Raw genomic sequence first — 286,958 nt, forward strand, 5'->3', positions numbered from 1 at the left:
GAAAACATTTTTTTTCTATTAAAAATTTTTTTCTCTTTTTTAAAAAATGTACTTATTTTTAATTGAAGGATAATTGCTTTACAGAATAAATTTTTAATTAGAGGATAACTACAGTATTGTGATTGTTTTTGGCATACATCAACATGAATTGGCTGTAGGTATACATATATCCCCTTCCCCTTGAACCCCCCCTCCCACCCCTCAGCACAATGCTTTTTTAAAAAAATAACATCGACTCATTTTGTGCTTGTAATGTTTATTTATTATTTATTTATATTTCTGGCTGCACTGGGTCTTCGTGCTGCACAGGTTTTTCTCCATTCTGGCAAGAGGAGGCTACTCTTTTTTGGGGTGCATGGGCTTCTCATTGCAGTGGCTTGTTGCAAAGCATGGGCTCTAGTGTGAGTGGGCTTCACTGTGACACGTGGGGGTTCAGTATTTGAGGCCTTGGGCTCTAGAGTGTGAGCTCAGTAGTTGTAGCACACAGGCTTAGTTACTCTGCAGCATGTGGAATCTTCCTGGACCACGGGTTGAACCCATGTCTCCTGCATTGGCAGGCGGATTCCTATCCGCCATACCACCAAGTAGCTATGGTTTTTCCAGCAGTCATGTATGGATGTGAGAGTTGGACCATAAAGAAGGTTGAGCCCCGAAGAATTGATGCTTTTGAACCATGGTATTGGAGAAGACTCTGAGAGTCCCTTGGAGAGCAAGGAGATCAAAACAGTCAATTGTAAAGAAAATCAGTCCTGGGTGTTCATTGGAAGGACTGATGCTGAAGCTGGACTCCAATACTTTGGCCACCTGATGCGAAGAACTGACTCATTAGAAAAGACCCTGATGCTGGGAAAGATTGAAGGCAAGAGGAGAAGGGGATGACAGATGATGAGATGGTTGGATGGCATCACCGACTTGATGGACATGAGTTTGAGCAAGCTCTGGGAGCTGGTGGTAGACAGGGAAGCCTGGCGTGCTGCAGTCCATGGGGTTGCAAACAGTTGGACATGACTGAGTGACTGAACTGAACTGAACCACCAGGAACATCCCCAGCCTTACTGTTTACTGTCCCCACCTCCTTCCCTCTTCCCAGAGGGGTCCCTCCCTTTTTGTCTGAGGGCAAATACTGTAAAGCCAGCTTGGATGGCCTCTCTTCCATGAAGCCTCCTAGTTTCCTTTCAGTTCACGTTCTGAGCTGGCACTTACACCTCTAAGGTATCATCGTCGCCTGACAACCAGCTCCTACAGAGCACTGCCCAGGGGCCAGGCCCTGAGTCGAGCACTTTAATCTCACCAGGCTCTAATTCTCACCATGCTCTCAGGGAGGTATGATTTTTATGCTCATTCTGTTGAAGCTTGGAGCAATGAAGAGACTTGCTGAGGCAGCAGGGTCAGAAGTCAAATCCAGGCTGTATGTCCAGAGGCCATGCTCTTAACTGCTGCTTCCAACCTTCTTCCAATCCAGACTTTATCAACGCCTCCTCATGATGACTGTCTTGTTTAACAGCTCTCCTCTGGGCTTCGCTCTTAGGAGACAGAATATATGCCTTTTTGTCTTGGGGTATGGCACATAAAAAGCCTCGAAAAATGCTTGTTGGATGGACTTGAAGTTTCCAACCTGCAGATTCTGAATTCTGTGGCGTAACCTGGTGTAACTGATCATGTAATTCATCATGTGATGTCGGCTGCCTTGGGTTTGAATTCTATCGTTGCCCTCTATTTGGTGCCTTTGGGCCCATCCCTAGGTGGCTGTCATCCTAACAGTGAGAGGAAGGTACCTGCCACAGCCCTGTCCAAGGTGCTGAAGATGCAGCCAGGAAAGCCATCTCTCCATAGGGACAAGGCTGCCAGCCTGACAGAGCCACAGTAGAGGCTAGGACAGAGGGCAATGTGCAATGCCCAAGAGCACTAAGGCAGCTAGGAAAGCCTCTGAGCCTCCACCTTCTTTCAGGGCTCTGAGGGGCTCAGATGAGCTGGGGCACTGATGGAGCTGCGTGGTGGTTGCCTGTACAGTATACAACCCATCCTGTGAAGGGATCTTTGCCAAGATCCCTTTCCTTATTTGGCTTAAGCAATACCTCCTTTTCCCAAGCCTGGTTGCCCTGGAGAAATGCAAATCACATGAGAAGAAGCCCAGATGATGTTATACTCCTATCACCAAAATGTGAGTAGAATAACAGACTCACAAATGCCTTATATTTTAATAATAATTTTTTGAGTGAGTGAAGAAGTTACACATATGATTATGTATATGGCTTTAAAATGTGAAGATATGAAGGGTACAATGTGAAAAGATTTCTCATCACTGATCCTGCTATTCTTCCTAGAAGGCTGCCACTTGGGTATTCTTTAAGAGGAATTCCGCACATAAAGTATCTCTGTCCCCCATAAATACTAGCATTGCTCTGCTTGCCTTTTTCTTTAATAATAAATCTTGGTGATGTACACAGAGAACTAGCTCTTTTTTAAGTCTATTTGGCACGATAGTATGACACTTATTTAGTCAAGACCCTCTGGATGGACCTTGAGGTCATTTCCAAACTTTTATTAATGCAAACATTGCTTCAATGAACACTGTGTTCACCATCTTTGCATGCTGTGCTGTGCTTAGTTGCTCAGTCATGTCTGACTCTTTGTGACCCCATGGACTGTAGTCCGCCAGGCTCCACTGTCCATGGGGATTCTCCTGGCAAGAATACTGGAGCGGGTTGCCATGCCCTCCTCCAGGGGATCTTCCCAACTCAGGGGTTAAACCCAGGTCTCCCCCATTGCAGATGGATTCTTTACCATATGAGCCACCAGGGAAGCCCACGAATATTGAAGTGGGTAGCCAATTCCTTCTCCAGGAGATTTTCCCAGCTCAGGAATTGAACTGGGGTCTCCTGCATTGCAGGCAGATTCTTTACCAGCTGAGCTACCAGGGAAGCCCCCATCTTTGCATATGGACAAGCAAATCCCTAAAAGCAGGATTGCTGAGTCAAAGAGTATGTGCATTTAAAATTCTGATACCCATTGTTGTTTCGTTCATTTTGTTATACGGATGGACCATAGTTCATTTAACCAGTCCCTCCCTCCCTCCCTCCCCCCTCCCTCCCCAACCCCTCCTTCTGCTTTCTTTTTAATTCCGTATTTACTTTCAGGAAATAGTTAACATTTCATGACATTGGATGTACCATTGTTCAGTATAGCTCACTAGAACTTCTGGTGAGGCTTTTTGGGGGGTGGGGTGAAAGGGTCTTTCAGCCTCCTCTGGATGGATTTGAAGTCCTGTGATTAGGTTGTTTCCTATCTTTTGCTCCCAGTCTCTTGAGGTATTAATGTAAAGCATTAAGCATAATGCCTGGTGCATGCTGGGCCTTCAGTATTGTGGGTTTCTGCAAAGCAGGAGCAACCTTGCAGTGACTCGCCTGAGCAGGTACGCTTTGTGCACGTGCATCAGTATTAAATTCTTAGAGGCAGAATTGCTGGTCAAAAGGTGTGTACACTTAAGCTTATGGGATATGGTCAAGCTGACCTCCAGAGAGCTTACTCCAATACACATGTTATATATATATATATATATATATATACATATATATATATATATATATATTCCCCTAGAGAAGGGACTAGCTACTCATTCCAGTGTTCTTGCTTGGAGAATTCCATGGATAGAGGAGTGTGTGTGTATATATGTATATATATATACATATATACAGATATTGGCCACACTGCACAGCACGCAAGATCAGCATGAGGGATCTTAGTTCCCCAACCAGGGATCAAACCCATGCCCTCTGCAGTGGAAGCAAGGAGTCTTGCTAACTGGACTCTCAGGGAAACCCCAAGCTCGTGCCAATGTACATGCCTGTTTCCCCCATATTCTTGCCAACACGTTATTATCAAGTCAGTCACCATTTAGGAGGTGGAGCAATTTTGGAGACTGCTTGGTTCAAATCCTTCATCTAGCAGACAGGGAGGGAACCGAGGCCCTGGGGAGGAGGAGGGTCCGCCCAAGGTCACCTGTAAACTGTGGCATGGTTAGATTCCCATTGCTGGCCTCTCTGGCCTCTTCTCAGGGACTGGGCAATGTCCCGGGTGGAACGTGTGAAAGCAGGAAGTGGGGTCTGTGAGGCAAGAAAGGATGTGAAACGGGGCGGAGGGGAAACGGGGTGCACCAAGCCCTGTGTCCACTGCATACCTCTGCCCTGGGGAACGTAACGGGTATTAGTTCTTGTATATTTTTTGTTGGCTGTGCCATCCAGCATGTGGGATCTTAGTCCCCTGACCAGGGATTGAACCCGCGTCCCCCTGCAATGAAAGGCAGATTTTAGACACCGGACCCACGAGGGAATTCCCATGTTTTATTTCTTGAAGAAACTTCTGACTCATCTCCATTACTTCTCCCTGCTCCACCTCCCCCGCCCCCCTCCATCTTTTCCCTTGGAAACGGCCTCAGAGATTCCGGAAGGTGCTTCCTTACCTCAGAGCCGACTGTGTGGGAGGAAGCTGAGGACGTGAGGGTACTGACTGAGAGAACAGGTTGAGACCCGGGAGCTGCTGTGCAAAAAGAATGGCGAATTACCCAAGGGGGGAAAACGGAAGGGGGTGTTGGAGGCAGCCGGTCATCAGCGCTTTTTAACCCCTTCCTGCTGCACAGGCAGGCAGTCCAGAGAGATTTTCATTAACGGCTGGTGCTGATGGCTCTGAAGGGAGGTGGGCACCGCTCCCTCCGAGCCCTTGGCAGACAGGCTTTGTACTCTGGGTGAAAGTGTCGGAAAAAAAGGGAGACCAGCTCCTCATCTCGGAGAGAATTCCTCAGGGAAATCAGGCTGCTTTTCAAGCATAATTTGGAAAGCCACTGCCGCCTCCAAACTTCTGTCGGGAAGTGGGTGGGGGGTGGGGAGAGGAAGGCCATTTATAAAGCAATCAGCGCTTCCATAGAGGCAGCCATCACTCAGAGTTATTTTCTGAAATTTGGCCTCTCTTCCTTACTCTGGAGGCAAAGCAACATGGGCAACTCTGCTTCCAATCAAGGCCGACACAGAGGCTGGGGTGAGTCACACAAAGGGAGAGGAGCCCTGCCTTGCTCATAGCAGCCGGAGCCGCTTTTGGAAAATCACTCCCCAGGCTTCTGAACAAGGAGGGAGGCTCATCAGAGGTTCCATTCATCTCACTTCTTACTCTTAAACTTTAAAGCACATATTTATGTGCCTCGAGTTGCCCATGAACCACGGCATGTCAAACAGTTGGGGGTTGATGGAAGAGGTACATTTTCTCGTCCTGGGACTTTCAGAAACACAATTTCATTGCCAGGCTCTCTCCTTTCCAATTTCTCCTGCACGCTGCCGCGAGATGAATATTCCTAAAACGCTGCTTTCAGTGCATTACTCATCCATTCAAAAACCCTCCAAGGCCTCCCCTCTTGATCTCTTAAGGCTGGGATCCCCAGGTTGACAAGTCAAGGCCCTTCGTACATGTGGCCTTGGCCACCGCAACCTCCTCACACACCCCTTCCCTAGACAGCCAAGCCACCCTTGTCACCTGTCACAGACACAGCCTGTCGACTTGGCCCCTCTCCACCCCGCATCTCTTTTCCTGGTAACGGAAATGCAGTGCTTCCTTTTAGGGGAAACCACCCCAGTTCCCTCTCCATACAGTTTGGTGAGCTGACCTGACACCTGCCTCCAGGCCTGCCTGTGAAAATGTAGATCAGGGCAAGCTAAGGTCCCTGGGCCAAAAAAAAAAAAAAAAAAAAAAAATGCCCCTGTCCTATTTTGAGGGGCTCCTGAGCTAAGAATAGTGCTTACATGTGAAAAGGTTGTAAAAAAGTATCAGGGAAGAAGACTCCATAGAGCTGAGGTCTCCAGCCATGGGAGACAATTTTCCCATGGACCAAAGAGGAGGGAGTGGTTTGGGGATGATTCAAATGAATTGCATTTATTGTGCACTTTATTTCTATTATTATTCCATCAGCTCCACCCCAGATCATCAGGGATTAGATCCCAGAGGCTGGGAACCCCTGTCCTGGAGAACCTGTCTGCAAAGCCTTTTTTTTGCCAGCTGGTCCTTTACAGAGAAAAGTTTGTGGATACCCGCTTGGATGCACAGTGCTTGGTTTGGGGCGTGGCGACAGACGGGCCGAGCTGAGGAGAGCAAGTGTTAGGACTAGAACTGAAGCTGCCAGAAGGAGGAACTCACTCTCCTAGGTTTGTTGAACCTCTGTCTGGAGCTAGCGGTGGCCACCTCAGGCACTTAACAGAGAAAGGCTCCTGAGAAGGAAGGCAATACTGGGGGAAGCAGAATCAAACGACAGAGGCTGGCTGTGGAGCTGAAGCCAGCTCGGCCTATTGGTCATGCGAGCCCAGGCATTTCTCTGTAGCTGAAGCCAGTTTTGAGTTGGGTCTCCTGCCAGCTGCAAGGGAAGGAGTTATGATGAGTACAGATATTGGCAGGTATGCCCGATGCCTTTGAGCATGTTATTACCTTGTCTGGAATGCCCTTTATCCTCTCTGCCTGTCTGCTTATCTTTTAGGATCTTATCTCCTCCACTGCTGCGGTGCCCTGTAGTTCCTGGATGGTTCATTCAGAGACATAACCATCTACTTGCTCAGCTCTAAGTGTCTTGGAGGAGTAGGTGTTGCATCCCTAACAAAACCACGAGCAGTGGGGTTGGGAGATGGGGGAAGGACAGTGTGTTGTCCTGGGAGCCAGGCACTTACTCACGAGAGACACTACAGCATTTACTCCTCCTGAAGCAGCTGCCAAAAGAGGCAGTGGCAGCGGCTCCATCTTACTTAGTTATTTAAAATATTTATTTACTTGACTGCATCAGGTCTTCATAGCAGCACGTGGGATATTCATTGCGGTAAGCAGGCTTCTTTAGCTGTGCTGCGCGGGCTTAGTTGCCCCTTGGCATGTGGGATCTTAGTTCCCTGACCAGGGATGGAACCCACTCTCCCTGCATTGGCAGGTGGACTCAACCACTGGACCACCAGGGCAGTCCCAGTGGCTCCATTTTAGAGATGGGGAAATGAAGTAAAGTGACCCAGTGAGGTCATGCCATTATGAAGAGGCAGAGTCAGAAATCAACCCCAGCTCTGATGAACTCCACATCCATGTTCTTTCCAGAGTATGGTGCTCCACCCCAGCCCCCGCACCAAGGGTCACATCTAACTCTTCTCAGGATCCCCTGGGTCCAGCTTTACATATCCCTGAATCCTCCACTTCCTGCAGATCAGAGCTCAAACATCTCAACCCCAACTGCAGGGCCTTTCAGCATCTGCCTATTCATTCCTCCCCTACCCGTCTCCAGCCACACAGCCACTCAGGGTACTCAGGGTACACCCTGAGTGAGAGGAGAAACCATCGCTGCACCAGAAATTTTAACAGGGGGAAACGACCGCTTTGCAAAGCGGACATTAACCAGGACTAGATTGAGTCAGCAGGACAGATTCAAAATTAAAGTTGCCTGAATATAATAATAACCGGAGAGGCACTCTAATTAGTTTTTTTTTTTTTTTTTTTTTAATCAAGTGCAACAATCTGCCTGCAGGAATCTGAAAGCGACTCGGGATATCTTAACTCTTTGAGGAAGCGGTGGGTTTTCGGAACATCACGGAAATTCTCTCGTGCAGGTTATCCCCTGGAGGGCTTCCCCAGAGCACGAGCTTTCTAATATCATGGTACAGGGTGGGTGTGCATGTACCCTGACTCCTTGGCACACCATCTTGGCCTGCCACACCCTGGCACCTGGTAAAGGAAGGCAGGCTGCTTTAATCTCTCTGGGAGCCAGGTCATGCTCGACAAGTCACACCACCTCTCTGACCTGTTTTCTCATTTGTCAGGACCTAGAGATTGAATTAGTCTATCACTCTGTGTCCCCAGCGGAATCGGGAACAATGCTCTGTGAATCCTTTGACAATCCCCTCAATTAGAGGGTATTTCCTCCCTTTCCCCAAAGGAAATCACTCCAGAATTTTCGAGCTGGAAGAAAGTTAAGTGATTATCTCTCTCTTTTCAGGGCTTCTTAACTTGGAGTCCCTGTGGGGTCACAGGTGAGGTATCTGAAATTGGACACAGAATTTTTCGAGGTCGGCTGAGTGGACCGAGCAAGAGGTGGAGATGAGCCGTTACTGCAGGCTCAGAGGATGCTGTACCCTCCAGGGAGTGACAGGGAGGAGGAACGTTTTCAGGGAATGATTCCTAGCAGAGTCTACAATCGTCCAAGTTTAAGAGTTCTCCCTCTGGCCCATTCCGTCCACTTTCCAGGTGGGAGAACTGAGGCCCAAAGTTGTTGGCGGGGGGTGGGGGGGGTGGAGGCTGATGACTCACTGACAGAGCCAGACCAGAAGCCAGCTGGGCCATCCCACTGCCCTTGCATGGAGGCTCTGCAAGGCAAGGAGTGGGACCTCTCTGGAATGGGCTGGGGACCCTTGCTCCACGAGGTCCCCATGCCAGTCGTCTTCTGGTTGTTTTTTCATTTTTAGAGCTTGGGGATTATCTGTGTCACTGGAGGAGTTATCTAGCTAGTGCCTCACCATGCAACTGCTGAGAAAGCACTCATCATTCCTGCACGTGTGTCCTTCAGCACCTGTGTGTGTGTGTGTGTGTGTGCGCGCGTGCGTGCGTGGCTGTATACCTGAATTTACATAATCTGTGGGTTTTAAGTCTCCCAGCTATGAAAATCAAGTGTTTATCCAGCCTTTTCCACACAAACGCTCTCAAGGTTACTGAATGGTTGATGAAGGGACGCAAGGCTCTAGCTGCAAGCCAGCTGGCATGGTGGGGCAGGAAGAGCACTGCTCTGCGATCCGTAATGGAATGACTAGGTCCAAGCACGACCCACCAGTGCCAACATCACAAGAAGAGATCAGACACCACACACCTCCTGATGGAAGTGAGTGATACCACCCACAGAGGAGTGCTGCCAAAAAATAAAAACAAAAAAACCCTAATCTCTTGTTTTGCCTCATTTATAGGAAATACAGGTGACAGGAGGAGCCTGTGCAATGACCCCCAAGGGGATGTAATCAGTAAACCCAGACTGTGGGAAGTGCTGTAGAATAAATGACCTGTTTCCTTAACAAAAAACTTCCCAGGAAAAGAAAAGAGGTGGAGAATCTATAAATTAAGAGAGATTTATTAAGGGACATATCGACAATGGCAATGTACACACCTTATTTGAATCCTGATTCAAACACACTGGGAAAATCTGAACACTGACTGAATATAATATTAAAGGACCATTGTTGAAATTTTTTGAATGCTATTCTGTGGGTTAGTTGCTCAGTCGTGTCCAAGTCTTAATAACCCCATGGACTGTTGCCCCTCAGGCTCCTCAGTCCATGGGATTCTCCAGGCAAGAATACTGGAGTGGGTAGCCATTCCCTCTCCAGGGGATCTTCCCGACCTATGGATCAAACCCAGGTCTCCTGCATTGTGGACAGATTCTTTATCATCTGAGCCACCAGGAAAGCCCAATCTATTCTGGTTGTCCGTTTAAAAAAAAAAAACAAAACAGTTTGGATATGACATCTGGGATTTGCTTCAAAATAATGCAGGGGCTGAGTGGGGGCTTGGAGGTAACTGGGAAGGGGAGGGATGAAGCAGGGCCAAGTCCTGACTGGTGCAAAAGCGTCACGGCCACCTGGCCATCAGTAGACCATTATCCATGACAGACAGTCGGAAAATACTTAAAAGGTATCCAAACAACTATCAGGAGTATTTGCCTCTAGAGAGGGAAATTAGATGTCTGGTGAATGAGGATGGGAAGAATGACTTCTCAGTGTTTTGTACCACTTGGATTTTATACCATGAGTCTGTATTATCCCTTTACAAACATAAACTCATTTTTAAAAAGTCACCCAATTGAAATAACAAACTTCAAAGTGAGGTTTTGATCATACTTTTCATCCAAGAAGTGCCTTTATTTCACCTCCTTCCAAAGAACAGTGAGGTTCCATCTCCTTATTTGAGGAGAGGGAGGAGTGTGAGTTGGTGCTGCCGGCCAGTGACCAGAAAACTCGTGGATGGGTGTCGCTTCCTCGTGGTCCTTGAGCGCTCACAGGACACACACGATGCACAGGCCTCTGCCCAATGTGTTCCCAAGCTCTCGGGTATGGGTGTGTGTGTGGGGGGTGGCCTGTGAGGCAGCTGGGGCCGCAGAGGTGGTGCGCTAAGGAGTTAAGCCCTTAGAGCTGCCAGACAATGTCATTTGAAAACACCAGGTATGAAATATAAATAACAGTCGGCTGCTTTCCTTCAATCCAATTTCTGAGCAGTTGTGTGATCGATCAATTTATAAATCGATCGGCTGTCTAATCCACCTTGGCAGCCTTCTCTGCTGCCACCGCCACCGCCCTCGCCAGGGTGGGGTCGGCCCCACGTCCTCGTCCTCCTCGGCAGGGGAGGGAAGGGACCTCCTCTGGCGTCCACTTGGCTGCCCGGGGAGGGGTGTCACTGCAGCTCCGGGAGCAGGCGGAGCACGTTAGCTGAGTAGGGGTTCTGCTGCTTGGTGGCCCCTCGCAGCTGCACAGGGTGGAGGCTGGGGTGGGGAGGCGTGAACTCCTCTGGGCAGTAAAGTTCGTTCAGGAGGAACCAGGTAGAGTCCGGGTCGACCTTCATCAGGTGGAGGAAAACGCTGTGGAGAGATGGAAAAGGACTATGGGGGCGTGGAGGGGGCTGCTGCTCCCCGCACCCCCAGAGGCTCTATACTGGGCGATTTGTGAAAAAAACTGATAACCACATCACTTTGAACAGCAGAACAAAATCTGCTTTAGTTCTGAAGACCATTATGATGGTCCCAAAGTCTAACAGAAAGAGAGGTAAAGAGTTTCATTTCCGTTGACAGAGAGAGAAGGAAAGTAATTAGTCTGAGCGGAACCATATTGACATCAAACAAGCTCTTGGCAAAGAAAGTGGTTAAATTCTTGGCTACAAAGCAGTTTTTAGAAGGAAGGAAATGGATAAGGCCCACCTCCATTACAAGGTCCTCTCTGCTCACAGGACCAGTCATGGGCAGGGACCTCTGTCCTGCTTGGGAAGCCTGGGCAAAACCCTCAACTTGTGGGCCTCAGGTCCTTATCTCTTCCCTCCAGCAAGCTGCTGAACTCAGTAGCCGAGGCCTCTGACAGCCGTGGAATTTCGGTGGTCTGGATTCACCCACAGAGAGATCTGATTCAGTTGTTTCCCATGGCAGGATCGGCTAAGCCCTGCCCTGAGACCTTTAGGAGACACCAAGTATTGGTCACAAACACAACACAAACACAGTGGAAGGGCCTGGGCTATCCAGCGCCAGGCACCCACCACAGGTGAGGTTCTTTATCTTGGTCTGAATCATGGGGTCACAACCCTTGCCTCTTATCTGCTCACATTTCATTTCTAAACGATGCCCGGGGCCATGGCACTGGGCAACCCAGGTGTAAACTTCTTACACTCGGCTGACTCAGCGATGCAGTGTCTGGCTTTTCAGTCTCAGGAAGGGTGAGGCCCTTCCCTAGCTGGGTGGCTCTCTTGCAGCCATCCTACCCATCTCAGCGCCTGTGCCACCTGCACAGAGAGGGTGGCCTTCCCGGCCACCTCGCCCAGGTGCTTGCCCGACTTTTCCTTCTCAGGATACTCTTCCCAGCATTTGTCAACAGCCTGTTGACTGACCATCTCCCTTCCTTATAGCACAAGCCCCTGAGGCCAGGGACGCCTGTTTCCCTGCTGTATCTCAGGTGTTTGGTGTGCACACAGTAAGCACTCAACCAACATTTGATTGAACCGGTTTCATGTTTAGTAAGGAAGGGACTTATCACGCTGCACACTCATGACTTCAGATAGCATCCCTCGCTGAAATAGTTGTTGTTCAATCGCTAACTCATGTCTGACTCTTTACAACCCCATGGACTGCAGCACGCCAGGCCTCTCTATCCCTCATCATCTCCCATCGTTTGTCCAAGTTCATGTCCATTGCATTGGTGATGTCATCCAGCCATTTCATCCTCTGATGCCCTCTTCTCCTTCTGCCCTCACTTTCTCAGCATTGGGGTCTTTTACAATCAGTTGGCTGTTTGCATCAGGTGACCAAAATATTAGAGCTGAAATAGCTATATTCTGTAAAATGACCTAAAGAAGAGGTGAATGGCTCACCACTAAGGAAGGATCCACTGATGTCACTAACGGGAGTCACATTACCACAGATGTCACTAGCTGCGTGATTTATCTTCATCTCAGCTTCCTCATTTCTGAAAATGGGAGATACACTTCACCCAGGGCTCTGCTGGGGTTTAATAGGGAAAATGCAGATCCGGCCCTACACAGGGCTGCCTGCATGGGATCCCTGTCTACCAGCTAACAGCGGACAGAATCTATCTGATGGATCATGTTTTATTCTTGATGACCATTCTGAGGAGCCTCTCCCCTACTACTGGGCGTTGGATAGAACTTAAACAGTTGTGGCGTGCCTGCTCTGTCATGCCCAAAACGGTTGCTAACTGGTGCTAAATTCTGGTTTTTAATTTTGTTAATCTGAAAAGCCTGTGCCCTTGGGGGACGGATTCAGGATGTACTTCAGTGGAGCCAGTTTTGCTTCCTTCCTTGGGTTTAACAGATGTGGGCTCAGGTGGCCAGGGAGACAGGTGGAGGGGCACTCTGGTTTTCTGACCTGTCTAGTGCCTGAAGTTTTCTTTACTCAGGATAATCTTGGGTTTATAACCTCAGCGGTGGCTCCTGGAGAGTGATTAGAATATTCTAATTCATTGTTTCCACTTCACCGCAGAAAGGAGATGGGGCCTGCGTAGGAGACAATTTTTGTTTAAAAACAAAAATATCTTTGATAATTACAGTGGCAAGGGAAGTGATGAAAAAATGCACCAAAACTGGGAAGCAGATTTCTATTTACACGTGATACAGTTGACAGTTTTCCCTGGTGCCAAAGGCTGTTAGAATGCAAATGATTTCATTTGATTTTTTTTTTTTCTCCCCCTTCAAGAACTGGAACAATTCTTCAAGCGACAGCATGGGTGCACACTCTCAACTTCAAGGAGTATTTTGATCTGGGCGACACCCAGCCAAGTGGTGCTGCAGCCCAGATCAGTCACCACTCTGTTCTGCAACGCTGAAGTTCATTTTCGGCATCCCTTTTTAACTTGCTAAATTCGGGTGTTGCATTCGTTGGCAGGAAAGGAAAAGGAAGGAAGCCACTCTTTCTGCCCTTCAGGATCCCTAAATAAGACACTAACAGGGAAGCAAAGGAAAAATCACGTGCAAAGTTCATCTTCTTCTAGAAGCCAGGGCCAAACTCTTGGAAGAATTATTTTGGGTCTCATTCCTGAGCTCCTAAAGTGATAGAATCCCCAGAATGGCAGGTTGGCTATGCTAGTTTCTTCTCTCTGCGTCTGGAAGCAAATTATTTAGCCTCTGTGAACATGTTTTTCCTCTTTCTCCAAAGGAAAATAATCACACTGGCCCCACCCTCTTCACAGGTTTGTTCGGAGGCTCTAAGGAGATGAGGTGCAGGAAAGCACTTTGAAGTGTATGATGAAAACAACTGTTCCTTCCAGAAAGAGTGTGTGTGTCTCAGGAATAATTATCACTACCAACCCCGGCAGGACTGCCACACCATGGAAAATTCTCAGATGCTCTGAAAGGGGCAGAACATTTGTCTTTTGCTACAGTCATAATTTCCTTCATATTGACTTGGTAGGGGTCCCAATTCTCAGCCACTGGGGTTGTAATTTTGCCCATTATTTTCAGGAAGAAATGAATGCACTGTTCTTTGTCCTCCGTGTGCCTGAGGTCGGGAGCAATTACTGTGCCATGCAACTGTGCCAGGTGGCTGGTAGGCAGAGCTGTGCTCTTTGCTTAGCAAAAGACATGCAACCTGCTGAACTCTAAACACTGACAAATTCTGAACCCAGACCCTCGTTCACTCTGAGGCCCTGGGAGCTAAGCCTGAGACCCAGGAGATGTTGTCTGACTACTCAGAGGCCCGGCTTTGCTCCAACCTCTAGGACCACCCTGTCCCGGGCCCGATTCCTGCCCTTTTAGGGGAGAGGGGCACCCAGACAGGGAAAGGCAGAAAGCCGAAGACCCTGAAAGCATCCTTCTGCATAATCGAAAGATGAAAGACAAAGAGGAGACCTCTGTTTTGAATTGACTGGAGTAACTGCCTGGAAAATGTTCCTAATACATCTTGAGACATGGCTGGGATGGCTGGTGAACACGTCAAATGGCCAACTCCATCTTTTTTCAAGCCCCCCAAAAACACTTAAAAAAAAAAAATATATATATATATATATATATGTACACCATTTAACTCCTGCACAAAAATTTCTTTCTCCTTCCCCCAGGCCCAAATCAGTGGCTCCAGGGGGCACAGTTATCAAGAGATTATCTGGTCCCCAGAGTTCTGGGAGGCACTCGGCTGGGCCTCTTGCCTCCGAGTGTCCTGAGGCGAGTGATTATCTCTCAATAACCTGTAGGGCCATGTAGCTTAAATGATAACTTGACTTTAAAAAATTTAGAACTCGCCGTTAGGCAGTTTCTAAGCAACCTCTGTTTCCATGGCAAAGAAGCCTGGTGTTTATACTGATTTTTCACTTAAAATGCGGTTTTATTGAATTTCACTTCATGCAGGCAGCCATTTCCCTGCACTTCAGCCCTATCTACAGTTGACGGGTATCAGTAAGTACCTAATAAACTCCAGACACCAAACCAACAGAATGCGACTCATTCCTTTATGATCAATATCAGGTGCTCTGAGTGACAAAGCCGGGGGTGGGGGCGCCTGGGGGGCTGGGAAACATGCTGCTCGAATCTGATTGGCTGGGTCTGGTCCCATCTCTGCATGGTTCACCAAATGTTTACTGGCGCCTGGTCCAGCGCGGGGAGCTGCATCAGGTGTGTGGGACACAAAGATGGGTGGACAAAGGCTCTGGCCTCAGGGTTCCCTGTCTGGTGGGGGAGGACAGATGGACCACAGACACCCACAGTGCGACATGAAGAGGGCCAGGCTCAGGTCACGGCTGGGCCGGAGCCGGGGAAGGACTCCTGAGGTGGGGACCCAGCAAGTCTTTCCTGGACATCAGTGGGATTGGTTCTAAGCCCCTTCCAGCTCCAACATGCCCCAGCAGTTCTCAAATCTGGGGGCTGAATCCTGGGCCTGTCTATCCCAAGCGGGGCAGAACCCAAAAGACACCCTTCTGCTGAAGACGCGAATATTATGGAGTATGTCCTCACCATCTCATGCCAGACCGCGCTGGCTTCAAGGGGAATTCTAGAAAACTGCCGGCCAATCGAGGCTCGGCAAAGCTAAATAAACCGTAACTGAAATTCAGTGCTCCCAGTTCTCCTGGGTGACAGGCTATTCTTTCTCGTCAATTACTTGCTTGAGGGATCTGCTGCTCCTTGTCTCCTTCTGGATTTATAAAATGCTCTCATGAGCTGTCTGCATAAATGCCAGTGGTAAAGAGCTTGCGGCTCTGAGAGGTTTATTTATTTATTTATTTGGGGCATTGAAAGAAGTTACTCAGGGCATCTCCTTAGGGACACGACACAGGCTGTCTCTATGTGGGTGCGACTAAACGCAACCGGAGGATAAACTCACTTGTTGGAAAGCAGGCATACTGCAAAGTGATTTTGGCTTCCCTGTGGTTCCCTTTCTAGCAGAACAGCCACCATGCTCTTCTCTTCCCCGGCCACCTCTTCTCCCATGATTCTGTACCTGCTGACTCGGTACATGCTGATGCTACAAATGAGGCTGTGTGTTTCCTTTTAAATAAACGGATGCTAAGGGTATCCACGTGTCGGAGTCAGCAAAGCAGTGGCGCGATGCTTCCATACTTGGTAATTTACTCTAATGGGTCTCGCTTCATTGGTTAACCAGTATTTCAAGCCTGTCCTCTTGCTATTCAATTTAGCCATCTTCCCCTGCACGGAGGCCGTTTTTTTGTTTCTAAATGTTGGAAATGGAGGATTATGACTTGGAGCAACGATTTACTCTCCAAATAAATACCACCAATTGCCTTTGCAGCTATACATACTCGTTCGACTTAACTATATTTACCTGTTCACAGTCATTCATCTATCGATCGCCAACCTGCACACTCACGCAGAGGCCGGTATTAAAAACATTTTTAAATGCAACCGGGACAGGAATTAAAACCATAAACACTAGGGGAAGCTTATGATGCTAATGCAGTCCCTAAAGTACCAGAAGACAAAGTATCATAGTTGCAGTGGAATGACTCCATGGCTTTGTGCATATTTAAAAAGATATGGCACTGAGAGGCCCAATCTGTTACCGACAATTCAAAAATAAGCCAGAGCCGAGACAGGTTTAAATCCCACTGGGGCCGGATTTAAAAGCAGTCCTTCCCATCTGGCTAGCTCTCCCGGCTCCAGGCCCCACTGACAGCCCAGATCCCACGATGGCAACGCTGCTGGGCATGGATCTCAAAGTGGCCCTGGCTGTCTGTACTCTCCGGCTGCATGCCGAGTTTCCTGGCCGTCCCTGGAAGATTCACACCCTTGCAGAAAAAGACATCTTCCTGGTAGCCTACCTGTTTTGCGCCCCCTTCCCTGATACCTTCGAACTCTTGTCCTGCAACCCACGCTTGGGCACCAAGCCAGCAGCCTCCACTGATGGAGCTGTAAGAAACAGCTCTAGGAAATGTGTTTCTGTATTTACTGTTAGGAGGCTGTTAGGAGTCATCAGTCACAAATGTACCTAGTGTTCTTCTAAGATGACCCAAGGGTTCAGTACCAAGGGAATTCCAGAGAGGGCTGCCTTCTGAAAGCTTTCCGTTCTGACTTCAGTAATGACTGGAAGTCGCACAGCAGGTATGTCTTCCTCTCTGCCTCCTCTGTTAGGAAGCCCAGAGCCTACTGCAGGCTCATCTCTAGCAGAGGTGAAGAGTTCCAAGTCTGTGTTTTACAAATGAACCTCAGCCCTGGCTTCACTTTGTTTTCCCTCTTCTTATTTTTCCTTTAAAAAATGTCTTCGCTTCTTATTTACCTTGTTGCATACACTTTGTTTGTAAGATACTCGAGGTCTTTTTCAGAATAAGGAGGAAGTTTAAATAATGATAATGACTACTACTGATTGACTTTTTACTCTGGGCTGACATTCTGTGTTATAGACTAATATACATGACTTTGCTAAATTTTTGTAATAATTTTATCATGCAGAAAAAAAAGATATGCTTATTCTAGTCTTATAGATGAGGAAACTGAGACTTCCAGAAGGAAATTAATTTGCCCAAGGTGATACCACTACTAAGCAGTCATGTGAGGCCAACTCTACCGTGGTCTTCACCTTTGAACTCTCAGCACAGTATCTGGTGAATAAGAGACTCTAAAGCATCTTTTGAATAAATACATATATAATAAGATAATTGAGGCCATGTCCCTGGCTACTTCACTTGGCACTGAGATTGTCAACATTCACTCCTGACTCTTAGGTGTTCATGTCAGACCTCAGACTTCACAAAGGGATGAAATGACCACTCTGTAGTCGGCCAAGGCTTTTGATGTCTGAAATCCACTTGGTTCAGGCTGTCCAGCTACCAGGCTCGATCTCCCATCATGAGCATCACGGTTCCTGACCCAGTATGGCACATATCAATTGCATGCAGGCCCCACACTGGGCTTTACCACTGGGTGGTAGATTGGATGACCCTGGCAGATTATCAGTCACATGACAACACCGAGAAAGCAGGGGAAGGATTGGTAGCATTTGATTTAATTGGTAGCACAGAGGTCCCTGGCTTCCGATCTGAAACCCAGCAACCCACTTCGTCTGTAATTTGCATGGCAGATGTCTCTTATCTTTGACACCAGGAAATCATGCCTATATCCACAGAGTGAACAGCTTCAGATCTGAGTACATTTTTAGAACAGTGAGACTTGAAAAGCAGCAGTGCCTGCCAAAAGATGGATAATAGGAAAGCTAACTACTGGGTCTGGATTTGTCCACTATTAATCAAATGTCAAAAGGGAAAATATTAGGAGTGCCCTCATTTCCATGCTGGGTGTAGTCTGAGGGGGAAACAGCTCGGCAGCCCAAGCTCAAACACATTGCCCACACCGTTTAAGGGGGTGAGCTGCTAATTTCAAGCTCAGCTGAACTAACGGATCACCTCTGTGGCTGCTGATCCATTCAAATATAATAAGCCCACATGTGGGTAAAGAGAGGAGTTGGGGCTCTGACGGGGATGAAATGAACAAGCCTTTGTCAGTATGAGTTCGTCCAGGGTTTGAGGCAGTGGCTGCATCTTTGATGGGCTGAGATCCTACTGCTAGAAAGAATGTGGGGAAGTCAGTCAGCAAATGAACATTCAAACTTGGTCCCGGCTGCTCGAGCAAAAGTAGTAAGGGAAAGGTGGAACAACTAACATGAAAAAGATCTTTCAGGGACTTCCCTGGAGGTCCAGTGGTTAAGATTCTGCACTTCCATGCCCCCAAAATACCATGCCCAAGGGTACACATGTATGTGTAACAAATACCCAACACATCATATATTTGGCAAATTTATATATCTCCCCACATGGATGATTCCCTGGTGTCTCAGATGGTAAAGAATCTGCCTACAACACAGGAGACCTTGGTTTGATCCCTGGGTCAGGAAGATCCCCTGGAGAAGGCAATGGCTACCCACTCCGGTATTCTTGCCTGGAGAATTCCATTGACAGAGGAGCCTGGTGGGCTACAACCTATGGGGTCACAGAAGAGTCAGACACAACTGAGCGACTAACGCTTTCCATACGGGTGTGCACATACAAATAAATATAACTCCAGAATGGGAGCATCATGAGGGCACAGCCCTCCTCTCTCCTGCTCCCCTCTAGTTTTCATGCCTGGAACAGTGCCAGGCACAGAGTAGCTACTCAGTCAATCAGCAGCATGAATGATTGCCGAGTGGAGTCTTACACACTAACGCTAAGCATCGGCGTGACATGTCTGGAGGAAGCTGTTATCACCAAACCCAGTTTACAGGGAAAGGAGATGAGGGGCAAGGAAACAAAGCCACCTGCTCAAGGTCCGGTCGCAGAGCTAGGAAGATGTGAACCTGGGTTTGCCTGCGTCCAGGACTGGAGCCCCGGGCCTGTCTACACAACGTCTGTGGGAGGCTCTCTCCCTTTCCCACCACATGCATAGGATCCGCAGCATCCCGCACTTGCCCAACCAGGAGGTGTACCAGCTGGTCACCACCTGCTGGCACCTTGCACCCCCACCTGGCGCCTCAGGGTGACAGGTGGAGTTAGGACTGTGGGGGTGGAAACCAGGTAGCCTGAAAGCATTGTCCCTCCCTTGCTGGGCATGGGCTTCCAAGTTTGAAAAAACAGATATTGCCCAGTTCTTGTTCTGTTTAGCCTGAGGGTGGGAGATTGACTGGATGATGTATGCAAAAGGCAGGGAACCTCAGAGGCTGCTTGGAGAGAGGCCTGAGGAGTGTGGTTTTAATGGAGCTGAATTGAACCAGGTTGAGAGCATGTACTGATTGGAAGGAAAAACAGGAATTTGGGGGAATGTGCGCTCATCTCAGATTCCTTTCATGTAGGAGAAGGAAAAGCTCCGTGGTCAGAAAGGCACAGAACCATGGAGGCCCACTGCATGCTGGGAGGTACCTCAAAGGCCACTGGGGCCACTGGGGAATTTGTCAGTTAAGTTCTCCAAGGCTGAGATGGGGGTGTGGCTGATAGAACATGTTATTTTGTACTCCAGTTCTTATTCTCAGGGACTGGGCCTTATTTATAGCTCCAGACATGCTGACCCCTCCTCCCACACCCCAAACATGGTTTTCTCATTTGTTATCCACTGAAATCACTTAACTAGGTGAACTCTGGGACAGTTCGTATGTTTTCTTGCACAGCCAGTTAACAGTGACACCTGGTGGTAACAAACAGCAAGATTATACCCCTACTCCTACCACCCACCCCCATGCCCCCCATCCCGCCCCCTCCCTCCAACCAAGCTGCAAGATTTACGTTCCTCCTTACAAGGCACATTCGCTAGATAAAAGCATTAAACTGGAATGGCATCTCCGTTCTTAGCATTTATGGCCTTGGTTATATCAACCACCCCCTGATCAATTTCCATTTCTAGAGTTTACAGCCGGGATGTAAAAGCCTGCCACAAAGGCTATATTTAATATGACAAATTAAAAAAGCAAACACAGGCTTGGTCATTCTTTGGAGCCAGGAGAAGTAAACAGGAGGAAGGAAAAATCCAACTGTGAATACACACAAAGGGGAACTTGCCTGGAGCTGCTGAGTCTGCCTCCATCCCCACATGAGGCAGGCCCCCTGCTGAGGTCTCACCGAACCCCCACCTGCCAGACCTACAGACACAGCTGCTCCTCCCTCTCCTTTCTGCATTGGGTTGGGGGCGGTGGGCCTCAGAGCAGCCACCTACCCTCCCAGGTTTCCTCACCAGCCCCGCCACAGCCAAAGCGAGCCAGTCACCTGCCCAGTGCTGGAAAGTCACTACCCCGGAGGGAGTTGGGGCATCTCTGAACGGCTCTAGTTTGTACTAGTTCTTTTGAATATGGAGCTGAGGTTTGAGTTTTTGTAACCCTCTGGTTACAGAACTCCCCTGTGGGCCCTGGCAAAGAACACACCACCTTTTCTTCTCTCCCAAGTGTGTAGGGGTGTCACTGACAGTTGCCGGGGGTGGGGGGGGTAACACTGAGGGGCAGGAGTGGAAGCAGGGGCCTGGGGTGAGGCTTCTGCAGGGGATCGGGTAAAGAGATGAGGGTGCCTGGCCTGGCAGCTTGGAGGTAAGGAGAAGCAGACAGTGTTAAGAGAGATATCGCAAGTTCGATAGACAGGCTTCACTTCTGGAATGGATGTGGCCTGTGAAGGAAAGAGGTGAATTAAGGACTAACAACTGGATGGATGTGCGGCCATTTGCTGAGCTGGGGCCTGTGTCTCACTCAGGGGACCTCGTTCGTTAGTCCCTGGAGGTCTGACTGCTTTCATACTCATTGGCCCACCCTTCTCCCTGTCTTTGCTCTGCAATCAGACTCACAAAGGGACCAGGCTGCCTATTGTCTCACGCTTCTTCTCCCATTTAGAGAGCTTATTAATTTCTGAATCAAGATGCCAAATCAGCTCCGGATCAAGGACAACACAGGTATTTTTTCCCCCTGACTTCAAAATAAGTTTACAGATGATGCGTTTGTGAAGCAATCAACCTTGCACTTCCTCCCTGCCTGGCAGAAGGAGGTCATCTGACTCAACCCTGAGTGGAATGTGGTGGAGCAAACAGAAGGCACTGCGGTCAGGCCAGGCCGGCTGGCAGCAACCTCCTCCTTCCCCATCCGCCTCCTCCCGAGGCACCTGGAATTACAACTCAAGAGTCAGCAAGGTCCAGTTTGGGTTTGATTGCTTTCAGTGGCAAAAAAGAAAAGAAAAGAAGATTAGAAATGAAAAGATAATGAATTGTGAATATTAGTCTGTTTGATGGGTCTGAATTTGAAGGACAGCTATGGGGAGGGTGGAGGAAAAGTAGAATGAGATGAGAGATGAGAAAAACCAGACCTTTCAGACTCTCGCTCGTAGCAGACACCCAGAAGAATCTGCTTCCAGATGGATCCGTCATGTTCGTGAGTTGTACTTTAAATCAGAGCACAATTAGCTTCAGGGACTCTGCCTGGGGGAGGACGATTTTCATCTTTAAGAAACAAGAATGTCTGGGGACAAGAAGCTGGTTGAGATGCGCCCCTGCGCTCGAGAAACCATGACTGATTCTGGGCCTAGAGGATGTGACAGGAAAGGGACAGAAAGAAAAAAGGCAACTGGGGAAATCAAGAGCAGAAAACTGCAAAGGATAATAAATCAATTCGAAGAGATATTTCCATCACTCCCAGAGAGCACAAGGTTTATAAGGGAGCAAGTGGGCTTTCCTCACTCACAGACAGAGAGCAGCCTTCCAGCCCTTCAGGGGGCGAGATGACACCAACCCTACCAAGGAAGATTAGGGGCATGTTTCCAGAAGCTGATGGAGTGGGAGGGGCTGTTTCTTTGCCTGGGGAGGTGGAACTGTAAGGCCCAGGGCAGAAGGCAGTGCCAGGCAGACCAGCCAGCTTTCGCCTCCGCTGCAGACGTCCAAGGATGGCAGTTCCAGCGCACAGGCTGCTGCCGGCTAGAAGGAGGGCTCAGGAGAGGGGGGTCAGGGTGCACTGTGGGTCTCAAGTCGGGGGAAGGTTGCTGTGCTCAGTTTTAGTTTTTGCTGAATATTCCTTAGGACTCTAGGAACCAGACATAGGTTCTTCTGTTAGAGGTGGTAGAGCTATTCTTCAATAAGCAAATCTCTTAGAAATGAGAATCACATAATTTCAGAGTTGAAAAGGCCCTTTAAATCATTAGTCTAGGGGTTTTGAATGATTCTTGGTTCACAGACTCCTATTATATATCAGATGAATGATGTAGACTCCATCTAGGAAAAGACATGCACGTGTCTGCTTGCGCGCGTGCATGCATGCACGCACATGCACACACACACACACACACACACACACACACACACACACAGTGCTGCATACGATTTGTGAGGGTCTGTGGCACCCGAAGACAATGCATTAAGACATTCTGTGGAGCCAAGGTTTGCTAGATCAATAACCCAGTGCTTTCGCTTGGCGAGTGGGAGAGCTAAGAGAGAGGCGCCAGGGTCACCAGGGAGGAGAGCTAGAAGCCAATCACTCTCTGCCTGCTCCCCTCCAGGACACTGTCTTTATGCTTTTGGCCCCTTTGGAACTGTTGTGACGCTGCACCAGAGGAAAAGGTTACTTTCAAAGAGAAAGGCGTCTAGTCAAAATGCCATCTCTGGATGTTGGCACAATTAAAGAACCCATCTTAACCTGGCGAAGAGAGAGAGAAGAGAAAGGAGCAGAGATGCCTCCACTCTGCTCGCCATTAGCAAATCATCCATAATTTAGGACAAACGTAAAAGAGATGCGGGTGATCAAGCAGACGTACCTCCTGGCCGCCTCTTGTAATTTCACAGGCTGTTTGGCACTGAGGTAAATCAAGCAGGCGTCCGCCACTTTATTCAGGTCACCCTCACCTGCAGAGAGGAAAAACAAAACAAGCGTTGGCCCTCAGACTTCATCAGGGACGAGCAGTAACCCTCTGCTGCTGCATGAAACTGGAACAGCTCGGCAAGATGCATGGGCTGTGTACTCCATCCCCAAGTCAAAAAACACAGCAAGGTAAACGGATAAATGAGGCTGAAGTGAGATGGAAGGATGTGCACAGGAAGGGAGATTGAGGGGAGCAGGGCCAAGTAAAGAGGGCAACAGAGGGGTGAGACAGAGAGGATGGGGTGTGGGTCCAGGCGAAACTGGCTGGTACCTACCGAGGTCCAGTCTCTCACAGAGGGGGCCCAGGCCATGTAAGACGGCCAGCTGCAACTTGAAGGCCAGCGTGTGGGAGTAGACTGGTCCAGCTCTGGCACTGACGGGAGCCTGGCTGACTAAAGAGCCAGCCAGCTTTGGCAAGACATCTTTGCAGAACCGGCTCCTTAGAAAATCGCCACACTTGCCTCCCAGGGTACGCAAAACCTGCAGAAACAGTGCCTAATCTGGTGACTGAACATCGCTAAGGCAGCAAGAGCATTTAAGAGGATGTTTGGTAATTCAATTTCATCTCAGTCTCTGCTTGAAAAAAAAAAAAAAGAATTATTGCTATGAATTCCTTGCCCATGGTTTGTGATTCTGACAGTTATGAATTCGGAGGTCTCTGTTCCTGAGGCATGGCTGCTTCTATCCATAAATACAGATTACGTGGAGAATAATTCAAAGGAATCTTGAGTTGGATGAATAATATGGTTAATACCTGGATTTTCCTCCCTTTTTTGTTTTAAAAAAAAAAAAAAAACCCAAGAGCTTAAAGCAGTTCACATAGATCATGTCTTGAATCTTCCTAACAGCCCTTGAAGGAAAGACTTGTGCTTGTTAACTCTAGCTGGCTGAACACACACAAACAGGCCCAGGAGCCCAGGTCCAGCTCAGCAGCTGCCATGTGCAGGCATCAGGACGGCAGTGACTGGCCGAGGTCCTTGGCTGGGTCTGGGCAGGGACCCTGGTGGGCAGAGCTGAGTCAGAGTTCCTTCTGTTCTGTGGCACAGTCTCTTATGTACATCATCCTCATTCCAACTTTCACAACAGGCAGTCTCTTTGCACGTCTCGTTTCAAACTTTCTCTAGCAGAACATATTGAAACGTTTTGCCCCACTGCACAGGACCAAGTGTACAGGATAATAAGAATTTCTTTAAAAATTGGTAAGCAAGGCATATCCAGCACAGAGAACATTTGCCGACTTTGTAGAGAATGAGGCACTTATTTCAGGGCCCTCAGCTGGACTGCACAAGGCCTGACGGAGCTTAAGGGTCACCAATGGGTCTGGCAGTGGGAAAGCAGCCTCAGTTACAGTGCATACACCTTTATATTTTTTGGTTTTTCCACACTTGCTGTCATTTCAGATAACCTATTAATTTTCTTAAAGGAAACAGCACAGATGAGTACAATTTGAGCAAGACCTCCTTCCTCCTCCCTTCCCCTAACTTCTCTTCTTCCCTCTCTCTCTCCCCAACCCGCCCCACCACCAGCACATCTGTGTGTCACCTTGCACATTTTGCTTTTGAAAATACATTAGTAATTTTGTATGTTATCAGTGTAAGCTTGCATTTTGGTCCAGTATATGTTGAAGAATCTTACAGAAACACAATATACTTCTGCCAAGCATATCTGTTGCATCCCTGGCTTCATTTTATATCCCTACGCATCTTTTTTTCTTTGCCTTATCTTGCTCACCCACTTCTAATTTATGTTAGCTTGCCATGGTAAATGTATCTCTGTAAGCTGCCTTAAGTGCTTTTTAGAACAAGGAAGGATATAAATGTGTGCTAACATAAGCCAAACTAACTCAGGGAGAATAATACCATACATACACAGAGGCCTTTTACCTTTTCGAAGCATTTCATCAAATAGTCCCATTTTATCCTCGACATCAACAACTATGAGAAAGGTGGGCTAGGTGGCCACAAGCTTCGTCCAGAGTTGCTCAGCTGGACAGAGGATGCCCACTGCTAGACTGCAGACCCTCGGCCTCTTCACCTTGACTCTCTGTGCCATGCACAGAAGGTGGGCATGAGCTCACAGATTCAGGTTCTATCACTCACTATCTGTGTGACCTTTGTTTTGAATGTTGACTGTGCTGGGTCTTTACGGCTGTGTGAGGGCTTTCTCTACTTGTGGTGAGCGGGCGGTGTGTGGGGTTCTCACTGTGGTGGTTTCTCTTGTTGTGCAGCGTGGGCCCCAGACTGTGGGTTCAGCAGTTGTGGCACAAGGGCTTAGCTGCCCTGAGGTATGTGGGATCTTCCGGCACCAGGAATTGAACCTGTGTCTCCTATATCAGCAGGCGGATTCTTAACCGCTGGACCACCAGGGAAGTCCCTAGCTGTGTGATCTTGAGGAAAGTTCCTTAATATCTCTGGGCTTGTTTCCTGCTCTGTCAAAGATGGGGATGTTAGTATCTTCCTTGCAAGGGTGTTGTAAGGAGATGAGCTCACACATGGAGAATTGCCAAGCGTGCTGCCTGGGGCACAGGAGGTGCTCAGTGGATACTGGTGGCCCTTTCATCTACTAGCTCACTCATTCTACTTCAAATTCAAAAGGAAACTGACTTTCATTTTTTTTCTCTGTGCTTTTCTTATTTTTCTGTACTTTCTTCAAGGTATAGTAGGTAAAGAGAACCAATCTCCTCAAAACACTGCTGAGCTTCTAGCTTACATCCCCCCATCCCTATGACTGATGGCAGTGGGGCACCAGTGCGGTACCTTGAAGGCTCTGAGCACCGCCAGGGGGTCATCGTTGGTGAGTCGGTGTACGAGCGAGGGCCAGGCCCGATGAGCCAAGGGAAGCAGCTGGTTCTTGTGGGACTGCAGAACAACCACGCACAGATCCAGCACATCCAGGACCTGAAAGGGAAGAGGACGCGATTGCAGCAGACCGTAAAGACTTGAAACCAAATACCTGCAATCAAGTCGCCACTTAAAAAGAATAAAGCTTAGACCCTCATAAGTCAAATAAACATTCATGAGTTCCTGACTACATGCCAAGCACTGGTGAGGTATACTGGGTGGGAGGCACACAGGGACAAAATACATACGTTCATAATACATGAACCATATACATATGGTTCCTTGCCTTCATGGGGGGCTTATGGTCAACTGGGGAAAGACCCAAGGTCTTAGACCTTAGCTAAGACAAATAAAGGGATGAATGAATGCTAATTGTGACAAGTGCTACAAAGGACAAAGTCAAGGCAGAAATGCAGAGACACTAAAGGGAGGGCTCTACACCACACAAACTGCCAGGAGGGCTGCTGGGCTGGCTTCTTCCTCTGTCAAAAGTGGGGAGGCCAGTATCTTCCTTGCAAAGTTGCCGTAAGGAGATGAGCAAGGCAGAAACAAGGTGGTAACTTCCACAGGGAGGCATAAAGGATGAGCAGGAGCTAGTCACATAAAGAGCAGAAGGGTTGGGACTTCCCTGGCAGTCCAGTGGCTAAGGCTCGGCACTCCCAATGCAGGGTGCTTGGATTTGATGCCTGGTCAGGAAACTAGATCTCACATGATACAACAAAGATCTCGCATGTAGCAACTAAGACCCAGTACACCCAAATAAATGAATAAATAAAATTAAAAAGAAACTAGAGCAGGGCAGCCTGGAGCGTGACAGAGGAGGGGTAAGATGGGGCTGGACCATGAAGGCATCACGTTAAGACTTTTTTATCTGGTGCTAAATGCAGTGGGGAGCCAGGGGAATGTTCAGGAATGTGATACGATACAATTCATGTTTTAAAAAGGTCACTCTAGATGCTGAGTGGAGAGGGGACTTGAAGTGGGAGCGAGAAGAAGTGAGGAGGCCCTGGAGGAAGCCGAGACATATGTCCACTTGGGTGGAGTCATGGCCACATGCTGGAGACAGAGGCAGGGATGTGAAGCGTTTGAGATCTGTTTTGGAGATGAAATGGCTTAAATTGCTAAAGGACTTGCTCTTTGGGGAGGTGAAGAGAAGTATTAAAAAGAGCTGCTTGGATTTAGGCTTAGCAACTGAACAGATGCAGGTGCAGCTTTATGAGACAGGAACAGGGGAAGGGGAAGAAACTGGGAGTGGGGAGGGAGATCGGGTTCTGTTGCCTCTAAGCAGAGAGGTCAAGTAGGCAGCTGGGACACTGGTCGACCTCAGAAGAGAGGTCTGGGGCAGCCTAGATGTCAACTGGTTTTTTTACCTTTCCTGAAAATATGTCTCCTGATCTCTCACGTCTCAAAGTTCACTGAAGACAGACGGCCTGCTCAGGGTCACAGGCAGCAGTCACCATGATGAGCAGCGCAGGCTTTCCCCAGCACAGACTGGGTGAGGGTGCATATGTGAGTTAGGAAGACAGAGTGAGGTCTGCAGGAAACGCAGATTGAATGCCTAGTGTGTGCTGGTCATAGGAAGATTGGAACAGAAACAGAGAACAAAACAGGCCCTGCCCTTGAGGGCTGAATAGTTAGGGGAAGAAGAGAAGCCTCAGGAGAGCAGGGTAGTACTCGGGGAAATGGCTTTGGATTTCTGTTCCGTCACTAACCGGGCAAGTTTGATCATACCCCATTGACTCAAAGATGCACGCTTTCCCCCTTCTGCCTGGAATGTTCCTCCTCTCTGTTTTGCCCCTGCAGGGCTGGTTCCTTCTCCAGCCTTCAAGCTTAAACATCACCCGACAACCTGGTCTAAATCAGAACGTGAGCTCCCTCTTATTCAATAGGCTGTGGGAGTGAACAGGGGTGAATTTTCTATCACAGAACCTCTTACTACCCTCACAGCATTTCCTCCACGTACATGTGTGTTTCCGTGCATCACCTCTTTCCCCTCGAGAGTCAGAAATTTCCATGAAGACAGGGATCATGCCTGCTTCATTTCCTCCTACACACCCTCTGTCTGATCTGTAGCAGTCCTCAACAAGTACTGAGTGAGCACATGAATGAGTATAAACGCCACATCTGATGCTGCTTTTCATTTATAGCCAACAACTCAGTGAGGTAGGTCATCATCATGCCTACTTTATAGATGAAGCAGAAGATGCTCAAAAAGGTACACTGATCTACTCCAGGTGACGTGGCTAGTGAGGGGCAGAGCCAGGATTTGAACTCGGGTGTGCCGATCTGACTCCAGTGCTGACGTTCTCCATAGCTACAGTGTTTACATGGCAACTGGGCTTCCCTTGTGGCTCAGCTGGTAGAGAATCGACCTGCAATGCAGGAGACCTGGGTTCAATTCCTGGGCTGGGAAGATCCCCCGGAGAAGGGAAAGGCTACCCAGTCCAGCATTCTGGCCTGGAGAATTCCATGGACTGTGTAGCCCATGGGGTCACAAAGAGTCTGACATGACTAAGCAACTTTCACTTTCATACATGGCTGCTACAAAGTGTCCAGAAGAGGGAAGACACTTTGTTAATGTATCAACCAGACACCACTAACAAAAGGCACCTGAAAAATGACTCCTGAATGGAACAGAAAATACTAAGTATCTCTGGGAAGACTAAACAAGTCCCACAAAACCCAGATGCTGAAGTCTGAAGCAATCTGTGGGCCAGGGTTTCCCAGCCCACTGCCCCTGGTCAGGGCAAAGTGCTCTCATCGCTATCAGTAATTCATGGAGGCGGTTGTGTTTCTCACTCCTGCTTGGGGGTAGGCAGGAGCGGGTCAGGCTGTGCTTTCCTTTGGGTGTCAGATCTGCCCCCAGGTGATCTGAAAGCTGTGTCCCCCATGCTCACCCTGCCCCCATGCCCCTGGCCTGTTATCAGAATCACTACTGTATAGTTTAAGACCTTGGTGATGGGGAGGCTGCTTCAGAAACTGCCAGCAAGTGAGGATGTAAGATTAATAAAAGTGTTGATGCTTGGCCTAGGATGAGAATGGAAGCGGAAACAGAGATAAGGGCTACAGTAAGGCTTGGAAGAATGACCACTTTAAAGTATTAAAACCTGTGTCCCATATTAAGTCGGCACAGAAAATGATATCCTTCCCAAAGCTTATGACTCCCCCACCCCGCCCCTTGGAGATGTGATGACTCTCTGAAACTTTGTGCTTTTTAATTCCATCAAGGGGATTCAGCTCCCTTTTGGCATCTGGGTCAATACAGAAAGACTAAGATGGCATCCCACAGATAAATTCCTCCTGGGGCCTTCTCTTGGCCACCGCACATGCACCGGAGATAAGGGTGGCTCCTGCTCACCCTGCAGTCACCGCCCGCAGACCAAACCTCATCCCGCTGCTCTGTGAACGCAGGGGTAGGGCTGCACACTGACCTTCAAGCGGATTTTCAGGCTTTTATCTGACATCAAGTGGATGCAGCGCTCCATCACGTCCGTGGCTATCTGGATCTGCACCGGCAGTGGTGGCTCCACATGGGGACCGGTGTCATTCCCCTCCACTTCGGGAGGGTCTGACAGCTCCTCTGGAAAAAAAGGATAACTGGGGGCAGTGTTTTCTGAGAGATGCTGCACCTCAACTTAACCTCCCAATCTCAGATCTGGAGTAAGACTTTAGAGGGAAAATGTTAAGGAACTGATCCCAAGAAAACCATGTAAAAAAGGTGGGTCAAGCTCTGAGTCAAGATATTCACCAAAGTATTACCTCTAACAGCTAGTGAAACCCTCCATGTCCACTGTAGGGGGATGGTTATATAAACCACGGTATGATTCATAGAATGAATGGCATGTTATGAAGGCCTGAAAATTTGTGTTTAATAAGGGCTTTAAGGATGAGGGAAAATGCTTATGAAATACATTGTGTTAAAAAGAGAAAAGCAGGATACAAAATTGCATACACAGTGTGAGTACTATTATATAAAGTTTTATATAAAGGCAGGAGGAAGTACAAAATATTAACAGAGATGGGGTCACAAGATAATGATTTTTATTTTTTCCCTATACCATTAGCCTTTTCTAAGTTGCCATTCATAAATATTTAAAATAAAAACATAAGAGGGCAAGGTTCTAATTGGGAGCCCTGAGGCTGGGCAGTTCCCTGGTGGGCCTCTGGCCCTTTATTCTCTTTCCTCCCCTTTTGACTAAGGGGGTACGTGCTGTCTTCTGTACCAGCCTGGAAGCTCTTTTGAGGGCCAAGATCAAGCCTTGTACATCCTGGTATGAGGGATAACACCAGGGCAGCTTGATACAATATACAATGATGGGGTTTGGTCAGAGGGCTAGTCTTGCCTCCACATCCTACTAGCAGCTCCTCTCACCCCATGTTACCTCACCTGAAAAAAATGGGGATAAAGCATGTATATCTCATTGGCTTGTTGAGAGAATTAAACGAGATGGATGTCATCAGTTATTTATTTTCACTGCCTGGAGTGCTACATTGCATGAGATAAGTGTAAGTTTGTAAATTAAAACAAAAAACACTTGAGTAGTGTGAAACCCAGGCCAAAATTCCTTCCCTGAAATTCTTCCTCCCTCTGCTTCTAGCCTCTAGCCTCCCCCACCATCTTCAATATCAGCTGTGCTCATTTCCATGGAGCTGAGCATTGCTCCCCTAACTTTCTTCTATTTCAGTTTCATCTGCTGGAAAAACAGAATCTTAAGAGTCTACATCTGTCTCTAACAATGCTGAAAAGATAAAGGAAAATGTGTTTATAGGATGCTTGGATTTCCTGGTGAAAGGGGCCTTAGATACCCAAGGTGTGCTTATGGCTAAGACAAAAAACCCATGTCAAACCACTATCAACCTAAACATTCCTTATAATGCCAAGTGTGTGTTGTGTACTCGATGAATGATAATGATAAGAACGACAAGGCTGTGCTCTGCTTCTAGAGGAGGACTGGTTGTTTGAAATTCACCTACTGTGGAATGCTATTTGAGAGCTGTGGATTCTTGCTACTGGAATAAAAATTTGATTCATTCACTCCACTCCTGGCGAACATCAACTAGAACCAGAAGTTCCTAATCGTGAAAGAATGGATTCAGGGATGATGCTAGAATTTCAAACAGGAATGGCCACTCTGGGTTACCAGGGATCAAGATGCCTCTCCTTCATGGTTTCTAGGCTTGGTTAAGGGGTGCAGTTTACAAGGATTGGGTTGGCTCCAGAAACAAAAAGGAGAAGAAAAAGCTGGATGGATTTCTGATTAGAAAATTCTGTTTCTAGAGAGAAAAACAACTCAGTTCTGCATAAACTTGTTTCTTGGTTGTGATGCTTCCCTGCTATTTAGAAGGAATTTGTTGTAGTTAGCTGCATTGAACTACTATTTTCTGTTATCCTGAAAAAGTATTGGCTTCAGTTCACCAGAGCCTCAGAGTAGAGACTGCCAAAAAAAAAAAAAAAAAAAAGAGAGAGAGAAATCTGCTCAACTCCAACCTAACAAACTAATTTGGGACTCAGTTCAATTTAGGATAGTTCTGAGACCACCAAGCTCATTATGACTTGGCATTTTATGTTTGCAGAGGAGATTCTAATAATTTATTAATCCTTCCATGACCTGAAGCTCCAGATTGAGCTTGTGAATATAACAACAGGCCAGAGCTTCAACTAGCCTAAACTCCCTTCTTCTTTATCATATCAGTTGGTAAGAAAAACACTGGAATCTCCTCCTACCAATAAATAAAATAAATGGACAAAGCGTATGAAAAGATAATGGGCGTAAGGAAAAAAAAAAAAAACTGTTAGGAAAGACGTGTGCAGAAAGATGTTCGACCTTTCTAGTGATCAAAGACATGCAAAGTGAAATAACCAGAACCAATCTGATTCAGTGAGAAGTAAAACTGGTGATAGCCGTTGTTGGCAAGGCTGTGGTGAAACCAGTATTAATCCTGTACTGCTAAAGGGAAGGCGTAAATTGACACAACCTTTCTGGAAGGCAATTTGGCAGGCGTAAAATAATGTTCATATCCTTGACCTAGAAATCCCACTTCTGGGATTTATAAAGAAATATGCAAAAGGAAGGAAAAGGTCACATGCACAGAATCATACACTGAAGCACTGTTTATCAGAGTGAAAGCAACCTAAACTTCCCACGGGGGAATGGATGCTTAGTAGCAGCTATTAAAACACTAATTATGAAAACTCCATAGCAACGTAAAGAGTTCTTTCTTATATAACTGAATGCAACAAGGGTATCTATACATTTCAACTGTGGCTGCAATCAAATAAAAACAGGCGTGCAACAGAATAGGATGGAAAAAAGGCAACACACAAAGTGAGAATGCCTATGTTAGCACGGTGGGCTATGAATGACGCTTATTTCCAAACTTTCTATAACGATGTTTCATTGTTTTTACAATAATCTGCTTCAAACATTAAAAAAAAAAAAAAAAACAGTTGAAGCCAAAATAAGTGATAGTTACCGTCTTCATTATCAAGATCTGAGACATTCCCAGCTGCCACATCCTTTTCCTTGAGGTAGTTCAGCACGAACTGTTCAATGTCTTCAGCTGTTGTGGGGTTCTCAAGGCCTTTCTCAAGACTTGCTGATCTCTGGCTCAAAGGACTTCCCTCTTCCCCTACACTTTGCTCCTGGAGTTGCCCGAGATGACCCGTGTCTGGGAACCACTGAACTGTAAATAAAGTGTTATAATGATCACCTTGGTCATTGACAATAGGCATTAGTCCCTTCTAACTAGAATAAGCTCTTTGCTGTGGCCTGTGTGGCCACCACAGGATCCAGTCTCTACTTCTCTCCAACCTTCTCTTCTAACCACTCCTGGCTGCCTGTTCACTGACTGTCTTCTGGTTCCTCCAATCTGTCAGGCGGCCTCCCACCTGTGAACTTCTGCATGTGCTGTCTCGTTGTCTGGAATACTTTCACTGCCTACGTCACATCTGGTTAATTCCAACTCACTTTTCATGTCTTAATACAAATATACCTCACCCAGTAAAGCCACTTATAAGTCTCTTATATGCTATATTAGACACGTTCTTCATGTCAACTCATCACCATTTGCAGTTACTGTATTTACTTTCTATGTATTGTTTAGTGTCTGAATATCCCATTAGACATTGTGCTCCAGTGATCACCCCTGCAAAGTCAATCTGCCCAGCATGGAGTGGATGCTCAAAACACATGCTGAAGGAATAAATATGCCAGACTGAAGGACAGCTACAAGAGACAAAATTCTGAGTGCAGACTACATTGCTCATCAGCAGAAGAGAGGTTCAGCAGAGCCTCGAGAACAAGTCTCACACAGGTGTTTGATACAAAATGCTTCAGAAGGCTGGCATTTTCTCTCCAAAGCTTTTCCTTCTTCAGTGATCCTCCAATACGTTTGATGTGTCACCACGTAATAAGCTTCAAATGGTACCGAATCAGTGGTTTTCAAACTGTGCCTTGAGGAGCCCTAGGGCTCTGCAGAAATGTCTCAGGGTCACAAGAGGAAGGGCACCCAGAGACAGCAGGTTAAAGGGTGGGAACAGGGTTTCTCCGCCTTCTGCAGCCAGCACTGCTCTAGTTTTAACTCTTTTTATATATTGGGGTCCCCCAAGGCTTCATTTCAAAAATGGCACTTAATACTTAAAGAACAAAACAATAAGAAAGCCCTGTAGCCTGAATTTTTGTCCTCCTTTTACAGACAGCAGGGGAAAGTCTCTGATGACCTTTGGCACCTGCTAATCTCCTTTCTGCTTCCCTGGTGGCTCAGTGGTAAAGAATCCACCTGCCAAAGGAGGAAACGTGGGTTTGATCCCTGGGTCAGGAAGGTTCCCTGGAGAAGGAAATGGCAACCTACTCCAGTATACTTGCCGGGACATCCCATGGACAGAGGAGCCTAGCAGGTTGCAGTCCTTGAGGTCACAAAGAGTCAGACACAACTTAGCAACTAAGACAACAACAGCAACAATCTCCTTGCTATCGAGGAGTATCTACAAAGAGTCACAGCAGTAGCAGATGGGCTATGCCCGGGCCAGGCAACTGGGAGTGGCAGAGAGCGAATGCTGGACATGAGAACCCCTGGTTCAGTATTTGAAGGATCCTACATGAAGGGATTGATTACGCCAGTGCCTCACTGCCCAGACCTAAACCTGTCCTTACTGTACTCTGAGGGACTGCATTCCCAGTGAGTTAAGGCCAGTACCCAGCATTTACACTGCTGAAAGCAGACACACTGCGAAGATTATTTTCTAGATTTAAGGCTACTGCCAGACATTACAAAGTCTTTGCTCACAAATGGCTTTTAAACGTATGAAAAGAAGCTCAACCTCACTCTTAATGCAAATTAAACCATAATAAGGTGCAATTTTTCTCCGACTGGATTAGCAAAGATCAAAAAGCTAAGGTAATATACAGGGTGGGTGGGGGGTGACAAAATTGCTGCTCTCTTATACTGCTGATAAGAGTTTAAATTGGAGTAACCTCTTTACAGAGCAATTTGAAACTGTATCTCTCTATCAAAGACTTAAATGTAACACTCTCTAAGCCAGCAATTGTCTTAGGAATGTACCCTATAGATACACTTAGACATGTCCAAAATGACCTACAAAGATACTCACTGCAGCATTCTGCTGGGGGGCGGGGCGGGGGGGGTGGAGTGGGCGGGAGGGGGGTGGGGTGGGCCGGGGGGGGGGGGGGGGGGGGGGGTAGGCAGTGGCACAAAAAGATCAGAACAAACAAAATGTCCACCAAGAAAGGACTGCTTAAATCATGGTGCAGCCACACAACAGAGCACTATGCGGCCACCAAAATACGGCAGCTCCGTGTGTGGATGGCACGTTCTTCAGAGGCCAAGGTGTGTGGCATGGATGCTTTCTCATTTTTCAGAGACTCAATTTTTTGTTGTTGTTGCCGTTACAAATAATCAGCCAACCAGTAGCTAGTGCTAAGCAGTAATTTAACTGACTGTTCTTGCCTTCACTATGGAACCTTATGGCTTTTTAGTCAGAGTGTGAAACACTGTGCTTATAGTAACTCAGTTTCCTAAAAGGCATACCAGGTTCTTTAAAAACCTTTTGGAAGTTCCCGGAGACCACACTTTCACTCCCATCTTAAGAGAACGTGACCATCAGTTAGAAGAAGAAAAGTCAGCAGGCAGTGCTACTTTGCTTCATGCGGGGCTGATCCGTTTCCCACAGTACTGCTTACCATTCAAAATGCAAGTGTTATCTGGGTTATTTTGAAACTTCTGGAATAGCTATCCCCACTTTGGCAGCTTTTCCTAGGATGTTCTCAAGTCAAGCTTTTGCCATCTTCATTTTCCTTTCTACAATTTAAGGGAAGGGTGCTATAAAGGATCGCTCCTTTAGAAATGATCAAAGACACTGGCAATCTAAGGCAATTCCATTTTCCAGGCCCAAAATGAGATATCTCCTGAGAGAATATATATATATATATATATATATATATATAAATAATTCCATAGACAGAGGGGCCTGGCAGGTTACAGTCCATGAGGTTGCAAAGATTCAGACATGACTGAGTGACTAACACACTTTGGCCTTTCTCGATGGCTAAAGTGGATAAAGAATCCATCAGCAGTGCAGGAAATACTGGAAGAGGGTTCGATCCCTGGGTCCAAAATATCCCCTAGAGGAGGAAATGGTGACCCATTTCAATATTCTTGCCTGAATAATCCTGTGCACAGAGGAGCATGGCGGGCTACAGTCCAAAGGGTCATGAAGAGTTCACAATTGAGCAGGCACAACTATCATAGGTGTGTGTGTGCTGCACAGCATGTGAGATCTTAGTTCTTCAACCAGGATCAAACCTGAGACCCCTGCATTGGATGCATGGAGTCTTAACTGCTGGACTGTCAGGGAAGTCCCGAGGATATTTTTAATAGGCCTTTTCTTAACATATTTTTTTAAACTCAAATTAAGACATAGTAGAGTTCTCCAAAGCACTAAGGGCAGGAGTCTAGGCCCTGGAATATTTGGGCCATGGAAGCCATTCATAATCTAAGATCTATAAGCAGTCAGCAAGTGTTAGCTGCACTTCCACGAGGGCAAGGCCCTGGAACATTTGGGCCCTGGAAGCCATTCACATCTAAGATCTACAAGCAGTCAGCAAGTGTTAGCTGCACTTCCACGAGGGCAGGGACCAGGTTCTCCCTGGTCATTGCTGCTATCCCAGTGACTAGCCTAGGACACAGGCTTCTTCGTGGTTGCAAAATACAACCCCGACTCTTTCCTTTGGTCTACAAGGCCTGTGGGATTCACATTTACCCACCCTTTCAATTTCATCTAGTGTCACTCTCTCCACAGTGACCTCTCTCCCATTCTCCAAAGACCCCAAGCCCTTTCTTCCCTCCAGGCCTTTGCCCCTGCTATTTGCTTGGCCTGCATATTCTTAAAAACCCTAAAAAGGACATGACAGCTCCATGATGAGCCCTTCTCAAACTTCGGGTCATAGCTATAATGTCCTTCTTCCGAGAAGCCCCTCCTGATCACTCTGCTACTGTTCCTGTTACCCTCTCACAGGAGCAGGAAAGCTCCTTGAGTTTATCCGTCCTGTTCACTGCTGTATCCTGATTATTTAGCACAGTGTCTGACATCTAACAGGCACCCTTTATTTAATGAATGAATCACAGAACATTTACATTGTATGTTCATGAATGAACACTGGAAGCGGGATCAGCTACAGGGCAGAAGACTATCCCTGTTCAAGTCATCTTCCTTGAGAAACTTTTCTTATGTGGTCTTGGCTTTGTCAGCTGACAGAATGAGGTCAGCGACCTTTCCACCCTAACTCTTGCCTGGAAGATCCCATGGGTGGAGGAGCTGGAGGCTGCTGTCCATGGGGTCACTAAGAGTTGGACACGACTGAGCGACTTCACTTTCACTCTTCACGTTCATGCATTTGAGAGGGACATGGCAACCCATTCCAGTGTTCTTGCCTGGAGAATCCCAGGGATGGAGGAGCCTGGTGGGCTACCGTCTATGGGGTCGCACAGAGTTGGACACGACTGAAGTGACTTAGCAGCAGCAGCAGCGGTACTGAAATAAATACTGGATATATGTTCTTTGCATAAAAGGAGCTCATGTATATATAGCTCAGTTTTTAGTTTTTTATTTTTTTCATGCAAAGATGGACTATCCAGTGGAGGGATTCTTTTTCTTAGAGTCCAAAACTTTGCCATTTTAGTGGTGGCTAATACCTCCAACAGACACCCAACAAGGTCAAAGGGAAGGAGAGAAATTCAAACCAACTCATACAATTAAAAGGTTAAAGTTTCTAGGCCTGCTCTCACCTGGCAGTCGCTAGCTACATGTGGCTATTTAAATAAAAATAATTCAGTCCCTCAGCTGCACTTGCTGCACGTAGTTAGTGTACTGGACAGAACACATGTAGAACATTTCCACCATCACAGAAAGTTCTGTTGGACAGTACTGTTCCGGATTATCTGCGGACTGAATAATTCATGCTAGTTCTGTTCTCCATTAGCAAAGATACTGCTAACTCTAAATACTGTCAGAAGCAGTCTGGTATATTGAAGAGATCATAAATCCTGACTTTCCTCCTTATTAATTGTGTGACCTCGGCTAAGCAGGAGCTCATTGAGCTTTAGTTCTCCTCTGTAAAATAAAAATAACATTTACACTTATAGTGTGCAGGGTTTATGTCCCTGGGATAGAGCAGGGGCGTTGAGCCTCTTGGGATGAAAGAGACTGTTACAAGCATAAGAACATAAGCAATGGAACCCTAGCATAACATGTGGGACCAGATAAACAACTATACAAATAATGAAACAATGTCCTCCATGGCATAACCACAAATAAACAAACTAACCAAAAAAAAAACCAAGATGCAGTAAATGAGGATACTAGTCCTTCCCTCCCATCAGCATTAAAAAGGGCTCTCGATTTACCTAACGCTGCCATCAGGGCGTGCAGGACACTGACAAAAGTTGCAGCTTTCTTATCATAAAATTGGTCCAAGGTGGTCAAGACATCTTGAACCACGTCTGCCACCAAAGGAAGCAGGCTTGCATCCGAGTTCTGTAGCATGACTTCCAGGACCTTCGGGGTGTGGGGGTGTAGAGAGAGATGACGCAGGTTTAAAGAGATCCCGTTCACCAAATAGTCGGAATTCTCATTGATCAGGTGCTGCAGGGAGTCGTAGCCACAAGCCTGGCAGATGTCCGTCATGGCGCTGATGGCCGCCTGACTGATGAGCAGGGTTTGGTCCCCAGCCTTCTCCAGTACTGGATAGAGGGCTGACATCAAGAGCAAACGGAAGTCCTTCCCTAGTGCATGTGCAAAGTGGCCGATCCCTTCCAACTGGATGCATATCTGCCAGATGTTGCTGTTCATGGAGCAGACCGTGGGACTCGGCTTTGAGAATGCAGGGAAAGAGGTAGGCGGGCAGGTGTGTGCACCAGAAGCGAGGGCCTGAAGGCCTGTCCACCCCACCGTCAGCTCCTCTCCCGTGTCTTCAGCTTCCACACAAGTGACCAAATACCAGTTTTCTTGGCTTGTGTATACTTCAAGTATGGAGGTCACAATCTCCCTCAGCTCCTCCGGGTCGGCTGGAGTGTGTTTTTCATGGAGATTCTCCACCCCCAGCCCAGCAGCTCCCATGACCAGCTCATTCAGGATCATGGCGGCCTGCTTCCGGTACACCACGGACTCGTGGTACAGTTCCATAAAGTGATCCACAAGCAAGTAGAGGTTCCCATAGAAACCAAGCAGCTGACAAACCTGCCTCAAGAGCAGAAAAACCCTCTCGTCGGTGAAGAAGCGGAAATATCTCCTCTGCATCTGAGCCCAGGGCCTCTCGGTTGGAGTCTCTGGAGAAGCGCTCAGACGTTCGGAGTTCCAGCGCCGCTCTTCAACAATTTTGACGTCAGCCACGTCTAACTCCAGGACTTGGATAAGCGCTTTGGAAAGGCGCTGGAGGTGGGCCACAGAGTTGAGGACGAAGTCTACTTTGGGGCCCAAGAGTTTCAGGTACCCGAGTAACAGGGAGAGAGTGGAGAATCGGCCCTGGTCGTCTTGGGAGCTCATCAGGCGGGGAAGGGACGTGGCCAGGGAGTGCAGATTTTCTGACAGGACGTCAGCGAAGGCTCTGCTGCCCACCACCACCTTCTCATCTGCAAAACGCCTCAGGGCTTTATCGCACTGGGCTTGGACATCAGGACTCTCATCATTTACCAGACTCACCAGGGCCTTCAGAAGGGGACCAGCTGACTCGATCAGTGACCGACTACACTTTAACAGAAGGGCCTCGACAAAGTCTATCAGCTCCAGCCTGACCTTCCAGTGTGGGTGGACTGAAATGCACTCTGTTATCTTTTTAATAAGGATGGTCAACTTGTCACCAGTACTTTTTACCCAGCTAGCTTCCCTGTGAACCATCAGCTCTGCTACTCTGCGCTCCACGGCAGGCTTCGCCCGGACCTCTGAGACCCTTCCGAGCTGGTCATCGGCCATAATGAAACTCACTGTCTTGTAAAAGACCTTGAGGGAAGACACGACGATGCTGTGCCCCTGTTTGAAGTCTCCTGTGATGACTCTGGTGAGGGTAGTGGAGAGTCCAGGTAAAAAGGAAGCAAACAAATCCCCCAGCTGCTTCTGCTGGAGGGCATCCAAGGAGCGGGGATGGTCCTGACAGTCACACTGAAAGAGCAGAACCTGCAGACATGTTAAGGCAGCCATTTTAATTTCCTTGGATTTCTCCTGTTCTGCGAGGCCCAACAGCAAAGATACAGCAAATCCTAAGCGAGGCAGAATGGAGGGCTCATAAAAAGTCAGAAGGATGTCCCCATAAGCCGAGTGCATCAACGTGCCGAGGCCCCGGATCACAGCCAGTTTCAGCTCCTCGGACACAGCCGCGGGTTTCTGAGAGCTGGGCGAATACAGGCAGGCAGAGAGCTCCGAGAAGAGCTCCTGGAGGAGCTCTTGTTCCTTGACGCATGTTGAAGAGAGGACAAAGGTGATGCACTCCACCACGCTCTGGATCAAGCGCTCTCTTTTGGGGCCTGGGGTCTTCAGGGTAAATCGCAAAGGGAAGAGGATGTACTGCTGAAGTTCCTGAAGGGCAGAGTCACTCACGGCTTGTAACTGGGCCTGCAGACGCTCCACATTCTCCACCGTCTGCGTCTTGGTGAGCTGAACGCAGACCGGACGCAAGACACCGAAGGCCTCCTCCGGGGTATCAAACACTGCCATTGTGCAACAGCCTTTCTCTCATTGAGGAAACATCCTGCAGGCTGGAGGGAAGGAGACTTTTCAGTACAGAAGGCCACGCTCAGAGCAAATACAAAGTGAACTCACACTCATAACAGACGTTCAGCAGGGGCCTACGTGCCAGTCACTGCACGAGGTGCTGGGGGAGCAACAGGATGGAAAAGAGCCAGTGCCTGGTCTTCAGGAGCTCCCAGTCCAGTGAGGGAAGCAGATATATATAGTGACAACACGGTCTATGAAGAATTAGGAGAGACCGGTGCTTACTGTCCGACATGAGCCTGGAAGGCCTACATGTCTTACACTCAGACAGACAGCCTGGGTTTCACAGGAGGAAAACGCTGAGGCAAGACTCAAGGGAGGAGTGAACAGAAACCTCAGTGAATTTCAACATATGCAGAGGCCCATGAAACACTACCCAAAATAAGATACAGAATTATTTCCAGCACACTGAACGGCTCCCTCATTCCCTTTTGCAATCAATTCCCACTTCCCCTACCCGCTGGTTACTTACCCAGAGGTAACCATTACTCTGACTTCTACCAGCATGGACTAGCTATGCCTGTTCTTATCATAGACAGGTTCTAAGCAGAGGGTGATTGGATCAACTTTACTCACTGAAAAAGACTCCCTGGCAGCTAGTAATACAGGAGAAGACTCAGAACTGGGTGGGACTGAAAGCGACACAAAATGAAAGGGAGCGGCCGGAGAGATGGGAAAACCAGGAGCCCACACGATCACAGAGACCACGGCAGAAGAGAGGTTGGGGCAGGATGGAGAGGTGGACGGCAGGCAGGCAGGGAAAGGAGACAGGTTTATAGGTAATCAAAGGAGCTCAGAAACTTTACGCAAGAGAAGCTCTTTTTCTCTACGAGGGGAAATGCAAAGTCATGGGCTGACAGTGAACAAGAAGGAGGGGAAACAGAGGGCTTGAGGAGAGAAATAAAAGTCTCCAATATTCCCTCTGGGGAAAGCAAAGCACGCTGGGAAGACATAAAAGTCTGGTCCCAGGGTACTGAGGATTGACCTGAAGCTGGAGACCATAAATACATGTGGCTGTAAAAGGCAGGCACTGGATGGAGGCTTAGAGATCACCTGGCCTGGTGGTGTGTCTCTCTCTCTCTATTTGCTGGGGGCTTCTGAACAGATGATGACAAGAAAGTGTCTGCTGGCCCTTCCCTGGCGGTCTAGTGGCTAAGACTCCATGCTCCTAATGCAGGGGACCCAGGATCGATCCCCGGTCAGGGAATTAGATTCCGCATGCTGCAAATAAAAATCCTGCATGCCATAACTAAGACCCAAGGCAGCCAAACAAATAATTTTTTATCTTTTAATAAAAGTGTCTGTTGCTTCTCCCTGCCCCAATACAGCTGGCAGGCAAGTGGTGCCTGGTAGGTGTGGGCAAAACCTGCTCAGCCCAGAGAGAGATAGCTGGTCCTGGATTTCTCCCCTGGGGTCAGGAGGGGGCTCTGGGGCAACGATTAGGTTCTCATATCCCGTATAGAGTTTGGTCCCCAGAGTTCTACGAGAGGAAGGGCACCGGTGGTCTGTGAGGTTCCTAGTCTCTGTGACCTCCAAGAAGCCAGCGAAGGGAAGAAGCTCAAATCTTCTCTTATTCAGGCTAGCAAAATGCCAGGTATGGATGCCAGAAAGCTAAGTCAAAGACTACCGATGCTCCATCAGCACCAGCTCACACACCGATGATCTGGAGGTACTAGTAACTGTAACAACAGAATGAAAGAAGTAACCACTTAATGGGACACAGACGTCAGGAGTAGGAAAGGCAGACAGAGCAGCCCTGAGGTGGTGAACCTTAGAGTAACAGAACAACTAAAGGAGATACAAGGTTTCTCGGTGGCTCAGCAGTAAGCAATCCGCTTGCAAATGTAGAAAACACAGGTTCAATCCCCCAGTTGGGAAGACCCACTGAAGAAGAAAAATGGCAACCCACTCCAGTATTGTTGGTTGGGAAATCCCATGGACAGAGGAGCCTGGTGGGCTACAGTCCATGGGGTCACAAAGAGTCAGACAGGACTTAGCGTGACCCAAACAACAACAAAAGGAGATAGATAAAAATCTGAAAAACAGTAATAAGGAAATTCAACTACAAGACAAAAAGATATCTCTTAGAATTTTAAAAACATGTCTTTCCATACCAAAAACACTCGACTGATTAAAAAAAACTTTTTAAAGACAGTTAATTGCTGCGATCCTATTAGTGGTTGGCAAGATCAAGTAGAGCTATCTTAAAACTGAGCATAAAAACAGAGACAAAAAACGTGAGGCTTGGAGGACAGATCTGGGAGAACCCACATATAAATAGCTGGGAATTCTAGAAGGAGAAAAAAGAACAGATGGAAGAGCTAAGACAAATAAACAACTGAAACACTTCCCTGAGCTGCACAAGGATTTACCTGGAGATTGAAAAGACTGGAGGATACACGTCTAGTCACATTCTGGTAAAATTCCTGTACACTGAAAAATAAAAGCGGGGGGAGATCACATATGCCTTCAGGAAGAAACAACATATAACTTAGAAAAAGACCAGCTTTGGACTTCTCATTTGCAGTAGAAGACAGTGGAATAGCATCTACTGACTGCGAATAAAGGATTGTGGCCCCCAAACCCTACTTACAGTAAAGAGATGCAGCCGTCAGGGTCAAAGAGCCACAGACAAGGATTCAGAGAGAGTAGCTCTGCACGTCCTACCACAGGACTCCATTCAAATAAGTGACTCAAAACAGACTTAAAATGGGAAGATGAATGAAGAAGGAAACACTGCTTAGTAACTTTTTTATCTTTTAGCATGGAAAACTTCCTTCAAATAGAACAGTTTAAATGGAAGCTCAGCATGTAAAACTGATAAAAGCAGTGTCTGGTTAAAGCTGGGTGGAAGGCCTGGGGTTCTGCATTTCTCTTATTCATCTCAGGAGTTTCAGGAAGATAACCTGGGGGTCCCAGGATCTACGTTCTCAGATTACATGACAAAAACTGTAACAAAGCTAGTGAAGTGAGACCACGGCCTGTCCCAAACTGAACTCATCTGCTCTTTCTGCTGTATTCCCTTCGTGATTTATGGTCCTCGCCTGGGCTAGACACCTTAGACTCTCTGCACTCTTTCACTTCCCTTTAAAAAAAGAAAAGCATTATTTTTGGCTGTGCTGGGTCTTCGCTGCTGCCCAAGCTTTTCTAACGTTGCGGCGAGCAGGGGCTACTCCCCATTGTGGTGGCCGGGCTTCTCACTGCAGGGGCTTCTCCTGTTGTGCAGCACAGGCTTCGGTGGGTGCGGCTCCCAGGTCCGAGAATTCGCAGGCTTCAGGAGTTGCGGTGGGTGAGCTCAGTAGTTGCAGCTCCCGGGCTCTAGAGCACAGGCTCAGTAGTTGTGGTGCACAGGCTTAGCTGCTCTGTGGCATGTGGGACTCTTCTGGACCAGGGACTGAACCTGCGTCTCCTGCTTTGGCAGGTGGATTCTTTACCACAGACCCACTGAGGAAGCCCCTCACCTCTCTTAATTCCACTCTTCCCTTAAGCTTCATCAGTTCTACTCCTTCAAACCTATTGATGCTTATAATCATCTATTTAATATTGGACTGATCACAATGGTTTTTCTTTGGCAACCCTTGCCTTGTGTGTATGTCCTTCTTGAACCCACGTTTCATACTAACATGTAAGTAATTTTTTAAAACAAAAACCTGGATCACTCTTTTCCATGGTTAAAATTTGTCACCTGTTCTTTGTAGCCTGCCTAAAGTACAAATGCCTTTGTACCCATAGCGTACAGGGCTCTGCACCATCAGGCCCATGCTCATCAACTTCATTTCTCGCTGCTTCACCCCTTGAAATGGAAACTGCACCATGTGAAATGATACAACTTGCAATTCCCTAAACAGGTGGTGCTGTCATATTCGCCTTTCTCCTAGCACTGTATACACTGCTATTACAGGATTCAGCATGCTGAATTATTTTGTTTGTGCCTGTTTTACCTACTTTAGACTAGGCAACCATACACCTAGAAGCTGCAAGAGCATCTGGCATGTGACAAAGCACTCAAAAACATCTGTACAGATTTTCCTTTCAAATAGCTCCAGCAGAGGGTAGCAGGCCAGGACACCCAGTGACAACTAGAGAAACCCAGAGGAATTTCAAAAACCGTTTCTTAAAGCATCAAATAGATGCAGAAGCAACAAAGACCAGATGGACTAAGACTCCAGTGAAGGATGAAAGTCACAGTGAGTCAACAATCAACAGCTGGTTTGTTTGCTTTCCTTTGGTCTATTTGCTGATTTTGGACATGGCTCAAGCTTATGATGAGGCCCAGGCCAAGGGCTGTCACTGATGAAAAAGCAACGATGATGCTTTTAATGTGGTCATATAGGATTGGGGTTCTATAAGCAAAACCATAGTCTTCAGGAATCTCAAAATACATGAATTCTGAGAGGAGGCTGCTGCTGGGGGACAAATAGCTGAGAAATGGCTAGCAAAATGAAAGAGATTAACCCACAGATTCAAGAAGCTCAGCAAACTCCAAGCTGATAATACAAAGAGAAACACAGAGACACATCATACAGCCAAAAAGCCAGAAATAAAGAGAAAAATCTTAATATAGCAGAAGTGATAGATAACTTCTCTAAAGAAATGATGAAATCCACAAAATAGAATGACGCCTCTAAAGTGATGAAAGAAAGTAACTGCTAACCTTGAATTTTACACTCTACAAAATATCTTTCAAAATTGAAGGTAAAATGCAAGACAATAATGCACAAAAGGTGCATGGGTGGTGTAAAAGGAGATAAGGATATTAAGAGACTAGTACCAGTAAGTGGTTAAAAAAAGAAAAAAAAACTGTATTAGCTAACATGTCAAGAATACATGTTGAAATCTGTAGGGTAAATTCCAAAAGAACTGTAAAAGAATATGTTCCTAACAAGTTCAGAGAGCAGTAAAAATGGGATAATAAATTCATTGCCGTTCAGTTGCTCAGTTGCATCCAATTCTTTGCGACCCCATGGACTCCAGCATGCCAGGCTTCCCTGTCCACCATCTCCTGGAGTTTGCTCAAACTCATGTCCATTGAATCGATGATGCCATCCAACCATCTCATCCTCTGTTGTCCCCTTCTCCTCCTGCCCTCAATCTTTCCTAGCATCACAGTCTTTTCCAATGAGTCAGCTCTTCGCATCAGCTGGCTAAAGTATTGGAGCTTCAGCATCAGTCCTTCTGATGAATATTCAGGGTTGATTTCCTTTAGGATTGACTGGTTTGATCTCCTTGACGTCCAAGGGACTCTCAAGAGTCTTCTCTAGCACCACAATTTGAAAGCATCAATTCTAGGGGCTCAGCCTTCTTTATGGTCCAACTCTCACAACCATACATGACCACTGGAAAGACCATAGCCTTGATCCATGGAGCCTTGTTCCATGTCTGGTTCTACAGGGAGGGAACACAGCCTCACCCATTAGCAGAAATCTGGATTAAAGATTTACTGAGCAAGGTCCTGCCCACCAGAGCAAGACCTAGCTTCCCCTACAGCTAGTCCCTCCCATCAGAAGCTTGCACAAGCCTCTTATCCTTATCCATCAGAGGGCAGAATGAAAATCACAATCACAGAAAACTAACCGAAATGATCACAGGGATCAAAGCCTTGTATAACTCAATGAAACTATGAACCATGCCATGCAGGGCCATCGAAGACAGATGGGTCATGGTGGAGGGTTCTGACAAAATGTGGTCCACTGGAGAAGGGAATGGCAAACCACTTCAGCATTCTTGCCTTGAGAACCCCATGAATAGCATGAAAAGGGATAATAAATATTTTTTATTAATCCAAAGGAAGGTGAAAAGTGAGAAAAAATGGAAGCAAAACCAGTAAGTCAAACAGAAGACAAGATGGTAGACAGAAGCCCAAAAGAAACACTGATTACATTAACTCTGAATTTCTCTACAGTGGCTCTATTGACATTTTTGAGCTGGATAATTTATTGGTAGAGAACTGCTCTGTGCATTGTCAGATGTTGAGCAGCATCTCTGGCCCCATCCCCAACATGCCAGGAACGCTCCCCTAAGAGTACCAACCAAAAAATGTCTCCAGATAGTGCCAAATGTCCTGCGGAGGGAAAAAATCACTCTGGCTGAGAACCACTGGTAGAGTCAACATAATTCCAACCAAAACACTGTAGCACTTTTGTAGAAAGTTACAAGATTATTCTAAAATTGATATGGGAATACAAACCACCTATAATAGACAAGATAATCTTGAAGAAGAGGAATTAAATTGGTAAATTACACTACCTGATTTCAAGATTTACTGTAAAGATATGATAATTAAAGGCAGTGTGCTATTGGCAAAAAGAAAGACAAATAAATTAATGGAACAGAATAGAGTCCAGAAATAACCCCCACACAAAGAGACTTAACCCCTTCAACAGAGACTCTGCATGTAGAAGGTGACACTGAAATAAACTGGCAAATAATAGGTCTTGATTACATCTCATACTAGATTTAAATGTGAAATGTCAAATAATAAATCTCTCTAAAGAAAAAGGAAATCTTTGTAATGTTGGAGTAGCCAAAGATTTCTTAAACAGGACACAGAAAAGAGCTAACCACAGAAAAAAATGGATAAATTGGATGATGTTAAAATTAAGAACTTTTGTTCACCAAAAGATACCATTAAGAGGGTGAAAACAACCCATAAAGTGAGGAAAGATACCTGATATGTCTGATAACACATCCATATTTATAATAAAGATTTTCTATAAATCATTAAGGAAAAGACAACCCAGCAGAAACATGGAAAAGGACTTGCACAAGCATACCACAATAGAGGATATCTAGATGGCCAATAAACAGATGAAAAGACATTAACAGATATTAACATCATTAGTATGGAAAATGCAATATAAAACCACAACAAAACACCATTACACAACAACTAGAAGGGCTAAACTGAAAAAAGGGGGAGAAAAAAGCAAATACTAGGTGTTGGCAAGGATATGAAGCAACTAGAACTCTCATTCAGTGCTGGTAAAGGTTAAAGCATCTGCCTCCAATGCCGGAGACCCAGGTTCGATCCCTGGGTCGGGAAGATCTCCTGGAGAAGAAAATGGTAACCCACTCCAGTATTCTTGCCTGGAGAATCCCATGGACGGAGAAGGCTGGTAGGCTACAGTCCATGGGGTCGCAAAGAGTTGGACACGACGGAGCGACTTCACCTTTAGAGTATAACTGGTACTACTACTTTGGAAAATACTTAGGCAGTATCTATTATTCTTAAGATAAACAAGCATACACACTATGATCTAGTAAGCGCATTCTTTGATAAATATACCCAACAGAAATGCATACAATAGATGTGTTCTGGAATACACTATCCACAATTGCCTCCACATTAAAAACTACTGCACATCTACAGTAGAATGCATAAATAGCAGTATATTCTCCCAATGGGATACTGTACAGATGAAGATTTGCCACAATTGAGAGTCTTCAAAGAATGGCTTATGGGTTCAGAAGTACATAAACCAGCTTTTGTAAGGAAGAGAGTATAACAAATGGCTACTTTGGCATGACTATAAAAGGTACTCATATATAACACCTTTATGGGATGGCCATGAAATCACACCTGTGTGACAATATGTCAATTACAGAAGAAACTGTTTAGAGATTTAGAAGCTTAGGTGTCCTAGATTCTATTCCTATAAAATGCAACCCTGATTATTTAAAGTGGTACTGCAAAGTTTGATGTTTATATAACTTATAGCAAGAGGCATTCTGGCCCAGAAAGCGATACTGGGATGAGGCACTCAGAACAACCTGATTCTCTGGGTGAGCAGAGAAGACAAGCCAGAGTTCAACTGTGGCAGAGACTGACTGAATAAACCAGTTTTTGACTCTCATCTTTTCCAAGTTCAGTGGAGCCCTACTGGGTTGTGGAAAGCAGTCCTTGGGGAGGTGTTGGAACAGAACTGCAATCAGTGTTTGAGTGAACCCATTTCCCTGGCAACCTCTCCCCTCCTCCCTGTCTCTTTCTGCTTTGTCACAGGCATGGGCGATATAAGACCTCTGTGCCATGGTGTACAGGTGCGGAAGACAAATGAGACACTCTGTATAGGATAAGGTGCTATACTTTTGTTGTTGTTGTTTAGTCGCTAAGTCGTGTCCCATTCTTTTGTGACCCCATGGACTGTAGCCCACCAGGCTCCTCTGTCCATAGGATTTCCCAGGCAAGAATACAGCAGTGGGTTGCCATTTGCTTCTCCAGGGCATCTTCCAGACCAAAGGATCCAACCCGAGTCTCTTGCCTTGGCAGGCAGATTCTTCACCACTGAGTTACCAGGGAACCATCCCTCCCCCAGAGTACGGAGTATTTCTGTTTCTGAAAACACAGTGTCAAATAGTGTTTCTTAAAGGTTAACGAACCCACTTACTTTCCTATCCACCCACAAAGTTAACATATGGTACTTAAATTAGAGCAACAGTCAAATGGACCCTCCTAGAGGGCAGCCTTTAATTCCCCGAAGAGCAGGAAGATCCCCTGGAGTAGGAAACGGCAAACCCACTCCATCCAGTATTCTTGCTTGGAAAATCCCACGGATAGAGGAGCCTGGCACGGCAGTCCATGGGGTTGCAAAGGGTCAAATACTAGTGAGCACGCACGCAGGCACGCACAACAACCAAGAGCACAAAGGTGTGTTTTACAGCGGTGCCGTCACAAACTGAACATCGGAACTGGCCACTAACGGTGGTTCTGGAGGTGGAGTGGGAACCCACCACGTGGGGAGGGGGGCGTCACCTCTGGAGAAAGATGAGCAAAAGCCAAGATGTGGAGACAGAAAAAGTGCACGTGCGTGGCTCGGCGGAACCAAAAAAAAAAAGCTTTTTGTGGTGGGAGGTCAGAAAGCAGGAGGAAGAGTGTGGCTGCGGCCTGCCAGGTGAGGGAGAAAGGCCCCGTTCCATTCCCAGGCTATGATCTCTCAACCTCATCGTCTCTCTGGGGTTCCCCTCTAAGGGCTCGCGGTTGCTGGGCTCCCTCCTGCTCGCGCCACTCTTCCCTTACCTCGTCATCCAGCCTTTCCCTCACTCTCCCGCCTCCTCCGCCGCGCCGGAAGTGACGCCTAATTCGCGCACCGCCCAGCGCCAGAAAGGTTCTGTGGGAGCGGGAGAAAGGGTTCCGATGAGACTCACTGCGCCGGCGTGCAGGCGCGAGCGGTCAAAGCGCCTTCCGGAGGCCGTCGAGTTGCGCTCTTTTCCCGGTCTGCCGTTCTCGGAGTACTCAAGAGCGAGATTCAAAGAGGCCTTCAACACTAGAGTGTTTTCTACACTCTGACTCACCCCACGTCGGTGCCCCACCACTTCTGCGCTTGCCCTTTGACCCTGCGCCCGCGGCGGGGTGAGAGGTCGGTGGCCATCTTGTGGCGGCTGTGCGGGTGGCTGTTACTGCGGAGACCCATCCCCTCCCCCGCCGGGCCCCCCGGCCGTCTGTCAGTCCGTAAAGAGTCCCGCAGCGGGTGGAGTGAGGCCCCGGCCTCGTGCCGTCACTCTTGCCGCCGCACTGGGCGGCCTAGGCCGCTCCCTGCCAGGCCTCGCCGCCGCCACCATGTCCTCCTTCTCCGAGTCGGCGCTGGAGAAGAAGCTCTCAGAGCTGAGCAACTCTCAGCAGAGCGTGCAGACCCTCTCCCTGTGGCTCATCCACCACCGCAAGCACGCGGGACCCATCGTCTCGGTGTGGCATCGCGAGCTCCGCAAAGGTAAACATCCTCTCCGTCCCCCTCCGGTCCTCCCCCGGGTAGCCCTCGTCCGCACCCACTCCCGCGGCTCCTGTAGCTTCTTTGCTGAGCCTTGGCTTTCCAGGCCCGGACCTGTGATCGATTGCGCTTGCTGAGGTTGGAGACAGTGTTATCCTCATTTCTCGGAGAAGGAAACCGAGGCCTCGGAAGGTTTAAGGTGCTTAAGTCCCACCGACCCGGGCTCAGGATTCTCAGTTCATCCAGTCGTTTTCCCCCTCTGGCTTCTTCTGACACTTGTGACTATTATTCTCTCGGCCCCGTTGAGCGCCAGGTGGAGGGTACAGAGCCTGTTGTGTGCCAGGCACTGACTAGGGATTTGAAGCAAGATTGCCCAGATCGAGCCCTGGCTCAGCCACTTTTACTAGCTGAGTGATATCTGGCAGTTTTCTTCTAAGCCTCTGTTTTCTCATCTGTCAAACGAAAATGAAGACAGTTGGCCCTTACAGAGGCTTTATTCTGTGCCAGTTAGTGTCCTAGGACCTTTCATACATCCTTGCACTTAATGCTCAGCACTGTCCTGGGGAATGGATATAGTCACTGCCATTACAGAGAAGTTAAGAGGCCACTCCACCTAGACCTAGCCTCTCAGGCTCCTCTTCTCATGCAGCTCTCCTTGGTTCTAGATCCTGCTCAGGATCTGGCCGCCATTGATTGAGCTCAGCCTGTCATGTGCCAGGTACTGGGTTGGGTGCTTGAAAGCCAACTGCCTGGAATCTAAGCCCGACTTTGTCATTTACTGAGCTCCGGCAGCTTAACTTCTCTGTATCTCAGTTTCCTGATCTGTAAAATGAAGATGATGATAAGTGATACTTACAGTGCGTTTGTTCTGTGCCAAGTGCAGTACTGATCTCTTTACACACATGTCATTTTTTTTAAAATTCTCAGAGTTCTATGAAGTAGGAACTTGGCAGGTGAGAAAAAAGGAGGCTCAAAGGTTGTGTGGTGAAGAGTAATCAGCCTAATCCTCATGAATGTCTAGCATGGTGTCTGGCACAGTGTAGGCACTGGATAGATACGGTGAGGGGGATACTGGTGACTCCATGTGTGACATGGTGTTTGCCACAGTTGCTTTCGGGGGAGGAAAGAGGGGCACCTACATAGCTGTCGCAGGCACCGGTGAGTTTCAGAGCAGAAAGCCAAGGAAATGAAGTGTAGCGCTGTTTTGGACAGCCTGTGTGTGTAGACCTTTTATAGCATAGGCGGTAACTTTACCTATGTCCTCTGCTCTCTGTGAGCTCAGGATGTCACCCTGTTATGCAGATGAGAGAACCTGTGAGCCTGGGATAACATCAGATTGGCAGACACCCAAATCCAGGATTCTTTTGGGAGACCCAATTCTAGTCCTCTGGCAGAGACAACCCCCCCGGCCAAATATCATGTGCTGTACCGAGATGTGAGGGGGCGGTCCACCTCAGCCTTCTAGATAGTTGGAGAATAGAGCCTGGGTCTCCCAGAACCTCATTCATGTACCCCACTGTGCCACTCAGATCATCTGAGACGTGGGGAGAAAATTTGAATTGCCTCTATAGGATCCTTTCTAGTAGGATCTCAGAAGCATGTCAAAATCCATCTCAAATGTCACTTCTTTTGTGATGCCATCTTGATTCCCCACCTCACCATATTTGAGTTACTGAGAGTAACAATTTAGAGTTCTTTTGTTTATGAAGCTAAATGGCAATCCACTCCAGGACTGTTGCATGGAAAATCCCATGGACAGAGGAGCCTGGTAGGCTACAGTCCATGGGGTTGCAAAGAGTCAGACACAACTAAGTGACTTCCCTTTAAACCCTAATCTCGTATAATGGAACCTTATGTTGTAAGTAGGTCAGCATTATTATCCCTGTTTTATAGATGAAAAGATAAAGATATGAAGAGATTAAATGCTTTGTCAAGAGTTATCCAGTTGGGACATGAGCTTTCTGTGATGAAAGAAATGTTTTACATTTGCTGTCCAATAAGGTAGCCTCTTGCCTTGAGCACTCAAAATGTGTGACTAAGGAAGTTTCAAATAAATACAATGGAAAATTCAGTTCCTGAGTTTTGTTAGGTACAGTGCAAATATTCATAGCTGCATGTGGCTGGTGGCTACCATATTGGACATTATAGAACTGGAGGCTGGTCTTCCAAGCCTCATGATACAGTTTTCTAATACCCAAGCTTCCTTCATGAATTGAAAATGCCTCCACACTAAAGTGGAAAGGGATTTTGTGCCCTAACATTCAAATTGACTAGCCCTTTAGGTTCTAGCCCACCCTGAGTCTTTAAAAGTGGGCATTTCTGTCTGTAGTCATTTCTTTAAGACACTCACAGATTGTCTTTTTGCCTCCAAATATTTATGAGACTTTAAACTTTTTCCTTTTCCTGCTTGAATACTATTTCTATTCCTGCTGTTATTTTCTTCCCATTTCCGAGGAATAATTCTTAATTTATCCCTTTGGACTCTGTTCTAGGTAGAACGGCTCCCTTTATTTTTGAAACAATTTGGTGTAAGATACTCTGTGTTGTTGTTATTTAGTTGCAAAGTTGTGTTCTGCTCTTTTGCAACCGCTTGGACTGTATGTAGCCTGCCAGGCTCTTCTGCCCATGGGATTTCCCAGGCAGGAATACTGGAGTGCTTGGCCATTTCCTTCTCCAGGGAAAATGCTCTTAGATGAACATTTTTCAGTATTGTTTTGTACCTTAGCCTGAATGCAGGTAAATAAACCTTTTTTTTTTTTTTAAAGTAGTTTCCCTAGATGTCAGAACTAGCCAAAGTGAAAGTGAAAAATTTTGGACAGCCAGTTACTTAAACTTTGCTCAATAACTGTTTCAACCAATTTGGAATGGGCTTCTGTAGGGAGTGAAAGAATCTGTACTGACATATTGGAAAGACAGTTGAACAAGTGAGTTATCACCCAGGGCTGGAGTAGATGGGATGTGTGTGTTTTTGTATGTATGTGTGTTCTGTGTATTATGACTGTATTTTCAAGTATTCTAGGGTTTTGTAGGTTTTTTTTTTCTGTTATTTTGTTTGTTTCGGCTCTGGCTTGTGGGATCTTAGTTCCCACAAGAACTAAGGTGTAGAACCCCGAGTAGAACCAGGCCCTAGGCAGTGAGCGCTCAGTCCTAACCACTGGACCACCAGGGAATTCCGTCTAAGGCTTTGATATATTGCCTTTGCACACATGGTGCTACTGTTGACTGTTCGGGACATTGAATGTGGGGGGATGAAGTTTTATCCTAAACAAATTTCCATTGCTAAATTTGAGGGTAGTGAGAATTAGTTGGCATCATAGATGGTGAAAACCTTGGCTCTGTATCTTCTTAGCTATCATATTTATAATAGTACACAATGTATCAGGTCTTGAATGGCCTAATAGACATTTTACAATATGGATTCTGGGCTTTTAAAAAAAAATAAATAAATAAAGTATATCGTATTTGTAAATCTTCACTTAGTCCGATTTGCTTTGTAGAAGTTCTGTTTTACTTCTGAATCTTCAACTTTCATGGTGTTGTTAACGTAATAGTTTAATTTGCTGCAATATCCTAGAACAAGGTTTACTTAAAAAAAAAAAAAAGCGCTTTTTGCTGTAATCATACCTTTGTAGCAACAGTGGCATATTGAAACTATTGATGCTTATGTTCTGCTTTTGAATAATCATTAGAAGAATTAAAGATAGCTCCAGGTTTTCAATATTTTCATCAGTTGGCTGTCTAAACTAGGTTATTACCAGAAGGTTAATACAGTTCAGTGTATCCATGTTTAATTTTATGAGCACTTTAAGTCATCAGTTTAAACTATAACATGCCTTAAAAATCTTGTTTTTACCTGAGTTATTCTCCTGTACTACATTTTAAAATGTCAGATCTTATGCCTGCTGTGTCAGAATTTATGCATGGTGTGTGCATTTCAAAAGAAACAGAAATGGTTTCTCAGAGCAAGGAATAAGGACTAGTAATTCAGTGTGTAAAGTTTGACAAAGGGCTTGCTTGAGTTTTTCGGGCACTTTGATGTTGAAGAAAACTTTGTTTTGAACTGATTGTGTTACTATTTATTTCTTACAAAGGAAAACTGGGACCAAAAATGATATTGATGTAACTCCACGGTTGAAAAGTTATGTGCAGAGAAGCCGGGAAATTCAGTATGTTCCCCTAAGCGACTGTAACTCAGATATATTGCATGAGGTTTTTATGGTTTAATATATGATGCCATGTAGAATAATAGAGAATGCTGTATTTAGTATGTATAAGAGAGAAGAATTTTTGTGGGAGCCATGATTTTGCATATCCAGATTTCAGACGTGTTTAAATTTTCACTGATTATGTAGCATTAACATGTATTTTTATTTGAGATGAATATCCACGGGTACATCTAGAGATTCCTCTGGATTGTAGAGTTGGTATCATTGACTGATTATGGTTATTAAACTGTTGAAAAAGAAATTCTTGGTCCAGGAGCATAAATTACAAGAATCTATTTTAAAATTGAAACCTAACTGAGTTTTTCATTCTGTGGTATTTGATAATTAACAGTGAGTTAGAAATGTTCATCTTTGCAACAGAATAAATGAAAATCTTGCTTTTGTCTTCTGGAGAATATTAACTGCTTATCCTTTAGGAATCTTCTTTGGATTATCTTCATTTTTATTGCCAATTAATTATATTGATTAAAATAACACAGAAATTAAGATGGCTTTTCTTGTTTCCTGTTTTTTTTTCAAAATTGTATTCTCAGTCTATTTTACTAGACATACCTCCAGGAGTTCCTTAAATTGTGGGGTTTTTTGGTTTGTTTTCAAACATAGCAGTCTAGACCTCAAGTGGATAATGTTTGTGTTAGTATTCTTTAGGAGTAGCGTAAGGCGAAAGAATCGTGGATTGAGAATTTCCTTGGTGTAAGCTAAATTATCTTTTCTTTTTTTTCCAGCCAAATCAAATAGAAAGCTTACTTTTCTATACTTAGCCAACGATGTCATTCAGAACAGTAAAAGGAAAGGACCTGAATTCACGAGGGAATTTGAATCTGTCCTTGTGGATGCTTTTTCTCACGTTGCCAGGTATGTTTTATTTTTAAATGCATTACTTTTCCCTTTTGTTCTTTTTCTGTGATAGCCTTTGTAACTCACCAACTTCATACTTAAAAGAGATGTGCTTTATAGAGAGTGTGGTTTTATATTTTGCCTGGGCCCTTGAGAACTGTCTCAGACATGTAAATATTTTGTTGTATTGAAGGGATTCAGTCTAACACTTGAAGCACATCTTTTCTCCTAGATGTAGATGTACTCACTATTGAATTTATTCCTAGAATATGGTATTTTCCTTGGTTTGGCTGAGTTACCTCATTAGCTTATGGTCAAAAAACAAAGCTAAATTGTACAAGGGAACTTTCCAGTAACAAAACCATGCTATTTAGCAAGAAATTAGTTGCTTGTGCCTTTGTTTTTATTTGCTTCCTTCTGGGTGTCTGGACGTCTAACTCACTAAAAATAGTGTCATTATTGTAACTGCAAAGATAGTAATTATTAGTGTTAAAAGTTTCTCTGGCTCTATCATATTGAGACTCTGCCACTGTTGTGTTTTGTGACAGAGGACGGGAGCGTAGGGCATACATATAGCTGAGATCATGGAAATTATACATTTCATTAAAAATTTTACAAATCCTTTTTATTCATTTAAAAGCAAACTGCTTTTGACACTTAGCTGCCAGAAGAAGCAAAGAAAAATTACTTTTCACTAGAATGTTACTAAGTAAACATATGAAAGTAAACATCTTTGCCAAAGGAAACTGGCAGTGAGGAGACTAGTGGGTTAAACAAAAACTATTCTAGGGTCTAGAGCATAAGTGAAAGACCTTAAGTGTGGAAATAAGTCTGGCATTCCATGAAAGATTTGGAAAGTTTGAAAGAATGAAATGAGAAGTTCAGAACATTTTTAAGAGATGGCATCTAGCTTTATAGAGATGGAAACAAAATATTTGTTTGTCAAGTGACTTTTTTTGTGAACATGGCTACTTGAAAACCAGAATGTGTTAGGAACTTGAAAACATATGGAATCCTCATAACAGTGAATAAACTTAGAACAGACGACTAGAATAGCCGTCTGAAATTGGAGAGAGGCAATTTCTTTGTTTGAGGAGATTTAGTTCACAGTTTCTTAGATGTCGGCTGTAGCTCTGCCTCCAACACTGTCTGAGTGGCCTTGGATATGTTACTTAGCTTTTTGAACCCAAGTTTCATAATTGATTAAAAGGGGATGTTACCACCTATCTCCTTAGAGTTGTTGTGAGGTTAAAGTAAAACAACAGTCTTTGCTCATTCATGGGAGAGCACTAAATTATAAACTCTGTAAAGAGAAGGACTGTTTCTTTTTTATTCTTTGCTGTGTCCCAGGCACCTAGTGCAGTGTCTGGCATAGAGCTACTGGCTTACGTAGCTTAGGTAACACCATTTAGTCTTGGTATCAGTGATGTCCCAAGAGCTGAGCAACATTGTTGCACAGCCTTGGCACAGAGTAGGGATTCAGGAAATAGTCACTGAATAAGTTAACTAATTTAGAGTATAGGAAATTGATTAAAATAATTCCTGTAGGGATAACACACATTTTCCTAAACATTGAACAGTAATCATTAGCTGCCCCCAAATCAGAAAAGGATAAGTAGCAAGGGGTGGGAGAAGAGGGATGAGCAATACCAAGATTAAAAATTCCGTTTCTACTTGGTTTCATCTTAAAACCTATCTAGGAGACATTGTAAACGTGTCTTGGCTAATTCCATGGCATTGTGGGGTAAATAGATCTGATCCTAAAAAAAATAAAATAGGCCTGTTAGCTTTCCTGTTTGCATTCTTCTAGTTCTTTTAAGCTTCTGTTTGGATATTATGTCCAAGATCCCCATGTTTCTAAGTTCCCTCCCTCCTCCCACTCCCATTATTAGGATAGAAAGTCCGGCCACTCCACTTTGATCCTGAGGCACCTTATCAACAATGAGAAATGCTCTCTGTCTTGTTTTTTTGTGTCCAATTAGTGAACAAAGATAGACCCATTAATATTGACTAAAACTGATTAGGAATCTCTATGATAATTTCCTACTTCCTCCTTCAAACCCCCTGCCACCTAGGGTGGTGGGAGGGGAACAAACCTCTCCAGTCAGGGAAAGCTTGCCAAGCTTGTAAGTAAATAAGTGTTAGTTGATCATTTGTGTCTGACTCTTCTTGATCCCTTGGACTGTAGCCCCCAAGGCTTCTCTGTCCATGGACTTCTCCAGGCAAGAATGCTGGAGTGGGTTGCTATTCTCTTCTCCAGGGGATCTTCCCCACCCAGGGATCGAACCTGGGTGTCCTGCACTGCAGGCAGATTATTTACCATCTAAGCTACAGGGCAGAACCCAAGCTCCTGGGAGTAGATATAATTTGAATAGCAGTTTAAGGTAGCCAGGTGACAGTCACATATGCCCTGTGAGCCTTGGGAGAGAGTTAGGATTTTGTCCTGATGGGATGTCAGTGAGGGATTTTAAGCAGGGGCATGATGTATTCCAATTACTTTTGTTCTAGCATCCCTCCCCTTTGGGGTGGAGAATGAACTATAAAGGGCAGGGACATGGGCATGGGGGGTGTTGCACTTGCATGGGCTAGAGATGACATTGACTAGGACTCAGAAGCAGTGAGATTACAGCTTTATTAAATGTGTATGGATAGATTGGCGTGGCTCACTCCCATGTAAAATGGAGATTTGTGGGAATTAAGTGGGAGCTGGTAGTGAGGGAAACGAGAAGTCAAAGAGTACGTATTTCTAGGTTCTTGACATGAGTATATGGATGACTGATGGCCCTGCTTACTGTGATGGAGATTGGGGTAAAGAATTGGTAGAGGAAATCAGGAATTTTGTTTTGGCTATATTAAGTTCGAGATGGCTGATAGATAGTCCAAGGGGTGATGCCAGATAGGAAGATGGATGAAATAGTTGGAAGCTCAGTAGGAAATTAATTTCTGGAGACATGAATTTGGAATTATCCCCCTATACATATTTATTTCCTGTTATAACAATCATGGGTCCCCAAGACCATGGTGATAGAAGCAAGGTCCGATGCTGTAAAGAGCAATATTGCATAGGAACCTGGAATGTTAGGTCCATGAATCAAGGCAAATTGGAAGTGGTCAAACAAGAGATGGCAAGGGTGAACGTCGACATTCTAGGAATCAGCGAACTAAAATGGACTGGAATGGGTGAATTTAACTCAGATGACCATTACATCTACTACTGCGGGCAGGAATCCCTCAGAAGAAATGGAGTAGCCATCGTGGTCAACAAAAGAGTCCGAAATGCAGTACTTGGATGCAGTCTCAAAATGACAGAATGATCTCTGTTCGTCTCGAAGGCAAACCATTCAATATCACAGTTATCCAAGTCTGTGCCCCAACCAGTAACGCTGAAGAAACTGAAGTTGAATGGTTTTATGAAGACCTACAAGATCTTTTAGAACTAACACCCAAAAAAGATGTCCTTTTCATTTTTATAGGGGACTGGAATGCAAAAGTAGGAAGTCAAGAAACACCTGGAGTGACAGGCAAATTTGGCCTTGGAATGCGGAATGAAGCAGGGCAAAGACTAATAGAGTTTTGCCAAGAAAATGCACTGGTCATAGCAAACACCCTCTTCCAACAACACAAGAGAAGACTCTACACATGGACATCACCAGATGGTCAACACCAAAATCAGATTGATTATATTCTTTGCAGCCAAAGATGGAGAAGCTCTATACAGTCAACAAAAACAAGACTGGGAGCTGACTGTGGCTCAGATCATGAACTCCTTATTGCCAAATTCAGACTTAAATTGAAGAAAGTAGGGAAAACCGGTAGACCATTCAGGTATGACCTAAAATCAAATCCCTTATGATTATACAGTGGAAGTGAGAAATAGATATAAGGGCCTAGATCTGATAGATAGAGTGCCTGATGAACTATGGAATGAGGTTCGTGACATTGTACAGGAGACAAGGATCAAGACCATCCCCATGGAAAAGAAATGCAAAAAAGCAAAATGGCTGCCTGGGGAGGCCTTACAAATATCTCTGAAAAGAAGAGAGGTGAAAAGCAAAGGAGAAAAGGAAAGATATAAGCATCTGAATGCAGAGTTCCAAAGAATAGCAAGAAGAGATAAGAAAGCATTCTTCCATGATCAATGCAAAGAAATAGAGGAAAACAACAGAATGGGAAAGACTAGAGATCTCTTCAAGAAAATTAGAGATACCAAGGGAACATTTCATGCAAAGATGGGCTCAATAAAGGACAGAAATGGTCTGGACCTAACAGAAGCAGAAGAGGTTAAGAAGAGGTGGCAAGAATACATGGAAGAACTGTACAAAAAAGATCTTCATGACCCAGATAATCATGATGATGTGATCACTAATCTAGAGCCAGACATCTTGGAATGTGAAGTCAAGTGGGCCTTAGAAAGCATCACTATGAACAAAGCTAGTGGAGGTGATGGAATTCCAGTTGAGCTGTTTCAAATCCTGAAAGATGATGCTGTGAAAGTGCTGCACTCAATATGCCAGCAAGTTTGGAAAACTCAGCAGTGGCCACAGGACTGGAAAAGGTCAGTTTTCATTCCAATTCCAAAGAAAGGCAATGCAAAAGAATGCTCTTTTGGCCAAGAGTGCCTGTGACCAACCCCAACAAAACCCCTAGGTACTAAATCTCTAATGGGCCCCCAGGTAGATGACACTTGGCCAAAATTCTAGACTCCCAGAAGAAAAGCAGGTGATCAGCATAAAACCATACTGTTTGTACAAACAGTTTAAGCATAGTAAATCACCCTCTTCCATTAGGGCGTGATGGGACCATGTCTGAAATCCAAGTTCCCAGATGCCAGTCCATGGCCAGCCCTGTGAGCAGGCCTTTCTCAGGGCAGCAGTCTCCGGCCTGCCGTGTTAACTCTTTTCTCAGTTCAGTTACTCAGTCATGTCAGACTCTTTGTGACCCCATGGACTGCATGGACGCCAGGCTTTCCTATCCATCACGTTTTCTATACAGTTGCAAAGGACTGTTTCTGCTCTGCCGTTACATGAGGTGCTTTTGGAAGTGCTGAGGGTACTTAGCATTTCTGTGCCGAGTAGGCCTGCCATGGGCCTACTGTGCATGGGATTAGAGAGAAACACACGAGCTATGGTGGGTGTATCAAGGAAGGCAGTGCCCTTAGCACTGCAGAGGAAAACCTGTAACCTGGCTTGGCGGGCCCTCGGGTATCCAGCTGACACTTCAATCAGCAGTCCCACATGGGTATAATACATACTTTTCACTTTTTAGATCAGATTTTCAGTGGTTGAATTTATAATAATTAAAATTAAGATACATACTAAGTTGTGTTCCACAAAATAAGTTATATATGTACTTATCTCTCAGTTTATTCATTGATAGGTGGCAAGGGGTTTTTTGGTGTTTTTTCACTTAAATATTTCTAATTAGAATGGAATTAGTACAACTTGAAAAGATAGCTCCTCCTGTCATAAAATGATTTTATTGCTTTGGTTTTATCCAGTTCAGGTACTAAAGTGACTTCCACTTCATTGGAGCTACTTACAGCAAAGCCCCATCTGTAAAAAGATTTCTTGACTGTTGTGTCTCTGTCTTTGGACATTAGGTGGCAAAACTTTGTTTTACTATAGTGCTCAAAGAATCAGCCTATCATGGTTAATTAGTTCACTGATTAAACTAGAGTGCCCTTTTGGCTTTAGCCTTTAGTGGCGAAAGCCTTTGAAGATCTTTTGGTGGCAATAGATTTGAGCATCAGTATCCACTGTCCAATAGTGAGACTGCAGCTGTACTATCAGCCTTAATGGAGCACCAGACCAAAGCCGCAGGATTGGTAGGTGATGTTTGGGTAGGTGTCCCTCAATCCTTTCAGGAATTTGTTGACATGATTGGTTTCTCTTCTAGGAAAATTTGCAAATAATGGATTTTATTTATTTGTTTCATTTAAAAAATGCATATATTCATTTATTTGGCTGTGAGCTGTCTTCATTGCATCAGCAGGATCTTTCCTTGTGGCACACAGTCTTTAGTTGCAGCACGTGGGCTTAGTTGCCCCTTGGCATGTGGGATCTTAGTTCCTCTACCAGGGATCGAACCCACATTCCCTGCATTGTGCAGCAGACTCTTAACCACTGAACCTCCAGGGAAGCCCCAAGAGAACAGATTTCATGTTAAAATACCAGCCAGTTAAACTCTGGTTAGTTGTGATTTTGTTGTTACAATAGTTAAAATGACTTTATATTTCTAAAGCCTACATTTGATCACATTAGGGACTTTGTTGCCTCCAGGATAAAGGCCATAATGACTTAACAACTAGATAAGGTCCTCTGTAATCGCAAGCCACTCTGTCTATCCCTCCAGTTTCTTCTGTTGTTTCCACACACTCCCTATACACTTCAGCTACCTGAATTACAGCTTCTTGCTCTTCACCTTGTTCCGTTTTGAGGGTTCCATTCAAGGGAGTGGAGATAGCATGAACACAGTCACATTCACCAGTGACAGCAAAATGCTGAGTAGAAAATACGGTTGAGCATTCTAGAATGTGAAGGTATGGAGAGGTGCTGCGAGATCAAGCCCTAGAGGTGAGGACCTAGACCTTGTTCAGTGTGTTCCAAGCACGGTAACAAACCCCAATGAATGAGCAGATGAATATTTAATTGAATTGACGTCTGACATGAATGACCTCCATGTGATAAAATGGTCTTTGAAAGCTAACTGTCTGACCTACTGAAACTTATCTAAAATTTTATTAAAAACATTGCAGTTCAGCATTTATTGTGTTTATTCTTGAGCATATAGCAGTTGGGGGAAGACACATCGCTGCCCTTGTGAAAATTACATTCAAATGGAAAGAGTATAAACAACAGGGAAACTGTACATACAGCACATCCAAATAGTAAATGTTGTGGAGAAAAATTAAGCAGGAGTAAGGAGTGTGCTTTTAAATAGGAAGATTAGGAAAGGATTCACTGGAAAGGTGCTGTGCGAACAGACACACCTGAAGGAGGAGAGCAGAGGGGCCTTGTTGGGCCTGAGCTGTGTCGGGTAATGTGGTTCCAGGCGAAGTGCAAAGGACCTGAGGCAGGAAGGCCAGGGAGCTGCTGGGGAGGGAAGGGAGAGTGAGGACAGGAGGTGAGGTCAGGGGAATGATGGGCTGGGCCGAGAAGGGGTTTATCGGCTTGAGTAGGCCTTTCACTTTTATTCTGAGGGAGACTGGGAAGAACTGTTGAGAGTTTGGAGAAAGAAAGTGATGTGAACTGCCTTCACAAGACAGTTAGGATTGGAGTTTGAAAACTTGGGAATAGATGGAGGACAGGGTAGAAGCAGGGAGATTAGTAATGAGGCTGCTGTAGACATTAGATAAGAAATGATGGTGACTTGGACCAGGCTGATAGCAGAGAAAGAGAAGTAATTTGTTTCTAGATGTATTTTGTAGATGGAGTAGAGATTTTTTTAAATAAATATCAAGGTCATATCTTTAAGTTTTATAAGCTATGAGGGGAAAGTTTCCCCCCTTTTCCTCATCCTGACCTCTGACTTAAAAAAAGGCTGAACAAAAGAATAATTTATTTTGCATGTATCCTGATTTAGTTAGTACTTTGACCCCCCAATTTAGCAAAATTTGCCACTAATAATTCTTAAGTAATACAATCTGACCAGATGAGTCCAAAACCTCAGCTCATCTTTTAAGTTTTAAAAGTGTTGTCAGGGCTGGTGGTGGATGAAATGCCCACCTAAGTTGAGCTTGGTATGGAGGGCTTCCCTGGTGGCTCAGTTGGTAAAGAATCTGCCTGCAGTGCAGGACTTCCCAACTTCCCTGAGTTGGGAAGATCCCCTGGAGGAGGGCATGGCAGCCCACTCCAGGTTCTCCAACCCACTGGAGAATCCCCCTAGACAGAGGAGCCCGGAGCCTGGGGGACTCCCGTCCATGGGGTTGCAAAGAGTCGGACAGGACTGAGTGACTTTCACTCACCACTTTTTGAGGTTCTTGTTAAAGCTATATATTGACTTAGATGCTAAGATGTCGGGGTATCTCTTCTTGTGTAAAGCCCCTCAGGGCTTCACAGAACAGAACAATTCATAGTGACGCAGCGGATGGTCAGGGGATTTGTTTTCCTTTCGAAAGTCTTCCCCCCACGCTTCCACTTGCTGTCTGACACTTTGTGATAAACAACTGTCTAACGCTGAGTGTGAGTTATGGTCATTGCCCTGAAAAATGGTCTGTTTTAAGACGAGTAATATGTCAAGAATAAAACTATCTAGCTTCTTTCATTCAGATATAAATTACAAAGAACTGTATTATGCTCCGTGTGTTCTGAGATTATCTGCTCAACACCTTTGTGTGAACCTGGAATGTAGACCTAGCAAGGAATGAACATAATTATGAGGTAGTGAGTATAAAGTTGAGATTAGTCTTGACATATATATGTGTACAATTGTATTTGTGCATGTTAGAGGTGTTGGTGTGTTAGCATTGATGAGTTGTTACAAATGTATTCCCCATTTTAAACATTTGATTTTAATCATTTTTTTTCTCATCCTAAAAAGTTTTGGCCTGCTTTAATTTTCCAGCAGTATGTCTGGCACCAGATTTAAGTTAATGCATTCTAAAAAGCAAGCTGTCACAATCAATATGATTGGGTTTTGATAATTTTCTGTCAGTGAAAACGAGCCTTTGGCATTTGCCCTATTTGCCTTTCAAAGAGGATAAAAGACACAGATTACTTTTGTAACATAATCCCTCTCTCTTCCCTACACACCACAGGAAGAAATAGTTTCTGGTGAAGTTTTGAGTATCCATTAATTACAGTATGTACCTTACTCTTCCTTCTGTTTTTAAATATGTAAATCATGTAGTCAGTTGTTGGTGTTTTCTGTTTTTTGTTTTTTTTTTAAGTAAGTCTATCCTAATTAAAATAAAAAATCTTAAACTTATATATATCTTTTCATCTTTTCTGGGCAGAGAGGCAGATGAAGGCTGTAAAAAACCTTTAGAAAGATTGCTGAACATCTGGCAAGAAAGAAGTGTGTATGGCGGCGAGTTCATCCAGCAGCTGAAGCTGTCTATGGAGGACTCCAAGAGCCCTCCCCCCAAAGGTAGAGACATCACCACATGCTTACAGCTCTTGGTCTTTGCCTACTTTCGAATCAGATATGAAAAGCTGCAGTGGGGGTTGCTGTGAACCACCAGCGATTGTATGATTCTTCAGAGAGAGATGATCATAAATGATGGTGAGAATTTATGTAGTGCTTGCAGCGTGTAAGCCTGATTCTAGTATTCATGCTGTTCATCATCTCGTACCCTGCCTTTTGCTCTGTATTCTCCTTGGTTCGCTCCTGCCTTTCTGAGACTTTCCTTGCACAAGGGAAAGGAACAACACACTTGTTTAGAGTTGTAGGGAACTAGGAAGTACCCTGGGTAAGATTTTGTCCTATCTTTGCCGTTAACTACTATAGGCTCTTGAATAAGCTCTTTAGCCCTTTTGGAACTTGGTTTTATTAAATATTCATGTGGTTTGGGGATGTACTTTCGATGGGTGTCAGCTGTCATCAAAAATTGGTTTTGGTCTTTACTGAACCAAGAATATCCTCAGGTAATGTGTACATGCATGTATGTGAATTTTGCTAAGTCCTTAAAAGCTATGTTGTTTTTTCCTTTGAAGAGGAATAAGACCAAACATTATTTGGTTCCTTGGCTTCTGGTTAGTTGTGATTGAATTCTGGTTGGCATAGCTCTCATGTGACTGCATATATACCCATTACCTGAAGGATTAAGTCTGAGTCCTGACATGGTGTTCTCTTTATAATGTGAACCAGTCTCCTTTTCCAGATTCTTCTCCCATTTCTTCACATGTACCATATTTGGCCATTCCTAACAACTTCCCTTCTGAATGCTCTGTGGCTCCCCTTCCTTTGCATCTGCCGTTACCTCTGCCTAAAATGTCTTTCTGCCCCTTGTATGTGGTGAACTTACTCTTCAAGAATGCTACTCTCATTCTGACATCTTTGCCAGCTTGTCTGGGCACATGTAGCCAATTCCCTCCTTGTTCCTCTAGTATTTTGTACATGTGTCTGCAATAGAATTTAACCTTGATTAGGAGAAGGCAATGACAACCCACTCCAGTGTTCTTGCCTGGAGAATCCCAGGGACAGGGTAGCCTGGTGGGCTGCTGTCTATGGGGTCGCACAGAGTTGGACACGACTAAAGTGACTTAGCAGCAGCAGCATACATGATGATATTCATTCAGCAACTCTTTATTGTATACCTTTCATGATCCCTTCCAGATCTGAGTTTATATGTGTTTTAAGGTAGGGTAACTTTCCTGTGAAGCTAGAGGTTAGAGGCTTGCTAAGAATGGCATAAGTGCTTTCAGGCTGCAGACCATTGTTGTTTTACTTGGAGTTGACAGAGGGCAATTTTGGGGCCGCTCTGAAGAGCACGATGTTTCCTACTTCAGATTCTGGCCATGTTTGCGTCGTGTCCTTTGGAGGTGTTCTGCACAGCGTTGGGGAATTAGCTGGCATTCTTTTCTCTCCTCTGACTTTAAGTTCATTGGTAAACAGTGCTGATTTCTTAAAAACACCTTTGGGCAAGTAGGAGAGCTCTGAAAGATGATGTTTGAAGCCAAGTGTTGAATTTCAATTCAGCAAACATTTGCCAGACATATGCTATGAGTAAACAGCTCTGCTAGACAGTATAGGAAAGAGCAGAGAGGAGTGAGAAATAGTTCTGCACTCAGGGAGCAGTCAGACTAATTGGGGGATTTGTGGTAGTAGTAGATTTGAAAATAGCTCCATTAGGTTTCTGGGGTTTTTTTTTTTTTTTTTTTGAGTGTCTAGACATTAACAATAGAGGCAGTATTCCTTTACTGTGGCGGATGATGCTGATCCAAAGATAATTTCTCTTTTTCTAGTTTGTAAAGATGAAAACACGTATCAAAAGGTTCCAACGTGTGTATTCGTCTCAGCTAACTCACTGTCTTCTTCAGACTTCAATTACCAGAATATTTTACACAGTCCTTTCAGAATGTTGATGAGTTTTTCCAGAAGCTTATTTCCAAATTTAAATAGTCCATTTATATTGCAGTGTTAATTCATGAGTAATTCTTTGTCTGCAGACAGCTTTATATAAGAGTTTACCCTTGGAATAAAAATTTTCCTATGGAACTTTGGCAGTTGTAATCTTTTAGAATGTGTGAGTTTAGGAATTTTTAGAACTGGACCTTTTTTGAGTTTATATACCTGTGATAGCTTATGATGAGCAATGTCGGATTTGTGATCTCCAAAGAAGATTTAGCTACGGGACCAGGGACCAGTCTTGATCACTCAAGAGCTTTTGTGTAGCAGAGTTTTATTAAAGTAAGACAAGGGACAGAGAAAGCTTCTGACATAGACATCAGAAGGGGGATGGAGAATGCCCCCCTTGCTAGTGTTAGCAAGGGAGTTACATACTTTTTAATTATTACAATACATCAAAAGAATGTCTCAAGTTAGTGAAAATTTTACCAGACCCACTCCCACAATTTACATTTTAGGATAACAGGATTAGCCAGAAGGTTTTTAGGAAAGAGAACTGCCCTCAAGCGGATACATTGTTGTCATATAATCCTTAGTAGAGTTTAAACTGAGTTGTTTGTTGTGTAATCATCAGTTCTGGGCTTAAAGAAAAAAACAATGTGACTAAGAATAATGAATGTAGAGAACAAAAACGTTTGTCCTCTCCTCCTTGACAATTCCAGACCCCTATCTCCTCCTCGAGAACCCCAGGCCCCTCTCTCCTCGGGGACGCCTGGACTTCTTATCAACCTGCCTAGGAATTGACTCTCTAACCTGTCTCTCAGGTACAGGACCCAGAGATTCTAAAGTTGTCTCTCTGTTCTTGGGAATACTCAGGCTGTTGCTTGTCTGGGTGGAACTTCATTTACTTGAGTCCCGCATAAATCACACAGTACCCTATGGGTGTAGACTTTGGAAGGGAAAGGGAAGTACAAAGGGTGTAGCATTTATTCAACTCCTGTCTCTGCTGGCTGCTTTTCCTGTTAATTTATGTTAGGTACTGAAGGACTGTATGTATTAAGTACAGTATTAATACTTAATCTACAGTATTGACTCGAAAGGATAGAGTAATTTTGTCCAAGTAGATACAGTTGATAAGTAAGCTTATATAAACCCAGGTCTATATAACTTAAAAGCGTATTTTCTTCACACCATAACTTTTCCTTGCAAGCACATGGATTCAATAGACTTGAATTAGGGTATGAATTCATGAGTAGGTCACTCAGCTTCCCCGGACCTTTAGTGTAGTTAGTTTAGCTCTTCAGGGCAAGTGTTTGAAAGCAAACTTCCAGAGAATGAATCCTAGCTCTGTCGCTTGCAAGTTGTGTGACCTTGGACATGGCATTTGACCTCTCTGAGCCCCAGGTTCCTCACTGTACAGTATGGCTATTAATAGTAATACCTCATAGGCTTGTGTGAGGATTACTTGAGATCATGTAGATATGAAGTTATTAATGTGATTACATGGCTTCTTTTTGGCACCCCCTCCCAGTCCTAATATCTAATATTCTGAGTTTCTTAATACAAGCCAATAGCAAAAGTAGGAAGAATCTTGTTAGTATTTTCAGTTGGAAAGCATGGTGGTTCAGAGTACACACCCTAGGCCTAGCTTCGTGGGTTCAGGGCTGGACCTGGTGGTTCAGTCCAGCGAGATGAGACGGGTCGGGTGCTCCCAGAACCGTGCCTCAGGTGTCAGTCCTCGGTTTGCTTCAGATCTTTTTCTCCCCACAAGTAGAAGTTAATGTGTTTTTAAAAGAAAAGTCTCTTATTTTGCAGGGAGGGAACAAAGAATGAGGGAGCTGTTAGAAATAGTATTTCCTCTTTTTTCATTACAAAAGTGATATAAAATCTGTGGGGTTTTTTTTTCTTTCTTTTCTTTTTTTTTTTAATCTTAGAAAATTTTAGTAGATCTTTAGAAGGTCCAGGTTTTTGGGTAGATGATTGCATTTTCTAATGTGATTGGGGATCCTTCGGGCTAACTTTTTGCCTTAGAATTAGTTTTACTGTCGGAAAAACTAGTCCATAGGCAGGTCTGTGCATACTGTAAACCCTTCTGTCATCAGAGCATTTGATGATTAGCTGAGTGCAAGGTCCCCTGGAGACACGGGAATGAGTTGGAGGACAGAACAGAAGGTTTGCGAGATGAGGACAGAAGGAACTTTGCCCCCGAGATGTTTGCCCTGCCTATGAACAGGGTGAGTGAGGGTGTGAAAAGGGGACAAATGGAACTGCTGTGGTCAGAGCTGAATGGATAGCGGAAGGTGCCTGGTCTGAAATCCACTCAGGAACAGGCCTGGCATATGCCTGGGTCGTTTTAATGGTTGTGTGACTCAATTGAGGATTCTGGGCATCCTCACTGCTAACTCTGCACATGAGCAGAGGAGAGTCCGGTTCATGTAAAGGACAGTGGGGATGGTCATTTGTGGCATAGCACCAGGGTTTTCCAAGCACTGTGCTTCCTCTTCCCTCAGGAGGTTTCAGGCTCAGGTGTGTTGACACTTTCCTGAGCATCGTAGGGCTGTAAAGGAATAAGGTACTGAAGGTTTCCATCAGAGAGGGAAGGCCCATGCCTGCCAACGGCCATGCAAAGTAGCAGGGCCAACTGCTTTCAAAGAGAGGCCCATGGGGTTAGAGGGAGATGGTGACGGTTGAAAGGGAGTGCTGAGAGTGATGCTGCCATTACCACTCATTACCAAGTAGACTGAACCTCGGTGGCCTTTCCAGGGTTTTGAATAGAGGCCTGATGGGGCCAGAGCTCAGCTTTAGTGAGAGACAGAGTATAGTCCATGCTGGAGAAGGAGTGATTGGAAGAGGCAGGATGGGACAGCGGTCTGGATGAGGCATGAGAAAGGACAGGTGGCTGATAAGAGGCTTTGGGAAGAAGCAGAAAGCAGGCATATGGAAGAATTCCTCACAGGTGTGGAATCTGTTTCAAGTTGGGACTTGGGGAGAGATTCTGCCGTTCTCCAAGGCATGGTACTTGGAAGATGGAGCCAGTGGAAGTGTTCATAATGGAACTAGATAGCTCAAGGTGGAGCCCTGTGGGGGAAATGATAAATAATTTATTTCCAGTAGGTCCTCTAAGTGGAGACAGGAGAGAACCGGAAACATAGGATGATGATGGTTACTTCCTATTACACTCTCTTCCATCAGGATGTGAAGGATGGAAACAGCCCTGAAACTGTCATCAGTTTGATTTCAGCTTTGCATTGCTGTGAGTGAGGGACAGCAAGAACTCCCACTTAGGAGGCAAAAAGCTTTTGCTGTAGGACCCAGACTTACTAAACAAGCTCTCTGGCTTTAGAGAAACCTCAGCTGATGGGCCTTGACATTCTCATGAAAAATGAGGTGGGGAGCAGTGGGGAAAGCAAAGACATAGGTATGTGTAAGGGCTTCCACTGTCTGAATTCAGTGGTTCTGAGTGACCTGAGATGTTCAGTGATATGTGGTTTTTATATGTAATAATTTCTGTATGAGAGTTGGAAAATTGAAGGACTTAAGTTTTATACGTTTTTCTACCTTCTTTAGTGTCTTTAACAGTTATTTTTTCAGCATTCTCTTCTAGGTGTTTGGAAGTGAACAGAACAATACTATAAATTCTTTTTTGCTCCTGGGCTTACATTCTTGTGGCTACTAATCAAACATAGCCACTTTGACGCTGCAGTGACTGAATGTCGACAGAGTCATACCACACGCTACACACTACTTAGGCAGCCACTGTGTGCAAAGATATTTCATATGCAAATTATAGCCTTACAGCTTTTCTGTTTGAAAAATACAGCCATCCTTGCTTTGCATAGTGCAGGACTGTAAAAATGACTGGTCAAGCTGAATACCATCAAAGTGATCTTAATAATCAATGTGGAAAATTACAATTGTTCTGTGACTTTTAAAATTTTTTTGTCAAAGAAGGAAAAACTCACTGTTGATCTCAATTGTATAAGAAAACAAAAAAGTAAAGATTTATTTAGCATTTTTAACATAAGTTAGTAACATGAGTTGCGATGTTTATTTCTCTGTAACAGACTTATCAAGAGTGATTTGAACAAAGCTCGTTGCATCTTTCCCGTCTTTGTCATACTCCTTTCTAACTTTGGATCAGTTTCCAACGTTTTTTCCTTTGTGCTGTCAATGTTGTGAAGTATCTCTTAAGCGTTCCTCTAAAGTGAATTTTGTCAACATTACTTCCTCCAGGACATTGTCATTCTTTTCATCACGACCACTTTCTTCATTTATGTTGATTAGCTGGCCTTCACTGAGTTCCCTCTGGCTATGAATCCGGAGTCTCTTGAAGAACATGCCAAGGGTCTGCATCCCTACAGCCGGCTGTCTCTTGTGCAGCCCCATTTATGTTTCGTGTGAATTTCATTTCCAGCATTAATTTTAGTTTTAGTTTCTTTGTTGCTCTTTCATCTTTATCAGTCAGTTCCCTGTTTTGATTATTTATTTTTATAAAATGTCATGTGGATTTTGACACTGGGAGACTAACAACACGACTAAACACTTTGTTGCCTGTGTGTGAACTGAATAACAGTGACCAATTACTGACCTTGAAAGAAGTGATGCGGTCACTAATCATGATGCCCTTCTGTTATTTACGTAGTGATTTGTGGACCGAAGTTAGCAGCGAGGTTTGTTGTTGATGCAGTTACTCTGGGTAAATATGCCATGACAACTGAAATTTAAAGTGTGGTGTTGGGGGAATGGTGTCATTTAACCAAACCGTGGTAATAAATCTGTGCATAATAGAATAGCACGAAGACAGGACTGCCCGTCATACAAATGCTGCTGTTTCTCTTCTTTAGTAGAGGAAACAAAGCATTAAGCAAAAAGAATGAAACCCATGATACTGACTTGGCTTTCACATCAGACACAGTTTGCTCAGTTAATATGTAAGGTAGAGAACACAAGCTACATCCTGGGTTCCAGAAGAGAATGTTGAATTGAGCAGGAAGTATCCATGTCCCGTTTATAACTCACAGAATTCTGAGGCAGGCGCATGGCGCCTCTCCCTTGACAAGAGGAGAGGATAGTTGTGTGGCACTAAGTAAGTTTTAGTTGTGTTCAGTGGAAAGCACACAGATGTTGAAATCATACCATTACATGAGTTATTTAGCCTCTCTGTGTCTTCATTTTTTCACCTATAAAATGGAGATACACCATGCCTTAGAACTGTTGAAAGGATCAAATGTAAAGAAACTATTGGGATGCCTGGCGCATGTTAGGCATCCAGTAGTTTCTTTACTTTCCAGACTTGAATTTCTCATTCAGCTTTATGTCCCTCAGTTGTTTGGCGTTTGTTTTGTATTGTCCAATTTAATGCAAAAGGAATGATTTTGGAATTAATACATCCATCATAAAAATTTAAGAGCACATGATACAGATAATTTAAAAATGTAACCCGTTAGCCTCAAAAGTGGTTAATTTTAAAATGTTGACTTAGGTCATTTCTCTTAGTATCATCATGCTCAGCAATGGTTATTTTAAATTTTAGTGTACAACTAGGTTTGTTTTGTTCTTAAAGGGATGATTTAAAGGGTATTTGTTTTTAGAGCTTTTGACACAGTCTTATCGATGGGTTTCTCTCGACTACTTATTTTCTGAAATGATCCCAGAAAGTGTAAAGTCTCTCATTGTACACACGTTGGCTTGCTTCATTATATTTTCTCATGAGGTTTGTTACCTTTTTACTGTCCCTGTTAACTTCTTGTTTTCTTTTAAAGATAATGAGGTTTTTTAGTGAAATAGTTGGGTAAGTTTCACTTTTAGATGCTTTTTTCCGGTGGTGTTTTTCCAGTGAGTCAATCTGAGATGACCAACTGAGGCCATTTTGACTCTTCTCAATAATGTACGGAGTGACCACCACTTGAAAATAAGTGGCAGTTAGGGTTAATGTTAAGCCATCTCTGGAAAGTACACCCTTCTCCCCTTTTTTACTTGTGACCCATTGTGCTTAGCATTTGACCTGCCTCTTCAGGCTGCAGTGACCCACGTGTGTCACTTTTTTCTTTCCTCTAGCAACAGAGGAGAAGAAATCTCTGAAGCGAACTTTTCAGCAAATACAAGAGGAGGAGGATGACGACTATCCTGGAAGCTACTCTCCCCAAGATCCTTCTGCAGGACCCCTCTTGGTATGTCTTGACCTCCCAGAGCATAGGGCCGAGTGGCTTGAAGTGACCCCTAGTTGAAGGTTCTGGCCACAAGGTGGAGCTAGTGATCAAGAGTATGGAATCACCAGAGGGCAGCTCTTGGCACTGGGCGCAGGATTCACGTCGTGAAGCAGGCTTGATTTTGTCTTTGCATGCCTCCACTCCGGGATGGACTTGTGTTTTACAGAGTAACTGGATTTGGCGTTTTTTCACTCCTATAAATTTAAAATATTCTTTAAAAGTAGTTTATGTAAAGCAGCAGATATTACAAAGACATTCAGAAGTCCTCTACCACGGCTTGTCTTATAAGTAAACAGCGTGTTAGTACCTAAGGATAGTCTGTCTAGCAACAGCAAATTTGCCACACTATAGCCTATTTAAATATTAGACCAGGTGCTAGCATTGACTGAGTTTTTAGCCATATATTTGCCTTGTTTGACCCCCTTGTGTAGTTCATGAACTCTGTATGGTTGGTTCGTTTTAGCTGTTTGTTTATTTATGTATTCATTTACAGTCAAAGAAAGTGAGTCTCAAGGAGACAAGTAACTTACTCGGTGTTTTAATTGAATCTGGGCCTGGCTGACTTCAAAGACCATACACATTTCACTGAGTTGCACTGCCTCTCATTCTGCCTAATGCAGCTTTATTTTATTACACATGGGTGTGCTTAAGGCCAGTGTAAATAGAAAGCACGTCTGATGTGTGTTATGTTAAGATGTCAAATTAGCCTGGGAGTTAAATGAAAACAGTGTTAGGCCATGTATCTTTGCATTTAAAAATTTTCAGGAGAACAGCCCAAGTGACCAACTTTCAGGATAACCTGACTGCCATCTCCATGGTACTCTGGGGGTCACTGTGAACTAGCTAACCTGTCAGTGTTGTATGTTTCCCTGACAATTAAAAAACCCTTTTTTGGTATACACAGAATATGCATTCTTGGTTTGTCTTTTTTGTTTGTTTTTGTTTTCTTCCCTCTTTGTTTATAATTAATGAGCTTGACACATTTAATTTTGGTAGTGGCTGCGGAGATCAAAAACGTCATCTTTGTGACATTCATTTTGTAGAGCAAGTCCAGGAAAGAATTGAAGTAGGTAGTGTCCTTTCATTTAAACAGCCAACACACAGGTTGCTAGAGCATTTCATACATGTTCCTTTAGTCTAAACTGGAGGTTTAGAGTAAATACTAAATATACTAGATATTTAGTTCTATACTAGATATCACGCATCCTTTGAAACTAAGCAGTGTAAACCAGACTGCATTTTCTTAAGTTTCCAAAAACATACTCTTTAAAAAAAATTCTTTTTCACAGTTATGTAGAATTTCATTTGTGTTCTGCCTCATACTTAGAAATACTGTGTGCATTCTCTTAGAATCCGAATCACTGATTCAGTATACACTCTGGGGTAAGGACAGTGGTTCTTTTTTAAATGTCAGGGATGATCATTTATAGAATTCGCCTTCACCTTGTTGAACTCCAGCTAAGTTTCTCTAAACCCCACATCCCCACATATCTTCATGGATGGTGTTATCTTTGTTTTCCTTGTACAGACTGAGGAGCTGATCAAAGCTTTGCAGGACCTAGAAAATGCTGCATCAGGGGATGCTACTGTCCGACAGAAAATTGCTTCTTTACCCCAGGAAGTGCAAGACGTTTCTCTTTTGGAAAAAATAACAGGTGAGAAGTTAGAGGTCGGGTGAAGGATGAGGGAGGGGAAACATATCTCCAGTGCATCAGACCCCAGGACGTGCCAACGTCTGCAGATAGAGACCTTCCACCTGGGGCTGGGTGCTCTATTGTCTTGAGATTTGCAAACATAACTCACAGACTGAACAGAGGAGCTGCTGGCATAGTCTGAGCTTGAATACTCGAGGAGTTATTGCAGAAATGCAACGTGCCTCAGCCTGTGGTACTCAGTTTAAGTAAGGTCTTTTGAAACCAGGGTACAAACTGTGTGTGCAGGAGGGCAAAGGAGGGGGAAGCATTAAACTCAAGACCCTCTTTAACAAAAAAGAGATGTATGGCTCAGTGTCATGATTTTTACACTGTACCCTGCCACGCCCCCTTGAGGTTCTTCAGTGCCGGGAACCCCCTGTTTATATGGTTAATCATATCACCTTGGCCTTGTGATGATCACCCCCAATTAAACAGGGAGGGGTGGTTGACATTCTTCCCGCTCTATGCGTGGTCAGTCAAGAGGAAGGAGTGCGCGTGAACTCCACACCCCGCCCCGCCCCCGCCCCCGCCTCCAGTTAGGAAGCAAGCTGTGAGGAGACGTGAGGGAAGGCAGTGCTACTCAGACAGAGGGGCCGGGAAGCCCGTCAGGCAGGAGTGGGATAGCTGGAGAACACAGCCTGGCCTCCTGGCTCGCTCTCTGCTCCCCCCACCCCAGATATCAAACCCACTGGATCGAACAACCTGTTGAGCGTACAGACTGTTGATCTTTCCCCCTTTTCACAACCTTTAGCCCCCTCCTGGCCTCGTGTTCTGTTACTCGGCTTCGGATCCTTATAATCACCCTTCACACACACCCTCAGTGCCTTTTGCTCTTTTTCCCCTTCACCCTATAGTCTCCTGGAAAAACCCAACTTTTTGAATCACAGTCTGCAAAACTGAAAACAAGTTAACATAAAATTAGCAGCATGTGTAATTGCATTTGTCTGTTTTCACTGACTTAAAGGACTTCAGTTTCAGTTCAGTTCAGTCGCTCAGTCGTGTCCAACTCTTTGCGATCCCATGAATTGCAGCATTCCAGGCCTCCCTGTCCATCACCAACTCCCAGAGTTCACTCAAACTCACATCCATCGAGTCAGTGATGCCATCCAGCCATCTCATCCTCTGTCATCCCCTTCTCCTGCCTCCAATCCCTCCCAGCATCAGAGTCTTTTCCAATGAGTCAACTATTCACATGAGGTGGCCAAAGTACTGGAGTTTCAGCTTTAGCGTCATTCCTTCCAAAGAACACCCAGGACTGATCTTTAGAATGGACTGGTTGGATCTCCTTTCAGTTCAAGGGACTCAAGAGTCTTTTCTAACACCACAGTTCAAAAGCATCAGTTCTTTGGCGCTCAGCATTCTTCACAGTCCAACTCTCACATCCATACGTGACTACTGGAAAGGACTTACATGGCTTTTAAAAAGTATTTATTTATTTTGATTTTTAATTATGGTGAAATACACCTAACAAAACTTGCCATCTTAACCATTCTGAAGTGTGCCATTCAGAAGAGCTGAGTACATTCACGTTGTACAGCCAATTTCTGGAACTCATTCCATCTTGCAGAACTGAAACTGTCTATCATTAAAGTAACAATTCACTGTCCCCATCCACTCCCCAGCTCCTGGCAGCCGCCACTCACAATTGTATGTGGCTGGACAAAACAAATGATAAACATTGGCTAACTTTTCTTCCTATTTCTGTGGATGAGCATGCTGTTTTCTAAAGCAGCCCATTAGCCTAGTAAACCTGTTTCTTCTTACCTACCCAAGGGCATGTTCCAACAATTTTCCCCTTTTCTCCTGCATCTCCAGTCCCTCCCCCGCCCCCGCCCCACTGGGTCATTCTCCATAGCATAAAAATACATATTTTTTTCCCATGTGGAAAATTTTTTTTTCTTGGCCGGGTACATTCCTCTGGCTATTGTCTCCTTTCTCTGTTGTGTAGCTGAACATTCTAAATAGATGGCATATACTCATCTGTCTCTATTCTCCCCACTCCCCCTTTTGGTTTCACTTCACTGACTGCTCTTATCAGTGTTGGCTGATGACTTCCATGTTGCTAAATTCAGTGGTGAATGTTTTCTGCCCATTGTGTGTGGTGCAGAGTATAAAAAGAGACAAAGTTTCTGACGTAGACATCAGAAGGGGGATGGAGAGTGCCCCCCTCACTAGTCTTATCAAGGCCTTATATATTTTTGCCCATTCTTAATTTGGCCCAGTTGATCATTTCTTCTTCCTAAAAATACTTTCTCACTTGGTGTGGTAGGCAGAATAATGGTCTTCCCCAAATGTCCATGTTCTGATCCTTAGAGCCTGCAAATATATTGTCTTACATAGAAAAAGGGACTTTGTGGATGTGGTTGAGTAAAGAATCTTGCGGCGGGGAGGTTATTCTCCTGGGTTAGTCAAGTGGGCCGGGTCCTTAGAAGAGCAAGGAGAGCAGGAGTAAGAGATGTGACTGGGGAAGCAGAAGTTGGAGGGATGCATTTTGAAGAGAGAGGAAAGGGCCATGATGATAAATGTCAAGGTAGTACGTTTGTGTTGTTCTAAGCCACCAGGTTTCTGATGCTGTGTTACTGGCGGCAGGGGGAAGCTGGGACGGCGTATGTTCTGGCCTTCCTCTCTAATCTCGTGTCTTTTCAGGCTCCTTTGTTGATTTCTTCCCTTCTTCTCTTAATTTTGAGTAATTAGCTCTCTTCCCTAGTTAATTTCACTGACAGTTCCTTTCATCCTGTTTGATGACTTTAAATAACAATTTTTGTGGTAATGATCCCCTAGTTTACATCTCTAGGGTTGACCTCTTCCTTGAACTTGAGACCCATACATCCAGCCTCCTGCTCTGAGTGTTACTGAGTCGCATATCCTGAAGGACATTTCAGACTTAACCTGTCCCAAACCAGACTCCTCCTCTTCCCTCCAAATTTGTCTCATGGTCTTCCCTATCTCAGTAGATGACCCTCATCATTCCTGTTGATCTGAACTACGGCTTGAACCTGACACCTGTTACCACCTCCGCTGCTGCCACCTAGTGGGAATCTCCACCATCTTCACTAAAATTATCCCAGTAGCTTCCTGTCTGCTCTCCCTGCTGCCTCTTGTCCCCCAGCCATCCGTCTGTCTTCAACATAGTAACCAGAGTGATCCACTAAAATAGAAGTTGGATCATGCCCCACTCTGCTCAGAACACTCTAGTCATGTGGGCTTCTTGCCAAGCACTCTCCAAGGGCCCTTGTACTTGACTGTTTCTTCTGCCTGGAATGATCTTCCCCAGATGGTCACGTGACTTGTTCTCTCACCACCTCCTTCCAAGTGCTTTGCCTTTTTGTTCTCTAGAGTTATCTTCAGCTGGTAAATAAGTAAAATATAGTGTATTATTTATTTATCTTCCTCCCTGAGAATGTAAACTTGAAGGCAGAAAGTTTTGGTCTTTTGTGTTACTAGAACAGCACTGGACACACAATAGGAGTCCACATATATGTCAGGCTGCTTGGAAGGGTTGGGGTATGAAAGTCTGATTGGAGTGAGTTTAGTGACCTGGTAGGAGAGAGGGTGGGGACCACAAGGAGAGACAGCTCTGTCGAGTAGCTCCGCTGTAAGAGGAGCAGGCATGTGGCATGGTAGCTGGGAAGTGACCCATGGTCAGAAGGTAGAGCAGTGTGTGTGTATGCTAGTGGGAATGCTTCCGGAGGGAGAGACGGCTGGGGACACACAGGTGACAGTCCCAGACACTTGGGTCTTGGAGGAAGCAGATGGGGTGCCCATGCGTAAGTGACTGAAAGAGGCACACAGTGCTTGTCTGTGGACTTGGGAGGGCAGAGCATTTGAGGGTAGCCACTGGTGAGTTCCCCAAAGTGAGCATCTCACTGCTACATTTCAACTGCATTTTTTTCTTTGGCTCATAAAACTATCACAGGTTCTTTTTCTGGGTTGTAATTATTTGTGTGAATGAATTATTTCCCTTGTACAACTTCATGGAGTGTGAGAATTGATTTTTTTTTTTTTAAAATCTCAAAAAGTAGTGTTTTACTTGGCATTTTCTGCCACAGGCCCTGAAACATTTTAATGAAATTAACCATTACAAAAATAGTTCAGCAGTGACGAAGGTAACCAACCTAACGACCCCAGCAGCTTGTTCCTAGACTGTGCCACCGGTCTAGAAGAATAAGTTTTGCTGTCCTCTTTACCCTCGGTGACTGAAACTGTCTCTCTCCTTTGTTTTCTCTTTGGCTCACTCCTCCTCCACCAAGAACATCCTGTTGTTTCCTCGGCCCTGAGGAGCCTAGAAGTACCTGATCTTTGGCATCGGGCCTAATTTGGAATCCCTCAACAGTTCACCTTCCAGTATTCATATTGAGGCAGCATCTAATAGTCAGGCACTGTTTGCCAGAGAAACTCTGTGGGGAATTCTTAAATCTGGGTTACCTATGATTGTGCTGAACTCTCTCACCTTGACCGCCTGTATTCAGAGGAAGCAACAAATCTGTATTGCTGACACTCACTTTCAGTTTATCCCATGGAACTACTGGCGTCTCTAGTGCTTTATTTCAAAGCACCGAACTCTCTTGATCCTTTAAAGCCTTTTTAGCTATGACAAACCTAGACAGCATATTAAAAAGCAGAGACATCACTTTGCCAAGTCCATGGAGTCAAAGCTGTGCTTTTTTAGTTGTTGTGTGCTAATGTGAGAGTTGGGCCATAAAGAAGGCTAAGTGCCAAAGAATTGATGCTTTTGAATTGTATTGGAGAAGACTCTTGAGAGTCCCTTTTACAGCAAGGAGATCAAACCAGTCAACCCCAAATATTCATTGGAAGGACTGATGCTAAAGCTTCAGTACTATCAGCCACCTGATGTGAAGAGCTGACTTATTGAAAAGGATCCTGATGCTGGGAAAGATTGAAGGCAGGAGGAGAAGGGGGCGACAGAGAATGAGATGGTCGGATGGCATCACCGACTCAATGGACATGAGTTTGAGCAAAATCAGGGAGATAGTGAAGGACAGGGAAGCCTATCGTGCTGCAGTCCATGGGGTTGCAAAGAGTTGGACACGACTTAGCAGCTCAGCAACAGCAACATACATACTTAAGTGTTACCCTCACCGTCCCCACACGTCATTAATTACATCAGATTTTTAAAATACAAATCATCCTTTGTCTTTTCTTACTTCTGAGGTTGAGTGTGGTTCACCACTTTTTCCCAAGGACACCCTTTCTTGTGCTTTGATTCTTCTGCAGTTTCTTCCCCAATGAGTTGCAACCCATTAATTAGGCCTGAAGTCAGTCTGGTAGATAATAACCAAGCTTTTTCTTTTTTTTTTTAAATGAGATGGCAGATAGAATGCTCTGCACACACTGAAGGAAATATTGTCTAATAAAACTTTGGTTTCTTTTTTAATATATATTTATGTAAAGTGTATTTCTTAGCATGGGTCATATTTAAAAGCTTCTGTCTTATCAGACTCTATATTTTGCTGAACAAGAGGTTTAATGCTTACACAGATTAAGAAATATAATCTTACAGGTCCATTTTATTTATTTATCTTTAATCAAGCTTTTTTTTTTTGTCTGTTGAATTTGTTATAATGTTGCTTCTGTTTTATGTTTTGGATTTTTGGCCATGAGGCATGTGGAATCTTGGCTTTCCAACCAGGGATCGAACCCACACCCCCTACGTTGAAAGGTGAAGTCTTAACCACTGGACCACCAGGGAAGTCCCTATAGGTCCATTTTAAAGCGATGGTTTTGAGTCCACAGCTCCTCAGCAAAGCCCACGATACTGAATCTGTTGTGTAGCTTTTATTGTCTTAGTTTTCACACTCAAGAAATGGGTGCTTACTTTGTATTTCAGATGGATATGCAAAGAATATTTAATGATGTAATATAAAGAAAGCAGTTTTGAAATTTTCAGAGATGGGGAAATATTGTTTCACATATGACTGTAAATCTCTCTGTATAGGAATAGGCATTTGGAAGTCCTTTGTCAGATTCACCTCTTTGTACAATTGTCTCATTTCAGAAGTTCAGAAAGGTCCCATTTTGTTGATAGGAGTAAGTACCTTTGATTTTTTTTTGCCAGCCAGTCCATTGTGTACAGGTTCCAGCCTATTCTTGGACTTGGGTGTTAGGGGAGAAACTGCTAACCTCCCCCAAAAGTCTTTGCAATTATGCCTGTGTCATTATTTATTGTCTCTCTCTTTTTGGTCTCACTTGTATTTAGACAAAGAGGCAGCTGAACGTCTTTCAAAAACAGTAGATGAAGCATGTCTGTTACTAGCCGAATATAACGGGCGCCTGGCGGCGGAGCTGGAAGACCGACGCCAGCTGGCTCGGATGTTGGTGGAGTACACCCAGAACCAGAAAGACGTTTTGTCAGAAAAGGAGAAAAAACTGGAAGTGAGTACACGGCAAGGCAGACCCAAACTCCCCAAGTTTACCTTCCTGGAGCCCACATTAGGAGGGTTTCATTATGCCTTAATTAGCACATTTTTTTCTTTAAAACATTCATGAGACGAGAACATCCATCAGATACTGTAATGATTTAAACGAAGTCGAAAATTGAAGTCATGTTTTTTATACGTCCAGGAAAGAACAAAGTGGAATGCAGAAAGCAAGCAATGAAGTCTTAAATCACAGCATTTAGGGTCTCATTGCTTTAGTTTGAACTCATATTTCAAGAAAAACAATTGTAGATTGAGGTTTGAGAAGAATAGGCATTCAGCACAGCCAAGGAATGATTGCATTTGGGAAATGCTTAAAACTTCCTTTTGGATTATATTGAGATTTATTTTCAACTTATATCCTTACTAAGGCTAGTAAGTAGTGTGCCTCCAAGGTCTGTCTGCAGTCTGTTCTAGAATTCCACATAAACCTAATAATGTTTGTGGAGCCCAGTTCTCAAACTGTTGAGAAGCAGCTGATTTTTACCCTGAGTTGACATTGTCTGAATGCCCTTGGAGAGCGGCTCCAGAACTAGTTTCTCTCCATGCATTTGTCTGGCTTAATTTAATACCTGGTGGTTTATCTCAGTCCTTTGATAACTGAACCAGCAGTTTGGATATCTGGGAACTTTTGCTTGCATCCTGCAGCTAAGCTTCCTTTTAAGGAATGTCTGCCCTTCTTTTTTTCAAAGATATATAGAGAAGAATTGCAACCAGTGGCTTGGGAAGGGAAGACAGTTTTGAGTTGAAGAATTAGTCACTTCTTGCAGGAAACAAGAGTAGATCAAGGAGGGAGGGGATTGTCCCCATCTGCCAACCCTGCACTCAAGAAACACTTTCTCTGGCCCAGAGGGACGGAAAGTGAGCTAGCCCTGAGGCTGCCATGATTATGTTTGCCTTTCAGCACGGTCATTTGACTTGTGCAGGGAAATGAAAGATGGCGCTTCTTCCCGTGTCGTTACTGCAATGATTACGAGAGCTGTGATGGGCAGTGTTAGTGGGAACTTCATATTCCTAGCCAGCTTGAAAGTGGAAGATGGGAAAGAGATATAAAAATAGTATGGCTTAGATTTAGAAATCAACACTGACCAGAAATCCTAAAGGGAGTTTCATAGGCAGTACCAGACGGTCATTTATCTGAAATGCTCATCTTTCACTGAGGAAGCATTTTCAGCCCTGTGCCCCGGGACTAATAAGAGAGTGTAATTAATGATTCTGGTTGTAAGTCACCATACCATCTGTTGAACTGCCCCTTGGCGACGCATTAAGGGCTTTCTCTGATCTGTCAGACATTGATTATCATGAGCAGCTGCTGTTGGGTGGAACGTGGCAGGCTACCATAGAGGACAGTCTTTGAGAAGGAGATTGGGTTGGTAGAGTGAGTTAACTCTTTGTTCGTCTCCTCTTCTCGTGGTTGCACTTTCCTCCCTATGTTTCTTCTGGGGGAATCTTCCTGGTTTCTGTAGAACCAATGGTTTGCTAAATGCCCCAGGAGGTCATTAAGGCAGAAATGGATCAGAGATTTGGATCCGTTTTGTTGCTTTCCAGCCCCAATTTTTTTACTGACTTGGGCATTGGAATTCCATCGCTTTAAGAATCAGAACAGGTATGTCCCATCACCCGAAAGTATAGATTCTGAACTCCCAGTTCTTATCCCAAACCATGTCTGTCAGTCACACGAGTGAAAACTATTCATTGTAAAAATGGAGCTAAATTTGCTACATTTTAAAAAAGCAAACTGTTAGATATAAGATGTTGAGAGATGGTTTTCATTCTTTATCCATGTTTGCTTTTATGAACAGTCTGCTCCCTAGAATCTGAGATTTTTTTTCTCATATCCCATAATAGAGTGATCTTAATTCCATTATATCTTTATGGTGATGATAAAACTTAATAAGTATGTGCCACTTGAAAGACACATTATTACTATGATTTCTTCTAAATCTTCCAAAAGTATCTTATTGATAGGGACAGTACATAAAGTATGTGTATTTTTTTAACATTCTTTTTTTTTTTTAACATTACCAGTCCTTGTTTTAAAACTGCCACATCAGAAGAGTAATGAAATCTGCTTTTATTTTTTAATCTTTTCATTGCCATCAGTGTATGAACATGGAATTCTTAGACCTCTGGAAATGTAGTTACTTGCTTGAGAGTCTTTTTCTTCCCAGAGTTCTAATTTGATAACACATAACATTTTTTTCTACAGGTTTATATCTTCCTTATATAATGAGTGTACCTCTCTATTCTTTCACTCGAGAATTTTATCTTAGATTCTCAGCGTCTCCTGAACTTTGGGATAGAAGTGTAATAATTCAGAGCCTAGGACGATTCAGACCCTGAGACGTAGAAGACAAGAGTTATGGCTCCCAGAGAGATTGTGTTTCTTCCCTCAAGGAAATAATATTTTTGCATAAACAGGATGGTTGAACATAAAACCAAACCAAGGGATTGTATGTAATATAGATCAAGGAGACAATTGGCAATTATGATTGTGGTTGCAGTTACGATTGTGGTTTAAGGTTAGGTCTAAACTTCCTGGCAGACTTTTCATAAGAGGAAGTAGCAACTGAAGAAGGGAAATACATTTGTAAATGGAGAACAACCAGACTGGTGCAGACAGATGAGTGAAGGAAGACAAAGACAGAAGGTATGGGAAGCGGGGTCCCAGAGCCCTCCCTTGGGAATTAGGCATCTTACTCTTTCAACAACAGCAAAACTCTTTTAGCAGCTGCTCATTCAGCCAAGAAGTTAGCAGAACCCATGCCAGGCAGGAGATAAGTGGAGATGAGCAGGATATGTGCTCTCCCTCAGTGAGCTTCCACTCTAGTACAAGCAAGAATGAAGTTAAAGTAGAATGTTCTCAATAAGGGGAATACCTTAACTCACTATGTCTAAGCTAGAATCAACTGAGGAAAGTTGAAAATGTTATTTGTTTAATATACTGATTTGATCAGACATATATTTAAAATAGAAGCAACTTATAAAATGCGCAGTTTTTGAACAATGCTGTGCTTTCAGTGGGCTTCTCTGGTAGCTCAGTGGTAAAGAATCCACTTGTCAATGCAGGAGGCATGGGTTTGATCCCTGGGTGGGGAAGATCCCCTGGAGAAGGAAATGGGCACCTCCTCCAGTATTCTTGCCTGGGAAATCCCTTGGACAGAGGAGCCTGGCAGGCTACAGTTCATGGGATTGCAGAGTCAGATGCAACCTAGCAACTCAACAACAATGCCTTCAGCAGAGCTTCCACAGTTCACTAGAATAGGTGTTCTTTGGCAGCTCTTACAGTATCAGGAACGTAATTTTTTTCAGTAAATATTTGTTCTGGGAGTGAAATTCATCACCTGATACAACCTTACTCAATGAAGAGGGTTTTTTAGGTTGCATTTAAAAACTAATTCTTGGTGGTAAAGACTATCTATATTAGTAAAGAAAGGTGAGTATTTGATGGAAACTGGGTTTCCTCCTCTGTATTTCTTTTTTTTTTTTGCCTTTAAATAGAATCATGACTCATTTTTTCTTTACCTATTTTTTTTCTTTTCTTTTTTCCCCATGCTATTGCTTTTGGATGTTATAATAGACATTGGCCTTAAACTCCAGGCAAGTTAGAAGGAAAGCTGCTTAATATTTGTCATGCTTTTGTCATAAACATGAGAAAACGTAGGCATGGGAAAGAGGGCATGCAGCAGGAAGCACAGATAGCAGCATGAAAGGGAGGATCAGGAATGTGGAGGAGCTAGAAGAAAGTGAGTTCAAAAAAGGCAAAGGAGCCAGAAAAGCCTCTAAAACTTCAGTTCTTAGAGCAAAGGGAGAATTTGTTTCTGGGGGACAGAGGTGGCCATCAGCCCCAAGTGATTGCTAGAAGCTCACAAGCCATAGAGTCAGGGGGGACAGAGTTCCAGTCTTGTCACTCTGGAGAAAGCCTGATGTGGTATGTTCCATCTGGGTGTATGCAAAGGGGAAAGAGAGCGAGGGAGGGAAATCTTATTTGTACATGCAATGAAAAGAAAAAATCAAAATGGGGAAGGTGCTCATAATTTTACCACCTTGACACATCAGTCCTTTTTTTTTTTTTTTAACATCATGGTGTTTGACTGCTAACATTCTAGCGATGCTTTAGATCTCTGTGTGATGTCCCTGCCAGTGGTACACACACAGACTGTATGCCACACAGGGACAAGCTCTGGGGAACTGTGTTCCTATCTGCAGATGTTTTAAAAATACGAGGTGAAACATGAAAATAATAACCCTTTAAAAGTATATGCGTTTCAGTGACACATAGTACATTCATAGTATTGAGAAACCACCACCTGTATCTAATTCTAAAACAATTCACTTTCTGTCATACCAAAAGAAAACCCTATATCCCATTAACTAGTCCCTCCCTGTGTGCCCCTCCTCCCAGCCCCTCATAACCACCAATCAGCTTTCTGTGCCCATGGATATGCCAGCGCTGGATATTTCATATAATTGAGTCTGGCTTCTTTCACTTAGCATGTTTGGGATTTATCCAGATTGTAACATGTATTAGTACTTCATTTCTTCTTATGGCTGAATTGTCCATTTTATAGATATGCAAAAATGTCTACCCATCAATTTGCTGATGCACAGTTGGGTTGTTTCCACCTTTTGGCAGTTATGAATAGTGTTGCCGTAAACAGTTGTATGGAGAAGGCAACGGCAACCCACTCCAGTACTCTTGCCTGGAAAATCCCATGGGTGGAGGAGCCTGGTAGGCTGCAGTCCATGGGGTCGCTAAGAGTCGGACATGACTGAACGACTTCCCTTTCACTTTTCATTTTCATGCATTGGAGCAGGAAATAGAAACCCACTCCAGTGTTCTTGCCTGGAGAATCCCAGGGACGGGGGAGCCTGGTGGGCTGCTGTCTATAGGGTCGCACAGAGTCGGACACGACTGACGCAACTTAGTAGTAGTAGTAGTAAACAGTTGTGTATGAGTTTTTGTGTGGACATATTTTTATTTCTCTTGGGTATATGTATACCTGGGAATAGAATTACTGAGTCATAAGGTGAAGTCTGTGTTTAACTTTTTGAGGAGACGCCAGAACTGGTTCCCATAGCAGCTGTGCCATTTTCCATTCCCACATCCTTGTCAACACTTGGCGTTGTCTGTCCTTTTTAAGTTCTAGCCATCCTGGCGGATATGAAGTGATATCGTGTGGTTTTGATTTGCATTTCCCTGGTGACTAACGAGGATGAGCATCTTAGCATGTGCTTGTTAGCCATTTGTGTATCTTTTTTTAAGAGTCCTGTGCCCATTTTTTCAAGTCCTGTGCCCATTTTTGATCTGAGTTGTTTGTTCTTGAATTGTAAGAGTTCTTGGTATGTTCTGAATATCAGACTTCTACCAGTTAAATGTTTTGCAAATATTTTGTTCCATTCTGTAGGTTGTTTTTTCACTTTCTTCAGTATGCTGTTTGAAGCAGTGAGTTTTGATAAGATCTAATGTGTTTTTCCTTGTGTTGCTTATGTTTCGGTGTCACATTTAAGAATCCATTGCAAAATCCAGGTCATAGGAAGAGTTATTCCTGTGTGTTCTTCTAGGAGTTTTATAGTTCTAGCTTTTACATTGAGGTTGTTGAGTTCATTTTTGTATATGATGTGAGGTGGGGCAGGGGGGTGTGCATGCACCTTCTTTATTTGCATACAGATACCTAGTTTCCCTAGCACTGGTTGTTGTTCCCCTCTGAATACTCAGTACTTTTGTTAAAAATCGATTGGCCATAGATGTATGGGTTTATTTCTTGACTGTTCTGTTCCACTGATCTGTGTGTCTGTCCTAGGCCAGTATCACACACAACTGCTTTGACCACTGTAGCTTCATAGTTTTGAAGATCAGAAAATGTGAGTCCTCAAACTTCGTCCTTCTTTTTTAGTGTCATTTGGCTGTTCAGACCCTCTTTCAGTTCTGTGGGAATTTGAGGACCAGCTTTTCCATTTCCAATAAAGTTTGTTGGAATTTTCGTAGGAGTTGTGTTGAATCTGGAGATTGCTTTGGGCACTATTGCCATCTTAACAGTCTTAAGCCTTCCAGTCCCTGAACGTGAAATGTCTTCCCATTTAGTTAGGTAGTTCTTTAATTTCTGCTGCAGAATTTTCAAAGGCATGCTGGAGCATCGTTTCCCAGTGCATTTGGTTTTACAGAGGCCTTGTTTAGATACTCTCAGTGTCCGGAACCACGGTAGACAGTGTCCGTCTCTCCTTACAGTGGGCAGTGTTTACCTACCTCTGGAAGGCCTGCATATGTACACATGTGTGTTTAACAAAGTCACCAGGGCACAGGCAAGACTGCCAGCTTTATTCTGCAGAGGAGAGGCCTGGATGTCTAGGTAAGGTCTTTAACAGGATTATGGAGTTGGATAGGACCTCAGAAGGTATATAGTCCAGCTTCTGAATTGTATAGTCTTCTCTTCAGACCCAGAGTTAGCCCAGACCAGAAATACAATTTAAAGCAGACATCTTGTCATTTTATCAAGTTTGTGTTTTAGTTTATTTATTGTGGTTTTAAAATTTTATTTATTTATTTCATTAGGTCAGGTCACAGCAGAAAGACACTCTACACAGAAGAGTAGCCAGAGTTGATCATTTCAGCAGTCCCAAGAATTTTATTTTAGAGACATGATGTCTCATATAGGGGCATTTAAATGGTTGCAGGAAAGCATTCTGCAATGGCCCCTGTGAAAACCTTTCTGAGTTTGAGAGAGCCCACTTTGCCGCCAAGCTCTTAAGTACCCTCCTGCCATAACTCTGCATGCTTTTGCTCTGAGAGGAAGGGAGAAATTGGTCATTGAACTTGGGCCTGTTGCTGTGTCTCCCAAACTTGGTAGGTCACCCTCCACTGTAATGAATAGTCAAGAGTACATGTGACTTTTCCTTTGAGACTCTGGTGGCTCAGATGGTAAAGAATCCGCCTGCAATGCAGGAGACATGGGTTCCATCCCTGGGTCAGAAAGATCCCCTGGGGAAGGGAATGGCTACCCACTCCAGTATTCTTGCCTGGAGAATTTCATGAACAGAGGAGCCTGGTGGGCTATATAGTCGGGGTCACAAAGAGTCAGACACAGCTGAGTGACTAACACTTTCACACTTTCACTTTCACTTATGACAGCACAGCACAGCTGGGAAGGGGGAAGTGGCCCAGAATCCAGCACTGACTTGTGACTTCTTGTATCTGTTTGTAATTTGGTTCCAACAGACTTGAGAGATTCTTGGGCTATAGCTGAGGAGGCACTAATGGCATCTGTTATTTCTGGCGGCATCCCCCACCTCCCCGCAGGGTGCAGATGGTGAAAGGTGTTCATTCCAGTAATGGGATGGGCAGTAGGTAGGGCTAGAGAGCTCCATTTTTGGTCAGCTTTGGACAAATCCTCCCCTTTCTCCGTGGTGAGGGAAGCCAGTATCTCATTGTCCATTACAGTCAGGGCAGATGGGAGCAGGTAATCTAATCCCCCTTTTAGATGAGAAGACAGAGCTCAGCGTTCCTTTGAGCAGTTCAGTGTCACAGAAGGAAGTCAGTGAGGGGAGAACCCCAGTCTGCAGAATCCTGACCCCAGTGATCATCTGCCATGTTCCCTGGGAACTGAGAGGCCCTGCCTGTGGGTCCTCTGTCTCGCTCCCGTCCTTAGTGTGTCATTTTCCCCTCCCTAGACTAGCAGCGCTGTCAGCACCGTGGGCGGAAGCAGGCCAGTCTGCTCACGCTGGTCACTTGATCAGCGGTGGGCTGGTGGAATGGAGTTGTACTTGTGTCCTTCCCCACCCAGCAGGGCTTGGCTTGCTCACTGCTTTTTCACCCCTGCTTTGATGTGCGTCCCCTTTATTTCTTTCTTCTGTTTTTTTTTAAAGTTTCCCTCCAGTAGGTGGGGACTTTTTGAGTTGCGTGGTTCTGTAAGTGATTTGGAGTTTGGAGGCTGTGTTTAATCCTTGGATTCCTTCCATTCTTTTTAGGTACTGCTGACCCTTCTAGCTCAGGCCAGATTTGTAGCTGGAGCTCTTATCTATCAGTGTGTGCACTTAGGGGTGTGTGTGTGTCTTTCTATATTAATCTCTCGTTACTCCAGGGGAGAAAAGTCCCCATATAATGTACTTCACTTACTTGGTGACCTAAGGGCATGGTTCCCTGACACTTGAGACTTTACTTTGAAAACAGTGACGCAAATTCAAAGCTCTCCCAGCTGTAAATCCACACCTTTAGCCACAGCATTGTTTTCCTGTTTATCAACTTTTGATGGTTCCTCCTCCTTCCCAGAACAGCTCCACTGAGTTTTAGCAAGTGTGTGTAGCACTAATTCTTCATATTTATTTATAAAGTGCATATATACATTGAATCAAAACAGTATTCGAGCCCTGCATCACTGCTTTGTCTGCCAAAATATTCATTCATTCTTTTTTTTTAAACTAACTTAACTTACTTCCTTGGCTAGCTGCCTAACTGCACCAGGTCTTAGTTGCAGCGTGTGGGATCTAGTTCCCTGACCAGGGATTGAAACCAGGCCCGCTGCATTGGGAGCTTGGAGTCTTAGCCACCCCACCACCAGAGAAGTCCCCAAACATTCATTCTTACTCAACTAATATTCAGTTCTTTTTCTTTTTTGAATTACAAAAGAAGCACTCACAGGAAACTTAGAAAAAATGAATATAAAGAAAAAAAATCATAATCTCACTATTCAGAGATAACTACTTTTAATTTTGGTATATTTCTTTTATTTTTTCCTCCTGTTTTAAAATTAAAATGATCATATGTGCCTTTAAAAACTTTACATGATTATTTTCCCTTATTAGCAAAAAACTTTGTAAACATTTTAAATGGTTTCTTGAATATGGTTTGATATTCAGTTACTTTTATTGAAGTTTTTTTTTCAACTTTGGGCTCACTTTTAGTATCTGGATTTTTTAATTCCTAGAAATTTTAAAAAATGGATTCTGTATGTGTGCAGATATCTGCTTGTCTTTAAGTATACTCCAGGTCATATATATTTCAAGGTCTTTGCCTTCAGTAGGCATTTCTGACTTACGGGTTCTTGATCGTTTTCAGAGCATCTTAAGTAGACTAGAACTTCACTGAGCTTTATAGACAGACAGATAGGTAGAAGATACATAGGTATGTGTGTAATGTGTGTATATACCCACAAGTTAAGGATTAATCTTGGTTTTATGAAGGCGTGAATGTTGAAGTAGACAAATTAGACAAATGGGGCTCTCTTCTGGGTTTTAAATTAACTGTTTACATTTGAAACAGCTGTGTGAAGATGGCAACTACTTATTATAACATTGACTTGAGTGAGCATAGCTTTGAGAGCAGAGTTCAGATTACAGAAATTTGAGCTCTTGTGTCTTAAGTGTCTGTTTGACCCAAGGGGTGCATGTTATTTTGAACAAACCTCTATTTTGGTTTTTATGAATGTTCCTCCTCCTGTTCAGGTGGGCCTTCTGCTCCCACTGTAAGTTGTGGTTTTTGAAGAAAGTGAAACTAGATTATGGCATGCTCTGCAATTTTGTAAGTTGTATCTCTGACTTTGTTTTCCCTTATAAAATGAAGGGCTTAAAGTAAGGTCAGAATGAGTCTTTTTCCATGTTTAGAGGAAAAATTTGCTTGCTTATAATAAGGAGTCAACATGAAACCTTTACAAAGTCCCTGAGCTCCCAAAGGTATGGCATGCTTCACATGAAGAAGTGATGGTACCAGTCAACTTTCTCTGTGACTCTGCAAGCCTCCTTATTTGTTCTCCTCCTTATTCAGATTCTTTCAACGTCTTTAGGAAAAAGTATGGACATCTCTCCTACTCCAGTCATGAGGTTCTTTGAGAATTTTAAGCAGAGTAACTTTGCGAACTTCAACTCAGCAAAAATTTGCTGGTGGCTTTCTAAGCATTCTTGGGGTTTTGATAGTGATTAAAATAGACTCATCCCACTTTTTCCTTCATGGTGTCTGGTAGGCTCTGTTTGGTGCTTTTATTTTGCCCACCATTGTTTCTGCTCTGTGGGACATAAGACTCACAAGGAGTTATTCCCAGAAATATATCATTTAACCCCAGTCAGGATTTAGTGATGAGGGTCCGCAGTGCCCATTCCAGGCTCTTGGCGACTTTCTCTACTGAGGCCAGTCAGTGGTTTTGGCAGCCTCCTATCTTTGGCATGGTTTTTCATTTATAAAATAACAATTTTACCTTCACCCGTAATAAAGAGGTAGCGCACAGGACCCCTGCTGCTGCTACTGCTGCTAAGTTGCTTCAGTCGCATCCAACTCTGCGACCCCATAGACGGCAGCCACCAGGCTCCACTATCCCTGGGATTCTCCAGGCAAGAACACTGGAGTGCGTTGCCATTTCCTTCTCCAAAGCATGAAAGTGAAAAGTCAAAGTGAAGTCACTCAGTAGTGTCTGACTCTTCGCGACCCCATGGACTGCAGCCCACTAGGCTCCTCCGTCCATGGGATTTTCCAGGCAAGAGTACTGGAGTGGGTTGCCATTGCCTTCTCCGAAGGACCTTTAGGACCAAGTTATTTTCCTTTCTGTGTAAAAAGTCTCCAGTAGGCTGGCTGAAGGGCTCCTTCTCAGCAGGTGTATCATGCCTTGCCTCTCTAATATGGTTTTTATATCACGTTCACACGTGTGTTCACACGAACACACCACGCGTCACTACTACTCTCCCTTTTTTACCGCATCACTGCGTTGTGACTCCCCGTTTTGTCTCTGCTTACCCTACTGCAGCTTGGTAGGTACATCTCCATTACTGTCTTTAGAATCCCCCACCAGGAGCCTGGGGCTTCTCAGATGGCTTGGCAGTAAAATAATCAGTCTTCCAGTGCAGGAGCCTCAGGAGACTCAGGTTTGATTCCTGAGTCGGGTAGATCCCCTGGAGGAGGAAATGACAGCCTACTCAAGTATTCTCGTCTGGAGAAGCCCATGGACAAAGAAGCCTGGAGAGCTTCTTTGCAGTCGCAAAGAGCTGGACATGACTGAGCACCCCCCCACACCAATAGTCTAATCACAAAAGCCTAAAGATATTTCTCCGTCTCGGGCTCTCTTTTTCTTTTCTCTTTTTGGCCTTCTCTGTGGCATTTAATGGGGGCTTCCCTGGTGGCTCAGTTGGTAAAGAATCTGCCTACAATGCAGAAGACCCAGGTTCAATTACTAGGTCAGAAAGATCTCCTGGAGAAAGAATGGAATGGCAGCCCACTCCAGTATTCTTGCCTGGAGAATTCCATGGACAGAGAAGCCTGGCAGACTATAGTCCATGTGGTCACAAAGAGTCGGACACGACTTAGTGACTTAACAGTCATCTACATGAAAACCAGGAATCCTAGCCACCAGACCAGCAAGGGCTAGAGGCTAGAAACTATAGCATTTAATACTGTTTATTACTTTTTGTGTGTTTTCCTTCTCTTGGTTTCTGGATCCCACCTTCTGCTGGTTCTAGGCTTTTTGTCCTTTAATGTGCTTTTCTCTATTCTTGCCCAATAAATGGATATTCCTTTAGCTTTTTGTCATTCTCATTCTCTGAAGTGGCTTCAGCTACCACCTCTGTGCTGATGGCTTCAATCTAGGTCTATACCTAGATCCTTCCTTGTACTTAAGACCCATGTATCTAATTTCCACAGACACCTCATACTTAATATGATCACATTCACCATCTTCTCCCTTACAACTGTCTTTCATCAGAGCCAGACGCTGGGCCTCATCCAGTGTTTCTCTTCGTGTTTTTCCCACCTCCCACCTGAGTCACTTCACTCACCTGATGTCCCAGTCGCTTCTTCAGCTCCACCGCTGCAGCTCTGCAAGACAGCCTCCCGCCACCTCTCTTCCACATTGGAGTAGTCGCCAAGCCATTGTGATTTTTATCTCCTCAGTTTTTCTTGAATTTGTCCTCCTTCTCTTCATCTCTGTCTCCACTCACCACTGTAGTCGCAACTGACACCATCTCTCACCTGAGTGTGTGGATGCTCAGTCACCCAGTCGTGTCCAGCTCTTTCTTATTTATTTATTTGACTGAGCTGGGTCTTAGCTACAGCATATAGGATCTAGATCCCTGACCAGGAATTGAACCTAGGCCCCCTGCATTGGGAACACCAAGTGGAGTCTTAGCCACTGGGCCACCAGGAAAGTCCCTGAATCTGGAATTTCTGACTCCAGGTTTTTTCTGTTTTACTATGGAGACCTCCCTCCCATGGGAGGGTGACATACCTTCAGTCTTATGGGAGAGTTAGGAAATGCATTTTACTTCCTTTTTTTTTTTTTTTTTTGCTAACAGGAGGAAGTGAAAACTTTTTATTGCTTGTAGGGAGAGCTGTATCAAATGCAGAGCAGTAGCCTACAGGCCACCTTGCTCCAGGCAGACCTTTTAGCACTTTAAATTATAACAAACTTAAAGTTATTTTGTGTGAAAAATGCCCTTTGCTTCTCACTGCCCTGCAGGAATACTTGACTCCACCAGCATCAGGCTCAACAGGAGAAAGGGTTGAAAGGTCTGCTTGAACCTTTCATGTTTGCACAGCATCAATAACTTGGTTTTTTATTAAAATGGTTATTAAGGAAATCAGTTTGTGGGGGCTTTATTTGCATAAAGCTTGTGGTTTTTGAAGGCTAACTTTTTAAAAAATGAATTAATTATAAATATACTTCCTGTACATTAGTGGTTTGCTTTTACCTGGTTTTGTATGAGGGACCCATTGTATAAATGGTGTAAGCATTTTTGAGGGACCCAGGTGCATTTTTAAATTAGTCTCTTTTTAAAGCACTTTCACAGGCATCTGTTCAATTGTAAATTTTAGCTTTATTATTACATTACGATTTGAAAATTTGCCCAGTCCCGAAATGGAGTTTGGGCTTCCCAGGTGGCACTTGTGGTAAAGAACCCGTCTGCCAGTACAGAAGACAGAAGACATGTGGGTTCAGGCCCTGGGTCGGGAAAGTCCCCTGGAGGAGGGCACGGCAGCCCACTCCAGTATTCTTGCGTGGAGAATCCCATGGACAGAGGAGCCTGGCAGACTCCAGTCCCAAGGGTCACGAAGAGTCGGACACAACTGAAGTGACTTCACACACATGCACGCAAAATGGATTTTACTTTTGTTAGTTTCATTTTTATTAATTATGTGTGTTGGGCTTCCTTGGTGGCTCAGATGGTAAAGAATCTGCCTGCAATGCAGGAAACCCACGTTTGATCCCTGGGTTGGGAAGATTTCCCTGGAAGTGGGAATGCAACCCACTCCAGTATTCTTGCCTGGAGAATTGGGTGGACAGAGGAGCCTGGCTGGCTATAGTTGCAAAAGAGTCGGACATGATACACAGTAACTTTTCATTCTTCTTCCCTTGCTTTTTCAAATCCCTCTCAGAAGGAGGTTTTTGTTGTGATAGTAGAAGCTCCTGTAAACCTTTTGTGTAGAGGGTCTTCTGGGGAGAAAGAAATACTTCAAAAACACTTTGTGGTATGATTTCCAGCTTAAGAAGCCAGTTCCCATTTGATTCTGCCAATCAGTTCAGTCGCTCAGTTGTCTGACTCTTTGCGACCTCATGGACTGCAGCACGCCAGACTTCCCTGTCCATCACCGACTCCTGGAGCTTGCTCCAGCTCATGTCCATCGAGTCGGTGATGCCATCCAACCATCTCATCCTCTGTCATCCCCTTCTCCTCCTACCTTTAATCTTTCCCAGCATCAGGGTTTTTTCCAGTGAGTCAGTTCTTGACATCAGGTGGCCAAAGTATTGGAGCTTCAGCGTCAGTCCTTCCAATGAATATTCAGAACTGAATTATTTTAGGATTGACTGGTTTGATCTCCTTGCTGTCCAAGGGACTCTAAAGAATCTTCTCCAACACCACAGTCCAAAAGCATCAATTCTTCAGCGCTCAGCTTTCTTTATGGTCCAACTCTCACATCCATACATAACTACTGGAAAAACCATAGCTTTGACTAGACAGACCTTTGTTGGTAAAGTAATGTATTGCTCTGCGAATACTTCGAATTGTAATTTTGTCACTTTCCCTCCTGAGAAACACTGTGTGTGTACTTTTTGGAGAGGGGGGATTTCCCCCTCTGCTCCTCTTGTGACTGTACTACTAAAACAAAAAACAAAAAGGACAGAAGGCAGATTAAGAGGAGAAAAAGAAATGTGTTCTTTTTTTTCATATACACAGAGGTCTTCTAAATATGAGACCTAAGAAGTAACCAAAGCAGGCAGCTTTTATACTTTTTACACAGTAAATTTGTAAGGAATGGACAGCACAAAGAAACTTAGGCTTTGGGTGCTTCATTAGAAGAGAATCTAAACAGAATTTGAGTGTGGGGTAGTAAATCAGAGAAGTAACAGAGTTTGTTTATACAGGCTCCTCAGCTCTGAATTCCTGTCTCTGACAATTAGGGTGTCTGTCTTTCCACCTCCAGATGCAGAAAGCGAACCTTTCACTCTAGAGATTTATTTCCTGCTTTTCAGGGAGACAGAAGAGGATCAGAGTTTTTCTTGTTTTTTAATTTCTTATATCAGTGCTTTTCATGCAGCTTCAGATAATTACTATGCCATGGTATACCATTTTGAGGTAGCCCACTCGGAGCCCCAACAGTAGTAGTCCCTTTATTACTGGTTGTGGTAACGGAGCTGAGAGCCACTGAAGACTAGAATCAGAGCCACAGCTTTCTTTTCCATGTATCTTCCCCAGCATCTTAACTCAGCAGCTCCAGCCCTGCTGTGACACCTCAGAAGGGATCATTTTGAAATGTCACAGCTGCCGCTAAGTCACATGGAGCAATGGAGCTGGCTAGGAGAGAGGTGCGAGTCAGTGATGGGTTTTTAATGTTCCCATGTAGATCCTTGAAAAATTAAAAGCAGCATTCTTATTTTCAGCCCAAAGATTTAGAGACTGTATTTTTCCATAAAAAATGAAGGATGAGTTAATTAGTTGTAGTTTAAGTTGAAGCTATGATTTCAAAGTGTAGATTTCTAAGTCTATAGCCTCAGCAACTATAGAGTTAAGCCTCCTGGAAAGACAAGAGGGCTGAGGGGGCATGTTAAGTAACCTTGGGGTAAGGTTCAGCTTTCCCTTTCTGCCTGGCTACCTTGGCGTTCCTGTGATGAAGCCGTTCTTTGACTTTAATTCAGTGTGGCAGATCACGTTTCAAACTGGGCCCTTCATAAACTTCTTCATGCATAATAACCCTTTATAATTCTTAATTGAAAGTAGCTGAGCAGTGGTGATTTTTATATACCATATGTCCTATAGCACAACAGGGCCAGATAAAGGAAAACAGGCATCTTGTTACTGGAAATCTTATCAAATCAAGCCCCTGCCTTTGGTGTTATTTCTAACATAATTTTTGTTGTGTAAATACTTCTTAGCAAGGAAAAAACATAGGTTTGACAGTTTACATTTTGATCTGTATTTGTTACATGAGTTGCTAGAGGAAATGCTTACAATTTTTGTTTGTTTTGAAAGTGAAATTCTCCTCGAAAGGTCGTTGCGACATTGGCCCCTGTCATTTCTAACCGTCTTATCCCCCAGCTCATCTGCAGTGTGTCAGGTCTGGCTTACCCCTCTAACCAAAAAAGGCAAAGAATGTGTCAGCCTCGCTTCCCTCGGCCAGTTGTCTCTCTGCACTGTGCTGGGCTGTTCCCACAGTGTCAGCTGGGTCCATAGGAAGCAGGGGGATGTTGGACACATTTTCTACTTCTGGTTCAAAGAATCTTTGAGGCAAGATTCCAGAATTTTGCCAGGAACATAAATCCTAGGCTCAGTCTTAGAGCCACACCTCCGTCCTTTACCTTCTCTGTTTTCAGCATTTCTTGGTGATCACAGAAACCCAGGCAGTTCATCATGCATGCCTGCTCCTCCCTCCACTACCTCCCCTCCAGGATCCTGCACCAGGGCAGCAGTAGCCGCAAGTCTGGTAGAACGCCTGCCTGTTTCATGGCTCCCCGTGGTGGGGGTCGTGGTGGGGGTCGGTGGGGAGATGTTTTGCTGCAGTGAGTGCCTGTAGCGAACGGCAGATTCGGCTCAACCCTTTGCCTCTGCCACCACCCCAGTGTAAATTATGCATGAGCAGGGAAGGAAAAGCAACAGCACTTCCTGGGTTTGTCTTGTCTTTCCGTGCTTGCCTGGTAGTGGAGGAAAAGGCAAGTGTCTGAAGATACGAGTGTGAAAAAGAGCCAAGTGAAGTGTGGGTGAGGTGAATCAGCTGGTGGGGAGAGAAGACTGAGAAACAGGAGCAGGGCAGGGTGGCATCTGCTGGTGTAAATGGTGCAGAGCTCCATCGCGAGTTCTGGACCAGGCAGGGTAGTGGGAGCCTTAGAGTAAAGGCTGAGTCCTCTGTTATACACAAATCTAAGATATTTAAAGCAAGGAGCATGTGACTGCCTTGTCGAATCATTTGTCTGTCTGGTACTTGGTGTGCTGCAGAGATTGTGGGACGCAGCACACTTGAGTGAGTCCAAAGAATTTGAATGGGTCTCATCACTTGGAAGTTCGTTTTCATGGTATCTTGAAAAAAATCCTTGATTTCTGCCGAGAACAGGAGTTCCTGAGGGCTCGGGGTGTAGCCTTGCAGAGCTTATGGGTCTTAATTGTCAGAGAGCAGACTAGTACCTTGAGGAAAAAGATGCTTGGATTCTCCTGAGGTCTGTCTCCTTTGCCTGTTTAGAACCTAAGTGAATAACAGGAAGGCAGCTATCAAGGGTGTGCCCTGCCCCAGCTGAGGGAAGAAGTGGAGACAGGTAAAGGCTGGATTTGTGTCTGGGGGAGTAGTTTTATTTGGATTCATGCTTAATTTTCTGTTGGTCAGTGGCAGCATTAAGCGCTTCTTAGGTGGCTCAGTATTAAAGAATCTACCTGCCAATGCAGGTTCGGTCCCTCAGTTGGGAAGATGCCCTGGAGGAGGAAATGGTAACCCACTCCAGTATTCTTGCATGGATAATCCCATGAACAGAGGAGCCTGGTAGGCTACAGTCCATGGGGTCGCACAGAGTCTGACACAAGCTGTACACATATACACTTGGGAAAAGGCTGAGTCTAATTTTTAAAAAAAAGGTTAGGATATCACAGAGTCAGTTACTACTAAATCTGTTTAGGGGACTATAAAATTACTATAGCCTCAGTTTGACCTAATCAGAGCTTGGAGTGAGCTCTAACCTGTTTGTCTTTCCTCAAGGCATTAAATGGGGTCATTCAGCTGTCCCAGTTAAGCAGCTACATATTTTAACAGTTTTGTTTGTTTATTTATGTTTGTTTTTTCAGCTGTGCCATATGGCTTGTGGGATCTTATTCTCCCCCTGTCCAGAAGTGTTTTAACAGTGTTAAAGGCAGTCTTTACCTGTATTTAGATATTCAGAGTATATACCTAGTGGCTCTTGCTGATACATTTTAACCAGTTGGCCGATTCACCATTTTTCAGAACAATTTTAGGTTCACAGCAAAATTAAGAGGAAGGTACAGAGATTTCCTATATACTCCCTTATCCCCAGACCTGTATTATCTCCCCCACTATCGATGTCCTCCAGATGGGGCACATTTTTGCTCTTGATGAACCCGCATAGTGAGTAGTGAAAGTTGTTCAGTCTCTTCGCAACCCCATGGACTGTAGCCCGCCAGACTCCTCTGTCCACAGAATTCGCCAGGCTAGAATACTGGAGTGGATAGCTGTTCTCTTTTCCAGGGCATCTTCGCAACCCAGGGATTGAACCCAGGTCTCCCGCATTGCAAGTGGATCCCTTACTGTCTGAGCCACCAGGGAAACCCTGAGGAACCTGTGCTGACACTGTATTAGTAATTACCTGAAGTCAGTAGTTTATACTAGAGTTCACATCGGTGCTGGACATTCTGTGGGTTTGGACAGATGTGTAATTCATCACTATTGTATTTCTACTACCCTAAAAATCATCTGCTTCACCTGTTCATCCCTGCCTTCTCCCCCCAACCTTTGTATCCATGGTTTTGCCTTTTTCAGAACGTCATAGAGTTGGAGTCACACAGTAGTTAACCTTTCCAGATTGGCTTCTTTCACTAAATAATACGCATTTAGAGTTTTTCCCTGTCTTTTCATGGCTTGATAGCTCATTTATTTTTGTTGTTGTTCAGTTACCCAGTCATGTCCAGACTCTTTGCAACCCCATTGAATGGACTGCAGCTCGCAAGGCTTCCCTGTCCTTCACCATCTCCTGGAGCTTGCTCAAACTCACGTCCACTGAGTTGGGGATACCATCCGACCATCTCATCCTCTGTCATCCCCTTCTCCTCCTGCCGTCAATCTTTCCCAGCATCGGGGTCTTTTCCAGTGAGTCAGCTGTTCACATCAGGTGGCTGATCGTATTGAAGCTTCAGCATCAGTCCTTCCAATGAATATTCAGGGTTGATTTCCTTTAGCATTGACTCATTTGATATCTTTGCAGTCTAAGGGACTCTCAGGAGTCTTCTCAACACCACAGTTGAAAAGCATCAGTTCTTCTGCACTCAGCTTTCTTTATAGTCCAACTCACACATCCATACATGACAACTGGAAAAACCATAGCTTTGACTAGACGGGCCTTTGTCTGCAAAGTAATGTCTCTGTTTTTATATGCTATCTAGGTTTGTCATAGCTTTTCTTCCAAGGAGCAAGCACCTTTTAATTTCATGGCTGCAGTCACCATCTGCAGTGATTTTGGAGCCCAGGAAAACAAAGTCTGTTACTGTTTCCATTGTTTCCCCATCTAGGTGTCATGAAGCGATGGGACCAGATGCTATGACCGTAGTTTTTTGAATGTTGAATTTTAAGCCAGCATTTTCACCTCTTTCACTTTCATCAAGAGGCTCTTCAGTTCCTCTTTGCTTTCTGCCATAAGGATGGTGTTATCCTCGCATCTGAGGTTATTAATATTTCTCCCAGCAATCTTGATTCCAGCTTGTGCTTCATCTAGCCCAGCATTTTACACAATGTACTCTGCTTATTTAATTGAAGTTAAATAAGCAAGGTCACAATATACAGCCTTGATGTACTCATTTCTTTTTAGTCTACTCTCTTGTTTGGATGTACCAGAGTTTATCCACTCCCCTACTTGACGTCTTGGTTGATTCCAGCTTTGGGTAATTATGAATAAGGCTGCTGTAAACGGTGGTGTGATGGTATTTGTGTGGGCACAGATATTCAACTCCTTTGGGTAAATACCAGCCAGCATAGTCATATGGTAAGAGTATGTTTGGTTTTGTAAGAAGTTACCAAATTGTCTTCCACAGTGGCTGTGCCATGTTGCACTCCCACCGGTGGTGTATCTGAGCATTCCTCTCGCTCTGCGTCTCGCCAGCACATGGCGATGTCTTTTCTGCACTCTGACTGTTCTAGCAGGTATGGGGTGGTATCTCAGTGTTGTTTTTGTTTTTTGTGTGTATTTTATTTTTTGCTGTGCTGGGTCTTTGTTGCTGTGTGCAGGCTTTCTCTAGTTGCAGCGAGTGGGAGCTACTCTTCACTGTGGTATGGGGGCTTCTTATTGCAGTGGCTGCAGAGCACAGACTTTAGGGTGTGTGAGCTTCAGTAGCACAAGCTCCAGAGCACGGGCTCAGTAGTTGTGGCAGATGGTCTCAGTTGCCCTGATGCATGTGGGATCTTCCTAGAACAGGGATCAAACTTGTATCCCCTGCATTGCAAGGTGGACTCTTAACTATGGGGACCACCAGGGAAGCCCTCAGTATTGTTTTAATTTGCATTTCCTTGATGACATATGATGTCTTTCACAGATATTTTCTCCCAGTCTCGGGCTTATCTTTTCATTTTCTTGGCAGTCTTTTCTAGAGTCGAAATTTTCATTTTAATGAAATCCAGTTTGTCATTTCTTTCATGGATCATGTTGTTGATGTTGTGTGTAAAATACTATCTGCTCGCCATTGTATTGCCTTTGCTCCTTTGTCAAAGATTGGCTGACTGTTTATACACTCTGGGCCCTCTGTTCTGTTGCACTCATCTTTTTGTCTGTTCTTTTGCCAGCATTGCGTTCTTGATTACAACAGCTTAAAGTAAGTCTTAGCGTTAAGTAGTGTCTAGCTTTGTTCTTTTAATAGTGTGTTGACTCTTCAGAATCTCTTGCCTCACCGTATAAACTTTAGAATTAGTTTGTTTATATCTTCAAAATAACTTGCTGTGGTTTTGATTGAGATTGCCTTGGATCTGCAGATCAAGTTGAGAACTGACATTGTAAGAGAACTGCATCTTCCTATCCATCAACATGGAATATCTCTCTATTTATTAACCTCTTCTATGTTCTATCATCAGAATTTTGTAGTTTTCCTCTTGTAGATGTCATAGATATTTTGTTAGCTTTATACTTAAGTACTTCATTGTTTTAAAACTAATGTAAATGGTATTGGGTTTTAATTTCAATTCCACTAGTTCATTGCCAGTATATAGGAAAGCAATTGACTTTTATATATTAATGTCGTATCTTGCAATTCTTTTTTTTTTTAATCTTGTTCACTGGCTCCTGCTTTCATCCTTTGTCTAGTGATGCCCTCCTCCTAGACTCATGAACCTGCTCTTAAAATAGAAATGTCTGTGGGTAGAAAACAAGAAGACCTCCCTGGGTCACGAGGATGTGTGGGCCTGATCCATCCACTTTCAGAGTGCTATGAAAAGAGGACTTTAATGTGGAACATACTTCCTTTCATTACAATGAATTTTCTCTAATGATATCTAGAATATAATAGCAATCTAAACATGATGAGATCTTCATGACCCAGATAATCACGATGGTGATCACTCACCTAGAGCCAGACATCCTGGAATGTGAAGTCAAGTGGGCCTTAGAAAGCATCACTATGAACAAAGCTAGCAGAGGTGATGGAATTCCAATTGAGCTATTTCAAATCCTGAAAGATGATGCTGTGAAAGTGCTGCACTTAATATGCCAGCAAATTTGGAAAACTCAGCAGTGGCCACAGGACTGGAAAAGGTCAGTTTTCATTCCAATCCCAAAGAAAGGCAATGCCAAAGAATGCTCAAACTACCACACAATTGCACTCATCTCACATGCTAGTAAAGTAACGCTCAAAATTCTCCAAGCCAGGCTTCAGCAGTACATGAACCGTGAACTTCCTGATGTTCAAGCTGGTTTTAGAAAAGGCAAAGGAACCAGAGATCAAATTGCCAACATCTGCTGGATCATCAAAAAAGTAAGAGAGTTCCAGAAAAACGTCTATTTCTGCTTTATTGACTATGCCAAAGCCTTTGACTGTGTGGATCACAATCAACTGTGGAAAATTCTGAAAGAGATGGGAATACCAGACCACCTGACTTGTATGCAGGTCAGGAAGCAACAATTAGAACTGGGCATGGAACAACAGACTGGTTCCAAATAGGAAAAGGAGTACATCAAGGCTGTATATTGTCACCCTGCTTATTTAACTTATATTCAGAGTACATCATGAGAAACGCCGGGCTGGAGGAAGCACAAGCTGGAATCAAGATTGCCGAGAGGAATATCAATAACCTCAGATATGCAGATGACACCGCCCTTATGGCAGAAAGTGAAGAGGAACTAAAGAGCCTCTTGATGAAAGTGAAAGAGGAGAGTGAAAAAGTTGGCTTAAAGCTCAGCATTCAGAAAACTAAGATCATGGCATTTGGTCCCATCACTTCATGGGAAATAGATAGGGAAACAGTGGAAACAGTGTCAGACTTTATTTTTTTGAGCTCTAAAATCACTGCAGATGGTGATTGCAGCTATGAAATTAAAAGACACTTACTCTTTGGAAGGAAAGTTTGACCAACCTAGATAGCATATTGAAAAGCAGAGATATTACTTTGCCAAGAAAAGTCCATCTAGTCAAGGCTATGGTTTTTCCTGTGGTCATGTATGGATGTGAGAGTTGGACTGTGAAGAAAGCTGAGAGCCGAAGAATTGATGCTTTTGAACTGTGGTGTTGGAGAAGACTCTTGAGAATGCATGGAGATCCAACCAGTCCATCCTAAAGGAGACCACTCCTGGGTGTTCATTGGAAGGACTGATGCTGAGGCTAAAACTCCAATACTTTGGCCACCTCATGCGAAGAGTTGACTCATTGGAAAAGACCCTGATGTTGGGGGGATTGGGGGCAGGAGGAGAAGGGGATGACAAAGGATGAGATGGCTGGATGGCATCACCGACTCAATGCACATGAGTCTGAGTGAACTCCGGGAGTTGGTGATGGACAGGGAGGCCTGGCGTGCTGTGATTCATGGGGTCTCAGACTCGGACACTACTGAGCGACTGAACTGAAACATGAAGAGATACCCTCCCACCTCTTGTACTCCTAAAGAGGAACAAATGAGGTTTTTTGTTTTTGTTTTTGTTTTTTTAAGATGCGAGTTGTTTGAATTTAAGGTGGTGTGGGAGTGTTAATCCAATCAACCACCTTTTGATCTCAGGTGGACTTGCTAAATTAGTCTGAGGATCACCCGAGAGTACCGAACCTTGGATTCTGATCCTAGGTCAGCTCTCCAGAGACTCGGTGATTTTCAAACTGTCCTTGAGGAATTCTTCCTTCAACTGAAGTACTCTCTGACTGCTCTGGATGGCTCTGAGTTGAGATGGCTTTCATGTGTCAGCTTTGGTCAGAGGATGGTCACAGGGAGCAAGGGGTAACTATTACTCTTTTTGTACCTAGAATTCAGGAGAAGTTCAAGAAATGAATCTGTGTCCAGTAATAGAGAATAGGTCTCCTCTGTTAGCTTCCTGTGACATCTGTAAAAACAAAGGAGAAAACTGTTTGTAGAAGGAAGAGCAGAGAACTTTGACATTTTATTAATAGATCCTCAGATTTGAAATCAGTTTTTTGTTTCAAGAATGAAAGGCGATTACTGTTACATAATCCTATCTTTTATATATTGTTAATTCATTGGGCAGCTGTGTAGATAGTTACTGTTTGCGGGCACTGCTGGGCAGGCAGTTGGGTTTGGTCCTTGCCTTCGGGTGCTTACTGGTTTGTTGGGGGAGTCACTAGGAATAGTTTACAGAAGTCATTATTTTAGTTGTGTAAAGTCTACAGAGGAAAGGAAGGGGCCAGCAGAAGAGCCTCCTTTCTTTACTTGTCCCTTGACTCTGTTTGAGGACTTGTGTGAGCAGCTCTCACTTCAAGGGGAAGGCTGACAGCCAGCAGTCACTTGGGGGCAGAGCCTCCCTGCTCATTTCCCCACTTCCCTCTCCCACTCCTTGCTTGGAGTTTGTCTTTACAACTTCAGCTAAGTGTTCTTTTTTTAACCTATTTCCTATCTTATCACTCTTCTTCAAACCTTTTGCCTCTCGAAGTATATGGAAGGTATCTGGTATGAAGGAATCTAGAACATGAAGAAAAACCTTATGGGTGCTCCACTTCCCCCATTTTCAGATAAAGAAGGATGGAGGAAAGGAGGGAACACCTCCACAGTCACACTGGAACTTGGGGAGTCGGAGCCAGGACTAAGCCCAGGGCTTTGTGTCTCAGCCCAGTGCTCTGTTATGTTCCTGTAGGAGAGGCTTTAGTCAGCAAGGGCCCAGTCTCAGGAGCTTCCTTGTCTTTGCAGAAACACCGAAGAGGGTGAAAAAAGGAAAAAAGTCGAGCCCTAAAGGAGCCATAAACCACAGGCGTCCTCTGGCCTAGAGTTGTTACCCAAGACCTTTTACCTGGGAGCTGAGGAAAGAGAAGAGTATATTCAGTTCCTGTCATCAAGGAAGTCGTATTTTAGAGGAACGCAGAACTCTGACATGTGGAGAGAGCACCTAAGAGCAGTCCATTAGGGGCGCGGCGCCCAGGAAGCCAGCGGAGATGGGGACCAGTGTACTGGACGAGGAGGAAAGATTTTCCTAGAGATGCAGGACTCAGCAGTTGGCGAAGGAGCAGAGTCAGGACCTTGCCGAGACCAGGAGAAGAAAGAGAGCCCTTCAGGCGCTTAGGGGGATCCTGAACAAACGGCCAGTGCAGGCTCTGGCCTGTGCAGCATGTGGGCAGGAGCTAATTTTAGAAGACCTTGCACTCAGATCAGTCATGGAGATAGTGTGGCACCATGCTTCCCTTTATCAGAGGAGGGACTTGATGAAAGCTGGGCTTCTGAAAGATAAGTCCAGGGGCCTGTTTAGGGGTGACTGCTAGAAGGCCTCAGCAGGGCCTTGCTACAGTGCCTACTTGTGGAACAAGGAAGTCCTGAACCAGGTGGTGGTGGTGGGAATTTTGAGCTTCTGAAGTCCTTGTCTATGAAGATGCTAACTCTGGGTTAATCTAAGTTTAACATAAAAAATAGTTAGCTCTAGAGTGGTTTTCCTAGTCATGTCTAGGTGGAGCCTTCAGAATAATTGTAAAGCTCAAGCATTATTTTATCTTACGAAGTATTTTGAAATAGATAAGCACCAAAGACACTACAAATACAAAACATCACTTTTTACTTCCAGATCTCAAGCACTCAGTTAAATACCATTTAATTCACTATCGCCAATATCGAACTCTAGAGCTTTCGTTTTTTGTGTAAAGTCTTGCTTTTGAGCATTTGAAAACCTGAGCCTGGTAGCCTAGCTGAATGTGTGAGGGGCTTTCTGGTCAGGAGCACACACACTAGGAGGCTGAGAGTATCTGTATCAGCTCCTTAACGTAACTGCATCGTCTCCTCAGGAATATAAACAGAAGCTTGTTTTCTCTTTGTCCTTAACATAACTCTTTGTCTCCTCAGGAATATAAACAGAAGCTTGCTCGGGTAACCCAGGTCCGCAAGGAACTCAAGTCCCACATTCAGAGCTTGCCAGACCTCTCGTTGCTGCCCAACGTCACAGGGGGCTTGGCCCCCCTGCCCTCTGCTGGTGACCTGTTTTCAACTGACTAGGGCAGGTGTCATGCCCCAGATTCCCATCTGTACCAGCAGAAAGAAGAGGGCACGTCATGGTTGGAAATAACCTGGAAGCCCCTGGTTCTGTCCCTCGTTCAGTCAGCCCCCATCCTCAAGAAAGAACCACAGACTGAATCTCCTCCCTCTCCGGCCTCTCCTCTGTCGAGCACAATTGAGAACAGTGGCAAATGGAATCCAGTTTCAATGTATACTTGGAAAGAATACAAACTCACTTCATGTTTCCATGCCCCTTGGTTTTCCCCTTTTAGCCCTCTCTTGTACACCTAAGAAGTTATGAAAATCATGTGTAGAAGAATCCTGTCCCTCATGACGACACTGTGTCATGCAAGCAGTTGCTCCTTCTCGAGCTGGGCTTGTTCAGGTGCAGGGCAGCTGCTGCCAGGGGCCTCGGGTCTGGAGCCGCTGGCTTTCCTGGCTGCTATCCACCCCAGAGGTTGGAGGCACAGCTGTTTTGAGCGTCTTCGCCATAAAGAGTTTGCCAAATCTCAGATTCTCCCTTGTTGTGACTTCTGGCAATGTGTTGCCAGAGGTTAGGTGCACGTGTTCTGTGAGCATACTAGAGAATCTAGCAGTAAAGATTCAAAGCTGATCTGGGACATCAAGCCACAGTTCCGAGACAGACTCACGGGGATCACAAGCGTGAATCAAAAATAAGGTATTTGCTCAAGGTTCCTATCAACCTTCCCAGGCTGCTCTGATCAAGGGTCCCACCCTCTCTGTTCAGGAGCACGTTTCTAGAAACATTATCCTTGCCCCACATTGTGAAAGTTTGAGGCAGTTATTAGAAATAGCACAGTGGGCCCCTGAAACTGAAGGCTTTCTGGGAGTCCAGGTTCTGCTGTCGCTTTGACCCCTTGGGGGGAATAGGGCACACACTACCAATTAATGCACTGTGTGGGCGCACGTCCACCGCATGGTGACTAAACTTGAAGCTCTCCCCTGCAGACCCAACACTCTGCATGCTTGTCTGTCCTTCAGTTCACACCACTGTACATGTCTCTGCCCCTAGGGGGAGGAGTGCTTTGTGTCAGGTGTCGCTGAATAACCCATCTCGGGAAGGGGGAAAGTGAGGGATATTAGTTGGGGGGTCTTAATTCCATTATCATGCCAGCTGACATTATGACTGTATGATGTAGTTAGGATTTTTATCTTACTTTTAGTAAAGGCTAGGCCTGCTGTCTGTAAATCATTCTCATTTGGCAGGCTGATTTTTGACATTGGAAAGGGCAGGAAACAATTTGCCCTAATAGTGTAATAGGAATTAGAGCCCGGAGGCTGAAATCCAAAAGCTATAAAAGGAATTCCTTGGAGGGGGCTTCAGGATTTCCATCATTTTGAGTTGCTCTTTTCAGGATTACCAAAAAAACCAATTACATGTGATTCTACATGTTCAACGTGTTAGAGCATGGTGATGTCTGCTTTTAGAAGTGTAACAGGCTTCCCTTCAGGAAGCTCTCCTGCCTGCCATGAAGCGAAAACAAGGAAAAGTCGCAGCAGGTATGCAGTTTAACTCTGTAGAACCTCGTAGCATTTAAGCTATTTTTCAGATTGAATATGGACTGGGTGTTGGTTACATATCGACACTGCCTGTCGTCCTGTCATTATTAAATTAATGGGTCTGTCTGTAAAGTGTTTCTCCCAGAGGCCATAGGGCAGTAAATGACTTTATCACAATTGCAAAATAAATTCCAGCCTTTGCTGTATCTGCATATGAGCCTCTCCCCATGTGGTGTGCTGCTGCGGTCTTGCAGGCGAGCTGCTTCTAAAGAGATTGCCATGGACATACTCTGCTTTCACCAAGGAAGCAGAATCTTAGCAGCCACAAACCAACCAAAAAGGTGGAGAAGGCATTTGCTCTCATCAGCTAGATGAAAATGTTATATAACATAATGGATTTTGCCCACTGCTGTGTTTTATCTGATTGAGTCTTTGACTAGAGATTGGTGCGTAATTATTACAGCAAGAGCAAGAGATGAAACTGTAGCAATTATGTAAATGAATGTGTTGGCCTCTTAACACCTGTTACTAGTAGACTTCCTATAAGGAGGTTAGTCCTATTTTTTTTTTTCCCCAATGAAATGCTTTTGTTTTTTAACTCAATTCTCCCACATCCTCCCCAAGTGTACTTTTTACTTCATTTGTTTAATTTAAATGACCCTTTCTCCTTGTATGTATGAGGTGACCAGGTGGGGTGGGGGTGGGGGGTTTGTTTTGTGTTTTCCTACACTTAGGACATCCATCGGCCTCCAAGACCTTTCCTTTAGGTCATGTTCCTCAGAAAGTCTTCAATCTTCCTTTGTTTTGTTTTGTTTTTTTTCTTAAAGAATATTTTTAAAGCTTAAATTTGTATATTAATTTAGGAGTTTATTTAGAAGTATAGGCTGCCATTGGCGGTAGCAGTATATTCTGAAATGTCTCATAGATATATATTTTTGAATAAAGATGGTGTTGTTGAATGACATTGTACAATGTTTCTTTTCCCTTCCCTCTTAGGGAACCCTCAAAGCTTTCTTTGTAATCAGTGGGTAATTAGTAATCACCAATAGAGATTGTACTGTCTGCACAGAATCCTGTCTCAGGAGTTTTTGTGACTGTTAGTGGCCCATAAATACTCAGCTCTTACATAGAATTTTTTGGTTCTTTCCAGGGGGTCAGTTAGCTTTAATTAGCCAGTCTACACATTATCCAAGAGAGGTACCTCCAGAGTTTTATCCTCATTGTACAGAAATGGGACTGATGGGGAGGTCACATGACTCTTTCCCTAGTACCACAGTCTCTGACAGATTAAAACTTGGAAGTTCTTTGATTTCGGTGCTTTTGTTCACACCACGAGGCCTCCTAAGAGAGATTTGATGTTGGCAGTACAGTGAAAGCCACTCTGAACAGTAAAAAGAAACATGGGAGATAAAAAAATATTTTTTTGTGGGTTCCTTTTCACTTTCAAATTCATGAGAGCATATTGACTATTACCAGTTAAAATTCAAAATATTGAAAAAATGGTTTGAAATATAGTCCTTTGAAGCAATTGATACTTTTAGAAGGATGGTTTTAACCTTTGTTATTGGTGAGAGCAGCATTTATCAGAAGTACAGTTATATGTTTATCTCACGATGCAAAAAACTGCTGCAGTCATGGTCCTTCAGGGCTGCATATGTAGCAAGTCAAGATGAAGATCAGAGTTGGAAAGTTGAGACTATGGCATTAACCAAGTTCTTCCTTAAAATATAAAGGCTGGATGTAATATGTGCATCTCAGGAAACAATCTCCTTCTGTGTCCCCAGGTTTCATGGCCTAGTTAATGTCTTCACTCCTACCTATAAATAGTAAGTCCATAATTCCTCAGGTTTAATTAGCACTTCAGGCTACAAAATGTGACTCCGAGGTCCTCAGAGCTGAGGGTGGAACTACCCAGGAGTTCATGAATCTGTCAAACTGCTTTACTTTTGTGATGAGAGCCATTAACTGTGTGACCTTCCTGGCAAGTTACTTTTCTCTCTGGGCCTCAGTTTTCCCAACTTTGAAGCGTATTGGATGAAATTATTTCTAGATGCCCTGCCAGCCCTGAAGCATTTGATTTGTTGTGTTTCAGTAAATGAACGCAGGACTGAAGTCTGAGAATGCTGAATGGCATGTCCTGGATTGCCAACAGTACTTGATAAATAGAGTAATAATATCATCATACCATATATACTTATTTTTTAAGAACTATCTATGAAACCCTGGGGTACTGTACCCAATAGAGGTCAGAACATGAGACAGTGCCACGACTAGGAAGATGAGAGTAAGCATAGTAGTTCACTATCTGGGTACAAACTGCCTGTATTTGGTTTATTTGAAATCTTTAAGAAAAAGCCACTCTCTATCCTGGCTTTGCTGTCTTAGTTTCTCTTGAGATCATTCATCTAGCTAAACTCATTTCTCATCACCACCTCTGTGAGATTTTCCATTTAAAAATCATTCTTCCACTCTGAGGCACAGATTCAATTAAGAATCCATTATTCTCCTGTACAGTAGATTAGGATTCTCACAGCTTTATCTCGTGTTGAAAGCCCAGATTGTTCAATTTTTTAAGACTCTGAAATAGTTATTTTGCATTAAGAAGTCATTTCTACCATTGGTTTGATAAATATTAAAATTAGCAGTATGCATCAGAATGTATCTAATACTTTTCACAAACAAGAGCTGCAGCAAATGACAGTCCCTATCTTCCAATCTCCTGTCACTCTGATGACCTTGGGCACGTCCCTCAGCCTCTCGGGACCTCAGCTGCTTCTTAAGGGCAGTGAGTGAGGTTGGATAACTTTTGCCGTCATTTCCAGATCTACAGTTCTGCAACTAGGGTTTAAAAATATTTCTTCCTACTGAGAATCTTATTAATACCACCTCACTCTAGATTTTTTAATGCCAGTTATCTGTGGGAACTCATGAAATTGATAAATCAAGTTAATTATAACTATTAATAACGTTCAGTGAATTTAAACCGTTAATAACTTTAAATGTTGTTCAGTCGCTAAGGCATGTCTGGATCTTTTGACACCCCGTGAGTTGCAGCACACCAGGTTTCCCTGTCCTTCACTGTCTCCTGGAGCTTGCTTGGACTCATGTCCATTGTGTTGGGAATGCTGTCTAACCATCTCCTCTGCCATCCCCCTTTCCTTTTGCCTTAGTCTTTCCCAGCACCAGAGTCTTTTCTAATGAGCTGGCTCTTTGCATCAGGTGGCCAAAATATTGGAGCTTCAGCTTCAGCATCAGTCCTTCCAACTTTAAATGAGATGTAAAATAGGGCCTAATACCATGTCTGGGACAAATTAGGGGCTCAACAGTAGCTGTTAACCGTATTCAATAATGGTTGTAGTTATTTAAATGTGCATTTAACAAGATGTGAAAATACATGTCTTTTGGAAGACACTACATACCTATACCATACACTGAATCTATAATGGAGAGAGTCAAAAACCTGAAGCCCTCTTAAATTCCCTAACCCACACTGAAGGTGTAAAAGAAGAGTTAGAGGTGAAGGAGGAGAGTTCTTGGTGTGAATTTCTTTGAGAGAGCCATTTGTGTGTTTTGAGTCTCCTCAGGGAGAATAGTGGGGGTCAGCTGCCCCTCACCTCAAGGCCAAGGAAAGGGGGCCTGGGTAGAAACTTAATGTGCGTCCCCTGTAGGGTGACAATCCAGTGGACTACACAGACCCCAGCCTGGAAAAATCTAAAGGATGAGCTACCAGTGTCTGGCTGGGTGCCTTGATGATGGAGCAGATGACAGAGGTGAGTATGGCCTCCACTCCTAGAGCCTGGATGTGGCAGAGGGGGGAGGGGGGGTGCATGCACACCTCCCTAGGACCGGATGTAGGCTGTGTGCGTGTGAGGGAACCGACACGCAGTCATCTCAGAGCCTGAACAAGAGGCAAGAGTTTCCTCTGGGAGGCGAACTTCAGCTCACAGTGTGGACAGAGGAGCAGAAAGCAGGGCCACAGGGTGGGCATCACTCCTGAGGGGTCACTGGGCATGAAGATGGCAGGACTGGGAGGGAGAAGCTGCCCTGAGGGGTGCTGGAGGAGTCCATGGGAGAAAGACACAGTTAAAACTTGCCAGGTCGGTGTCCAGTTACCACACCTCAACTCAGGATTTTGTTCCTGCTTTGCCTTCATTTCCTCACTCCCACGGCCCTATCCCTGGAAGGGTCAGAAAGCTTAATACACAAGCAAGACTTCGCCTCCCTAATGCTGTCTTCCAGTCTGCAGCTGGCCCAGAGAAGCCTCAACTTCAAGTGATAAGCCATTTTGATTATAACGGAATTGGGCATTTAAATTTCTGAACTGAGACTGTTACACACCTTAAGCGTGACTGTGTGTGTGTGTGCATGCTCAGTTGTGTCTGACTCTTTACAACCCCAGGAACTGTAGCCCGCCAGGCTCCTTTGTCCATGGAATTTTCCAGGCAAGAATACTGGAGTGGGTTGCCATTCCCTTCTCCAGGGGATCTTCCCGACCCAGAAATCAAACCAGCATCTCTTGTGTCTCCTGCATTGGCAGGCAGGTTCTTTACCACTGTACCGCCTGGGAAGCCCCAAATGTACCTACAGGATGATGTTAAGATGCACTAAGGAAGTGGAGCAAACTCCGGGAGATAGTGAAAGGCAGGGAAGTCTGGCATGCTGCAGTCCATGAGGTCACAAAGAGTTGGACATGACTAAAGAGAAGTTGCAGAGGCCTGAGTTTTCTTCTAGAATTAAGGGAGAGTAGGAGACAAAAATAAAGTTGCTTTGTGATTGTGATTCTCTACAAGCCTACCTGTTCATTGTAACGGTTGTTGTTTAGTCACCAAGTCGTGTCTGACTCTTTGTGACCCATGGACTACGTGCGGCCCGCACCAGGCTCCTCTGTCCATGGGATTCTCCAGGCAAGAATACTGAAGTGGGTTGCCATTTCCTTACAGTTACACACATGATTTATTTTACGACCTCTAATTCTTCATTCACGGTTTGTTTTTTTAACTTGAAAAGTTCACTTCCGTATCTTTAATTTGTTTCTTGATTAGTAATTTCAAGAATTATCCTTCTCTGTGTACTTGAACACATTTTTTAATTGTAGTAAAATGCACATGATATAAATTAGCCATTTTAGCCATTTTAAAAGTGTATGGTTCATTGGTATTTAATACATTCATGGTATTGTGCAACCATCACAGCTTAGTTTTAGAATATCTTCACCCCTCAAAAGGCAACCCCATAGTCATTAAGCAGTCACTCCTAATTCCAAGCCCCTGTGAGTGAAAGTCGCTCAGTCGTGTCTGACTCTCTGCAACTCCATGGACGTCCATGGAGTTCTCCGGGCCAGAATACTGGAGTGGGTAGCCTTTCCCTTCTTCAGGGGATGTTCCCAACCCAGGGATCGAATCCAGGTCTCCCACACAGCAGGTGGATTCTTTACCAGCTGAGCCACAAGGGAAGACCCTGTGCCAAGCCCCTGGCAACCACTAGTTTGCTTTCTTGTCTTTATGACATTCCCTATTCTGGATACTTACAATGTAAACAGAATTATACAATGTGTGGTCTTTGTGTCTGGTTTTGTCCATTCAGCATAGTGTTTTCAACGTTCATGTTATAGCATTTATCAGAATTTTATTTTTTTTATGGTTGAATAATATATTGTATAGATAAGCCACGTATTCATCAATATTTATCAGTCAACAAACATTTGAGTTGTTTTTTACCTTTTGGCTATTGTCAGTAGTGTTGCCATGAACATTCTTGTACAAATTTTTGTTTGAACACCTATTTTCAATTCTTTTAGATATATACTTTGGAGTGGAAATCCTGGGTCATATGACAACTCTTTAACTAACTGAAGAACCACCAAATGATTTTCCACAGTGGTGGCACCATGGATATTTCCATCAGTAGTGGATGAGAACTGCTATATTAGGGTTTTCCAGAGAAACAAAATCATCAGGATATTGAGACAGATGTTTTCTTCTAGAATTATATATTTTCAGCTCTTATATTTAAGTCACTGCTGCATTTTTAATTAATTTTTGTGTATGGTGTGAGGTGAGAGTTCAGCTTCATTCTTGCGTGTAGATATCCATTTATCTCACCCAGTACCATCTGCCAAAGAGATTATTTTTTTCCCTTGAATGGTTTTGGCATCCCTGTCAAGATCTTGAACGCTTTAAGAAAACAAATTTAAAGGTTAAGGAATGCATTGTGTCTTGATCAAGTCGAGTTAACCTTGAAGATCTTTGCCTAGTTCAACTTTTCACAAAATCTTCACAGAGCCTGACTTCCTGATAAAATTGTAAAACTCAAAAATATTCATGAACTAACTCCCAACACAATTTTCTTAAACTGTCTCTAACAACTTTTAATGAAGTCACCATCTGTTAAATAAATGATATTTTAAAGTATAAACCAATGGTGAAAACAACTAGGGTAGAGATTTTGAGGTCCACCCATGAAGGATTAAGTGCGTGGGATTTGCCTTTCACCATAAACAACTAGAAAAGCAGATGAAATACATAAAACAAATGTTTTTAGACATTGGACATCAGGAAGCACAGGCTGTGACTCCCTGAGAGACGGGAAATGCACAAGAGGTGATCACCAATCTTGCTCATTTAGGATGCCTCCAACCTTCAAGCACTTCCCGGGTGGCTCAGACGGTAAAGCATCTGTCTACAGTGCCAGAGACCTGGGTTCTATCCCTGGGTTGGGAAGATCCCCTGGAGAAGGAAATGACAGTCTACTCCAGTACTATTGCCTGGAAAGTCCCATGGACAGAGGAGCCTGGTAGGCTATAGTCCATGGGGTCACAAAATTTGGACACGACTGAGTGACTTCACTTTCACTTTCACTTTTCTTTCAACCTTCAGCACAGAGATGGGGAAACTGACACCCACTGTATCACTGAATTGAAGAGACAGAGGTAGGGGTACAGGAAGGCTGAGGCAGCTAAAATTTACATGGATATACAACAGAGATATTTTCTTGGGCTCCAAAATCACTATAGATGGTGACTGTTGCCATGAAATTAAAAGACCCTTGCTCCTTGGAAGAAAAGCTATGACAAACCTAGACAGCATATTAAAAAGCAGAAGCATCACTTTGCTGACAAAGGTCTGTATACTCAAAGCTATGATTTTTCCAGTAATCATATATGGATGTGTGAGTTGGACTATAAAGAAGGCTGAGTGCTGAAGAAATGATGCTTTCGAACTGTGGTGTTGGAGAAGACTCTTGAGAGTCCCTTGGACTGCAAGGAGATCAAACCAGTCCATCCTAAAATTCCAATATTCATTGGAAGGACTGATGCTAAAGCTGAGGCTCCAATACTTTGGCCACCTGACGCAAAGAGTCGACTCGTTGAAACAGGCCCCAGTGTTGGGAAAGATTGAAGGCAGGAGGAGAAGGAGATGACAGAGGATGAGATAATTGGATGGCATCACTGACTCGATGGACATGAATTTGAGCAAGCTCCGGGAGATGGTGAAGGACAGGAAAGCCTGGCGTGCTATAGTCCATGGGGTCACAAAGAGTCAGACACAGCTGAGTGACTGAACACCTGAACAACAGCATAACAGAGAAGGTAGCTGCACAGAGATAGAGCTCAGAAAATCCCACAGGGTTTCCTGGACCCCTAGGTGAGTTCTGATCAGGACATGGGATGAAACTCCATGTGACCAGGGAAAGAAAAAAGAGAAAGTTGCATGCCAAGTAATTCCCAGGGTTCCCATAGTTCTGGGAATAGTTGAAGTTTCTGCCAGCCAGAGAAGAGACATTCTAACACGCAGTGTTAGACAGAATCCTGCAAAGGTCATGCCTTTGAAGTGGGGCTCAAGTAATCCTAGGGTAAAGGTTGCTTTTGGCCTGCCACAAAACAAGCTCAATATTAATCCTCAGACTGATCTGCAAGCAACTTAACTGCTTGGCAGAACAAAGTCCAGCATGTTTAAAGAAATACAACAAAACCCAACACTCAACAATGTAAAATTTATTATGTTTGGTGCAAAACAAATTCACCAGGCAAAGCGTTAGAAACATATGATCAGAGTCAGGAGAAAAATAATTCCACAGATCCAGAATGACACAGATAGATGATAAAGTTAGCTGACAAAGACCTTAACAGATAATATTATAAATACATAAGGATACATAAAGGAAAGCATGAACATAATGAGGAAAGGCATAGGGCATATACTTAAAAAAAAAAATCCAAGTCAAATTTTGGAGCTGTTACATGAAATATCTGAAATTAAAATAAACTGAATAGGATTGACAGCAGAAGAAATTAGACCCTCCCAGAAGAATGGGGGCTTCCCAGGTGGCTTAGTGGTAAAGAATTCGCCTGCCAATGCAGGGAACACAGGAGATGTGGGTTTGATCCCTGGGTCGGAAAGATACCCTGGAGTAGGAAATGACAACCTGTTTCAGTATTCTTGCCTCAAAAATTCCATGGATAGTGGAGCCTGGTGGGCTACAGTCCATGGGGGTCACAAAGAGTCAGACATAAGTGATCACACAGAAGAAAATATCAGTGAAATTGAAGGCCCAGAAATAGATATTCAACATGAAGCACAAAGACAAAATGCTTTTAAAGGAATGAACAGAAGAGGCTGTGAAACAATACCAAGTATCAAAAATACATACCAGAAGGAGATGAGAGAGAGAAAAAGAAAACATACTTGAAAAAATAATGACCATTCTCCAAATACGATGAAAACGATAAAGGCATAGACCCAAGAAACTCAGTAGTCCTCAAAAAAAATACATGAAAAAAAACCTTATATCCTAGGCACATCACAGTCAAATTGATAAACCACTGAGAATGAATAAAAAAAAAAAACACCATACACCGAGGAACAAATACCAGAATAGCAGCAGACCTCTCGACATAAGCTATGCAAGCCAGAAAGGAATGGCATGACGTCTTTAATGTGTTGGAAGCGGGGGTGGGGCGGGGAGTCCACAATTCTGTATTTAGTAAAAATGTCCCTCAAAACTGGATAGTGTGGCCAAGATGGTGGAGTAGGAGGACCCTGAACTCAGCTCCCCCCACAGACATACCAAAATTACAACTATTTAGAGAGCAACTCTCTATGAGAACAACTTGAAGGCTAGCAGAATAGGTTCTCCACAACTAAAGACATAGAGAACCACAGCAAGATGGCAGGAGGGGTGGAGATGCCGTGTAACCAGGACCCACACCCTCGGGTAGGTCACCCACTGTAGGGGCGTTAGCTCAGTCCCCAGTTGGGGAAGTTCCGCATGCCGTGTGGTGCAGCCTAAATGAATAAACAAGCAAGCAAATGATGGATTGTTGAAGAAATCAAAGAGGAAATTTTTTAAAAGCTTGAGTGGGAGACTCCTGGGCATATATCTAGAGGAAAACAGGGTCTGAAAGGATACACGCACCCCAGTGTCCATTGTAGCACTGTTTACAATCGCCAAGACCTAGGAGCAGCCTAAATGTCCAACAGCAGAGGGGTGGATAAAGAAGATGTGGTGCACACATGCAGCGGGATATTACTCATCACTAAAAAGACCGAAGTAATGCCATTTGCAGCAACATGGATGGACCCAGAGAGTGTCACACTGAGTGAAGTGAGTGAGGAAGAGGAATAGCGTGTATGACATCCCTTATATGTGGGATCTAAAAAGAAATGGTGCAAATGAACTTATTTACAAAACCGACAAACTCACAGACTTGGAGAATGTACTTATGGTTGTGGTGGCAGGGGGATGGATCGGGGGGAAGGGGTAGTTAGGGAGTTAGGAATTGACTGTACACAGTGCTATATTTAAAATGGATAACCAACAGGGTCTTGCTGTATAGCACAGGGAACTCTGCTCAGCGTTATGTGGCAGCCTAGATGGGAGGGGAGTTTGGAGGGGAATGCACATATGTATATGTATGACTGAGGCCCTTGCCTGTCCACCTGAATCTATCACAGTGTTGTTAATTGGCTATATTCTAATATAAAATAAAAAGTTTAAAAGAAAAAAAAAAGCCTGAGTTGAAGAATTTATGTGTGAACCATATAGCCAAAGGGGGTTAATAGTCGCATCAAAATAAACTCACATCAAAAAGACAAGCCTTTTTTTTTCTTTATATATGTATAATTTTAAATTTTCTTTATTTTTAATCGAAGGATAATTGCTTTACAGAATTTTGTTGTTTCCTGTCAAACACCAACATGAATCAGCCATAGGTATACATATATCGCCCCTGTTTTGAACCTCCCTCCCCACCCACCCCTCTAGGTTGATACAGAGCCCCTGTTTGAGTTTCCTGAGACATATAGCAAATTCCCATTGGCTATCTATTCTACACATGGTAATGTAAGTTTCTATGTTACTGTTTCCATACATCTCACTCTCTCCTCCCCTCTCTCCATGTCCATAAGTCTATTCTTTATATCTGTTTCTTCACTGCTGTTCTGCAAATCAATTCTTCAGTACCATTTTTCTAGATTCCATATATATGCGTTAGAATATGATATATATCTTTCTCTTTCTGACTTAGTTCACTGGTGTATAATAGGCTCTAGTTTCATCCAGCTCATTAGAACGGACCGCATTTCTTTTTATGGCTGAGTAATATTTCATTGAGTATATGTACCACAACTTCTTTCTCCATTCATCTGTTGATGGACATCTAGGTTGCTTCCTTGTTCCAGCTATTGTAAATAGTGCTGCAATGAACAATGGGATACATGTGTCTTTTTTCATTTTGGTTTCCCCAGGGCATATGCCTAGGAGTGGGATTGCTGGGTAATATGGTGGTTTTATCCCTATTTTTTAAAGGAATCTCCATACCATCTTCCATAGTGGCTGTATCAATTTACATTCCCACCAACAGTGCAAGAGTGATCCCTTTTCTCCACACCCTCTCCAGCATTTATTGTTTGTAGACTTTTTGATGGAGGCCATTCTGACCAGTGTGAGGTGATATCTCATTGTAGTTTTGATTTGCATTTCTCTAATAATGAGCTATGTTGAACATCTTTTCATGTGTTTGTTAGCCGTCTATTTCGGAGAAAGGTCTGTTTAGGTCTTTTCCCCACTTTTTGATTGGGTTTGTTTTTCTGGTATGGAGTTATAATGAGCTGCTTGTATATTTTGGAAATTAATCCTTTGTCAGTTGTTTCATTTGCTATTATTTTCTCCCATTCTGAGGATTGTCTTTTCACCTTGCTTATAGTTTCCTTTGCTGCGCAAAAGCTTTTAAGTTTAATTAGGTTCCACTCGTTTACTTTTGTTTTTATTTCCATTACTCTAGGGGGTGGATCATAGAGGATCTTGCTTTGATTTATGTCATCGAGTGTTCTGCCTATGTTTTCCTCTAAGAGTTTTATAGAATGAACAACCCCCCCCCTTTTTTTTTAAATGGGCATATATACCGAATATACCTTTTTTCCAAAGAAGGCACACAAATAAATGACCAGCAGACACAGGAAAATATGCTCAACACCACTAATCATCAGGAAAATGGAAATCAAGCAATAATGAGATATAGTATCATACCTGTCAGAATGGCTATTGCCAAAAATACAAGAAATAACAAGGGTTGGTGAGGAACTGGAGAAGTGGGAACACTCATGCAGTGTTGGTAGGAATGTAAATTAGTACAGCCACTGCGGAAAGCAGTATGGAGAATCCTCAAAAAAAGTAAAAATAGAGTTGTCATATGATCCAGCAGTTCCACTTCTGGGTATTTTCCTGAAGAAAACAAAAGCACTAATTCGAAAAGGTTTAAGTGCCCCTATGTTCACTGCAGCATTATTGACAAGAGCCAAAATATGGAAGCAGCTTAAGTGCCCATCAACAGATGAATGGATAAAGATTAGGTATATACACATAATGAAATATTAATAAGCTGTAAAAAAAAAAGAAATCTTGCCATTTGTGACAACATGGGTGGACCTAGAGGGTATTATACCAAGTCAAATAAGTCAGAAAAAGACAAATATCATATGACTTTACTTATATGTGCAATCTAAAAAACAAAACAAACATCACAAAGCAGAAACCGACTCAGAGCTACAGAGGTCAAACTGGTGTTTGCCAGGAGTGGTGTATAAAACAGGTGAGGGAGATTAAGAGGTACAAACTTCCAGTTACAAAATAAATATAAGTCATGTAATGCACAGCGCAGGGAATATAGTCAATAATTTTGGAAAAACTTTGATGGTGACTGATGGTAACTAGACTTATCACGATGACCACTTTGCAATTATAAAAATACTGAATCATGATATTGTACCCCTGAAACTAATTTAACATTGTAAGTCAATTTTACTTTGTTTTAAAAAGAGAGAAAAATGAAGATGAAAGGAAAATGTTTTCAAAGCAACAAAAGCTGAAATAATTTCATCACCAGTAGACCTGAACAATAAGAACTGTTAAAGGAGGGTTTTCAGACTGAAGAAAAACGATACCAAGATACAAATCTGGATCTATACAAAGGAATGGAGAGCACTGAAAATAACTCCATGGGGGAGAATATAATTTTTCTTATAATTTAAATGTCCTTAAAACATAATTGACTGTTTAAACAAAAATAATAATCTAGTTAGAATTTTATGACATATAAGAAAGCAAATAGCAACAATATGACAACAATAGCATGAAGTCAGAAGGAGGAGAAATGAGATTAAAAGGATCATAGTATTTGTGACATAATGACACTTGAGGGTAAAAAGTGATAAGATAAAGATATATACTAGAAAGTCTAAAACAACCATGAAAATAATGAAGAACTGTATGTAGCTAATAAGCAAAGGAGATGCAATGAAATCATAAAAATTTTTCAATTATTCCAAAAGGAGGCAGAAAAAGGAAAAAAATAGAGCAAAGAATAGAGGAGACAGGCAGAAAACAAATAGCAAGATGATATGCTAAAATCTGATCATATCAGTAATCACATTAAACGTCTAAATACCTCAGTTAAAAGTCAGATACTAAGAAATTTGCTTATTTTTTACTGACCACACCTCATGGCTTGTGGGATTTTAGTTCCCCAACCAGGAATGTGGCTCAGTCAGTAAAGACTCTGCCTGCAATGCGGGAGACCTGGATTCGATCTCTCAGTTAGGAAGATCCCCTGGAGAAGGGCATGGCAACTCACTCCAGTATTCTTGCCCAGAGAATCCCCATGGACAGAGGAGCCTGGAGAGCTGCAGTCCGTGGGATCACAAAGAGTCAGACACAACTGAGCGACTAAGCACAGCACAGCACCATCAGGCACAGAACCTAGGCCCTCGCAGTGACAGCCCTAACCACTGGACTGCCGGGGAATTCCCAATAATAAGAAATTTAAAGTGTATGGTTTCAGGTGTTGGAAAGACACGACTCACACAGGCTCTAGATGGAATGATGCTTGACCCACAGAGAGAAGAGAGCAAGGTCTGCATTAAGAGTGAGCACATGTTCCCATGGTCAGCAGGTCCCATCCTGCATCTGACACAGAAAGATGGTCTGCCTGCTCCCCTCTCATGCTGCAGGGGGAGGACCCCATTCCCTCTCCCCAGGCACAGATAGAAGCGGTGGGGTTGGCCAGGTGCCACTCAAGCAGAACAAAGATATACACATCAAGCCTGTTTGCAGGGAAAAGATATTTGCAAACAAGTGCTTTGCCCAACACTGGCTATGAGAGCTCCTTACTTTCCTGTAAGGAAATGTTTCGGGTCCCAGGAACACTTTCATGCAGCTGTGCAAGAATCACCAGCCTGAAAGTGAAGTGAAAGTGAAGTTGCTCAGTCGTGTCCGACTCTTTGCGACCCATGGACTGTAGTCCACCAAGCTCCTCCGGCCATGGGATTCTCCAGGCAAGAATACTGGAGTGGGTTGCCATTTCCTTCTCCAAGACATGGGTTCAATCCCCAATCCAGGAAGATTCTACATGCTGCAGATCAGCTAAACCAGTGTGCCTCAATTATCGAAGCCTGTATGTGACTGAAGCCCATGCACCCTAGAGCCTGTATCCACGAGAAGCCACTGTAATGAGAACCCCATGCACTGCAACAGAGTAGCCCTTGCTTGCTGAAACTAGAGAAAGCCAGTGCAAAGTACCAAAGGCCCAGTGCAGCCAAAAATTAATTATTTTTTTAAAAGGATTGGTACACCTTAACAACAACAACAACAAAACAATCACTAGGCTATGGATGACTGACTTTCTCAACATACTTAATATCTGACCCTTTACCAAAGTTTGCCCATCTTTGGATTAATGTAATGTGCATTTCAACCCAGCAGAGACCATGATGCCTTCTGAATTAATGGGCTATGAATGAATGAGGACTCCAAGTATGTTCTAACATGGGCACTTTCAAACTATCAGGCCTAGGCTGGGTAGTTCTCCTCTCCCTGGCCCAGGAACCCACTAGGTTAACTGTGGTGTGTTATATATGCATGTGGGCTCAAAGCCAGTTTAGAATGCATTTCACTTCCTTGGGTAAGATTAAATCTGATAAGTGCACTCAGCATGCTCTCAGTTTCAATTCAGTTGCTCAGCCATGTCTGACTTTGAGACCCCATGGACTGCACCATGCCAGGCTTCCCTGTCCATCACCAACTCCCAGAGCTTACTCAAACTCACGTCCATTGAGTTGGTGATGCCATCCAACATTTTCATCCTCTGTTGTCCCCTTCTCCTCCCACCCTCAATCTTTCCTAGCATCAGGGTCTTTTCCAGTGAGTCAGTTCATATCAGGTGGCCAAAGTACTGGAGTTTCAGCTTCAGCATCAGTCCTTCCAATGAATATTCAGGACTGATTTCTTTTAGGATGGACTGCTTGGATCTCCTTGTAGTCCAAGGGACTCTCAAGAGTCTTCTCCAACACCACAGTTCAAAAGTATCAATTCTTTGGTGCTCAACTTTACAGTCCAACTCTCACATCCGTACATGACTGTTGGAAAAACCATAGCTTTCGCTAGATGAACCTTTGTTGGTAATGTCTCTGCTTTTTAATATGCTGTCTAGGTTGGTCATAACTTTCCTTCCAAGGAGCAAGCGTATTTTAATTTCATGGCTTCAGTCACCATCTGCAGTGATTTTGGATCCCAAGGAAATAAAGGCTGCCACTGTTTCCACTGTTTCTCCATCTATTTGCCATGGAGTGATGGGACCAGGTGCCATGATCTTAGTTTTTTGAATGTTGGGTTTTAAACCAACTTTTTCAGTCTCCTCTTTCACTTTCAAGAGGTTCTTTAGTTCTTCATTTTCTGCCATAAGCGTGGTGTCATCTGCATATCTGAGTTATTGATACTTTTCCTGGCAATCTTGATTCCAGCTTGGGCTTCATCCAGCCCAGAATTTCGCATGATATACTCTGCATATAAGTTAAATAAGCAGGGTGACAATATACAGCCTTGACATACTGCTTTCCTAATTTGGAACCAGTCTGTTGTTCCATGTCCAGTTCTAACTGTTGCTTCTTGACCTGCATACAGATTTCTCAGGAGGCAGGTCAGGTAGTCTGGTATTCCCATCTCTTGAAGAATTTTCCACAGTTTGAGCCCTGGACTTGAAACCAGTTGAGGTCCCAACTCCATCACTGCAGAACGGAGTGAGTTTAGACAAGTCACTGCACATCTCAGGGTGAGACTGACCTTATCAGGATGATGTAGATTTCCAGACCTCCCTGGAGATCTTTCTTCTCAAGCTTAACATGAACATCATGGAGAAGCAGCACAGGGAGGTTAGGAGCTTCAGCTCCAAACTCCAAGGATCTGAGTTTGAATCCCAATCTCCCCACTTAACTGATACCCTGGCCAAGTGACTTTACTTTTCTGTGTCTCAGCTTCATCATCTGTATACTGGGGATGATAACGTGCTATGCTGTAAGTCACTTTAGTCATGCCCGACTCTTTGCAACCCCGTGGTCTGTAGCCCACCAGACTCCTCTGTCCGTGGGATTGTCCAGACAAGAATCCTGGAGTGAGTTGCCATTTCCTTCTCCAGGGGATCTTCTCCACCCAGGGGCTGAACCCGCGTCTCTTAGGTCTTCTGCATTGGTAGACGGTTCTTTACCACTAGCACCACCTAGGATTATGGGGATTTAATGAATATTACTAAAGTAAGCTGAGCGACAAGAGTATTCATTAAGTAAATAAAAGCTGTTAACCAATATGGAACATTTTGTGCAAATTCTGGGCATGTCAACCTGAAATGCGGTACAGCTGGACTCAGCTGTTCTTCTCTAGAAATCATAGAGCAAGAGCTGTGCCCTCTGAAAGTCACAGCTGTTGTGAAAAGATGCTGGAGAGAGACATGGGCCAAGTGTAGGGGAGCAGCTGGGTCTCTCTATCAAGGTCTCCCAGGAAGGATGACCTGGAACAGTGTAGCCTGGTGATGAGAGAGTAAATATGGTGATGCTCAATATACATAGATGAAGAAGGGCATAAGCATGGTTCTAACTTTGAGGATAAAACTGGGAACAGGAGCTGGAGGTTTCAATGGGGAGAGCTTCTGACCCATTATCAGGAAGATGTCCCACCAAGGTTGGCTGAGTCTTCTTGTCTGGGGTGCTGTTGGAAGCTACTCAATTAAGGTAGAGAGTTAGACGAGTTGAAACATACAAGGGCCCTCCCATATTGAATAGTCCTGAACTCTAATATTTCTATTGGCTTTGAGATATAGTCCTGGACTCTAATGTTTCCGCTGGCTTTGAGATTTGACTACTGATAAATGTGGTAAGAACAAAGCCATTGCTTTTAAAGTTCCAAAGTTTGAAGCTTGCCAAGAACTCTGTAAGAGTATCTGCCCAGATTCTCTGGGCCACCTCCTAATGAAGTGCTCAGTGGCCTAACATTACTCTAAGCCCCCTCCCTCAGCCCCACCCCCTGCTCCCCCGATACCCATGGATTTTGAAACACAGGGCAGGCAGCGGTGACAGCTCCTGGCAGGGTCATAGAAAGGCAATTTATCTGAGCACTGTCATTGCTCAAGAACCCGAAGACAGACCTCCAAACCCTCTTTTGATATTAGCACGGATTTCCCTCAAAACTTCAAAAAGACCATCCCAATCTGGTCTCGAGTTTGGCCAGAATGCGATGGCATGTGGCTTTCATTTTGATGGCCTAAAAGTCTATGAAGTCATTTCTAGAGTCATTTCTTATCTGTCTCAACCAAAACAAGCATGGACTGTCCTGGTTCTGAGGTAATTAAAGTTCATTAGAATTTGGAAGTACATTACAGCATGACCTGTTATACATGGATTCAGATAAGCCACGGTGTAAATCAAGCTCTCCCTCCCCACCACCATCTACTTGGCCAGCCGCAGAACAGACTGGAAGCACGCCACTTGTCCCTATTGGCATCAAACAGTGCCTATGTGACCCGTTACCTGGGGAATAGTTACAGAGGGAATTTGTAAACCCCGAAGGAACAGGGGCTCCAAATTCAAATGCCTTCAGGACCTGGGAAGGCAACAGGAAGCAGGCACTGTGGCCAGCTGTGGACAGACGAGGGTGACGGCCGCTGGGTAGTTTAGCCAAGTGTCATACACTGGAGGGGAAGATCAGGATTATAACAGATTGGCAGATTTTTCTATGAGAATGTGGAAACTTGGATTTGCATGTAAAAATATTTTCGTTTTTAAATGTTGGCAACTAATTTGAATACCAGCTTGGAATTTTTTTTTTTTTTTTTTTTTTTGGAACGTTGGTTGGTTTTTTCTCGGAAGGCTGATTTGTTTCGGAATGCCATATTTTCATTTCAGAACTTAGAAAGTTACTCTCGGCTGAAGATCTGAGATAGAAATTTGCACAGCTGAGCACAGTCTGAGGAAGAATCTCTGTTCAAAGAAGAATCTATTAGCCTCAGATCAGAGCCTGTAAGTACCCTTAAGTTAATCCAGTCCAACTCCTTGCAGCCTACTGTAGAGACACAGGGGCCACTGGCCAGAGAGTGGAGAGGCCTGGGTTCTGGTCCTCACCCTGTCACTGGTTCCCTGAGTGACCTTGCGAAAGTCTCTGCCCTTCTCTGGCCTCAGTTTCCCTTTTGGAATTGGCCCAGAACCTCTTAGGTCCTGGCCAAATCAAAAGGTCAAAAGCTCCACTTGCGAGGAATGGAGAATGCCTCAAATGGAGAATTTTCAAAGGCAGGGCTTGTTCTTGACGTGGGGTGAAATGGCTGTTTTCAGACTGGCTGTGCATCTTTGGAATTGGTAGTTGCAGAGCTAAGAAAAGAATTTACCTGAAGGGAGGCTTTGTCAGCAGCTTCTGGAGTTTTTGTGCCGAGTCTTAGGACTGATGGAGGTGATATGTTAGTGTTTATCAGGGGCCATTGGTGAAGTTTAGGTGGTAAAAGGAGGTTAGTGCGGAGAAGGCAATGGCACCCCACTCCAGTACTCTTGCCTGGAGAATCCCATGGACGGAAGAGCCTGGTGGGCTGCAGTCCATAGGGTCGCTAAGAGTCGGAGACAACTGAGTAACTTCACTTTCTCTTCACTTTCGTGCATTGGAGAAGGAAATGGCAACCCACTCCAGTGTTCTTGCCTGGAGAATCCCAGGGTCGGGGGAGCCTGGTAGGCTGCCATCTACGGGGTCACACAGAATTGGACACGACTGAAGTGACTTAGCAGCAGCAGCAGGAGGTTAGTGGGGCTCGTGGCAGATGGAAAGTGGCAGGCGAGGGGGTCATCCGGGGGTCTGTCTTCTTGTCTCGGTCTCCACTCATTCTGCAGCCCAGAAAGCCCTTCCCCATCTCTGGGCCTTAATTTCCTCTGGCTAGTTTCTGAACCCCCTTTGAGCCTCAAAATTCTATGATTCTAATGAATTCTGTTTTAAAATTGTAGTTTTATCTTCCCAAGGACTTTAAGTTTTAGAAAAAATTCTCTATGTTTCTTTTCTTTTCTTTTTCTTTTTTTTTTTTTTTATGTTTTGGCTGCACCGAGTGGTATGCGAGATCTTAGTTCCCCAACCAGGGATCGAACCTATGCACCCCCTACAAATGAAGTGCAGATTCTTAACCACTGAACTGCCAGGAAAGTCCCTTAAATATATGTTTCTTAAGCACCCACTGGTGACAGGCACAATGGTTGCAGCTAGCAAAACCAGATTCGGTGGCTGCCATCATGGCACTTAGAGTCTTGGGGAAGGACAGACAGCGACCAATCAGATAAAGACACAGAGGGCCGGCAACACGCTACAACTAGAGGATGAGTTTTCAACAGACGACTTGAACTCCGTTAGGGTTGGACAGGGTCAGCTTCTTCAAGGAAGTGACTCTTGTGCCAATATCCCCAGGGTAATGAGGGTCTGACTAGGTGAAGGGTACAAAAAAAAGTGTTCCCGGAAGAGGAACAGCGTGTGGGAAATCTGGGTCAAGAGGGCACAGGGCCTGTTCGAGAGGAGCCAGCAGTGCTGTGAGGGGAGGCTGTCGAGGTCCAGGGCGAGTCAGACCCTGCAGAATCTTGTTGTCTGTGGAGAATTCTCATGCTTAGGATCACGGAGAGCCTCTGAAGCATTCTCAGCAAAGGCAGACAGCATCAAGTCTGCATTTTGACTCCTCTGAATGCTATTAGGAAGGGACAGGTGATGGTGGAAGGGATGGTGGGGGCAGAGCGGGGCAGAATAGATACAGGGGGACCAGTGAGGAGATGGTGATGGAGTTATGACATCCTGGTGAGACATGATGCGGGCCTGACTGGAGCCGTTACAGTCCAGAGTGGTCACATTCGGAAACGATTTAGGATTTTGAATTAACAGGATGTGGCGATAGATGGAATGAGGAGTCGAGGCCAACTCCCAGCTCTGCAGAGGTTCATCTGAAGGTGAGTCAGCCTTAGGTCTACCTGTGTGTCCCAGCCGCGGCCCCTCTGAGGTGGGCACCTTGTGAGATGGTCCGCAGTGACGCCCGGCTTCCTGGTTTTCCCACCCTCATATAATTCCCCTCCCGAGTGTGGGCTGGGCTTACTGACTGACAGCTAAGAAATAGGAAACATTGGCAGGGGAAACGCACTGACTGAAACTGCCCACCCTAGCCAGGCACCATAGTAACTGTTTGCCTGAGTTATTTTACATGTTACCACAGGGGTTACTGGAAAGGAACATGGAACTAAGGAGCCACCTCCAACCGGAAGAGTTCAGGAAAGGTCCAAAGGAGACACCACGTGTCCCACCACCTCCCAGAATCCTCACTGGAATTCATCGTGGCTGAGCAATGTGTGCACCACCAAGAAGGACCCTGAGTCAGAGTGATTGGCCAGAGACAACCCAGAAAGTAACTCCAACACCATAAAACCCAGGACTGCAAGCCATGTGGCAGAGGAGTCCTCCTAGGTCTCCTTACCCTCCTGCCCCCCTCCCAGGCCACCCTTCCCAATAAAGCCTCTTGCTCTGTCAACACGTGTGTCTCCTCAGACAATTCATTTCCGAGTGTTAGACAAGAGTCCACTCTCGGCCCAGGAAAGGATCCCCCTTCCTGCAATAGCATCACAAGTGGTGGGTGAAGAGGGTGGGTTATTAAAGGTCTGTGCCTTCCAGCTTGGATGCTTGTCTTTCTCCCTCTTCACCTCTTACACAGAGGCGGAGCAGGGGAAGGTATGGGGGGAGCCCAGCTGCCTTGACACGAGGCAGTTCCGTGCACAGGCACGTGTGAGTGAACTGGGTCATAGCTCTTCAGAAGCTGGCCAACAGCTACACAAGTGAGGGTGGAATCCAATCCTCCCAGAGTCAAGCCTTGACGTGTCTGCCATCTTGCTTCCTGCCTTGTGAAATCTCTTGACCCAGAACCTCCCAGTGACGCCACATTCAGATTCCTGAGCCACAGAAGCTGAATGTTATTAGTTATTTATTTCCAGCTGCTAAATGTGCGGGTAATTTCTTCGGCAGCAAGGGATAATCAATATGGTCCTCCCTCACATGTGCTCTGCTCTTAGCTTCTCTGGGGCTGTGAAGGGAAAGGGTTAACCCCAGGGCCCAGGCAGCAAGGTTAACGCCTCCAGCCTGAGGGACAGTTCATTACAGAGTTCCCTAGCAGCTCAGCCAACATGTGGTTCTGCTGCCAGCTAGCTTCAGCCCTCCTATGAGGCAGGGGTCCCCGACAGGGGTGGGGAAGATGGGGGGCATCCAGGAAACTGACAGATTTATTCACAGCCATGCTTCCCTACATCAGCCCGGATGCTACAGCTGCAAGGAAAGCCAGTGAGGCTCTGTGGCCATGTCCCCGGCAGGGGTCAGAGCTGCCTCAGCTCCTGGGTCACAGCATTTTCTAGAGATCATGGCCCTTGATTTATGGTGTTGAAAGACCAGAAGGTGAAAGTGAAAGTTGCTCAGTCGTGTCCGACTCTTTGCAGCCCTGTGGTCTTTAGCCCCTCCAGGCCCTTCTGTCCATGAAATTCTCCAGGCAAGAATACTGGAGTGGGTCGCCATTCCCTTCTCCAGGGGATCATCCCAACTCAGGGACTGAACCCAGATCTCCCACATTGCTGGCAGATTCTTTACCATCTGAGCCACCAGGGAGGCCAGAAGGAGGTGGTAAGGGGCTACCCCAAACCACAGAGACGGCCAATAACTGCAGGCGATATGTAAGGAGCATCTCCCAGGTGATGAACCCTTACATTAGTGATCACGTCTAATCCTCACTAAAACCCTAAAAAAGCAGGAAGGCCTTAGCCCCATTTTGCAGGTGAGAAAACCAAAGCTTAAGCTCAGGTAACTAGAGAGCACAGGTCGGACTCCAAGGTCTGCAGCCACAAGTCTCTGCCTCCTGGGCCCCTCCTGTGAGGACGGTGGATCTGGTGGCTGAGTGCCCGTTGAGGGAGCTGCTTCGGGGGATGAGGTGGAAAAGTCTAGCAGTCCTAGCAGTCCAGGCATGAGAGCAGCTCTACTGCTCCCTGCTGTGCCTTTAAAGGACTATGTCGAACTTCACTTGGAAAACAGTTACAAAAACCAAACCAAGAAAAACAAATATCGCATATCAACACATATGTACGGGATCTAGAAAAATGGTACAGACGAACCTATTTGCAGGGCAGGAATAGAGATGCTGAACAGACATGTGGACCTAGGGACGGAGTGTGGAACAAACTGGGAGAGTAGCACTGACTTATATAAACTCTCAGTGAGAAAACAGACAGCTCGTGGGAAGCTGCTGTGTAGCCCAGGGAGCTCAGCTCGGTGCTCTGTGATGATCTAGAGAGGTGGAATGGGGGGTGGGGGGGAGGCTCAGGAGGGAGGGAAAATATGTGTATTTATGGCTGATTCACTTTGTTGAACAGCAGAAACCAACACAGCAGTGTAAAGCAATTATACTCCAAGAAAGAAAAAAAAAGGAAGGAAGGAAGACAATAATGTGGGGGGAAAAACAAAAAGAAACAAACAAACAAAAAAAACAGATTAACATGGTGTTTCAGACTGTGTGGCTCAAAGTGAGACTGACCCAGTTCCAAGCTCTCACTTAGTGACCTGGAGCTAATAATAGATCCTACCTCATGGGGTCTAATGGGGGGGTCAGTGAAGTCAAGCCTTAGCCCAGTGCTGGACACAGAGTAAATCTCAGTAGAGTGCTGTTTGCAAGGAAGGATTTGCCTTTCACAAGGGATCTGTGGTGGTGGGGAAAAAGCCCTGACTCTAGGCAGCAGGGAGCCTTGGAAGGTTTTGAACAGGGTGAACCTTCTCCAGTTTTCCCTTGTGGAAAACCCTGAGGCCAACACCCATCCCCTCGGGGGAGCTGTTTTGTTTGCCAGAGAACTTGGACTTGGTAGATAAGTCTGGTGGGGTGGGGATGGAAGGCAAGAGGCAGGGCAAGAGAAATATCGTTGTGGGTTTTCTCTGAAAGGGGAGTCTAGGCAAGGGGAGTGGACAGTGATAAGATTAGCAATTGTGTTCTGGAGCCGTAAATCCTGGCTCATTTTACCTCCGTTGCCAGAAGCATTAAGTAAATTTTGACAAGAGCCAAAAGAAAGGAGAGAGGCTGCCTCCTGGGGCCAAGTGTGAGAAGAGCTGAGGTCCAGCCTGGGGAGAACCAGCCTTTAGCCCCCTTGGACGCAGCTCATCCTGTCCCTGCTTGAACCCTTCCACTGAAAGGAAGCTCACTCACACACGGAGTAAACCTTTCCCACAGGTTTATCTCCGAATGTTCAGAAGATCTTGTCCTCCAAGGGCAAATCTTCCCTGTGGTAGCTTCCTTCAATAATTCAGTGGATGGTTCTATGGAAACATATTTGTAATATGTTCATTTTGAGTCCAATAAAAATGCTACATTTTCTCGTTAATTTAGATAACATAGTTGTAGAACATTTTGCCTTCCTCTTATACGTATTAACTGTAGCACCTTTGAAAGATGATTTTTATTTCTTTTCAAAATCTTACATCTTTCATTGCTTTTCTAAATCTTACATCTTTCATTTCTTTTTCCCGTCTCACTGCACTGGATAAAACTGCCAGTAAAATGTTGAATAAAACGGATGCAGTAGGCATCTGATCTCAAGAGGAAAAGCTTGCAATATTTTACCATTAATTATGGTAGCCACAGACATAGTCTTTAGCAAAGCATGGAAATTTCCTTCTGTTCATAATGTTGTAGATTATCACCTTTTTAGTTTTAAAATAATGAATAAATGTTCATTTTTTAATCAAATGGTTTTCTGAATGGAGTTTTTGTCCTTTAATCAGTTTATGTGCTGACTTGTATGAATAGATTTTCTATTGTTGAATTAACTTTGTGTTTCTGGGATTAGCCTACTTTTGTAGCATCCTTTTATATAGTGATTTTTGTGGCTAACACTTTATTAAGGATATTTTCATTTATATTTATAAATAAAATTGGCCTGTAACTTTCTTTTCTTGCTTTATCTTTGTGCTATTCTGGTCTGTGGGTTATGTTAATCTCATAAAATGAATTAGGGATTATATTACTCTTTTTCTAGTCTCCAGAAAACTAAAATTGTTTCTTCCTTGAATGTTGGATAGAATATGCCAGTGATGACCTGAAGGTTTCTTAATGAAAGAGATTCTCAGGGCTCTTAATTGTTAGAGGATTCTCTAGGGTCTCTATTTTGTCTTGCGCCAAAGTTGGTATAAGGTACCTTTCTAAGTTGTGGTCCATTTCATTTAAATTTTCAAATGTATTGATCAGAGTTGTTCAAAGTACCCTATTTTTTCCTTTAATGTTGGCAACATCTGTAGTGATGTTCTACTTTTTATTCCTAATATTGTTTTTTTTTTTTTTTTGGTGCCAGGTCTGTTTTTCTCTAGACTAACTTCATTCAGGGGTTTTTCAATTTTTCTGTATTTCCAAAGAACCGTCTTTTAGCTCTGGTTTAATCTTTGCTTTCTTATTTCATTTTCTGTTCTTTCCTTTATTATTTAATTCTTCCTACTTTTATTGGATTTGTCTTGACATTCTTTTTATAACTTCTTGGGGTGGATATTTATTTTTATCAATTTTCAGCTTCTTATCTTTTCTGACATATGTGTCTAAGACTATAAATTTCCCTTATATGTACAATTTACCTACACTTACAAATTTTGATATGAATTTTCTTTATTATCAATTCAAAATATTTTCTAGCTTTCTTTATCAGTTCTTCAACTCATGCATTATTTAGAAGTGTATTTAAAAAAAATTTTTCCCCTATGAATTTATTGGCTGCACCACACAGCATGTTGTATCTTAGTTCCCTGACCAGGGATCAACCCCATGCCCCCTGCATTGGAAGCTTGGAGTCTTAACCACTGGACAACCAGCAAAGTCCCTAGAAGTGTATTTTAATTTCTTAGAATATGGAAATTGCTAATGCACTCTTATTATTGATTTATACCTTAGTTATAAGAAATAACTAGTTAAATAATATGCTCTATTTTTGTTCTTTGAAATTTAGTGACACTGGCTTTATAGCAAATTTGTAAATTGTCTTTTGTGTTTGAAAATAAGGCATTGGATGCAGAATTATATGTGTCTATTAGGTCGAGTTTGTTTGTTGTTTTGTTTAAATTCTCTGAGTAGAGAGTATAAATGCTCTTTCCTACTTGGTTTTCCTCTCTTTTCTGGAAACATAGGCAAACTACACTTCCCAGTACCCTTAGAGATGGGAGAGAACATGTGACCAGTTCCAGCAAAAGGTGTGAATGCAAGTGATATGTGTAACTTCTGGGCTAAGGGATTTAAGAGCCAGTGGGCTACAGTCTATGCGATCTCAAAGAGTCAGACACAACTGATCAGCTGAGCAAGTGTGCACATGTTACCTCCACACTTTCCTTAGAAGCATCTGTGGGATTTGAGGTACCTTCTATTGTTTCCTGTACCATGCAGATATTTGCAGGATCACACTCCTTCCTTCTTCTGTTCCCCATCTGGATTGCAAATCCTCACTTATCCCTCTCCATCCTCCACACCTGGAGACAAGCCTCATTTCCTTTAAAAAAACTTTCACTGGATAGTCACAATGGAAACTAAAGCCATCTTCATCATTTAATCATTTTCTGTTTACTCAACAAAACTACTAAGTGCTAGGCTGTTCCTATGAAGGATACAACGATGCCTCAACCTGCTGTTGAGAAGCTGTATCCTGGGAGAAGGCTGATGTGAGAAAAAGGGAGTGTAGGGCTTCCCTAGTGGTCCAGTGGTTAGGAATCCACCTGCCAATGCAGGGGACATGGGTTCGATCCCTGGTCCAGGAAGATCCCATATGCTGTGGGGCAACTAAGCCTGTGTGCCGCAACTACTGAGCCTCTGCTCCAGAGCCTGTGATCTGCAACAACAGAAGCTACGCAGCTGGGAAGCCCAAGCACTGCAAGCAAGACTGGCCCACACTCACCACAACTAGAGGAAGCCCACACGTAGCAACAAAGACCCAGCACAGCCAAAAATAAATACATCAAATATTACTAATATTAATTAATAAATAATATATATTTTAAAATATACTTAAAATACTGTACTGTATTATTTATTTATTTTTGGCCGTGCCGAGTCTTCGTTGCTGCACTGGCTTTCCTCTAGCTGCAGGGAGCAGGGGCTGCTCTCTAGTTGAGGTGCACACAACTTCTCATTTCAGTGGCTTCTCTTGTTGCAGAGGACAGGCTCCAGACATGTGGGCTCAGTAGTTGTGGCTCTCAGGCTCCAGAGGACAGGCTCAGTAGCTGTGACAGGCGAACTTAGTTGCTTCAGGGTATCTTGTCTCCTGCGCTGGCAGGCAAATTCTTTACCACTGAGCCACCAAGGAAGCCCAATAAGTAAAATATTTATTTAAAGAAAGAAAAAGGAAATGTAGAATGAATTCTATATACCTTCCTTGAATGCTTTTTGGGTGCCTGTCACATAGCTGGGTTCTGAGTACACAAAAGGGAACAAGATGTAATCTCCTCCCTCCAAAATTTCACAGCAGAGTAACAGAGATGAAATCGGGTCTTAAATAATCCTGTGAAATGTAATAAGTGCCAGACACATGATATATGCCTTATAAACCATCCCTGAGTAAACGATGTGAATTAATATGGGAGTTCAGAGGAGAGAGAAATTATTTCTAATGGAAATAGATCAAGGAGATCTTTGTAATGGCATTCGAGTTGGGCCTTAGAATCGGTTGTTTTGGGGGCATTCAGAGAACTAGCAGAAGGTAGGGACAATCTAGGTATGGGAAGAGTATGAAGAAAGGAATGGAGTATGCTTTTATTTTTAAACAGCTTTATTGAGATATAGTTCACATACCATAAGGTTTATCTATCTATAATGTACAATTCAATGGTTTTACGTGTATTGAAGAGCGGGGCAACCATCATAATATAACTTTAGAACATTGTCCATTATCCCTCAGAGAAAACACTCATTTGCCGTCATTCCCTATGCTCTCTACCCTAACTCCACCCTCCCATCCCTGACCCTAGGCAACTACTACTCTATTTTCTATTTGTCTATTCTGGACACATCATGTAAAATAGAATCATAGCATATGCGATCTTTTCATTTAGGATAGTGTTTTCAGATTTCATTCATGCTGTGGTATGTATCAGTACTTTATTTCTTTTTATTGCTGGATAATATTCCATTGTATGGATGTACCACATTTTATTTACCCATTCATGAGTTAGTGGACATTTAGGTTTTTTCTACTTGCTGGGGGGGCAGTTGTTTATATTCTGAAGCTACTGTGAATAATGCTGCTATGAGTTTTCATGTGCAACTTTTTGTGTGGATGTATATTTTTTTATTTTTTTCCTAACTCCAGTAGGAGCAAAATTAATGAGTCAAATGGTAACTCTATGTTTAACATTTTGAGGAACTATCAAACTGTTCTTTCAAAACAGCTGCACCATTGTATGTTTCCAGCAGCAGTGTAGGAGGGTTCCAGCTTGTCCACATCCTACCCATACTTGCTATTATCTGTTTATTGACCATAGCCATCTGGTTACTATGAAGTGGTGAGTCTTTGTGGTTTTAATTTTCATTTATTAATGTCTAATGATGTTGAACATCCTTTCATTTGCTTATTAGCATCTGTATATCTATTTTGGAGAAATGTCTTTCCAAGTCCTTTGTCTCTTTTAAAATTAGATTATTTTCCTTTTCATTATTGAGTTGTAAGAATTATTTACATATTCTGGATGCTAGTCTCTTATCAGATAGATGATTTCAAATATATTCCCCATCGTGTGTGATGTCTTTTCACTTCTGGATGGTATCCTTTGAAACACAGAAGTTTTAAATGTTTGTGAAGTCCAATTTACCAATCTTCTCTTTTACCACTTACGCTTTTGGCGTTGTATCAACTGTTCCATTTTTAACCTAGGTGCTGGTTTCATGGGTGGGTTCAGTTTATGATTTGTGGACTTTTCTGAACATGTACACAAGGCTTTAACAAACAGTTTTGTTTTTTTTTTAAGGGGGTGATAATAAGTGCAGCTTCCTCCCCTGGGTCATTGCGGGGACTGAATGGATAAATGCATATACAGCATCTGGCACCTCTAGTGCTAATACATAGCAGCTGTTAACTGTTGTTAAAAATCAGTCTCTGCTCCTGATGAAGTGAATGATCTTGGTCCCAAGTTACTTCACCTCATCAGACCTCACTTTCCTCATCTGTAAAATGGTTAGCACTATGTGTATGCCCAGTCGCTCAGTCATCCCTGACTCTTTGCAACCCCATGGACTGCAGCCCGCCAGGCTCCTCTGTCCGTGGAATTCTCAGCCAAGAATATTCCTTGGTGATCTCCTTAATGTTTTAGGAAGCTCCCTCCAGCCACCAGAATGGTTAAAACACAAAATGAAAGAAAATAATTCGAATTGTCGGTGAAGATAGGAAACAATACGTATTTTCCTATGGGTTGCCATTTCCTACTGTAAGGGATCCTCCCAACCCAGGGATCGAACCCAAGCCTCTTGCGTCTCCTGCATTGGCAGGCGGATTCTGTGCCACTGAGGCACTCGGGAAGCCTGTATGGGTTAGTGCCGCCCGTTTCGCCAGGACCACACAGTTTCTCAAGGAGACGTCCACCTCTGCTGTTAAGGCGAAGCTCCCTGAGCCTCATTTCTCTGTGTGTTTAAGCCAGAGACCTGCGGTTTATCAATCAGTTTAAAATGAGGCAATTTTAAACCAACTAGGATCTTTCGCTCCATCGTGCTTTTTCTCTTTTTAGCTACTCATGAAATGAAAATGAAACACTGTTTCCCAGTGTTTTCTTCCCTTCCCAAGAAAGCCCTCCTCATGCTTTTTCTTTCTTTCTTTCTATTTTTAAGTTACTCATGAAATGAAAATGAAAGACTATTCCCAAGAAAAAGTGTTTTCTCTCCTTCCCAAGAAAGGTCTCACAAGAGTTTGGGTCAATAAAACAAGGAAGATTAAAAAAAAAAAAAAAAAAAAAACAGTCATGACTGAGGAGAGACAAATTTTCAGCTCTGTGAGCATCTGGGTGGCTGCCAAGAGCTGGCTGTGGGCCCCTCAGAGTTTCCATGAGCAGAACAGGCTGGGCCTGGGAAGGAGTGAAGGAGGAGCTGGCTGACAGAGAGCTGGCTTCCAGGTGGAGCTGGGGTGCCAGGCTTGGGCAGAGCTGGAGCTCGAGCCTGGCCGGGCAGGGGCCAGGGGAGTTCACTGCAGAATGCTCGAAGACTAGCCCTCCTCTCCCGTTCAGATCCCCACTCTGGCTGCCCCTGCCCTAACCCCAACAATCCTTCCCACCTACCCCTCCCCTCACCTTCCAAGCCTGTCTTGCCCTTGAGTTGCTGCCCAGGAAGACTTCTCTGCCCTCCCCCAAGCATCCCTACTCTCTCCCTGGGGTGGCTGGAGGGAGCTTCCTAAAGCACCAAGGAGACCATATCACCTGCTACTCACCACCCTCCAGTGGGAACCACTGCATGGTAATGCATTTAATAAATTCCAAATCCTTCTCTGGTCTCAAGGTCAAGTCAAGGTCTTGAGGTCAAGTCAAGGTTTCGAGGGGCTTGAAACTTATACCATTGGAGGGGGTTATTCGTTACGGCACAACATGCATACAAAAGGTACCTCAGAAGCATGTGGCTGGATGGTTGTTGTTCAGTTTCTAAGTCATGTCCGACTCTTCGTGACCCCAGGAACCACAGCACACCAGGCTTCCCCGTCCTTCACCATCTCCTGGAGCTTGCTCAAACGCGTGTCCACTGAGTCAGTGATGCCATCCAACCATCTCATCCTCTGTTGCCTGCTCTCTCCTCCTGCCCTCAGTCTTGCCAGCATCAGGGTCTTTTCCAGTGAGTCAGCTCTTTGCATCAGGTGGCCAAAGTATTGGGGCTTCAACTTCAGTACCAGTCCTTCCAATGAATATTCAGGGTTGATGTTCTTCAGGATTGACTGTCTTGATCTCTTTGCTGTCCATTCCCCTGAATTGAACACATCTATGTATACTGCCCCCCAGTTCACGAATCAATCCAGCACAAGCACCCCAGATGCCTCCCTGATGGGCCTTCTCCTGATTTGGCTGGCAGATTCTTTACCACTGAGCCACCTGGGAAGCCTTCTAGCTACAACCATTCCCTATCAGCAGTCCCTATCTGACTTCTCACATTCTCACATCATAGCTGAGTTTTGCCTGGGGTTGAACTTCACACAAATAAAATCATTCCATGTGTACTGTGTGTCTGGCATCTTTCCTTAACGTGCCTGTGAGATTCAACTAAATTGTTGCGTGTAGGTATTGCTTATTTTTCCTCATTCATTCCTGTAATATTACTTTGAATTGACTATACCAGTTTATATGGGGCTTCCCTTTTGGCAAAGTGGTAAAGAATTGCCTGCCAATGCAAGAGATGCAAGAGTTTCAGGTTCAATCCTCAGGTTGGTAAGATCCTCTGGAGGGGGAAATGGCAACCCGTTCCAGTATTCCTGCCTGGAAAATTCCACAGACAGAGGAACCTGGCAGGCTACAGTCCATGAGGTCACAAAGAGTCGGACATGACTGATCAACTGAGCACAACACAGCACCAGTTTATATAATCGTTCCACTAGTGTTGGACTTTTGGGCTGCTTTTAGCTTTGGGATATTATGGGGGTGGGGGATGTTTGCTAGGAACATTCTCACACGTGTCTTTCAGAGAATATATGGACTCATTTTCTGTTGGGTAAACATCCATGAGAGAAATTACTGCCTCATAAAGATAAATGATTGTAGCTTTAGAAGATATGGCAAATAGTTATCCTAAGTGGTCATACCTATTTACATTCCTCTCACGGTCACATAGGGAAGTACTTCTTGGTCCATCTCTCCACCAACAATTCCAATTTTTTCTCTTTTGCTCTGCATTTAGTCAGTCTGGTGAGAAGTTTGTGCTATCACATTGTACATTGAGTTTTAATTCGGAGGGAGACTCATCTTTAACAAAAAGAATAGAAGATGAAATTACAAATATAAAATTGAGTAAAGAAGTGATTATTTATGAAGAATGTGAAAAGACATCATAACAAATTGCTGGAGACGCACAAGTTTCTGATTCCCTCCTTCTGAGCGTTTTTTGAGGCTCTTTCCCAGAAATGTTTATGTTGAAATGCTTTCTGGCAGCAACCTGGCTCCCCTCCCTGCTTGGAACACTCCACAGCTGCCTGTGGTCCTTGTGTGAACAGGGCCCCACACAAGTGAGGGTCCCAGAACCTACAGCATGAGCTTTCTGGAAAATGGCCTCTGCACCCACCTGCCCCCGACACTTCCCTGGCGTGGCTCCTCCTCTCCAGGGTCTCAGCTTCCACATCAGCTTCTCAGAAGGCCTTCCCTGCCCTCTTGGTTGAAGAAGACCCTCTCATTTTGTAGGTCCATATCATAAGACAGATGATAACACAGCAAGAGGTTAGGAGCAGTTGCTGTGGACCTAGACTGCCTGGTGGGCACCCTGGTTTCCTTGTTTTCTAGCTGTGTGACCTTGGCTATGTCACATAACCTCTCCGGGCCTCAGTTTCCTTGCCGGTAAAATGGGGACAGTAAGGCTAGCTTCCTCCTGGCAGGGTGTTGAGAGGCCGCAGGAAGCTAATGTATGTGATGCATTCACTTTTTAAAATGTTTATTTATTTATTTTGCCTGTGTTGGGCCTTCGTTTCTGCGCAGGCTTTTCTTTAGTTGGAGAGTGTGGAGGTTACTCTCTAGTTGTAGTACATGGGCTTCTCACTGTGGTGACTTCTCTTGTTGCAGAGCATGGCCTCCAGGCACTCCAGGCACCCACAGTTGCAGCTCGTGGGCTCAGTAGCTGTGGCCCCCTGGGCTCCAGAGCACAGGCTCAACAGCTGTGGCACATGGGCTTAGGTGATCTGCAGCGAGTGGGATCTTTCTGGATCAGGGATCAAGCGTGGGTCTCCTGCATTGGCAGGCAGATTCTTTCCCACTGAGTCACCAGGATAGCCCCATATGATGCCTTTAAATGGGTGCTTGGCACCCTTACTCTTATGATTATTCTGCTGCTAAGCTGCTAAGTCGCTTCAGTCATGTCTGACTCTGTGCGACCCCATAGACGGCAGCCCACCAGGCTCCGCCGTCTCTGGGATTCTCCAGGCAAGAACACTGGAGTGGGTTGCCATTTCCTTCTCCAAAGCATGAAAGTGAAAAGTCAAAGTGAAGTCACTCAGTCGTGTCTGACTCTTCGTGACCCCATGGACTGCAGCCCACCAGGCTCTTCCACCTTTGGGATTTTCCAGGCAAGAGTACTGGAGCGGGTTGCCACTGCCTTCTCCACGATTGTGCTAGTGGCCCGATTATCCTGAACTCTAGTCTTTTTTTCTGACACATCTCATTTCACTCTGGTAATCTGCATGAGTGCTCTGTAGGACAGGACCTCCACTGTATCCCCAGCACCTAACTCAGTTCCTGGACCATAATGGCAGCAAAAAAAGGGGGTGTTGAATGAATGAGTCTCCTCTGTGTATCTCAAATCTGTCCAGATGACTCCAAGACAGCCACACCCTGGTCCAGGCCACCCCCATCCCTTCCTGCTGACCTTGGTACTAGTTAGAGAAATGACACCTTGATTTTGCCTTTCTCAGATGTGACCAGAGTTCCTGTTGGCTTCCATAGATACAACGCTTTACAGTTTATAAGGCCTGTTCCCATCATAATCACATCTCTGGTGGGGGGGGGGCGGGTAACAGGACAGTAACTGGGAGTCTCAGTGTGACAAAGTCCTGGAGAGGGAAACTGATTTCCTCAAAGTCACACAGCAAAAGAGAGGGAAGATGGGACACAGGCCTGGGACTCCTAGGGAGGGGCTGCCCACCCTTCTCAGGGTCTCTCTCATCCCTTCCAGAGAGTACCTCAGGCTGAGCACATAGTAGGCACTTAGGTGTTTTCATGACAAATGGAAAGAGGAAAGTCTGTGGGTGCAGCCTTGGCTCTGGGACCGTGGACCTGCCACTGCCCACCCACGCCTGTTTCCCCACCTCTAAATGGGCTTCACTCACCAATTGAAGGCAGATCCTAGTCTCATCTGGTCTAGGTTGGCATTTGTCCTCTGTCTGTCTGTCTGTCTACTCCAGATGACTTTAGAATGATCTGACATGGAGTTGGGTTTCCCTGGTGGCTCAGACGGTAAAGAAACCACCTGCAGTTCGGGAGACCTGGGTTCGATCCCTGGGTCAGGAAGATCTCCTGGAGGAGGGCATGGCAACCCACACCAGTATTCTTGCCTGGAGAATCCCCATGGACAGAGGAGCCTGGCGGGCTACAGTCCATGGCGTCAGACATGACTGGTCGACTAAGCACAGTACAGACATGGAGTTGGGAAATGATGAAGTGCTTGAAGAGAAACTGGGGCATCTACCTGTACCTCTGGTATCCTTGAGCAGTGGCCAAGAGCAAGGTTTGGAAAAAATGTCCCTTCTGCCATTTTTCTGTTTTTTGGCTGTGCTCTGTGCAGGATCTTAGTTCCCTCACCAGGGATCGAACCTGTGCCTCATGCAATGGAAGCTCAGAGTCTTAATCACTGGACCTCTGGGGAAGTTCCTCTTCTGCCATTTTAAAAGGAGTGCAAAGATCTCAATGAATCATTACGAGTTAGTTGCCCCCAGGTGACCCTCCGATTCCACAGGCTGGGCAAGGAACCGACGTGGTCACGAACATCATGGCCCCATCAGTAGTGCCTCAGTACTTCTCTGCTGCTACCTTCATCTCTCCCCTGTGACAGCTGGGCTAACTAAGGCCCAGAGAAGGGAAGAGCTTTACCCAAGGTCACCAGCACATCCAGGCAGACCTCCCAAATCCAAATCAAGTCAGATTCTGGGGCTCAGCCTTTCCCCCACCCTGTTCATTATTAATTATTTATAAGCAGCTTTATTGAGACCTAGGGCACAAACCTTGGAGAAGGCAATGGCACCCGACTCCAGTACTCTTGCCTGGAGAATCCCATGGATAGAGGAGCCTGGTGGGCTGCAGTCCATGGGGTTGCTAAGAGTCAGATACGACTGAGTGACTTCATTTCACTTTTCACTTCATGCACTGGAGAAGGAAATGGGAACCCACTCCAGTGTTCTTGCCTGGAGAATCCCAGGGACGGGGGAGCCTGGTGGGCTGCCGTCTATGGGGTCGCACAGAGTCGGACACAACTGAAGTGACTTAGCAGCAGCTGCAGCAGTGCACAAACCTTGCAACTCACCCTTGTAAAGTATGTAACTCAGGAACTTGTAGTACAAAATCATGCATCTATTGCACAATCAATTTGAGAACATTTTCATTACCCTAGAAAAAAAAACCTCCATGATTTTTAGCTGTCATCCCCTCCCAGTCAGCCTTCCAGCTTCCCAGCCCCAGACAATCGCTGGTCTACTTTGTGTCCGTACGGTCGCTTCTTCTGGACATTTCCTATAAATGAACTTATGCAATATGTGGTCTTTCGTGATTGGCTTCTTTTCACTGATTGTGATGTTTTCAAGGTCCGCTTATGATGGGACATGTATCAGTACTTCATTCCTTTTTTTCTTGCCGAATAATATTCCACTGTATGGACATGCCACATTTTATTTAATCATTCATCGTTTGTTGGACATTTGGTTTGTTTTTGCTTTTTGGCTATTATGAAGAATGCTGCTGTAAACATTTACAGACAACTTTTTGTGTGGTTATGTGTTCTCTTGGGTTTATACCTAGGAGTGGAAATAATGGATCATATGGTAACTATGTCTGAGTCCAGCCTTTCAACACTGGCTTTCTCAGACCTTGAGGGGTGCTTATGTGGGGAAACTCGCTGTTCCCAGTGGCCAGAGTCTATGGATCACGTCTCCATCTCACTTTGGACTTAATTTTAGAAACTTCAAGAAAATATTAATACGATATTTTTTAAACTAGACACATTTTCATAGGCTGAATGTACTTGTTTACCCAGCACACAGATAAAGACGGTCAAAGCCATCTCCATGCTTCCAAACCCACCTTGTGCTTCTGCCGAATCTCTCCCCTGCCAGGGAAAATAGGACCCTGATTTCTCAACACCATGGATGAGTTCATGACCTTCATCCAAGTGGAATTATGTGGAAAATGGTCTTTCGTGTTTGCATCTGTTGCTCAACTTCAGATCATTACAGATCCTGTGTTCTCGAGGCTCTGTGTGTGTGCATGCCAAGTCCCTTCAGTCATGTTCATCTCTGCGACCCTGTGGACTTTAGCCCGCCATGCCTCTTTCCATCGGATTCTCCAGGCAAGCATACTGGAGTGGGTTGCCATGCCCTCCTCCAGGGGATCTTTCCAACCGAGGCATTGAATCTGTGTCTCTATGTCTCTTGCAATGGCAGGTGGGTTCTTTACCACTAGTGCCACCTGGGAAGCCCCTCTCAAGGCTGTACAGTCCATCATTTCTGTCATCCCTTCTCCTTTTTATGGAAACCTTTGGACTTTGCCTCTTGAAACAAAGCATGGGGCTGCACAGACTTGCAGATATGTGTCTCTGTGGATGTACTCAGGTCTGTTGGGGAGGGAGGTAGGGAGGCTGGGAAAGTGTATGTTCTGACCTGGTCCTGGCCCCATGCTTGTGCTTCTAGGAGGCCCCTCTTGGCCCTCCCACTTATGCCTCTCCTCATGGATTCTGTCAAAGTTCTGTTATTCTGGGCTTGCCATGAGGCTTGGGGGTGAGCTGGCAGACATCCCAAGTAAACAAGAGCAGCTGGAAAGGAGAGGGACTTTTGGAGGCGGAAAGATGGACCCAATCAGACACCCCACTCCACGAGGGCTGTGGTGGAGGTCTCTGCTCACATACTCTGGCACATGGTGGAAAAGGAGGGTCCCAGTAAAAACTGGGCCTTCTCTGGGATAGACCAGGCACTGGGGTGGGCGTGCAAGGCAGACTGGCTGGGTTCAAATCCCCACTCTATGCCTCACTGACTGTGTGACTATCAAATCTGTAAAATGGGGGAACTCTGGGTAAGAATATTTGAGGCGTGAATAGCTCACTGGGTGAAAAGGTTCCTGGCCCAGAGGAAATTGAGCTGTTAGGTTAGAATGTGCCAGGAGCCAGCTAAATGTTTTGTGTGCAGCGTTCTACTGAACGTGCGCACCAGTCATGGAAACAGACTCCAAATCACCCCCATTCGACAGATGAGGAGGCAGAGGCACAGAGAGGTCAAGAACCTGCCTGAAGCCACACTGTGAACCCATCGTAGCACCAGGATTTGAGCCCAGGTCTGTTTGGCTCCAGAATCCAGGCCCTTGACAACTTGGCTTATAAGCTGAGCTTGGGCAGGCGCCCAGCAGTCTTGAGCTCCAACAGGTCAGTGACTAGCACTGTCCTATAGGGCTCCAGACTCGACCCTCAGCTCTGGCTTGGGGAACAGGATCTCAGGTTCATTTTCCCTATCTATAAAATGGGCCTATATGGCCCACAAAGCCTTTCTCCTCCCTGGGTTCCCAGTTAGTGAGCTCTTGGGTTGGGGCAAGCCTATTGGGAGGTCCGAATGCCAGGGCACTGGCAGACCTGGCCAGGGAGGCCTTGTCATTTTTTAGAAGGGGAGGCAGTCAGGCCTGTGCGCTAGAGTTGGCACTACCGAGTCTACTTGGGGGCCCCCTCCTGGGAAGTGTGCCTTGACTCTGCTCTTGGAGTGCTCTAGAGCACTGGTGAACATCCTAAGCTAGACTGAGAAGATAATTGTAAAGGGCTCTCTACCATATGCTAAGTGGAACCAGAGCTGAAGCAGTTGGCTGCAGTCCAGGAAGGCTTCCCAGAGGAGGTCTCTTTGGAGTAGGGTTTTGAAAGCTGAATAAGAGTTACTTAGGTGGCGATGAAGGGACGCATGTTCTTAAAGAGAGAGCAGCAATAGGTATCAGTTACTTAACTCCCTCCCCTGCCCCCACCCTTGCCTAGCCTTCTCTGTTTTTCAGGGGCTGGAAGCCTAAAAATGATAACTACCAGAGCCCGTTGCCAGCCAGTTTCTGGTGAGGATCTGCCAGTGGGGAGAAGGCAGGAGGATGAGAGATGCCAGCCTGCCTTTGGCTGCGGCCAGCACTGACTTCGGCAGCATTTGTAGATTCAGCAGCTCTCTTGGCTCCAGGGATGTAGTGACAGCGCCTCCAGCAGCTGGGTGGTGGGGAACAGCTCTTGCGCTGCTGAGCATCCTGGACAGTAGCTGACTCCCAATTTCTGGGTACCACTCCTTCTTCTCTGCTCTTTCGGCACCTCAGATGCCTTGGGAGTCCATTTCCCTTATAAGCTCCTTCCCCACCTGAAATAATGGTTCTGTTTTCTTGCTGGGCATTAATTGATACAATGCTCAGGCCAGACCCAGGTGCAATGTTCTAAATTTTTTATTTATTTATTGGCTGTGCTGCATCTTCATTGCCGTGCAGGCTCTTCTCTAGTTGTGGAGAGCGGAGGCTACTCTCTAGTGGCAGGGCCCAGGCTTTTCATGCCGGGGGCTTCTCTTGCTGTGGAGCACAGGCTCCAGGGATCGTGTGCTCTAGAAGTTGCAGCTCCTGGGCTCTAGAGCACAGGCTTAGTAGTTCTGGGGCACAGGCTTAGTTGCTTGGATCTCACAGCACGCGGGATCTTCCCAAAGCCAGGATCAAACCTGTGTCTCCTGCATTGGCAGGTGGATTCCTTACCACTAGTCACCAGGGACGCCCCAGGTGTAATTCTTTAGGGACAGAAAGATTCAGCACCCTGAAAAACGTGATAACGCACTTTGAGTTTTTTACTTGCATGTCAGGTGTTTCAACACGAGTTCCCTGAAGGAAGAGATCTGTCTCCCAGCCTCTATTCAATCAACGAACATTGATGAGCGCTTCACCGGTGTGGAATGAGATGAACGACCAGGTCCCTGCACTTCGAGAAATAGTCTAGACCTGGCACCATCCAATTGAAACTGAGTCCCCTGAAACTGAGTTCCCCAGGTGAGTTTATGATTAATGTCTCTGTTCAAAACTTTATTCCCTTTCTTGTCCCACCCCCATTCCCCTAAAGATTGAGGAGTATCAAGGAAAAGGGGGACTATACCAAGCAGGACCTTGTGGGGATCTCCCAGGTACAAAAGTCCTTCTGTGTCCCCTGTTTCTTGTTAGTGGAAAAAAAAAAAAAAAAGGGCGTGGAGGGAGGCTTTAGTCTTCTAGACCGTCCTTAAATTCCAAGGAGCAGGTGCAAGCAGTTAACAATGAAGACTAAAATTACAGGCTTTCTAGTTCTTCCTGAAGGGATATAGATAACAATCTGGTGCATATCTTTGAGTTGCTCTGAGGAGACTAAGACCCCCGCCCAGGTGGAGGATGGAGGCTTTGTGCTGACCACAAGCACGTACTCTAGACTAGTTGGAACCAGAAGGTTGAGATTCCTGAAACATCACCTGTTACCCACCCACCCCCCGCCACCAACCAATCAGAAGGTCCACCAGCTGATCACGCATCCTATGACCCTCTCCCCTTACACTGTTTTTAAAACTCTTCCCTGAGAGCCAAAGGGGAGTTCAGGTCTTTGGAGCACGAGCTGCCTGTTCTCCTTGCTTGAAAAGAAAGTGAAAGCGTTAGTTGCTCAGTCATGTCCGACTCTTTGCAACCCCATGGACTGTAGCCTGCCAGTCTCCTCTGTCCATGGGATTCTCCAGGCAAGAATACTGGAGTGGGTTGCCATGCCCTCCTCCAGGAGATCTTCCCAACCCAGGGATCGAAGCCAGGTCTCCTGCATTGCAGGTGGATTCTTTACCATCTGAGGCACCAGAGAAGCCCAAGAATACTGGAGTGGGTAGCCTATCCCTCTGCAGGGGATCTTCTCAACCCAGGGATTGAACCCAGGTCTCCTGCACTGCAGGTGGATTCTTTACCGTCTGAGCCACCAGAGAAGCCCAAGAATACTGGAGTGGGTAGCCTATCCCTTCTGCAGGGGATCTTCTCAACCCAGGGATTGAACCCAGGTCTCCTGCACTGCAGGTGGATTCTTTACCGTCTGAGCCACCAGAGAAGCCCAAGAATACTGGAGTGGGTAGCCTATCCCTTCTGCAGGGGATCTTCTCAACCCAGAGATTGAACCCAGGTCTCCTGCATGGCAGGCAGATTCTTCACCAATGGAGCCATCAGCGAAGCTCAAAACACACTGCTGGCAGTTGGAGCTTTGCAAATAAAAGCTTACTTTGCTGCAAATAACTGCTGTCAGCGTTTGGCTTTCTGTGTGGCCGGCACATGAGCCCTTGCTCGGTAACACAGTGTGGTAGCCAGTAGCCACCTGAGGCCACAGAGCACTTGAAATGCAGCTAGTCCTAATCAGAATGGGCTGTCAGTATAAAATATATACCACATTCCAAAGACTTTGTATGAAAAGAAGAATGTAAGATCTCACTCATAATTTTTATGTTGATTATGTGTTGCAATAACAATGTTTATTATACATGCTTATTAAACATAGTATGTTTCAGACATATTAGGTTCAACAAAATACATTACTAAAATGTATTTTACCTGTTTCTTTTTTTTTAATAGGGCCACTAGAAAAATTTAAATTACATATATGACTTGCATTTGTGGTTCACATTTTTCTACTGAACAACACAGGTCTTAGGGGAACTGAGTTGAAACACATCAATTGACCAATTCAGCATTTATTAGGGTCTGTTTAAGAGATACTTGATCCCCACCATTGAGGACTTCAGACAGGAAGTGAGGGGCAGGTATATCAACATGGAACTAAAAAGCCACTGTGATAAATGTTTGAGTCGGTCCATGTTCCAGGGTTCTGAGAAGAAATCTGGGTAGTCTTCACAGAAGAGGTGACTTTAATGTGAAGCAGTATAAAATAAATAGGAGTTCATAAGCTGAGTAAGGAAAAAAGAGCAGTATTCCAAGGTAAGAGGTTGAAAGTGCATGGGATGTTAGAAGAGAAATAGGCACTTCATTGTGATCTGAACATGGCTGTTTGGAGATGGGATTGGAAACGGAGCAAAACAGTTGTAGAGCCTTGAATACTGGTTAAATTTAGATCTGAGGGAGGCACTAAAGCTAGGGAAAGGCTCTTAGCATGAAGTGGCTTGTCCAGATGCTGGATGAGCTCACCCACTCACTCTCCTCAAAAGCATGATCAGACCTTGTTTGAATGTGAAAAATAAACTTTTATTTCAGTGCTCGCTGTTTGTGGCTCAAAAGCACATCTACTGCTTGCTTGGAACCCAAAAGCGTTTACAAAACCATAGGGAAATAGAGCAATATTTATATAGACTGAATATATACTGGCTCATCTTGTGTTTCTCCTTGTGCAAAGCAGAAAGTTCTAAGTGTATCAGCGTGACCTTCCCCAAGTCCCTCTCTGGGGCTTGGGGGCTCCCTGGAGGCTCTGACCCCACTCACAGAATTCTCTCCCACTTCCCTTCTCCAGGCTGAGGGAACCCCGGTCACGTGGAGAGAGTGAGGAATAAAGTCAGAGATGGCAATTCGTGGGGTCCCCGAGCTCAGTCAGGGGGGCAGGGGCTGTGTTCCAGGACTCTGGCTCTTCAAAGGGGAGATGGCTAAGATGCCAGCCTTGTTGGTGGGTGATCAGCATAGGCAACTAAGGCTATTGTGAAGTCTAGGCATTGCGGTGGGCGGGCTCATGGTTAGGACGGGGGTTTCTCGGGGGGTCTCTTTCCCCCTAGAAATGGGCTCCCAAGGCAGATGCCTGGGCACAGGTGGGGGACCCAGACACAACTGGGGACAGGAAGATGGTCATGGTTATGGTCTCACACTTCGAGGCATCCTGTGACCCAAGGCTCTGTGAAGCCCGGGAGGACAACCTGCTGTCATTGGCGAGGCTGGGTCATACAAGGCACCGGAAGTGCAGAGCTGGGAGGGCCTTGGAGATGAGCTGGTTCAGTCACTCCCTGTGACCAAAGAGGAAACTGAGGCCCAGAGGAGGGGAAGGCAGTAGCTGGTCAGGCCTGGGGCTCGAACCTAGGACTCTAAGCCCTCCCCGTCTCCTGTCCTAATTGGATCCTTTTTGATCAGGTTCCAAACGGCCTCTCTGATGCAGCCAGGTCAGGGCTGGAGTGGTGGATGGGGCCCTGGACACAGAGTCAGAAGGGCCAGGCTCCTTTCTTGTGCCTCTACATTAGCCAGTCTTGCAAATATCCAGGATCCCACGGGACCAGGGCCAGCCGCCTCCCTTCTCCAAGCCCAGTCTCCTCAGCTCCCGCTCTGCAGTTTCCCGTGGGGACTGAATGGGCTGATGGGCGTGTGAGCACCAGTAAGCCCAGGAAGTGCCAGGCACTTACTAGGCGCCTCGCCATTGTGAGAGGGTGGGGGAAGTATTGGGTCAGGGCTGCTGGGAGGTGAGGGGACTTGGGGTATGGTCTGTTCCTGGGACCCTCCCCATTCTGCACATGCTCAGGCTCTGCCAAGGGCCCCCGGGGTCTGGGCTTAACCTGGGGAAGGGGTTCAGGGTACTCTAGGGAGCTGAGTTCCTTGATCTGGTCACTGGGCACACTTTTTTTGCCTGCTCCCAGGAAAGGGGCTCTGACGTCGATCAATCAGTTTGGCGGGTGGTCAGTGGCTTTTTCAGGGGCCTCTAGGCTGGGAAGGGAGGGGGAGACGGCCTACCCCCTAGGCCCAGTCAGCCAAGAGGAGGGCTCCCACAGTGCAGGCACAGAGCCTCCCTCACAGGTGAGGGGCGTGGGGAGACAAGCTCGGGGGTCAAGGTGGGCGGGAAGTACATTCGATTCCAAAGGGCCCCCGCAGGCAGCCCACCCCTGCCCTGAGGTCCGGGGCCCAAGGAGGGGCAAGTTTTGCTCACTAGCTTGGGATAAAGACTGGGGTCAATTTGGGGGCCCTCGGTGGCTGAGGTGGGGCTGGCACGAGGACCCCTTAGGCGGGGCCAACGATGACGTTCCTGAAGCCCTTCACGGCCTTCAGCCTGTCGCTCTCGAAGTTCACCACCAGCTTGTGGCGGCCCACGTACAGGGGCAGCAGGTCCACCCTCATTTTGACTTCCTCCCCTGCCTCCACGGGGTCCGGGCTGGGAGAGAGAGAGAAGGAGGGTGAGGAGCGGGGCCCTGGCCTGGTCCCCATGATGAGGCCAGGCCGGGATGACACGTGACTACTGAGATCTCAGCCCAGCGCCTCCATGGATGTACAGCTGAATAATGACAGAATAAAATGGGCCCTGCTCATAACTCTCAAGGGCCTGGGCCATCCGCCCTCCTGTGTGTGTATGAGAGTGAATGGTGTGCCAGGGCATAAAAGTGTGGATGCTCACGTGACCACATGCATGAAAATGCACTGAGCTGTACCTATGTGATTTGTACTGTATACTGTATGCAAATGATATTACAACAAAAAAGTAAAAAACAACTGTAAATGCTCATAAGCATATGTGTATACAGACAATTATCTGTGAGGGTACACGGCATAGGCACGCGTGTACACCTGTGTGCATGGGAGGCCCTGTGTGTCCTGAGGCAGGGGTTTAGTGACTGAATGTGTACCTGTTCAGGTGTGTGAACCGTGTGTGCAGGATGCAGCTGATGTGCAGGTGTTTGGACGAAGACCAGTGTGGGTGAGTGTGTGGGTGATGAGAGGAGGGGGTTATAGCCCAGGGCTTGGCGTCCAAGGGTACCCGTCCCCTGCGCGAGCGTCCGCCCTCTGCTCCCGGCCCTGGGGGGAGGGATGGGCACTTACGCATCCACCGTCTTCTGCCCCTCGATCAGGCCCGACCCCTCCACAGTGAAGGTGCAGCCTGACAGCGCCTCGGTGAGCGGGTTCCGCAGAGACACCTCAGCCACCAGCTTGCGGTTCTGCTTGGGCTCTCCCAGGATCTGGAGGAGACACGGGGCGGATGTCAGGGGCAGCAGAGAGGGAGAGGGGCCCAGAGCCCCTCCAGGGCAGGCAGGGTCCCAAATGAGCCAGGTCCATCTCTGCAGCAATTTGGCCCCATGTCTGCGCAGCTCCGCCGCTGTCATTCCTCGCCTCGCCCAGAAAACACAGATGATGACTCCTGCCCAGGCCTCCTCCTTCATGGAGGTGCAGAGAGGCTCCACGTGACCCATGGGATGTGTAAAGTGCCTCCTTCATTCTAAGGTCTGGGGTGGAAAAATCAGAGGCTTTGGAAGCAGGCTGATCTCTGTCCCTTCCTTGCTGTGTGACCTTGGCAAAGATACCACCTTCTCTGAGCTTTGGTTTCTTCACAGGAGAGAAATGCCTGACTGCAGGGTTCTCACGAGGATTCACTGAGCTAACATATGCAAGATTCTAGCAGACTGTCCGGCACACAGCACTCACTCCCCACCCCGCCACCCCCTGCCCTTTACCATTTATTTGTAAGGGCAGCACTTGGGGACCTGGGGCTGAGACTGCTCCAAGTGAATCACTGTGATGACCATGATGATGCTGATGGTCAGTATTAATCAGCTTTTATTGCACCCTCATGACATGCTGGATACAGCCTATGTGTTTCCTGTAGACGCACAGCTAATCCTTATAACACCCATTTTACAGATGAATAGACTCCAGAGACTGAGCCCTTAACAACTCCACCCCTTCCTGCCTCACCAGGGCCCCAGGACCTCAGAATCTTGCCTTAGGAGTTTAGCTTTTAAGGGTCCACAGTTCTGAGATCCCTAAATGTCATGATTCTACTACTCTGGGATGTGCGGATTCATTCCTAGAGGCTGTGAGTCCCAAATTCTGTTTCACGATGCTTTTCTCTGATGAAATTAGATCTGAGGAACCCTGGGGCATCAGAGATCTTGAGTCTGCAGGGACGAAGGTACATGCAGGTGTGGGATCTGGACCTGGGGACTCAGCCCTTACCCGGATCTTGATTTCTGGATTCTCCAGGTAGATGTCCCTCTCAGCCAGCAGGTAGCTATTGGCAGCCGGCTCAATGAGAAGGCCCCGCACCTTGATAAGGTTCGATTCGGTCAGGCAATCACAGTACTTTTCGTAGAGGATTCGAAGGGGAATGCTCTTCTCTGCAGAAGGGGAGAGGGGAGAAGACTCATGCCATCTGAATTGTGACCCCCACCTCTCCTATGGCACCTCCACAAGGCACAGAGAGGGCAAGGGATGAACTTGAGGTCACACAGCTGGTGAATGACTGGGCGGGTCCCAGCACTTTCCCCACCTGCCCTGGCTCTAGCACTCCCAGGAAGGAAGTGGGAGGAGTGGCCTGGGTTTTAATCCTGCCTCTGCCCTTTGCTACCTGGGGATGCTGGGTGAGTCACCCTACCTCTCAGGATGCCCATTTCCCCCAAGAGGTTGGTGGAATTGTACCCATTTTACAGATGAAGAAACACTTCTGCCCATAAGTGTTCAGAAGGGGAGAGTTGGTCCTGTTTGGACCACTGACTGACTGTGTGAGCCCGGGGAGATGACCTCCCTGCTCTGTTTCTGCTTGTTCCCTCTCTGTTCCCAGGAGCATCTGGATCCCATAGGGCAGAGATAAGACCAGAGATCAGTTCAGAGCAAAAGTCACACAGCGATGGGGGTGAGAATGAAGCTGGCAGGGCCAACCTCCCTACTGCAGAAAAGCAAAGTGTGGATCTTAGCCCTGTTTCTCAGACAAGAACACGGAAGCCCTAGGGCACCAGGGTCAGCTTGTGAGAGGCAGGCAGGAGCAGTGGAAAAGGGCACAGGAACTGGACCGATTATCCACATACCACAGAGAAAATTCGGTACACATACACAGTGGAATATTACTCAGCTATAAAAAAGGATGAAATAATGTCATTTGCTGCGACATGGATGGACTTGGAGGTTATCATACTGAGTGAAGAGAGACAGAGAAAGACAAATATCAAATGGTATCACTCATATGTGGAATCTAAAGAAATGATACAAAGGAACCTATTTACAAAATAGAGATTGAGTCACAGATGTAGAAAACAAACTCCTGGTTACCAGTGGGGGGAGGGGAGGAGGTGGGATAAATTGGAAGACTGGGATTGACATATACATACTATATTTAGACTGCTGCTAAGTCACTTCAGTCGTGTCCGACTCTGTGCGACCCCACAGACGGCAACCCTCCAGGCTTCCCCGTCCCTGGGATTCTCCAGGCAAGAACGCTGGAGTGGGTTGCCATTTCCTTCTCCAATGCATGAAAGTGAAAAGTGAAAGTGAGGTCGCTCAGTCGTGTCCAACTCTAGCGACCCCATGGACTGCAGCCTACCAGGCTCCTCCATCCATGGGATTTTCCAGGCAAAAGCACTGGAGTGGGGTGCCATTGCCTTCTCCGATATTTAGACTAGATAACTAATAAGAACCCACAGGGAACTCTATTCAATACTCTGAGATGACCTGTCTGGGAGAAAACAGCATATATAAGTGTATAACTGACTCACTTTGCTGTACAGCAGAAACACAACATTGTAAATTAACCATACTGTAATTTTTTTAAAAAAAGAGCGAGAGAATCCACAGGCTTATGGCAGGCCCTGCTTGTTCACGTGGTCACAGAGAACCTTGGGAGAAATCTTTTCTGTGTGTGTGTGTGTGTGTGTGTGTGTGTGTGTGTGTGAGAGAGATGCTCAGTAATGCCTGTAACTCTCTGTAACTCCATGGACTGTAGCCCACCAGGCTCCTCTGTCCATGGGATTCTCCAGGCAAGAATATGGAGTGGGTTGCCATTCCCTTCTCCAGGGGATCTTCCTAATCCAGGGATCAAACCCAGGTCTCCTGCATTGCAAGCAGAGCCTCCCCCATCAAACAAGAATGTTGGAAGGATGGTGCTGAGGCTCCGTGGAGCCCAGTCAACCATGATGGGAGATGCTGCTTCTTCTTTTTCTGTCATCTGCTCCCTTCCTCCCCGCAAGAGACTCGAGTTTCCCAAACTCCAGTCACTCGCGTGATGTTTCACACATCTGAGTAAATCCTCATTATTTGCCCATTATTTTTCTTTCAGTCCGCTTGCTTCATACTTTTCAACCTTTTCTGGTTAGGGAATCTTGTTACCATTATTTGCAGCAAACCTGTCTATTTACCACAAGTAGGAGGAAGCTGGTAAAAACAAACACCAGCAAACAAAGTCAAGTTCATTCAACTCAGGCTCATATTCTTGTCTGCTGAGAGCTCTGAGTTTGGGACCTGAGTTCGCGGTTAATGAGGGAGATTAACAAGGGTCAGGGGTGCTCAGGCCAGTGAGCACCCACTGGGAGGTCATCTACAGAACCGTGAAGGCCTGAGCAGATGACCACCTTCTCTCTGCGTGGGTCAAGGTCTAGGTCCTGGCCTTGCACACTTGGTGTCCCCTCTCCTGCTCTCTGAAAAATGAGCGCCCAGCCCTCTCGTCACTCGTTCCCCGGGTGGACCTGCCCCAACCTCGGCTCCGATGACATAGAAGGGAAAAAAACACAGCTTCTGCCAAAAAGGACAAAAAGGAGTGAAAAATTCCTGGGTCAGGACTTGGTGGAGTGGAGTGGAAACTCTGACCAGTTCCACAGAGAAGAAGGAAAACATGGCTCTCCAGGAGCCTGGAGGGGGTGGCCCCCACTGTTAACTTTTCCAGGAGGCTGAGGTCAGGGTGGGACTGGACCTTCGAGAATTGCCATCCACAGGCTAGTGGCGTTGGCCTGGCTTCGGGCCAGCGCTGGCCGAAAGAAAGAAACGTGTGCGGTTAGTGTCACTCATTCCTTAGATGGTCCCTTTGATCATCACAGCGATTGTGCTGCCCCACCTGGAGGGGTGAGGGCCCCAGAGAGAGGGGGCGCCGGCAGGAAGGGGGAGAGCCGCAGAGCCAGGAGGCTGGGGTAAGGGCTGCTGGTTTCAGTTCAGCTGTCCTAGGCCTGGCTTCCTGTCCACCAGCACGTGGAAATCCCCTGGATCTTATCATCACAGCATAACCAGCAACTCAGCCAAAGTTCAGGGTCTCAGAGGGTGGGAGAATCAGTCTCAGGGTAACCTTGGCCTGGGAGGCCTTAATAGCGCATCCTGGCCTAACCCCACCCTCCAGCTTGAGGGCAACGCCCCAAACTGCTGCCCTCCTCTGCCTTCTCCCAATAGGCTGTGCCCCTCGGGGGTCTATGGAGCAGGTGGGACCCCTCTGCTGTGAACACTTTCCCAGGAAGAAACACCAGCGGGTGTGGCTGAAGCAGAACAATGCTGTGAGGAGCCCAGATATATCTGGGAGGCGAAGTGTGACTCAACAGCAGCCTGGGAGGAAGTTACTCTGGCATCTTGGTTCAGGTTGGGCTTCACCTTATGAAACATATTCCAGGAAAGACCCTTCCGCCCTTTGAAGCGGTGCTGAATGTGAGGAAGAGCTGACAGGCGTTCGCACAACGGGGCTGGCGCTCTCTAAAGATGAACCGGGTCTCTCTTGCCTTCGGAGGTGGCCCCCACTCTGTTTAAGGAGTGGGTTTCCTCCCTGAATCAACCTTTTACTTAAAAAAAAAAAAGAAAAGATGAACCAGCCTTTCTTCAAATAGGGAAGCTCAGGCCTGAAACAGAGAAGAGAAATACCCAGGAGCTCACAGCCTGCAGGCAGAATTGCAGAAACTAGGACCTGGGTGTATCCCAAACATCCCACACACTTGGAAGGCCGGAGTTCTGCCCCTGACTTGGGGCCCAGAGGCAGAGTTGAGACCCCCGTCCTCCGGACACCAGCAGGGTTGGCCATGACTCAGGAAGCTCTGAGCCCAGCCTGAAAGCACTGTCCAGCATAGCAGCTGTTCAGCAAAGGTGCTTCTTGTCCTCCCCACACCTGTCTGCGCTTGCTCAGTGGGGCGTGAAGGGCCCCACCATGGCTGGGCACCATTGTACATCTTCCAGATCTCTCCAGAACACACATCTCCTTCAGTCCTCAGAGCCACCCGCGAGGGGCGGGTCAACACCCAAGACTGACAGCTGAGTGTGGTGTGATGCCCGAGGCTATACATCTAGAAGGTGGGAGAGGTTCTTCCCTGGCTGTGCAGTAGTTAGGACCTTACGCTCCCAGTGCAGGGGTGCAGCAGTTCGATCCCTGGACTGGGAACTAAAATCCCACGTGCTGCCTGGTGTGACCAATAATTAACAATAATAATAGAAGGTGGCAGAGCCAGATTCAAGGCCAAGTCTGGCCTCTGCATATGCGTTTTAGCAGTGAAAGTGTTGGGGCCCTAGCTCTGGTACCAACTGGCTTTGTCCCCAAGGCTTCCCCGCTGCTCCAGGACCCTGACCGAGTCTGCTCTGTCCTGGAGTACAGCTCCAGGAGTGCCTGCCGTGGCCTGAGATAAAGGCCCTAGAGCTGACTGATGTTCTTTACTGAAACCACGCTGTTCCCAGGTCCCCTCCCAACTCCAAGACTCCCCTGTCCTCCTCATGCCCATAGGCTCCAAACGCAGAAGCCAGGAAAGGGCTGCTGGGGGAGAGACCAGGCTCCACGCTGCGTCACTAAGTGACCTCATTAGCCACAGCCCCGCTCAGGGCCCCCGGCTTATTTTTAGGGAGATAACCAGGCGTGGTGACAAAGCAGGCAGTGAAACGGATCAAGAGGACAATGACTGTGCAGGCGGCCGACCAGGAAGAAAGAGCGACAGAGGCTCAGCCCAGGGGTGAGGGCTGGGTGAGCTTCTGACATCATCTCAGCCCCAAACATGGAAGAGGATCTGCTCCCAGGGAGGCCCAGCCAGGCCCTGGAGCATACGTTCGTGCATAAATGTGGGGTCTAGAAGAATGGCACAGAAGAATCTATTTGCAGAGCAGGAACAGAGACTCAGACATAGAGAATGGACGGGTAGACACAGTTGGGAGACGTGTGAATTGGAAATTTAGGATTGATATATATACACTACCATGCGTAAACTAGATAGCTAATGGGAAGCTACCGTATAGCTCAGTTCAATGCTCTGTGATGACCTAGAGGGGTGGGATAGGGAGCAGGGGGTGAGAGGGAGGTCCCAGAGGGAGGAGATATATGTAAACACACAGCGATTCACTCTGCTGGACACAGAAACTAGCACAACGTAAAGCAACTATACCCCCAATTAAACAGATGGAAAGCTAAGAAGAGAAGATCAAGGCTTTTCCCATCACTGCTGGAGCAACACTGTCTAATATGGCATCTTCCGGCCACATATGGCTGTTTAAATGGAATGAAAACTTTAGACCCGTAGTTGCACGAGTCACACTGCAAGCGTTCAATAGCCACATGGCGCTAGTGGTCACCGCACTAAACAGCACAGACATAGAGCATTCTCATATCTCCGACAGTTCTCTGGACACCACTAGTCTTGAATCTCTTCTCCCTGAGCCTGAGAACCTCCAGAGGAACAGGAGAGGTTCTCTAAAGGGCTCTGGGGAGAGACAGCTGCAGCGTGAGTTACTAGAGACAGAGGGAAGGAATGTGCTGGAAGGGGCAGTAAGTAGAGAGTCTGGGAAAGCACTCAGGGGTCACATGAAGATGAGCTGAAACATAACAGAATAGTTGCTGCAAGTACAGGTTCAAGTTTCTATCCTGTCACTTCCTACCTGTGTGCCCTTAGGAAAGCTACTTAACCTCTCTGTTGTCAGTCTTCTCAACCTGAAAACAGGGGCCATAAAAGAATCCACCTCCTACTTCTGTTATAAGAAAGAACTGGGTTGCTATTTATAAAGTGCCAAGGATAAGACCAGCCCCACAGTGAGGTAGATTGTACATGCTCAATGCTCAGGGCACGATCCAGTCAGTGTGGTCAACAGCTGCTCCAGGAACACAGAACCTTACCGGAGTAGGGCTCCAGGGAAAGGCTGAGCAGATCCTTGGTGCCGCACTCAGGTCCCAGGATCCCGTTGTAGCTGACGGTGCGGGCACAGAGCAGGAGGCGGCCAGTGTGCTCCTCGGGGGTGCTGTTGGTGATGTGGGCAAAGACGTCGAAGTCGCAGCCCCTGTTCATGCCCTCGCCCACACGGATCCGCATGGCCACCCCTGTCTCCTCTTTATCAACCAGTTTGTTCAGGTGGTTGGCTCTCGTGAAGGCTTCCCTCTCTTCTGGGGACCCTGTGGGGATAGGGTAGAGAGCTTCATCACAGCTGGACAGGGGATCAATGAAGAGGAAGCTGGGGGCAGAGCAAGCTGGCTTCTCAAAGTCTTGGTGACTCAGAGCACCCAGAAGGAGCCCCTTCTTTACATTACTGTGCCAGGAGGAGGAAAGAGTATTTTATTTACTTCCCACAAGAAAACTCCTATACATCCCTCAAGACCCATCCCCAAATGACCCCTCCTCCAGGATGCCTTCTCTGACTACTTCCCCAGGATGACTGACTCACAAAACCTTTTGGAGTTTCATAGCTGCCATGTTTGTTTGTTTGGGTTTTTTTTTTTTGGCCCACTAGGGTTTTTTTCTGTTCATATGCTTACCCTCTTAAGTCTCTTGGGGACTAAGACTGTGTTCCACTTAATCTTAAGTCAGACCCAGTGCCTACAACAGTGCTTAGTGCCTAGCAGGCACTAATACAATTCAAACTTTCTCACCTCCAAGCATTTGCACAGGGCCTGCTTTTACCTGAAATCCTTTCCATCACTTCTCCAACTGTTGAGTTCTCCAGCAGCACTGCCCCTCCTTTATACCATTTACTTCTCCCCTATGTGCCTTTTATTTTTTCCCAAGTGTTGTTGGGTATATATCCATTTCTTCTATTAAATCAACAGCTCTAGACATTTCAGAGGCCAGGGAAAGCATCTTTTCCTTCTGTTTTATCCCTTCCTGCAGGAGCATGGCCACTTCACAGCCAATCCCCAGGCAGCCCTTCAAAGGTCAATGGGGGTCAGACGAGGGCTGTGGTTTCTTAGTCACTTCTGTGAAACCTACTGTGCTTGGAACACAGTAGATGCTTCAAATATATCTGTCTTTTGAATCAGCCACTGAATGTGCAAACTAAACCACTTTCTTTTCCCACTCCTGATGTAACATTAGTAGCAAAAAGAAGCTCCATCTTTGTGTCTGACTGAGCCCATCTTATTATCTTTAAGCTTCTTTTGGTCCATTTCTCTTTAAACCTTTCCAATCTTCCTTCATACCCACTTCCCCAGCTCTATATGAAACACTGCAATGATAAACACTACAGTTTCTCTTCCATGGAGCTTCTCTTACACGGCCCCTCTGGACTTCCAAGCCTCTTCAGCACAAATACACTGCAGTAAAAAGGCATGGAATTGCCCATCTATTGTAGCTCCCATGACTAATGAGTACTGTTAATAAGGGGCTTCCCAGGTGACACTAGTGGTAAAGAACCTGTCTGCCAACGCAGGAAATGTAAGAGACATGGGATCAATCCCTGAGTTGGGAAGATCCCCTAGAGGAGGGCATGACAACCCACTCCAGTATTCTTGTCTGGAGAATCCCATGGATAGAGAGGAGCCTGGAGGGCTACAGTCCATAGGGTCACAAAGAGTCAGACACGACTGAAGCAACTCAACACGGATGCACACACTATTAATAAACATGGACATCCTAATTTTTTGTTATGATGCATGCCTCTCCTGTATAACAGCCGTCCCTTCCAGTTTTACTAAGAGTCAAACCAACCAAGAAAGTGAGGCTTAAAAACCAAATGGAATCCTTTTGTGGAATATAAAATTCTTTTCCCTAAATGAGTAATCCTTTACCTTTGCCTCCCCACCACACAGTGTGTGTGTCAAATTTGTACTTGTTTCTAAGGAATTTCTTGAAATAGACAGTAACCTACAGATCACTGTCATGAGCAGGCTGCCAGATAAAATACACACACACACATACACAGGTATGCCCACCGGGCTGGTAAAACCAGCTGCTTATCTGCAGGGCAGTGATGAGCCCCAGCACCTACCCTCTGGGTACTTGTAGTTGTGGGTGATGTCCTCCCGATCATCTCTGCCCACACTCTTCGTGCTGATCTTCAGCCCCACCACCAGGGAGTGGTTGATGGATTTGTGCAGAGACCCATCGTCCTGCCGGATCCAGTCCACCACGTCAGCGTTGACTTCGGCAAAGACGAAAGGGGCGTCGTATTTGGTGCTTAGGTCGCCCTCCTTGATGGCACGAACGGGAACCGGGCCACAGCAGTAAGTCCCTGGGGTGAGGGGAGGAGGAGACAGAGATGGACTTGGGCTGATGGGAGGATGGCATCTCCCAAACCTTCCACAATCAAACCACATGTGGGTAAACCCTGCAAGATGATACAGCGCTTTGACCCAGGAACTCCATTTCTAAGACAGCAGCATCAGATAAGAACTCAGAACTCCCAGAGAGGAAGTTCCCCGTGGTCTAGTGGTCAGAACTCTGCGCTTTCACTGCTCGGACCTGGGTTCAATCCCTGGTCGGGAACTGAGAGCTGGCAAATTTCACAATGCGGTCAAAAAAGAGAATTCCAGGGGACTCTGGAACTCAGCTTCTGGAATTCAAATCTCAGCACAGCCTCCTATTAGCTGTGTGACACTGGAGAATTCATTTAACCTCTCCGAGTCCTGGCTTCATGTGATGACATTTGTACCTACAAATGAGGACTCAAACTCTTATCCGGTATGTGTTTGATAAAGAGAAATGTATCCCAAGGCACTTTAGGAAATGAGGGAGCCAAGTGTAGGCAATACTTTACAAGGGCGTGTGTCTGTCTGGTTTCCTGCCCAGAATGAGAGTAGCAGTCAGTGCCCGACACAGACGCAGGGAGTGTGTACTGACGGAATGAATAAGAGAACTCATGAACAAGACAGCTTGATGCTTATCTAGGTGTGGTTTACAACTGCCTCAAACCAGTCACAACTGCAATGTTGAGGATTAGAGGCTGTAGCTATATTACAATGCATCTATCTGATGGAACATAACATTCAATTAAAATTCAAATCACAGAAAATGACCTGATACAGATCTGCTAATGCTATATGGAGAAGCAAGGGGGCCAGGAGAAAAGGTCATGTGCAGCCAAAGTTTTTAACCTGGGGCCCATGGATCCCCCCAAGGTGCAGCAAATAGAATTCAGGAGTTCATGAACTTGGACAGGAAACAAAAAAATTATCACCTCATTATTTTCATTATATTTTGATAACACTTTTTTTGATTGTGTGAGCAGACCACAAACCACAGTCTTACGTGCACTTGTGACCTGTCACTCATAAGAACCACAGATATTTTCATATATCTTTATAGTTGTCACAGATAACTGAAAATAGAGATTATGTTCATCTCTATCAAGAGATTAGGGAAATTACTGACTATCACTAGATCATGTTATGTAACACATATACTACTGTATCACAAAAATATTTAAATATTTTTTGATAACCATGTTTCAATGGAATTCAACCCTTTTTCCACTCCTGATTTAACATTAGTAGCAGAAAGAAGCTTCATCTTTATGAAGGTATTATATTCAATATAGGTGTTATATTGTGTGCATTTAAAATATTATTCTGAGAAAAGAGTCATTTAAAATTATTGGAAACTGTGTGTAAATGTTAATGAAATTTCTTTCAGGGGAAGAGGACAAAGATGCTATTTGATTTTTTTTTCTTTGTGCTTCTCCATATTTTCTGCTTTTCACAATGTGCATGAATCGCTTTTCAAATTATGAAAGAGGTGTTTCATAAAACACCAACACTCAAAGTTCCTTTGGAGTCAGCCAGGCCTAGGTTAGCATCCCAGCTCTGCCCTTCTCTGCCCTTCTCTGGGGAGTCCCTCAGGTGGGTGGGTCCCCTCCAGTTTCTGTCTCTTCATCTCAGTAATGGGGCCACTCCTGCCCAACCCACCTTCGCTCTTCTCCTGGGGTGTGGGGTCGAGGGCCTGCCACCCCTCGTACCCCGGCTGAAGGTCTGGCCTGGTCATCCACGACTCCACCCAGCAGTGGAAGTTCCTGTTGGGGAAACAAAGCAGAATATGGAGCCGGACTCACACGCAGACATTCGTGGTCACCTCCAATGTGCTGTTCACACTTGCCTTGTCCTAAACTGAGCCCATCACGTTCTCCCAACACTTTGCTCTTCCTCCAAGGGTCCCAGCCAGGTATTCCTTCCTACACTGAGAGTCATCCTCAACCCCTCAATCTCTCTGCCCACTTCCCTTCCCCTCTCAGTGGCTCTGCAAGTCCAGCTGACTTGACTTCCTAATTTCTTGATTGCCCCTTCTTTTCCAGCCCACAGGCTCTGCCTGGATTCAGGCCCCATCAACACCCACCTGGACCACACCCCACCCCCTTCCTTCTGATCTATCCCCACAGTCATCAGACCACTCCTCTCCAGTCTGAAGCCTTTGGAATCAAGCCCAGACCCCCAGCCTGCAGTGCAGACTCTGGACAAGGCGTTCTCCTTTCATGTATCCTGTGTTGATTTTCCTTCCTCTTGGCCTTGGCTCCTGCTGTTCCTGCCTCCCTGGGAGCCTCTCCAAGTCCTGTTTCCTTTTGTCCAAATACTGCTCAACTTTTAAACCCAGTTCAGAGGTGACCTCGTCTGAGACATCACCCCATCTCCTCTTCAGGTGACCCTCCCTACTGGGCAACCCCTCACCAGATCATCTCGCTCTTGTCACTCTGGATCTCCCCGTACTCGTTGCGGAAGTACTCAATGAGCAGGTTGCTGTTCTGGTCGTGGGCTGAGTTATAGTTGGTCACGACGCGGGTGGGGATGCCAAGGCACCGCAGCACTGGGTGGAAGACATGGTGGAGAGAGTTTAGGGGGTAGGCTAGGGCCCTAGAGACATCTGCTCTACCTAGGCCTCCACATACCCATCTGTACCCCAGGGAGCACTGTACCCATTGTCCAAGTGGTAAGGTTGTGCCATCACCTTGCCCAGACAATGGTGCCCACCTTGCTGATTGCCCGCCTCTCGCCTTCACCTCACAGCTAACAAAAGAAGACTCTAAACGCAAATCTGACATTAAGAGTCTACTGCTAAACCCTCAATGGCTGTTCACAGCCCTCAAGGTCAAGGCCAAACCTCCACTATGGGCCTTGCCTTGCGGGATCTGGCCTTTGATCAATTCCTGCACACTTTGCTCCAGCTACACTGCCCTCCAGCACGCCTTGTTCCCACCTGCCCCAGGATACTGGCGTATGCCCATCCTTCAGCCAGGAAGGCCACCCCGCCAGATTTAGATTACCCCATCATCTGCATTCACAGTAAGACTAGGGGTGCATCATCACTCTCAATATATGGGTATGTGAAGGATTCTTTAATTAGTCCTCTGAGGGCAGTGAGTGAGCTGTCTTATGTTACAGTCCCAGAGCCCTGCAAGACCCGGCACAGACTAATTGGTCAAATGGGATGAAGGAAGGAAGTAGAAAGAGAAGGAGGAAGGAAAGGAGAAAAGGGATGACAGATTCAGAGCGAGGAGTGAGCAGTGGGGTAGGCAGGAGGCAACAGAGGTCAGGACCCTTCCGTTCCAGCCCCAGCTGCTCCAGGCTGTGCGGCCTGGGGCCAGTCCCTTCACCTCTCTGGGCCTTGTTTCATCCTCTCTGGCTCAGAGTTCCAGTGGTCTGGGGCTCCACTGGGGACCAGGAGGGCCTGCACTGTGTCGAGGCACGGTTTTCAGAGAGGCTGGTGTTGCAGTGGTAGGTAACGAGGAGGCAGGAGGTCAATTGGCATCTATAGACCACAGAATCCTGCTCAAATAGTGGTGTTGGGTGTTCCTGACAGAAGGGATTATGCATGCTTTTTCCCTTTCATTTTTTAATATACTTTTAAGTAAAATGTAAAAGCAACATATTCTCAGGGTAAGATAAAGAAAGTAACATCTAAAAAAAGAAGTGAAGCAGAAAGGCCTACTAAATACAATCTGTAGGACTTTTGTTTTACTTTTAGTTTTGATGAGGTTGAGTCTCTGCGATGGGGGAGAGTCAGGAATGTGAACTTTGCCCAGTGCCTGCCATCAATCAGGGCAAAAACTTCCCCGAAGGCCCCAGATTCAGGTCAGGAGATGAGAGAGCCCTGGGAGGAGGGAGGAAGGAGCAGCTGTGACCTTCCACCTCTTGCCTGGTTCTTGTGCCTTTTGGCCTGGGTAGGGACACTCCCCACTCTCTGCTGCCCGTGGGGAGAGCTGGTGTTTCAATTCCAGGCCTTACCCCATCACGACAAGTTTTAGAGTACAGACTGCAGGCTGGAGGAGGCTTGTCCCCACTGACCCAGGAGCAAGGCTCCACTCCTGTCCCCGGGGATGGGGTCCCTCGGGGGCCTCATCCTCACAGTCTAAGACCAGGAGGCTGTGCCTGAAGCGGGCCCACCTGGTTCCATTCCTGGCTGTGCAGATCACCAGCTTTGTGACCTTGGCCAAGCCACTTCTCCTCTCTGAGCCTCCACTTCCTCCTCTAAGAGGAGCTAATAATAGCAGCTTGTCGGGATGCTGTAATGATTCAGAGAGGGATGGGTGTGAGCAGTCTGGCAGAACAGAAAAGTGTGTCACTGTGCCCGTCACTGCAAATATCTGTCCAATTACTGTTGGCCAACTAACGGACACAGAGAAGATGTCCCAGGATCCAGCTGAGGAATCCCAGATGTCCCTGGAAACCCCGAAACCCAACCTAACCTGACTGACTGTGCTAAGTGACCTCCCCTGGGTCCTAAGAGCTCCCTGTGACTTAGGTTAGTTACCACTGTCTCCGTTTTACAGGTGAGGAAACTGAGGCCTGGAGACCCCGATTCTCTTGCCCAGGGATCAGAGGCAGAGCTGGGATTCAAACCGGGAAGTCCAACTCCAGTCCCTGGGCTGATCCACTATTCAACTCCCTGCAGAAACCCCACAGCTGGGACTTCCCTGGTGGTCCAGTGGCTATGACTCTGAGCTCCCAATGCAGGGGGCTGGGCTTTGATCTGTGGTCAGGGAATTAGACCCCACATGCTGCAACTAAAGAGTTTAAGTGTCATAACTAAAGGTCCTGCATGTTGCAACTAAGGCCTGGTGCAGCCAAATAAATATAAATATTAAAAAAGAGAAGAAACCCCATAATCACCGGGGTCAGACGTCCTGTTACTTGACCAAGTTTTCCCAGGATCTGTTACACATCAGGCCTGGGAGAAGGCCACAGGGACCCTGACTCAGCCTTAGTTCCTGGAAGCCGAGGGCGGTTCCAGGCCCCGCCACGTCCACCTGCCACTCACCGGTGCAGGCCACAGCTGCAAACACCCAGCACTGGCCATACTTGACACGCTGGCAGCCATCTTCCTTCCAACGCCGCAGGATGTCCACGCTGCCGATCCAGAACATGGGGCTGATGCCGTCCCCGTAGTTGTTGTCCCAGCGCCCCAGCAGCACGCCCTGGTCATCATTGCAGTTGACCTGTGACCCACGAGAGCATCAGAGGGACCAAGTCTGGGGTTAGTGACGGCTGTGATAGAGTGGGCACGAACTCAGCACGTGGTGAAAGGCAGCGGAGGGGCGTTCCAGGTTGAAGGAGCAGCAGGTGCAAAGATCCCGAGGTATGACTGATGGGGAGGTTGGAGATAGGAGTGGCGGTGGGAGAGGAGGTGGAGAGGGGTCAGGGTCATGAGGATGATGCTGGGGATGTGAATGTGTGCGGGGGCTGGCAGGCGGCATGATCTGAGTTTTACAGAGGCTGTTCTGACCCTGCCCAGATGGTGACATTGCCCTCAGACTCTCAGCATCCTGCTGCCCTGGCCCTGAGCCAAGCAGGGTCTGGCCCCGCCCCCTCTGCAGCCCACCTGCAACCCTCCCCAACCACCGCCACCCCCCCACCACCACCCCTTTGCTCTCTGTTCCGGTCACACTGGCCTCCTTTCTGCTCCTCAAATCTGCCAGTCATCCCTCCTCGGGGAACCTGTGCACAAGCGGTCCCCTCTGCCTGGGACGCTCTTCTCCTCCCAGTTACATCAGCTCAAGAATCATCACTTAGGGAAGTCCCCCAGTCCTCCACTGCGGTTGCACCCTGTGGTCAGACACTATCACACGTCTGGCTCTGAGAGTGCATTGCAACATGACTGGGCGCTCACATGATCCTGTGGTTAACTCCTGTCTTCTCTCACACTCCCTAGAATGGAAGCTCTAGGAAGTGAGAGACCATTCATGTCTTCCACCTGCTTTTCCCTGGTGCCTGGGACATGGGTAGCACTTGATAAATACCTGCTGGGTGAATGAATGAATGAATTGCTTTGCGGGACCACACGGCCTTACCCTCATTTGTGTACATCTTGTCTGTCCAAATACAAGGTCTCCTAGCTGAGACTCATCATCTCCCAGGTTTCCCCAGCCGTGACAGCCCAGGGCCTGGTCTCCATTATCACCTGAGGCGGGCCTGCACTCACTCACCATGCCGCTCACCACCCGGCCCACATAGACCGGACTACTGCGGCGGGAGCAGTCTCGGCCGGCATTCTTCAGGAACTTGGGGTTGACGTCCAGGAGCATCAGGCAGATGTCTAGGATCCCGTCTTCAAACTGTGTCAGAGGAAAGAAGGGAGGATGAGGGAGCTGAGAAGTCACCTCCTCCAGGAAGCCTGTCTTGAAGTCCAGCGGCTGTGGGAACCCCCCTGTTCTGTCTCACACATCACACCTGGAGGCTCGGGTTGGGTCTGTCACATTGCTGTGGTGCCAGCTTTCCTGGCCCAGGAAAGGGGGGGAGGTGGGATGGGATGATGACTGAGTGTATGAGAAAGGGGGTGGGGTGTGCCTGCATCCAGACTTGGTGGGGGTGCAGGGGAGGCGGGGGTCCTGGGAACTTGGAGTAGAAGGAAAGCCCAGAGTCCCTGGAGCTTGACTGCCCTCAGTCACCTCAGGCCCAGCCACTGCCCTCCCTGCCCCCACAGCCAAACCTTCACTTCCCTAAAGCCTGACTCACCCCGCAGAGCTGATAAGTGTCCCTCCTCCCCCACCCCCACACCCTGCGCTGATTGGAACCAAAGTATAAATTGCAAAGATGTAAATCTAATCTCATCACTCATCTCCACTGCCCCCAGAGTAAGATGGAGACTTCCCTGCAAGGCCCTTCATGATCGGTGTCCCACTCCATCCTAACCTCACCTCTCACCACTCTCAACCGCACTCACTCTGCTCCAGGGCTTTTGCACATGCTGTTTCCTTTGCTTGGAATGTTCTTTCTGTCCCTCTCTCTATGACTCACACCTTCTCATCCTTGCAGCTTAGGTGCTGTCTTTATCAAAATCTCTCATTGTCACCATCCCTCAGACCACTTCAGTCACATTCAAAGGCTCGCAGGTCTGTTCCCGGCTCTCTGCGTCTGTGGCCTTGCCCCAAATCAGGCCTTATCACAGGCCTCCCTCCATGACTTAGAGCAGTCCCCCCTGGCTTGACCCATTCATTCTTCAACTCCCTATTGCCATCGCCCTGACATTCAGGGCTGTTCACAGCTTGAATACTGTGGACTTCTCCCAGGTCATCTCCTGGGGCCCCATCTCATACAAGTGCTCCCCTAGCTGCAGGACACTTCTTAGGCACAACGTAAACTTTCCCACCTCTGTGCTTTCTGCTCATGCTATTCCCTAGGACACTGCGCACCAGTATGTTAAAAATGTATTTTAACGCAAATGTTTCTGGCAATTTAGACATATAATTCGAGTTTGAGAACCACTAATTCAGACAATGGTTTAAAGCCCCTCTCAGTACATGCCTAGCACAGTCAGTGCTCTCCAAGTGCTGCCCACTATTTTGCTATGGCCGTGAATGGCTCCCTCCTCCCTCCTGGAGTACTCGCCAGCCCCACAGCTCCTACAGGCTCTCTGCCTCTGAGCTGCCGCTCCCACAGTGCACAGCACCATCCTTTGCTGTGTGACCTCAGGCCTGGCCTGGGCCTTCTCTGAGCCACCAGCCATTTCAGAGCCCTTGAATCCTTGACAGTATGGGGTGGGTGACTCTGAGACTTTGCTTACACTTTCTGATTTTGTCTCAGACCCAGGGCCCAACTTACAGCAAGCCAGAGATGGTTAGGAGGGGCAGAGTGTGGCCCTACCTGCCCAAAATTCCAAGGTATGCTCTTGATGAACTTGGCTGAGCCCTGGTAGATGAAGCCTTGCTGGGTAAGGATGTATTCTTGCCGCTCCTCATCTGAGTTCAGGTACACAGCATCCGCTGTGGGTAAAAAGGAAAAGGCCTCAATTCAGCATCCGGCAAGGCCCAGGTTCCCCACAGACATGGCACCTGGGGTGCCAACCCTTCAGGGCCAGGGCAGCTCCCCAGAGGCCATTCTCTCTTTAAGTCAGAAAAACTAACTCATTAATTAATAATCTCATACCAATAAGATAAAGTATTATCAGTTGGTGATAACAATGGCTGTCTTTTATCCAACACTTGCCACCTGCCAGGACCTGTGATAAATGTAATGACATAAGTTAACTTGTTTAACCTCCACCAAAGCCTCACATGGAAGGTATCCTTGGAAGCCCCATTTTACAGATGGCAAAACTGAGGCTTGAGACTATTTTACGAATGGGAAAATCACACCAGCACAAGAGACAGAGGAGCACTGACCGGGGCCAGGAGTCAGGAATCCCCTAGCTCTGAGTAGGGGATTTTTGCTGTATGACTCTGGGCAGCTCACTTCTCCTACCACCTGACTGTGTTTCCTGAAAGTCAAATGTGATCACAGAACAGGAAGGTGCTTTGCAAGCTGAAGCCCTGAGACGGTGTGAGGAAGGAGCATGATTCAGAGAAAGTTAATGCAAGGTTGCTGCAACTCAGAGGAAGCAGATCTGTCCAGCCTGGGGGTCAGGTGGCATCTGAAGGTTGCCTTGATGACATTCTAAGCAGAGGACTAGAGATGGGCGGTGCAGCTGCTGGAAAATGGACGATACTTAGTTCCCTGTGGCTTGTGACGACAGAAGAGGGCCTGAGGCGGTGGGACCAGCCGGAGGGCAAAGGTTAGTCCAACTTTTCCAATTCCCACTCACAAGTGAAGAAATTAAGACTGGGAAGGGGAAATCCAGAGCCATTGTATGGCTTTGATCAGTCCTAGGCATTTTTGCCTCCATGGGCTCCTTCCTCCATTAAAGAAAATCTTTTTGTAATATATTTTTTGACTGCATTGGTATAACGCTGGATCTTCCTAACCCAGGGATTGAATCCAGGTCTCCTGCATTGGCAGGAGGAGTCTTTGTCTTCTGAGCCACCAGGGAAGCCCAAATAAATTAACATTATATGTGAAAACATATTCTCTGGCCTGAACCTCTTTTTTTTCTTGGTCTTCTGATTTTTTTTTTTTTGACAGTATAATTTTTTTTTTTTAATTTTAATTAGAAATGAACACATTTTCACGGGTCCCTAATAGTATGGTGGACCCAGTCAGCATGCCTACTGAAATCAGCCTGGGGAAACATGTCCAGTGCCTGGGGAAGCGGCTGCCTGGCCCCTCAGACCCCTGGGCCCCTCTACAGCAACAGGCAGGCAGCCCCTGCCTGCACCACCTGGAGGAAAACAAATGTGAAAGTGGCTGAGCACCTTATGCATCCTGCCAGGAGGCTTGGGCGGGCGATTGCGCAATGAACACCAGTCTTCAGATAAATGAGCTATGTGACTGTAAACCAGCTGGTGGTGTGGGAGGAAGAATCTGAGAGAAGGAAAAGGCCGTGGTATTTCCCCATCCAGTGGGAGGGTCAGCACATGTTGAACTGTCCCCACCTCAGCCCAGGAGGCTGGGACTATGATGTCCCCACTCAGGTCTCTGGCTGGTAAAGATGGAGGTCTTGGGGATGCTCCCTTGGGATCCTGACCATGCTGAAACTCAGGGACCAGAGGCCCCCAGGTCATGGGCAGATGCTGCCCTCTCCCCCAAGAGGGAGAGCAGTTTCCTCCCTTAGCGCCCCACACCCCCACGCAGCCCAACTTCCTATCTCCTTATTTCCAGCTCCCCCCACCCTCCGGGATGTTGCTCCCTTTAGTCATTGTGGTGCTTGGCTGGCTGCCACCCCATCCCTCCGGGCAGGGAAGAGGCAAGGCCACAGGGAGGGGTCATCCCCCAGAACCTCACTGCCCGTTCCTTGAACTCTGAAACCCCACGGCGATGGGATTGGGGAGGGGCACTGCCAAGTGTCTGCCCCAGGGGCAGGGTCGCCAACTACCTGTAAGTTCACACACTGATTAAAATAAAAATGAGCAGACAGTGTGACCAGCAATGCCACTTCTGTCCTGAGAAACCATTTGGTGTGGCCACAGGGCATGTGAGCAAGAAAACTCCTCCCTGTGATAAGCCATAGGGAACCAACTCAAATCTGTGGATGGGAGCCAGATGGCAAGGCCCGGGGCACTTGCAGCTCTTAAAAAGGATGAACAGTGACTTTCCTGGTGGTGTAGTGGTTAAGACCCCGCACTTCCAATGCAAAGGACCCAGGTTCAATCCCTGTTTGGGGAACAAGATCCTACATGCCACAACTAAGAGTCTGTATGCCACAGCTTAAGATTCTGCACACCACGACAAAAAGACTGAAGATCCTGCAGGCCACCACTAAGACCCGGTGCAGCCAAATAAATAAACCGAACAAAAACGAAACAACAACAAATATATGCAAACTGTGTGGAAAGAGCCTCAAGACGGTAGAGGGAGAAAAAAAAATCCCAAGTTGTAGGCTGATGTATACAATGGGGATTCTTTAATGTTTAAGACAGGGAAATCCATAACGCAATGATGTCTTCTACAACATGATCAATATAATTAACACTGATGTATGTTACATATGAACATTCTTAAGAGAATAAATCCTGAGTTCTTACCATAAGGAAAATATTTTTTGCTTTAATTTTGTATGTATATGAGATGATGGATATTCATTAAAATTATTGTGATAATCATTTCATGATGCATGTAAGTCAAATCATTATGCTATACACCTTAAGCTTATACAGTGTTGTACGTAAATTATATCTCAATAAAACTGGAAGAAAAAAAATACAGTGATGTCTCCAGATACAAACACTGAATCTAAGGAGATAAGCCCTTTAGAGACAGCTAACAATGGTGTTTCCTAAGGAGGGGAGTGAAGGATGGGAGGCTATCTCTCTGTAGTGCTTGAAGCTTTTAGAAAGAGGGTATTCTCATATCTTACTGTTATAATTAAAAGTAAAAGCCAGGGCTTCCCTGGTGGCTCAGTGGTAAAGAATCGACCTGCCAATGCAGGGGTTTGATCCCTGATCCGGGATGATCCCACATGCCAGGGAGCAACTAAGCCCGTGTGTCACAACTACTAAGCCCGTGCTTTAGAGCCCAGGAACCACAACTATTGAAGCCAGCGAGCCTAGAGCCCGTGCTCCCCAATAAGAGAAGCCACCTCAGTGAAAAGCCCACGCACCGCAACTATGAATAGAAAGTAGCCCCCACTCTCTGCAGCTACAGAAAAGCCCGTGCGACAAGGAAGACCCAGCGCAGCCAAAACGAAATGAAAAAAAGAAAGAACAGCCAGAGCATATAAAAGAGAAAATAAAAAATCTTTCTGTTCAAAGAAAATGCCCCCAGATGGAGAAGAAAAATAAATAAATAAATAAAGCAGTGGCCCAGTAGGAGGCTGGTGGTCTGGAGGTCTGGTCTGGCCCAGTAGGAGGCCAGAATTTCTGTTCTGGGGCTGGGCTTCAAGGAGGGAAGTCCATCACCAAGCTGGGCCTGCCCACATGGCCCCTCTCTCTGCCTGGCTAGGTATGAGTAGCAGCAGTATTGTTAGTTGCTCAGTGATGTCCGACTCTTTGCAACCCCATTGACTCTTTGCAAACCCCCTCCTCTTTCCTGCTCCAGACAGACTCAGCTCTTTCCCTGATTCTCTGGTTTTGTCCGGCATCCGCCAACTTACTTCTTGAAGGAGCTGCCAAAAGCCACTTATCTCTAAGCCTCAGTTTCCTGTCTGTAAAACAAGGATGCTAATCTCTGCTCCTGGGGGTTGTTGAGCTGCTGCTGCTAAGTCACTTCAGTCATGTCCGACTCTGTGCGACCCCATAGATGGTAGCCCACCAGGCTCCCCGTCCTTGGGATTCTCCAGACAAGAACACTGGAGTGGGTTGCAATTTCCTTCTCCAATGCATGAAAGTGAAAAGTGAAAGTGAAGTCGATCAGTCATGTCCGACCCTCAGTGACCCCATGGACTGCAGCCTTCCAGGCTCCTTCATCCATAGGATTTTCCAGGCAAGAGTACTGGAGTGGGGTACCATTGGGTTGTTGAGAGCAACCATTAAAAGAGTGTATAAAGGGGTCTCCCTGGCAGCTCAATGGTAAAGGTCCAGGAAAATCCCACCTGCCATGAGACGACTAAGCCTGTGCACCGCAACTCCCGAGGCTGCACCCTACAGAGTCTGAGAGCTGCAACTATGGGCCCCCCGTGCTGCAGTGAAGCAACTACTGAAGCCCGCATGCCTAGAACCTGTGCTTTAAGCCACTGCAATGAGAAGGCACCCCAACAAAGGGTGGCCCCTGCTCATTGCAACTAGAGAAACTAGCCTCACAGCAACAAGGACCCAGCACAGCCAAAAATAAATAAATAAAGATATATTTCAAAAATAGAAATCAAAAGAGAAGTTAAAAAAAAATGGCGATAGTGATACTTTATTTTAAAAAATAAAAGAGTGTATAAGGAGCACTTAGGTGGCCAAACTGCTCCTGCACACCTCTTCTGGGTACCCCATCCCTCCATCTCCCTGCTTCTCTTCCCCAAGCCAATCTGGTGAGATTTAAAACAGAGCCCCACAAAACAGAACCAGATATGAGGCCATGGCCCTGGGCCTCCACTGGACAGTCCTTTCCTGAATGGGGCTTCTGAACCCAGGCCACCTCCAGGCAAGGTGGAATCCCTTTGTAGCTGTGTGCTGTGTTTAGTCGCTCAGTTGTGATGACTCTTTGCAACCCCATGACTCTTAGCCCATCAGGCTCCTCTGTCCATGGAATTTTCCAGGCAAGAATACTGGAGTGGGTTGCCATGTCCTCCTCCAGGGGATCTTTCCAACCCATGGATTGAACCCAGGTCTCCTGCATTGCAGGTGGATTCTTTACCATCTGAGCCACCAGAGAAGCCCAAGAATACTGGAGTGGGTAGCCTCAACCCAGGAATCAAACCAGGGTCTCCCGCATTGCAGGTGGATTCTTTACCCTCTGAGCTACCAGGGAAGCCCATGTAGCTGTGTAGACTGGGGCAAGTCATTTTGCTTCTGCGAGCCTGTCCCCACCTCTATAAATGGGAATGATGAGAGTTCTGACATCATGAAGTCTTAGAAGGCTAGAGCCTCATTCAGTCCACCTGGATGTCTCTGCTGCCCCATCTTCCGCCCACCACCCCCCTGCCACCAAGTGGTTCCCATGGGTGGGTCCAGCCCTGCCCATCTTCCCATCCTGCCCGTGGATACAGTGCAGCTCACCTGGACACCAGCTGTTGAAGAGCAGGGTGAACTGAGCCAGCATGAAACTGGAGCCCTGGTAGCCGGTGGAGGCCTCCAAGCTGAGGCGGTAATGGCCAATAGGGGCATTGGCCGGGGTGCTGAACTGCAGCGAGAGGGTGCTGTCTTGCTGGTCCACTACCACCGCTGCCCAGGCCCCCTCCTCCATAGCATCGGACAGCCTGAAGAGGGCCTTGGTCCCGGTCTCCTCACTGGGGTCTGGGCCTGCAGAGGAAGAAAGCAGTGGGCCATGAGCCAGGGGTGGTGAGGGAGGGTGAGCACCAAGCCTGGCAGGGGCAGAGCACACTCCTGGGGGTGCCCTGGGCCTGGGTGTGAGGCCCAGAAGGAACTTGGAGGAGTGGTTTCATCTCTCTGAGCCTTGGCTTCTTCATCTGGGGACTGGACTCCAAAATGTACAGGCTGGTTTTGTGGGAATGCACAAAAAGTGGCAGGCACACAGCATGTCCTCAGTCTCCTGGGAGCAGGGACAGCGTGGCCTGGGACAGGGTCACAGTGACACTGTTCTGGACTGGTGTGACTTTGAGCAAGAATATCCTCCTCTCTGGGCTCAGTTTGCCCATCTGCAAAATGGACAGGAATGAGGCAAGGTACTCCCCAATGGTCCTCCATTCCCACTTAAATCTTTTATCTGCTGACATCCTGCTTTCTCTTCCAGAAAAAGAAGCCCAGGCTCTGAGTAAAATGGGACCTCAGTCCTCTGAAGTGGCCAGTGGAGCCTGTCTGAGAGCCTGCTTGCTCCTGGCTAGCAGAGGGTGCTGGCCATTATAGATCCAGGTGTCTGTCTCCCCAAAGCCCCCTCCACCTCTTGGCCTCTGTATCTCCACAGGCAACTCTGAAGAGCCAGAACCATCCCTCACCTCCCTGCAGCCTCTGACACTTTACCAAGTGCCCTTAGCACTTCCCGCTTCCCCTGAGACCCCTTGTACAGGTGGAAAAACTGAGGCTCAGAGAGAAGGGCTCTTCCAAGAATGTTCCAGGGGTCTGTGGCAAAGTCAGGATTTGGGCCCAGGTCTCCAGGCCCTGGGGTCCCCACGTTGTCGCTCATTCCCAAAGGGGAGGTTTCCCTAGTTGGGAGGATAGTGTCTCAGGTCTCAGCGTGCTGAGGGCCTGCCTCCCTGGCTCTTTTTCGGGGGGAGGGCAGGGCCCAGATTTTGCAGGCATGTCTGAGTCATAAGGAGGGCGAGGGGGGCCAGTCCCCCCTTCTGGACTTGGGTGGTGGAGAGAAGAAACAGAACTTTCTCTGCCTGGTTGGGCGGCTGCCCGGGAGGGTTTCTGTTTACTCTTCCATCTCCCTCCCTGCCACTCTGCCCATCCACCGCTGACAGTACAGGGGACTGCTCAGTAAGGGGCTACCTGCCAGCCCCGCCCACACCAGGCCCAAATATAACTCTGAACTAACAGGCATGATGTCAGCCTCTGGGTCCCTGAGTGCCAGGAGCCAGCTGTCCTTTAAACACTCCCTGTCTTCCAGAGTTAGCATTTAGGGGAAGAACTGGGCAGCACTGGGGCCCGAGAGCCAGCCTGATCTGGTTCCCCCAATGAGACCTGGAGTGCTGTGTGACCTCGGCTAAGTCATGAGACCTCTCTGATCTGCAATTTTCTCATCAAAGACGAAAACAGGCTTAGACTACATTCCAGGAAAGGTTTGATTCCAGGTCTGAAACTGACTCTGTGACCTTAGACAAGCTATTTAGTGTCTTTGTGCCCCAGTTTCCTCATCTGTAAAATGGGGTCAATTTCAGTACCTCTCATAAGGTCATTGTGAGGCTTAAAGAAGCTGAGGCTTGTAAAGCACATTACAAGGTGCCTGGCATGCAGTAAGCACTCATAAGTAATAGTTAATTATTTACTACTGTCACTACCACCTTCTAAATGACATTTACAGGAATTGGTGAGAGTTCATAGAAAGCATTTAAAGCCATGACTAGCGCAAAGTAATTATTCAGTAAACATGAGCTATCCTCAATGTCATCCAACAAGACCATTACAAATCAGAGTTCTCACACCAAGTAACAGATTTTGAGACTGGAGTGGAATGTAGTAATTGCCTAGCTCAATTGCATCACTTCACAGATATGGAAACTGGGGCTGAGAGTGATAAAGTTGGGGTGAACATACATCCTTGTTTTCTCGGGATAGTCCCATTTTATGCCTGTTGTTGTTGTTTAGGTGGTTAGTCTTTTGTAACCCCATGGACTATAGCCCTCAAGGCTCCTCTCTCCAGGGGTTTTCCCAGGCAAGAATACTGGACTGGGTTGCCATTTGCTTCTCCAGGGGATCTTCCTGACCCAGGGATTGAACCCACATCTCCTGTGTTGCAGGCAGACTCTATCACTGAGTCACCAGGGAAACCCTTTCATGCCTCTGGTCCCAGCATAATTCTTTCATTCATAATCTTTTCATTCTCAGAAGAGACTCTGTTGGGATGATCAATGTCCTGGTTTCCACAGTTACAGGCTGGGCCGGGTCCCATAGTCACTGTCACCACTGACACACCGCCCTTGGGGACTGGCCAGGAAACACTTGCTCTCTGTCCTGTGGCAGCCTTGTACACACACACACACACACACACACACACACACACACACATCCCTTTCTTCTGAGGGGTCCTGGGGGATGGGAAGGGGATGGGCTGTCCCCCAACCCCACCACTGTTCACATAAGCTGGCTTCGAAAATTCCTTGGCTGAGGTTCCATGTGGTACTCTTTGTGGAGCCAGAGTCTCCACAGAGATCCCACTGGGCATAAATGACCCTGGAGACCTGGAGGGGTCCTGGCCTCTATCCTGACCACAGCAGTGAGGGGCTGGGTGGGGTGGATGAGGGGAAGCTTCCAGAGTCAAGCCTGCTATTAGCCTCATAAGGGTTCTTTTCACTGTTCCAGGCTGACCTCACTGTCACCCCTCCACCCTCAAACCCTGGCCTCCCTTGTGGGGGAAGTAGAGCTTTAGTTCATAAAAACGATGGTGCTTGTCTGCTGTGGTCTGTACCCCACAACAGGCCTGTCTGGCCTTGAAGTGTCAGGGTGAGATGCTCAGCATCTGGGCATGGGTGGCATCAGGCCACACACTCCATTCTCTGGGTGACCTTCACCAGTTCTCTCCCCTCTCTGGTCCTCAGTTTCCCTAAAGAGGCAGGAGAAGTGGATCACAGGCTAGAATGTTCTAACACCAAAGCGGGGTGCCTGGGCCAGGCTCGGCCAGAGGCTGACCCAAGCCAGGCCTTGAGGCGGGAAGCTTGGCTTCCTGGCATTGTCACTCAGCTTCTTCAGCCCACGAGAGGGTCCTGGTAGCTCAGACAGGGAAATCAAGAGCACCCAGAGATACAGTGCCTTCTATGGTTGCCCTGGGGGCTGCGGAAGTTAGCAGGGCAGGTTGGTGATGGCTTGAGATAAGTTGGCAGAGACCAGAGAACAGAGATTAGCTGCTGGAGTAAGAAGGTCAGCTGCCTGCCTCCCGTTGCGGTCCCAACCCTGAACTAGGGGCCTCATTACCTAGCACCAGGCTGCCTAGACAAATGCAAAAGAAGGAAGAAGAAACCAGACACGTTGAGAGTAAAGAAGGGGAAAAAAGGTGGGAAATTCCCATACCAGCAGTTCAATGACCATCTATTTCACAGAAGAATAAACCAAGGCCAGCAGACCCTTGTGGTGAGCAAGTAGATGTCTCTGCTCTCAGATCACAGCAACAAAAAGCCTCAATTCTGGGGTCAGGGTTTGAATCCTGCTGTGTGATCTGGGCAAGTAAATTGACCTTTCTGAGCATGAGTGTTCCCATCTGTAAAATGGGGGCTAGTTACGCATTCAGAACAGAAGCATTCTGGATAAGTATACTTACACCACAGATGTGATTCTCCCCAGCCCAAGCCTGACTCTTCTCAGGGCACCACCCCCAGCCCTTAAGTTCCACAGATTCAGGCTTCCACTTTACAGAAGGGGAAACTGAGACTGGAAAGATGGGAAACTTGCCAGAGGCCCCTCAGGTCTATAGAATGAACCCCAAGGCTGCTGGTTGTGAGTGTGTGTTGGGGGGGATGCCCCCGGTTAGTAGGTGTGTCCCTGCCAGAAGAGAAAGGGGAGGGAGGAAAGGGATGGAGGGGATATCCGTAGCAGGTCTGCAGGCATTGTGATAAGCTTTATCAAACGGTTTCCCAGGTAATACAAGCATCAGCCTGCTTGCTCTCTGGCCTCAGAGACCTCAGAAAGAGCTAGAGCTGGCCTTTCCCACCCCCAGGCCAGAGTCCCAGCCTGGTGGCCCCTCGCTGACCTCAAGGGAGTGGTTCCCACCAGAAGCCAAACCCAGTGGCATTTAAGGTCACTTTCTATGGCAAACAAAGATGACTGGGCATTGGGTATCTGGGGATGGGGCTGCTGGGGCCTTAATGTCCCTTCACCCATCACTAGAGTCCCTGGAGCAAGATCAGCAACTGCTGTGAACATTTGTAGGGCACTCCCTCATGTCAGGCTCTTTTTACCTAAGGGCCTTCTATTAGGAGTGCTTTAGCTCAGAGAGCCTAAGTAATTCGCCCGAGGTCACACAGCGGGCAGGCAGTCTGGTCCACACCAGAATCCAAGTCTGTGAGTCTGAGGCAGCCTCCTGATGCTTAGAGAAAGAACTATAGCAACACAAAACTGCCCACTCAGAGAGCTAGAGAAAGCTGGGTTCTCTCCACCACCCAGACTCCCTTTGGGTCCGATCCCAGAGGCCTGGTCAGGTTGTGTGGGATTGGAGAAAAAGCTGTTGATAATTGGAAAATTGTTTGGATGTGGGAAAAGGCAGGCAGGATCTTGATGGACCTATGTGCTAGCAAACACCACCCCCACCCCATACCCAACCCTGGTGATAAAAGGTCATCAGGAAGCCAGGCACCCAGGATCACAGACGACATCTCTCCACTCACTGGACCTCAATTCTCTCATCTGTAAAATGGGGTAGTGACTACGGGGAATTTCTCAGGGGAATCAGGAGGAGGAATGGCATCACTTTTCCCATGGTCTGCAGGGGACAATGAAATCACAGAATGGGAAGGGATGGAGGGTAGTACTTACCAGTCATGGCACAGAAAGTGAGGCTGTCCACGCTGGCCTCATAGTTTCGGCCCTCGAAGTGCAGAGTCAGCCAGAAGGGCTGGCCCCGCCGCACCACCAGCCTCTCCCTGCACAGGTCAGCTGTGTGGTGGTCACAGCCATTGACCTCCAGCTCCAGGTCACATCTCTCCAGGACCAGATCTGTAAAGACAGTGAGGGGCTTGAGCCAAGGTTCCATCTCACAGCCAGCTGTGTGCCCCAGGCTCCCTGGACATGGGGTGTTCAGGGCCCTCCTAATCCTCAATTGCAGAAGTTGTGCAACCCTGTTGTGCAGAAGTAAACCAGGCCTAAATGTCCCCAATTCTTTTTTTTTTTTTTTTGGCCATGCCACACTGCTTGCAGGATCTTAGTTCCCTGACCTGGGATCGAACCCAGGCCTGCTACAGTGGAAGCTCAGAGTTTTAACTGGACCACCAGGGAAGTCCTCCCCAACAATCACAGGTTGTGTACACTGGGGCAGGTGGGGAAGGCTCTGCCACCTCCTGGCCGTGGCCCTCAGGCGACTCAGCTCTTCTGGGCTTCACTTTCCCCACCTGAGTTCACAGTGAGAGACAGCAGGACCCAGGGTGGCTGTGAGCCATTTAGCCCAGTGCCTTGCACATAATTAAGTACCTTCTAGATATGGGCTAGTCTGCTGTGACTGGAAGGTTCTTTTGGTAAAAAGTGGGGTGATATTTGGTATTGGTTAGTTACACAGGCTTTGCCTTTTAGGTTTAATTTTCAGTTTCCAGGAAATACAGAGGACCGAGGAACTCATTAAAGTTAGGACCAGGACATGTGTGCTCAGTTGCTTCAGTCATGTCCAACTCTTTGCAATCCTATGGACTATAGCCTGCCAGGCTCCTCCGTCCATGTAATTCACCAGGTAAGAATACTAGAGTGGGTTGCCACGCCCTCCTCCAGGGGATCTTACTGCCCCAGGGATCAAACCTACATCTCCTACATTGCAGGTGGATTGTTTATCCACTGAACCACCTGGGAAGTCCCAGGACCAGCACTCGATCAACAAAATTCACACTCTGGGAAACTACAAGAAAAGTATTTGGTTTCTTTAACCAATAAATTGCAAAACAGAAAGAAATCAAGAAAAAAGACAAGAAAAAAAAGTTGAAGGGATAACCTGTAGACTAAAAGAAACCTACGGCACATTATAACCCACTGCGCTGTATGAGCCTTACTTGGATTTTGATTTGAAAAACTATTTATCACATACAATTGGAAATTTGAACACTGATAGAAAATGGTGATATTAAGGAATTTTTTATTCATGTCTAAAAAAGAGTCCTTATTCACTGGAGAGAAATATTGAAATATTTACAGTTGTACAATGTGAAGTATGGGAAGTGAAAGTGAAAGTCGCTCAGTCATGTTCGACTCTTTGCGACCCCAAGGACTGCAGCATGCCAGGCCTCCCTGTCCATTACCAACTCCTGGAGTTTACTCAAACTCACGTCCATCACATCAGTGATGCCATCCAACCATCTCATCCTCTGTTGTCCCCTTCTCCTCCCGCCTTCAATCTTTCCCAGCATCAGGGTCTTTTCCAATGAGTCGGTTCTTTGCATCAGACACAACTACTATCACTATCTTCACTTCGTAGGGACATTATGCGGCCCCAGGTTTCATGGCAAGCGCAAGACCAAGCTTGGGGATTTGAATCCAGAATCCAGGGCTGTAGAGTCTGGAGCCCAGCCTGGTAACCACCTCACTCACAGCTCAGGATCTGTTGTCCATCTCCCCCCCCCCCCCCCCCCCCCCCCCCCCCACATACTGCATTTTACACCTGGGAGGAGACCTGGGAGGAAGGTGAGGCCCCTGGGATCATAGCAGGAGAGACCGCCACAAGGAGGAACTTCCTGCTGGCCTCCTGGGGTGAAGAAGGAAAACTGCAATTCCAGAGAGCTGATTCAGCAAAGAGGCTCAGGGTGCTGAGTCCAGCAGCATTAGCGTAGGCACGTCCCCCATCATAGAGATCTCACCTCTGAAATTTGTTCTCCCGTGGGAGACCATAGAGAGGTGGTCAGACCCTGGTGTGGGGCAAATGGGGTGCTGTCTCATGCTAATTGTGTGAAGAAGGATTCCCAGAAATTACGCCCAGCTCTAGAGGTGCAGAAACACCAGGGTCTAGGATCATAGTGTTTCTGTACCGAGAAAGGACCTGAGGTCTTCCAGGCCACCGGGATCGCTGTAGGAAGTGACCAGTCTGGCAATGGGGCAGGGGGCTCATCGTAACTGGCCACTCCAGGTCCTCCAGCCCTACTGAGCCCCCCTTTTGGGGACAGAGATGGGAAACTGCCTGGGACACACGTGGCCACCTAGCTGGCTTTCAGTCACGTGTGTTGGGAAGCTGGTTCCCAGAGGGGGACAAAGGTGGCCCGAGAACACACAGCTGGTCAGGCACGGCCATGGTTCCTCCCGCTCATTCCCTCTCCATCTGCCCCGTGTGCCCCTCCAGTGGCCCCTCCGCCCACCCTCCTTCCTGGGGGCTGCAGTGCCAAGGCCACAGGGTGCTGAGCACAGCAGCATTAGTGTGTGTGTGTGTGTGTGGTGTGGTGTGTGTGTGTGTGTGTGTGTGTGTGTGTGTGTGTGTAGGGGGAATGAATTGACCCCTTCTCCACTCCTCTCCTCACAGATGTACCAGTGGCTGGTGTTACTGTCCGTGTTTTACAGGATGGGAAACCGAGACTCAACCAGTGGCCAAGGACAGGGGATGCAGAACTTGCAGGCAGCCTGTGAGAGCAAGCCTGTTCTCAGGCCTCTCCTCCACTGGATGCTAGCAGCTCCTCTCCATCCGCTGAGACCAAGGAGACAGCCAGGCTTGGCTTACATGCCATGAGGGACTAACCAAAGCTCAGTCCCTGAGGCCAGGCCAGCACCCTCTGCACAGCTTCGTGACCAGCGCACAGCAGGGAGCCAGGCTCCACTAACTGAGGACAGCTGACAATGGTCCGTGAACAAGGTACCTTACAGTTTAGAACACACCTTCGTGGTCCATTGCCTCATCTGATCCAGGAGGCAGGGGTTAATGAATATGCCCTGGGGATGGGGAAACTGAGGTCCCAAGCAGAGCCAGAACTGGGGGCCGGGCACTTCTCATCCAGCCCAGCCCTCCTGTTTGTGCTCCAAATCGGGGGCTTAGGGCTTGAGTCCAGCCGGGTCCTGACCCCACTGCACCGGTGGGACCACCAAGACTAGGGAGAGATGGCTGGCCCCTGGACCCCGGGGCACCTGCGCGGCGGCGGCACCCCTGACCCTGACACTCACCCTCGGCCATGGTCAGGTGGTGGCTGTGCTCCTCGGACTGGTGGCAGGACACTCCAAGCGCAGACCACTGGCGGCAGGCAATGCAGAGGCTGAGAGCGAAGTGAACTTATAGCCCGCTCAGGGGCGGGCTGGGGGCGGGGCCGCTCGGGAAGGCGGGGCCGGCGAGGCCGGCTTTGCCCTGTCTGGGTCCACGTGCTTTCCACCAGCCGGCAGGGGCGCGGTGGGAGGCAGGAGCCCAGGGAGGACGGGAGAGGGCTGGGCAAGGGCGCCCTCTGGGGAGGCGGACACGAGCGCAGGGCTGGGACAACAGCCACAGGCAACACAAGCCAGGACACTCAGACGCACCTGGATACACAGTCAGATCTTGGGTGACAGAGACACCTGGATACAGAAACACACACACAGATACAGACACACTGTTGCATCAAGACACACAGGCATACCTGGATACACAGACATGGACCCACAGTCAGGTCAGACCCGGGATCAAGAAGACACACACATCCTCAGATACAGACTCACAGAGACCTAAGGATGTGGACACACAGACAGATACAGCAGATGAATCTGGACACACACAGCTGGTGACATGGACTTAAAATCAGTGACATGCCTGTACATAGACACAGCCAGACACACTTAGACAGGTACCCACTGAGAACCACACAGAAATAAACAGGTGTCCGGAGGCACTCAGCTCCCAGACACACACAGACAACACCCTGTCAGAGGTGGACACAAAATCAGATCGGGGCACCTAGAGACACACAAAGGTGCAGATCCTGGGAGCGGGACACACACACAGACAGGGCCTCATGTACAGACATGCAGACACACCCGCAAAGACAGACATACCACACCTGTCTCTGTAGCAAAACCCAGATATCCCTCTAGCTCATCTGTTCCTCTGTCCCGTGCATCTAATCTAATCACTCATCCGTCCATCGATCCATCCATCATCCACGTACCCCTTCCCCTCTAACTTCCACTGATTATGCTCCTTGCAGGCCCACCCTGTGCCAGAAGGAGACAAAGCCAGTCTCCCAGGGACTCAACCTCTGCCTTCTCACTCCTAGCATCTGGGGGCAGGAGGCATCACCCAGTCTTCTCCCTCTGATCCTCCAGTCTTCTGTGCTTCTTATCCACCATGAGTCCTGAGCAGGAAGGGTCTCTGGGGAGACAGGGGCCTGTGAGCCTCCCCCAACCCTTCTTCCTGAATGGAACTTCCTGAAAGTTCCATATCTATTGATGGATTGGGGCTTACAAAATTGGCCCCAGTTTCCATTCCTGTGTGACAGAGCACAGGGAATAAACCTGTTGTTTCGGTAGATGTTTGTCCCTGAGTCAAATGGACCCTGCCCGGGATCTTAGTGAACAAACACAATGATTTTGGGCCCTGCCAACCCATAAATTTTGGGCCCTGCCAACCCGTAAAATAGTCCCACAGGTGAACCTTGTAATTGCCCCATTTTATAGGTTGTTGTCGAAAGTGTCCCCTGCAGCTGACGAGAGCTCGGAGGAGAAAGAGGGGCAAGTGAATATCAGTCAAGAAGCCAGGGTCTGAGATCCCACTATGGAGCCACCGGCAGGTATTTTGGGTCTCCAGGTATTTTAGGTTTCCTCCTTTGCAAAATGGGGGCAAGAATTCCTCCCTCTCAGGCCTGGCATAAGACTCAACCAAAATGACTAAGATTGGGCAACTAGTACCTGGTGAGCACTAGATAAATGGGATGTCTCAGTTTTGGAGCAAAAATGCCATGTGTCCCAGAACCTGGCCCTGAGGGACAGGGACCCTAAAGAGAGGAGGCCTGGGGCCAGTCAGGCTCTGCAGAAGGAAGGCTGTAGGTTAAATGTTTCTATAAGAGCCAGCCTTGCCCCAAAGAAATGGATAAATTTTGCCTTTGTTCATTCTTTTCCATTTGAGAATGACATGTTCTTCTCCATGTGGTACTCATCTTTCTTTATTGTCCCCACCTGGGAGCTCCCTGGAAGGCAGAAATGGACCGGACTCTTATTAGGATGCCCATCATGTTGTTCCTGGGGCCTGGCTTGGGGCTTGGCACAGGCCCAGATCTGTTCCTGACCCAGACAGCCACCTCCTCTTCCTTCCTCTCGCCGATTCTGTAGAACTGTGACCACCTACGTGATGCAGGGCCTTGAGCAATCCCAGGACAGTTGGGGTCAGAACTGACTTCGGAGAAGTGGTGAATAAAGACCAGAACCCAGGCTGGGCCCCAAAACCTGAATTCCAGGCTTATTGACCAGGGGGCCTTTGCTTCACTCTGGGACTCCATTTTCACATCTGTTCAGGAGGCCTGGGAAATGCTGCCTTGTCTTATCTCGTTGGGCAAGTCAAAAATTCAAAAGCATTTTACTGAGGGGGAAACTGAGGTCCAAGGAGCATAGTTATGGGCTCAAGGTCCCAGACAGTGCAGGAGGGGTCCTTCATCATCCCTTGCAGGGGAAGTACAGGGCAGGGCACAGTTGAGGACATCATGACTGTATGATCCTGGGTAAATTACTAGAAGTTATCTCCAAGCCCCAATTTCCTCATCTCTGAAATGGGTATAATAAGAGTCACCATTGTTGGGAATTAAAGATAGCATCTGTGCAACGGGGGGCACATAGTAAGTGCTCAGTATCACCTAAAACTTTTTTATGATGATGTCATCAAGAGTCAGGACTCCGGGACGTCCCTGTTTGGTCCAGTGATTAAGAATCTGCCTGCCAATGCAGGGGACAGCGGTTTTATCTTCCCTGATCTGGGAAGATCCCACATGTTGAGGAACAACTAAGCCTGTGCACTGCAACTACTGAGCCGACACAGAGTCCATGCTCTGCAACGAGAGAAGCGTTTCAGTAAGCCTGCACACCTCAGTGAAGGGTAGCCTCTGTTCCCCTTAACTAGAAAAAGCCCATGCGCAACGAGGACCCAGTGCAGCCAAAAAAGAAAATGAGAGTCAGGATTCCCCTTTCCCCACAAAAGGAAGATTCTGACGTGTGTAGGTGACTCAGGTTGCAAACAATGTAGGCTATTTGGTGAGGGTAACTTAGAACTTCCTGTTCCCAGGGTCACTGACTGAGGCCTGAACTCCCCCTTTAGAGGGATCAGTCCTTCATTCCATAAGGATTTCCAGGTCTCGAGGTGGAGACAAAGGTGAATTTTTAGAACTTCAAAATAACCCATTACTGGCCAGAAGTCTCATTTAAAACTCACAATATGATTTTTGTCCTTTATTAAATGAGAAAACGGGGACTCAGAAAGATGAAGTGACTTGCTTGAGATCACAGTCAGTAAGTGGGGACGTGAAACCTGGGCTTGGTTCAAAAGCCTCTGCTGGCTTTTCCAGGGTTCAGAGGTCAGTCCTATCCCACCCCTCCACCCTCCATTCCCACCCACCTAGGAGTGGGGCCTCAGGGGCCTGGGTCATGTTTAGTCTTAAAGCTCTTGGCAAGTGAGACCTCTAAGGGCTGTGGTCCATGGTTGTGACCCATGGTGTCTGGTGTATTGTAGATGTTCAATAAATATCTATGGCATGGGGGTGGGAATGGGGATGGGTGGTATGGGGATGAAACAGAGTAAAAGGAAGAAGGAAAGAAGGGAAGAAATTAAGGTTCAGAGAGGTTGGGGAAATCTCCTGGGGTTGCACAGCTCAGTGAGGCTCCCAAGCCCTGGCTGAACTCAGCTCTTCCCTAAGGACCAGGGACCCCTAGACCAGAGATCCTCTTGGCTGGCTGAGTTGGGAGTGGAGGGAGGGCTGGGCAGTAGTGGGTGGGACCACGATAGGACATGGTCTCAGCTTTTCTACCAGCTGGTGACTAATGACGGATGAGCAGCGTCTAGCTTAAAGCCCAGAGCAGGCAGGGCCAGACTCCCCTGAGGTGGGAGGGGCTGAGGTAGGGACATCAGGAAAGGGGCCTTGGGGAAAATGTCAAGGGGGCAGGCATGACCTTTTCAGCCCTTTGAGAGGGAGGGGGTGGGTGGCCTCTCTAAGGCAGAACCTGGGTGTCTGAGGCCATGTGGAGCAGAGAGCAGGACACCTAACTGGGGAGGGCCCTCCCAGTGTGTCCATTTTGCAGATGGAAAAGCTGACCTGGCCATGGTATCCTCAGCTCCACACTTACAGTGTGTCCCCCACTCCCCACGGTCCCTGGCCCCCAGCATAGGGTCTTGGCCCCAACTCTGCCACTTAAGCTCTGGAGACCATGGACCCTTTAGTTCATTTCTCTGAAACTGCAGTTTCTGTGAAAGCAAGAATTACCACCAAGACCTGAGGGGGCTGATGGGAGGATGGGAGGAGGTGTGGAGCCAAGGGGAGCCTTCTGAGAAGTGATCTGAGCTTGTCTCACTCCTGCTGAAAAGTTGAGGCCCCGTAGGTCTGGCCCTTCTTACCCTCCAATTGCATCTCCCGCATTTGCACCCTCCAGCTCCACCAGAACCCCCCCAAATGCATCCTGAAGTTATCTACTTCCAGGCCTGGACGCAAGTTGTGCCATCTGAGATGCCATCCCTCTTCACCTATCAGCTTCACCAGGCTTTCCATGCTCCCAAGCAGGATTTCCTTCCTTCATGCCCAGCACCCACAGGGCGCAGCTACAGTATATGCCTTGTATAAGGACCCATGTGTGTGTGTCTGTCTCGCACTGCCCACCAGACTCCTGGTGGCTGCTCAATAGATGTTTGTTGAATGAACAAGTGACCTGCCTCAGAGAGAGACAGAGAGAAGGGGGAGCATGGGGGCGTTGTTCAAGCCTGGGGCAGGCTCTGACGGTTAGCTTAGAGCCTTGGTTGGCAGGACCTGTGGTGCTGGTTGCCTGGGGCAAGGACATGATTCTGGGGCATCTTTCAGTTCTTGTTGCCTCCACCAGAGACAAGAGGTCTGGGCCCAACTTACTCTCCAATCATATCTCCTATGATCCTGGGAGCAGACAGACCCAGTGCTGAGCCTCAGAGAGTGCAGATGACTTTCTCAAGATCACATAGCAAGTTAGGGCAGAGTCAAGGTAGGGCCTCCAAACCCTATAGAACAATAAGTCTTGGCCTGTACCTCTCCTCTCAATTTTGGAAAGGCAGAAAGTTGCTTTTATTTTACTTGGCAATTGGACATCAGTTGAAACTGAGAATGGGGTGAAACTTGAGACTTGCATGATGGAATCAGGGTGAGTTGGTGTGGCAGGGGCTGACACAGGGTCCAAGAGTGCCAGGCTCCAGCGGTCTCTCCCTCCCTTTATTGGCTGTGTGACCTCAAGTCTTAATCTCCTATACAACCCCTTCCCTCCCCCGCCACAGCCCGCTGGACTCAGAGGAGGAGGCCCAAAGTAGTGACAGCCCCTCCCAAGGAGAGTAAGCCGATCCTATTATTGTCACCATTATGTGGTTGCAGTTCTTAACTCTCCAGACACCCCAGGGAATGGAGAGTTTAGGATTTTTGGGGAGTCGATCCCTGTTCATTTCAGGCAGCAAGACACTTTACTCGTGGGAAAACCCGCCTCAGACCCTTACTCACAACCAGTGATCACTTAGTTGACATACAGTCCTAACAAAGATGTAACACCCTTCCTGTGCAACAGCCCCTAAAGGCTAGACACTGAGACATTAGGACTGGGGAGAAGAAACACTAGAGGTGGGAGGTGCTGAGAGAGAGGGAGACGTCAGAAAAGCTGCACAAGAAGGCGAGAGAGCTCTGATGTTGGTAAGGTCTGGGGGCATCCAGAACTGGGTTAATAGTCCAGCCTCATGGGGCCATCACCATCGGCCATGACAGTGACCCAGAGGCAGCCTGTGAGTAAAAGGCACTTTATGATCTACCCATGGAGCCCTTGAGACACTTTTCACTCCCTCCCTGCTTCTTTTCACGGCACTGACGTGTGTAAGTGGGAGCTCCACAGACCTGGGTTCAGAGCCAGCTCTGCCAGTTATTGGGATGGCAAAAAAAAATTCGTTCAGGTTTTCTATAAGATGTTATGGGAAAACTCAAAGAAATTTTTGGGCAAACCAATACTTTCCTCTGTGATCTTGGCTAAGTCATAGCACTTCCAAGCCCTAGTTTCCTTATCTGTAAAATGGGTATGATAATAATCATGCTTACTTCTTCTCAGGCTTTCTGTGAGGATTAACACCATGCCTGATAGAGAACAAACATTCAGAAATGGGTGACTGATTATTTGACAATTAAGAAAATGAAGTAGTGATGTGTCTACAACATGGGTGAATACCAAACCATCACACTCAAGGAAAATAAGTTAATCACAGATGTCTACATAGAGTATGAGTCCATTTATATAAGATGTACAGGACAGACAAGTCAGTAGAAAGGGAAAGTGGTAGTTGTCAGGGACCGAAGGGAGGAGTGGGGAATGGAAGAGTGGATAATAATGGGTACAGGGTCTCTTTGGTGGAGTGGGGGGGTGAAGGAAATGTTCTAGAATCAGATTGTGGTGATGGTTGCACAAATATGTGACTATACTAAAAACAGTTGAATTGAACATTATAAATGGAAGAATTTTCTGGGGAGTAAATTATGTCTCAACATGTTTTTTTAATATGGCAGTAGATAATGAAGATCATGGCATCCGATCCCATCACTTCATGGGAAATAGATGGGGAAACAGTGGAAACAGTGTCAGACTTTATTTTGGGGGGCTCCAAAATCACTGCAGATGGTGACTGCAGCCATGAAATTAAAAGACACTTACTCCTTGGAAGAAAAGTTATGATCAACCTAGACAGCATATTCAAAAGCGGAGACATCACTTTGCCAACTAAGGTCCGTCTAGTCAAGGCTATGGTTTTTCCAGTAGTCATGTATGGATATGAGAGTTGGACTGTGAAGAAGGCTGAGCGCCAAAGAATTGATGCTTTTGAACTGTAGTGTTGGAGAAGACTCTAGAGAGTCCCTTGGACTGCAAGGAGATCCAACCAGTCCATTCTGAAGGAGATCAGCCCTGGGATTTCTTTGGAAGGAATGATGCTAAAGCTGAAACTCCAGTACTTTGGCCACCTCATGTGAAGAGCTGACTCATTGGAAAAGACTTTGATGCTTGGAGAGATTGAGGGCAGGAGGAGAAGGGGACGACAGAGGATGAGATGGCTGGATGGCATCATTGACTCGATAGACATGAGTCTGAGTGAACTCCGGGAGTTGGTGATGGACAGGGAGGCCTGGTGTGCTGTGATTTATGGGGTCGCAAAGAGTCGGACACGACTGAGCGACTGAACTGAACTGAACTGAGGAATATTATACAACAATTAAAAGCCAGACGAGGTAGTCTTCTGTGTATGGACATGAAAATAATTCCAAGTCACAACGTTGAGCAAAAAAAGGAAATTGCAGGACATTATCTAGGATGTGATTCCACAAGACTATTCATTTCTTATGAAAATAATAAGTAAATATATGTAAAATATGTAAACAGAAGTACACAGAAGAAGGTCTGGAAAATTTCTCTCCAAATTGCTGATGGTGATGGGGGGAGTATGAGGACCATAATTAGGGGGCGGTAGTGGTGATCAAAGGGTTCCCAGGTGGCTCAGTGGCAAAGAATCTGCCTGCAGTGCAGGAGATGAGGGTTTGATCCCTGAGTCAGGAAGATCCCCTGGATAAGGAAATGGCAATCCACTCTGGTATTCTCCCCTGGAAAATCCCATGTGCAGAAGAGCCTGGTGAATCTAATTGATTCGCAAAAGAATCGAATACGACTTAGTGGCTAAACAACAACAAGTGGTGATTAAAGGTGATTTCAGTATTCCCTGGAAGGTGATAAAATTTTTAAGTAGAGAAGTATTTTTATGTATCACTTTGGTAATTAAAGATTAACTTTTCAAGAGGAAAAGAATAACCTGTTTACATTTAGAATAGAGTTTTTATAAAAATGGAAATACTCCAAAAGAAATTCTAGTAGGTAGAAAAAAATACAGACTGAGGAAAAAAAAAAAAAAGAAAAGAAAAGAAATTTGCAAAAAAAAAAAAAAATCCACAATCAGTCTATTTAAAAAAAAAAAACTTTTGTCAATATTGGCACAATCTTACAAAACCAAACCCATGAGCACAGCACATGAGTAAAGACAAAATACACAAATGTTTCCACATCTGCAATTTGGAATTTTGAAAAGGGTACACTGAGTTTCTGTTTACTTCCCAATCCTATTTATGTCTTTAAATGTTTCTGGAGCACTTAATCCCAGTGAAATCTAAGAAAGTGCTTGAAAAATCCTTTCCTGTGTTAAAAGGAGGGTCAGAGAGGTGAAGTGATTTGCCCAAGGTCACCTAGCTCAGAAGGGGCAGAGCAAGTGCTCCAAAGTGCATACTCGGAATCCATATGGCTGGGACTTCATGCCAGGAGAGTTCAGCCTTGGTGTGGGAGCCTGGTGAAGCCACCATGGCCATTTGGGGCTACAGAGGCCTGGGAGATGAACCACTGGATTCTGTAGCATTACCCTGCTTCTCCCCCACTTAGACTGAGTCATTGGTTGTGTCTGCCTGACACACCCCATTCAGTCAATAAGAATCAAACACTCTTTCATGGAAATAAATGACTCTCTAGGGCAGAGGCTGAGCTTGTCCGGCTAAATTGAACACTTGTGTGGCTCGAACGAACCACCACTTGTTTCTCCCGCCTGCTTGATGAGCCACTCAAGTGACTGAACCCAGGGCTTGTAGGTCTGAAGCAGCCCTCAGCTTGACCCAGGCAGTCTGAAACCCAACCTTCACATCTGAGGGTAGTCTGCCAGCTCCGCATCCCACCGTCACAGAAGATGGAAGCTTTGGCCACGTTCCTACAAAGACAGAGCTCAGCGTCTAGGATAATGAACCCCGAGGCTATAGGTCCCTGCCGTTGCAGCCTTCTTGGTAGCTGCAGCTTGTTTGCTTCTGGGGAAACTCCCCTTTCTGTGGGCTTGATGGGGCTGTCAATCAAATGGCCCTGCCCAACTCTAGTTAATTGCGGGCCTGGGACCCAAACACAGCCAATCAGAAGCTCTTCTGGGACTTGGCATCTTCCAACTCGGATACAAGTTCTAAATGATGGTAAAATTCGCTGGTTCATTCCTAAAACCACTTCACGTTTTGTCTTTTCTGAAGCTCAGCTTTTTAGCTTTTGTTTGACTTTTAAAAGTCAGATTTATTGAGTTGCAATTTATACATGCATTTCCATTTCACCTTTTTGAGTATACAGTTCAATGAGCTGACAGACATGTACTGTCCTGTTACCACATCACAATTGTGATTTAGAACGTCACCAACAGCCTCCAAATTTCCCCCCTGCCCTTTTCCTGGCAATTCTCTCCCCACTTCCTCTGTGCCTGGCAACCGCTAACTGATCACTGTTCCTATTTTTTGTCTTTTCTGGATGTCATGTAAGTGAAATCAGACAATAGACACCCTTTTGAGTCTGGTTTCTCTCATTTAACACAGTGCATTTGAGATTCATCCAATTGTTGCAAGTGCCCACCATTCCTCCCTTTGTGTTGCTGAGTAGTAAGTATTCCATTGAATGAATACATCACAGTTTATTTCTACGTTAACCAGTTGAAGGACATTTGAGTTGCTCTGGGTGATTATGGATATAGCTGCTATAAATACAGAGCTACAGTTCTTTGTGTGGACATATATTTTCACTTCTTTTGTGTAAGTACCTGTAAGCCATCCCCATGTCCTTACAATTGATTTTTTTTTTTTTTTGTAAACTGTTAAGCTCCCCTGAGTCTGCGTGTCTATTCATATAACCAAAGACCGAAATGGACATTTCTCTTATTAAATTCTCCAAACAACTCTAAGGGATTTAGGGATTATTGTCTTCATTTTACTGGGGAAATCGAGGCTCAGAGAGCCTAAATAACCTGCGTTGAACCACAGAGCAAGGATTTGAATCCAAATCAAAGTCCTAAAGGGAGTCATAGCTGCCTTTCTAAATCCCTGGTCACCTTGGTGGGAGAATAGCTTCATAATGAGGGTTCTAACTCATATTGATTGGCTGACAGTTGGCAGAATAAATGCCTCACCCCTTTACTCCGACCTCAGTTTGCCCACTGGAGAAATGACAAGATTGGACCAACAATGAATTTCTGATGCTCCAGATTCACTGGTTTCAACACGCTATGACTATTAATAAGATAGAGCTGTCTGATAAACCATTCCTCGGAAATGGAGCTGTCTGATAAACCATTCCCGGGAAGTGGGGGAGGGGAGCCCAGCACACGCCCCCCAACACACAGCAGCCCCCAGAGATGGCTTCCTGAGCTTGCACCCTGCCCGGCTGACCCCCAGCAGAGCAATTTGCACTCTCTGCTTTCCTGGCCTGAGAGAAAAAAATACCCCTGTCACATTGGATTAACATCACCCCTCTCGCTGAGAATCTTCTCCTGGGTGCAGCCCCCTCTCTTTGTCAATATTTTCAGAATGTTCAGGTTTCTAAACAAGACCTGACAGGTTAAGGTGGTTTTTTTTTTGTTTTTTTTTTTTAAGAATAAAACGAATCACCTTGAACATGGTCTGGAGGCTCAAATTAGATTAACCCTGTCCTTTCCCAAGTGGCAGTTGGGCTTTTAGCCTTGCTGGGGGATGGAGAGGTGAGAAGCGGAAAGAGGAAAGAGGCTGATGCCTCGACCCACCTTCTTCCCAGATCCTCATCCTCCCTGGGTGGTACCCAGGCCTCTCCAGAAACCCAGAGGCAGAGTGACGGAGGCCTTCCAGGTGCAACAGCCACATGCTGTTAGCTGGGAGCACGCCTGGTGAGCTAAAGGGGTGGCAGGGAGGCCGGCGTAGTGGGAGCGGAGTGAGCAGGAAGGGAACGAAAGTGGCGGACGGAAAGCACAGGTCCACACACAGGTCATGCATGTAACTTCGTGTTACACGTAACTTCACCTGTTTTCTCACCCAAATAGTGAGAGTGAGAGTTCCAGTCTCTCAGACTTGAGAATAAATGCGCTATTGTATGGGACAGCATAGGGCACAGTGGGAGCCACACAAACCTTGGCTGTTTTAATGACTCGTTATTTTTAGGGGCTTCAAGTGCCATCTGTTTCCGCAGGTCAGCTCTCGGGTGTGGGTGAAAGGGGGATGCTAGCATCTTGTGCACCCACTGTGCGCTGGCTCTGTGGGGAGAAGCCTTATGCATGTACTTGCTCATCATTGGTTTGTTTGCAGCCCCATCCGGCCCTACAAAGACCCTGAGTTGTCCTTCTCTTCCATAATTCTGTCTGCATGAAGAATGGCTCCATCCCCCCAGTTGCCAGATGAGAAGAGTGAGGTTGTGAGAGGGCAACAAGGTTCACTGAGCACGCGCGGTCACTGGGTGGACATTCCGGAGCTGGGATGGACCCTGGGGCTGTTGGGTGGCTTCACACTTGGTCTGCCCCTTCCCTGTGGATCCCAGCTCCATCTTCTGATGCATCCCTCCAGCTGAACACAGTGGACCACCTCCACATGGCGTGCCTTCTCAGCTGCCATCCAGCAGGCCTGGAAAAGGTGCATCTTTCTAGACCAGCAGCTCAAGACCCACTGGGACTGCATTGCTGGAGTTTGGGCAGAGCATCTGTTGCGGTGCCCCGAGGAGGCAGAGGTCAGCAGAACTTTGACCTTCATCAGCCCTCCCTCCCAGGTTCATAGGGAGCAGCAAACACCAGCTCAGCCACCTCCCATTAAAGCCATCTTTTATTAAAGCCTTTCAGAGCCACACAGCCCCCCTCTGCCTTTTACAGACGGGGAAACTGATGCATTTGCCCAGGACCAGGTCTGCCCAGCTCTAAAACCCATGCTTTTTGCAAAATACCTTTCCCCTGTCAAAGAGCCAGTTCTCATGTGGGGAGCTCAGAGAAGAGGCTGGTGTCAGAGTCCAGGTGGGAGAGGATGGAAGCCCAGGCTAGGGAGGAGGTGGTGGGGCCATGTTTGCACCTCTGTGCCTTCGTCTTCTATTCTTTATGCTTGTCTGTCCTTCACATCTTACTCCCAGGGCCGCCTGTCCTCATGATGGCTGCTACTGATACATTAGTATTTGCATGGCTATCATTCGCTCAGTGCTCACTGTGTTTGTGGACCTGTGCTTTCCATCCCCCACTCTGTTCCCTTCCTGCTCACTCGGCTCTCACCATGCTGGCCTCCCCACCACCCCTTTAGCTCACCAGGCATGCTCCCAGCTAAGAGTTTTTGCACTGGCTGTTCCCTCTGCCTGACATGCTCTTCCCTGATGTGGAGACCTGGGCACAGTGTGGGTGCCTGAGAAGGGTGTGCTACGTCTGAACAGTGGGCTTATAGCAAACTCAATGAAGGAAGGAGTAAAGATTTGGCCCCTACACATTGGTTGCTGTAAAAACTTGGAGATTACTTAACTCTATTCTGTCTCAATTTCCTCCTTAGTTCTTAAGAGATGGACAGTGTCACTGGGGACTGATTCTTCACAGCTTGTGGGGAGAGAGGTCATGTCCAGGTGAAAGGTTGTTGTTGAATCACGATGCCGGGATTCTTGGCCCCCGGAGGAGAAGAATTCAATCCAGGGCCAGAGACGAGGCTTGATCGCTCAGAGCTTTTGTGTAATACAGTTTTATTAAAGTATAAAGGAGATAGAGAAAGCTTCTGACATAGGCATCAGAAGGGGGTAGAAAGAGTACCCGCTTGTTAGTGTTAGCAGTGAAGTTATATACTCTCCAGTAAATCCAAAGAATGTCTGGATGTTGTAAAGACCTCACCAGACCTACTCCCATAATTTACATTTTAAGATAATTAGAAGTAGCCAGAAGGTTTAATCCAGAGACTGTCCTCAGCCAGAATACATTGTTGTTATATAAGCCTAAGGAATGTAGAGAAGGAAAAAAGTTTGTCCTTTCTTCCTCCTTGAGAATTCCAGACCCCTCTCTCCTTGGGGACCCCTAGACTTCTTATCAACCTGCCTAGGAAATGACTCTCACTGAGAAACGAACCAGTTTAGCATTGTCATTATATAATTAGGGATCCTGAAGTCAAGAGAGGATTCATGTTGTTTTGAGACCCATAAAGTATTAGAGATAAAACTGTTTTGCTTTTTTTTTAAGAGATTACCTATTGGATAATTTATTTATTGAACATTTATTGAGTACCTACTATGGGGTGAATCATGAATAAGACACAGTTCCTGCCATCAAGGAATTCTCAGGTGAGTGGGAGAAATAGGCACTCCCTATGTAAACATCACTTCCCATATACTGTGTTCAGGATTGTGGTGGAGGAAAGCTTGAGGCCTGAGGGAACCCAGATGGGAGAGAGACTCTCTCCGTGTGGTAGATCAGGGCAGGCTTCATGGAAGAGGTAACACAATCTGGGTTTTGCAGTATGAGTAGGAGGTTGTTGGGCAGATACCATGAAGAAGAGCATTTGCTGCAAAAGGAACCTATCTGTGCATATAGGGGCAAAGTCATAGGGGTGAGAAAGAGTGTGGAGAATTCATGGGAATGGAATGTCAAATAGTGTGGCTGGAGTTTAGGGGTGTTTGGAGGGAATGTTAAGGCTGGAAAGCATGGTGGGCCCCAGACCACAGCCAGCTTTCAGTTCTAGGCTCAGCTTAGCCCATAGGGAGTCATGGGAAAGCTTTTAAACAGTGGAGTGGTGTGATTAGGGGATGATAATGATAAAAGATCTAATCATTAACCATGGAATTTTAGAGCTTAAACTGAGTGATTGTCATGATCTCTGGACCTTATTTTAAAGATGAACAAATTGAGGTCAAAATACGTTGCCCACAGCTGGCCAGGAGGAGAAGCATTTTCTCCCACCCTGCCTCTGATCCTGAGGTGAGCTGATCCTGAGACTGGGACATTGGGATGTACTTGCATGTCCTGTGAGGTAAGCTGTTCCCAATAAGATGGGGTCCCATCCTTCTGTGACATTTCTCTTCTTTGGTCCTGCCCTTCATAGTCTCCAAAGACAATGGTGCATATGGGAGCCCCCCTTCTTACAAGTTCCTTCTCTGCTGTGTGACCCTAATCATGTCCCTTCCCCTTGGGAGCTTCAGTTTTTCTATCTGGTTAATGGGTGTGATAAATGAAGAGATGGTGCTCGCTTCAGCAGCGCATATATTAAAATTAAAATGATATAGAGGAGATTATCATGGCTCCTGCGCAAGGATGAAGCACAAATTTGTGAAGCGTTCCATATTTTCAGATGTAGAAAACAAACTTATGGTTACCAATGGGGAAAGGTGGGGGGGGGGGTGATAAACTGGGAGAGTGGGATTGGCATACATACACGATTATATATAATAGATAACTAATAGGAACCTGCTGTATGGCACCGGGAACCTACTCAGTACTCTCTAATGACCTATATGGGAAAAGAATCTTCAAAAGAGAGGATTTACGTATTTCTATAACTGATTCACTTTGCTATACAGCAGAAAATAACGTAACATTGTAAATCAACTGTACTCCAACAAAAATTAATCTAAAAAAATAAATGAAATGATGGCTGGTGCTGACTATCAAACATTCTGGGACCTCCTCCAACCCTCACTTCCTAAAGAGGAAGGAGGCCAGTCATGACCAGGTTTCCTGACCATGGCAAAAAGCATGAGGCAGAAAGTTGCTGTTAGTTGGAAAAACTAGGGAAAGTTCGGAAAAACAACTTTTTAAAGTAATTTACACGATTGGTCCAAATGTGACCCTGGGATACACAGAGCCAACTGGATTCTCACTTTTCTCACTCAGGTCCCTATACTTCTTTTTTTTTTTTTTAATGAAAAAAATTATTTATTTATTTATTTTTGGCTGCACTGGGCCTTTGTTGCTGCGCAAGGGCTTTCTCCAGCTGCGGCGAGCAGGGTCTACTCTCTAGTTGTGGTGTGAGAGCTTCTCGTTGTGGTGTCTTCTCTTGTTGCAGAGCACAGGCTCTCAAACACAGGCTTAGCAGTTGTGGGGCATGGGCTTAGTTGCTTCATGGCATGTGGGATCTTCCTGGACCAGGGATCAAATCAGTGTCCCCTGCGTTGCAATTGTTAAGAAGGATTCCTAACCACTGGACCACCAGGGAAGCCCTAGTTTTGTCTTTACTGTGATGTAAGTTACATAACATAAAACATACTATTTTAACCACATTTAACTGTACAGTTCAGAGGCACTAGTACATTTACTTTGTTGTGCTCCTCTTAATGTGAACTAAGACCTCAACAGCTGTGTAAGTGAAGGTGGTAAAAACCATCCACTGATGGACTTCTCATAATATTGAAGGGACAGCCCTGGAGAAGTACAGATACCCATCTTCTACTTCCCTGAGACCTTACCTGGTTGAGTCCAGCTGGTAGCAGAGATGTCAGGCCTGCTTGCTGACTTGGCAAGTATTAATGGCCCCAGGACCTGTTGGGTGCATGGGAGAGGTAGGACTGAGTCACTGATTGAGTCCCTTAAGACCCTTGAACATGACCTCACTCTGGCACAGCCTCTGCAAAACTCAAGACTGGCTCTTGGGGAGATGGGCACATGGCTTTGGAACTCTGCCAGTTTTAGCTGGAAGAAGCATACTATGTTAGAGTCAGGATTATCCTAAAAGCTCAATTCTACCCTCCAGCTGCTTGAGAAAGATCCAGAAACCACTCAGGCAGAAAATAGAGGTGCAGTCACTTGGTCACCACAGATAGGTTTGGGTCCACCTCTGTGTCAGACCCTGTGGGAGACAGAGAAATGAGGCAGGCATGTTCTTTTCTGTGGCTTTAGCAGAACATCTGTGATTTTTTTTCCCCTTAATTGATATTAATGCATGTTCACTCTCCAAAATTTGTAAAATGCAGAAAAGCCAAAAGAGGAAAGTAAAAGTCATTTCAAATATTATCTCTGGAGAGAATTATTAACATTTTGCTATATTTCTTTCAGGCTGGTTATACCATATTTAAGTATATGTGTATTTATGTGTGTGCTCAGTCACTCAGTTGTGTCTGACTCTTTGTGACTGCATGAACTGTAGCCCACCAGGCTCTTCTGTCCATGGGATTTCTCAGGAAAGAATACTGGAATGGGTTGCCTTTCCCTCCCTGCAGGGGATCTTCTTGAACCAGGGATAGAAACTGAGTCTCCTGTATTTTAGGCAGATTCCTTACCTACATGTATATAAATGTATATAAGTGTGAATTTAACTTCTTATTTTGGATTTAACTTCTAAAACTGAAATTACTTTTCATCGTTCAACAAATGTTATTGAGTACCTACTTTGTGCCAATATGTGCCAGCCAGTGGGATACACAGGAGGACAAAACATATGCGGTTCCTAAAGTCATGGCAGTTGCTGATAAGTACTATTCTGACACCTGCCTTTTTTCATTGTGTGTCTGACATGTTTCAGGTCACAACAGGTATTTCTACAACAGAATTTCACAAAATAGATGAAGCCCACTTTATCAAACCCTTATTGTTGCACATTTAGTTTTTTCTCCATGTTTTCACTATTGCAAACAGTGGTCATCACTGCAGACACTTATTATAATTTGTTTAGACATTCATTTCAGTTTCTTTTGATGTACCTTCCTAGACTCCCTTGCAGCTAAAGTTTGGAGACCTATTCGCTTATATCCATTGGATGCACATGTGTGAGGCTCCAAAATCACTGCAGATGGTGACTGTAGCCATGAAATTAAAAGATGCTTGCTCCTTGAAAGAAAAGTTATGACCAATCTAGACAGCATATTAAAAAGCAGAGACATTCATTACTTTGCCAACAAAGATCTATCTAGTTAAAGCTATGGTTTTTTTAGTAGTCATGTATGGATGTGAGAGCTGGACTATAAAGAAGGCTGAGCGCTGAAGAATTGATGCTTTTGAACTGTGGTGTTCGAGAAGACTCTCGAGAGTCCCTTGGACTGCAAGGAGATCTAATCAGTCCATCCTAAAGGAAATCGGTCCTGAATATTCATTGGAAGGACTGATGTTGAAGCTAAAACTCCAGTACTTTGGTCACCTGATGCAAGAGCTGACTCATTGGGAAAGACCCTGATGCTGGGAAAGATTGAAGGCAGGAGGAGAAGGGGATGACAGAGGATGAGATGGCTGGATGGCATCACCAGCTCAATGGACATGAGTCTGAGTAAACTCCAGGAGTTGGCAATGGACAGGGCAGCCTGGTGTGCTGCAGTCCATGGGGTTGCAAAGAGTCAGACACAACTGAGTGACTGAACTGAACTGTGTGAGATTTTAAAGGCGAAACAATGTCTAGGTTATCTTCCCGCTTTGGCTGTTTACTGCTGGTTGTGAAGGTGTTAAGATTTTCTACAGATGTGCTCTTAGTGTTATCACCAGCTCATGGTGTCGAGAGGTGGTGAGGGGGCATCAGCACATCTGATTCCTAAATTAAAACTGAAGTGACAATTTTTTTCAATTAAAAAAATTTTGGCCATGCCACATGGCTTGTGGGATCTTAGTTCCCCAACCAGAGATTGAACCTGTGCCCCATGCAGTGAAAGTACAGAGTCTTAACCACTAGATGGCCGGGAAATTCCCCACAGTGACAAATTTCTGAAGACAACAATTATGAAGCTTCCAGGAAGTGGTAGAGGCAGCAGCTCCCACAGGTCAGCAGTACAGTGGTGATTTATGAGCGTCGCTCCTGGAAGCACATCCCACTCACTAGGTCTTTCAATAATTTTGGAAGAACCCAACTTCCCTTAGTAAGTCTTCACTAGAAGTAGAAAATGTGGTTTCTGTTTCTTGCAACTGAACTCTGAATTGTGCAAACTACTCTTTTGAGTCTGTTGGCAGTGATTGCCTTAGCATAAATTTCTAATCATGGAATCAAAGACCCATTTTTGGTTTAAATAGTTTTATGGAGATATAATTAATATACAATAAAACTCATCCATTTAAAGTGCACAGTTTCATGGCTTTTAATATATTCAGAGTAGTGCATCCATCATCACAATCTAATAGTAGAACATTTTTTCCCCCAGAAGAAGCTCCATACACATTAGCAGTTATTCTTTACCCTCCTTTCATCCTGCTGCTGCTGCTGCTAAGTCGCTTCAGTCGTGTCCGACTCTGTGCTACCCCAGAGATGGCAGCCTACCAGGCTCTTCTGTCCCTGGGATTCTCCAGGCAAGAACACCGGAGTAGGTTGCCATTTCATTCTCCAATGAGAGTGAAAAGTGAAAGTGAAGTTGCTCAGTCGTGTCTGACTTCGTGATCCCGTGGACTGCAGCCCACCAGGCTCCTCCATCCATGGGATTTTCCAAGCAAGAGTACTGGAGTGGGGTGCCACTGCCTTCTCCGCCTTCTCATCCTGGGCAACCACTAATCTACTTTTTGTCTCTATGGATTTGCCCGTTTTGGACATTTCCTACAAATAGGATCACACAATATGTGATCTTTTTCACTGGGCTCTTTGACTTAGCATTATAATTTCAAAGCTTGCTTTTATTGCCAGGTCATATTCCATTAGTAGAGATACCATTTATCAGTTGATGGACAGTGGGGTTGTTTCTAGTTTTAAGTTATTGTAAAGAATGCAGCTGTGACAGTTGTGTGCATGTTTTTGTGTAGATGTATGTTTTAATTCGTTGGAAGAGGAAATGGAAACCCACTCCAGTATTCTTGCCTGGAGAACCCCATGGACAGAGAAGCCTGATGGGCTACAGTCCAAAGGGTCACAAGAATCAGACACGACTGAGTGACTGAACACATGTTTTAATTTTTCTTGGGTATAGACTTAGAAGCGGAATTGCTGAATTACACAGTAACTCTTGTTTAGTTTTTTGAGAGACTGCCAAAGTTGTAGCACTATTTTATATTCCCATTAGCAACGTCTGAATTTCTGTTTTCTCCACATTCTCCCCAGCACTTAATATTGTCTCTTTGTTTATTATAAACACTCTAGTGGCTATCATGGTTTTGAGTTACATTTCCCTAGTGACTAATGATGCCAAACATCTTTTTATGTGCTTATTGGTCACCTGTATATCTTCTTTGGAGCAATGTCTATTCAGATCCTTCTGTGTTGACAGGTAGGTTCTTTACCACTAGCACCACCTGGGAAACCCATTCAGATCCTTAGCCCATTAAAAATTTATTTCATTATTTATATAGTTGCTAAGGTTATTTATATATTCTAGATACAAATCCCTCATACTACATGTGATTTGCAAATATGTTCTCCCATTATTGGGTTGTCTTTTTGATGAAATTGCAGCACAAAAGTTTGGTTTTGTCCATTTATTTTTATGTTTTTGGCTGTACTGTGTCTTGCTTTGCACGGGCTTTCTCTAGCTGTGGCGAGCTGGGCTCCTCTTCATTGTGGTGCACAGGCTTTTCATTGCAGTGGCTTCTCTTGTTGCAGAGCACAGGCTCTAGGGCATGCAGGCTTTAGCAGTTGTGGTGCACAGGCTTAGCCGCTCCGAGGCATGTGGAATATTCCCAGACAGGGATCATATCCTTGTTCCCTGGTTAGCAGGCAGATTCTTATCTACTGTGCCACCAGGGAAGTCCCTGAAGCATAAAATTTTTAATTGTGATGAAGCCTTATTTATCTTTTTTTTTTTTTTTTTTTTAGCCATTTGTGATTTTGGTGTTATATCTAAAAAGGCTTTGCCTAAATCAAGGTCATGAAGGTTTATGCCAGTATTTTCTCCTAACAGCTTTGTAGTTTTAACTCTTATGTTTAGATATATGATCCACATTGAGTTAATTTTTATGTATGGTCTGCATGTGGATATCCAGTTGTCCAGCATCATTTTTTGAAGGATTTCTTTCCCCCACTGAATAGTCTTGGCATCCTTGTTGAAAATCAATTGACCATAAACTTAAGAGCTTATTTCTAGACGTTCAGTTCTCTTCTCTTGATTTATCTCTCTGTTCTTAATGCCAGAAAACATTGTCTTGATTACTGCAGATTTGTAGTTAATTTTGAAATTAGCAAGTGTGAATCCTCCAACTTAGTTCTTCTTTCTCAAGACTATTTTCAGTATTTGGTGTCCCTTGATTTCGTATGAAATTCAGGATCATCTTATCATCTTCTGCTAAATAAAAAAAGGCCAGCTGGAATTTTGATAGAGATTGTACTGAATCTATGGATCAATTTGGAGGGTATTGCCATTTTAACAATATTAAGTGTTCTGGTCCATAAACATGGGATATCTCTCCATTTATTTAGATCTTCTTTCACTTCTCTCAACAATGTTTTGTAGTTTTCAGTATACAAGTCTTATACATCTTCTGTTAAATGTACTCCTAAATACTTAATTCTTTTGATACTCTTGTAATGTTTTCCTAATTTCATTTCATATTGTTCATTGCTAGGGTATAAAAATATAATACATCTTTTTGTAATGATCTTGTATACTACAGTCTTGCTAGCCTCATTAGTTCTAATAATTTTCTAGTTAGTTCCTTTAGGATTTTCCCTATATAAAATTAGGTCTTCTACAAATAGATATAGTTTACTTCTTTCCAATCTGATGTCTTTTATTTTATTTTCTTAACTGAGTGCTCTGGTTGGCGTCTCCAGTACAATGTTGAGTAGAAATAGGAAGGACAGATATGATTTTCTTGTTCCTGATCTTAGAGGGAAAACATCTAGTCTGCCAGTAAGTAGGATGTTAGCTGTGAGTTTTTCATAGATGCCCTTTATCAGGACAAGGACTCACCCATTTTTTAAGACTTTCATTTTGTTATATGAATCGTGTCCTTTCACGTGCCAATCATTTTCCTTCAGCTACTCTCTTGGCTACAACATTCCAATGACAACCTGGGTCACTATGAAAGTGTAGCCTCTAGGAATGACCAAAACTCTCCAAGTGATGGCTGATCAGCAGAGAGAGAGAAAGAGAGAGACTGCATGAATCCCTTGATCTAGGTACAATACTCCTATGCATGCAGTTTAATGCAGAACGGGTTCTCTGGTGACTGTAACTTACTGTGGATTTCCTTATGAACTTCAGCTAAATTAGTGGCTCTCAACCCTGTCAGTCCAGAGACACTCCTCCCTTAATAGCTTTCTATTGATGTAAAACATTGTTATGTGTCAACCTGGCTGACCCACAGTATCTAAGTATTTAACCAAGCATTCTAGCTGTTTCTGTAAGGATATTTTTTAGATGAGATTAACAGTTAAATCAATAGACCTTGGACAAAGCAGATTATTCTCCATAATGTGGGTGAGTCTTGTTTAATCAGTTGAAGACTTTAATAGAAAACAACTGCCCTTCCCCAAGAAAGAGGGAATTATAATTCTACCAGCAGATGGCCTTTGGACATGAATTGCAACATCGGTTCTTCTCTAGGGCTGCAGTCTGCCAGCCTCCCCTGCAGACAAAGGACTTGCCAGCCTCCACAATTGTATGAATCAATTCCTTAAAATACGACCCCAAATTATATGCATACAAGCATACAGGCATACATACACATACCTGTATTTATATACCCTATTGGTCCTCTTTCTCTAGAATATCTTAATACAAGCATATACACAGAAAGTGGACATATAAATTGAACACGACAGATGAAAAAACAGGACACAACCATTGTCCTCCCTGTGCTTCCAACCACTGACTCCCCAGAGGTAACCATTATCCTGACTTTTAATAGCATAGATTAATCCATACTAATATATATGGTATACTGACTTCTAATAGCATCAGATAGGGCTGGTTTGAGGACTTTATAGAAACAGCCTTTGCTCAGGACAATCCCTTTTGTGTCTGGCTTCTCTCATCCAGTGTTTAGTTAAGATTCATCTGCATTGTTGCTTGTTCTTGTAAAAAGCTTGTTGTTTTTGCTCCAGAGGATTCCATTGTGTGGCTCACCTCAGTTTATGTATCCATCCAGCTCTGATGGATATTAACATTGTTTCTAGTTTGGGATTATTAGGAATGTGTCATTACCAACATTCTTACACATGTTTATCAGTAAAAACTTGTAACAGTTCTAGTCAGCTATAAACCCAAAACTGTAATTGCCAAAACCCCTTTTTCATAGCAAATATCTTATGCTTCCTTGCATTTTGTTTTCCAAAATGAAATTCATGAAGGATAATCTACAGAAACATGTATATGTCAATAGAATGCCTAGTCTGTAATATAAAGGAGGTATAAAAGGGAAGTCATTTACAACAAAATTATGTGTAACTCCATATGCTCTTGGGAACAACCACCCAAAAAGACATAATAACCCATATCTACTCATAATGAATAAGTTTGGATTCCAAGGACATTACAGATCAGACGCCACGATACACAAGCAGTGCAGGAAAATGACGGGGCAGGAGGCGCAGGTGAAAATTAAAATCAAAACAGCTGTTAGAGCAAGACACAACAGACCCAACTCATTTGTGTAAGATAACAGACATAACTTTCATTAGAGTAAGGAGAACACGCCAAGACAGGTAGAGGAAAGGAAGGTGAGCATTTGAGTATGAAAGTGTTAGTCACTGAGTCGTGTTCAACTCTGTGACACCGTGGACTATATAGCCGGACAGGATCCTCTGTCCATGGAATTCTCTAGGCAAGAATACTGGAGTGTGTTGCCATTCCCTTCTCCAGGGGATCTTTCCAACCCAGGGATCGAACCTGACTCTCCTACATTACAGGCAGATTCTTTACCGTCTGAGCCACAAGGGAAGCCGAGTGTCGTGACAAATAATTTCCATTTTATGGCCACCTGATGTGAAGAACTGACTCATTTGAAAAGACCCTGATGCTGGGAAAGATTGAGGGTGGGAGGAGAAGGGGACGACAGATGGTTGGATAGCATCACCGACTCAATGGACATGAGTTTGAGTAAACTCTGGGAGTTGGTGATGGACAGGGAGTCCTGGCGTGCTGCAGTCCATGGGGTCTCAAGGAGCTGGACACAACTGAGCGACTGAACTGACTGACTGATGGCACAGGACAGGGGAATGGTGTGGCCACACAGAAAACACATATTCTTTAGAATCTCATTCCTCAACAGACAGGTGCATTCTGCCTTCAGGACTTTAAAAGAAAAGAGTCCTTAGCTGCAACATCCCTCATTAGGGATTAGCAGGTGGATCACAAAAGGAAGTTTTCCAATTAATGCTGTCAAGAAAGCTCATGGTGCTTCCATGAAGACAGTTTCTGAGTAAGACTGAAAAATGAGAGGTAACCTTCAAGTAAATCATCTCAATGTTAAATTTTCACAACCGAAGTTCAAAGCAACCATCCTTAAAGGAACTCAGATTTTGTGCATTTCTAATTTATTAATATTTGGCTCCAAACCTGTTAAAAAAAGGATTATGTATACATAATGGATTATGAGTTACATATCTCTTCTATTAAATATTTACAATTGGTTTCACTTTTTTCTACAGTAATATCATCCATGCCTTGAAACCTTTTCCTCTCAATATGTAATCAGTGATGGTCTAATATATTGACCAGACAGATTGCAGCAAGAGAAAATTATTCAATAATTGAATTAATGTCCTTATTCCATTTATGCTTTCCTGTCAAAAACAACCTTCTCCTAAGTTATTGAGTTTTTCATGTGACAGCTCATGAAAAGATTTCAATATTGTAATGCACTAAAGCTTGACCTATTTATATTTGTCTTGAGTTTTCATTGGATGGGCATTTGAAATTTGTGAAGGACGCAGGGCAATTTCCAACAGAGTGAGCCTGTTTCATGCATAGTGAGATGCCCAGAATCCCTGGTCCTTGTCCCTAAATGTCACTAAGGCCCCCAGTTGTGTGCGACAGCCCAAAATGACCCTGTGAGTATGTAAAATGCCACCCCCCCCTAGAGAACTATTGACTTAAATCGACCTCATCTCAATTTTGTCTTCATCCCAAACTCATTTGTTGGCATTTGGGTTCAAGTATAGGAGCTGATATTCACTCATATTATATTTCATCTTCATATAGTCAGCCCATTGTTCCTGTTGATCAAAGTCTTTGGACACCCTGGTTCTGATACCCAGCATGCTGTTCCCCCCACCCCTTCCCAGACACCCTGGAAAGGGCCATCTTTCCACCGTAAAATGATGGATAGATAGTTGAACAGGATGGAGCTGGGACAGAACCCTGTGACAGTCCATTTTAGACTTTTGCTCAGGCCAGCAGGGAGCTGACATCTGATATTTTCTGGCTGCTGGTTATTTGTTGGTCTCATAGGATGCAGCCCACATTGCACCAGCTTGTTCTTAAGTAGAATGCTTAAATGCTGGAACTTCATAAGAGCAGAAAGAGCACAGTGAGAACAGAAAACTGACTTGCCCAAGGTCACTCGGCAAATGATAGTCCAAGCTGGGGTACAGCTGGTTGCCCCAGAACTGACCCACTCCAGGCTCCAGGAGATTTACATTCCTCTGATGGCTACTCAGAAGCCCAGGGTGGACCGTGCACTGCTCCGAGCTGGCCTAAAAAGGGGTGGAATCCAGGGGCCTCTCCCAGCCAAGGGCAAAGTGTCCGCAAGTCTATTTTGGCATCTGGCTTGTCTCTGGAGAATGGGCAGGGAGCCAGCACTCCATGGAGAGTGTGGGATGAGTGCTCACAAGATTAGAGACACCAGCAGCTGCCTTCTCAGGCATCCAGGACAGAGTGGCGGACGGAGCCCACGATGGGTGGCCCAAGCAGCGTCACCATCCTTCAGCCCTCTGTTTCCCTTTCTGTAAAGTGAAAGCTATCTCTCCTCCTTTGCTCACCTCCCAGGGGTATTGTAAAGAGCCAGCAAGGAGGACCTTCTAGAACATTCCAAAGACATTGTCCTTTACTCTGGATGAGGTGAGAGACAATGAAGGCATTTGAGCAGACAAGTGATTTGACTTAGGTTTTCACAGGGTGTTCTGGATTCTGTGTGTGGGAGGAGTGGCTGCATGAGAGGACTGTCTTAGTCATCCAGGTGAGCGATGATGTTGGTAGTTGGGCAGGTGGTGATATCTGTGGATATATCTCTTTTTATTTTTGGCTGTGCCATGCAGCTTGCAGGGTCGTAGTTCCCTCAACTAGGGATTGAACCTGTTTCCCTGAAATGGAAGCACAGAGTACTAACCACTGAAGAGCCACAGAAGTCCTTATTTGGATGCATCTTGAAGTAGTGCCAATAAGATTTGCTAACAGATTGAGAGACAAGCATCAAAGATGATTCCTAATGGGACTTCCCTGGCAGTCCCATGGTTAAGACTCTGCATTTCCACTGCAGAGGACATGGGTTCAATCCCTGGTCGGGGATCTAGGATCTTGCATGCCACGTGGGGCAGCCAAAAAGAAAAAGAAAATTATTACAAGGATTTTGACCTAAGGAAGGAGGAAGTTGTTACTGTCTACAATGGGATGGCTGCGGGAAGAGCTGGACTGGTAGCCTAGAGCAGAAGTTTGCTTTGGGACCTGGGAAGTTTCAGTTGCCTCAAGTGGAAACGTCAAGTTGATTGTCATTAAATAAATAACCTCTGCTGTCTCTTCCAGAGAAGCACTTGACTCCGACAGCATGCACTTGAATTTGTGATGATATCTTCATTGAAAATTGGCTTCCCTGGGAGTTCCCTGGTGGTCCAGTGGTTAGGGTTATGTGCTTCCACTGTAGGGAACTCAGGTTCAATCCCTGGTCAGAAAACGAAGATCCCATGTGGGACACTGTGCTGTCAAAAAAAAAAAAAAAAAATCAGTGTCTGTATCTGAAATATCCATCCCTCCACCCTGATTGTTTTCTTTCTTTACTTGCCTCTTAAATACACGGGCCTCATCTCCCACTTGTCTCTCTTTGTGCCTCAGGTCCAGCCCCGCTAGATGGTATCTGCTTTCTTTCTGAAATGTCCAGCATGAGTTCTAAATACTCGAGGGTGGCCTGTATCTAACATCATGGGCTTCCTTGGTGGTTCAGATGGTAAAGAATCTGCCTGCAATGTGGGAAACCTGGATTTGATCCCTGGGTCAGGAAGATCTCGCAGAGAAGGAAATGGCAAACCCACTCCAGTATTCTGGCCTGGGAAATCCCATGGATAGAGGAGCCTGGTGGGCTACAGTCCATGGGGTCACAAAAGAGTTGGACACAACTGAGCAACTAACACTTAACACATCCCAACCGCACCCTCTCTGGTGTGTGAACATCCACTCAATTGTCGTCACGTGATATGGTAACAGTTGCTGCTACTGTTGTTGTTTAGTCCTTAAGTCGTGTCTGATTCTTGCGACCCCATGGACTGTAGCCTGAGAGGCTCCTCTGTTCATGGAATTTCCCAGACAAGAATACTGGAGTAGGTTACCATTTCCTCCTCCAGGGGATCTTCCTGACCCAGGGATCGAAACTGCACCTCCTGTACTGGCAGGCGGCTTTTTCACTGCTGCGGGAAAGCCCCAGGGGAACAGACAGACACTTTATTTAAGTGGGTGGTGCATGCGAAAGAGCTCTGGAACCCATTCCTGCTGCTAAAAGGTGAGAGGTTGTTAGTGAGCTGCTGAGTCTGAGTCTGTTTCCTCATCCATAAAGTGAGCAGAAGGTCCTTTCTGGGTAGGAAGGAAGAATTAATCAGAGTGAGGCTTAAAACTGTGTCTTCCTGCCTCTGACTCAGAGTCTGACGGGCTCTTGAGTTGGGTTTCTGAGATTTAGCCTCAACCCATCAGCTGCACTGGAAGCAACCCCTCAAGACCAGATGGTTCTAGCTCCCAGCCTCCAAGAAATCCAGAACTCGCAACTGGGCAATGGCTTTCCTATATCACCCAGCAACACAGGCTAGAACTGGCACCCCGGCGCTCCTGACCCCAGTCCAGGTCATTGCCCTCACCCCCACCTACCCCTACAACATGCACACACCCTCAGGGTCTTTTAACCTACAGTAAAGCGCTCCATCCTCCCAGTCAAAGAAAGCCCGCTCCACCTGCTCCACGTTCTGCCTTGCCGGGGAGTTTCCCTCTCTTCTCCTCTCTCCCTCCTGGGACACTCTGCCTGTCTGTCCTGCTGCTCATCTCTTTGGGATTGCTCAGGTCCCCATGAACTAGACTTTCATGAAAGGGTCAGTACTTTGGGTCTCCCACAGGTCTCTGAACCTAAGTACAAATTTATTATAGAGCCTTGGCTGTGTGCCAAGTGAGTATAATATAACTTATCCAAGCTTCTTAGCAACTCCAAGACATGGACACTATTCTTAGTCCCATTTTAAAGATGGGTAAACTGAGGCCCAGCAAAGTTAGAAGGCAGAGCTAGGATTTGCAAAAGCAGCCATCAGGCCCTTCCCTACCATGCTATACTTTTCGAGAGATCTCACCGTGGTCAAGCCCTATGGTCGCTGCTACAGGCAGACCCCTTGGCCCTCACAACTACTGGTCTGTGGCCTAAGAGAACCAGGCTCCTGAGGGTGGCCTCCAGGGAAGATATGTCAAGGCTGAAAAGCAGGAAATGCCAAAGTGGAGCCTGGCCAGGCCAGGGTCGCCCCCTGGTAACTCCCGCCCCAGCTGAGGCGTGGCTGTGCCAGGGACTGGGCCGAGCCCTGAGGCTAAGGAGGAGCCTCCCCCAGGGAAGTCCAGGCACTGAAAAACAAGCCTCCTCCCTCTCTGCCAGCTCAGCTTTCCCAGCCCTGCTAGGGGCCTGGTGGCAAGGCCGCCCTCCCTGGGGCTGAGGCTGTGCTTGGCAGGACGTTCAGCCCCAAGAGTTTGAGGCTCCCAGCCCTGCCTTGAGCTCTGTCTTCCTTTTCTGAAAATCCCTTGACATGTCTTGACCCTTCATTTTCCCCAGGGCCAAGGGACAGGGAGAGGAGACCCCGAATGCCCACATGGACTCCTAAGATGCCCATTTATCCACTGGGGAGACTGAGGCAGTGAACATGGATGTGACTTACACAGGGTCAGTGAGCCAGCAAAGTAGACATGTGTTGGACTCTCGAGCCCAGCTCTCTACACAGCCCAGGGCCTCCCCGAGGAGGTAGGAAGAACCTGGGAGGGGGCAGCGTGTGTGTGAAATCCCCAAAGGGGAGGGCATCGGTAGCTCCCCAGGACCTGCCAAATGCTCTCATGATGCCAAGGCCCACAATTTCCTGGTCATGAGAGAATTAAGACAGGGCCCCTTGGGACTGAAACCACTTCCTTAGAAAAGAACAAACCAACATGAAATGAAACCCCAAACCAGAAAATCCCACAATGAGCAGTTGGATCCACTGCCGATCCTGACCTTTGAGTTACAAATTTAGGTGATAAATCCAGGAGTGGCTGGATTTCTTCATTCATTCATTTACCAAACAGTTGTTCAACCACCTACTGTATTCCAAACCCTATGGTGGGTGTTTTGGATTCAGTGATGAACAAATCAGTCCCAGTTCTCCTGGAGGCAGACTAGAAAAGAGGCAGTTACCAAAAGGCATATATGTGGCCAGCTCTATGTTGGGTCAGGAACAGGAGACTCTGAGTCAGTACCCAGAGAAGTCACCAGGTAAGGGGGAAAAGCATGGTCAGGGAAGGCTTCCAGCAGGAGGTGACATTGAAGCTGGGCTCTGAAGAGTGTGTAGGAGTTTGCAGGGCAGGCATAGGAAAACAGCAGGTGCAAAGGCCTGGAGGAGCAGGAGAGCACAGCTTCTTTAAATAGCAGCCAGAAAGAGAGTCATCCTAAAGTAAGGCTTGGGAAAACCATGCAGATCCCTAATGCTTTTGTCTCTGAGTACCCTAACACCTGCTCTGACCCAGACAAGGGACAAGAGGATGCTGTGGGTATGCCAGGGTCAGGACCAAGGACACTCAGCAGAGATTGGAAGTTGAAAGCTGGAAAGTTTCTTCCAGGCTCTTCTAACTCCCTCCCAGACACAAGAAATGGGGCTTCTGGGCAGCCTGAGGCAGCCTAGGACAGAGACCCAGGTAATGGCTGTGGAAATGAGTGTGGACCAGAAGCTGGTGTACAGGAAGCAGAAAAAGGATCTGAAGATGTGGGCAGAGCATATCCTGAGAGTTTCTGAGCCACTGTCCCAGCCTCTGGGCCAGTCCCTGTGGGCGCCTTGTCACCTACAAAATGCTCCTGCTCTGTCCACACCTCTGCACGTGCTGTGTGCGTTCAATCAACCAACAGTCATTGAGTCCCTGTGACACAACCACTGTGAGCTAGGCTCTGGCAACAGGGATGACTGGAACAGCCCTGCATGGTCCCTGCCCTGTTGGAGGTTAGAGCCTGGCTGGGGACGCAAATGCCAGATTGTCACCGAAGAGATGTGGACCTTGAAGGGAGAGAGTGTTACTCTCTGAGAACAGAGGCACTTGACCTAAACCAAGGGTATCAAGGAGGGCTTCCTGGAAGAAGGGATGCCTAAGGAGGATCTGAAGGAGGAAGGGGCACAATACAGTCAGTGGGACCAGAGTCTTTCCTCCTGGGAGATGGGTCTTGTTCAGGACACTTGAACAAGCCAGTTCCCTGGGCTGAGCCTCAGTTTCCTCATTTGCACAATGGTGCAGAGGAGGCTTGAATTTCCAGCTCTGATCCCTGGCTCAAAACATTCACTGAGCAGTGAGAACAGCAGCTTTCTCAGGACTCTCTGACTCTGTGACCCAGGCCTTCCTCCTCGTGCCCTCTGTGACCTCTGTGCTTATCAGTCTGACTGCTGAATTCTGCCACATATGACGCTTAGGGTTGTGAAACAACTGCTCAGTTCCCCCAAAGGCTGCCAGTTCAGACTCCCTGGGCTCACACCCTAGACAGCAATTCTTGCTTGCCCAGGAAATGTCAGCCCCCAGGGGATGCTGGCCTGGGGTCATTGTTTCAAGGGCTCTTTCAGAAACAGCTCCATTTCTGGAGAAAGCCTGACCTCAGGGGATAGCAAACCTGGGTCCTGGACTCAGAGTTGACAGTGCCTTGGACAGCTCGTGACTATATAGTCATTACATCTTATCCTTTTAGGGCTTTGAAACCTTCACTGTGTATTCATGAATTTCACAAATATTTACTGTGTACCTACTATGTGCCAGGCACTGCTCTAGGCATTTAGACAGGCAGCAGTAGACAAAATCCAGACAGGAAAAGAAAAACAAAACCCTTGCCTTTGTCAAGTTCACATTCTGTAAATGAGTTGACAAAAAAGTGTACCATAATGTCGAGTGGTAACAAGTGCTTTGCAGAAAAATGCAAAAAGGATAGAAGCTCCTAAATAAGACAAGAGGTCAGGGAAGAATTCCCTGAGGAGGCAAGAACTGAATAAAGCAAGAGTGGGAACTGTGGATATCTGGAGAAAGGGTACCAACACAGAGGAGAAGGCATGTGCCAAGGTCCTAAGGCAGGGATGAATCAGGAAGAGTAAGAAGTAGTGTGACGGGAGTCCAGTGATGGAGATGGAGAGTGTTAAACATCAGAGTCGCATTTGGGAGTGCGCTTTGTCAGGGTGAGAGTGTATGTATGTTTATGTGACAGAGATAAAGAAAGAGAGACAGAGATACAGTCAGAGAAAGAGAAACCTCTAGAAAGACTCACATTCCTCTGTCTTTCTTTCACCTCCCCCTCCTCATCTAGACATTTCAAGATTACAGGGGTGGGGAGGAAGACAGATGATTAAATGATTTAAATGTGCAAGTAAAATAACAACTCCGTGAGCACATTATGCAAATCTATGCAATTAACATCACAAATGAGGTGAAGCCACTGGGGCCAGAAGAACTAATTTCTCTGGGGGCTCCAGCTCCATTCGTGCCCCTCCCCGCCAGCCGGAAACTTCTCAGGGTGGAAGGGAGGTGCTCATAAGACTGAGCTCACAGGCTTGTAGGCTACAGGCTTGTAGACTGAGCGTCTTTACCTTCCTTACTTCTGCATCCTTCCTTCACCTATCAGAGGCAGGAACAGTTATTGTTCTCTTTTGTTAAAGAAAAAAGTAAGGTCTGGAGAGGAGGAGGAGATTAGCACCCAGGTCTCTTGAGGTTAAACTTTCAGTTTAAAGTTTTCCATTTCATCCCTTGGGGGAGGTTTGAGCTTCTGGGAGGAGCAGCAGCTTTCTCAGGGATTTAAGGAAGGCTAACTGCAAGGAGATCCAACCAGTCCATTCTGAAGGAGATCAGCCCTGGGATTTCTTTGGAGGGAATGATGCTAAAGCTGAAACTCCAGTACTTTGGCCACCTCATGTGAAGAGTTGACTCATTGGAAAAGAGTCTGATGCTGGGAGGGATTGGGGGCAAGGGGAGAAGGGGACGACAGAGGATGAGATGGCTGGGTGGCATCACTGACTCGATGGACGTGAATCTGAGTGAACTCCGGGAGTTGGTGATGGACAGGGAGGCCTGGCGTGCTGCGATTCATGGGGTCGCAAAGAGTTGGACACAACTGAGCTACTGAACTGAACTGAACTGAACTTCCAGTAAAGGACCAGTTACTGTTTCAGGCTTTGTGGGCCATATTTGATTGTGCCCTTGCAGGGTTAAAGCAGCGAAGGAGATATGTAAATAAACGGGCATGGCTATGTGATAATAAAGCTTTATTTAAAAAAAACAGAAAGTGGGCCAACCCCACAGCTGTCCTTTGCAGTTGCTTTAAGAGATGTGGTTTAATCAGAGCTCCCCTGCAGCAGGGCAGCTAGTCACTGAGGTCTGTGGTACCCTAGGCAAGTCCCTGATCCCCCTGAACCCATCTCTCCATCGGAATAAGGACAGGATATTCTGGGAAAGGTTATGGTTGAGGTTCAGCAAGGGGGATGAGACCCACACCATGTGGGAGGGCTCAGGATGTTGGGTGAGGCAACCCGTAGGAGGGCCAGTATTCCTGTACTATTTCAGCGTCATAAACCACCCAAAGCTTTGTGGTCGAAGAAAAGCATTTTATGATACTTCCTGGTTCTATGGGCCAGGAATTTGGACATGGCACAATTAGGGACAGTTTGTCCTGATCCATGTTGTCAACTGGAAGTGCTTGGAGGGTGATTCAGTGGCTGGAGGCTGGAATCACATGGAAGCAAACTCACTCACAGGTCTGGAGACTGATGCCAACTGTCAGCTAGGAGCTCATTGGGGGCGGTCACCAAAACCCCTACATAAGGCCCCTTCTGGTGGTCCCTTTCTAGGTGGATAGTTTGGGGCTGCCTTATAGCCTGGTGGCTGCATTCCCAGATGTTAGCAAGACAGTGATAAGGAAAAGTGAAAGTGAAGTTGCTCAGTCGTATCTGACTCTTTATGACCCCGTGGACTGTTGTCTACCAAGCTTCTCTGTCCATGGGATTTTCCAGGCAAGAATACTGGAGTGGGTTGCCATTTCCTTCTCTAGGAGCTCTTTCCAACCCAGGGACTGAACCCGGGTCTCCCGCATTGTAGGCAGACGGTTTACCGTCTGAGCCACCAGGGAAGTACAGTGATAAGGAAAGGATGTGGTTAAACCAGACTATGTCGTATTTTGCAGAAGCAGAATAGCAGGCAATAAGAGAAAGTGTAGGAACTTCCTTGGCAATCCAATGGTTAAAACTTCGCCTTCCCATGCAGGGGTGCCAGTTTTATCCCTGGTCAGGGAGATAAGATCCCACATACCTCATGGTCAACAAAACTGAAACAAAACATACAACAGAAACAATATTGTAACAAATCCAATCAAGACTTTAAAGATGGTCCACTTAAAAAAAAATCTTACCAAAAAAAGAGAGAGAGAGAAAGTGTAATATGCCCTGGATAAACTCAAGAACCAGAGTGTGAATTTCAGAACCCCTCTGTGTTCTCTTTATTGATGATTGCGAGAAAGGTAAACTATAGCCTCCTATAGGTCTTCACGAGGAAACAGAGAATAGGTTTCAGTAGTTAGTTGCTCAGCTGTGTCCGACTCTATGTGACCACAAGGACTGTAGCCCACCAGGCTCCTCTGTCCAAGTAAGAACACTGGAGTGGTTTGCCATTTCCTTCTCCAGGGGATTTTCCCAACCTAGAGATTGAACCCGATCTTCTGCAAAAAAAAAAAAAAAAAAAAAGAATGCAGGAACAAACAACTGTGATCAGGCGAAAGAAATAACTTCAGCAAAGATAAAAAGCAATCATAGGGTTTACCCTGGTGACTCAATGGTAAAGAATCTGCCTGCCAGTGCAGGAGACACGGGTTCCATCCCTGATCCAGGAAGATCCCACATGCCTCAGAGTAGCTAAGCCCATTGGCCACAACTATTGAGCCTGTGCTCTAAAGCCCAGAAGCCACAACTACTGAGCCCACGAGCCCACCCTCTGCAACAAGAGAAGCCTACACATTGCAACTAGAGAACAGCCCGGGCAGCAATAAAGACTCAGCATAGCCCCAAATAAAGAAATACAATCATTTTTTAAAAATCAATCACAAAGACTCCTGTTTCTGTTTCAGAGGTAGAGATCAGCTTGAAGCACATTTTTGAGTTGTTCTGCAGGCTCCAACCCTCCTTGAGCACTCATCCACCAGACTAACCGGAGCCTAAGGCATGATGATACTGACTTTTGCTGACCCTGGTGACTTCATTCAACTAACCGCCTGGATTTTGACAACCTAGAGTAAGATTTGCATCATTCTAATGCTAAACTCTCCAGCCCAAGGGTGGGGATTACCACCATTTTTTGAACATGCAGTGTGTGTTTGAGCATGTTGTCATACCGCACAAGCGGGTCTCAAACTCCACCTCTATGTGGAAGGTCACACTTGCCCTTCCATGAATATGCTTGCAGCCTTAGCTTAAAACTTTGCCGAAGAATTGATGCTTTTGAACTGTGGTGTTGGAGAAGACTCTTGAGGGTACCTTGGACTGCAAGGAGATCCAACCAGTCCATTCTGAAGATCAGCCCTGGGATTTCTTTGGAAGGAATGATGCTAAAGCTGAAACTCCAGTACTTTGGCTACCTCATGTGAAGAGTTGACTCATTGGAAAAGACTCTGATGCTGGGAGAGATTGGGGGCAGGAGGAGAAGGGGACGACAGAGGATGAGGTGGCTGGATGGCATCACTGACTTGATGGACATGAATCTGAGTGAACTCCGGGAGTTGGTGATGGACAGGGAGGCCTGGCGTGCTGCGATTCATGGGGTTGCAAAGAGCTGGGCACGACTGAGTGACTGAAATGAACTGAATTGAATTGAATTGAATCTTGCTTTTTGGGAGATTGTACTTTGAGAGCTAACTCCTTGTCCCCTTACTTGTCACAAGTAATAAATGCTTCTGCTTTAATGAAAGTACTTGGTGTGTTCATTGGCTAAGCACCCTAAGCGATAGACCCATGGCATCCATTAACAATGGCTGCCCTGGGTTTTTGTTGCTGAGCACGGGCTCTAGACCAGAAAGGCTCAGTATCTGTGGCACTCGCTGACTTCTCTAGCTGTGGTCCGTGGGCTTAGTTGCTTCTCGGCAGGTGGGATCTTAGCTCCCCGACCAGGGATCAAACCTGCTTCCTCTGCATCAGAAGGCAGGTTCTTAACTACTGGACCACCAGCGAAGTCCCTAGATTTGCATTTTTTCTGATCTGTGCTCAATAGAAGAGTCAGGGTCACATGGTAAGAAAAGCAAGTGAGATGGTAGGGGCTGTCACAGCCACCTTTGGGAAATGCAGTCTGTCCCACACACATGTTGTAAGGGCCCCAGAGTGGGGTCTGGGCCTGGGATCTCCTGGGTCAAGGCAGCGTCAGCACTGTCACTGGAAGCCCACACTGCGGATCCCTCCCTCAGACCCAATCATGCCCTTTCTGGTCAAATCCAGCTCATGCTCAGTCTTGGATCTCCTTGCAGAGCTAATCCTGGGGCCCTTCCTGCAGTGGAAACATATTAACAGAGTTGCTAAGCCTTTTTCCTACAAACAATGAAGGAAACAAGAAAACCCCCACCCACACAACGGCCCCAGTGATCCCAGCTTTGCAAGATGGTTGGCCAAGCAGATGGGGAAACGTTGAGACAAAATCAGCTGCGAAATCCTTCCTTGAGCCACAGGACGTGGTTATGTGTTGAGGGTTGAAGGCTGGAGCTGGGATATCCTGGCCTGGACCCAGAGAATAGGGCCCCTCAGAGAGCAGATGGTAGAAATAGGCCCCCTGTAAGAGGTCAAGGGTACCCCAGGGGCACAGGGTCATGAGCAGATTTCAGAGAAAGAATCACTGAGATCAGGGCTGCTGAGATTTAGCTGGGAGACATGAGAGGCAGGCCAGCGTTCAGGTAGATTAGCGCTGGCTCCCTGATCCAGATGATTCCAGACTTCCACCTCCTCCACCATCTAATACTTTCCCCAGCAACTGGAGGAGAATCCAGGGCTTACAGAAGGGAGTGACTTTCCTGGCGTCTCACCAATGGCCGAGCTGGGACTGGAATCTGAGGCCCCATCTCCTTCCACAGAGGTGGCCCAGCAGAGGCTTCTTGGGGTTCAGAATCCCTTGTAAATAGGTCATTAATAATGACGCTACCTCCCACACATGGCCCTCCAAGGCTGAGAATTACATACATCTCCTTCAACCCTATGACAGCCCTGAAGGCTATGGACTCTTACTGGTATCCTTGCTTTCCAGAGGAGGAAATAACTTAGAGAGAATAAATGATTGAGTGAGATGAAACCCTAAATGCTCAAGTGCACGTTTAGGGGGAGGGAAGTGACCCTCTCTGAGAGCACTGGGGATGCTGGGATGTTCCCAGCCCTTGTGCAGGCCCATTGAAGCTTCCTGTCTCAGGTCATTGGCAGCTGGAAATCCCGAGTCCCAGCCAGATGTGGCTGTGTCCACAGGAGTTCACGGGGTGGGGGTGTGTGTGAAAGCAGGTGGTCCTTACAGGCATCTCATCCCCAGTTATCCTATTCCAGCTTCCTGGCCATTAGAACCAGGATAATTGCTCCCATTTGAAGGGATGGGCAAACTGAGTTCCAGAGGAGAAACCAGGTCACCCCTTTTCAGGGGGGAGTTGAGGGTGGAGAGCAGAAATTGCAGCTGGACCCTAGTTGACATTCTGCTCACAGCTCCTTCCCCAGGGTGAATGGGATGCGTGGGAATGATAGAGGAACGAGGACAAGCCAGCAGCTCCTTCCCTGCAGATTTCAGCTGTGCAGACAGTCCGCATGACTCATCCCCACATCCCAGTGGCCTTGAGGCTCCCCTGGCCTCCACCTCCCTGCCCCAGCCTTGCTCTCCAGCAGTGAGGGGGGCACCAGACCTGCCCATCCCCACCCCCTGTTCTTAGGGAGGCATTGTTCTTCACTGAAATACACCAGATGGGTAGGGTGACCATGTAATTTATTGGCCAAATGGGAACACTTTGGAGAGCTATTAATAATTATGTGGGGACAGTTGGAACTAATTGAGGCTGTCCCAGGCAAATGTCTGGCTACCCTACGGTTGGATCATTACTTAACTCAAAGTATTAGAAGCATAAATGTCAGACACGGAGGCATCAGCCACAAGCTAGGGCAGAAGGCTTTTGGAACAGGTACATTTTTGAAAACTCTTCAAGTCATAGGGCATCTCTGCTGCTGCTGCTAAGTCACTTCAGTCGTGTCCGACTCTGAGACGCCATAGACAGAAGCCCACCAGGCTCCCCCGTCCCTGGGATTCTCCAGGCAAGAACACTGGAGTGAGGTGCCACTGCCTTCTCCAATGCATGAAAGTGAAAAGTGAAATCCCTCAGTCGTGTCCGACTCTTCCCGACCCCATGGACTGCAGCCTACCAGGCTCCTCCGCCCAAGGGATTTTCCAGGCAAGAGTACTGGAGTGGGGTGCCATTGCCTTCTCCAATGGCCGCTGCTGCTGCTGCTAAGTCGCTTCAGCCGTGTCCGACTCTGTGCGACCCCATAGACAGCAGCCCACCAGGCTCCCCTGTCCTGGGATTCTCCAGGCAAGAACACTGGAATGGGTTTTCATTTCCTTCTCCAATGCATGAAAGTGAAAAGTGAAGGTGAAGTCGCTCAGTCGTGTCCAGCGATCCCATGGACTGCAGCCTACCAGGCTCCTCCATCCATGGAATTTTCCAGGCAAGAGTACTGGAATGGGGTGCCATTGCCTTCTCCGATGGCATGGGAATTCAAATCTATGTGGGGAGGTTCAGAGCCCATATTCTGAAGTGAGACTTCCTGGGTTCACATCCTGGTTTTTTACCAGTTAGGGGCTGTGTGAGCTATGAAGTATTACCTAACCTCTCTGACCCTTTGTTGTTCAGTCGCTAAGTCATGTCCGACTCTTAAGAACTCATGAACTGTAGCACACCAGGCTTCTCTGTTCATCACTATCTCCCTGAGTTTGCTCAAACTCATGTCCATTGAGTCAGTGATGCCATTCAACCATCTCATCCTCTGTCGTCCCCGTCTCCTCTTGCCCTCAATCTTTCCCAGCATCAGGGTTTTTCCCAATGAGTCAGTTCTTCACATCAGATGGCCAAAGTATTGGAGCTTCAGCTTTAGCATCAGTCGTTCCAATGAATATTTACGGTTGACTTCCTTAATTTTCTCTGTTATAAAATTGATGGACCTGCTGTGATGATGAAATAACTCAGGCAAATCACCTGCAACAAATCTGGCACAGAATAGATGTTCAGCAAATAAAAGGCCATTGTCATTTTGTATTAGATTTTATTAGTAGTAACAAACAATGTCAGGTACTGAGAGGGGCAGACCTCCAGGCCTCAGATGGGGCCCTCTGGTTATACACAGTCCCAAGGGAATGAAGGTCAGATTAAGGGGATGAGTGCTCAGCATGAAGGGTAAACTGAGGACTGAGAGGTTCAGAGATGTAGGAGAGCCTTTCTGATTTGGTTGGGGTCATCCGGGTGGGCTTCCTGGAAGAGGTAGCCTCTGGGCAGGGTGATGATCCTAGCTTTTTGGAAGATTAAAGTCATAGCTCCTATTGCTTAAAAAAAAAGAAAAGATTAATTTAAAAACATACATTCACCCCAATGTGCACAGTAGCATTATTTACAATTGGCAAACTAGGAAAGCGATGCAAGTGTCCATTAACAGAGGAATGGAGAAAGAAAATGTGGTCTATATATATATACATGCATACAAATGTGTATTTATTATGGAATACTATTCAGCCATTAAAAATGAAATCTTGCCATTTGCAACATCATGGATTGACTTGGAGGGTATTATGCTAAGTGAATTAAGTCAGACAGAGGATAAATACTGTATGACATTACTGATAAGTGGAATCTAAAAAACACAACCAAATATAACAAGTGTAACAAAAAGAGAAATAGACTCTGATACAGAGAACGAGCAGTTACCAGTGAGGAGAGGGAAGTGGGGGGAGGCAAGATAAGGGTAGGAGATTAAGAGGTACAAACCGTAGTGTATAAAATAAATAAGCTACAAGGATACACTATACAGCACAGGGAATATAGCCAATATTTTAAAATAACCATAAATGGAGCATAATCTTTAAAAATTGTGAACTGCTATGTCGTATACCTGAAACATATAATATTGTAAATCAACCTCAATACACATTTTTTTAAAAGAAAGAGAAAGTCATAGCTCCTGTATCTAAAGAACTTATGATGCCCCCTTTTCTCAGTATAAACATCAAAAAAGAAAGTTAATTTTAAATTCTGCTTTCTATTTTCACAACAGCTTCTGTGCTCTTTTTGAGATGTCAAGTATCAGATTTTTTTCCCTCGAAAGTTCCTTTTGGGGTCCTCAAGCTTCCATTTCATCTCCTTATTGTTTCCTCTGGGCCGCAAGAAATACGGGGCTTTAGATCTTGCCGAAGCATGAAAAGAGACACGGGGTGGAACCAGTAGCGAGCAGGGCAGCCCAGCCTTGGGGGTGGGAACTGGATTGGGAGCCTTGTCCTTTGCTGACTCTGGGTCTCTCGAGGCTGGCTCTGGGCTCATCAGCTTTGGTCTCCCCCTCCTTCCCCAGGACTACTTCTCTGCTTTCTGTGGACACAGCTGGACACAAGTGCCCTCTGAACTCAACTTTACACATGCTCAGTTCAGAAACTGCCTAGCATCTCTGAGTCCCAAATCCAAATCCTGAGAAAGGAATCTTATGGGTGAGTTTGGGTCACATGTCTATCTTTTCAGCCAATCAGTTTATGACTGAGGGGCTGCAGCACAATATAAACTGAGAACTAAAGGGTGGGATGCTGGACATTCACCCTGAAGAAAATGGAGAAGGCTTTTCCAGGAGGAGGGCACAACAAGGTCAAAGGCTTTTAAAGGTGGGGAATTGGAGGTTTCACAGGGACAGTCTAGCGGCTAAATTTGCAGCCCTCCTGTGACTGTTTAAAGGGCAGCTCCCATAGGCAGCTCCCATAGGAGTGGCACAGACATGGCCTGGAGAGGGAAATCACAAGTGAATCAGCAACAGAACCAACCTATTTTCTTCTCCCAGCCCAGGCGTGAATGTCTGAAGCTTAGGAGGGAGTCTGGGTAGAGGAGCAGGGAAAATGAAATCAAGAACTAACAGGCTTCACAGGAGTGATAATGACATTTTAACTTGAAAATTGCAAGGAGACAGAGCTGTGGAGGCGTATGCAAATTTCCATGCAGATGAGATGCAAATGAGGCCGCTTGCTCCTGCCTGGCGCACCTGGATGTGACTCAGTGACAAATCCTAATGGCATCGCATGGTTGTGTGATTGATTATCAAGGCCAGCTGGGATGACAACTGCACTCTCCTCCTGGGAGCTGAGGGAGATGAGACTGTTTCTAGAGTGCCCTCTGATGGGAGACCCTGAGGGATGGCCCTTTGTAGCTCAGGGATGGCAATCTGGGGACGCATCAGTGGTAAAGAATCTACCTGCTAAGGCAGCAGACACAGGAGACGCGGGTTCAGTCCCTGAGTCCAAAAGAGCTCTTGGAGCAGGAAATGGCAATCCACATCAGCATTCTTGTCTGGAAAATTCCATGGACGGAGGAGCTTGGCGGGCTACAGTTCATGAGGATGCAAAGAGTCAGATGACTAAGCAGGAGCACCAAACACTAGTATCTCCGTCACATACTCATCCATGGCAGACATCATTAATCAATCATAGAAGTCCTTCTAACCGAGAGAACCAAGTGCTTTAGGCAGTCCCTACTAATCAATCAAAGTTGGTATTCATTCATCTAACAAATTTTGTTGATTTTCTTCCCTGTGCCTAGGGTACATTGAGCAGGCAGGTTCAGTTCCTGTTCTTGTGAAACTCACAAGAGTTTAGTGGGGGATATGAGCATTAATAAAATATTGCAAAATAGCAATTGAGATTAGTGATAAGAAGAAGAACTACATGGTCTGCATAAAGGGGGATTTTGACTCCTTAAGGGTACCCAGGAAAGTCTGACTCTGTTGCTGATATCTGAAGGATAAAGAAGGCTTAGCTAATTGAAAAGATAGGGGAAGAACATTCCAGGCCTTGAGACAAGAAATAGATTGTAAGCAGAAATTGTCAGTGCTATATCCAGATTTCCTATGATCATTGTTTGTTTCTCTGCATCCCTCCTTTGGCTTCTGTCTGCTTTTTTGTTTGTTTGATTGTTTAAAGAAAAAATAAACTTTATTGAGATATAGTTCACATACTATGCAATTCACCCATTTAAAGTATACAAATCAATAGTTTTTAGTATATTCACAGATACCTGCAACCATTATCATAGTCAATTTCAGAACATTTTTATGACCTCAAAAAACCCAAAAACACTTTGCTCTTTAAGGATTCATGTCCTCTCACCCCACACTCCCAATCCTAAGCAACCACTAATCTACTTTCTGTTTCTATAGATTTGCGAGTTCTGGACCCATTAAACAATAATTCTTTATTCCTCCCTCCTCCAAGCCCCTGATAAACTGTGACCTACTTTATGCCTCTGTGAATTTGCCTGCTCTAGGTATTTCATGAAATCGTGCAATATTGGTTCTTTTTTTTCCTGATTTGTTCCATTTAGCAAAATGTTTTCAAAGATCATCCCTACTGTAGCATGTATCAGAACATTCTTTTTATAGATGGATACTATTCCATTGTACATATATACCACATTTTGATGGGCACTTGGATCATTTCCACCTTTTGGCTACTATGAATGATGCTGCTGTGACCATTGGTGTACAAGTACCTGTTTGAGCCCCTGTTTTCAATTCTTTTGGATATATACCTAGGAGTGGAATTGCTGAGTCATTCTATGTTTACCTTTTTGAGGAACCACCGAAATGGTTTCCACAGGGGCTGCACCATTTTGCATTCCCACCAGCAATGTACAAGTGTTCCAATTTCGCTACGTCCTCACCAATATTCATTTTCTGCTTTTCCAATTATATTCATCTTAGTAGTGTGAGATGGTATCTGTTTGTGGTTTTGACTTGCATTTCCCTAATGACTAATTATGTTGAGCATCTTTTTATGTACCTGTTAGCCATTTATATATCTTCTTTGGGGCAATGTCTCATTAAAGTTCCTTACCTGTTTTTAAATTGGGTTACTTGTCTTTTTCTTGCTGAGTTGTAAGAGTGTTTTATATATTCTGGATACTAAACCCTCATCATATATAAAATGTGCCAATATTTTTTCCCATTCTGTAGGTTGCCTTCTCATTTTTTTGATAATATGCTTTGATAAATATACAGTTTTTTTATTTTTATGAAATCCAATTTATCAACTTTTACTTTTGCTGCTCATGCCTTTGGTGTCATAGCTAAGAACTGATTGTCAGATCCAAGCTCATGAAGACTTATCCTTATGTTTTCTCCTAAGAGATTTGTAGCTTTATCCCCTACAGTCTAAGTTGTTGATCCATTTTGAGATAATTTTTGTATATGCTGCGAAGCTTATACAAATAAAGAGGTTCAATTTCATTCTTTTACAAGAAGAAATGCTGTTGTTCCAGCACCATTTGTTTAAGAGCTCGTTCTTTCCCCATTGAATGGACTTGGCAGCCTTGCTGAAAAGCAGTTGACTGTAGATGTATGGGTTTATTTTGATTCCCTCTGTCTAGATGTCCATCCTTATGGTAGTACCACACTCTTTTGATTACTGTAGGTTTGTAGTAAGTTTTGAAATTGGAAACTGAGAGTCTCCCTAGCTTGTTCTTCTTTTTCAAGTTGTTTTGTCTACCTGGGGGCCGCTTGCTATTTTACATGAATTTGAGGATCAGTTTTTCTGTTTCTGTCCAAAAAGAGGCTGTTGGAATTTTGATAGGGATTATGTTGAATCTGCAGATCCCTTTGGATAGTATTGACATTTTAACAATGTTAAGCCTTCCTACCCATGAATATGATGTCTTTCATCTCCTTGGCTAAATTTATTTCTAAGTATTTTATTCTTTCAGATGCTTTTGGAAATGAAATTGCTTTCTTAATTTCCTTTTCAGATTGCTCATTGCTGGTGTGTAGAAATACAGATCTTTGTGTGTTGTTCTTGTAACCCACAACTTCGCTAAATTTGTTTATTAGCTCTAGTAGCTTTCTTGTGGATTATTTAGTATTTCCTATACACAGAATCATGCCATCTGTGAATAAAAACAATTTTACTCATCTCTTTTCAGTTTGGAAGCCTTTTTTTTCCTTTTGGAGGTTTAATTGCTCTTTTTACAGTCTAATTGAATTCCTTTTATATGTTTTTCTTATCTAATTTTCTTGTCCAGAACTCCCAGTACAATATTGTATAGCAGTGGTGAAAACAGGCATCCTGTTTTGCTCCTGACCTTAGGGAGAGAACTTTCAGTCTTTCACCACTGATTTGATCTTAGTTGTTATGTTTTCATGAATTTCATTTATCATGTTAAATAATTTCCCTTTTATTTTCGGAGTAGTATTTTTTCTTTTTGTTCTTGTTTTTATTTTATTTTGTTTTTAATCTGAAAGGCTGTTGGATTTTGTCAAATGAGACAATTGAGATGATCATGATTTTTCTCCCTTTAATCTGTTGATGTGGTATATTTTATTGATTGATTTTCTTTTATCTTTAACTACCCTTGCACTCCTGGGATAAATCCCCCTTGATCACACTGTATAATTCTTTTAATGTGCTATTTTCTTTGGTTTGCTAGTATCTTGTTGAGGATTTTTATATCTATATTCATAAGGTAATATTGAACTGTAATTTTCATTTCCTGTGATATATTTATCTGGCTTCAGTATCAAGATAACACTTGCTTCATAGAATAAGTTCAGAAGTGACTTCATTCCTTTTTATGGCTGAATAATATCTCATGGTATGAATATACTACATTTTGTTTATCCATTTGTTGGTTGACCACTATTTGGATTGCTTCTGCCTTTTAACAATGATGAATAATTCTGCTCTAAACCTTCATGTAGAAATTTTTTTGTGGACATATGATTTCATTTCTTTTGGGTGTAAAATTCCTAGGAAGGAAATTGCTGGGTCATATGATAACTTGATATTTAACTATTTAAATAAGATCTTTCCCCAAAGCATCTGCATTATTTTACATTTCCCACCAGCAATGTATGAAGGTTCCAATTTCTCCACATCCAGCCAACATTACTGGACTTTAAAATTCTAGCTAGCCTAGTAAATGTAAAATGATATCTCATGGTGGCTTTGATTTGCATTTCCTCGATGACTAATGATGCTGAGAATTTTTCCATGCCCTTATTGAAATTTTGTGTATCTTATCTAGAGAAATACCTATTCAGATCCTTTACCCATTTTTCTAATATGTTTATTTATTTGTTTGGCCTCACCAGGTCATAGTTGTGGCGTGTGCTGGTGCACTGACCACGGATCAGACCCCAGGCCCCCTGCATTGGGAGCTCAGAGTGTTACCAACTGGGCCACCAGGGAAGTCCCTCCTTTCCCTATTTTTCAGTTGAACTTTAAAAAATTTATAATTTAGTGGTGAGAACTTGCTATGTATTGTAATACAGAATATTATCTTCTATGGGCCCACACTTTTAACCTTCCAAGCAAGCACTGCTCTAGGGTTCCTGGGCCTTGCTTTGTGCAGCAGGCTTTTGCAGAGGCCTGCAGTGGGAAAATACCCTCCAGCAATCTCCAGGTGATTAGGCAGAGGCTGAGGCTAGATCTGAAATTGCACCTTGGCTTGCTTCCCTTCTCTGTCCTATTTCCCCTTTCCATGATTTCATGATCTCCTCTTCAGCAAATCACCAGTATCTTAGTCCTTGTGGCCAGGTCTGCTTCCAGGGGAACTTGAAAGAGCTTGGAACAGCTCAGGAACTAAGAGGAAGGTAGTGCTGTTGGAACTCAGAGAGCATGGAGATAAGGGAGTGAGGTAAGGCTAGAGTGATGGGCAGAGGCCTGACCACACAGAACTTTGTAGATCACAGCGATGGGCAGAGTGGGGGTTACCTGGAGTGCCTTGGGATGCTGCTGGGCTGTGTTAAGCGGGGACTAGCGTTAGTTTACATTTTACAAAGGTCCCTCTAACTTCTGTGCGGAGGGCAGATCAAAGGGCCCAAGAGGCTGCAGGAGGACCATTGAGGATACTGTTATAACTGTCCAGGGGAAAGAAGATGAAGGCTGGGATGAGGATGGGAGGATGGAAAGAGAAAGAAGTAGATTAGAGAGAGATGAGGAGGGTGGATCTGGGGGCTCTGGGGCAGTTCAAGGACAACTCGTGGTTTCCAGCCAGGGTGCCTGAATGGATGGTACTCAGAGAAGGAGGCAGACTTGGGAGGGTTCCACAGGCCAGATGACATCCTCTTGCCGTCTCTGGTCTTGACCAATCCCCCCATTTCACAGATGGAAACAATAAGGCCTGAGGAAGTTCAGCAGTTCACCCAGATACCCATCATGCCCTAGACTGCAGGGGATGGGATCCAGGGGTCCTGTTACCTGGCCAGAGGAGTTGTTTATTCTCCAGGGAGCCCACAGGGAGCTATTTTGCAGCTGGGAGAGGGTGGGGTTTTGGGCCTGATGGGTTTGTCCTGGGCTGAAAGCCAGTTCGAAGCTCACAGAGAACAGAACATTGCTGTACCCAGAGGGCGGCTTGTGCTGCCAGCTGCCCTGTCTTGGTCTAATGTGGGTAACTTGAAGACCTGAGGGTGTGGGGTGCCCACCTCAGAGTGGCTGAGCATCTGCTCTCCTGGAGTGAGCATGCACCAGAGCTCAATCCAAATTCTGTGGTTTCCCTTCTCTGGTCCTTCTTTTCTCTTGCTGTGTGATCTTGGGCCAGTCACCTCTCCTCTCCAGTCTTCAGTCTTCTCATCTGTAAAATGGAAACATTCTAGAGTGTGAATTTCATGCACTCAGGGTGGTAGGGAATATCGGATGCAGAATGAATGGACAAAAAAAAAAAAAAAAAAAAAACCACCACATTGTAAACTGTAAAGTGCCTGAACTTCTGTTTGGGCTCAGTCCAACCTCTGCCTCCAGCCACTGCCCAGTGGATTTCTCAGACCTCACAGTCTGGATTTCTCAGCCCTCCAGGGAGGAAAAGACGTAATGTGGAGCTCAAGGATCCCGCGATCTTATTATCCTGGCCCAGCAGGCTTGACACACCCACTGGACAGATGGGGAAAACTGAGAGGCAGCCATCTGCTCAGAGTCACCAGACAATTAAGCCTGAATTCAAAGGCTGGGCTCTCTGATCAAAAGAAGAGAAAGTTCCTTATCCATTCAGTGACCCAATGGGACAGATGGGGTAAACTTAGGACCAAAAAGGGAAAGCAACCTGCCTGGGGTCATGAAGGCAGCCAACAGGCAACAGGGCGGAAGGGTCATGTGAGGTCCCTGACTCCCAGGCTGTGCTCCTACCAGCCCTTGCCCACCACTCCTGGAGCTTGCAACGGGTTTCCCAACACATTGGGATAATCACAGTCAAATCACTGACAGACTTGGGGTTCCTCCTCAGCCCCATTTTCTTCCCACCAGAACAGGCTGCAAACTTTCTTAAGAGATCCAACAGAGAGACATTGCCCCTCCTCAGCCTCAGAACAGAATTTGGGGATTAGTAGAGAATCTTTTGGGGTGGAGGGGCACACCATGCCTCCTCCATGGGCAGATCAGGGCAAAGTCAATCAATCAGCTCTCTTTGGCTTTCAGGAGACAGCTGGGGATCCAGAATACTAATCAGGGAGTCCACATGATTCAAAGAGCAAAAGACTCTTTGGGAATCCGTTGACGTCCTCTGGAGGAATTTCTTCCCTGATTTGTTGGGTAATGAAATCAGTGGCTGGGCTGGCTTGGTGCCAGAGTATAACACTACACATCACTTAATGAACACTTACTAAGGAGCCTTTCTAAGGACCTTCCATATAGTAACTCATTTAATACTCACAGCAAGCCCCTGAGGTCTGGTGGTTCTCATTTTAAGGATGAGGACATCAAAGCACAGAAAGGTGGCATAATCTGGCCAAAGCTTGTGATTTATGGAGCCTGGGCAGGACCCCAGTCCATCCATGTGACAGACCACCAAGCCACGCTACCTTGGATGCTTTTGGAGACCAGAGAAAGTGCTGCCTAAAGGGCCAGGTCCCGGCCCAGCCAAAGCCCCTGGCTGCGTGGCAGTGTCCGGGCACAGCAGGACTGCTGAAGAGACAAAGCCCATGGTCACTGCAGAATTAGCAACCAGCCCAGCTTGTCCGAGGGTGAGTCTGAAGCATCAGTCTGTGTCGAGTCCCAGTTCTGCCACTCACGATGTGACACTGGGCAAGGCATCACCAAACCTCTCTGAGTCTCAGTTTCCTCCTTATCAGTATAGGCTTCGTAGGATTGTTGAGAAAAATTCAACAAGGCCAGCAAAGCGTCTAAAGGGCTTAACACCAAGCCAGGCACAAAGAAAACACAGAATAAATGTTAACTATTAATATTATTATTAATCATTTTTAAATTTTTACTTACTTTTTAGCTGTGCTGGGGTCTTTGTTGTTGCATGCAGGATTGTCTCTGTGGCCCTTGGGATTCTCACTGTGGTGGCTTCTCTTGTTGCTGATCATGAGCTCTAGAACACACGGACTTCAGTAGTTGTAGCATGAGGGCTCCGTAGTTGCAGTTCCCAGGCTCTAGGGCACAGGCTCACTAGTTGTGGTGCACCGGTTTAGCTGCTTCTTGGCATGTGGGATCCTCCCAGACCAGGGGTCGAACCTGTGTCTCTTGCATTGGCTGGCATTCTTTACTACCAAGCCACCAGAAAGCCCTACTATTATTAATTACTATATTTCATTTCTGCACCTCCTTCTCTCCTTTGGGCTGCTGTGAATAAACAAATTGTTGGGGTTCGGTTCTTTTTGGAGACAGAGGGATGTACGAGATGGCTTTGGAGACCCTCTCTCCCAAGGATTCCTGAATTATCCACACCCCTCCTCAGCCCCCCTCAGCCCTAGCAGTAGCTGTAGCCTCTCAGAACTCAGTTTTCATTCTTACACCCCAGGTAGCCTGGCTCCCTGCCTGTGGTCCCCACTGGCTGGATGCTGTTGCTATGGCAACAGCATTTTAAGAGCCTTCAGTCCCCCTCTGAGGCAACAGGCATAGATGGAGATGGGCAATCAAATGCCTCCTGCATCCTCAGGCCTGTCTGGACAGAAGGCAGGAGATTGGAATGAAAGATCAGAGCTGGCTTGGGGTTGGGGTCAGGGGACCGGCTCAGGTCTCAGCCCCAAGTGTTTCCCAACAGCACCCACACTTCACTGTGTTGCCTGAGCAGTTGGTTACAAATGCAAGTTCCAGCCATCCCGCCCCACGGGGCCTGGTTTTGATTTTCTGGGGTGGGATCCCCTAGGAAGCTGCCTTCGATCAGCTCTGCTTGTGGTTCTCAGGCAGAGAGGCCTCAGACCACTCTTGATGGAATCTTGAGTCCCGGAAGATGCCCAGAGACATTTTGGGCCTTGAGGTTTGTGTGACTCTCTCTACTGAGACAGCTCTTGAGAAACCCTGTTTGTTCTCCGGTCCTGCCTCCCCCGCTCCTTCTAGAGCCTCATCTTGTGGGAGGACGTGTGCCCCACCCTCATCCCGGAGCCAGGAAAATTCCAGGGCTAAGCTACCAGAGGCCACCTTGGTGAGGCATCCTAGGACAGATGGGCGCACACTCTTGGGATAATGACATTCAGGGGAGGCGCCAGCCGGGGTCACTCCGGGCATTATGAAAGGCTCACTTTCTTCTGGATGCTCTGATCTCAGAGCCTCTTGGGTCTCTTCCCACTGTCTCCTCGCACCACCTGCTGGCTGGGGACGAGGCTCCCTACCACAGCAAAACCTGAGGGCACTGGACACCAGAGGCTGTGCCTAAAGAGAGGTGGGGCTTGGGGGTGGGGAGAGCAGATGGTAGGGTCTGAGGACCTGTGCTGGGGAGGGGAAGAAGACAGAGATACAGGAGAAGGAAGGAGTCCTCTCTGGGGTTCCTTGAACTTCAGACTGATGCTCATGTCTGTTGGAGGAGCCAAGTGACAGAGATGCGGCAGACAGTCCACCCCCCTACCCCTCTTTTGTGCACTAACTGGCCGCCAGCAGGTGATTCTCTTTTCTTGAGGCCAGCAGTGCCAGCGAATAAATTACACGCAGTAGTTCCCTTGACAGCACACCCTTTATTCCCTTCCCAGACTCACTCCCCCTGCTCCTTTGCCAGTAGTTCCTGGGATCAAAGCCAAAGAAATGTGCACTTGAATCCTTGCATAGGGTCTGTTTCCTTGTGGGCCCCTAAGACAAGAAACCACTCCCCAACCTCCCCACCCTGGGTTCCATCATGAGGGCAGCTCTGCCCCTCGTGTTCCAAGGGGAAGCTGGCATACCCCAGAACTCCAGGTGGGCATCTGGCCTGCCTAGGTCAGAGACCTCTGGAAAGGTCTGTACCGTCAGCTCTTTCCACGATGAGGCTCTGGGGTTTTGGAACCAATGCCACACTCCCCCATGTCCTGCCCTGCCCTGCCCTGCCCTGCCCTGCGCTCTCACTATTCTGAATGTGAGAGTTGGGCTTCCCGGAGCTACCTGGGGCCAGGAGCAGGTGCCGGGTTCTCATCCTCCAAGCACGGGCCAAACTCAGTAGCCACGTTCTGAGGGATAGTCCTGGGCTCCCCATCTGTTGCTGGGCTCCACCCCAGGCACCCCCCGCCCCACGCCCTTGGGAGCCTGGTGTGATTAATGGGAACTCCCAGCTAGAGGGAAGCAGGGGGACTCGTGTGGGGCGAGTCCTCCAGAGATGTCTGTGAGCCTGTCCCCTCCGAGGAGAAGCTGTCCCCAGCAGGCTGCGGGATCTGAGTCTGCCTGGGGAGTCGTTGCCAGGAGAAGAGGGTGGTGAGGAAACGCTCAGGCGCGGGGTCTAAGGGCCCATGGGAGCTTCTGCCTTCATCAACCTCAACAGCCTGGCCAGCTTCTTGGGTCGCAGGGGCTGCTTGGAAATTTCTGTTCTGTCCGCGCCTGGTGGCCCAAGGAGGCCAACGGGATTTGGGCGAACGATCTGAACCCAGTGAGTCCTGGAGGGGCAGGTCCCATCTGCCCTTGGAAGTGACCTCCCCATTCAGGCCCTGGTCCTTGGCGGCCGCCCCTCTGAGTTCTGGGCACACGGGGCGGGCCGGGGAACCTGCCGGGCACGGACAGTGGGCCAGTGCCTTCTTCAGGAGCATCTGGATGTCCTCGTGTCTCGCCTGGGCCTCCTCCCACAGGTCCCGGCCCAGGCCCTCCCGGCTCAATGAGGCCACCTGCAACCCCATGGCTGTGAGCTTCTCAGCAGGAAACTCGGATGCCAGGCGCTGCAGGTAGCGGTGGAGACGGCGCTGGTCCCCAGGGCTGGTCCTCTGGGCCTTGCCCAGCCTGAGCTGGGCCATCAGGTCCTGACAGTCCATGTGGAACCAGGTCACCTGGGAGACAACAGAAGAGGGGGTTGGGGGCTCCGTGAAGATAGGGATGTACTCCCTCTGAGCAGAGAGGAGGCTTCAAGAATGACTCTAGCTAGAGAGAATTAATAAAAATGCCCAACCCATGGTAGGCCCCGCCCCACCCAGCATGGCTGTGGTTCTCTCTGCTGCTGCTGCTGATGACAATATTCCTCTTTCTTCCCCAAGGACCCACCAGAAACAATCCCCAGCACCCTTGAGATCTTTAGGCCAGTTTTCCAGACTTAGGGACCAGTAAGGACTCAACCCTCTCTAGGGCTCAGATTCCCCCTCTGTAGAGTGGAGGTTGTGGTAGATAATCATGAAAATTGGGGAGCTGAAAAATGTGGGTTCTCGGACGGTATGAACCCCTATTAAGTGGTGCTGAGGGAGGAGACTGGCTAATATTGATTGAACCACCGACCGTCTGCCAGCCTCTGTGCATCTCATGTAGGATCTCACTGAACCAGTGGCCCATTTTACAGAGGAGGAAACTGAGGCTCAGAGATGTGAAGTCACTTGCCTCAGGTCAGGGAGAAGCTGGGATTTGAACTCAACTGTCCTGCCTCAAGAGGGTATCTTGCAAGTACCTCCTTACACAGGAGAAACTGGCCCAGGCGGGGCCACACCCTTGCAGTTCCACAGGGAGACTGTCAGCCAGACCTGGCCTGGAAGCCCCCTCACTCCGGTCAGGCCCCTTTTGGGGATTCTGCTTGTCCCCACGTCACCCACAAAATGTCTGCAGGCCGCAAAGGAGCCAACACATTTCCAGCAGCTCGTGAAAAACATAATCTTTCTCTCCATTAATTTAGAAGCCGACAGCAAGTCGTTAGGCAGTGGGGACTGGAGAACCATTTTCTCTGAGGAAACCATCCTTCCGCGGATTAAAGGAACTTGTCTGTAGATAAATGGCTTCATATTCGCGGAAGCACACTGAGCTCATGGCTGGGAAAGGGCTCCATAAATCTCCCTTAGCGGTACAATCGTGTTATTATTATTTAGTGCCAAAGCTGCCGCCCGCACGCTCTCCATCTGGGGCTGAGCCCAGCACTGAGCCGTCCAGCTGTCTGTCTGTCTGGGACCAGATATTCCAGGCCAAGCCAGACAGAGGTGGACAGCATCTCAGAAACCATCTTGCCCCACTGCTTATTGTACGGATCAAAATTCAAAGCCAGAGAGGAGAACAGGGCCTACCCAGGCTGAACACCGAGAGACAGGCCAGGTGGGAATGAAGGTTAAGGCCATCCCCTCCTGTCTTGTACGACCTCTGAAAGATTCTGGGCTCCTGCATGCCTCCCAGCCCTTCTCCCTCCACCAGACTCTTCACTCTTCCTCCATTCACGCGACCAATTTCTGAGCCTCCTCTGGGTGCTGATCCTGCCCTGGGCACCGTGATAGAACCAGGACCCAGTTGGACCTGGTCCCTGCTCGGGGAGCCCAGCTCACAGTGACAGATAAGGGAGAGGTAAGCAGGTGATGGAGCCACAGGATAAGCTCAGACTGCAAAGAGCTCCATGAAGTCATCAGCACAGGGTGATGAGAGCGAACGGGGCGGGTGGGGCAGGGGCTGGGGCTCAGGCAGGGCCTTTGTGAGGAAGGGACATAAGAGCTGAGACTTACCAAAGGCAAGAAGCTGGCCCATCAAGGGGAAAAAGTTTCCCAGCCTGAGAGAACAGCCAGTGTGAAGGCCTCTGTGTTGGAGCTAGTTTGCTTCCTCCAGAGAAAGTTGATGGTGCTGAAACTGGCTAAATTTAGTAAACAAGGGAGAGAAGCTTCCAGATACCCTTAACCCATGAGGCATTACCCCTCTTCCTCCTGTTGCCCCAACTCTGCAACAGAGAGGTGGGACAAGATCAAGGTTCTCAGCCTGGTTCTCACCCCATGAAGTTGCCTGCAAAGGTCTACATATGGAGGGCAAGTCTATGACTTTGATCGGATTCTCAGAAATCCCCAGGCTCCAAAAAGCAATGACAGACCTAGACAGCATATTAAAAAGCAGAGACATCATTTTGCCGACAAAGGTCCATATAGTCAAAGCTATGGTTTTTCCAGTAGTCAGGTATGGATGTGAGAGTTGGACCATAAAGAAGGCTGAATGCTGAAGAATTGATGCTTTTGAACTGTGGTGCTGGAGAAGACTTTTGAGAGTCCCTTGGATAGTAAGGAAATCAAACCAGTCAATGCTAAAGGAAATCAACCCTGAATATTCATTGCAAGGACTGATGCCGAAGCTGAAGCTGAAGCTGAAGCTCGGCTTGACCACCTGATGCAAAGAGCCGACGGACTGGAAAAGACCCTGATGCTGGGAAAGATCGAGGGCAGGAGGACAAAGGGGCATAGAGGATGAGATGGTTGGATGGCATCACCGACCTGATGGACCTGAGTTTGAGCAAACTCTGGGAGATGGCGAAGGACAGGGAAGCCTGGCGTGCTGCAGTCCATGAGGTCACAAAGAGTCCGACATGACTGAGCAACTGAACGACAACAACCTGCCCCTAAACCCATCACTTAAGAAGCAGCTGTTTTCTGAGGGTCCTCTGAGAGTTCGTGTCCCTGGGAGGCTCCTGTGTAGTGGGACAAACCGGGTTCAGAGATCAGCTGGATCTGGTTTAGGAGGGTAACTTCATCTTGCAAACCTTGCTTCCCTTTCAGAAAATGCAGCTGATTCTCTTTCCTGTGGAAGTGACTGTGGAATGAAGAGAGCCTAGCGCTGTGTCCCGCCGCTCCTGCCCCACCCTTCCTTCCAGGCGCTGGGGGCAGGGGTGGGAAGCCTATGCTGGAAGGCTCACCTTCTTGCAGAAGTGGTGCAGGTGGAGCAGTGTCTCCAGGTCTGTGCGTTGCCGCTCGGCCGCCATGTAGAAGTGGGTCAGCTTCGCCTGGAAGGCCCGCTGGGTGAAGGCAAAGGCTGCCAGCTCCGGGAGCTCGGTCCCTCCTGCCTCCCCAGCCCTGGCTGCTGCTGCCAGCTGGGCCGCCTGCTTGCACAGCTCCAGGCCGCGGCGGTACTGGGCCTGAGCGGGGAGGGGAGGGTGTCCACTCAGCTCCAGCCTCTCTACCAAGGCATGAGACTTCCTGAGTCTCAGTTTCCTCATCTATAAAATGGGAACCCAGGGTTCACTTTGCCCACTGAGACTCTACTTAGTGTCACCTTCTTCTGGAAAAATTCCCTGACCCCAGAGTCTGAGTTAGAGGCTTCTCATCTATGTCACCACGGTGTTCCCTTTCTGACTATTTCCCTGTTGCCCCTCCAACCAACCCTCCGAAAAAACAAACAAACAAACAAACAAACAAAACTGGCCTGGAAGTTCCCTGAAGGTTAAAACAGGGGCTGAATTGCCCTGGGCCCCAGGGCCCAGCACACCGAGGAGGCAGACTCCCCCTGCCTCCCAAGCTGATTCAGTAGGACTAGAGAAGGACTCTGGAATCTGTATTTTAAGAAATCCATCAGGGATTCTGAGACTGGTTATCTTTGGACTGGGTAGTCAGGGAAGGCTTCCTGGAGGAGACGGTATCTAAGCCGAACCCTTTGTGATCCAAGCTGCTTCCCCCACTGTCTCGAGCAGCTTTCTAGTACTTCTCCACCTTCGCACCTTTTCCCAGCAGTGCCACCCCCACCCTGCTCTGGTCCTCTCCATCTGCTCCCATCCTGTCCCTCAGTCTCAGGAACTCACCGCAGCCTGAAGGAAGAAGTCCTCGAACTCTGCGTGGGCTTTCTCCACTGTCTCCAAGCTTCCGTCCTTGGGGGTCAGCACTTGCAGGCACTGGCTTCCTTCCTGCTCCATCCAGTGGCTGACCTGGAGCAGGGAGGGAGGTTTGGATGTGAGAGACTGCTGAGGAAACATCCCTTGGCCAGCCTCCTGCTTTCATGAGAGGCTGAGGTCTTATCCTCAGTCATCTGGGGGCCCACTGACCTGGCCTGAAACACCCCCCTATAATTCTGGAGACATGAGGATTCAATGAGGGACAGATGGGGTAAAATGGCTCTCGATCCCACGAGTCCTCTTTATATTCTGGGGTGTCCTAAAGGGCACATACTCACCTACTTTATCCTCACAAAGCCCCACGTGGCCACTAATTTTATCCCCCATTTAACAGATGAGGAAACCTAGGCACTGAATAATTAAGTACCTTGTCTAGATCACACCACTAGTAAGTGCTGGAGCCGGTACTGGAACCCAAGCCGTCTGGCTCCAGGCACCCTGTGCTCCACGACCCCGAGCATGCAGGGAGGTGGTGGCTCTAGGCACCGGCATTTGGACAGGATGGTGCCCGGTGTGGGCTCCAGGATCAGACCCCCAGGTGTGCGACAAGGGCAGGTGACGTAACGTCTCCCAGACTCCGTTTCCTCATCAGTGAGTAGGCGAAATCCTAAAGTCTTGCCTATGTCGCTGGTAAGGGATGAGGTTGAAAAGTGATGGTCACAAAGGCTCCAGCCCAGGGCTTGGGGCAAAGCTGGTATTTAAGAAATGCAGCTTCTGGGGGGCTTCCCTGATGGCTCACCGGTAAAGAAACTGCCTGCCAATGCAGGAGACACAGGTTTGATCCCTGGTTGGGGAAGATCCCACGTGCTTCGGAGCAACGAAGCCTGTGCATCACAACTAATGAGCCTGTGCTTTAGAGCCCAGGAGCTGCAACTAGTGAGCCCAGCAAACCTAGAACCAGCAATAGGAGAAGCCACCATCATGAGACGCCTGTGCATCGTAACTAGAGTAGCTCCCGCTCGCCGCAACTGGAGAAAAACCCATGCAGCAATGAAGACCTAGTACAGCCAGAAATAAATAAATATACAAAATTATATACATTAAAAAAAAGTAGCGTCTCGAGCTATGTCCTCAGTCACCAAGCACCCTTACGGAGTGCATGTCGTGTGCTCCAAGAACCCCTACCTGGCTCTCCAAGAAGTGCCAACCTGGTATCTTTATACCAGAGCAAAGCGCCTGGCTGGGGCGGGGCCTGGAGTGGCAGGAGCCCCACTTCCACCCTCAGGTCCCTGGGCCAGCCTCCTCCTTCCCCTCTCTCACCTGGTGGATGGCAGCTTCCAGGCGGCCCAGACGGACGCGGAGCTCCAGCCTTCTCAGGAGGTGGTTGGACACAGTGGCCAGGACGTGCAGCTGCTCATCCACAAGGCTGTAGAGGGCGGCAGCTTCGGCCAGATGGCTCCTGGGAGGCCACGGAGGGTGAGAAAAACCCAAGATGTTGATCCCTTGGCCCCCACTCCCTGCACTCCTGCCCAGCATAGGCCTGCCTCCCTAACTCCCTCCAACTCTGTGGCCTTGGCCTGGGTGCTTCAGCTGCTGACTTGCTGTGTGACCTTGGGCAGGTCCCCACACCTCTCTGGGCCTCAGCCTCCGCCTTCCGGGGGACTGGGAGGACCAGAGGCCACAGGAAACCAAATGATCCTGTCTTTCCCTAGGAAGGTAGGAGCCGAGCTGGACAGATCTGGGTTCACACACCAGGCCTGCTACCTTCCAGTAAGAGGAGCTTATGCAAATTCCTCACCCTTTCCGCATCTCAGTTTCTGTAACAGAACCCACTTCACAAGGTGGTTGCACCCTCCTCTGCCCTAGCGATCCTTTAGAAGGAAAAGGTAAAAGAGGAGAGGGAAGGAGAGTCCATTTTCCTGGAGGGAGCCTCATCTGACCGCACCTTCCCATGGGTCACTGCCTTTCCAGGGAATGGGTGAGCGCCCCGGGTGAGTGAACAGGATGGAAAATGCCAGGCTGTCTGGCAAAGGGCGGGAGGAAGTTGGGGACAGGCAGGAGCTGCAGAACCAACACGCAGAGTGGCTCACATGGGACCACAGCGCCCCCTCGTGGAACTGCTGGTGGCCAGCGGTCTGGATGGGCCTATGGCGAAACAAAGGGGCCCCGGAGCCCAACCAGTCAGGCAGGGGTGTCCTGGGAAAGGCAGTGCCAGCCCCACCAGGCCATGTGAGGGGCAGGGAGATGACTCCACCTCCAGGAGCTGCTGTCCAGCGCTCACATCTGCATGAATCTGTCTGTGGGCACAGTTCAGGGTGGTGTGTTCAAGATTCTGGGCCAGGCTGCCTGGGTTTAAGTCCTGGCTGCGTGACCTTGGACAAGTCACTTATCCTCTCTCCGAGCTTCAGGCTCTTCCACTGTAAAATGAGGACGGTACTAGGATCCACTTTGTGGGTGGGAATTAAACATGTTGACATTCTTGAGGCCCGTAGAACAATGCTGTGCTCATACTAAGTGCTATTTGGGGTTGGTTAAATAACCAAAACGTTCTTGGGAGATTATGTAAACTTTGTAATTGTGCTGATTCTAACAGAGACAAAATTTTTACAATTGCTGGCTGATTTAATTGCTGATTTGCACCCCACCCCATCCCTAACTTTAAGAAAATTGGTGCTTTCTAGGAATGTGCACTGTTCGCTCTGTGGTTCTGAGACTGCGAAGTTCTCTCAGGCCCCTGCCAGGGAAGGCAGGGCAGTTCAGGGGTTAGTGTTCACAAAGCCTAGCTCTTACTTCCCTTCACTCAGCCTCAGCATCCATCAGCCAAATCGGAGGATGTGGGCCTCATGTAATCTTATGAGGAATAAGAGACAAGCTCTTGAAGGCCCTCAGCCCAAGGTTTAGGTCAAAGATGGTGCTTGGTTGATGATGGTCACCGGAAGCGGGGGAGCTTGTCCTCCAATGTCTGGGCTTAGGAGGGTCACAGAGAAGGGACTTGCCAAGGTAGAAGCCTCAGCTCGGGGTATGGGGACTGCAAACACCCCATCCCAGACATCCTCAGAGCCCACCCTATGTGTCCCCTCAGCAAAGTGGCCCCAGCTCTGGGTCCCAGCCCGGGGAACAGGATGGGGGAGGGGAGGAAAAGCCTGGTGCCCATACCTGACGTCCGGGTTGAAGTTCAGCCTGCTGCCCTCCTGTCTCAGCCTGGCCAGGGTGGCTCCGCCTTCCCGCTGGAGGCTCATCAGGCCTGGGTCCCTTAGCACGGCCTCCATCAGCTCCTTGGACTTGTTCAGACACCTGGAGGCCTCCTGCCAGGGTAGGGAAGGAGCCTGAGGCTCAGTTCCCACTCTCCTATAACCTTCTAGGGCTCCCCACTCCCTGATTCTGCCTGACTTCCCTTGAATACCCAACTGGTATTCAAGGTCTTATGGAAAGTACATCCTTTCTATCTCTAAAACATCTCCTCAAACCAAGCTTCCTCTCATCACCATGGCAACCTCACTGGTCCAAGCACCATCATCTCTTTCTGGGACATCCATTCCAGGGCTCTGCTGATTTCCCCACAGCACCCTGGCTCCCTCTGCAGTCTGTTCTCTGTATGGCAACCAGACAGATCTCAAAGGGCCCATTTGATCATCCCACTGCTGCTTAGAACTGTCCAGCGGCTTCCCTTTCCATTTAGAATCAAATCCCAACTCAGCTTCTCCCTGATACAGTTGTGGACCTAGCAGGTCTCCTCCTTTTCCCCTACTTTGTTCCACACTGGCCTCCTTGCTCAAATATACCAAGCACAGCCCCGCCTCAGGGCTTTGAACATGATTGCCCTCCACCTGGAGCACAGTCCTGTTCCTGTTCCCAGGGTTCCATCTCATCCTTCAAGGCTCAGCTTCAATACCCTCCTTCCCCATTACTCTCAATCTTACTTTCACAGCCTTTAGCATCACTTGTAGTGAAATGTCCATTTCTATTTACTTTTTTTTTTTTAATGACCTCTCACACTGCACCATGAGCCCCATGAAGGCAGGGACAAGTCGATCTGCCCCAGGCTGGGTCTCCAGGGCATGACACATAGTAACTGTCCAGTAAATATCAGCTGAATGAATGAATGAAAACAAAGCCCCTTCACTGAGCCCTTGGTCCATGGAATCGGGGGTGTGTTGTGGTTTCCCCACTTCTGGCCCCTGGCTCACCTGCACCCCTCCAGGGGGCTCACCCTTCTCAAACTCCTCGATGGAAGCCTTTAGCAGGCAGGAGGCCTGGCGAAGGTCAACAAGGAAAGGATCCAGCTTCTGCAGGACAGGAGGCCCAGAGTGGGGGTGTCAGCCTGCGAAGAGGACACCGCTCCCCTCCACCCACCAGGAGGACACGCAGGCTGGTGGTTCTCAAACATTAGCTGCATCAGAATCACCTGGAAAGCCAGTTAAAATCCAGGCTGCAGGACTTTCCTGGTGGGCCAGTGGTTAAGACTTTGCCTTCCAATGCAGGGGATGCAGGTCTGTCTGATCCTTGGTCGAGGAGTTAAGATTCTACATGCCTCTCGGCCAAAAAACCAAAATGTAAACTAGAAGAAATACTGTAACAAATTCAATAAAGAATCTTAAAATGGTCCACATCAAGAGAATTTTTTTTTTTTTTAATCCAGGCGGTTGAGCCCTCCCTCCAAGTTTCTGGTTTAGTTTCTCTGGGGTGGGTCATGAGAGCGCACATTTCTAACAGGTTCCCAGGTGAGGCTGATGCTGCTGGTCCAGGGACCACAGTTTGAGAACCACTCATGCTGGAAATGAGAGGGAAAAAGACAGAGGACAGGTCTGACCTACTCCCAGGCCACTGGGGTATAGTGGGGGAGGGAACAGTAGGAGGGGTGAGATGGCAGGGTTGGAGGCCATCTTCTCTGGGTCCCACTTCAGCCTGGCTTTACCACTTGCTAGCTATGAGGCCTTGGGCAAGTTTCTTAACCTTTCTGTGCCTCACTTCCTCTATAAAATGGGAGCACAGTAGTTCCTGCCCTAGAGGCTTGTGTGGGTTTATTTGTGCCAGGCACTTAGAATAGCATCCTTAGTCATCTTCATTATCAGCTTTATGAAAGTGAAAATGCTAATCGCTCAGTTGTGTACAACTCTTTGCGAACCCATGGACTGTAGCCCACCAGGCTCCTCGCTCTTTGGGATTCTCCAGGCAAGAATACTGAAGGCCATTCCCTTCTCCAGGGGATCTTCCTGACCCAGGGATCAAACCCAGGTCTCCTGCATTGCAGGCAGATTCTTTACCATCTGAGTGACCAGGGAAGCCTCTATAGGCTGGGTCTATAGGTAAGATTCTATTTAAAGGGAAGGCATTAAAGCAAAAATATAGTTTAAAAGCCCCTGGAGGAACTGGAGATCTCTGGAGAGGGGAACTGGGGGCCTGTGGGACGAGTAGGGTAAGAGATTTTTCAGTTTATACCCTTCTGTACTAATTGAATTTTGAATGTATGGTCTGTTTGAAAATAGATCCAATTAAAAAGAAGAGCGCGGGCCAAAACCAAACAAGCAAACGGCCATGTGAGACTAGAGACTGGTGGTTCTCAGTGGGGATGGTCTCCCACGCCAGGGGACACCTGGTGATGCCTGGAGACAGTTTCGGTTGTCATCATTTGGAGGAAGCTATTGTCAGAGTGGGTAGGGTCCAGGGCTGGTACTAATCTCTTGACAGTGTGCAAACAGCTCACCCCCAAAATGAATTATCCAGCTCCAAATAGGAACAGTGCTGAAGTTGAGCTGCCCCGGGCCCAGCTCTCAGCACTGGTTCTCGGGAGGTTTAAGCGCATAAGCACCTGTGTGCTGCTGCAGAAGTTGTACCCATCCTGTGCTTCCTCATGTGCTAAACCGGGCAGGAGATGCCCCCTTGCAGGGTTGGGGTGAGTAGGGACTGAGGTCACATGGGAAAGCAGCAGACCCCTGGCAGTTTCCTTAGTTCCTCTCTCTTACAGGAGGGAGCACACCTGCCTCCCCCACCAGACCCCAGGTTCCCCGAGATTTGTGCGTCCACAAAGCAGATGCCTGTAAATGTGTTTGCGGGAAACACTCCCATCACTGTTAGCATGTGGCAGACACTCTTTCTTCTAAGCTCTTTACCCCAAGTCTCACACTAGCCCCAGGAGGAGGTACTCTTCTTAACCCCCATTCTGTTATTGAGGAAAAGGGCTCAGAGAAGGTGTATAACTTCCCCAAGGTCACACAGCAGAGCTGGGGGTGGGAGCCAGGCCGTCGGGCCCCAGAGCCTGAGCTCTTCTTCACTCCACTCTGCACCCTCATTATCAGTGTTTGTTGAATGACTGTTTTTGAACCAGATAAGTTCAGGTGGGTCCATGGAACAGGATAGAGAGTAGAGAAAGAGAAGGGATGAGGGTGCGGGCTGAAGGCTGTGATGATAGACACCTGGAAGAATTGCACCCACTCGCCATGACAGTAGGGGAAGGGGCCTTCCAGGGCCGTAGGGAGCTGGCTGGGGTCCACGTGGTGGCTCAGGGCCTTCAGTGAGGTCAGCACCTCTACCTGCAGACACACACACACACACAAAAATTCATTCTGACCAGGGAACTCAATGTAGAGACCAATGTCTCAGAAGGTCCTGCCCAGATCCATGCCCCAGCATTTCTCCACCTCCCATGGGTAAGACTGCCCCTGGCTTGAAGAGTTGCTTTCTGGGCAAGGAATTTTCTCTGGAAACTCTGATAAAGTTGAGAGCCAGACCCTGTGTAAGGAATTGCAAACAAACAGCGCCCATACTGCCACTCTCCTAGCCTGTGATGGAGGCAGACATCATTAATTGATCACGGCGCTCCTTCCCTCTGAGCTGGGCTCTTTCCAGCACAGTTGTTCAGGCAATCACATGAACCGATTAAAGCTGGCCCTTGTCGTGCAACTTCTCTGCTGTCCTTGTACCATTTTCTGGAGACCCATGAAGATGTTCTTGGGGACGTTGAGAAAGGTTGCCAAATCTTAACGGTACCTACTAAGATGTGGAGAAGGGACTAGTTGACTGATTCTCCCAGGTGGTGAAGCTTGAGGCTTATGGTACAAACAGCTCCAGATACCTAAGCTTGGGATGGGGAGAATTCTGTGGGGTTCTGGAGCCCACTTTTCATCCCTGGTTTTTCAAGTGGGCTCCACGGACCAGCAGTCCCAGCAGCACTTTAGGAACATGCTAGAATGCAGAATCCCAGGCCAAACCCAGAACCACTTAATCAGTACTTGGGGAACCAGTGACTCCCCAAGAAATCTGTAGGCACCCCTGGTGTTTGAGTGGTAAAGAATCTGCCTGCCAGTGTAGGGCACACAGGTTCAATCCCTGGGTCGGGAAGATCCCCTGGAGGAGGAAATGGCAGCCCACTCCAGTATTCTTGCCTGGAGAATTCCATGGACAGAGGAGCCTGACAGGCTACAGTCCATGAGGTCGCAAAGAATCAGACGTGACTGAGCACGCCTGCACACCATGGGGGCTGGGCAGGAGACTTGTAGCATCCAGGCCTCGTATCTAATTGACCTGCACTCTATTATTCCAGGGCCACCATTCCTCACCCCAGCTCAGCTCAAGCCCAACTCCTCTGCACCTCAACCGATGCTGCCTTCCCCTTACCTGGATGTCAGGTAATGCCTCCAGCTGGAGAGCTGCCTCCTTCTCCCCCAGGAAGAGCATGGCACGGATGGAGGCTGGGACCAGCGCCTGTCGGAGAGAACCATTTCAGAGCTGATCTGCCTAGGCCCTCACCAAGCCTCCCCTCTAAGATGTAGACAAATGGGCCACAGGGACAGGGGTAAGGGTTCCCTACGGCTGGGATCCACATGGAAGGGAGGGCTGGGATCCTTATTTGGAGGATGAGTCAAATGATTTATTGGGAGTCATCAGAAGTCAAAGGAACAGCAGGTTCAAGCTGGTTTGCAAACTTTTCAGGTGCCCCGCCCCCTCTGGGTCTCAGTTTCCCCATCTGTGAAGGGAGAAGTAGGAGATGGGGTGGAGGTCAGACCACAAGGTGAGCTTATCCCAAACTTCCGTTTATGCTGCGGCCTGTACTGGTGAGTTATGAATCGCTTCCCTTCCCCATTCTCAGTTGGTGAGATTTATGTGAGCCAAACCTAAGCCAATCAGTGTGCCACAGTCCCCTGAACACAGAGGTTGACTGATGGACAGACACCTGAGCCAACAGGGGCTAAGAAGGTCCTCAAAAAAGCTTTTACTGGGACTTCTGGGAAAAGAATTGCTCTTTTCTATTGGGCTTAAATGACAGACCATATGAAATTAAAGATGGTAGGGACCACACTGCCACAAAGAGTGGGACCTGCCTGATAATGGCACTCTCCCAGAGGAATGGAGCCAGAAATGGGGAGAGAAACCAGACCCTGGTGACAATATCTGAGCCCCCAAATCAAGTCATACTTGAAGCTGGATTTAATTTCCAGACTGAGTCACATCAACCAATGAACGACCTTTGTCTTTAAGTGTGTTTGGGTTGGGGTTTCTTTCGCTGCACGGCATGTGGGATCTTAGTTCCCCAAACAGGAAATGAACCCAAGCCCTTTGCAGCGGAAGTACAGAGTCTTATCCACTGGACCACCAGGGAAATCCCCTGGGCTGGGGTTTCTATCATCTGCAACTAAGGTTCCCTGCCTGGGGTCCTGGTCCTAGCTCTGAGCATCCCCAGGATCTGTGAATATCCAAAGGCCTCCAGTGCTTCTAAAACTTGGTAGGCTGAGGCTGTCCACTTCCACTCACCTGGGTGGCCTGCAGGGCACTGACCAGACCGGGGTGTGGGGGCTGTTTCCTAGCATCAATCACGACTGCCAACCCCTTAGTTTTATCTTCAGGCCTGTGAGTGGTAAACAGAATTGGCAGTCTTATTGGTTGAATCAGGGCCCTCAAAGGGGAAGGACCCAGTGAGGGAAGGTGAGGGAAATTGGGTGCTAGAAACCTGGATACTACTGAACTCTTCATCCTACAAGACAAATTTACAGTGCCTCCCCAAGCCCCCAACACACACCACTTCCAGGGAGCCCTCCATGATTCTTCTCCAGGCAGAGCTTATTGCTCCCTCTTCAGGGCTCCTACAGTACCTCATACAGCCCTCTCAGACACTCTAATAATCATAAACTATATGCTACTATCCTAGCTGCAGTAGGTGAGTCACCCAACCTTCATTCACCCTTTTTTTGGGGGAGAAGGCTCATTTTGTTCAAGAATACAACTTTCTTCCTATAACCACATCCCTTCCTCCCCCAGGGGCTGGATTCTGATTGGCTGAGGCCAACAGCTGACCCAATTCCCCTGGCTAATGATTGGTTTAGATAGGGACCATGTGACATTTTCTAACCAATGAGATGTGAGGAGATGTTTGTTGGGGACTTCTGGGAAAGACATTTTCTCCTTTAAAATGTTCTTACAAAGAGCTATAAGGCAGAGACAAAGACTGATACATTTGTTACTTGCAGCCCAAACATCCTCACCAGTTCACAGTGCACTTTTCAGTGATTACCTTGGGATTTTCCAAACAGTTTCAATTGTCAAAACTTGTTAAAATAAGGATACTTCACCTCCACCCTTGCTCTGTACCCCAAGAAATGTGTCCAGTGGGTAGGAGGTGGAGCCAGGCACTCTGCGGTTCCAAGTACCCTGGCCATTCAATCAGACTGGGAAAGTAGCCTGCAACTGCCTTCAAGTCTTACAACCACCCAAGTCACAGACCAAAGCCAGAGGTGGCCAGTGTGGGATGTGGAGCTGCGGCAGTCACCTGGGCATGTTGTTTCGCCTCTCTGGAAGTCAGTTTCCCAGCTGTAAGTGGGGCTGGCTAATGATAGTGTAGGCTTCCGGGGGCTGTGGTGAGGACTGATGGATTAGAAACAGGGATGTCAATGTCTGCTGTTATCACTGTCCTGAGAGGGGAAACTGAGGTGCTGGGCAGTGGCATAGCAGACAGTGAAAGCAGGCTCCTGGAGGTGAGGCCAGGGCTCTGACTTCATGTCCTCACCTGCTTCTGGCTGTGCCCATACTGGGAGGGAAGTTCATTTCCACCCCTGCCTCCACTGCCAGCCTGGACACCCATAGAGGTCAAGGCCCAATATAGGAGGATCGGGGTCCCCAGCATGGCCCAGCATGAAGCCTGTCTCAGGGGAGGTGCCCAGCAATGGTGGTTTACAACAGGAATGGAGAGGCAAGCCCAGCATATGAGAACCCCATGCGCAGTTCTAAAAGAAATCCCCAGGTGCAATCCTAAAGGAAATCAGTCCTGAATATTCACTAGAAGCACTGATGCTGAAGCTGAAGCTCCAGTGCTCTGGCCACCTGATGCGAAGAGCCGACTCATTAGAAAAGACCTTGATACTGGGAAAGCTTGAAGGCAGGAGGAGAAGGGGAGGACAGAGGATGGGATGGTTGGATGGCATCACCAACTCAACGGACATGAATTTGAGCAAACTCCGGGAGATGATGGACAGGGAAGCCTGGCGTGCTGCAGTCCGTGGGGTCGAAAAGAGTCGGACACGACTGAGCGACTGAAAGACACACTACACCTCACTTCCCTTTTTGTGATCATACTTGGTCTCACAGCCCACTTGGTCATCTCCCTTTTTCAGGGGGCATTTCAGAGAGGCAAAGTTACCACTCCCAGGTCACACAGCAGATTGGTGGTGGGCGGGGGTGGATTCCATCTCCCCTTCAGACCTGAAAAACCACTCCTCTTTGGACAAAAGGTAGAAAAATCTCAGTGGCCAGCAGGTGGCAGTGTTGGCTCCCACAAGGTGGAGTTGGAGGAGGAGGTTCCAAAGGGTCCCATGAGTTCCCCCACCCACCCACCTCTGCCTGGGCGCTGCAACTCAGAGGAAAGAGGGTATCTTTTCCCCAGGCAGTCCGACCTGAAGTCTTATGGGAGGTGGAGGGAAGGGGGGGTGGTGGAAATAAGCCTGGTCATCATCACTCTTCATCAGGGATGAGTGAGCCTCATCACTCACTCATTCTTTTGCTCTCTCACTTATTCATTCCTTCACCCATTCACCCTTTCCTTCATTTGTTCAACAAATATCTATAATTCAGATCAGTTCGGTTCAGTTGCTCAGTCTGTCTGACTCTTTGCGACCCTATGGACTGCAGCATGCCAAGCTTCCCTGTACATCACCAACTCAATTATCACTTCCTCGGGGAAGCCTTCCCTGATTTCTCAATGGAAACTAACCGCCCCTCGGCCTTCATTTTACGATGGAGGCTCTCAAAATGTGTTTGCAGCCCACCCATATCTATCACCGGGAAACTTGTTAGAAATACACATCGTCAGGTCTTATGCAGACCAGTCGACTGAACCAGAAACGCTGGAGGTGGGGCCCAACCATCTGTTTTAACAGCCCTCCAGATGGTTCTGATGCCTGTTGAGTTTGAGCACCGCACTGATCTATGATATCCCTGTTTTCTTCACCACACTAACACTCCTGAGAGCTGCTGGTCCATGGCTGGTTCCTTGCACACCATCCATCTCCCCCGCCAGCCTGGGAACGCCCCAGTGGCAGGGACTATCCTGCTTTTTCGGTCTGTCCTGCTTTCTTCCCAGCATCTGGCTCAGGACTGAGAGGATGTGACGTCTCTTCATACGGTACCTGGTGCTGGGCTCTGGGCTGAGAGGCCGAAGAGGCATGGGGTGGTCAGGCTGGCCCAGCCCCTTACCTGGGGATGGCGCACAGGTAAGAAAACAGCTTGGTGACCTCCGAGGCCGTGCACCATGGCGCCTCCCAGGGGCCCTTGGTGGTCGACACCAGAAGCAGGGGCCGCCCCGCCCTGTCCCGACCGCCTGGAAGAGAAAGCACACACATGAGCAGTGAGCACTTTGGTGGAGCCCCTTCTATAGGAAACTGCTCTGTGGCCTCTAGGCTTTGCCTGTACTGGTCCCTCTGTCTGGAATCCCCTTTCTCTTCTCCATCTGAACTCCCATTCATCCCTCAAGACCCAGTTCAAAAGCTACTTCTTCAGAAAAGTCATCCCCAAAGCCATCCTCCATGTGTAGGCAGCCTCACCCTCCTCTGGGCACCCCTTGCCCTGGGCACCTTGGGCAGAATAGAGCTCACAGAATGAGCTTTGGGGTCACACAGACAGGAATTGAAGTTCCAGTTCTGCACTGACTTGTTCTGTGTCCTTAGACAAGTCAGTGTGTCTCTGAGCCTCAGTTTCCTCATCTGTTAAATGGGGAGAATACAAGACTGAGCAGATTAGGTTATTTCAAAGACTAAATGAAACAGTTCTTGAGAAACATTTAACACAGGGCAAGGGCCTCATAAACAGCAGTTGTTGTAATAGCCATTATCTCTGTCCTCATCTCAGCCCCCATGTGGTGAGTGTGCATTCCACAGCTGACTCTTTTTTTTTTGGCCATACCACGCAGCATGCGGGATCTTCCCTGACCAGGGATTGAACCAGTGCCCCCTGCACGCAGAGTCTGGACTGTAAGGGAAGTCCCACTATTTATTCTTGCAGACATCTAACCATGAGTTCTCCACAGACTATTTCCTGTTCCAGGAATCCAGACAGTGTGCCCCATGCTCCCCACAAGGGTCAAGAGTCTGAGGCCCAGGGGGTCAGCACAGTCTGTCTACACTGTGGGGAAGGGAGAGTATAGCAGGGGGAAAGAGGCCCTGGCCACTGGAAACTGGGCCTATCCTGCGCTCTGGACTCACAGCCCTGACCCCCAGAGTCACCTCACTCAAGACCGCCCTTCAGCGAGCACTGTCGACTCCGTGCAGGTACAACCCTCCACAGTGTGGAAGTGTGGGAGACCCTTTGTAGCTCATGAAGCCTTCCACAAACTTAACCACCTTTGCGAGTGTTGCCTTACACACGGGTGCAACCATCTAGAACACAGAAGGATTGTGAGACTTTGTGAACAATTAACAAGGGGACAGGGCTTCCCAGATGGTGCTAGTGGTAAGAACCCACCTGCCAATGCAGGAAACATAAGAGACACAGGTTCAATCCCCAGGTAGGGAAGACCCTTGGAGGAGGGCATGGAAACCCACTCCAGTATTCTTGCCTGGAGAATTCCATGGACAGAGGGGCCTGGCAGGCTGCAGTCCATGGGGTTGCAAAGAGTCAGACAGGACTGAAGCAACTTAGCATGAATATAGGAACAAACAGCTTGAGCTTCAACAAAGATGACCAAGAAGACAGACAATGTCCTCTGGGAGTTTTAAAATGACAGAGCAGGGGTTGCCCTGGTGATCCAGTGGTTAAGAATCCGCCTTCCAATGCAGGGGACAGGGGCTCGATCCCTGGTTGGGGAACTAAGATCACACACGCCACGGGCAGCTAAGCCCCAGCACCGCAGCTACTGAGCCCACGTGCTGCAACTAGAGAGAAGCCCACAACAAAGAACCCACATGCCAGAGCTAAGACTCAAGGTAGCCAAATAAATAAACAAATATTTTCAAAAAGGAAAACAAAATGACAGATCGGTGTCCCCCCGGACATGTCTGCAGAAATTTAGATGCCTCTGAAATAAAACAGATTTGCAAGACAGTCAGTTCCCAGAAAGCACTGTGGTTTCTCTTGCTTGGAGAACTCTGCACACGCTGTTCTCTCTGACTGGAACACCATCCCCACCATGTTACACAGAGGACACCTACTCATACTACAGAACTGAGTTTCACATCACTTCCTTCAGGAAGTCTTACCTGACCTCTCCTCTACCCCAAGCACCCCAGGGGCCTCACCGCTCCTCCCAAAGCCCCCTGTAATGCCACATAGTCACATTTTACAGTGAATTATAATAATCTACTGTAATAACCTGTTGAATTTACTCCCAGAATATGCTTCCTGAGAGCAGGCTTGGTTCTCTGCTGAAGCCTCAGTGCTAAGCCCAGGGTCTGACACACAGTAGGTGCTCAATAAATCTTTATTGCAAAGATGAAAAAATGTTAAACAAGAGTGATAACACTCTCAGTACTGGATGACGTTGACACCCCAATCAGACCCCCATTATCAGGTCAGAGCACTCATCCCCCAGAGACTGTAGTTACAGGCTGTACATTGGCCCAGAGATGTCCCCTTGTCTGAAGAATTGCCCTCCGCTGAACTGGGTCACGGGTTCACTTGCATCCTCATCCCAGAATCAGCCTGCAGCTGATGACTCACAGATCCAGGTGTACAACAGGTCAGCCCCTGAACCTTAAGATAGAACAATCTCTGTGATGTAATTCATGCTCCAGAGCTGCCCCACCCCCAGAGAATCAGGTCACATCCTGGCTTAGCTTCTCCCCTGCCTTGCCTGCCTCTCTCACTCCCCTTCTCCTGAAAGCAACCTTCAGGAAAATAAATCACTACCCCAAGGGATCCCTGTCTTAAGCTTTGCTTCTAGGGAACCTGACCTAAGACATTCACCTTGATGGCCTCACTGGAAGTAAGACAGATGGATGGATGGATGGATGGATGGAGGGAGGGAGGAATGGATAGATGGATGAATGAATACCTAGAAATTGCTTTAACCTCCTTCATTGGAAAGATGAAAAATCTGAGTCCCAGGGAGGCCTGGTCCAGAACACAGGCATCTAGGACCTTCCCTGCCTCCCCCACACCCACCAGCATCAGAAGATTCTCAGCCACCCCTATCCCCACCCCCACCGCTCCCTCCCCTTCACCTCCACTCGCCCCTACAGCCCCTGAGGACCTGGCAGGCATGCTATCCTGGAATGGAAGATCTCCACGCTCAGGGCCCCAATCCTGGGCTCAAGCCCTGGGGGGTCCTCTTCCAGAGCGGGGCTTTTTTCTGGAGGGCCTGCAGAAGCTTCTGGGAAGTCAGCCTTTTCCTCCGTCACTGGGTCTGAGTCAGCGTCTAGGCCAGATGTTTTGGTCTGAGTTGTTCCAGCTGCGGATAAACAACAAAGAATATTGCAGAAGATGGATTTTCCCAGGGAAAATGTTTTCTCACATTCTGCCTAACGATAAGCGCTTACAATATCGATCTCCTTCTATGTGGCAGGCATTGTGCTAAGCTCCTTACTACTGGTGTTGTCTTTGAACCTCAAAACAACTCGAGGAGGCAGATGAGATCCTCGTTGCACAGAGAGGGAGACCTGGCCTTACAGAGGTTAAGTCTTTGATCATGGTCACCCAGACGGCTTATGGCCAAGCTGGGGTGTAGACTCAGGCTGTCTCAACACAACCACAGAATCTTGCTCAATTACAGCCTCAAGAGACCTTAAGCTTCTTGACATGCCACCCCATGCTCTAAACCCCTGAGACAGACCCAGCCCAAATGAATCTCATCCCTGACATCCTACACCACCTTGTCACCTGATCACATCCAGAGAACAGTTGCCCTCTCCAGTTGAGCATGCGGGCATCTTACCTTTCCCTAAGCACTTGGCTCGGTTGGGTTTGGGTGAGTAGAGTGAACACAAGACTTTCCAGGGCCCGTCATGCTGGAGCGAGGCTTTCTCTGGGGCCGCAGGGGCTTGCCTCTGCCCCTTTAAGAATGAGAATTTGAGCCCAGGAGTGGGCGACCTGGAAGAGGAAGTGTTTCTACCGGGGTTAGTCACAGGCTTGGCAAGTCTCCCATTGCCCTGTTTGGTCCTCTCTTCCATCTTGGTTTTGGAGGCTGGAGCAGCAAGAGGAGAAGCTGGGCAGAGCCGGGGAGAGGATGCTTGTTTTGGTCCTGGCTTGAGCTGGACCATGCTCTCTGAGTTTCCCAGAATGCCCTGTGTCTTGGAGGTAGGTGGCTCTTCTGAGGCACCTGTCCCGAGGCCAGACGCACAATGCAGTGGGTTTACAAAGATGCTGAGGTATGGCTCTAGGGGCTGGTGTTCTGAGTCTTGGGTAGGGACTTTATCATTAGCCTTTCTCCTCAAGCCCCAAACACAGGGTTTCTCCCTCAAGCTTTCAGGCTTCTCACAAGCCCATTTTTCCAAGGAAGGCTCTCCATTGGCCCCTGACAGAGGAAGCGTCCTTTGAGAGAAAGGGATTTCCTTGGTTCCAGATAGCTCTTCTGGTGCCCCCAAAGGACACCCATTGGGTGCCGCCACCTCCTTACTGGGAGACCCTTCTCTGCTCTCTTGGGAAAAGTCCAGAAGAGCCACATACTCTCCCTCCAGGTCCTGGCTGGCCACACTGTCCACCCTGAAGCCCACCTCCCCAGGTCCAGCTTGCTCCACCTTGATAAGTCCTGGGTACTTGTTCCTGTGTGTCCTGCCCTTGCCCAAACTCCGGACAAGCAGCACCTGCCTGTCTGGGCACCTGGCCTGGTGCAGCTCTTGAGAGCTGCTCAAATCCAGTGCCTCTAACTGAAGGGACGCCCAGGCTGGGGAGAGGAGATTCACTGCTGGGGGTCTGTCATCCACAAACTCTGGGCTGGTTATCTTGGTCCAGGGCACAGGGGCCATGCCATCTTCTGAAGCTACCAGGCAGTTGTGTAGGGGACTGCCCTCAGAGTCACTGTTGATGGCCTCTAGCCAGGCTTGGGTGAAAAGTATAGGATAGGATGACTCAGGGACAGACTTCATTTCCACTGTGCGGAGGTCCACAGAGAGGCACTTGATCGTGAGGCAGACGGACTGTTCCTCCCGGGGCTCGACTTGGAGGTAGAAGTCACCTTGGCGCAGTAAGAGGGGATTGAGGGGTGCCAGGTGAACCACAACCTCATCCCGCATGCACAGCGGCCAGCCCTCGTGCAGGAAGAGGCGGTGTGAGTAGGGGGCCTGCAAAGAGGAGGGGACAGCATCAGGGAATCGGGCTCTGAAAGCCCCACCCAGGAGTTTCTTCCTTCCCTCTCCCAGAAGGAACAGTGAACAGGTCGAGGGCTCAGGTGAGACAAGAAAGGTGCCTAGGACACAGCATCCAAGGAGGCCCCACTCTCAGCATCCTGCAAGTCACGCAGCCCCAAGAGGGAGCGCCTCCTTAAATGCTGGGCCCTCCATGCCGCTTGCTCCCCCTAGTCCTGGCCCTGACCTTGAAAATATCAATACTTGCTCATCTACTGGGCCAAGGGAGAAAAGCTCTGAGTGCCAGGCACCAGTAGCAAAAGCCTTTTCCATGAGGATTGTCCTGCCAGCTGCCTTCTCTCCAACCATCAAAACGCCTCTGAACCCAGTTCAAGATGAACGCTCCACTTAGGGCCAGAGAGATGTGGGTTCCAGGGTCTGAACTGCTAACTTGTGCAAATGACATAATTTCTTTGAGCCTCAGCTTCCCTATTTGCAAATAGGAATAATGATACATATTGGCATTATTAGGACTTTCCCATGTGGTAAAGAATCCTCCTGCCAATGCAGGAGATGCAGGTTCAATTCCTGGGTCAGGAAGATCCCCTGGAGGAGAAAATGGCAACCCACTCAGGCACTCTTGCCTGGAAAAATCTCATGGATGGAGTAGCTTGGCTGGCTGCAATCCAGGGAGTCACAAAGAATCAGACACAGCTGAGTGACAGCTCAGATACCAATACACACATTGGTATTATTGGGTTGGTATGAGGATTAAGTGAGATCATAAATACATGTATGTTTGTTAAAAAACAATGCAATGCATAAAATATAATAAGTAGATGTTCGTGCATGCTCAGTTACTTAGTTGGCGCTGTGCGGGCCCAGTGTTCAACAGTGACACCAAGTGGCATCAGCAGAAACAACAGCTCCACCAAACTGAAAACAGGTCTTTCTCTTTCTGACTTTTGGGAAAGAGTCTGATTCCTGCAGATCGAACAAGCCCCAATACTCTCATGTGATTTGGATGAGTGTATGGGAGACCTGCCGAGGATGACACTGGACTCCCTCTGAATCAAGCAGGTGTTTTCTGGAATTATGAATCAGGGGAATGATGAGATCTGACCACACCTGTACCTGCCTTGTTGTTAAGCCAGTTCATTTCAGTTACACTGCAGATTTGGCTGTCTCCAAGAAACTTTCTATCCATAAACCACAAGTCTCTGTGTTATTTCACCCTCTTCATATAGTCCTCTGCTGTTTACAGCATCTTTCCCCCTCCCTCCACTTCTCAGTGAATGAGATGAAACAGCCGAGTGGTATTTTGCAAATAGCAAATCACCATAGAAATGACTGTTATGATCATCTCATTTGACTCACAGTAATTCAGGGGTGCAGGCAGTTCGGGAACTATCATTCCCACTTTGCAGATGAGAAAACCAAGGCTCAGAGAGATGGTAAAAAAAAAAAATATGCCTCGTCATCACAGCTGAAGAGCAGCAAAAGGAGGACTTGTGCTCACATTTAGAATCAGCCATATGTTTGTCTCCAGATTCCCTGGACTTCATTGATTGTGGCTGGCTGTCTGTGTGCTGGTGGTTATAAAGAAAGACTTTGAGGCCGGAGAATTCTTATTTCATAGGAAGAAAGGAGACAGTGGTAAAGTAACAGCCAGCAGCTACTGAGCAATTTCCTCATGTCAGGTTCTGTGCTAAGCTGTGTGTATCATCTCAGCGAGGTACATACATCCTGTGTTATTAACATTCCTGCTTTCCTCATAAGGAAACTGAAGTTCAGAGAGGGGACATGGATCCCCCAACTCCACAGTGATGAAGACTGGATTTGAACCTGGGGCACCTGACCCCTGGGGGCATACATTAATTCCATGCCACCACTCCCTGCTCTGAGGTGACACAAATTCACCTGTAATTATAATTAAAGTCATCCATAATTTAAAATATAAAAAATCTAACTCTTGTGATCTTTGCCCCCAGAAGAAATGGGGAAAGGAACAGTGCAAATGCAGTTTTAATGACCAAATGAAAGAAGCAGGTAGATGTATAGCTTGTTAGGGAGAAGAAATAAAGACGGGGAGCCATTGTGTGCGTGATCAGTGGCTCAGTAGTATCCAACTTTTTGCAACCCATGGATTGTAGCCCACCAGGCTCCTCTGCCCATGCGATTTTTCAGGCAAGAATACTGGAATGGGTTGCCTTTTCCTCCTCCAAGAGAGCTTCCCAACCCAAGGATTGAACCTGTGTCTCCTACACTGGCAGGCGGATTCTTTACTACTGAGCCATGAGGGAAGGATGGGGGAAGATACGGCTTAAATAATGTCAACACGGATATGTGGAAATTGGCTGCAGTGTTTCAGCGAGACTCTTTCTTCTAGTCCAAGAACAGTGAATGTGTATGGAGCTGTTTCTATGCGCTAGGCACCGTGCTAAGCACCTAGAATGAAATGACCTATTTCCTTCCAGTTCCAACCATCTCTTATTCTAGCCTCCTAAGCCTGAACTTTTAGCTGCTGCATTCAGTTTTTTCCTATCACTGAAATGATGCACATAATTCCTCCATTTATTTCTATTCCTGATATGCCAGGTCCCTGACAGATACGAGTAACTCAGGAAAGGCTAGTAGGACCTAAGATGTTCTTAGCAATTCTTGAGGCTGGAGCAGTTAGGGGTGGGGATTGAATAACAGAAGGGCAGAGCAGAATCAGCAACTCTGAAGGACGTGGGTAAGTTCCATGAGTAGGCATCTGAAGCTTTGGTCTCCAAAGGCCTTCTCCCCACCCTTTTCTTAAAACAATCTCCACCCTCTGAGCACAGAGGGAGGTATAGGATTCAAGTCTGCAAAGTCCTCTTATCCATCCCTCTGGCTGCAATAATTGGTCCAAGGATAGACACAGGATCCAAACCTGGCCAATCCTGGTACCTCATTCCCCTTGCCTCAATGATTGGTCCAAGCACGGATGCAAGACTCAAGCCCAGCCAATCAGGATCCTCCCTTGTGATTTTCTATCTGCAACTGATGGGGAAGAGTTCATTTTCTTCTTTAAAGTAGGATTTGATCCTGGTGCTGCCCTGGGCTCCACCCTTGAGGAAACACCTCGCTTATAAGAATGATCCTGACAAGCAGTAGAAGCAGAGACAAGAGACAGAGTCCTGAAGGGGTCTGATTAGTGGATCACCTCAGACTCATGTCAGGATCACTTTGCCCTGATCTAAGTAAGGATCTGTCATTTGCAGCCAATGAGTTCTGCCTAAAACACTTTTCTTTCCACTTTGCCTCAGGAGAGGGCTCCCTGAGATCTGGGTTTGAAGGAGTCTCATTGACTTTCCAGGTGGCTCAGCGGTAGAGAATCTGCCTGCCAGTGCAGGAGGTGTGGGTTCAATTCCTAGGTCAGGAAGATCCCCTGGAGGAGGAAATGACAACCCACTCCAGTATTCTTCACTGGAGAACCCCATGGATAGAGGAGCCTGGCAGGCTACAGTCCATGGGGTCACAAAGAGTCAGACAAGCACTAGTATCTCTATTGCATCCTTAAACATGGATGACATAATTAACCATTCATAAAATTCCTTCTTACTGGGCCAACCAGGTGCTCTAGGCAGTCCCTATTAATTGATCAAAGTTGGTATTCATTCATTCATCATCCAGGGAGGAAAGCAAGAGTTCTGATGCCACAAGGGCTCCAGGGAAGGTCTGGAACATTCTCTACTATTTCCACTGAAGCTTTCCCACTTCAGTCAAGATAGCCAGATGATGTCCACAGTATCAATTCCTGGGGGACAGAGAATCCACATGGATGCTTTTACCCAGGTTTCCCTCCTTGTTATTTAAAGTGCAAATGTGATTGACTCCTAGATGTCAGAGGGTAAAGGCCCAAGGGACCTTCCTGTCCATCTATGAGGCTTAAGTTTTTTGGGGGGCAAGCAGTTAACACCTGAAAACCATCCCACATCCTCAGTTCATGCTCTTCAACAAGACACACACCAGCCCATTTCCTTCTCTGCTCACCTCCAGCCTTTCTGGGAGAGCTTGTACCCTGACCCCATGTCCCTTTCAACTTACACAAGCTGCTTCACGCACTTGTTCACACAGGCGCTTGGCAGGGATCAGGAAATCCAGGAGGAAGTTCAGTCCATCGCCCCGGAAGTCAGAATCCAGGAGACGGAACACCTGACCCAGGATGGTAGGTGCTGTTGCCTCAAAAGGAGGATAGAGGCCCGCCAGGGCATGCTGGATGGCTGCATCCAGGGATGGGGGGTCCTGTGGGGGACAGAAGAGGATGAAAAGTGATAGCAGCAATAATAATAAGAGTAGTGGCCACTTCCCAGGACCTTCCTGGCCCAATATGACTAAGGTCCTGGCTAACTCTGACTTCCTCTGCTACCTCTCCCCACTCGCACACCCCCTCCAGTCACACTGCTTTTCTTCCTGTTCTTCAAACTCTAGGCAAAATCTCACCTCAGGGCCTTCGCACTGGCTGTTGTCTCTGCCTAGAATGCTCCTCCTTAAGACATCCTGATTCCCTCACCTCCTGCAGCTCTTTGCTCGGTTGTCATCTGCTGGTCCAAGGTAGAGTAGAAGAACAAGGGAAGGCATTCAGGTCAGGGCCAGAAGGAAAAGGATGGTCAGCAATCCCAAATCTGGCCACTTAGCTGACTGCAGGCCTACAGTTTGAAGGTGAGCCACCAGCAAAGCCCAGCCTGGATCAGGCAAGCCCCAGCCATATGCAGACACATAAGTGACAATAAGTGGTTGCTGTTTTATACTACTTGTTTGGGGTGGTTTGTTACACCACTGTAACCAACTGATACAAGTTGGTATAATTGATACAAGCGCCCATGTTCATATATCGAGGATGCCTTCCCTAGGTGTTTATTGGGAACAGACCACCAACACATACCCTCCTAAGCCTACTCCTTCTCCACAACCCTACCTTAGTGATTGGCCCCCTCCTCCAGTCAGACTCCTAAACCAGAAATCTGCTCATCATCTCGCCCCTTCCTCCTGCCTCTCCTGCCCACAAGCAACTGTCAACTGTATCCTATAGTCTTCTCATCTCCAACAGCTCACCAACCCACTCCCTCTGCTCTGTTCCCCTTCCTTGCCTTGATCCAGGTCCCCATCACTTCTACTGAATCACATTTTCACTGGTTTCCCATCTCTAGTCTCCCTCCCAGCCATTTCTCCAACAGGACCCCAAGGTGATCTTTCTCAAATGCAAACCTGGGGGATTTTCCTGGTGGTCCAGTGGCTAAGATTCCACACTCCTAATGCAAGGGGACTGGGTTTGATCCTTGATCAGGGAACTAGATCCTACATGCTGCAACTAACAATCTCGCTTCCCACGTAGCTCAAACAGTAAAGAGTCTGCCTGTAATGAGGGAGACCTGGGTTGGATCCCTGGGTCAGGAAGATCCCCTGGAGAAGGGCATGACAACTTACTCCAGTATTCTTGCCTGCAGAATTCCATGGACAGAGGAGCCTGGGGGGCCTACAGTCCATGGGGTCGTAAAGAGCTGGACACGTCTGAGCGACCAGCACCACCAACAATGATCTTGCATGCCACAATGATGATCGAAGATCCCATGTGTCATGATTAAGACCCAGCACAGCCGAAGAAATACTTTTTTTTTTTCAATGCAAACTTGGCCTTGCAAGTCTCCCGCTCAAAATCTGCTCACAGGTTTCTCACTGCCTTCAGAAAGCAGCCAGCCTGGCCTCCAGCCTCACTATTCTCCCCAGGCTTCTGCCACAAGGACACAGCACTCTCCTCCTCACTTCCAGGCTTCACACATGCTGTTCCTTCCTCCAGGGATGTCGCCCAACTCCATGCCCACTAAACTAACTCCTCATATGCAACATCCCAGCCAGTCCATCATCTCTTCCAGATTTTCTCTGATCTCCCGCTCCCATCCCAGCTGGGTTAAGTGTCCCCTTTTCTCAGCTTCCATGATGAATGCCACACTGATTTTGTTTTCCTTGGTGGACTCCAGGCTCCCTGAGGACAGGAGTGGTATTCAGAATATTGCCCCCCACCCACCTCCGCCAAATGCCCACATTCTAATCTGTGGGACCTGTCACTAAATCCCCATACGTGGCAAAGAGGAACTAAAATTGCAGATATAAAATTGCAGGCATAAAATAGGGAGATTATTCTGGATTATTCAAGTGGGCCCAATCCAGTAACAAGCATCCTGAAAAGTAGAAGAGAATGCAGAAGAGGCAAAAGTCAGGAGGAAGTGTGATTGTGGAAGAAGCATCCGAGAGAGGACATGCTGCTGGCTTTGAAAATGGAGGCAGAGCCAAGGAATGTGGGCGGCTCCAAGAAGCTGGGAAAGGCAAACAGATTCTCGCTGAGAGTCTCCAGAAAAGAATGCAGCCTATCAACACCTTGATGTGAGCCCAATGTGTTGTATCTGCCGATCTATAGAGATGCAAGATAACAAATTCATGTTGCTGTAAGCTACTAGACTTGTGGTCATTTATTTCAGCAGCAACAGAAACTAACACAGCCAGCACTGGCTCCTATTCATCTAGGGTCTTCGTTCCTGGCATAAAATAGGTGCTCAGTAAATGTGGAGGGATGAATAAAGTGTCCCTCTCTGAATCACAGCTTTTCCACCTGTAAAATGGGCAAGTGGGACAAGGCCAAAGGTTCCCAACCAGGTATGGTAACAGGATCCGCGGGTTGTGATTTTCAGCTCTTAAAAAGCCTGATGAAAGCCCTTCTGGTTGCTCCAGATTGGGTGCCCGTTATGAGTCCATCTATTGCTGAGGGATGTAAAGGAAGATGAGAATAAATAAGATTGCAACATAAAAAGGGCCTATCTAGGGCAGAAAAATCATTTTTCTCAATGAGGTCCCTGGAGATAGGGAAATAAAATAGAGACTTTGAGGAGAAGGAAGAAGGAAGAATGCATTTCTCCACCCTAGAAAGATTCCAATGCCAGGAGGCTATAAAGCAAGGGATGCTAGCCCAGGGCATTTAGACAAGTGTCAGGGTCACTGCTGGGTCCCCAGCACCCACAGAGCTGAGCGCAAGGGAGAACGAATGTAGAGTGAATGGAAGAATGCCTACAGCCCCCATTCTGAAGGAAAGAGGGTCCTGGCACGGCACCAGGAAGCTCCGAGGGGACACACACCCACACACAGCAGTGCACAAGCCCAGGAGGGGCTGTTTTCACACTAACATGGGGATGGAGTTTGATTTCAAAGAACAAGGAAAAGCTCATCTGGCCTGGTGACCTCTCTCAATGCCTCCCCTGGCCAGCACCCTGTAATTCCAATACCACCTCTCCTCCCTGGCCATCTAATACTGATGCCAGCAGTGGGGACAGGAAGTTGGGGGACCCTGTCTGACACCCATGAACACACAGACACCCTAAGCTAGGCTGCCACCCATCCCTCCCCTCTCCTAGGTCCTACTCCACTGAGCTGCCTGGAGTAGGCACTTCCCTTGCTGGACCTCTTTCCTCATGGGCACATGGAGTTGGGCTAGCTATGTTTTGATTTGTTTTTGGAAATTTAATCATTTATTGTCACCTTCATGAATGTTAGCATATCTGAATACCTTTTCAATACCTTTTGTACTATCATCATTTACTACTTTTCTTCAAATCCACTCACTTTTTTTTTTTTTAATCTCTTGGTCACGCTTCAGGATTCTAGTTCCCAGACAAGGGAAGGAACGCACACTCCCTGCCGTGGAAGAGTAAAGGCTTAACCACTGGACCGCCAGGGAAGTCCCTCCGCTTATTACTTCTTAAAAGCATACATACATAATCGCATCTTTTTAAAAAACTTATTTATTATTTTCAGCTGTGCTGGACCCTTGTTGGTTTGTGGCTTCAGTACTTGAGGTGTGCAGGATCAGCAGTGGTGGCGCATGGGCGTAGTGGCTCCGTGGCACGTGGGATCTCCCTGGGTCAGGGATTGAAACTAGCCCCATAATTGCATCTTAAATGAGACTCTATGTCACCATACTGGTTATGAGACTACAACCAGATTGCTTGAATTCAAATTCTAGCTCTGCCATTTATTGGTCATGTGACCTGGCAAGTTACTTAACTCTCTTCGCTTCAATTTCCTCATCTTTAAAGCTGGAGACTGTCATCCTACCTGCCTTAAAGAGCTGAGACAGGTTGAGTGAGAGAGTACGCGTAGATTCTCTGCCAAAGTCTAGCACTTAGTAAGTGCTTTAAACAACAGCCATCACTGCTTTTTTTGTAGTCAGGTTACAATTATTATTATATCACTACTTTAAATGGAAAAAATCAATATAAATTGGCCTAACTAGATAGAATGTAACTCCAAAAATACACCAAAGATGCATTGGATAGTTTTTATATTATTTTACTGATGGGTGGGATTGGGGGCAGGAGGAGAAGGGGACAACAGAGGATAAGATGGCTGGATGGCATCACCGACTCGATGGACATGAGTTTGGGTAAACTCCGGGAGTTGGTGATGGACAGGGAGGCCTGGCATGCTGTGATTCATGGGGTCGCAAAGAGTTGGACACGACTTAGCAACTGAACTGAACTGAACTGATACTTATTTTTTTAATGTATTTAAATATATTTATTCATAAGTATATTTACATGTATTATTATAATAGCTATATATATGTGTATGTCACGTAACTGCGTGCTCAGTTGCTTCGGTCATATCCAGCTCTTTGTGACTATGGACTGTAGCCTGCCGGGCTCCTCTGTCCATGTGATTGTCCAGGCAAGACTACTGGAGTAGGTTGCCATGCCCTCCTCCAGGGAATCTTCTCAACCCAGGAACTGAGACCTCAAACCCATGTCTCCTGCATTGCAGGTAGATTCTTTACAACTGAACCACTGGAGAAGCCCCTCTGTAAGTGTATATTTATGCAAATAATTTAATATATAGCTATAAAATAATTACACATTTATTATATAAAATCTATTTTTATTATTCAATTTCCATAAATATAAACTATTTTTAAGAGAAAGAGTAATGGATTTGCAAAGCAACTATACTTCAGTAAAATTTAATTAAAAAAACAGAAGGCAATGGATAAACATCAAGGGCCTGCTGTATAGCACAGAGACCCACATTCAATAGCCTATGGTAGGACTTCCCTGGTGGTTCAGTGGTTAAGAATCCACCTGCCAACCCAGAAGACATGGGTTCAATCCCTGGTCCGGGAAGATCCCACATGCCATGAGGCAATTAAGCCCCTGCACCTCAACTACTGAAGCCCATATGCCCTAGAGCCCGTAGCCACGACAATGAGAAGCCACAACCAAACAGTAGCCCCTTCCCTGCTTACACAACTAGAGAAAGGCTGTGCACAGCAACAAAGACCCAGCACAACCAAAATAAAAATAGTAAATACATTTCTAAGAAAGCAGTGTTTGCTTTAAAAAATGTCCTCTGGTAAATCATAATGGAAAATAATATAAAAGTGTGTATATATGTATAACTGAATCACCCTGCTGTACAGCAGAAATTAACATAACATTGTAAGTCAACTATATTTTAAAAAAATATTGAAAACAAACAGTAAACAATGAAAAGAAATACTGCCATTAAATTCTAGGGACATTTGGTGACCTCCTGAAGGTCGGGACGTCTCTCTTTCTTCCCAAAGGAGATCACCACACCCTAGAAAGGTGTTAAAGACACCTTTTCAGAGAGGGAGGCTTACTCCCTGGATGCTCAGATCAGAGGAGAGTTTGTAAGAGACAGACTCTAACCACACGATTCCATGTTATTTAGTTTCAGTCTGGGACCACCTGTGTCTCAACTACAGTCTGCTTCTCAATGTCTGGGGGAAAAAAAATGATGAGCCTCAGTTCCCCATCTGTAAATAAGAATTCTAGTCCCCTGCCTGTCTTGCTCAGATGACTATTCTGGACATAGAAGGAGATAAGGGATGTAGGAAGTCATAGGAAAAGTAAAAGTTGTTGCTGTTGTTGTTACTGTTATTAATTGTTATTTATTTTTACTCATCCTGTTGAACAAAGCTCAAGTCCTGGCCTCTGTATGAAGACATTTGGTCCCTTCCCGAATCCACAAGGGTCACCCTCATACTAACAGTTTCCAGGCACCTGCTGTGAACCACACTCTACTCACATTGCTTGGCCACACACAACCATTCTAGGGGCAAAATAGGAGCATCCCATTTTGCAGATAAAGAAACTGAGGTTGATCTGACCCAAGGTCACAGAGAAGGGGAGGAAAAGCCAGGATCCAACCCAGGTCTGGGAGGGTCAAGTCCACCTTTTGCCTCATCACTAGGAGTCTGCCTTGGGGCCCCCAACAGCCACCAGACTTGGGGGCGCCCTTCCCAGCTGTCTGTCCTGCCCTGTTTCAAGTGGGGCCTAAAGACTCTGTTTACCTCTCACGGTCAGAGGCTTGTAGCCTGGGACGCCTTGGCTTTCACACATTGGCTCAGCTGGCCGCACACTCTAACCATATAAGGAGCAGCCAGTAAAAAGGAAGAATGTTCCAAGTTAACATGACTCTGAGCTCTTGGCCAGAGCATTACCTGCTACAGGCCTGAACCCCAGGGGCTCATAAGCTGTCCAAGTATTGGGGGAAGCACACGGTGACGGGGCCCAGGCTGCTGCAGAGAGGAAAGCTGGCCACTCTCCACTCAAAATCAACTGAGCAGCCCAGCCTGGGACCACAGGAACCCAAACACCGTCAGCCAGACGTGGGCCCCTCAAAATGATTTCCGTGAAACTTAATCAACATGTTTCCATTCCTCCCCTGTGAGCACAGCCTGGCTGCGCCTTTAACTGCTCCTCGACAGAATCTGAGGCAGGAGACAGCCTGAAGCTGAGAAAGAAGAGGGTGTCACAGCCCAGAGCCCATCTGTAGCCCTCCAGCCCCCTCCCCTGTGACCCAGTGTCAGAGATGGAAACACCAATGGGGCTGGCCGGATCGGCCCGCAAGGCTGGCACCTGTATGATGCTCACAGACCTTCTGGAATGACCCACGGTACCTTGTATGATGCCAAAGGACAGAGAAGAGTGTCTGTTCCCGGCAGTCTTGTCTGGGCATGAGAGGAGAGGAAGTATGGGTGTTTGTAAATTTCTGATTAATGTCTTTGCAAAGAGCCTCTATTATTATTGTAATCTTAAGTCTTGTCTTTATCAAGTAAAATAAGCAAATAGAAAGTGCACGGGCTTCCCTGGTGGCTCTGACAGTAAAGAATCTACCCACAGTGAAGGAGATCTGGGTTCGATTCCTCAGTTGGGAAGATCCCCTGGAGAAGGGAATGGCAACCCACTCCAGTACGCTTGCCTGGAGAATTCCATGGACAATGGAGCCTGCTGGGTCGCAAAGAGTCGTAAATGACTGAACGATTAACACAACATAAAGGGCACAGGTTGACGCATTTTTAGCTCTGTACATACCCCTGGAACCACTACCCAAATCAAAAAGTCAAGATTTCCACGCCCCTCCCTGCAAGAAAGAAGCCCCCACCCAGACCACTCTCCCATTCCAGTGGTAAGTACTCTTGTGACTATTGGAATTTTGTTAAAGAAAAATTCCCATGCAGTGTGATCTCCACTGTGTAAAAAAATGTGTGTAAGCTGAGAGGCCATGAAATAAAGTGTTAACTGTAGTTACCCCTGAGGGCTGTGAGGGGCAGGGGCTTGAAAGTTGCAGTTTTAATTTTCCTCCTCAGCCGCTGGATTTTCCTAACACTCTGTAACCAGCCTGTAGAGATTTTATAATTGGGGGCTGGGGGTATAAAAGTGTGATTGTGTGTGTGTTTTTAAGTCTGGTTCCCTTTTTAAATGGTCTCACCAGATGTGGTTAGCTGGGCCTTTTGAGAGGTGGGCTGAACTCTTAAAGGTCCAGCTTTATCCATTTGCTCCAACAGGCACAGATTTTAGCATCACCTAGTGTCGACACCTCCAAGCTTGGGGAAAGAGAAGATGGAGGAAAGCTGAGGTAAGCAGTATCCTCAGGCTGCAACCTTCAACCCCTACTCTCCTCTGTGGCAGAAATGCCAAGGAAAGATGAGATTCCACCGTTAACTCACTGAGTTATCTTGGCTTCAGTTTCCCCATCTGTAAATGGGAGGCGTTGGGCTTATCTATCTCCAAGGCCATTCCAAGTGGGGCCTCTCTAGAATTCGAGGTATAATCAGATCCAGGAAGGATGTGGTTCCCCAATGAGATCAGTTAGCCCACAGGTAGTGAGAAAGTTTACAAGGGTCTGTCTCATCCATTTTCCTACTCAGGTCCAGGGAAGGTCTAAACCAGCAGCCACAGATGCAAATACCTACAGAGGCCTAAGAGTTGACATGGAAGACGGAATTGGCCTCTGTGTGAGAAAATAACCCCTCTAGCCCTTTGGCGAGTGACCCGTTATAGTGGGCCTCAGGATCAGGGAAGTAGCAGGGAGCTGTGGCTCCTGGGGCACATGCCCCATTTCATCAGCTCCAGCCCAGTGCTGCCTTTGCCCAGCATTGCCAGGTCCACTGACATTTTAGTAAAACTTCCCAATATTTTAAAACTTGGCCAAACCAAATACATCTGTGGGCCTGATGCAGCCTGGTGGGTATCAAGCTGTGACCACCAGGCTCAACTACCTGGGACCCTCCCCTTGAACTCCTCCAGGCAGGAAAATCTAACCAGTGTTCGGTTGCTCTGGGTGCCAGGAAGTTATTGCTCACATCCATCTAAAGCTTCTCCTGCTTTGAATCCTTTTTAGTTTCGTGTGGGTGGAAGCATGAGTGAGAATTGGCTCCTTATTAAAAAAAAAAAAAACAACTTTCAGAAACTGGAAAAACAACTCAGATGCAGTGAACTAAAAAGCAAGTGGGAGTCAGCAGACCCACTTTCAGTCTAGCTTTGTTGTGTATCATCTGTGTGATCTTGAGCAATTTGGTTCACCTCTCTGGGCCTTAGTTCTATGTTTGTTCCTTTCCCTCCTGGCCCTTTTGCCTCTGCCCTGGGGTTCATCTCCCACCCAAACCACATAAGGTTAATAACTATTATAACTAGAGCTTTTTCCTACTGAGCAAGACTTCTGTGGCATGTCTTATGTTAAAAATTTTCCATACATTCTTTTATCTCATCTTCTCAATAGTTCTATGGGATGGGTATATTTATTCCCATTTTACAGATTAAGAAACTGAGCCCAAGTCAATGGTACAGCCAGCATATGAACCTGCCCACATAACTGCTAGTTCTTCTGCCTCTTCCCCAGGCTCCCTGACACCTGGCTAGGCTCCCCTTTGGCCACGATGGTCTTTCTAACACACAGACCCAACTGTAACCTTCCACTGCTCAACTATCTTGAGAGGCTCCCCATTGCTTGAGCAGCTCAGCCTGGCATTAGTGGCCCATTAATCTCCCCAGAATCCCCTTCCTATGTCTAATACACAATACACCCTAGCTCAGGGCTTCCCAATGACCCATGTATCTCATTCATGAGTTTTTCTTACTGTTCACCTAGCCTAATTTATTGTTTTTTAATATCCATTATTTATGGGGTTGGCCAAAAAGTTTGTTTGGGTTTTTCCCAAACATTGTGGCCAGCCCAATACTTCCTATTCATCTTTCTGTCAATTCATTCTCAACTTGAATTTATTTGTATTTATTATCATGTGTTCCTGCTGTTTAAATCACTTCCTAACACTCATTAAGATGAAAAGCTGTAAAATGAGAAATGTTCCTCTAAGTGCCATCAAAGTCTCCCCTTCCAGGACCCTTTGTGGGGTCCCCACTTTGGGAAACACATCCTGAACTCCCAGAGCTCCTCCCAGACTGGGTGAGCTCTTCCCCACCCTTCAGAGCCCTGCTCCACCTACATCTTTTTTTTTTAGCTGCTTGTGGAAATCTTAGTTCCTTGACCAACAATTGAACCCAGGACACTGAAAACCCTGAGTACTAACCACTGGACCACCAAAGAACTCCCTCGACCCATATCTTTAATTTTTTCGTGATATGTGTGGTTCCAAGCAAAGTGATGGACTCCACTGCTCATCATTCAACACAGAATTCCCAGGGAGTGGTCTGCCTTCCCCAGTGACTGCAAGCCCCCAGGCAGGGACCAGGGCTGACTCATCTCCAGGCCCTGATCCTTACACAGGGCCTGGCACACAGTAGGTGCTTTGGAGGACCACCTACCATTGCAAAGATAGGTACTTCGCAATGTTGAATGAAATGAATTGGACTCAACCAGCGTTTTTCAAAACATGGGATGGGATCACAGGTGGCCCATGGGATGATTTGGGGAGGATATGAACTTGCTGTGAAATCACAGTAAGAAAGTTATTCTAATTCTCTCCCAGTCCTCTTTATGAGACCAAAGAGAAAGCTCAGTGCTAATATACCTGGAACACCTCTCAGACACTTAGCTACTACTTCTTTTAATAGAAAGAAAATAGTCCTGGGCTTAGAATCATCTACATCCAACTTGATCCAGCCACAATTTTCTAATATATATTCACTTTCACTGCATTTATTTGTACAGTTACTTTCTATTAATGACAATGAATACTGATTTTTCATGGGCATAAGATTTCCTATTTAAATATATTTTTAAACTTACAAAGTAGTTGATTTCAAGAAAATATTAAGTAAATAATAAGTAGTACATTTTATAATTTCTTTATACCTTATCCAGTAAGTAGTTAAGCAAAACTTATTATAATGATATGGAAATTTCAGAAATGTGGGACTAGATAAGCCCTAAGCCCCTGTCATAAGATGCTGTGACCTTGGGCTGCCCAGAACACTGAATAGCCATTAATCAAATCACCCCACAAACATTACAGCTGTGATGGGTTCCACAAAGTAGAGATACATAGCATGCTAGAGCGAAAGGCAGAGGAATCGGGACTTTCCTGAGGAGGTGACGTCGGGTGGAGACACACAGGATGAATAGGAATTCATTTAGAGGAAGGTGTTCCACCTAGCAGGAACAGCTGTGCAAAGGCCCTGTGGCAGAAGAGAGCATGAAATATGAAAACTCGGAACCAAAGTCAGAGCGGCTGGAGCACTCTGACTCCAGAAAAGATGGGCAAGTGGCAAACTTTAATATTTAAAGACAGAGATAAGAGGAAAATCCATCCCTCACTCCCATTCAGGAAAGAATTGTTCACCCTTTGAGAGGAGCCACTCAGTGTCTGAGCCTTGATCTGAGTTGTCTGCGGCTCAGCAGGGCATCTGGATTCTAAAACGAATAACTACATTAAGTCTGAAGCCAGAAAAAGTGGCTCTGGGGTGGCCAAGACGACCCAGTGCAAGTTCAGAATTCAGGGTGTCCTAATCGTCACTTCCTGATAGAGTGACCTTGGGCAGTCACTTAAGTTCCCAGAGCTTTGGGTCTCCATCTGTGGGGTGGAGATATAGCAGGTTTACTATTAGAGGGGGTGTGAGTTACATGATCTCCTGTATGTTAATTGCCCAGCTCAGAGCCTTGCCTGTGGTGAGAGGTGAAGATCTTATGATCTTATGATGACTATTGTCAAACAGCTCCAAGAGCGACGTGTGTGTACACCTGCCCTGTGGTACGTGGATTTAGGAGTCTGGTTTTACAGTGTGTCTGTGGTGTATATGCAGGTGATTATGCTCATATTCTAGCAATCTGGGGGAGCAGGCATACAAGGCTCGGGTCCGAGAGGGCATGTGTGTTCAGCGGTGTGAGAATGTTTGGATGCTCTGTGTGTGTATGTGTTAACCTGTCTGTATAGAAGTCTGCATGTGCACAAATTCAACTGACACAGATTCAACCTCATTCATCACAGTCAGGGATTAAAGTTGTGGCCTGTCCCCGGAGCCCTTTTCCAAATCCCCACCACTTCTGTGAACCAGCCCAGGGCTCCTGGCTGAAACTGGGCTGAGATTCCTTGAAAACAAGCTTTTCTTTCATTCTGTTTCCAGATATTGGCACAAACACACACACACAGCACCCCAGCCTTCTCAAGGTGCCAGCTCAGAAAGACACGGCATGGGGGTACAACCCTCCCTTCTCTCTCTCCCACTGCCCTAGGCCTACCTTCCCACCCAGTTCCCATGGGAGCACTTCCTCTTGGACCAGTGAGCAGACCTGACTTTGCTTCTCTGAGTCGAAAGCAGCAACACCAGGCCAAGTCTGGGAGAACAAGTCCCTCCTCTCCCCTCGGTACCCTAACCCACCTTGCCCTGTGGCGCCCGACTGGGCTAAGAGGGGACTTGAACCCTTTCCCCATCCAAACAGGGTGACAGCAATGCACATATCTGACCCTCAGCCTCAGGTCTGAAATGTAACACCACCCCAAGTTTGTCCAAGGTTCAGAGCTAGGTTTCAGCTCTGATCTGTGCAATGGGATGGTGCAGTATCAGAGTTTACCAAACATCCAATCTTAATGCATCCACTTCACACAAGGACAGAAGCAGGTCCAGAGAGGAGGGAGGGAGCCATCGCCAGAGACGGGTTCCTGCACCCTCCACCCCACCCCTGCTGGTGAGGGCAATTAAGCACAGACCCCTGGCCAGGAACTGAAGGTGGTCTCAACGTAAAAGGAGTCTGCCTTGGACACCCCCTCTAGGGCTGTGCCCTTCAACAGGGGACAGAGCAAGGTGGTCCAGGCCTTGGCAGGCGTTACCATGGTGACGGGGTACAAGCGACGGCTGCTCCTCTCCCGGGTGACTCTCAGAGTGTCCGGTCCGCGTCGGTGCCTCCGTCTGTCGGATGCAGCCTCAGACCCTCCGCCTAGCCCTGGAGCGGGCGGAGCGGGCTGGCCCCGGGGCGCCGCCGACCGGCCTCATTTGCCAGGGGAGCCGGGGATTCGGGCAGAAAGACAGAGGGGATGCAAGAGAGACGCAAGGTGATTGAGACTGGAGACAGAGACAGAAGGGGAGAGCCGCGGGCGGAGAGGGCCGGGCCCACCGAGGGCGGCCGCAGGGGCGGGGCGCGCGGGGCGGAGGCTGCTCCCCGCGTGGGACCCGGCGGCCGGCGGCGGCCCCTCGGAGCCGGCGCCTTGCCCCCGCCCCGCCCGCCGCCGCCTGTGATGAGAACCAGACGCCCCCCTCCCAGCCCAGGGCCGCGGGCTGCCAAGGGGAATTTGATCTGGCCCTGTTCCTCACTCCTCCCGCCGCCGCCGAGCTCCTGCCTCAGTCATCTTGCACCCCGTCCACCCCAGGAAGCGCCCATTGTACAGACTGACAGAACGAGGCTCTGGCGCAGTCCTGACGCTCGCTCGGTGAAGAGAACCTCTTCCTCGTCTACTTGCCAGTTAGGGGATTCCAGCAAGTCAGGAACTCTCGTAAATCAGTTTCCTCATCTGTAAGATGGGGATGATGATGGTGGTAGTGATGATAATGGTGACAATGGTGGCGATAGTACCTGCCTCTTAGATTTGGTGGCAAGAATTAAGCATATGTCCCAACGCCTCCTGTGAAGCCCACTCATGCTTCACCAGGATCACCCAACTCAAGGCTTAGAGGAGATGGCGGTTGTGAGTACTAGTCTTATTTCTCTCAAATAGTGACTGGTTGTGTGACTGTGGCCAAACCGCTGTTCCCAGCTAAGCTTCAGTTTTGGAAGGAGACTGGGAAATTAGATGATAGCTAGTTATTCTTGTTGGGTGACTCTGGGATTCACCCACTCCTTTATCAAACGTTGTACCATGCACTGAGCCATAACAAGACAGAGCCCTTGTCCTTGGGTAATGTACAATCTAGTGCGAAAGATAGGCGTAAAACACAAAAAAGTAATACCTGAGTGTGTGAACTGCTAAGAAGGAAACAGACAAATGTTAATGCTGGGCGCAGTAGGGGGATCAGCCTAGAGCTGGTGGTTTAGGAAGGGGGAGAGAAGCTTAGATCTGAAAGAGGGGAAGAAATTAGGTGAAGAATGGGGATGGAGTGGGAGAATCAGAGTTCCAGGCAAAAGGAACAGCATGTACAAAGGCCCTGAGGCAATATTAAGCTTAAAGAAGTTGGGACTAAGCAAAGAACTGAAAACGGACGAGTATAGTAGTCAGGGTTTAAGTTCAAAGTCCAAGCATCATTCACAGTCCATCTCCCAACCCACATAGGTCAACCAGTCTTTTTGCAGAAAGTACCCAAGCTAGGAGCCATCTCCATCCTGTTTGTATAACTTTCACAAGTCCCTTTACATCCCTGGCCCTCTGTTTGCTCATTGTTAATTCGGGACTAAGAATGCCCTATTTCTAATAGCTCCAGCCTAGGGGATCTCTGGCTTCCCTGGTGGCTCAGACAGTAAAGCGTCTGCCTGCAATGTGAGAGACGCAGGTTCGATCCCTGGGTAGGGAAGATGCTCTGGAGAAGGATGGTATGTATTCAGCAATCAAATCCTCTCCAACCTGCAGGAGCTGGTCTGGATCGTTTTGGTATCATTACTTCAGACTTGAGCTTTGGAGAGAACAGACTTGTTGATGTCAGGTGGCAGGATTCTACTGGAAATTCTAGAGTTCCAGCTTTGCAGGGAAACAGAATTGACATGACATCTAGTGTTCAGGATTTGCAGGCAACGAAGACTGATTGTGAGTTAGGCAAAAAAAAAAAAAAAAAAAAGAAGAAGGATTAGTGGAGTATAGGGTGCTCACAGAATCAGTGAGAAGGCTAGGGTCCATCCTCTGAAACATACAAGGTAAGTGGGATGGTCCTGGCAGGAGTGAGTTGTAAACTCTTGATGACCGATGGAATTATATCAAGACAGACAAACACACCAAAGTAGAGCCTTCCGTGTGTCAGGTAGAAAGTGTGTAAGAATTACGATGTAAATTCTATTATTGTCCTCATTTTACAGGACAAAAAAAACCTGAGATAATGAGAGGCTATGAAGTTTGTTCAAAGTTGGATAGGAGTTAACTGTGGAAACCAAAATTGGACGTGCTCAATTGTGTCCAATTCTTTATGACCCCATGGACTGTAGACCACCAGGCTCCTCTGTCCATGGGATTTTCCAGGCAAGAATACTGGAATAAGTAGCCATTTCCTACTGCAGGGGATCTTCCCGACCCAGGGATCAAACTTGTGTCTCTTGCATCTCCTGCATTGGTAGGTGGATTCTTTACCACTGCCCTACATGGGAAGCCAAATTGGACAAGGCTGTCCATTTCTAGAAATAATGGTATAAACTACCTCCTTTTTGCTACCACAATGAATCCCAAGCTGTGTATCTCTCCTTGACAGTTTCAAAGACTTAAAAGAGAGGTTATCATTGGGCCACATGCCCAAGGTCCCACCAACCCCAAACATCTCAGATCAGTTGGTCACCCAAAAGAAAATTAAGTTGCATACAAAGGGTGGGAAGGGATCTGAAATGGCATATAAACCACAAGTATGCTTTTTATAAAGTCCATTGCTTGGCTCCATTGACATCCTTGGCAACTTTATTCCCATCCCATATTCTTCCAAAAATACTTTCGACTTTATGGTTCAATTCCACATGCAACCAAAAACGTACACACACATACCCATACAGCCTTGGCCTCAGGTTGCGTGTGACCTCAAGCAAGTTCACCTTCCTGTGCCTCAGCTTTATCCTCTGTAAGCCAGAGAGAATAATATTTACTTCCTCACAGAGCTATGGTGGGGATTAAATAAGTTAATGAGTGTAAGGTGCTTTGCACTGTGTCTGGTACATGGCAGAATTAATATATTTCAACACTAAAATGGTGTTGTTTATGTTAGGGACCAATGGTTGTGAAATCAACCTCTAAATACACGGGCTTAAATGCTGCATTGGATTTGGTTCATCTCCCAGGAACTTTCCAGAGGATTTTCCAAGAACTGTTCAAGTATTCATTTCCTCTCTTTTTGGTAAATGAATAACTGAATCTTGCTCCAATTGCTCCACTAAATTTGGAGAAATAACAAAATCCATCACCATTCTTACATATGGTGGAGTAGAGTAAACCAGGGAGGGATGTGCAGATGGGATCTGCTCTGATGTGCTGTGCAGCCTTGCACAGATTGAGGCCACAGTATCCACAGCATAAAGCACAGGTTATAATCTTTTCCTCATGAGACTTTTGTGAGAATCCAGTGAGATAATGCATCAAGAGGACTTCACACAGTGCCTGGCATGTAATAGGTTTCCAGCAAATGGCAGCTGTATCTGTGTTTCTGAGATTCCCAGGGCCAGGTGCCAGGACATCTCATCAGGGAGCAGTCTCACTTGCCTAATTTTTTTTTTAAGTCATGGGATTCAGAATTTGTTTATTCAGTAAATATTTATTTGTTCCTACTATCAGCAGAAGTACTTGGCACACGTGCATACATTCACCCCCTTCCTCCCCACCGCAGACATGAATCAATCATGGAACTTCCTGCTGAACCTAGAAGCAGCCTCAGAATTCTCTTCCACACAGATCCCAGGTAACTGCTTCCAATCAATATGAGCTGGCATTAGAGACGAAGCTTATTTACCACCTGTGGTCCCTCATGTATAAGGAAGATTGACACTGGAGAAGACATAGACTCTGGATGCAGAAGGCCTGGGTTTTAATCTTGCCCCCCTATACATCTTTATTAAAACGAGTAGGGGACTTACCACACCAGAGCTCCCCACTGGGCTGGGTGAGACTTCCTCAGTGCTGTGCCACAGACTGAAATTCTTTCTGCCCAGCCCTCCTTTCCTCCCCGCTTCCTTTTGCACAGTCCTCGTCTCTCCTGGCTCCCTCTCCCCTTCATCCTTACAGGCATCATCCCAGTGAATCTCTTGCACTTCTAACTCTGTCTTTGGTTTCTGTCTCTCAGAGGCTGCAACTAACACAGCACTGAACTGTAAAAGCCTGGGTTGAAAAGGAGTGGTTTGCTCCTCTCCTCTGGTGGTGTCTGTAGGGGGTGGCACAGAAATGCTTGTGAGGGCTGGGGGCCAAGAGTGACTCAGAACAGAGAGGCTGAAGGGCACACAGAACATCACCCCTAGCCTCTCCCGGATGAAACTGACCTGACCCATCAAAGACTCTTGATGGTAAATGACAGAAGTGCAACTCAACCTGGCTTAAGTGAGGAAAGGGACTTTAGAGTCTTAAAAGTGAGAACTGGTGCCAGAGCTCTGTCATCATCCTTCAGGTGGTTTCTCTCCTGTGGTCAGGGAAGAAGGTCTCCCTGGACCTGGAACTTCAGGGTTACATGGTCTCAGCTCAGCAGTCCTAGTACAATGACAACATTTTTTCCCCTGCCTCTATATACTACTAACTCTAAGGAAGACCCTGATTGGCCTTGCTTAGGTCACATGTCTGTTCCTGAACCAATCACTATGGCCAGAGTAATAAGGCTATTCTGATTGGCCAGAATAGATCCTACGCTCACCCCTCAGTGGGAACACATGAGGACAGGTCTATCAGGACTGCATGGAGTGGGGAGAACTTCTTAAAGAAACCAGAAGGAGGGAGATGGAAACAGGTTAAGTCAACAAAAGCTTTGATGATCATTGCCCACTTCATAAACACTAGGAAGACAAAAGACATTGTATTCTCCCTCTGTGACCTTTTCTTCTTACAGGGGGGAAATATGATGTTTAACTGAACTCTCTGATACCAGATCTTGGGATCAGAGTGGAGGACTCCTATCCTCCACAGGTACCCCAGACACTGTCCCACCTTCTCCTAGGATGCCCACAATCTGGTGGCAGGGACAGGGAAAGAATAAAATGTCTCAGTGGCCCTGAGACTTAAAACTTCACTTGTTTAATTGTCCTAATTTACAGCAGGGAGATCCACCCAGAGAGGGGTTGACTCACGCAGTGTCACACTTCCCAGCTAGGACAACTACCAGGTCTGCTCTTAAAACTGCTTTATGGGAACTTTCCTGGTGGTCCAGTGGTTAAAAATCTGCCTGCAATGCAGGGGATGCAGGTTCAATCCCTGGTCTGGGAGCTAAGATCCACATGCCACAGAGCAACTAAGTCTGCAAGCCACAACTAGAGAACCCGTGCACCACAACAAAAGATCCTGCATGCTGCAACTAAGACCTGAAGCAGCCAAATCAGTCAGTCAGTCAATCAATATTAAAAAAAAACCCAAAAAAAACAAAAAACTGTGTCATGGTAGGGGAGCCCATGATACGTGAGTAAGGGCCCTGGGTTCAAGTTCCTGCCTTTCCACTACCTCCCTGCAGGGTCATAAGGGTCTGTCCAACTTCTCCGAACCTCAGTTTTCTCAGCTGTACAATGGAACCGATAACCTCTGCTTTAGCTCCCTCCTCTGCCTGCTGTGAGGCAACACCCATGTGCCTTTGTCATGCCCTGCAGGGGATAGCGGTTCTGAGATGCACTGATTGATCACCCGCTCTATTCCAGGGACAATGTGTGTGCTGGGGTGGCAGGGTGAACACAACAGACAGTCCCAGCCCTTATGTAGCTCATCGTATGGTAAGAGATCACATCTTAGTAATGAATGCGCAGTACCTGTGCAGATACGGTTGTTCAAAGGAAACAGGAATCCACATCAAAGGAACCCGGTGGCTTCTAGGTCTGGGAGGGCTGCTCTGAAGGCTTAAGCTGAGTTCTGATACGAGAGGAAGGATGAACTAGGGAAAGAAGTCAGGGAAGAGCGTTACAGTCAGCGGGAACAGCACATGCAACAGTCCTGTGGCAGGAGAGTGGACTGGAGGCACGTTAGAGGCAGCATGAAGGGGCAGGGATGTGACCAGAGGTGGGCGAGGTGGGCAAGTCTGCAGGTCACAGAGAATGGGAGTTGTCTCCTTAGAACCATGAAAAGCCATGGAGGGAATTAAGAGGGAGTGATGTGATCAGAGTTTTTTTTTTTTTCAAGATTTTCCTAGCTACGGGATGGAGGATACGGCAAAAAGAAGGCAGGGGTTGCAGGGAGACCCACCAGCAAGGAGGCTACGGAGAGCTGGAGAAGAGTCTAGCTCCAAGGGCAGTGGAAACCAGCAGCCATGGTCCCAGGGGAACCTGGGGTTGGAGACCCTAAGGCGGGGACACTAAGGGCCTTCCTGCTTCCCTCAGTCCATCCCTTAGCCCCCTGCCCCCCTCTCTTTCCCTCCTAGTCCAGCCCTCCCTCTCTTGTTATTGTAGGACTGACTCCACAGATGACTCATCTAGGAGTTGGGTTTCTTGTTCCAGCCGTCTCCCCTTCCCCGGCTACTTGGAGCTTCCCGGGGCCTGCAGACCTCACCCATCACCATCTGGGGAGGCAGCCAAGAGCCCGCCAGCTGCAGGGAGGTCCAAGGAGGAAGGAGCTGGGCCTCTGCCAGCCTCAGGCACGACCCACGCCTTCCTGCCTCTGTGGTTTTGCTCATTCTCTTGCGCTCACCAGGGGATCCCCTTTCTGCAAGTCCTGTTCATCCTCCCAGGACCACCTCCTCTGGGGAGCCCTGCCCAGTGGCCCCAGGTGATCTTCTGCCTTCTGCTCAGCAACACCTGTCTTTCCACTCAACCCTCAGGAGCTCACCGTCTGGCGAAAGAAGCAGAAAAGTGCTATAATGGAGCTGTGGACGAAAATATGCTAGGAGCCTACAGGAAAGAACCAGTAACACCCACTAGAGGTGGGGTCCAGGAGGTTTCCCAGAGGAGGGACACTGGCACCTGGGTTGTGAAGGAGGAATAGGAGTTCAATGTAGGGAGAAAGTTGAGAAGATACTCCAGGCCAAGAAAATGGGGTGTGCAGGGGCTGATTGCAGGTCATTTCTTTAATGTGTGAGAGGGGCCCCATGCATACAGAAGTTTGTGAAATGAATAAATGAGTGTTTGAGAAGAACACTGAGAAATTCAGTGTGGCTGCAAACTAGCGGCATATGGACCAAACCAGACAGACAGAAAGTTTCTTAAAAAAAAAAAAAACAAAAACCTGAATTTGTTGTCGATGTCTAAAAAGAAGGAGGCTTTACATAAGATTCTGAAGCTGGCCAGCAACCTCTCCCTTCATCAACGGTAGCCAGCTCTCCCGAGTCTCCATTTGGTTCACTTGTTCATGCTATTTCCTGGACCCTGGGGACGACTGAGTTTGCACTCATGATCCAGATGACACTCTTTTCAAGGTTCTAGACTGTGCAAGGCCAGGTGTGTAACACGTGCTCAGTTAATGTTCATTGGCTAGGTGGATGGATAGCATGGTGATTCTAAAACATGCCCACAAATTTCTTAACACTCCTCCCTTCCCAAAGTGGAGCCCCCTTCAGTGTGTGCTGGATCTAGACTCACCTGGAAAGAATCAAATGTAGACGAAGTTATATGTGTGACTTTTGAGATTAGGTCATAAAAGACATTGTAGCTTCCACCTTGACATCCATAGGTAGAGAGGGAGATTTCATTCAGAAAGCGAGTAGAGATCAGATCTGAACTAGAAAACCAAAGAAGCTTGTAATACGGGAGTACCAAGGTCACCTCTGGGCTTCCCAGGTGAAGCTAGTGGTAAAGAACCAGAACCCGCCTGCCAACACAGGAGACCTGGGTTTGATCCCTGGCTCGTGAAGATTCCCTGGAGGAGGGCATGGCAATCTACTCCTGTATTTTGCCTGGAGAATTCCATGGACAGAGGAGACTGGCGGGCTACAGTCCATAGCGTCGCAAAGAGTTGGACACGACTGAAGTGACTTAGCACGCAGATGGTCACCTCTAAGTTTTAGGCATGTCCATAGGCAGTCAGGTAGGAGAGGATGGAGTGAAGAGCCTTAGGTCTAAGAGGTAAGTAAGAGGCTGTGTCAGGCATTCTAGGGAGATTAGGTGCCCTGTGTCTCCAATCCAGTGTCCTCAAAGAGCAGTCCCGGCCCAGTCCTTCGCACCCTGAGGTCCTGGCTTCATCATTCCTCAGCCCCAGCTGGTGCTCTGAGCTGTGGAGGAGGTCAAGACTTCAGCATTTCTCAGAGGCCAAGTCATCCTCCTCACTCAGAGTCTTCTTTGTGTGGAGGAAGCAGTCGCTGCCTTGCCCAGTGTGGGGCTGAGGGGAGGAGGGTCAGTGGCCTCGGGGAACCAGAGATGGGGGGTGAGGAGCTGCGATTCTCTGTGGAGATCCCACTGGCCCCTGGGTGTGATGGGAGCCCTGGGTGTGATGGGAGCCACAGCCGCCAACCAAACATGCAGTTGGGACAACCCTGAAGTCCAGTCTACCCAGGTTGTTTGAAATGGCCCAACACTTCTGAGGAAATGTATATACAGATGGAACTAAGTTTTAATGCAGATCAGACTGCCCTGAAGTGCCATTTCTCATCCATCAATTAGGCGAAAGTTCAAAAGCATGACGACACATGCTGATAGCCTTGGAGCCCACAGGCACTCTTACACATCATTGGTGGGCATTCAGTAATATCTAGAAGAATGACATAGGCTGTACCCTCTGACTCAGGATTCTTCTAGGTTTTAAAGTAAAGACATAATTACACAAATATTTAAAAATCTCCATACAAGATTTTTCACTGTTATTTGTAATAACAAAATGAACTTTGTTTCTATATAACAAATGTTTGGGGCCTCCCAGATGGCACAGTGGTAATGAATCCACTTGCCAATGCATAAGAACCCAGGGTTCAATCTGGGTTCAGGAAGATGCCCTAGAGTAGGAAATGGCAACCTGCTTCAGTATTCTTGCCTAGAAAATTCCATGGACAGAGGATCCTGATGGGCCACAGTCCACGGGGTCGCAAAGAGTCAGCCACAGCTGGGCACACACACACAGACACGCAATGGTTGTTATGCTGCCGTAAAAGCTAGGAGGAAGAACTCGATGAACCTGTATGGAGTGATTTGAAACATACATTGTTAAACAAAATGTAGAGGATTGTGCATAGTATGCTACCTTTCATGTAAAAAAAATTTAAATTATTTATTCTACATATAGTTATTTATTTGATTATGCAAAAGAAACCAAGGAAGGATAAATCAGAAACTTATTAAAAACAGTTTCTCATAAGGAACTGGCGGTAATGCAGTAGAGAAGAAAAAGATGGGAGTAATATTTCTCTGAGTATATTTTTATACAGTTTTGACTTTTTAACCATGTAAACATTTTACATTTTCAAAAATAAAATAAAAGATGAAAACCTAAATCCTAAACTTGAAAACAAAAGGGGCGAAAATGAGCTTAATTGCATGTCAAGTTTATAATATAACCACACAAAGAAAACAATTAATTTAAGTAAGTTTGGCCACAGGACTCTGACTCCTAGCCTCTTAATAGGATATATTCTAAGAATAAAGAGAACCACAAAGAAGTCTTGGACTTAAATTAACCATATTTGGCAAGGGTATTGGTGCTGTAATTCTGAAACTACTATTTCTGTTGTCTGATTGAAGAAATGAATAGATATATTAATGACTTGGGAACCTGGGTTCTCACTATGGGAAATGAAAATTAAAAACATAGCACAGAAGAAGGATCTGTGGCTATGAGTTCAGTTGGAGACATCAGTGTGAGCTCATGCTTCACACACATACACACACAGCTCTGCCCATTGAGTAGGCTAAGGAACCATAACAATCCCATAGCAATTAGCACATCTAGTACCCAGATCTTGGTCCCTAAATACCATTCCCCAGTAAAAGAGACTCACATCCCTAGAGAAATGGCTGATTCCTGGATTGTTCAGAGAAAGTGCAAGGTGAACCTGAAATATCTCGTGTCGGGAAGCAAGAAAGCCCTCAAAAAATGGTGAAGTCAAGTGAAAGGAGCCAACTTAAAGGGAATTCAGCTAGTCAGAGTTCAGACAATTTGATCATCAAAAGAAGAATGGTGCAGGTTTCTCACTATTGGAATGAGAAGTTACAGACCAGCAAGGGACTAGAATGATCCAGATGGTAATAGTTTAGAGCTGGAGACAGTATGAACTCATACGTAGCTTAATATAGATACAGATATAGATAGTTGGTAGATTGATAGATACAGATAGAAATCTTTATGGATATGTGTATACATAGAAGTTAGCCTATACACATGTATTTCCTTGCTCCATCAGCTGAGAGGGTTTGAAGCAAAAACACACCAGTAGCAATGAGCACACCTCATATCCACATCTTGGTTTCTAATGCCATTCTCCAATAAAAGAACCAGGGCTCTTTGGAGAAATGGATTCTTCCAGGACCGGGATAGGAATACACAAGATAAGCCTGGATCATGTTGCAGTGCCAGCAAGTAAGTGAAAGGGAAAGTTATTCGCACAGTCATGTCCAACTCTTTGCAAGTCCATAGACTGCAGTCTGTCCCGCTCCTCTGTCCATGGAATTCTCCAGGCAAGAGTACTGGATTGGGTTGCCATTTCCTTCCCCATGGGATCTTCCTGACCTGGGGATCGAATCTGGGTCTTCTGAATTTCAGGCAGATTCTTTACCAACTGAGCCACTAGGGAAGCCCAAGCAAGTAAGGAAGCACTAAAATAAAAATCCACAATGATGGCAGCATGTCAAAGGGACACAGAATCCAACTGAAAGAGCTTTTAAAGACCAAAGCTGGAATAATTTGAGCAGGAAAATAAAGCATTATATTTATATAAATAAATAAGTGGGAGAGAATAGATAAATATTCTTGCAGAATAATCCCAAATAATTTATGTAGATACATCACCTTCAAGGAGATAGATAGAGCATAGTTTCTCACTAAAGTGTCCCTGGAGAAGGAAATGGCAACCCACTTCAGTATTCTTGCCCGGAAAATTCCATGGACAGAGGAGCCTCATGGGCTATAGTCTATACGGTCGCAAAGGGCTGGACACGACTGAATGACTAACTTTTACTTTCTCACCAAAGTGTGGGCTGCACATAGTGATTTTGCTTCAAAGAGCTCAGTATGGAAAGGAAAAAAAAAAAGAGTAAATTTATATGGAGAAACCTGGAAAACTCTACCTCAGCTGATTGATCAAGGTCAACATCAACAGTGATAAACCCTCTTGGCAGTAAATGCTCTTGATATGTACAAGGACAAGGTAATGAAGTTAAGTTACAAACTGTCTTAGACACACTGCACTTTACTCCCACTTACTTTGCAAAGATGCCCAGAGAGTCCAATAGTTTTCCCCAAGGCCACACAGTGTGTCTATGGCAGAATCAGGATTCAAACCCACTCTCCTGACTGTTAGCCCAGGGATCTACCCCTAAATTTCAGAGTGCTAGAAATAGGAAGCTCCTAAAAGGTCTGTTTACAGTATTATCAGAGCTGCTACCATAGAACACTCATTTCATAGAGGAGGTAAGTGGGGCTCGAAGGGTTGGTGGAATTTCTTCCACATCACCTTGGAACGGCAGAGTTGTAAAAAAATAGGAAATGGGCTTCCCCAAGTCATGTATGCCCTCAACAGCCGCAGCTTTAGCCTGATTGATCTTCATCCCTGGAATTCTCAGCACTAAAATGTTTCTGTCCCCCAGATTCTAGCTCCTTCTCCCTCTTTTCTCCTGAGAATGGCCCCTTCTCCTCTGTGGCCCCACTTCAAGGCCCTTGGGCCACCCAAGGACACCCAGGGACTTCTTGGGGTGAAAAGGCCTGAGCAGCAAGAAAAAACTGGGCAGATGGAGCTGGGGCCATGGGGCTGGGGTCACACTGCGGCCTTTCCCCACCAGTGAGCCAAGAACTAAGCTTCTAATGAAAGAGCTAAATTGTCCTGTGCAGCTGTGCTTATCCCCGCTGCCCCCCCTTTCAGTCTGCAGCCCTGATAGGGGATGGGGAAGTCGGTGGGGCGGGAAGGTCGCTTTCTTCCTGCATGCGCTCAACCCCCCAGCCCCAGGGGATCCCTCCAGGACTGTCCTCCAAGGGCCATCAGGTGCTACTTTCCCCTTCTGGTTTCTCTTCAAGGCAGAATCTCAGGTCTGCACAGTGAGCAGGGGGCCTAGCCATGGTGTCCAGCTGTCAGCACATCAGAATGACCCAAAGGGGTGCATTGTATCCAGACACTCTCTTCTTCTCTGGAATCAGAACCTCCAAGGCTGGGCCTGGAAATTGTATATTTTCATAAACACAGCTGGTTGTAAGACACCTGGTTACACAGACTGAGAAAAACTGGGGTCCAGAGAGAGCTGTGGTCTTGCTCGGAGTCACAGAGCAATTTTTATGGCTAGACCCAAACCAACTCATTCATTCAGTCAGTCATGAAAGCATTCACTCAGCACCGACTCTATCAGGCTATATGTTAAGGATTTACCAGAAAGGTTTGCTATCAAGATGCTCACAATAAGCAAATGAGCAATAAATAGGTCCTTCAAAAGCACAGTGATAAATCTGACCTCTGAGACATCCAAGGTACTGCAGGAGCCCTGCAAAGGCTACCTAACCAGGCAGTGGGGCAGTAATCAGGAAAGGCTGCCTGAAAGAGGTGATAACCCAAGTAGACTCTTCAAGGAAGAGTCTATGGAATATCACCGTTAGTGGAGGAAGGGCCCTCCAGGAAGGTAGATCAGCTTGAGCAAAGGCTTGGAGGTGATAAACAGCATGATGTGTAGTAGCGTTAGTCACTTAGTCGCATCCAGCTCTTTGTGACCCCATGGACTGTAGCCTGCCAGGCTCTTCTGTCCACAGAATTCTCCAGACGAGAATACTGGAGCGGGTTGCCATTTCCTTCTCCAATGATGTGTATGGGCAGCCAAAAGTAGCTCAGTGTTGCTGAAGCCTGAAATCTGAGGCAGGAGGAATTAGAAATTTCACTCACTGGTTATATCTGTTGAGTGCTTACTGTATGCTGGACCTTTTTCAGGTGCTGGGTTTGGGTGTAGATAACAAAGCAGATGAAATCCCTGCCTTCCTGGGCCTCACATTCTAGTAGGAAGGAGAGAAAAACACAAACTGGTAAGCAAACAAGCACATAACATGCATGAGGTGATAAATGCTGAGAAGGAATAGAAAGCAAGGTGAGAGGCTGGGGGTGCCTAGTTCGTGAGGGGCAGATAAGAAGTCCTCTTAAAGAAAAACAGTCATTAGTGGAGATTTAAAAGAAGCAAGGCAGTGAGTCATAAAGAATCTGCGTGGAATGTGTTCTGGGAAGAGGGAATAGCAAGTGCAAAGATCCTGAAGCTCAAGTGAGATGAAGAAAGCCTGGCAGGGGCCAAGTCAAGGAGGAACTTATGAAGCACGTTAAGAATTTTGTTTTTCTTTTATATGTAAAAGTGTAAATCAGCAAAAGATTTAAATAAAGGAAGGAGCTTAAATGTAGCTGGTTTTTTTTTGGCTGGGTTGAGTCTTCACTGCTGCATGCTGGCTTTCTCTAGTTTCCAAGAGCGAGGGCTACTCTCCAGTTGTGGTGTGCAGACTTCTCATTCAGTTGACTTCTCGTTGCAGAGCATGGGTTCCAGGCATATAGAGTCAGTATGGGGGAGCAGCACGTGGGCTCTAGAGCACGTGTGGAGTTTAGACTGCAGGCTCAGTAGTTGTGGGGCACGGGCTAAGTTACCCCACAGCTTGTGGTATCTTGCCCAAACAGGGATCGAACCTGTGTCTCCTGCATTGGCAGGCAACTTCTCAACCACTGGACCACCAGGGAAGTCCCTAGTGTAGATTTTAAAGGTCCTCCTGACTACCATTTAGACAACAGAGCAGACAGCGAGGAAAACCAGTGAGGAGGCTGCCATGGTGGTCCAGGTGGGAGGAGATGGAAGCCGGGAATCTGGGGTGGGGCGAGGGTGGTAGTGATGAGGAGGAGAAAAAAAAAATGCTAAACTTACTCTCCAGAAGCAACATCCACAAGGCTGGACTGGTTGCTATTGTTGGCAGAGAAATGAGCCATCCAGGAGGGCATCAGGTTACAGGTGGGAGACAGGGCCATCTCTTAGAGGCATCCTCGGACCAGGATGCACAGGACTGAGGGAAAGCACACTTAGTTTTTAACTCCCGAGACTGGGGTTCCTGTGGGATGCCCCTGTCCAAGGGGATGACGATCTGGAGCTTCAGAGAGGCTCTGAGATGCGGTCTGAGATGAGGTGGGCAGGGAGGGGGGTTGGTAGCATAATGAGGGACTGCAGAGAGGCTGGACCCATTGGTCATTTGAGCTGGTTCATGACCATTGAGGGAAGGACTCTACATAAAAACACAGGAGATTCAAGTTTGATCCCTGGGTCAGGAAGATGCCCTGGAGAAGGAAATGGCAACCCACTCCAGTATTCTTGTCTGGAAAATCCCATGGACAGAGGAGCCTGGCGGGCTACAGTCCATGGGGTCACAAAGAGTCGGACACAACTGGGAAACTAACACTTTTAACACTGTTCAGCTCATAACATCACCTTATGAAACCTATTGAGAGAGACAGACGATAAACAATAAGCATATGCTGCCTTAGGAGGTGAGGTGTGTGAGGGAGAGACTCGCAGGACTCGAGGATGAGGTCAAAACTGTGGGGTCTCACACAGAGGAGGAAAGGTTCCTGGGGCTGAGTGGGGAGGGGTGGCCTGTGGGCAGGAAGTGCGAGTCTGGGCCAAGGAGACAATTGGGCCTTTGAGGAGGTTTGGCTGAAGAAGGCATAGAGGATGATAGCTGGAGGGAGGCCTGGGATCAAAGGGAAGTTTTATCTAATTTTTATGAGGAAGTATTTTGTGAGCTGAGAAGATTCAAAAAAAATTCAAGGAAGAGGGCAGACCCCAGGTGGAGAGCTGGGCCTTTTCTGGGAGCTTCGAGGAAGGAGGGATGGGTCGAAGAGGCGGGGTATATGCATAAGTGTGGGGGACGGGAGGACAGGAGGGGAAGGAGGAGGCCTATTGATGGAGCTGAAGGGTGGTGTGAGGAGGAGGCTGAGAGCTGGGCTGAGGGACACGGGAAGCTTGAAGGTGGGGTCTCCGCAGCCCTCTCTGTTCACAGGCCTCCTGCCAATCCCCCACCAAGCCCTGCAGCCTCTGTCCTTCTCATTTCCTCCCGTCTCCCCCAGGACCCTCCTATGACACTCCCTCCCACCGCTGTTCATCAATGGATGCTGTGTTCTCTCCAGCGCACCCCCCACCCCCCACGTGTCCACTGTCACAAGGACCTCACGGCCCAGGGTCAGTCATGGCCATCTGCATCTGGCCACAGGGGAGATGGCCACCACATCTATGACAATTTTGGAATTCTTAAGAAGCTGTGTTTTTGGTTTTTTAAAAATCTTTTAATGAGAAGCTGTGCGTTGTCTTTTCACGTGACTGGGCTCCACCCCACCTTTTGAAAACCCTCCAGTGACGCCCCATTGTTCAGAGGACAGAATCCAAACACGCCAGAGTGGCCTCCAAGGAGGATCCTGCACAGTTTGGCTTCTGCAGTACTTTTTAAAACCTTTTTCTTGTTTTGAAATAATTTCTGGTTTGCAGGAGAGTGGCAAAGACAATATGAAGAATTTTAACATATCCTTCACCAAGGTTCCCCTAATGTTACCATCTTACATCATCATAGTACTTTATCAAAACTCCCTCACTGTCCAGTGGTTAAGACTCTGTGCTTCCACTGCAGGAGGCGCAGGTTTGATCCCTAGTCGGGAAACTAAGATCCCACATGCCATGTGTGCAGCCAAAAAATTTAAAAAGAAAACAACAAAACTAAGAAATTAATGTTGGGAACTCCCCTGGTGGCCCAGTGGCTAAGACTCCGTTCTCCAAATGCAGGGGGCCCAGGTTCAATCCCTGATCAGGGAACTGGATCCCACATGCTGCAACTAAGAGCTGTCATGCTGCAGCTAAGACCTCGTGTAGCCAAATAAATAAATACTTTTAAAAAATGTTTTAAAAAAGAGAAATTAATGTTGGTACAATGATATGCTACTTTTGTAGTAAATAAAATGCTTATGGATTTTCTTCATTTTTATAGTGGACTATACCATAATTACAAAGGCATGTATGTACAGTTTGAAGAACAATGATGATGTCGTTGAGCCCACCAGTCCATTTAAGAAATAGAATTTTACCATTACCTTGAAGATCTCTGGGTGCCCCTCCCTGACCAATGTCTCTATCTCAATGATTATACTCACAGATATAGAGGTGACCGAGGGATGATTCAGAGAGTCTAAAGTCATTGAAAAAAGAATTGATGACTTAACACTTTTCAAGGGAAGGAGGCATCCTACACCACTCATGGGCACATGAGAAAGACATCTGGGTGGTTAGAAGGCAGAAGCAAGGATGTGGGGAGTTTAAGAGCCTTTACTAGAGTTTCCAGTAGTCATGTATGGATGTGAGAGTTGGACTATAAAGAAAGCTGAGCGCCAAAGAATTGATGGTTTTGAACCATGGTGTTGGAGAAGAGAGTCTTTTGGCCTGCAAGGAGATCCAACCAGTCTATCCTAAAGGAGATCAGTCCCGAATATTCACTGAAAGGACTGACGCTGAGCTGAAATTCCAATACTTTGGTCACCTGATGTGAAGAACCAACTCATTTGAAAAGACTCTGATGCTGGGAAAAATTGAAGGCAGGAGGAGAAGCGGACAACAGAGGATGAGATGGTTGGATGGCATCACCGATTCAATGGACATGAGTTTAAGCAAGCTCTGAGAGATGGTGAAGGACAGAGGAGCCTGGCATGCTGCAGTCCATGGGGTCGTAAAGGGTCGGACTTGGCAACTCAACGACGAACAACAACCGTGACTATAGGGGTGGTTTTTAGTTGCCAGGTTAGCTGACCCAAGGCAGGGAAGTATTGGTTTGGTGTGTGAAAATTAGATAAAATATTGGATTGGCCAAAAAGTTTGTCCAGGTTTCTCTATAGCATCTTTTTTAAAGTTCATTTATGCTTGGCTACACCACACAGCACGCGGGATCCTAGTTCTCTGACCAGGGATCGAACCCACACCACTTGCAGTGGAAGCTGGTAATCTTAACCACTGGACCACCAGGGATGTCCCTTTCTATAGCAATTTATAGAGAAACCACAATGAACTTTTTGGCCAACCCCAATATGTAGTAGTGGGTATGGTCTCTGGATTAGCTGGCTTGCACATAAAAGGCATCCTCCTGATGGAATCCTTGGTGATCTCTAAGAATTGGTTACCCCACAGTACCATCTCTCTTGGGCCAGCAAGATTTTCAAGATGTCAAAACACCACAAGATACAGAAAATAAAAAAATATGATTAATAAACACATCCCATGATCATGCTCTTCACCCCAGAAAACCCAATCCCTTGTTTTTATCTACAGTTTTAAACCTGATTTACAGTTTGCTAAACAAAATTTTCTTTTACTCTGTCTGCTTTCAAACTTTGTAAAAATGGAGTCATACTGAATACATTCCTCTGTGATTTTCTCCTCCACCCCATCCCAGACCTCTGCTTTTGAGATTCATTTGTGTGAACACACGCAGCAGAAGTTCATTGGCCTTCACTGTTGTATAGTACTGCATTATCTGCATATGACCGTGTACATTGTACAATGCCTATTACACAGTATACAGTACCTATTACACAGCGTATCTGTGTTCTACTGTTGATGGATCCTTGTGCTGTCTCCAGGTTTTTGTGGTTGCTGTTTTTCTGCTGTGAACAATGTTTCTTTGAGTATTCCTGCAGAAATTGCTGATATACAGATGTGCTTCTTTTGGATAAACCTAGCAGGGAGCTTCCCAGGTAGACCAATGGTAAAGAATCCGCCTGCCAATGCAAGAGACACAGGTTTGATCCCTGGGTCGGGAAGATCCCCCTGGAGGAGGGCATGGCAACCCACTCCAGTATTCTTGCCTGGAGAATTCCATGGGCATAGGAGCCTGGCGGGCTTCAGTCCACGGGGTCCCAGAGTCTGACAAAACTGAGCAAAGACAACAAGCAGTGGGAAGGCATGTACAAATATGCCCACATCAAAGCCCAGAACCTTCAGCAGTACTGTGGATAAAAGAAGGCTGTTTTTCAAAGTTTACATGCTTGCTAGCTCCCTTCAGGCCCTCATCATCTCTTGGTGCCATCTGACTTTCAAAATTTTGCCAATCCAGTGGGTATGTAAGGATATCTCTTTGAATCCTTTAAAAAATATGTTTGCTTATTTATTGGCTGTGCTGGGTCTCCGTTGCTGCTTGCAGGCTTTTCTCTAGTTGTGGTGGGCAGGGGCTATTCTCTAGTTACAGCGTATGGGCTTTTCCTTGGGTGGCTTCCTTGTTGCAGAACATGGGCTCTAGAGCGTGGACTCAGTAGCTGTGGTGCATAGGCTGAGTTGCCCTGTGAATGTGGAACCTTCCCAGACCTGTGTCCCCAGCATCTTAACCACTGGACCACCAGGGAAGTCTTCTCATTGGGTCTTAACCTCTACTTCTTTCATTGATAACGAGGTGTCGATCCTGACCATTGGCTTTTCTTTTTGTAAAGGAATTGCCTGACTTAAGCTTTAATCGCCCAGACCACCACTTCAAAAAGGGCTGTCTCGAATAAACACATTGGTGGCCACAGGACTAGGTAAAAACCAGGTCCCCCTGCCCCAGCTGAGACTCATTTGTTTTAGAGATCCTGGTTGATTTCAATAACTGACTTTCCGCTACTTGGTTTTTGTTGTTTTCTCTTCCTGTGCTTTAAAATTCCCGCTCTTATGTTTCAAATTTATCAATAAAGAGAGAGCCTGAGAAACCCTAGGTCCCATCCTTGACCCCAGTTAGCACAGAACCTCAATTCCTCACCCTCTTTCTCTACTCCAAATCTTGCTGTGAGGCCCGTGGGGTATTGTATAATTTCCAGGTCCTGTAGGTAATAAACTTTTATCTTTTTCATGTTGAACGGCATCTTGCAATCATAGGAACAACAAGGGTGGATCCAACTCAAACATTTACTAATGGGCTGAGACCAGCAGGGAAGTTGGCTGGATTCCATGATTGCCCTTGCAATTAGCCAAGGGGAATGCCCCTTTGGGGCTTCCTAGGTGGCTCAGGGGGTAAAGAATCTGTCTGCAATGCAGGCGACACAAGAGCTATGCAGGTTTGATCCCTGGTTCGGGAAGATCCTCTGGAGGAGGGCATGGCGACCCACTCCAGTATTCTTGCCTAGAGCATCCCATGGACAGAGGAGCCTGGCAGGCTACAGTCCATAGGGTCAGAAAGAGTTGGCATGCCTGAAGCGACCTTTTCTTCAGTTCAGTTCAGTTCAGATGCTCAGCCGTGTCTGACTCTTTGCGATCCTGTGGGCTGCAGCACACCAGGCTTCCCTGTCCGTCATCAACTCCTGGAGTTTACTCAAACTCATGTCCATTGAGTCAGTGATGCCATCCAACCATCTCATACTCTATTGCCCCCTTCTCCTCCCACCCTCAATCTTTCCCAGCATCAGGGTCTTTTCAAATAAGTCAGTTATTCGCATCAGGTGGCCAAAGTATTGGAGTTTCAGCTTCAGCATCAGTCCTTTCAATGAAGATTCAGGACTGATTTCCTTTAGGATGGTCTGGTTGTATCTTCTTGCAGTCCAAAGGACTCTCAAGAGTCTTCTCCAACACCACAGTTCAAAAGCATCAGTTCTTCAGCACTCAGCTTTCTTCACAGTCCAACTCTCATGTCCATACATGACTACTGGAAAAACCATAGTTTTGACTAGATGGACCTTTGCTGGCAAAGTAATGTCTCCGCTTTTTAATGTGCTGTCTAGATTGGTCATAACTTTTCTTCCAAGAAGCAAGTGTCTTTTAATTTCATGGCTGCAGTCACCATCTGCAGTGATTTCAGAGCCCCCAGAAATAAAGTCTGACACTGTTTCCAGTGTTTCCCCATGTATTTGCCATGAAGTGATGGGACCAGACACCATGATCTTAGTTTTCTGTTGTTGAGTTTTAAGCCAGCTTTTTCACTCTCCTCTTTCACTTTCATCAAGAGGCTCTTTAGTTCTTCACTTTCTGCCATAAGGGTGGTGTCATCTGCATATCTGAGGTTACTCATGTTTCTCCCGGCAATCTTGATTCCAGCTTGGGCTTCATCCAGCCCAGCATTTCTCATGTTGCACTCTGCATATAAGTTAAATAAGCAGGGTGACAATATACAGCCTTGATGTACTCCTTTTCCTATTTGGAACCAGTCTGTGGTTCCATATCCAGTTCTAACTATTGCTTCTTCATCTGCATACAGAGTTCTCAGGAGGCAGGTCAGGTGGTCTAGTATTTCCATCTCTTGAAGAGTTTTCCAATTGTGATCCACACAGTCAAAGGCTTTGGCATAGTCAATGAAGGAGAAGTAGATATTTTTCTGGAACTCTCCTTTTTCAATGATCCAACAGATGTTGATAAGTTGATCTCTGGTTCCTCTGCTT

The 286,958-nt window shown here is 46.6% G+C and overlaps 4 protein-coding genes, 2 long non-coding RNA genes and 1 other non-coding gene across 15 annotated transcripts; 4 read left to right on the forward strand and 3 right to left on the reverse strand.

Annotated features, from left to right (window-relative positions):
• Positions 1-9,872: 9,872 nt before the first annotated feature.
• On the reverse strand, positions 9,873-49,234 carry TTI1 (TELO2 interacting protein 1). 2 transcript variants are annotated; one of them, XM_012189178.4, is made up of 9 exons: positions 49,179-49,234; positions 42,538-42,598; positions 37,807-40,149; positions 32,359-32,568; positions 29,316-29,464; positions 25,801-25,941; positions 23,320-23,524; positions 22,941-23,028; positions 9,873-10,618 (listed from the first exon to the last, which is right to left on the reverse strand). In XM_012189178.4, exons 3-9 carry the CDS (start codon positions 40,106-40,108, stop codon positions 10,435-10,437), a joined length of 3,279 nt encoding a protein of 1,092 aa, XP_012044568.2. In that variant the 5' UTR covers positions 40,109-40,149; positions 42,538-42,598; positions 49,179-49,234; the 3' UTR covers positions 9,873-10,434. The 2 variants fall into 2 exon arrangements, with proteins under 2 accessions (XP_012044568.2, XP_004014612.2); XM_004014563.6 differs by lacking the exon at positions 42,538-42,598.
• A 99-nt stretch (positions 49,235-49,333) lies between these two features.
• Positions 49,334-107,546, forward strand: RPRD1B (regulation of nuclear pre-mRNA domain containing 1B). 2 transcript variants are annotated; one of them, XM_012189177.5, is made up of 7 exons: positions 49,334-49,869; positions 54,818-54,947; positions 63,883-64,016; positions 71,994-72,106; positions 73,674-73,800; positions 80,057-80,232; positions 103,780-107,546. In XM_012189177.5, exons 1-7 carry the CDS (start codon positions 49,719-49,721, stop codon positions 103,795-103,797), a joined length of 849 nt encoding a protein of 282 aa, XP_012044567.1. In that variant the 5' UTR covers positions 49,334-49,718; the 3' UTR covers positions 103,798-107,546. The 2 variants fall into 2 exon arrangements, with proteins under 2 accessions (XP_012044567.1, XP_004014613.1); XM_004014564.5 differs by having other exon boundaries at positions 104,917-107,546.
• Positions 107,547-123,603: 16,057 nt separating this feature from the next.
• LOC105606890 (uncharacterized) lies at positions 123,604-126,939 on the forward strand. Of its 2 annotated transcripts, XR_009595966.1 has the most exons (4): positions 123,604-124,168; positions 124,311-124,424; positions 126,301-126,365; positions 126,626-126,939. It is a non-coding gene; the product is annotated as an uncharacterized LOC105606890 (long non-coding RNA). The 2 variants fall into 2 exon arrangements; XR_001044705.5 differs by lacking the exon at positions 123,604-124,168 and having other exon boundaries at positions 124,309-124,424.
• Positions 126,940-145,896: 18,957 nt separating this feature from the next.
• TGM2 (transglutaminase 2) lies at positions 145,897-180,085 on the reverse strand. The gene is made up of 13 exons (XM_027977188.3): positions 180,004-180,085; positions 176,701-176,880; positions 171,616-171,858; positions 166,244-166,362; positions 164,587-164,715; positions 163,422-163,599; positions 160,835-160,970; positions 160,082-160,185; positions 158,167-158,409; positions 156,086-156,358; positions 150,217-150,377; positions 149,086-149,222; positions 145,897-148,423 (listed from the first exon to the last, which is right to left on the reverse strand). Exons 1-13 carry the CDS (start codon positions 180,011-180,013, stop codon positions 148,273-148,275), a joined length of 2,064 nt encoding a protein of 687 aa, XP_027832989.2. The 5' UTR covers positions 180,014-180,085; the 3' UTR covers positions 145,897-148,272.
• LOC121816220 (uncharacterized) lies at positions 163,598-167,440 on the forward strand. The gene is made up of 2 exons (XR_006055697.2): positions 163,598-163,739; positions 164,488-167,440. It is a non-coding gene; the product is annotated as an uncharacterized LOC121816220 (long non-coding RNA).
• Positions 180,086-194,023: 13,938 nt separating the features above from the next.
• Positions 194,024-194,130, forward strand: LOC114117696 (U6 spliceosomal RNA). Its single transcript, XR_003591354.1, has one exon. It is a non-coding gene; the product is annotated as a U6 spliceosomal RNA (small nuclear RNA).
• A 23,214-nt stretch (positions 194,131-217,344) lies between these two features.
• On the reverse strand, positions 217,345-266,728 carry KIAA1755 (KIAA1755 ortholog). 6 transcript variants are annotated; one of them, XR_009596113.1, is made up of 16 exons: positions 266,495-266,728; positions 253,969-254,166; positions 248,547-249,891; positions 247,866-248,063; positions 244,877-245,000; positions 241,946-242,039; positions 240,812-240,898; positions 239,611-239,727; positions 237,385-237,483; positions 236,354-236,502; positions 234,518-234,656; positions 233,168-233,290; positions 232,289-232,507; positions 226,537-229,484; positions 224,754-224,902; positions 217,345-219,665 (listed from the first exon to the last, which is right to left on the reverse strand). XR_009596113.1 is itself a non-coding variant. In XM_012189180.5 (14 exons), exons 1-14 carry the CDS (start codon positions 266,495-266,497, stop codon positions 228,783-228,785), a joined length of 3,597 nt encoding a protein of 1,198 aa, XP_012044570.3. In that variant the 5' UTR covers positions 266,498-266,728; the 3' UTR covers positions 217,345-228,782. The 6 variants fall into 6 exon arrangements, 1 of the variants encoding a protein (XP_012044570.3); XR_009596114.1 differs by having other exon boundaries at positions 217,345-217,638; positions 219,537-224,902; XR_009596116.1 differs by adding an exon at positions 254,365-254,462 and having other exon boundaries at positions 217,345-224,902.
• Between the last annotated feature and the right edge of the window lie 20,230 nt (positions 266,729-286,958).

Source organism: Ovis aries, chromosome 13 (genome assembly GCF_016772045.2).
Source record: "Ovis aries strain OAR_USU_Benz2616 breed Rambouillet chromosome 13, ARS-UI_Ramb_v3.0, whole genome shotgun sequence".
Lineage (NCBI taxonomy): Eukaryota > Metazoa > Chordata > Mammalia > Artiodactyla > Bovidae > Ovis > Ovis aries.

Bases quoted from the DNA above. Each gene is read 5' to 3' on its own strand.
- TTI1 (XM_004014563.6), bottom strand. From the start codon at position 40,108: ATGGCAGTGTTTGATACCCCGGAGGAGGCCTTCGGTGTCTTGCGTCCG. The intron at 25,942-29,315 runs GTCAGTGTGCAG...CTTCCCTTTCAG, and splicing joins GCCTGAAAATCCGCTTGAAG to GTCCTGGATGTGCTGGATCT. The intron at 23,525-25,800 runs GTACCGCACTGG...CTGTTTCTGCAG, and splicing joins CGGTGCTCAGAGCCTTCAAG to GTTTTGCGTACCCTGGGAGG.
- RPRD1B (XM_004014564.5), top strand. From the start codon at position 49,719: ATGTCCTCCTTCTCCGAGTCGGCGCTGGAGAAGAAGCTCTCAGAGCTG. The intron at 73,801-80,056 runs GTGAGAAGTTAG...ACTTGTATTTAG, and splicing joins TCTTTTGGAAAAAATAACAG to ACAAAGAGGCAGCTGAACGT. The intron at 80,233-104,916 runs GTGAGTACACGG...TTGTCTCCTCAG, and splicing joins AAAAGGAGAAAAAACTGGAA to GAATATAAACAGAAGCTTGC.
- TGM2 (XM_027977188.3), bottom strand. The intron at 158,410-160,081 runs GTGGGTTGGGCA...CCCTCACCCCAG, and splicing joins ACCCCAGGAGAAGAGCGAAG to GGACTTACTGCTGTGGCCCG. The intron at 156,359-158,166 runs GTAGGTGCTGGG...CTATCCCCACAG, and splicing joins CAACTACAAGTACCCAGAGG to GGTCCCCAGAAGAGAGGGAA.
- KIAA1755 (XM_012189180.5), bottom strand. The intron at 249,892-253,968 runs GTAAGTTGAAAG...TCCTCTTTGCAG, and splicing joins AAGTGCGTGAAGCAGCTTGT to GCCCCCTACTCACACCGCCT. The intron at 237,484-239,610 runs GTGTCTATCATC...CCTGTCCTGCAG, and splicing joins AGTGGGTGCAATTCTTCCAG to AAGCTGGATCCTTTCCTTGT.